Genomic DNA, 288,358 nt, shown 5'->3' on the forward strand with positions numbered 1-288,358 from the left:
CCGTTTTTTATAGCTCTTAAAGTCATGCAGGGTCAATTGCAACTAACTGAAAGTAGCGTACTAACAGGAGTTCAACCCGTGTTTAATATGCAGCTGTGGTTTAAACTTGTGCTCCACCTTACGACCAATTGCAACAAACTTTGCCGCTGTGCTTAGTCTGCAGCACCGTACTAATCCTGTTCTCAATTGCAACGAACACAAAGTAACAGCTGCTGCCCTCTAGAGGTGACTAAAGTAGCGAACTAACTTAAACCACCTCTTCATATGGTTTAAGCAACTTAGTACCATACTTGGTGTAACGCAGGATCGCATTGGAAGGATCCCGCAATGTAGAGGAAATAATATCGCCACTACGCACTTTATGAATTTATGCATCTGTCGCTTGGAAAATTATTGCAATATTTAATTCAAATTGCTTAACACTCATACCACATTTATTAATAATGAAATTTATTAATATGTGTGTATTAACAAAAGTGTCATTTACTAATAAATACGTTTGATGTCAATCATTATTAGTAGATGTAAATTTTAAGATATCCTAGGGAGTGAAGAGAACAAAACTTAAGCAAATAGTTATATAAATGGATCGTGAGCTTAAATGTGTTCTTTAAAATCTGGGAGTCAACTGAATAGATTTGTTAAATATTTGTGGTTATCAGAGGAAAGTAGTAATAATGAGGAAATGGGTGGTACCCAAGCATACATTAAAGAAAAAAACGGCATCTTAATGTGAAAGACACTCCGGACGAACAAGTGAACACATCGCAATTGCTAAATAATGACAAAAGACACCAACTAATGACCAGTAAAGTTCACAGTTTTATTTTTAACAGAACTGGAAATTAAACTTATAAATTTACTTGAGCAAAAAAAAAAAAAAAAACATTTATGGTTCCTCTGAACTTCTAAGCATTTCAATTTTTTAAGATAATACATTTCTTTAGCACGGTGTACCTTTTGCTTATTTTTCAGAACTTTCATTTTCTCTTTTAATAAACTTTTCTCTCTCTAATTCTGTGTCAGTAGGAGCTTACAGATGCAGCCATTCAAAATGCGCGGGTGATACCGCATTATTGTGCGGTAAGCTGTACGCAGTCTACCGCAAGCTACCGGTAAATACCGCTAGTTACCGTAAATTCTCCTATAATACGACAAGCAAAATAATAGTATCCGGAATTTCCGCAAGGTGGAGCTAATAACCCTCAACCTCTCATGTTTGAGCTGTGGCCATCAGTCTTTAACGAAGATATTACTAATAGTATTAATAATGAATGACCTTGGACAAGCTGTAAGTGTAAACTCAAAGTATTGCCCTGGTCAACATTCTTTTTTTCATTGACCGTCTTTGTAAAAGTAACACCACAGCATTTCGCAATCACGCATTTGTTTCCAATCATGCAAAGTACAGTAATTTTTGAGAATCGATTCACCATGCCTTTCACATGCTCATAAAAGAGATTGATTTAGGAACATAAACATATTACCGTATGAAAACTGTACTGTATACAGTATGTATATGTATATATAATGTCTTAACTGTGCCCGTTTAAGTATTGAATATTCATATCTAATTTTACCACTGAAGGGAAATCTTAGTAGCTGAGCATAAAAAGAATAGGAGCATACTGCAACACGTGTGAAGGCCATAAACGATATTAATTTTGGAACATAAACATACAGTATATGGCTGGTCTTGGTACTTTAAAGAAAACATACACGAAACATGGTTTCATTATGACCAGAATCGGTCTTGAGATATTTTTAACTTGATTTACAGTATTTGAGAGGTATGTCTTAACACCGATACTACAGTGCTTAAGTACTGCTCACGTATATGTTTCTAGGTTTATATTATGCATTTCATACGGTCAAATTACTTTTGAGCAACTAATAAGAAGCGCGAAACGGTATGCGTTTTAGTTTCGTTTTGTGCTGGGACCCGTGGATTGATTAGAGATATCAAGTACATACAAGTCATTTTTTAAATGTTGTAGTTCGTCTTGAAAAAATGTTACGAGTACATCATCTATCAACAATTACATAGGTTATGTTTCCATATTGCGGATTTTGGTTACGTAATATTATTTTCTAGATTTCACGTTGTGAATATATGATTTGGGCAAACAGAGCCGCAAAGAAGTACATTATGGGTTGTTGTTTTTTTTTTGCAGTTTTATCTAGAACAAGCGATGCTTAAACCTTTGTCTGATTCTTGTGAAACTATCCACATGACAGTTACAGTACCTAGGAGTTGACTTCAGTGATGTCACTGATGGGATGTTTCTAAAAATCCATCCTCTGGAAAACGTCTTCTCTAGTTGTCCTGCATATGTATTCGCTAATGAAGCTGTGTGTTCTGAGCCTGGATCTCTACATTTCTGTATGAACCAGCTTAGAGGGCTAAAGACAGCTTGTGTTTAAATTGAGTGTAAGGCAATTTATGCTTCTAAAGTCATGGTCAGCATTTATTATTGTACTGTGCTGTAAACTTGTTCTGTGCCTAGTCACATTATTTTATAGCGTTTTTATAGCGTTATCAAATCCGGTGGCGCTGTGTGTTAGTTTCCTGACTCCCATGTCACATGGTCTGTGATTGAAACCTGTGAAACCGGTTTAATTCGTCACAGCCAGCACTCCAGCAGAGAGTGAGTTGTACTCGTAAAGTAGAAGCAGGCGAGATTTCCAGCGAAAGACACCTCCCCCTTCTTCAGGTCTGAGGGTCTTCTGCTCAGAATGAAACGCTAAAATGTAATGTAGGCTCTGAATGGGTTCAATTATGATTTGGGCTTGATTAAGGTCACTGCCTTTCATCTAAAACCCTACTTGAATCCTTCTAAACTAAAAATCAGTGTTAGTGAGTTCTAAATAAAGAGGTATCCAGGTAACAGTGAAACGGGCGGACAGTCTGGGGAGATCGCCCGTTTTCCATGTAAATAGTTCCCTGGTTCCGCACCCCTTGGTGTTTCTCTCGCTCTCTCTCGGGTCACCTGATCATTAGCTCGAAATATTTCAGTGCTTTGTGTATATTCTAATGGTAGTGGGGGCAGGGTGTGTGGGAACAGGCTTAGTTGAAATTGCATTGGAGATCTATGTTCTTCACACCTGAAACATTTTCTCTGAAAGCATTTTCTTCGCAGTTTAACCGATCTTGTTACAGCATGTTACAGTTTACTATTATTAACCATATTAATTTTAAGTACTTAATGTAAAATCTTGTAAAAATATATTTTCATTGTTCAAATATACATTAAGTCTGACTATCATATAATGAGTTAAATACAAAACTAAAGAAAAAATAGGGTTAAATATAATTCAAAATATTTTGCTAACAATGTGAACTGTTTATGAATAATAAAATGTATTAACTAAGGAGTAGGATGGCACAGTTGTTAGTATGTTTTTTGTTTTGTTTCTTTTTCATAAATACAACAGTAGTACCTGATGTCTCAGTGGCTTTCAAAATTAAATTATGCATGCAAACCTGTGAACTAGAAAGATAACTAAGATATCCATCCATTTATAATGGTGGCGAAGTGGTAAGCATTGCTATCTTGCAGCACTGGGGTCCTAGGTTCAATTCCTGCCATCCTGTGTGTGTGGGGTTTACATGTTCTCTCTGGGTTACATGTTTTTTCTCCATATGTGTGATATGACTCCCTCTCGCACTCCAAAACATACTGGTCAGTTAATTGGTTTATGGGAAAACTGGCCCTGGTGTGTGTCTGTTTGTGTCTGTCTGTCCTGTGATGGACTGGCGCTATGTCCAGGGTGTATTCTGCCTTGTGTCCGTCGCTTACTGGGATAGGCTCCAAATCCTCTGTACTGGATAAAGAGATTAGAAATGGATGGAAGTAAAGGCACTGTGTGGATGGAACTATACACAGTGTTAGAAACCCACAATGAAATGGCAGCATCTCACTGAGAATAAAACATTTTATAGTGCTGGCTTAAGGAAACAGCCTTTCCACCTCTCTTGCACATCAGTATCCATACCTAGTTATTTAAGCAAATTGCCTCTAATTATAAACATCTTAATATGCTGCCTCTGTGGATCCGCATCAGCTATGTTTGCCCATTCCTTCAATTCATGTGCATCCAACACACAGTTCAACGCTAGCAACTACACAAAATCTAAAATATGAGCTCTACTTGCCACTTACAATACCAACAGTACCAGCTAACTTTAGTAGTGACGTTTTCATGGATCTTTTTAACAATAAATTTTACAACATCAGACTTCAGACACAATTAAACAGGCCTCAAAAAAGTCTGGTACAAACATTTTCAGCATGGAATAAACCGTTACTTTAATGGTATAAACCTTAAATGGATTCATATTCTCAATAAGATTTGGTGCTCAGTAACATGACTTAGAAAATGACAGAAGACATACGTATCATGCTTATCCTTCTATTTTTCATAATCGTAAACTCCTTAAGGCAGTTACATTTTCTCTGTTCTGACCTGGAGTTACAGAGAAATTTAAATTCTAATAAGAGATTTGTAATGAGGAAAGTCATACCAATCACTCATACAGTACCAGGATTTGCAATTACAATACAAATACTTTCTTTCTGTATGTGTTTATTTTGCAGTTTGAGTCTATAGCATTCCTTTGGGGGTCTATACTCCAAGGCATGACGTGATAAAGTATAGTTTGGATGTTTATACATTCATGTTAATCGTATTCTTGATTTATTTCAATAAGTGTTCATGTTTAATTTGCTAACTTAGAGCATATTGTGCAATGAAGAATAAAATAGCTGCATGACAAGTGACTTCCTTCTGTCAGTGGAAATTAAAAGGTAGCCTGATAAATTATAAGACAGTAAGAAAGGTTCCAATCAGGAGGAGGACAATTCTTTCCATTTTTTTTGTTTGATTGCTGGTAGCAAACTGATCTGAGGATCTACTCCAGCTCTTTCTCTTTTTATCATACAGTAAATTTTATTTTCTTGCTTTCTGAAACACAATATAACAAAAAATAACCTCACAAACTCAAAGAAAAAATCCTTGCTCCCCCCCCTCCCCTTGGCAGTACTTCCTCCCATGCTTTTAACTAAGGGCATCTGTACAAGGCTTTGACTGTGTCAATCACAGCACCTACCGTTCCCTTACCAGCAACAACATGGATTCTAACACTCAGACATTAAATAAGTCAGGCCAAGAGAGAAAATACCGAGCTTTACAACATGCGGTACCAGTAACATTTTACCCACAGTAAATGTGGGTACCCACTGTGATAAGCGAAACAGCCCTACACAGCCCTGTCGCAGTACACGGATATAATCATACCGTTATTAAATTCTTTAGATACGCGATTCCATATTATATTCCCTTTTAATCAAATTCTAAAAGTATGCTTCTTGACTCCGGTATCGCGTTAGTTAAAGACTTCGATGCTTAAAATGTTTAGGGAGAAATGGAATACTGGTGTGTATGTTTTCTTTAAAGTACCGAGACCAGCCATATACTGTATGTTTAAGTTCCAAAATTAATATCGTTTATGGACTTCTCACGCGTTGCAGTATGCTCCTATTCTTTTTATGCTCAGGCACTAAGATCTCCCTTCTGCTTTGTGTAAGGATGGTATCAAAAGCAATCTTAAGTGGTGAGAAAGCTGTGCTCAATGTATTTAAAAGTAAAAGGAGATGCTTCATATTGCTTGACTAATTTTAAAAACTAAGTTATAAATGCAGACGCTCCCTCGGTGCGCTGCTCTGGTGCGCCGGCTCTTACACAGTGCCTGTCTGCCGTAAGTGTTACAATATACATACCCAACACTGCTTGTACCGATCTGTCATGCAAATAAAACACCTTGAATTGAATTGAATTGAGGGGAGAGGGGGGGAATACTAAAGCCAATACTGGCTCAATACCCTCAATGGGCTTTGACGTGCTAATGCGTTGGTTTAACAGTCCGGGTGTGGCAAGCTTCCAATGTCAACTCGACTCGATTGGAAGACAATGAACGTATTTTGTGATATTTAGAAATATAAATTTGTTTGGTGCGAGTGAGGTTTTATTTAATCTCTGACCAAGGGAAACGTTTCATTTTTTCAAAGAAATGTTTGTTAAAAAATAAAGTCATAGTTCCATGGGATTCAATCACAGACCATGTGACATGGGAGTCAGGAAACTAACACACAGCGCCACTGGATTTAATAACGCAATAAAAACGCTATAAAATAATGTGACTAGGCACAGAAAAAGTTTACAGCACAGTACAATAATAAATGCTGACCATGACTTTAGAAGCATAAATTACCTTACACTCAATTTAAACACAAGCTGTCTTTCTGTATGAACCTCTAAGCTGGTTCATACAGAAAATGTAGAAATGCATTAGCCTGATTATGATTAAAAAACACATAATTAAACACGCGTTTGCGATTTAAATCAGAACACGATTTAAATCAATATAAATGTTTATATTGTAACGCATACTGTCCAGCCTCCATTTCTCTATAAAAATTTACTCTGTTGCACACACACACACAATAGAAGCAGGAACCACTGTCAGAAGGGAAGATATGTTCAAAATATCGCAAATATCGATCATGTTGCGATATTTTGAAATATAAAAGTCAATTGATTGTCCATAATATCGCTATTCTATTTTTTCGAAGAAATGTTTGTTAAAAGAAAAGTCCAGCACCAGCTGGATTCAAACACACAACCTGCCAGTTGGCAGTCACGCACCTAGACCAGTCAGCTACAAGACAGCTTGCATGAACAGGTAGGCGAAACAGCCCTACACAGCCCTGTCGCAGTACACGGTGTAGTGGTTTTGATAGGTTTACTGAGACAATTATTAATTGTAGCAGTAATCACGAGGTTGTTCGTCGGGGCTTTTAGAAAATCAATCGTCAGAACAACTAACAATGCACACACACGGGTTCAATACACGGGATACATTTATTAATATAACTGTGCAACAAACATATACTAGTCTGCCTGGATACGAGCGGCAGACCTTACGGTGAGGGTTATCAATATACAAGGTATATAATCTCGAAGAGATGCAAACACAAAGAGATACACAACAGAGAATATATGTCAATATATATCGTTCGGTTACCAAATCGCTAATCAGTGTTATTACCCACTGTTACTCTAAACTCGGAAGTAAACACATTACTCATGAATTAAATTGATAACAACTTGTGTTGAGGTACAATTGAATTCTCGAGACGCAATGTAGAACATGGGGTTTACTTATCCACTGTGTTGGGATTTGGAATTCCCGGCACGAACACCAAACCAGCTGACAGGCTCTGTTGCAGCCTCTGTTGCAGCGGTTGTCCAATGGGCGTTGTGACGGCGTCCTCTGGCTACCGGCCAACCAGTCGAGGTGCAGCTCGGAGTAGGACGGGCGGAGGAATCTAACTGCGGCGCGCAGGGCAGTCGTTGCTCCGAGGGGATCTACCAGCAGTCCGGCTGGCTAGTAGAAAGTCTCTATGCACAGAGTGTGACCGCGAGTCCTCACAAGTCACTCTTTTGCCTGGGAAGAAACTGGTTCGTTCCCGGTCCAGCGCTGCTTCTGAATAAGCTATTCAGGTTGTCGACGAGGGTCCAACTGTAGGCTGCCGTTGATCAAGCGGAGCATTCACGTTGGTAGAATTCTGAGTACGTACGGGTTCCTCGGCCTCGCGCTTTGAACAAAGTCCAAGTCCTTTTGCAGACAACAGCAGTTGTCACGTGATTGTCTCTGAGGATGCGCGAAAATGGCCAAGGAGAGCCCAGAACTGAGCTTGCTCTCCCTTTTTGATCAAGACCCAGATGTGTGCTGATTGGTTGAGAGTTTGGCGGGCATTGTAGACCCACGTGGTATTACCACGCCCTGCCAGTCCCTGATTGGTTGGTCAAGGTGAGATATGAGTCACTTAGTCCTGACACTTAGGAATGCAATCCAGATGTCCAACTCGCACTCCCTAGACAGATAGGCGCCAATGGCTGACCATTGATCATGATAGCCAGGCTTAGCTAAGTGCATCCCACTTTGGGAGCTGGTTTCTTATCACAAGAAAACATCTTAAATCAGCTTGCATGAATTCTTTCTCTGTGGCTGCACCACAGAGATGGAGGGTGAGATGGGGCCTCTTTTAGGAGCATACCAACGCTTAATTCTGTCTTATTAACAAGCATTGCCGCTACATATCCCCCCTTTTTGAAGGTCACGAGGTCCTGAGGCGTTGTTGCCTTCAAAACAAAAACATAGTTAAGTGATGTCTGTTGTACCCCGGTGGATTCTACCACCCAATATTCACATTACCTCTCGAGAATTTGTACAGGAAATAGTGTTGGAAAGAACATTGTGTATACCTGCTCTCAGTTATAAGGTACATAGAAATGAGGCATCGGGCGTCATCATTAGCCCTAGACCTTAAACTTCCGGCAGTTCACTATCAGTATCGGATAGCTCTGCAGCAGGCAGACGCTTGGGCGTGGTTACCTGATTTCGGTGATAAACCATTGCTCCCTTTGTCTCATTCAAACTACCCCGCAAGGCTTTGATACAAGAGAACAGCATCCAACACATTACCCCAGCCATGATCCAGCTACCCAGCAGCAGTGTCAAGATGACCACGTTCACTGTTCCTAGCGCCCCAGAGGATCCACAACGACTGTGCTTGGGACCTACCAGTGTAGTTTTTAAGTTTGTGTCGTTGAGAACAAATTCCACTACCTGTACACCCTCAAGACTTACTGTCTCTTGGATTCTCTCATCCAAGTCAACGCTGTGTCCTCTGAAAGCGTCCACAATCTCGAGTTCCGTTTCATACAGTTCTGACTCCAGGTGATACAGTGCTAAATCGTTGAGATGCACTATAGCTCCTTCAGGAACTTGTAGAAAAACTGTTTGGTTGGGTAGCTGCACTTCGGTAGCTGTATCATGTCTGTCATAGGTTATTGTAACCGTTAACTGTGGTGTGCTGACCAGCCATTACTTTCCCACCTGCTCAACCTGGGGTTCGTTAACCTCACGTTTGCTCGTCACTGTGGCTTTACACTTTTCAGTGGCAGCCCCCTTTCTGATACCACACAACCTCTGAGTTGTGTCCCTAAGGAATGGCTTACTTGGGCATACCCAGTGGATATCCTTGGTTGATATACACAGTTCCAGGTTTGGAACAAGATACAAATTTGGATCATCCTCCTGGTAAGCTACGAGCGGTGGGGTGGTCAACTTCACATGCATGTCCCCCCTCCAGAAGCCAACGTTCAATATAGACTTGAGTCTATAGATATCCTTGCTACTCACGATGGGAAGGTTCAACAGGAAACCTATTTCCTTGGCTTCGGGGTTAACATGTATGGGAATGGCACTGCCTAGACTGTATGCAAGATGTACTTGCAATGGCTGCACCATCTCGGAAGTGGTTGTCTTCAGTACTTCTTCTACTAAGGACAGTGGAACCAAGTAGGTTGGAATCTGTCCCATGGCTAGGCTAGTTACTGTGGCACTAAGCTCCCTAAGCAGATCCTGCATTAGCATTCTGACCTGTTGCACATAAGCATAGTCCCACTGTAACACGTCGACAATCCTGCCCACGGTGTGGAGGGTGTTATTTAACAGAGCTGCGTGAAGGTTTACTGCTAAAATTGTGCCCTGTAAGGTTTTCCCTAGGCTTTCCAGCCGCTGCTGCTGTTGATACAGCTTGTCATAAATTTCTGGCATTTCCTTACGTAGCCCAGACACCTGCCTTCTCAGGGTGGTCAGGGTGACAGTGTTAGCAGCAAACAGACCCGCTGAAAATAGCGATCCCAGGGCGGAGGCCGCAGCAATCAGACCCCCCAAGAACCTTTTGGGGCGGCTGAGGCCTGTCATCTCCTCCTGGGTGACTGTTGCCTTCCTCAGCTGGCGGAGCATGTGTATAGTGTCTAGCTGGGCATGCCATACAGTATCCCCAGCCCACTGCCTACCATGATAGGACACCCTACTGTTCATGCTGATGTGCTTCCGAAACACATCATGTGGGTCCAGCCGTACATACACTCGCTGAGTATATGTTCTGCAATTTGTTAACAACAATCCGGGAGCGTCCTGCAGGACTATGCCAGTAGGAGGACCGGGTTCCACAACTTCAAGGGGCTGTGTCGAGGCGATCCACAGTACTGTCAGGACCAGCCGTGGCAGTTTTAGGATTCCCATTCTGGAACACAGATGAGGCACATGGTACAGTTCCACTATATTTTTGAATATATTTTCCTAGCAGGACCTACACTACAGTACCTAACTACCTGCAACTACAAAGGGGCACCCCCCTCTTTGATCGGGTTTAGACTTTTAACCCTATTCTGTGTCCTCTGGCGCCATTTGAGATGGGCGATACGACCGGAGGTGGTTGCGATGCACCCACTTGTAGACCAGAGATTGCCTTCCCTTTTCAATCCGAATTCGATAAGCTACCGGTGATACCTTATCGACAATCTCGTGGGGTCCTGTCCAACTGGGTAAGAACTTCCGGGCCACCCCTGTGGGTTTGGCAAATTGGAAGTATAGGACCTTGTCTCCTACTTGGAGTTCCTGGTTAACTGCCTTTCGGTCATAGTATGCTTTCCTACCCTCTGCACTCCTTCCCAGATTGTTCTGGGCAAAAGCAAAGGTTGCCTGCAGATGTGCTCGCAGGTCTGACACATACTGATGGGCCGTAGCAGCCCCCGTCGTGCTCAGGTCCTCCACCCCATAGAGACAGTGTAGGGGAAGAGTCATCTTCCGACCTGTCATCATCTCAAAAGGTGGGACCCCCGTAGAGCAATGGGGCGTGGCTCGGATGGCCATCAGAACCAGGGGCAGCTTAATGTCCCAGTCCCTACTGTTGGTGGAGACAAACTTTTTGAGCATACTAACCACCGTTCGGTTTGCCCTTTCTGCCTGGCCCGAGGATTGAGGGTGGTAGGAGATATGCAACTGGGCCTTGACCCCAAGCATATTCCACAGGGTTGCCATTACTGTAGCTGTGAAATGGGTTCCCCGATCCGAGTCCACGGTCAGGGGGAGTCCCCATCGACTGAACACATGGTTCACCAACAGCACTGCAGTTGTCTCTGCCGTGTCGTTGGGTGCTGGGAGGCACTCAATCCATTTTGTGAATGCACACGTAACAGTGAGGAAATATTTGTTCCCTCTGGATGACCTCACCAGCGGCCCCACCCAATCCATTTGTAGATTTGACCAGGGGAATGTCATGCCCTTTTTCTGGAGTGGTGCACGGTGCAGGGGCCGTGATGGTTGGAACTGGCTACACGTCAGACACCCCTTTACATACGCGGCGATGTCTTGGCCCATGTGGGGCCAGAATGCCACCTGCTGGATAGTGTCGTACGTGGCCTTGATTCCCCGGTGACCCCCACAGGGTTCGTCATGAGCGTGTTGGATCATGACCCCCCGATGACAGCGGGGAACTACCCACTTTGGGACACCTTGTGCAACTGGTACACAAACCAACAACCCCTTTATAATTTTTAGGTTGTCTTTCACCTCTGCCAGCTCCTTCAGCTCCGGAGACTGGCTCAGCACCTGCTCCGAAAGAGGTTGACGCACTGGGTCAGCGATATGCTGATACATTTGCCCAATTGCTGGGTCCTGTTTCTGCATTTCCGCAAGATCAGTGTTAAAACCCTGTGACCCAAGCACTACAGATTGAGGGTCGGCTCCGACATCCTGTCTAGCCCTGCTTCGGGTGACCGCCTTGACCTCAGCCACGGTTTCTGGGGGTAGCCATTCCTGCTGGAACTGCCAGGGATCACCCTCTAAGGCGCCAGATTTGGCCAGCCGATCGGCCTCATCAATCCCGTCTTTGTCGGGTCCCTTCACCTGGGAGTGTCCCTTCACCTTCCTCCAGTAAACCATCATTCCAGCCTCGGTCGTGAGCTTGTCACTGGCCAGGAACAATTCTTTGTTCTTTACTTCCTTGCCCCGGGCATTTTTCATGCCGTTACCCTTCCAATACGGAAGATGGGACACGAAGCTATGTCGGGCGTAGTTGGAGTCGCTACAGATGACAAATTGTTTAAGGCCATTTGTCAGGGCCTGCTGGAGGGTGATGAGCACCCCAGCTACTTCCGCATATTGACTAGTCTTTGGTCCTAGCTTATAGCGGGTCGGCCCACAGGGAGTATTGTCTTGCCAGACTACACCTACCCCTGCTAGCACCTGCTGTTCGTGGCGAAAAGAGCAACCGTCAACATAGGCCATGGGTAAGCCCTGGCCCACGTTCTCATCGTAGTACCGATGATTGTTCGGTAGCTCAGCAGCGGGAATCATTTCTGGAGCTTCCATGTCAGTGTCACAGCTGTGACACACTTGGCCCAAAGCCAGGCCCTGTCCCAAGTACATTTTCTTGCTCTGTGCATAACGTACCTCTATCTCATAGCCTTGTAGGGCCATCATCCATGCCACAATCCTGCTATTTGACACCCTGCCTGCTTTCAGTCTCTGGCTATGCAGGAATGTCACAGGTTGGTGGCAGGTTTCGATGATGATCTTTTGTCCCCCAACATAACTACGGAAGTGTTCTACCGACCAGACCGTAGACAACAGGGCCTTCTCGCAGTCCAAGAACTTTTGCTCCACTGGGGTCAGGGCTCGACTGGCATACGCCACCACCCTTCGCTCTTGGTCATATTCCTGACTCAGAGCAGCCCCAAGGCAGTGCTCTGAGAACCCTGCTTCAAGGTAGAAGACCTTATTTTTGTCAGGGTAGGCCAAGCACGGCGCACTACCGAGTTTGCGCTTCAGCTCCATCACAGCCTGTTCTGGGGAAGGTCCCCACTCAAAGGGCACGTCTTTCTGCAACAGCTTGTGGAGGGGCCTTGCTATTTCAGCGTAATCCTCAATGAACTGCCGGGAATAATTACATACTCCCAGAAAGCTGCGCAGTTCAGACAGGTTAGTGGGCGACTTCATATTCTGGATAGCTTGGACTCTGCTGGACTGTGGCTGTATGCCTTGGGCTCCAACCAACAGTCCCACGTACTCCACTTGGGTCCTACACCACTGTCCCTTAGCCAGAGACAGTTTGGCCCCTGCACGGGAGAGCTGGGTCAACACATGCCTGATCTCGGCCATGTGTTCTTCCCAGGTCTGACTCCGCATCAGAATATCGTCCACATAGACCAGGTTGCCCCTGGCGGCTGCATCACTCATGGCTTTGTGCAGAAATATGTTGAACTCCGCTGGGGAGTTGGAATACCCAAAGGGGCATCGATTCCAGGTGAACTGCCTGTTTCCGAAGGAAAAGGCCAGTTTGTACTGGTCTGTCGGTTCTACCTTAAGGGTCCAGAACCCATTGGCCACATCCACTGTGGTGAAATATTTCGCTGTTGTCACCTTGGCCAACTCCTGATCTAAGTAGATCATTGGCCATCGTGACAAAGGAACCTGTTTATTCAGCTGCCGGTAGTCAATGGTCAGACGCCACTTACCATTGGGTTTCAGCACCGGCCACAGTGGGGAGTTATAAGTGGAGTTACACTCCCTTATGATCTGACGCTCTAGTAGAGCATCCAACGTCTGCTTTATGGACTCGTATGCTGTGAGGGGAATGCGATACTGCCTGACATAGGTTGGGCGGGCGCCAGGGGCTGTGGGAATGCGCACTGTGTGCAAATCCGTCACCCCGCAGTCATAGGCGTCCCGTGCAAACACTTCCTGGAAATCCTGGAAGATCTGACGCAGCTGCTGACGCTGGCTTTCCGTTTCCAGGGCATCTGCCTTACCAACCTGTTCCTGTACCTGCTCTAGGAACCCCGCTTTTGACGGCATGGCGGTATCCCGGGTCGCACTCTTGGCTGAGTGGTCCGTCGGAACACCTGCGTGTACTGTGTACACAACCATCTCATCCTTATCGCTAAGGTCCACTCTGCACACCTCCTGGTTGCAGAATCCCTCTATTGGCATAATTGCGATCATCCGCCGGGGGTAGGTGTAGTACACCTGCTCGTTTCCCCCCTCCCTGGCCAAGGGACCAGGGAGCTGCCCCAGTACTGGGATAGCCAGTTCGAAATCATAGAAACCATTGTCAATTACCAGTCCCATGTCAGTGCGAGCAGGGATTTTGACATCTTGTTTTGCTATGTTCTGCACCAACAGGCAGGTGGCTCGGCCATTCCGTTCCAGTCTGGGGGTACCACAGACTGCTAGGTTCAGTCTGATAAACTGAGCTGATGGTTGGAAGAAAACCATCTCGGCATCCATTCTCTGTCCCTTCTTCAGGACAAGGCGTACCGGAAACCCTGCTGTTGATGCAGGAACGATCAGGTCCGATTCGTTTACTACCTGGCAGGCCTGAGGAATCGTCTGACCTGACCGAATGTTCTCGGGGTCGCCGCTTAGAGAATGGGCATCTGGGTTCACCCGTGTCCACAGCACACTGTTTACTGTGTCCAGCTGGGCGCCCAGTCGAACCAACAGGTCTGCACCAATACAGACCGAATGGGTCAGCTGAGGTGCTACCTGGAAGTAGTGAGCAAACTTCCTTTTTCCGATGGAGATGGAAGCTACACAACTTCCTTTACTCCAAATGGACCTATGAGGTGGGGGTGCCCACCACAGAACCTGTGACTGCATCACCAGGGTCACCTGACGGCTTCGCGACAGGTCCTTGAACAGACCTTCACTGATTATGGACTTCTCAGAGCTGAGGCTGAGAATTACATCATCAACCTGCACTTCTGCCACCTGGACCCCTCCCACCACCATGGGGTGGTAGTCCTGGTCCCCCTGAGGTACCAGGGCGCACAGAAAGGACTCCCATTCATTACCGGACAGGGAGATCCACTCTTCTTCAGGGATGAAAAAGGGGTGTGCTTTACCTGGCGGGTCAAGCAGCTGCTCGGAGCACTGCTTCTGTAGTTGGGAGACCGTGGGAGTGCTGGCCTGGGCAGGACTTCCCTGTAGTTTTGGAAAGCAAGAAGAGACATTTATTTCTCGTCCAGAGGAACCAGGTGGAACCTCCAGCTCAGCTATAGTGTTCAGTGGGCACTGTGTAGTCACAGCATAACCACTGAACCCCCCTTTTTGCTGTACGACAGGCTTAGGGTTTTTGACCTGAGCCCACAATTTTCCACGCTGGCAGTCCACCAGAGGCTCCAGCCTGTCAAGCAGGTCTTGGCCAATGAGTAGTGGCTCTGTTTTAAACCTAGAGATGTAAACAGGATGCACCACATTCATTGGCCTGAACCTAAGTGCCACCCACACTCGGTGTGTGATCCGGGCATGATCCTGGGTATAGCTGGAAATATCTATCTTACACGGTTCTACCTTAAGTCTGATGCCTTTTCCTTTCGCTACTCGCTTGAGCTCGCTGAGTAGATCGGCTGACATCAAACTAATTTCAGCCCCAGTGTCAATCAGTGCTTCTCTATCTAAGACGCTTTCAAGAGAAACCTTGATATAAATACGCCTTGCTTTGCCTTTCTGGCTGAGATTCCCTAAGAATTGTTGGAAGCCTGCCTTTCCTTTGACTTCAGGGGCGGGGTCAGCGCCCAACTCAGAGTCACAGCCTTCTTTCAGGCAGGAACCCTCCCACCCAATCAGATAGACTGAGGGAGGGGTTTGGGGTGGATCCCCGCCTCCTCCAGTGAGAAGGGGCGTGGTCCCCCTAAGCTCATTCACGCTTCCGGCATTCGGTGCGGAAGGTTTACCCTGTCCTGATCTCTCAAGCAGGGCTTGTTCAAGCCGGGCCAGACGGGCTGCAGTCGACTCCTTTTGTCCAGCCTTATGATAGGCTCTGCCTGAGCCCTTGCCTTCCCCGTAGCGCTCACGGCGGCTCTGATGCTTAGTGCGGTCCTGCCTGCCTATTTTGCGCCGGGGCTTATAGGGCTCAGGAACCTCAGCTCCCTCGAGCTGAGGCGAGTCGTCAACCCTGCTGGCTTTAGTGGCGAACACGGCCGTTTTAGCAGGTGTTCGCTCTGAGGAAGCAGAGACTTCAGCTCCCCAGGCTTTTTGAGCCAACCTTCTAATGTCAGCCATTTTCATCGCTTTTGCATCAGTGTGCATCACAATCATTTTCCTGACTGAGGGATGCAGATTAGCAATGAATAAACCTTTGAAATTCACGTTCTCTTCGCAACCCTCTTCATTCCGCCCTGCAAAATAAGTGCGCCTAAGCCTCTCATAATAGTCGCGAGGGGCTTCAGCTTTTTCGTGCTTAATATGGTGCGCAGCGGCCACGGCAGCTATGGGATCGATAAAAGCAGAAAATTCTCCGATCATTGCCTGACACAGCTCCTCAAAGCTATTACAGACCTCCGGTCCTTGTCTGGACATCCACTCGTGTACCGCTCGGCTAGTAGTTTTCCTTACTAACATAGCCTTTTCCTTTTCGGACGCTCCGGGCATAAACTGCAAAGTATGTCTCAGCTCATCAATGTAGGTTTCCACATTGTTCCCTGACACTGATGGGTCAAACCTTTCTACATCTTTGGCTAACTGCCTCAGGGAGTGGAGGTTAATTTTTACGGTTTCTCCGCGGGCAGGGGGACGGCCATGATCAGGAGCAGGGGTCTCTACCTGAATTGCATCGCCCTTGCGTCTCGTGCAGGACTCGGCGATCTCCCCCATGCCGATCCGACCACAGACCCTGGCCGGGAGAAACCTCCTCCCGGCGCGCTGGGTGAGCGCTCCGGGCTGCTAGGTGGGCTGGCATGCAAGTAGGATCTAGCCTGTTTTGCTTCCAGTACAAAAGCATCTAACTCCTTTTGCCTTTCCTGGCTGAGTTCATTTAAACTCTCAATTTCTTTTTCTTTTTCTTTCAAGCTCGCTTCCAGGTCTCTCCTAGCTACATCAGCCGCAGTTTCTCTAGCAGACAGGTCATCTAATTTACCTAAAACTTCCCTGAGTCTGTCTTCACTTTCCTCATTTTTCACTCTCTTTTCTCTGATTATATCCAGCAACTCAACTCGCTCCGCCTTATATCTTTCTAGCTTTCCCTGAAGCTTTTGAAACTTTGTCAGCTCGGACAAAGACAGTTCCAGCTGTTTAGCTAGATTTAAGGCGAAACTCGATAGGACCTGAACTGCGTTCACGGACCCTCCTGTGTTAAGCTGGTTCGCTACCTTAGCTACTAAATCTACTTGCAGCTTCTCAATATCATCAAAGTTCAACTTTTCGATCCCGCTCCAGTAACCAGGATTGTCGTCGCTAGAAATAGTACTTATAAGCGACTCCACTTCAGACATTTTAGCAGCCATTGTCATTACGTCAGAGAAACTTTAAGAGTATTACTTTTTTTTTTCCTTTTACTAAAATACAGTATGGAATTTAAACACCCGAGCAGATGGATTTCCAATCAGCACACGTTACACTAAACGCTAGAAAACAGGGGGATTTCTTTGCACAGTTATCAGCACACCCGGTATTCGCGTATAGAAGCCGCGGTGCTGTGCTGAACTTGAACTCACAGCAATATCAGTTATTCTGTGCGATTGATTCTCATTTCATTCTAAACTCAGCCCACCCAGGGACGCCATTAAATGTAGTGGTTTGATGGGTTTACTGAGACAATTATTAATTGTAGCAGTAATCACGAGGTTGTTCGTTGGGGCTTTTAGAAAATCAATCGTCAGAACAACTAACAACGCACACACACGGGTTCAATACACGGGATACATTTATTAATATAACTGTGCACCAAACATATACTAGTCTGCCTGGATACGAGCGGCAGACCTTACGGTGAGGGTTATCAATATACAAGGTATATAATCTCGAAGAGATGCAAACACAAAGAGATACACAACAGAGAATATATGTCAATATATATCGTTCGGTTACCAAATCGCTAATCAGTGTTATTACCCACTGTTACTCTAAACTCGGAAGTAAATACATTACTCATGAATTAAATTGATAACAACTTGTGTTGAGGTACAATTGAATTCTCGAGATGCAATGTAGAACATGGGGTTTACTTATCCACTGTGTTTGGATTTGGAATTTCCCGGCACGAACACCAAACCAGCTGACAGGCTCTGTTGCAGCCCCTGTTCCAGCGGTTGTCCAATGGGCGTTGTGTCGGCGTCCTCTGGCTACCGGCCAACCAGTCGAGGTGCAGCTCGGAGTAGGACGGGCGGAGGAATCTAACTGTGGCGCGCAGGGCAGTCGTTGCTCCGAGGGGATCTACCAGCAGTCCGGCTGGCTAGTAGAAAGTCTCTATGCACAGAGTGTGACCGCGAGTCCTCACAAGTCACTCTTTTGCCTGGGAAGAAACTGGTTCGTTCCCGGTCCAGCGCTGCTTCTGAATAAGCTATTCAGGTTGTCGACGAGGGTCCAACTGTAGGCTGCCGTTGATCAAGTGGAGCATTCACGTTGGTAGAATTCTGAGTACGTACGGGATCCTCGGCCTCGCGCTTTGAACAAAGTCCAAGTCCTTTTGCAGACAACAGCAGTTGTCACGTGATTGTCTCTGAGGATGCGCGAAAATGGCCAAGGAGAGCCCAGAACTGAGCTTGCTCTCCCTTTTTGATCAAGACCCAGATGTGTGCTGATTGGTTGAGAGTTTGGCGGGCATTGGAGACCCACGTGGTATTACCACGCCCTGCCAGTCCCTGATTGGTTGGTCAAGGTGAGATATAAGTCACTTACTCTTGACACTTAGGAATGCAGTCCAGATGTCCATTCGGCACTCCCTAGACTGATAGGCGCCAATGGATGACCATTGATCATGATAGCCAGGCTCAGCTAATTGCATCCCTGTCTGGGAGCTTGGTTCTTATCACAAGAAAACATCTTAAATCAGCCTGGATGAATTCTTTCTCTGTGGCTGCACCACAGAGATGGAGGGTGAGATGGGGCCTCTTTTAGGAGCATACCAACGCTTAATTCTGTCTTATTAACAAGCATTGCCGCTACATGAGTAACTCAAAACTCCCAGATTGTGACATGTGAGCAGAGCAGGAATGAGTGTGTATCAGGTGTTATAAAGTATGTGGTCATGCTGCATCCATCTGCATCTGCATCCATCAAACCCCCAGAAATCAAAGAGCCTGTTGGTTTCTCTGTCCTTTTTATGACGTCACTTCGAGTCTCAGCATCAGCACACTGCTTCCACCCAACGAGACCGCCCCGTCTTTTCGCCCTGCACCACCTGCAGTCATCAGCGCGATCAGTTGCCTGACTAGCCAGCCGATCAGGGAGTCTGTGCTCGAGTGTTGTGCGCTCACATGCCTGTGTGGCTCGAGGAAGGGTTGTGTTTCAAATCCCTCCTTTGATTTCGCCCTGGGGGGCGAAACACATGCCTCTTTTGCTACCCCTCTTCCACGTCCCCCATGGCCGGGGGGGGGGGCTGGGGCCCGACCCAGGCGAGGCGGTCCTGCTTTTGCCTGCCCGTGCCGCTTGTTGGGGCGAGACAGCAGGGAGAGAGAGAGAGAGAGACACCTGTGCGATGTACCCGGATTGTTTTTGCCTTGTGTAACCCCCATGTCTGTGGTTATCCCTTGCAGATGTGAATGAATGTCAGGACCCATCCTATTGTAAGAATGGAGTGTGTATCAATACGCCTGGTTCCTATCACTGCATCTGCACTCAGCCCTTCACCTTCAGCGCTGCGCTCAAACAGTGCGTCTATGACGGTGGGTATCAAACGCTGCTGAGCAACTTTAGCGTGAGGGCTAGCTGCTGCCAGGGTGGGAGTGGCGCTGGCCAGGCTGGGCCACGTACTGACTGCAGGAGGGGGGGGGGGTGCCCCCATTAGTGATGGGCCCAGGGGGTCGGGGCCGACCCTCGGCACAACAGAGCCTCCTTCAGGCCGCCGACTGGCCGGCAGGAAGCCATCAGCGTGGCGTTGCGTGCGTCCAGGAGGAGGTCGTCACCGGGAATCGAGATTGCGGGTTTCTCCCCCTCCCTTTCCCAATTCCCCAGTCCCAAATTTCGGACGGGCTGCAGCTGCTTTTTGTGCGCCCTGTGCTTGTTCAGTTGTCGGGGAGGCAAGCGGTAAACCTTGAGTTTCGCCACTCGGAAGAGCGACATTTCATAGCTTGACAGAATCACGGAAAGGAGGAAAGCGCAGTAAAAATCAACAGCCCCCCATGAATGTTTCCTGTGATTATAATAAGAATCGCTTACACTTATTGGACCCTCCACTCAGAGCTCTTTCCAGGTCATGGGGATCCCCTCCACCCCCAGCAGGGTGCAGCCCCACCTGGATGAGGCACCAGTCCGCTCCCCACACCCCAGCTCTCAGTGGGGAGGAGAGCAGAGTGATGGAGCCAGTTCAGAGAGGGGGGTTATTAGGAGGCCATGATGACTAAAGGCCAGGGGGGAATTTGGCCAGGACAGTGGGATAACACCCCTACTTTTTTCGAGAAACGCCCTGGGGTTTTTAATGACCCCAGAGAGTCAGCACCTCGGTTTAGTGTCTCCATCTCTATACTGGGGCATTCGGACCCACATAGACCGCAGGGTGGCGCCCCCTACTGGTCCCACTAACACCTCTTCCAGCAGCAACCTTGGTTTTTCCCAGGAGTCTCCCCTCCAGGTACTTGCCAGGATCACTCCTTATGAGCTTCAGAAGTTTGCCAGATGTGAATTGCAGGGTAACATGGCTGCTGCTTGGTGTTTGTGTGTGTGCAGTGCTGTCCAGTCCTTGTCACTTGTCAGGCTTGCTCCCACTGTGGAAGTGGGGTGGGGTGGAGGGGGTTGGAGCGCTGCAGGGTCAGCTGGCATTTGCCACAGTAACCAGCCACCCCTCCACGAGCCTGTCACACTGTACCGGTTACCATGGGAAGTACAGTCCACCAGTAAACCTGCATCACCTGCAGGGCGATTTGCATCAACAGCCGCACCAGGTGGTACAGAATGTCTAAGGTTTGCTGGGAAGGGGGTACAGAGGTGACCTCTATGACTGAGTCTGCTCTACGAGTGTCGCTGGAAGCCCCTCAATTTTATAATTCCCCCATCTCCTGTCCTGTACTTCCTCGGATTCCTGACAGCGTTTTGTTTTCTACCATGTCTTTTGGATCACCCCCTGCTCTGGTTTCTCTCTACACTGGTAATCTCAGTTTAGACCCCGGCTTGCTGTACAGACTGTTTGTGCTTCGCTACAGTGTCCATACCAGCTTTGACCACAGCCAGTTTCTGACCACAGACTCTGGATTTTTGTTTCGCCTGCTTTTCCCTGCTTGTGCCATCTGGTATACCTGTCCCCTGCTCTTGGGTTCATTTTCCCCAAAAAATGGGCAGCAGCTTTGTTCCTGTGTGAGCGGAGCTTTCCTGCGTTTTCACTGTGGTTTTACCATGCTTTACTGCACTGCAATCCACCTTTACCATGGTACACCAGCAAACAAGTATAGAATCTACCCCCACCGAAGAACCCGTCGAGCATGCGTGTTTCTCAGCCTCCAAGCTGTTATCTCATCACGGAAAAGCCTCTGCTCAGATGCAGAGGGCAGAGGTGTGCGGGTTCGAACCCGTCCGACTCTGGCTAACTCATTTCCGACTGGAACACGAGATCTCTGATGCAACTGGGAACAAAGGGATGTCAGCCCCCATAATCTGGAATTCTGGGTGTCCGTCCTCCAGCTGACATGAAAGCCCTAAAGGAGAGGGTGTCTTGGTGTTGCCGTATCAAAATCAATATTGATATTGATATTCACCTGCTTTGATAGACATGACGAGGGTCAGCAGACACTGTAGCACATTATATATTATACAGCATATTATAGCATTGACTTTAATATTTGCAATGCTGTACTTCAGTGTTTTCACAGAATCTATACCATCGCATATTTAACCTCTAGTGTATCGCAAGCCTTATACTTTTGATTTCTCAGGAACTTCAAAGCATTTATTACAAATACTAAAGGTTAGGACCTGTAAAAACTAAACTTGGGTCACGTAAATATCTGAAGTTAGAAGGAGAGGTAAAAGAAGGTAAGTTCTTATTCAAAAGCCTTTGGTCATAAAACTGCATATGATTCACTGAAAGGGAATTCAGAACCCTGTACTCTACAGTATCTCTGGGGTTATGAAAACATGACTGCGATATCTGCAATCCCCCATGAATATCTTTATATACTCTTTGGGGAATTAAAACCAAGGGGTTTTCTGATATTGTCTTAACTTTTTTGTCAAAATTATTTTACACCATCCATGTCTGTTACAATACTGTAGCAGTCCACCCCCTAGGCACTGCACTGCCCCTTGACCTTTGCCCTTTCACCTTTAGCCAGGCTAGCTCCCTCCTCTTCCTCGTCCTTCTTAAAGGGATGGAAAGTGGGGAAGGACCTTCTCTTCCTTCAAGTCCTCATGTCTCTGTCTCTCTCTCTCTCTCGCACCTGATCTCCCGCTCTGTGATCGGCTCGCCCGCTTGTGATCTTCCTGGGCAGGAAAGCTGAGAGAGCCTGGATCTGCTATTCCTGCCTGGCACTTCTGCACGCGCGGGCGCAGCTGGGATCAGTGCCCTGCGGCTTAATCCATTTAACAGCTTTTAATGACCCCCCTCCTGCCAGGCACTTGACGCTGCTACGCTGCTTTCCGTTGAAGCGCCTTGTTCTCCTGCATCTGGAGGTGGCTGAGCTCTGAAAAGATGTGACCCGTCAACCGTTGGCGGTGATGGCCTCGCAAAACGATTAACCGCGTACAGGCGCTCGCCCCGCTGCCCGTTAATAACATGTCACGCGTCCCTTTTTCTGAGTGGTGAACCATTCAGGTTAAAAAAACGGTTCAAAGTTTGTATTCAGTACGAAAGGGCGCCGCAATGTAATATAAAAGGAATATGATATTGCATAATATAAATTACTATAAAAAGTAATAACATAGGATACTGTTGTATATTATAGCATGTATTCATGTCTAAAATAATGTTGTTAATGATGTAATGCAAAGTTATAAACAATGTTGCATAACTAGATGTTTTGAGTTAGGACTGTCATGATTCAGGCTGTGGTCAGGATTATGATGTTATTAATTCCAGTCAACAGCAGAACCTAGTTAATATTTCATCATGGTCTCGCCGTTAATGCTTCAGGATATATATATAAGTTAGCGCTCCTTATAAGTAGGCCTGTCAGGACTGCATTTCCCAGAATCCTCTGGGGGCAGTAAGGCGCTGCTCTCCGTCACCTGATTGGTCGCCCAAAGACAATGGATCAGATGACTGTTTAAAAAAAGCAGTAAGCAGAAGTTACCTGGCTCAGGTCTTGGTGCAGACAGGGGTTCCGCCCTCAGCCCCTCAAGACAGTAGGCATCCATTCACACAGACTGACACAGGACGCCTCTGCTTCCTGGGATTTGAACCGTTACCTGACCAATTGTCTTCCTGCAACTGGTCAGGTGACTTGAGAGCAGCAGCTCACTCCCCCAGAGGGTTCTGGGGAATGTGGTCCTGACAGGACTGTTCTCTCATAGTAGTTGTAAATTCCATTTGAAATCCCTGATCCAAAGTGTTGTCCTGTAGTCTATATTCCAGATTTTAGACTTTATAAAAACACTATATTAGGCAATACTACAGTATAGATTATATACTGCTTTGATGTTTGTATCTGGTTGACTTGTGAAGAGGCAGTATATTAGTTGAATGTACAGGGTAGTCAGAAAAATGCTCTGTTGACTGAATTATAAGTTTGTATTTTGTGTAGACAGTGTACTCCGAATATTCATGTTGGGTACACCATTCTGCTTCTAGAAAACCCCTAATATCATCTCGGCTTATCTTCAGCATTGTGGCATTACTGATTCTGGTCGGTTAATACCCACACAAAGCGATTCATCTCTCATCTCTCATCTCCTCCACTAAATTGATTTTCTGGAATGGTTTTAGCGCTTGTGCTCAATGGCCAAGTTCAGTTCCCCCAAAAAAGACACGAGTTAAAGAGGAACATTTCACTCTTATCGTTCAAAGCTGAGATACTGTAAAAAGACCCCATCATCAGCTCCTTAACATCCATAAATCTCATAAAATTAAAACACCCTGGAGATGCTTCTTAACAATATTATGACCCTTTGTATCTCAGCAGAGTGTTGTTATTACAGTTTGTAAAACTGTTAAATCTTTTTTGTAAATTTCTAGCAAAAGATGAAGTGACCAGTTTACTGTTGACCTGAAAATATATATTTATAGGTTCTATATATATATATAATTAAAGATGTTTTCTGGTCACATGTGCTGGTATCTTAGGGATTTACATGGTAATGAAATGTGCACACAGAAAGTGTCATTACGGAGCTCCTGTTAGGTGTCTGAGCAATACCGCTCGATGTGAAGGAGAGGCCACAATCCTGCAGGCAGGCTTCAAGTTAAATACACAGTAGCTGTCAGTAGCAAGACTAGGAATAATACAAAACAGGAGTGTGTTCATCAGTGGGGTTCTTGTAACCATATATCCATTTTCTAACTGCTCCATCCAATTCAGGATCACGTGGGGGCCCAAGTCTATCCCAGAAAGCAATGGGCACAAGGCTGGATACACCTTGGACTGGACACCAGTCCATCACAGGGCACGCACACACTCACACCAGGGCCAGTTTTCCCAGAAGCCAGTTACATCGACCAGTACGTCTTTGGACCGTGGGAGGAAACTGGAGCACCCAGAGAAAACCCATGCCAACGGGGGAAGGGGACATGCAAACTCCACACAGACAGCACCCCGAGTCCAGACCTGAACCCAGGGCCCCAGCGCTGTAAGGCAGTAACACCTGCCACTGCACCTCCATACCCTACCTTTCTGGGTACTGTTAACTGAAAATAGCAGCAAAGAGGTGGGAAGAGGTCAGATAAGTCGATCTAAAGAACTATTACACCACAGGCAGAGGTGATGATGAGCACCAGGGATCCCCTATGGGTTGGAACAGGCCTGGCCAGCAGGACTTCTGAGCCTATGTAGGGCTCAGGGACAAAGTCCAAATGGACAGACGCAGTAGAGTGCTTGTTGGAAGAAAGAATTGACCGGACTACTTTAATAAACATCAGACCCTAGATTGGGGTATATTAAGGAAAGCAGTGAAATTCTCTTCACATTGAAGGTTTTCGTAAGGGAGATCAGTAGGTTGCTTACTACATCCACTAGCAACTCGATGAGCTGGGCAGGCCAGCTCTCTGTCTCTCATTTATAACTTCTTTATGTTTTCATGAACTGGGGGGAATGGCTAACTTAGCGTATGTCATTTAACCTCATAGTTTAACACCATGGAAAGAGAGCACCCCTCTACATTTCAATCTGACTTGGCTGTGAGTGTTTTCGGTATCAAAAACCAAGAATACGTATTGCATGCTCTAAAACTGCATGAGTGAGGCTGCTGTATTTGCGAAGACAAAGGTCAGCATTGGGTGAGTAGGGCGGCTAGTCTATTGACTTCAGGATCTGTTCCAGTGGAATGTGTGGATTTTGTCGGCTACAAGGATCCGATCCCCAAATTGTCGGTTCGCCTGTCCCCCCCCCAAAAATGCTCTAATTCCTGGTGAAAGTCCCGGATGCTTAGGGCTTAAGGCAGGCTGATACCCCCATACCCCATACCGATGTACCACACACAAGCACACAGGGATAAATTCAGAGACGCCAGGTCTTTAGAAGATGGGAGAAAGAGGAAGCAACCCGTTTGACTGTAACGGGCCTCAGCGCGCCTGAGCCAGTTCCAGCAGTGACATCACATCTAGCAGTGACATCACATCACCCCCCGCAATGTAGGCCATGTGGAAGATGTAGAACTCTGTCATGGTGGAGGACCTATCCCCTGTCCAGGGAGGGGCGCTGTGCTGTGAGCGATCAGGATTGAATCCCAATAGTAGGGGCAAGAACACATGCACTCTTCACAAGAACATGGGACAGACCATGCAGACTCCACCCAGAAGGTATCTCACTCCCAAATCAAACTCGGGACCCAGAAGCGATGAGGCAGTAAGCACTAATTCCCATTTGACAGTTTACTATTTAGAAATATGTCTACCATTTATCTGCATCGTGAAAACGAGAATGTAGGGCTGATTTTTAAGCATTTTGTTTTCAATTCCTTAAGCCTAGCACAACAACACTTCCACACACTCCACCATTATTGAATTCCAGTGCATTCCAGCAGTCTTTGGAGGGGTGCAGAAGGTAATTCGGGTATTTAAATAGATGCCTGCCTGCTCTCTCAGGGTGTTCTCTCCGGCTTCTGAACAGTGCTGTTCTCCTACATCTTCTGTATGCAAGTACTGTTGCAGCAGCTAAAAATGTCACCAGGTTTATCAAACAGGTATATGCGTGTGGATTTGCACACCAATCCTACACACTTGATTCAAATCCGAATGAAGGTCCCTATAGAAAGTCCAAGACAGTATGCCGTACAAATCTAGCTAAAACGAATCAATGTCAGATGTTAAAGGTCGTAGTGATGCAATCTCAGGAGATTTGAAATCCCTTGATTAATACAGAACATACCAGAGCACAAGAGCCCCGTTGGCCCTGTTTGGTTTCTCGCACGCGCCTGCTGGCTTCTGGGTGATTCGTCAATACAGGAATGTGCCGCAAACAGGTCAGAGATGACACCGCAGAGCGGACCTGTTCCGCTCGTCTCGCCAGCCTGGCCGCTGTACCGGACCGATCCAAAGGTCAAGAGCTGCCTCCGTCAGCAAAGGCTGGGCAACAGGATCTGGGAGGGGAGGGGGGCTTGTTTCAGAGCTGATCCTGAAGCAGTCGAGAACGGAAGCAGGGTTCGAGAACGGATTCAGTGACGCCATCTGGCCTGGCCTGCTCCTCAGAGACGCGTTTTGAATAATAACAACACCAATATAGCACTTTACAGGTCATGGGGATCCCCCTCCACCACCAGCAGTGCTCAGCCCCACCTGGATGAGGCGCCAGTCCGCTCCTCACACACCAGCTCTCAGTGGAGAGGAGAGCAGAGTGATGGAGCCAGTTCAGAGAGGGGGGTTATGAGGAGGCCATGATGGGTAAAGGCCAGGGGGAAATTTGGCCAGGACACTGGGGTAACACCCCTACTCTTTTCGAGAAACGCCCTGGGATTTTTAATGACCACAGAGAGTCAGGACCTCAGTTTTACGTCTCATCCGAAGGACGGCGCCTTTTTACAATATAGTGTCCCCGTCATTATACTGGGGCATTAGGACCCACACAGACCGCAGGGTGAGCGCACCCTGCTGGCCCCACTAACAGCTCTTCCAGCAGCAGCCTAAGCTTTCCCAGGAGTCTCCCTTCCAGGTACTGGCCAGGCTCACACCTGCTCAGTCTCCAGTGGGGCTGCGGGTGAAGCTAAGCAGGTGTTCAAGTTGACAAGCCGCCCCCAGAACACGCAGTAGCTCTTGACGCGAGCGTTCTTCCGCAGCGAGGGCATTCTGGGAAGGCGCTCCCAGACCTGTAAGGCGTCTCTGTGTCTCTTTCTCTCTCTCTCCCTCTCCTCCTCCACCAGACCGCACTGCTGCCCACAAGGACGTGTGCTTCCTGCAGGTGGACGAGGACCTGATCTGCAGCATGCCCCAGAACCGCCTGCGGGTCACCTACTCCGAGTGCTGCTGCCACTACGGCCGGGGCTGGGGTCCCGAGTGCCGCACCTGCCCCCAGCGCAACTCAGGTACCCCCATCTGCTGCACCTTCGCCATGGTAGAGTTTCCAGGAAGTACAGCAGACTCCCCCAGCAACCCAGGGTGCAGTCAAGCTATCAGGATTCCCTGCCCTGCTGCTAGGGCTAGGGCTAAGGTTAGGGTTAGGATGAGGGTAACCTAACCTAGGCCCTGTGACACTAAACAAGCAGGCTTGTGGATCCAGCTCTTCTAATCCAGTAGAAATACTGCTCTTCTCTCCCAGGCGGTTTCACTGGCAAATACTACTCATTGGTTAACTCTGCCTGCGGATCACGCCGGAACATTTCTGCGGTGAAATGTCTGCTGCACAACCTGTACTTATTCGCTCGTACATCTCAGTGCATTAGTCATGACAGGGACTAGTGAGCAGGAAGGGCTGCTTCATGTCACAATTTGTGCAAACCCTCGACAACACGGAGACTCTCCAGCATTTTCCCAAAAGTATTTTGTGCCTAATTCGGAATGTTGTCAGATTTTGCGATACCGTCAGTGGATTTATTTTTGTCACCGAGATCTAATACCCGGTCTGAGAAATTGGGACTATGGTTCCCATTTAAAAAAATATATATATTTTTAAATTGTTACCGTTGTATTGTTCGTAAGAAATGCGTACAGGCAGGCTAGAACTGTTACCCTGTGTTGCAAAATCAGTGCCGGTTCAATTCATGGATTCATGACCGGTCACCATCGTCAATGTCCCCAGCACACATCGCATGATCGGAAAGCTGCTTGGTGTACCCGGGGGCGCAGTTTTCTGGTTTGCGCCCCCTCCCTCCCAGCATGCCTTTCTGTGTCTACGAATGTGCGAAGCCCGGACGATTCGTTTGAAGGGGGACAGGGGGGCCAACCATCTCCCTTTCTGTCCCGGCCAGTTATCTTCAACCGGCTGTGCGAGCTGCACCTGGACACCGAGTCGGACGGGGAAGGCGAGTTCCTGGCTGCGTTCTCCAACTACAAGCCCGGTGAGCTGGCGCCGTCGGCCCCAGACGCCTCTGGGCTTGGTTACTGCACAGAACTGGGCGAACGGCCTGGGTGCTCCTGGATTTTGGGTCTCATCAAGTTAATGACCAGTTAAATCCCTCTAAAGCAGGGCTCTCCAGTCCAGATCCCGCAGGGCCTTCTGGTTTTTATTTCAACCTGACTAGTCAATTAAAGAGTTATTTTTTAATATAGTATATATTATAGTATAGTAAATTGTAGTTTATTATAGTATAGTTAATACATATAGTCTTTTACTTCATATGAAGTCAAGACATTGACTGTTAAAGGTACAAGAGAGTTCGGGACACCAGGATCAGAATTGTACCTAGGTAGCATGTTGCTATGTTGTCCCTCCCCCTAACTGTCTCGTTCTCATTTACTTGTGTCTTCCTGCCACCCCTCCCTTACTCCATCTCACGTGCCCCTTTCTCCCTTCCCATTATCCCCCCCTCGTGCTGTGCCCCTTCCCATCATCCCTCTCTCCTCTCTGTTCCTGTACGTCTCCCTCCTTTCTCCCCTCCCATCATCCCCTCTTGTGCCCTTTCCCATCATCCCTTTCTCTCTCTCCACCACCTGTTTCTCTGTCTCCTCCTCCTTCACTGTCCCTCTCTCCCAGAAGGAGACAGTTCGGAAGAGGACTCGGACGAGTGCAGCTGTGCCAACGGGCGTTGCGTGCGCTCCTACCTGGGCACCATGTGTGAGTGCAACCGTGGCTTCAGGCTCGACCACACCAGGATGGGCTGCATCGGTAGGTACCCTACAGAACAGAACCTCCAAACTCCTCTCTCCTTCCTCCCTTCCCATCGTTCCCCCTCTTGCTGCGTCCTTTCCCATCATCCATCTCTCTTCCTCCTTCCTCCCTTCCCATCATTCCCCCTCTTGCTGCATCCTTTCCCATCATCCATCTCTCTCTCCTCTCTTTTGGCCGTAGTGATGGCAGAACAGTGCTCCAGCACTTAAGAGAGAGTAACTGGGCTAGACACCCCCCCCCCACCAGGCTCTCCCAACACAAACAGCTGCTTAGTTTTGGATTAGTTTTGGGCCGAAAAATGAACGTCCTTCCTGTTATTGTCCCAGATACCGAAATTTACTTTGCAGGCAGAATCAACAAAGCACGCAATACATTTAACACCACATGAACCCATTACCTAATAAGAGACATGCATTAGGAGATTAAATATAAATATAAATAAAATATGCAATGATTTTTTTTCTCCAAATAAAGCAGGTTTATAGCTGTGGGAATAAAAGATAACCTAGTTGTACTGAACTTGAATCGAGGTGGTCTAAATCGACAGATCTGGATGGAAGGTGTCATGTTGTTCGAAATGATCTCCGCTGTGTAAGGTGATGACGGGCGGTGATTGTACTGGTCTTCTGCACTGCTTGTTTCTGCCTTCTGTAGCTGTTTTGCACCAGCGATGGTGCTGGTCTTCACAGTCCTGCTCAGTCTGTTTTTGCTGTGTTGCATGTATTCAAGCTACCAAACCAGGCCCCCCCCAGTGACTGTCGGGACGGGTTCGGTGGAGTCTCTGTAGGATAAAGTTAGGGTTGTGGGGACACACATTTGAAAGAGCAGAGAATTCCTCGGGAGGTGGCGGTGCCAAATGGAGTCGCTGACACGTGTTCCCCCCCCCCCCCTCTCTCTCTCTCTCCTCCCCCCAGACATCGACGAGTGCGCGGAGCTGAGCGCGCGGGCCTACCCCTGCCAGAACGGCCGCTGCGTCAACGTCCCGGGCTCCTACAAGTGCCTGTGCAAGCAGGGCTTCAGCCACGCCGCCAAGCCCAACGTCTGCGTGCGCCGCGGCCGGGCTCCCTAGCGCCCCCCGCTGGGCGGCTGCGCTCTCTCTCCCCCTTGCCCCCCCCCCCGTCTCTCTCTGTCTCCATTCTCCCCAGCTCCCCTCTGCCTTCCCCCCACCCTTTCCCCCCCCAAGGCTCGTCCAGCTCACGGGTCTCCCAGCAGGTCATTGTCCTTCTGCTTCCAGTCATTTCCCAGCATTCCTGTAGCAGGGTGCCTCTGGGGCCCTGCCAAGACGAGGAGGAGGGGAGAGGTAGAGTTCACGGGCGACACAGATTCCAGGCTGTCGTTGTGTCGGGGAGGGGGTGGGACCGGGGCAGAGACGCCGAAAAGCCCGCACACAGATTGTAGCATCCCGCCCCAGGTACCTTATTTAAAATGGCCGACTCCCAGAAGGCTCTGCCACCCGGCGTCCTGATTGGCCGCCCGTCCGGAAGGAGCCGTCAGCGGGGCGAGTCGACTCGCGCGTCCCCGCAATCCTGACTGAACTCGAGGCCTCTTCCTAAGGGGCTGTTCTCCTATCATCGCCCGGACGAGTGAAGCAAAACCGTCTGGACGCAGCGCAGAAGTCTTGTACGACAGACACCAAAAACATGAATAAAACGCATTTCCCGGCCACGTCCGACAACGCCAAGGGGCGGGACTCACGCTTTCCATTCAGTGCTTCCATTGGCTGATTTCTCTTTCTGCTCGAGCTGACCCCCCACAGTTCCCCCCCCCCTCCGAGACCAGTGCAGAGACTGAAACAAAGACCCCCAATAAAAAGGGCTGCTGATCCCTTGGTAGAATAAGTTTGTTCCCCCCTCCCCTTGTGACCTTAAAACATCGAGGACCAAGATTGTTCCTTCGTGTGCCGGACGTTACCCTTTGGTGCCTTGTCTCGAAAGACTCTGAAATCCCGGTTCCCTATCGGAAGTTTCGGAAGATCCCCGCAGCTCCGGGGGCTCGGACCGACTTTTCAGATCGGCGGCGGCAGCGTCCCCCCCCCCTCCCCCAGTACTGACGGACTGAAATCGCCCGATTCCTTCAAAACCTGGCCGCCGCGAGCACAGAGGTCAAAACGAACAAACGTCCCAGCTCTCGTCCGGGCAGGTCATAGCGCTGTCTCGCTTTGAGACAAGAGCTGCCCTTTCCTGACTACCTGGGAAAAAAAATTGGACTGGAAGCTCGACTCCAGAGATGATGGTCCAGGTAAAAGAGAGAATTCCGAGTTTTTAGGAATTCTGGCGTGGGACGAGGGTCACATGATGTCCTGACAGTTGGTCTACTAAGTCATCTTGAATCGCTTGTTTTATCGTCTCTCAACTGGGCGACACCTGTAAGTTAATCAAGGAAGCAGGTCACTGGTTTAATTAAAGGGAAATCGAGTCTAGCTGGAGGGATGCTGTATCTTCACTTTTGTTTTTTGGTGCCAAATGATCTTTTAAGTGCTTTATTTTTAAAAAAAGTCACATTATTAAAAGGATCTTGGTTCGAGTGAACATGGTTTTTCGCCATCGCTGGATTCCAAGCAGTGAATTGGCGAAACTCTTCAGGACCGGGGATGAAGACCTGGCTTTAAGGCAAGACGTGCGATTTCTTGCACCTGAGACAAGAGCCCTCAAAAACCAAAAGAGATTTATTATACTTTACTAGCACTTAAAGAATGCCAGGGTGCTTGATAATTCAACACGTTGTTTCCTGTCTTCGGTACAATGAGAGTCACCCTTTGGGAACTGTGACCTCATGCTCACAGAGGCATCAGAAGTATGTGGACTTTGTGATTCTTACTTTCCGACAGATATGCATAGTTTTGAAAACCACTGAATTACTTATTTTCAGTTGGTTTTGTAACCTTTTTTTTTTATTTCCAATAACTGATCCATGAAAAAAAATGTGTTGCAGTATTTACTCAGTTGAGCACAGGTGTCATGCTTTTTTAAAATATGAATTTCTTTCAGTCTGAGGTCAGCTTTGTAATACTTATTTCTCTCCTCTTAAACCACCCTGCAGTGGATTGCTGTAAAAGGCATTTTGGGGCAGTTGCTCTTTACACTGCAGTGCAGACATCCTAGACACAATCAGGAGTTCCAATGGGCAACACGAGCATCAACATTTCACTTAGAATAGGGGTGTCAGGACCTGCTCTAATTATTTAACAAACAGGATAATGACAGTGCTCCTAACAAGCCTCGGAGGTGTACCAACGTGTACTTTAACCAACTGTGAAAGATCTTAAGAAACGAAAAAAACCTTTATTAGTTCAATGAAGTCCATAATGAGGTTAATGGGTTGACTTACTGAGTTTGGACCTTAAGATAAATAGATAAGACTTTATTGATCCCAAAGGGAAGTTGATGTGTTACAACAGTCTAGCCCAAGACAAGCAAAAACAGACATCAGAATAGATGAAAAATTATACAAAATAAATACATAGGTGTGTGCAAAATATGATGATCATAGTCACTGTAAAAACAATAAAATTTGTGCAAATATGGTTCATTCAGATTGTTCAAAAAGTACAATGGAGCACCATGCTGTCCATAGATTAGCAGATGAGGGGCTAACAGTCCTAGCCTCGTCCTAGGGCAGCGATATACACCCTGACAGCCGCCGGGAGGAAAGACCTGCGGAAACGTTCCCTTGAACACCGTAGCTGGAGCATCCATGCATAAAAGCAGAACACACCACACTCTCCAGGAATCAGCTTTGAGACTCGGGTGCCTTCAGTTGTGTTTTCAGTTATTCTAACAATTTGGGATGTTATCCATGCAAGGGCACTCTGATGAGGCTTCTAAACCTTTAATTTACCTTGCAGTCGAGTCTTCGCATACTCAAGGTGAACTATACAGTACATATGCAGCCAATAGGAAGTATTGCAGTAGCTGTTCAATTGCATGAATCAACCAGGCCTAATTGACAGGCAATCCCTCATCGTGAACATTTTTTTGCTCTTCTCTGCAGATCATGATAAAAGGCTGCTTTTTTGTACTGCAGAGTACAGATCCTTTGTAATCCACTGTAAGCTAAAAAAGATCGGTTTTAATTGCCCCTAACGGTAACAGATCCGGACTGTTTCCACACCAAGTTGGAAAAGTACTCAGCAGAAAGCCTGATGGAGAATAATATCTCTAGCTTTTGAACAACAGTGCCTGTCTCCTGGGTTGTTTTAACGCACAGCATGTGAAATAAGAGTCTCGTCTTTTTTCTTACTCCTTCTACTCTAGGGGAGAAGCCATAGGCAAGATTAAAAAGATCCTGTGAAAAGATGGCATTTCTCTTCTGTGTTCTCTTGCTAGATCTGCACCTTAAAAATCTGTAAAACTTGCTTTTAAAAACATTGTTAGCAGCCTAAAGCTGATCTGCACCTGTCACAGACAAAGTGAAATGCTGACTTTGGAAATAAAGGGCATTTTGAATATTTTTTATGCTGCATTTCTATATGGGATTCCTACTTTTTTTTTTTACTGCTCCCTCTCGTTAAATCTTCAGTCTTATTATTGACTGTTAGACTTGCACTTTTCCACGTTTTTGCCAATAAAGTGTCAAAATACAGCCCGTGTCTTCTTGCAAGAGTCTGCCGTCAGTGTGTCGCTTAAAGTAACGTAAACAGAGCTAGAAGCACAGGAAATACAGTGCAGAACCTTGGAGCTACTGCATTAGTACAAGACAAAGGACAAACCCGCAGCCCCACTGGAGACTCAGCAGGTGGGAGCCTGGCCAGTACCTGGAGGGGAGACTCCTCCTGGGAAAGCTGAGGCTGCTGCTGGAAGAGGTGACACTGTGCGACTGGCTTAACCTGCTTGGTTAACGGGCAGCCCTCCTGGCCATTGGAGGCTTGAACCCCCCCCCCCAGGAGGGATCAGCCCAGGGGCACCTGCAAGGCTGGAGGAGGGCCGCCTGAGACAAATGCGGGCAAACGCGAGACAATTGTGGCGATGTGGCTTGTCGTGAAGGGGTGCTGGTCTGCGGTCGGCGAGAGTCTGGGTTCACATCTCCCGAACGGACTGTGGTCGGCGAAGATCTCGGTTCAAACTGGCTATACGGCTCTGTGGTTAAGGATCTGTGCCTGCGACTGGGAGGTTGCTGGTTCAAATCCAGCAGCTGGCAGAAGCATCCTACTCGTTGGGCCCCTGAGCAAGGCCCTTCACCCCAGCTGCTCCAGGGGTGCTGTATAAATGGCCGACCCTGCGCTCTGACCCCCAGCTTCTCTCCCTGTCTGTGTGTCTCATGGAGAGCAAGCTGGGGTCTGTGAAAAGACGCGTTCCTAATGCAAGAAATTGTATAGGGCCGATAAAGCAACATCATCATTATTATTAAATGCAAAGGCAGGTGTTTCTTGTCATTATAGAGAGCTTATTTCCATAATGATGGCGATCTGGTACAGCTCTCTGACCACCTGCTACCTCCTGCGTGTGGTTGAAGACCACCTGACACGGACCCAGACGCCTGTAGGACAAGGAAGCGTCAGGAAAGAGGGGTGTGGCAGCTGAAATCGAGCTCCCCCCCATCTGTAAGAGCGCCCCCTAGGGACGACATCCGAGCAGGCAGGCTGCAGCACCATCAGAGTGGCAAAGGAGCAAGTTGGAGGGAAACATTTCATCCTGAGGAGAGGAGATCGTCTTATTGAGCCGATCCCTTTCAACCAACTGCTGAAGGCAACGGACTTTAGTCAAACCCTTAGCTAGGGTTAGGATAATTAGAAAACATGGAGGATGTTTGTTGGCATGGTTGTGTTCTAGGACAGAAAGGATTTTTAGGAAAAGTGATATTATATCTTCACAATTTGTTTCTTGCCTATATGGCTCTCTGCACTGCTTTGCCCTAAATGGGAATGATGACTTAAAAGCAAAAGTTTGAAAGAAAAGGCTTCAGCTTTTCAAACTGTTGCGTTTGGCATGTAATGCACTGGCATTTTTAACAGTTACAGCTAATATGTATGGGCTATTCCTGACTCTTAACCTATTTAACCCTGAAACAATGCTCATGGAGAACACCGTTCAACACTGCAATTTCTAATGACAGAATACTCTTCAAAAAAATAAAAACTTAGCCCAGTTCAAGGCCTAAAGGCGATTCAAAAGAGGGGGGTTTCAAATAATAGAAAAGCGCTACGTTAAAGGAAAGGTGGCAGAGCTTGCGATGAACCGAGGGGGGCAGAGACGGGGGGAGGAAGGTTATACTGTACTTCAGAAGCAGAACCGTAAAGGAACAAAACAAATTCACCCTCCCAAGACGCTTAAGTCCAAGCGGAGCAAAAGTATGGACTAAACCTACAGTATGGAAGCCCTTTTCCGCCAGGAAGTAAAAAAAAAACCGCGCTATGGTAACTCAGAATTGCGACTTTATATCTCACATTTGCGACTTCGAAAAAGCCCATATTTCATTGTCCTCTTGTTATTGTAACGGATTCGGGTTCTAGGGCTTGTGCCCTCGCCTCTCCCACCCTACTTCGTGCCTCCCTGCATGGGCCCGAACCCAGGTCTTGCCAGCTGAGCTAAAGAATTACTAAGTCGCTTCCATACTAAACGGCTCGGGCAGACTAATGAAGGGAAAAAAAAAACTCGGGAAGAGAAAGCAGACAGCGCACCAGGACTCAAAGATCCAAAGATGGGAAAAACTACCAGGGGAAAAAAAAAGATTATAGAGAACCAGCAGGAGAGAAAGAGAAAAAAAAACGTCGCAACAGATCCGTCCCGACAGCAGCCACCAGCTCGGCTTTCCGACACGCCGCGCCGGAGAAACACCGGATTGGGATCCAGAGGAGGTGAAGGTGTTTTTTTTTTTTAAAAGAGAGAAACTGCACCAAGCCCAAAGTAGAAAGACCCTTGAAAAACAGAAAACAGGGCCAGCTGTTTCTCAACCACGACGGTGTCTCATTTCTTTTCGGTATGGAATACAAAACGTTCGTTTTGTTTTGTCAAGCCTGTCGAACAAATACAACCGACCAGATGTCCAGAACGGAAAATGGCTTTATTTCAGTTCCAGTTTAACAATCTAAAATAAGGACGTATTAGCATCTCCAGACCTCGTGAACATACACACTGCTGTGTAGATGTCTGGGATATTTTGCATTTGGTAATTTCAGGCTTAAAGAGACTAAAACCGTGTCTTGGCTCTAGTTTCTCTTTGCTGTGAAGAATCATATTACATATAGATAAAATTTAAAGGCGACATTCCTGCTAGAAGCTAAGAGCTTCACAGCCTAATTGAAGACAACAGTGTTGACCGATTAGCAATATCGGAAGGGTCTGTAGTCAAAGCAAGACGAATCTTCATCCTATTCCTTCCGGATACGGCGCTCAGGAAGTTCTTATACTTGTTAGGGGCAGCTGTCCTGGGCTCGTTAATTACGGTTTCTCGTTAATTACTGAATGCGCTCGTGAATTCGGATTACACCCTGCCTCTGGTATCGCCTACTGCAATTTCATGCTTCATGCTAACAGACTGTCCTGACCTGTGTTTCTGCAGCCCAGCCAGAAGCCTTTTACATTTTCTAAACGTGTAGAGAGGAGAGGACGCTGTTAATGAGGACACCCGCCTACGAGCCAATTAAATCAGATGGTTAAAGCCGGTGCGATCAGCCACTGCAACACTTTCTGCTGGCCGCTCATTAGTAGTGTATCTTGTGGAGTTGTGACCACGTCGTTAAGCAGTCTTGCCGAAGGGAATTTGAGATTTAACTTGATGACATTTGAAACCTACTTTTCCCCACACTGAGCAGCAGTACTAGATCAGAGCTGTTCAAAATGCTAGAAAACTCGAGTGAAACTGTCAGGTACATTTTTGACGCTGAAAACGTTCTGCACACTGCTGGGGGTGGAGGGGATCCCCATGACCTGTAAAGCGCTTTGAGTGGAGTGTCCAGAAAAGCACTATATAAGTGTAAGCAATTATTAATTATTATTATTAGAGCTCTTCAAGGCATTTCCAAAGCAGTGTGTGTATTGATCACTTTTGCTAGGTTCGGAATACGGAGATCCAGAAACCCGCCAGGTTTTTATAGCGATGCTGACAGCTTCAGCACCTCTCCTTCTCTGCCCACTCCTTATATCCGCCAGCATAATTCCGGGCCCTGAAAGTAACGAGAGAGAGAGAAAACGCCCTCAGTTACGAAGGACTCAAGAAGCAGCAGGAAAAAACACCAGGTGGCGTGCACTGTGATGCACTGCAGAGCAAGTTTCCCTTAAAAAACTTCAAATACCGTTTCCTCTCAAGATTATATCCTGGTTTCCCTGCCAAAGATGAACTGAATTCGTTTCATCACTACTTACATGACATAACTGCAATAACAACTTTCAGTCATCCCAGGAGCTAAGCTTGAACTGACCCGATCGGTATTCTCAGTGTCCACCACTAGGAGGTGCTCTTCCCAACACACCTACTGGTCATCCCCACCCTGGGAGAACCCTGATCTTTCTCAGGGGAAACTCCTGAGGAGACCCCAGCTCCAACTCATAGACCAAAGCTGTCGGGAGTACTTCCTGGCGTCGACCGGTAGGAGGCGCCCTTTATCACCAGTGTCAGCTATTCCTCATCGATACCCTCTAATCCAGTGACAGGGTGCTGTCGGACGGGGTGATCCATCCCAGATTTGGCTTGCTAATCAATTAATTACCAAATCGAACCAACATGATTAATTAATCAGATAGAAGGAGCAAATTAGCGGCTCAGCAGCTGATTGCAAGGCCTGTACTGAAATAGCTTTAAGAGGCACAGGGCAACTGGATCGCCAGGAAAGCATACTTCTCGAATCCGAGGGCGTGTGCTGTCTCTGTGGCCGTTGCTCCTCGGCGACCCATCTGACAGTGGAAGACGAGCCGGGGGGCGTCCGGGGGGGGCTTCTGCACGCCGTACTTGTCCTGGAAGGCCGCCAGGTCCAGGGCCAGCTCCCGCTCCACAGCGCCCACTACAGGGCAGGAGAGGAAACGCGCCACTGCGTTACAATCAGAACTGCAGAGCTGGGAGGTCAAACAGTCCGGGTACAGTACAGTCCCTGGTATCCGGAAGAAACGGGGACGAGGGTGGGGTTCCGGGTACGAGGCCTTTTCGGATAGACGAGATTAAAGCAAGCGGGCACGCAGTGAGGCCGAGCAAAAGCTCAGGGCACCTTCACAGTAATAAAAACCTGAAAGGAAGTCATGTAGGACATAAGGGAATGGAAATATAGTCCAACAGAACCAGATTCCATTTATTTAATTAATTAAATCATTGTTTTTATATATATAATTTTAAGTTCAGATCACTTTATCGGACATATACAATTTCTTGCATTAGGAATGTGTCTTTCCACAGACCCCAGCTTGCTCTCCAGGAGACACACAGACAGGGAGAGAGAAGCTGGGGGTCAGAGCGCAGGGTTGGCCATTTATACAGCACCCCTGGAGCAGCTGGGGTGAAGGGCCTTGCTCAAGGGCCCAACGGAGTAGGATTCCTCTGCCGGCCACAGGATTCAAACCGGCAACCTTCCAGCCAGTGGCACAGATCCTTAGCCACCGCTCCAATTACTTATTTTATTAGTAATAAAATGCTAAATGATTATTAATCATCCCCTGATGAAGCTTCAGAAACATCATAAATTAAGTGTGGGCACTTAAATATGAATTCACTTTTTATTTTAGTATCTAACCTAAAAGTTTTTAAAAAAACAGTCCTTAACACTAGGTTTTTGCTCATTTATACTTAAGACTCCTCAGGCTTCAGGGTGGAAAGTGAGCAATACATTGCAATAGGTGCAGGACTTACATTATTGCTCAGATTTGAGTTTTTTATTGGTTATTGATTTCTTTGATCGTTCTTTGAAGGGAGTTGACAGTATATATGAAAGACCCAGCTGTGCTCTAGCCTGTGAGAAACCCAGATGATGTTAGTCACGGTCTTCTGGCTCAGAATGTTACACATTTTTTTACACAAGAGGTCAAAAAACATAAATCCAGACCAGGGAGGGGGCTTTAAAACTCCTCTGTCCCGGCTGCTTTCTAAGAAATGGCTGGATGCCATCCATCGGTCAAGACAGGAGGCATCACTTTACACAAAGGGAGGTGGGGGTGTGGAACACGCTGCCCAGTCCTGCGGTTGAAGCCCCTACCCTGGCTGCTCTCAAGACACAGCTGGGTGAGATCCTCCAGTCGGGACAGGAGGCCCTTCTTTACACAAAGGGTGGTGGGGTGGGGAACAAGCTGCCCAGCCCTGTGGTTAAAGCCCCTACCCTGGCTGCTCTCAAGACACAGCTGGGTGAGACCTTCCAGTCAGGACAGGAGGTCCTTCTTTACACAAAGGGTGGTGGGGGTGTGGAACAAGCTGCACAGCCAGGCTGTTGAAGCCGACACCCTGGTTATTGTTCAAGAATGGGCTCGATATGGCTGAATGCCCACCCCCTCCTCTCGTTAGGACCTGCCTTGTGTATTCAAGAGCCGGGCTGTAAGAGGCTTACCGGGAATGTGGATAGAGCCCGGAATTTTCCCCTTGTACACCTCCTCTTGGGTGCGCACGTCAACCAGCAGCAGGTCTGGGCTCTTCCCCAGGAGGGCCTTGAGCTCGGAATAGGAGATCACTTTGCCTGCAGGGACCCCAGACCCATGAGACCCATGTAGTTATCACTGCGCCTTTCAGGGCAAACTGTATCAGACAAAAACAGCCAGGCCAGCTCCTCATGTGTATTCCAAAACAGCACAGGCTGTCTTCCGCTCCGTGAGCACTTAAACAGCAACCATGGAGTAGAATGAAAAAAATAATAATTTGCGTCTAACAATTTCTGTTCTATTCATGCACAGAACAGCGGCCATATCACCCTGCAACTCACAACTGGCGGCCCCACTGGAGCTCAGCAGGTGTGAGCCTGGTCAGTACCTGGGAAAGCTCAGGTTGCTGCTGGAAGAGGTGTTAGTGGGGCCAGCAGGGGGGGCTCACCCTGCGGTCTGTGTGGGTCCTAATGCCCCAGTATAGTGAGGGGGACACGAGACTGTTAACAGGCGCCGTCCTTTGGATGAGACGTAAAACCGAGGTCCTGACTCTCTGTGGTCATTAAAAATCCCAGGGTGTTTCTCGAGAAGAGTAGGGGTGTTACCCCAGTGTCCTGGCCAAATTTCCCCCCTGGCCTTTACCCATCATGGCCTCCTAATAACCCCCCTCTCTGAACTGGCTCCATCACTCTGCTCTCCTCCCCACTGAGAGCTGGGGTGTGGGGAGCGGACTGGCGCCTCATCCAGGTGGGGCTGCACCCTGCTGGGGGTGGAGGGGGATCCCTATGACCTGGAAAGCGCTTTGAGTGGAGTGTCCAGAAAAGCGGTATATAACTGTAAGCAATTATTATGATTATTATTATTACAAAACTAAATTATTACAAATTAAATAGAAAGAGAGTTGACAGGGTGGCGCAGCAGTTAGTCTTGTTGCCTTGCAGCACCTGGGCCCTGGGTTCCATTTGTGGGCATCTGTCTGGGTGGAGTTTGCACGTTCTGCCTATTTTTCCATGAGTTTCCTCCCACAGTGCAAAGACATGCTGGTAGTTTTATTAGTTTCTGAGAAAACTGGCCCTGGTGCGAGTGTCTGTGTGTGTCCTGTGATGGACTGGCGTCCCGTCCAGGGTGTACCCTGCCTTGTGCCCGTTGTTTGCTGGGATAAGATCCGGTTTCCCCGGCGCCCCTGACTTGCCAGAACCTGTTCGAAGCTGGATGGGTGCGTTTCCCTCGTCATTGTGGTGGAACCAGGGGGCGCTCGTCTCGGGTATAAAAATCAGTGCCGTCCCTAAATCTTTGAGGGCGTGATGCTACGACACACTGACAGAGCGGTGGTTTAAAACAACAGTTGTTAACCCTTGCAGCTTCCGCCTCGACTTACTGGGATATGCGAACATGATTAATAAGCACTAATTTATGAAGACCACAATGATGCCCTTCTCTGAAAGGCGACCCACAACAGACTGTACACGTTTGAATGTCGAGATGGAGACTGTGAATGTTAAGGTGAACGAGAGCAATACGTTTCGCGGTAGGATTGCCATTCACAAGACTTCACCACACTGTACTACACCTGAAGGAGGCTTCACAGCCGAAACGTTGCGTTTTCATTCTTCTCCTTTCAGCCGGGAATAAACCTATTACTTGTTCCTTTGCAGACTACGCCTGCTGACGCGGCTCCCCACCTGAGCTACTGTGCCACACCGTGTGTTGAAGTCAGGAAAGTGCTCAGTCGCTCCCAGCTGCACATTAATTCAACAGCCTACTGTCGGAACTAGCGGGGAACGGAAATACAGCCGCTCTGGACCCAGGTGGAAAATTTGAGTATTAAACCGCAAAACGAAACGGCCGATTCACCTGCGGCGTTAAGCATACAAATGCATATATACTTCAAGGTGGGTGGTAGTGATTTTTTGGTGAAAACGTCTGAACGGGCGATCGGCAGCGGTTGTTCAATCTGAATGAGATCAAATCATAGTCCGAGCGAGCCGTGTTCACAGCCTCTTGCAACATAGAACTCATGTTATATCGCAGAAATACACAACTCCGGGCCAAGCTGACACAAAAATGCTTAAGATTTGTTGCCTCCTATAGCGACTGCCTCAAGCGATCGGGCCAAAACCCAGCCTCGTTCGCGCATATGTGGAATACAGGTCCGTCTGTCACAACTTCAGGGGTGAAACCCCCCCGTTTCGCTACCGATCGCTGTCTTAGCTTCCGCCTGCAGTGAGGGAAGCAGCGGTTCGGATGTGTGAAACTCCCCGCCCTCCCCGATAAGTCCGAAATGAGGACACCGGCGTCCAACAGGGCGAGGCTAACCTGGGTCCGACATCGCGTCCGCGGCGGGTTCAGCTCCAGCAGCGCCCGTGTGTGCAGATAGAGAGACGGTGAAAGCTGGCTCTTGGCCGTTTTCACTTGATGCTGCTCATCCAAATGCCCTGCGGACTCCCCTCTCTCGTGAAACCCTGGTAACTACGGGAACTCCTGCTACCGGTTGGGTTGGGAGCTCAGGAAAGCACAGCGGACGCAGGGGGTGGGACGTATCGCAATTACTCGCAACGCAGTAGTTTTTTTTTTTAAAAAACATCGCTAACTCATACAGCGCAGCGGTATAGATACATTCCGGTGTTTCATTGCTAACGATCCCCTGCTTGTTGGCGCCCTTGTTGGCAACCTTGTTGTGAAAGGCGCTATAAAAAATACATTGGAATTTTGGTGCATGTAATGGGGTCTGTGTGGGTCCTAATGCCCCAGTATAGTGACGGGGACAGGCGCCGTCCTTCAGATGAGACATAAAACCGAGGTCCTGACTGTGGTCATTAAAAATCCCAGGGTGTTTCTCAAAAAGAGTAGGGGTGTTACCCCGGTGTCCTGGCCAAATTCCCCCCCCTGGCCTTTACCCATCATGGCCTCCTAATAACCCCCCTCTCTGAACTGGCTCCATCACTCTGCTCTCCTCCCCACTGAGAGCTGGGGTGTGGGGAGCGGACTGGCGCTTCATCCAGGTGGGGGTACACACTGCTGGGGGTGGAGGGGATCCCCATGACCTGTACAGAGCTCCGAGTGGAGTGTCCAGAAAAACGCTATATAAATGTAAGCAATTATTATTATTGTTAATGTAGAGCTACATCAGGCTGTGGCCGTCAGATCTGCGCTCCTGGTTACAGCGGCACCCTGAGGTAATATCGCTGAGGTACCTGATGAACACCGCCCTGAGGTGCACTGATGTACTGTAAAAATAGGCGCCCTGCGCTCAAAAATATTACAAAGAATATTTAACTTCTGTTAAAGTCGACTTTCAGACCGCTGTGCGCCTGGAGCTGGTTCATTTGCCGTGTTAAAGGGAGGCCCGTTGATTATTCGGTGTGCTTGGACACGTCTTTCAATTTTACTCAGAAAATTGAGGGGGTTTCAGACCACTCCATTCGTCACAGTGGGAGAGACGCGTCTGGAAAAAAGAACATATTTCATCTTAAAGCGGCGCGGCTGCGATTGAATGTTGTTAAATGTAATAAACACACATTTTAACCCGCTAAAATATTACAGGTTGAACCCGTGAACAGGTAAAAAATAAAGAGATTAACAATTCCTTCTGATTTTAACGGTAGATGTTTTACGGTCATTTGTGTCCAGCAAGAGTCGAAGGATTCGTGACAAGCCTAATAATGACTTTTTAGAAAACGGCAGAACTTTGTTTTCAACACAAATAAGCGTGGCTTCTGGAAAGACAGCGTTCCCCTTGGTACTCTGTTTATTTACAGTTTATTTTTTAAAGGGGGACACTATAAAACGATGCGTCTTTAAATGCAGCGACAAAGCTAAATCTGGGAAATCTCTGAAAACGCCGGGTATCAGCAAGAAAACACAATATTTCGAAAAGCCCAGTACTTATTGCCTAACCGTGTAACCGTCTCTTCTACTGGACACCTGTTTTCATTCTACGTTTCTGCCTGACGCGGGTGATTTCACCCCGATGCCTTGCGCCCGCAATGACTTGCCAAAAACTCCAACCGCGGTCAGGGCAGGTGGCGTGAAACCTGACACTGTGCCTTAATCATATACAGTTCAGTTCTGATCCTCGTAGGTAAAGAAAGCAAGTATATTTATATCAAAGGAACAAGTAAAGGTTTATTCCATGCTGAAAAAATAACAAAAATAACACTACACCCTAAGAAGGCTCTACAGCCGAAACGTTGTGTTTTTTTCTGGAATAAATCCTCACTTGTTCCGTTGTCGCCAAGTCATGCTGACGCAGCTCCCTCCTTCAACTATTTATATAAGATACTGACAGCACTGAGGTCCTGGGCTCAGTTCCAGAACTGGGGTGCTGTCTGTGTGGAGTCTGCGTGTTCTCCTCGTGTTCGTGTCGGTTTCCTCCCACGGTCCAGACATACTGGAAGGTGAGATTTGGCTCTGATGTGAGTGTCTGTGTGTGCCCTGTGATGGACTGGCATCCCATCCAGGGTGTGCCCTGCCTTGTGCCTGTTGCTTGCTGGGATAGACTCCAGCTCCCCTGTGCACCCTGAATTGGGAGGAGCAGTTAGGAAATGGGTGGGTGGATAGTGGCCTTCACACCTGAGATTACATCAAAGCTTGTATCCCTGGTTCTGACTGGTACAGATTTACATCAGATCAATCAGATTTGATCAAATCAGAACTCAAGATCACTTTATCAGCCGTATCCAATGTCTTGCATTAGGAATGTGTCTTTTCACAGACCCCAGCTTGCTCTCCAGGAGACACACAGACAGGGAGAGAGAAGCTGGGGGTCAGAGCACAGGGTCGGGCATTTATACGGCGCCCCTGGAGCAGTTGGGGTGAAGGGGTGAACCTGAACTTATTCACTCGTACACCTCGGTACATTAGTCATCACAGGGACTAGTGAGCAGGAAGGGCCGCTTCATGTTGCAATGAGTGGGAATTTGAATGTGTGTTTGCAAAAACGGTATGTTCGCAAAGTTCACGACTTTCACGACAAACTCTGCAGCCAATAGTACCCAATGGTTAGTCTGCAGAGGTTCTGGAGAGTTATAAATACACATATTGCCCAGAGGCTTAAAGTGAACATAGACACCTCCAGTGGTGAGACCTGACAGTTACCTCCCTCCTCCAGGCTGTAAGTAAGCAGGGTGATCATTTGCAATGAACCACAGACAAGCTGGGCACCAAACTCTCCCTTTTCACCCAGGAACTGAATCACGCCAGGCTAGCTATGCCCACATCTGAGCATCATCCAGCAGAATCTTAAAATCATAGCGGACATTTTCTGTTTCTTGAAAGAAGCCAGGGCATTGGCTTCAAAAGCATTTTCCACACCCCCGCTACTCTTTGTGTATAGAACTGCCCTCACCCCCATGTCATGATCTGAGGATCTCATCCTGCTGTTTCTTGAAAGAAACCAGGGCATTGGCTTCAACAGCATGTTCCACACCCCCGCTACTCTTTGTGTATAGAACTGCCTCCCTCCTTCACCCAGGAACTGAATCACGCCAGGTTATCTATGCCCACACCTGGGCAAGACAAGCCATCATCTAGCGGAATCTTAAAATCATAGCAGACATTTTCTGTTTCTTGAAAGAAGCCAGGGCATTGGCTTCAACAGCATGGCTGGGTTAGCATGTTCCACAACCCCGCTACTCTTTGTGTATAGAACTGCCCCCAGTGTCATGATCTGAGGATCTCATCCTGCTGTTTCTTGAAAGAAGCCAGGGTATCGGCTTCAACAACATGGCTGTGTAGCTGGTTCCACACCCCCACCACCCTTTGTGTAAAGATGTAACTTCTGTTCTGAGGTGCGGCAGGGCAGCCTGTAATTCTGTCCAAAGCCATGAGTGGGCGCCTAATGTCCTCTTTAACTCCAACGTTGTAATCATCGACAAGACCAGATCACTTCATCAGCCACAATTTATTGCATTAGGAATGTGTCTTTTTGCATACCCCAGCTTGCTCTCCATGAGTCACACAGACAGGGAGAGAAGCTGGGGGTCAGAGCGCAGGGTCAGCCATTTATACAGCGCCCCTGGAGCAGTTGGGGATAAGGGCCTTGCTCAGGGGCCCAACAGAGTAGGATTCCTCTGCCGGCTGCGGGATTTGAACCTGCAAACCCTTCCAGCCACAGGCACAGATCCTTAATGCCTTAAGACCCTAATGACAGAAAAAAAGGGTATTTTTCCTGTTTCACTTTGGTTAAAGATCAAACCTGGTAACATCACGGGGGGAATTCTCTCTTTAATCTCAAAGAATGGCGCAGAAGAAAAGTCACTGAAGGCTTCAGTAGGACTGGCGGTTTGCCCTGTCTTGAACTACTCTCTTGCACATGTACATATCCAACATCCTCGTCATTTGACATTTCTCCTTTATGCAGAGCCAAAATTGTATATCAGCCTGCTACTGAAATTGTAGACGGCAAGCGTTAGTTCTGGCAGATTGTTCATTAGATACCTATATTTTAACTCCTGCTTGGGTTTAAGACCTCTGTTACAAATCAGGTAAGGAGACTCCAGGCCATCAGAGGGCACACACAGACACAACAGATAGCACTCCAGGTCAGGGATTGAACCTGGGATCCGCAGGGCTGCTATGCTCACCTCTGCATCACTGTGCAGCCCCTAGGCACAGCTGATGAGGTGATGTCAAGCCTTAAGAAAAATTCAGATTGGACAATACAGGAAGGGACCAATACCAAAAGGCCAACAGCTTTGTGCTCTAGAGAGGATGTCAGTGGCACAGATGTGCAGAACTATACCCTGGTGTGTTGTGCCCAAACATTAATCACTGCGGAGCTTCAAGCCTGTGATGGAGTTGCTACAGATCTCTCAGTTTAGTAACTGACCAGTCTTTAGACTTCACAGACTCACCCTGATCAGACAGCTTTCCGGTAGCTGGTCCTGGCTTTCTAGAATAGAGTGGAAAAGAGAGAGAGGAGAGGAATAGTGTGAGAGAGAAAGAATAGAGTGGAAAAGAGAGAGGAGATGAAGAGTGTGAGAGAGGAAGAATACAGTGGAAAAGAGAGAGAGGAGAGAGAGTTCAATCAAACTTTATTGACAGAAAAAACAAAGTATTAATCTTGAGTCTTAAAACCCCATTTCAAGAATTAAGAAAATAAAATCATAATTGGAATAATAATCTTTCATTATTAACAATCCTGCACAGGACATTTCCAAAACACCAATGCTTTTCAAACGTTCTGAGGTCATTATGAGATTTATAAAACAAAACTTCTAACGATATCCTGCTCTTCACCAACCCTTCAAACATCCTCACCAAGTCTACAGACCTCACCAGTCTACAGAGATTTTATTTTTCCGAGTCTTGTAGATGGTGAGTTTGGCCTGGCCCAGCAGAAAATTGGCGAGGAGGGTCTGAGTTTTCCGTTTTTTTGTACGACCCACCCCAAACACGAAAATAACGTCGTTGAAGACCAGGGCAAGGTTGGTGAAGAGCCGGATCAGTACGGCAAACATGGGCGACAGGTGGGGGCAGGCTGAAGTGGAAATCTAATAAGTAAATTGATTCTTAAAATGTAGAGAGCTTTGCAAAAAATATATTGGTGCTTTTAGATAATATATTTCAAGGATGTAATTGCTGTGCTACAGTACGTGCAGAATTTTAGAAAACAGTGCGTCAACAAAGTACACTGTTTAGGTTACTTTAGAAGACAATGTAAAACAATATATGCTGTCTGGGTCGTTAGAATTAGCCGAAAGTAACTGATTAGCTTTGAAAAACAAATCTAGTGCTTCTTCTCTCGCTCTATGATGTAATCTGTTTTGTCTTAGGGAAAGGGGAAGTTTTAGAAGGAGCAAAGCGCTGAGCTTTTTTACAGCGCAACGTCTTATAAAAACCCTGTACTGCTTGTAACAAATTGAGTCTCTGGTTGCACTTTGCGAAGTGGCAGCAGGGCTCCCAATATTGCAATACTGAAATAAAGACCTTACTCAGGTGAGAACTCTCTCTTGTGGCTTCCTTGATAGTTATATTTCCATGACAAGGCGCTGTATCGGTGGAACACTGTCTCCCTCTGAGCGCAGAAGGGACAGGCGTCAGACACCGCTGGGTCCAGAACCGACACAAATGAGTTGACCCCCAGGATGGTGTGCGGGACCCTCCATTGCAGATCACCAGCCCTCTTGTTGAGGGGAAATCTGTAGAGGCTACCCCAGGCAGGCCGGACGTCATCCGGCACTCCCAGACGAGCCCTCCAGGGAGTGTCAGGGAGCGCGGACAGCTGGGCCTGGTGTCTAGATGTTACGACTAGTCTGTACAGACATTTCCCCCCAACACCAGCTAGAGACCTCTCCTCTGAAGCAAGGGGCTCAAGGAGAGATCCCGTCGGTCCGGGACTGAGTGCAGGAGATACTAGCAGACCAGGGAAAGGAGGCTGTGTGGTTGGAAGGCGATGGTCCTCGAACAGACCCTGGACCAGCAGCATCTCCTCGAGAGGCAGAGCAGAGCGAAGCTGACTAAGAAACCTGTCTACACACCGCCGCGAGTGTAGTCCCAGCGCGTCACATGCCCACTCCACGCTGCGCCAGCAGCCCTGATCCACGTCCAGCAGGTGGTGGAGCTGTGTGATGTTGGCGCAGACCAGTCTGCTGGTAAAGTCCAAGGAGCGGCCCGGTTCTATGTCCATTCGTGGATTGTGTATTAACGGTTCCCTGAGTGTCCAGTATAGACTGGGCCGCTCCTCTTCTCTCTGCACGCGCAGATGCCGCCAGGCCTCCAGGAGACTGCGGTGGAAAGGCGGCAGTGGAGACAGGTCAACCCTGCTGGTGTCCATCAGGAAGAGCACACAGTCCGGCCCGAGGTGTCCTGCGCGACGCAGCAGGGTGAAGGTCAGCTCCCTCCAGGACAGCGAGGCCGGGCCGAACAGCAGCTTCTGCACTGTCTGCAAGCGAAAGGCGTCCACCCGGCTCCGGATGTCGATGAATCCTTGCCCTCCGTCCTCTCTGGGCAGATAGAGGATGCCCCTCCGCAGCCAGTGCAGTCCGTCCCAGAAGAATTCGAGGAGCGTGGCCTGCAGCTCCTCGACCAGTCCGGCTGGTGGCTCCAGGCACACCAGGCGAAGCCACAACATCGAAGCCACCAGGGTGTTGACAATCAGAACCCGGCCTCTGTAGGAGATCTGGGGGAGCAGCCAGCGCCAGCGGTCCAGACGACCTTTCACTTTTTCGAGGAGCCCCTCCCAGTTCTTTTTCACGCTGGCCTCGTCCCCCAGGTGCACCCCCAGGTATTTGAGTCCCCCTCTGGTCCAGCTGAGCCTCTCTGGCAAGACTGGGGGACCCATCTCGCTCCACTCCCCCAGGAGTAGGGCGCTACTCTTGGCCCAGTTTACTTTGGCTGATGATAGCCGCTGGAAATCATTTAAAGTTGTCTGTAGCGCCCTGACACCTTTAGCACACTGAAGATGTCACTGTACAGCACCTGAATCATGGCAACAAAGACGGGGCTGAACCCGAAGGACCTCATGGTCCTCAACAAATACTGATGTTCAACCCTATCAAAGGCCTTTTCCTGGTCTAACGAAATGAGACCAGTATCTAAACCCAATAGTCTGGAGGTGGTCAAAACATCTCGAGTCAGAAATATGTTATCAAAGATTGACTTCCGGGCACGCAGTACAATTGGTCGGAGTGCACCACGGACCCCAGCACCACCCTCAGCCTGTTGGCCAGAGCCTTGGACAGGATTTTATAATCCACACACAGCAGGGCAACAGGCCTCCAGTTCTTAATGTCACACAGGTCCCCTTTCTTAGGCAGCAGGGTGACAACAGCTCTCCTGCAGCTCAGTGGCAGGTCCCCCTGCTCCAGACTTTCCAAATATACATCCAGCAGGTCAGGTCCCAGCACAGCCCAGAAGGCACGATAGAATTCGGCCAGCAGGCCATCGAGTCCGGGGTCTTGCCATTGCTCAAGCCACTGAGTGCAGTGGAGAGCTCCTCCAGGGACAGAGGCCTCTCTAGCCCTGCCCTCTCCTCTTCGGGGACCTGTGGAAGGTCTTCAAGGAACCATGTTCTTTTGTAACACACTGTTTATATTTAAGCTTTTGCAAATGTTCATGCATTCCTGTTCTGCACTATGTCTGGTTCAGGTGCATCATGGACCTACAGAAGAACCAGCAGTACCTTTCTATGGGAAAAACTGAAAATACATGTTCAACCCATTATTATTACCAGCCTAAGCCAGAGCGGACCCAGTTTACACAGTCCAAATCCACATCCCTGCAATGATCCCTTTATATAGACAAACTGCATACACAATCATCCACTCTACACACAGAAATAATCTTATTACTGAAATTGTATGAGGGAGCCAGAGCCTATCACAGAAATCCATGGGCACAAAGCAGGGTACAATCTGGATGGGACACGACTGTGGGAGGAAACCGGAGCAGCTGGAGGAAACCCATGTAAACACAAAGAGAATATAAAAACCTCACACAGATAGCATCCTGAAACTCAATCCAGGGTCCCAGTGCTGTTGGGCAGCAATACTAACCAGTGTGCTACCATGCTGTCTTCCTAGGAATTAACTGCACAAAATAAAAAACTTACATGTACTGTATGCAAAATCCAATTTTATTAAGACAAAATGTGCATAACAAACCAACAGAACTAATTATATATTTAAGACAATCTTTTTTAATTCTAGAGATTAGAAACAAACTCATACTCATACCAATTACACACTGTCCAGACCCAGAGCAGGAGAGAGACCTGTCTCTACCCTCCACATATACTAGAGCACAATGGAAACACAGTCCTTCACACAGTCTGCTCAGAGGGGTTTGATCAGCAGGTCTGCAGACTGTGGTGTTTGATGAACATCTGGTGGAGCTTGTTCTGTCTCTTTAAAGACAAGGAATTCTGCCACCTTGCTCCACTAAGGAATCTTCTTCAATGTTAGGCTTATATCCGCCCGGTTCTGTAAGAACAAAAATCACAATGAATGGATCTAAAAATTGAACTGTTGCAGATTGTCATTGTTTTATTATTATTATTCATAATTATTCATTATTATTATTCATTTAAGGATTTGTGCATGACAGTGTTTATGGCTTTTTATTACACGGAAGGCCAAATTATAAAAACTAAACTAGATGATCACATACATGGAAAAGTCAACAGGGATTTAGAGAAGGTAGGTCTTACATAACCAAGCTTGGTGATATGATACCGTGTATTTACATTTTCAGAAGATTTTTAATAAAGTTCAATATAAAATATGAATTCATAAAATACAGGCAAAGAGAATGTGTGTTTGTATTGAGAATTATTTAATAAATAGAGAAAGGAAATAAGATAAGAGTCAAACTGCAGTGATGTAATTATTGGAGTACCACAGAGATCTGTACTAGGACCACTGCTCTTCTTAATTTATACCAATGATCTCTTCATGATACCAAATTAGTTGGATTAGCAAACATTGTGGAATCATCAAACAAATTTATAAAATATTAGATAGAAATTAATGGACAAACACCTGGCAGATTATGTTTGTTTGTTGTTATATTTGGCAGATACCGTTATGAAGAGAATGATTGAGCCAGATGGACAACAGACAAGAGAAAGAAAGGGACAAAGTAAAAGATGAGCAAGAGAGTGAGGAGCAGGATTAAACATGTCAGACAAGGAAATGAGAGGGGATGCTTTTCTTACAAGATCAAGTATCTTATATTTCTCATCACAGTTTTATTACTGGGCAAGGTGAGACACACTGAGATGAGGAGGACTTTAGAAAGATGTGTCTGAGTGTGTAGCCCTGTGTGGACCTAAATCCCACTTGCTCCCAATCCAAATCATGATCCCACCTGCAATTTTGATCCATACCTCACTCGGATCAAAAGGGGAACTGCAGTCCCACAATTTTAGACTGGGTTTTAAATATCCGTAACAAAACTGATAGTATCTCAACATTTCTAATTTCAAATTAAGTACACAATCGTGAACTCTGTGGAAGTACTGCATGGTTGCCATGTTGTCGAAGGCAGATGAGAATCAGCTGGTCTCACCAAGGGTGAGAGCAAGATTTTGGGCAAATTGTGCCATAAACCCAGCCCTTCCTGCTCACTAGTCGCTGCAAGTGAACAAGAAATGAAATGAAAATAAATATGAGTGTGTTTTAGTTGGTTGGCAGGTTTCTTTTTTGCAATACTTAAAAGAATCTAAAACATGTTGTCTTGTATGTGTCGGTTAAATGAAAATATTTAGAATTAACATAGTAGCAAAATTCACTTGGTCTAAGGCATGCCTCATTCTGAATCACAGACAATGATGGCAATATGGCACTACCCATACATTGACACTTCATCTGTTTTGTGATATAAATTGGAGATTGTTATGGTACATGTTATCCCCTGTATTTAATATACAGATCCAGCCATTCAAAATGCATGGAGTACACTGCGTCAAAACGCGGTGGGCGTGGCGCATCATAATGCATGCAAATTAAAATATGATAATAGCATCCGGAAGAACCTTGAGATAAACAAATTGATAAATATTGCAAATCTAACTCACTTCCATAGCTACTTCCTTTCAGATGTATATAAAATATTATAAAAAAGGGAGTCATATAAGAGATAAGGGTAAGATTCAAATGGAAAGGGAGGCTGGCACTCCCATAGCAACTGAAGAATCTAAAAACATTAAAATCTGCATAAATCCACTAATTCACCTTCCTGGAGAGAATCACTAGAAACTGGTTAAAGCTGGACAGACCTAGTGTTCAAATCTAGAATCACTTTCAAGAAGAAAATTACCTACAGAATTAAAAATCTACAACATATACAGTATATATTTTAAAAAATGGGAAAGGTTGTGTTTTGAGCCTCTCAGTAATCATATGTTTACAAAGAGCCCAAAGACAAGAACGTGTATAAAATTAGACAAAAATTACTTTTATATGTCACCCTTTTTTTTTTGTATTTTCTAGGTGTTACATTTTGATGCATGTGAAAAATGGAATGCTGTGAGTCTTAACATATCTAAAAAAAACAATAAAAATAAATCACCAGTGTTCACTTACTTCAGTGTTGTTAATTTACAGTTGGGATCCCTCTGAGCTGCAGACAGCAGTTTCACTCCTGAATGCCCCAGGTTATTGTTTCTCAGATCCAGCTCTGTCAGACTGGAGTGTTGAGACTGAAGAGCAGAGGTTAGATCTTCACAACATCTCTTTGTTAGTTCACAGCTCCTCATCCTGCAGACAAAAAGACAGGAGCACAGCTGAACATCTGCACAGCTCATCCACATCTTTCTTACCAAGTCTTCACTACAACACCCAGCTCAGCAGTAATATAAAACATCATGTCATTATCCATCTCAGAGTGTCCATGGAGGAGGATAATGAAGATAACTGCTGCTTCAAATTTTGGGTTCCAGAAGGAAGAAGAAAGATTAGAAAAAACTGTCAGGAAGGGAGACAGTGGGAAACAGGGAGACACACGGAGCTACAATGGTTGGAATAGGGAAATAGAATAAGAGACTTTGACTTTTAGCCATAATAGAAATTGCTTCACATTTTATGGCGTTTTGTTAAAGTTATAGCTTTGGTTGTTATTCTTCACATGGTTGAATTCATACAAAATGTAAATTAACAACACTGAGTAAGAGACTGGAGATTTTGATTGTTATTTGTAGATGTGTTGAGGAAAACAACATTCTCTTTTGAAGAAAATAAACAATTTAAACAAAAACAACCAAGGTTATAACTATAACAACACATAATCAAAATGTGAAGCAATAAACAATCTCAATCATAATTTGGCAGAGGAATCGACCGTGTGACTGAATCCACTTTGAGTCATGAAACTGAACTTCAGTACAAAACAGCAGGTCAAGAGAGCAAGTCTGTATGAACCAGAATTCTGCCTCAGACTTTGTCTGCAACAGGGGAAATCTTTAGACTTGGGATCCATCTGTACATTTCACTTGAATAACATTAATATTAATACAGTTGGACTCCATTGTCAATAGAGTACTGTACAGTAGCTCTGTTAAAATTACTATTATAATGTGTGAGAGAGAGTCAATTATGTTTGAAAAAACAAATCAACTTTATTAGGGAGGCAGAGGTGCACATTTGTATTCCAATTGGGAGGGGAAAGGCAAAGAAAAGACCCCCCCCCCCTCGACAAACTAACTGACTAAAAAAAAACAACCTAGATAGGCTAGAACTGGAAAGGTGGTCGTACCTAACAATGAGGCCATATAGTACAAAAAAAAGTCTTCCGCGTCCTACTCATATCTACATTAACCAAACCGAAAGCATAAAAGAAAAGCACACAACATGTCTTTCCCCCATCCCCATAACACACCACTCAACTAACTTCATTCACCGTCTATGATCTCTCAGTATTCCCCCTTTTGCAGTCTCATTTTCCCCTTTTAAATGCTTATTCCACATTTGCTTAATACAGTATCTTAATTGGCAGCACCCAAAAAATAGAGAAAACAATTAGGGAAAAAAATAACTCTGCAACTGAGGACCATAACAACCATTGATATAGATTCCAGGTTAGTTAGAAAACTAACCACATTTCTCCATGATACTGTGACGTCACAGTGGGAGTGACCCCCACAAACAGGCGTGTCCACCACTCCAGACACACCCCTCACAGCCTGCTGGAGAATGTTTTCACATTTTTTGCAACCACTCTCCTTCAAGAATGGTGATGTGCTCACTCCCTATTCATGGCACCAGAGCATGGGGTACACATCCTCAGAGACCTCTGGGTCCCTGGCTCACAGACTCTCAGGCCCTGAGTCTCCAGCTCACTGACTCCACTGGCCTTTCTATCTGATGTCCTCTGAGATCATAATGTAGGTCCCTCACCGAGCCAAGCCCTTCTGTCGCAGATTCCTGGACTCACTGATCCTCACCTCTCACACGCCCTCCGGCTGGTCCCTTTCAGGGAGATGGCACCCTCTGCTCCGAGTCACCACAAGCAGCTTCCTGCTCTTTCCCTGATCTGGAGCCTCCTGCTCTCACATGACACTCACTGGTCCCCTCACGGCCAGTCAGCACTCCGACTTCCAGGTCCACCTCCAGCCTCTGACATCCTCACTTGAAGCCACCAGACTAAGTCTCACACACACAGTCTCCAGAGACTCACTCCCGCACTCAGACCTCTCACATTAACAACCCCGAGTCTCTCTTCATCACATCCCACTTGTGCTGAGACTCAACACACTTTCTGTTATAAAAAACAAATACACAACCTCCCCGGCTCCTCACTCTGATGCCACTCTGTGTATACGCTGCACAGGTCTGGCTTGTCAGTGTCACTGCCAGTAGCTCGCTGATAATAATAATGGACATTTTCATAATTTTATTTTTATTTTATTTTTTATTTTGAAAGGCTAAGAAAACCTTGTCAATTCAGTAACATCACCAATTGTACTGATGGAAATACAAATCAAGGCTACTAAGTTTACAGAAAAAGTGAGAGAGGTTTGTGACAGCTGTGATGTATGAAAGGAGGGTGTGTGCTATGCCTACTTATTGCTCATACATTTCAGGTACCTCAAACTTCTCAAAAAGGCCACATATTGGAAGAAATTGTGGACTACAAAGAAAAAAAAAGTGGATTGCAAACTCTGATCTATAAGACATTTATAACTGAGCTGCCAGAAGATAACATCTCTTTTACTATTTGCTTATAAAACTATGACTGTGTGTCTATAACTGCCCATAAGTATCTGTATAATTTTAGATTTTGAAAAGGTTTTGAGACCCTTGGACCTGGGTTTATAAAACCTTCATGCAGAATGTGCTGTCTTTGTTCCCCCAGTTTCAGTAGAAGACACTGGAGTAGCACTGGAAAAGCACTGGAAAATATCTGGGTATTTTCATGAGCTACAACTTTAGAAAATTGACGTTTAAAGAATGACAATTAAACCACATTGTTTTGTACCCAATTACAGTGTGGTGCCTAGTGGAAAGACATATTAAAATCAGACTACATGGGGCTCACACTGTCCACTTTTTCATAAAAACTTGTATTTTGCAATTGTTAGGGATAATATACAAAATTTTTCATTCTTTGTTACTTCCCTCTGCTGTGTGTTTTTATGGGGTTACCTGGGACATGGAGCTCTGGGTCACCCCTTATGTAAGATAACAGATGCAGGGGACACAGCTTAGTGAATAGTGTCCTAATGTTACTCTTTGTTACTTGGATCCTGATATAAATTCTTAAGGATCTATAACAGCTGGAAATTGATGTGTCACTCATGGATACACTTCTCATTGGACACTATTTGGAATGATCTAAATTTTGCTTTGAGAAATCCCAATCACCAGTTGATCCTTTTTAACTTAATTCCTAGGACACATCTATTGTCTCGGAGTCAGTTTAAATGCATATTACTGATTCCCCAAAGTGCACACTGTGTTCCCAGGGAGTCACAGGCACACTCTCTCCTGTAGTATGGGAAAGCACTGATATTTTAGAGTTTTAAAGTTTTGGGGAAAGGTGTGTGCAACACTGTCCACACTGTTGAAGCAGAGTGCTCCTCACTCCCCTCTGGTCTTATTGCTGAATAACCACTTCTATACTGACTGAGCAGCACTACAGAAAAGGGTCTAGTTGGCATTACTGCTGTGAAGACAGTGATTGAGACAGATGGAGAACAGACAAGAGAAAGAAAGAGACAAAGTTAAAGAGGAACAGGAGAGTGAGGAGCAAGTTTAAACCTGCGAGACACGGAAATGAGAGGGGAAGCTTTTCTTACAAGATCAGGCATCTTATATTTCTCATCGCAGTTTTATTACGGGGAGGGTGAGACACAGTGGGATGAAGAAGACTGTAGAAAGATGTGTCTGAATATAGAGCACTGAGTGGAACTTTTCTTTCTATTTAATTCCCACTTGCTCCTAATCAAAATCATGACCCCATCTGCAATATTGATCCACACCTCACTCAGAGGTCCCAAGCTCTCAGACAGGGTTTTAACTCTTGGTATCAATGTAGTATTGCAAAATTCTGCAAATTTCAGTTCAAAATCATGACCTAAGTGAAAGTACTGCATGGTTGCCATGTTGGTGAAGGAAGACGAGAATCTGCTGGTCTCACCCCTGGCGAGAGCAAGAGTTTGTGAGGATTGTGATATAAAACTGGCCCTTCCTGCTCACTAGTCGATGTAAGCGAACAAGAAGCCAAAACTTGAAAATGAATATGAGTGTGCTTTAGTTGGTTGGCAGATTGTTCTTTTTTTCAATACTGTATGGCCTGTTTGCTGTGAAGATTAAAGATCTCTCCAAGCCCATTGTTTCTCATTTCACCTCTGACGGCCACGACCACTCTAATCTCTCCGTCTGTGTACTCAAAGATGGTTTTCCGAACTCATACATCAGAAAGACTACTGAAACCAAAATGATTCTGCAGCTAGGATCACACCTTCTCCCTTCTCTTAACGACAGACTACTGTTCTTTTAAATTTTCTCCATTCATTGGAAGTTTCATTTCACACCTCTCTACACCTATTCTGACTTCACACCTCTTGTTTGGCCTCTCTTTCTGTCCCCTGCTCCCGCCTCTCACTCCTCCTCCCTCCCAGCCTTTGTTCTCCCGCTACATTACCTTTGCCTACTGCCTTGTCTCTCTCACACCTGAAGAAGGCTCCACGGCCGAAACGTTGTGTTCTCTTTCTTCTTTTTTTCAGCATGGAATAAACCTATTACTTGTGACTATATATTATGTCCTTGGAAAAATTGGACATGCTGACATAACACTGATGTACATACAGTATACACGTACACTACACTATGGACAGTATATGTACGTGGTGTAAGTGTATATGAAGAAGGACACATCTTAATGTGCAAAGTTGTTGGCAGGTGATGTTACAGGAATACTTATAATTATTTGAAGAGGATTCAATCTAATAGACTCTTAGACTTATGGAGAACAGTTAACCCTAACGTTGAAGACTTGTCATGTTATTCTATATCATGTGGAAAGCTTTCTAGCAGGATGTGACACAACTGAGGCTCCAGCATCTGCTGCACACTAAAACATAAATTAATTTTAATCATAATTAATCAGGTTATTAACTTACAAGTCACCTCCAATATCTTCTAAAACAAACCATGAGACCGGAACAGACAAAAAGTTTTCTTTCACCGTAGTACAGCATTTTTACTACAGATGCCATTATCATAAACCGATAATAACAATGATCTCACACACCAAAATGCAACCTAAAAATCAAAAGCTGATGAAAACATAAAATTAGACAATAATTAGTAAGAATTGCTTACACCTATATCACTTTTCTGGACATTCCACTCAAAGCTCTTTACAGATAATGGGGATCCCCTTCACCACCACCAATATACACCTCAATCTGGATGATGCACCAGTACGCTCACAACACACCAGCTCTCAGTGAGGAGGAGAACAGGGTGATGAAGCTAATTCATAGATGGGGAGTATTAGGAGGCTATGATAGGTAAAGTCCAATGGGTAATTTGGCCGAGATGCCAGGGTAGTAACCCTACTCTTTTCGAGAAACACCCTGGTATTTTAACGACCACAGACAGACCTTGGTTTTACATCTCATTCAAAGGATAGAGCCTGTTTACAGTATAGTCTCTCCATCACTATGCTGGGGCATTGGAATACATACAGATTGTGGGTTGAGCGAACCCTACTGGCCCCACTAACACCACTTACAACAGCAACCTTAGTTTTTTCCAGGAGGTCTCCCATCCAGGTACTGGTCAGGCTCACACCCGGTGAGCTTCAGTGAGCTGCCAGTTGTGATTTGCAGGGTTATATGGCTGCTGGCATATTCACTGGCATAATCACAGCCATAGATGTTATGTGCACTGAGAAACAGGTTACACGCCTGCTAAACCACTGGGTCAATGGAAACCAAAATAGTACATTTGTTTGGCTGACCACTACAACCTAGTCTGAAAAAAGTCTGAAAAAAGGGGATCAAATTGGTTCAAATTGCTGTCATTCATTATTGACCATTTAGAGCCCTAGGAGACATCACTGCCTCTGTAACATGACTCTGAAAAACAAAACCTCAGCAACCGGTTTGTTTACTTAGCAACTAGGGGTCATCTATTGTCAACAACTCACTCCTGCTGATAAGCTGGCAGTGAATATCAATTAAAACTCTTCAAGCACTGCCCAGAGGATTAGTTCAAGTTCAAGTTCACATTTATTTGTCATTCCAGCCATATACAAGTATACAGTGGAACGAAATATCGTTCCTCCTGGTCCATGGTGCAAATTCAGGCAGGACAGACAGGACACTGACATACAGTAGACATTGTAAACAGGATATACATAGTGCAAAGTGCAGATAGTGCAAATTAGGCAATACATAACACAACATACACAACACACTGGGGGGGGGGGGGTTATATAGTAATATAGCAATAACTAGAATAGCTTTTAATACTTTTAAATAATAGTTTTGGGTATGTGAACATTATCAATCCGGGTCCTGTATTCACAGAATTTATGTTGATTTATTTTATATTTTCAATTTGTCTCGATGTTTTATCCAAGCTAGTACACATATGGTAACATGTACAAACTTTTTCAGCTGGCTGACAAGGATACAACTTGAAAAGCTGATCTTTTGAAAACCAGGGATTTTTTCATCCTGCATACTTCTACCTGGTGAGAGGATACATCGCGGATTGTCTTTATTACGAACTTTTAGAACTCGGAACGAATCAGGACTAAGAGAACGGATTACGGACTGTATTAGGAAGACAGTTGTTGGAAGAAACGCCACGGATCTGAGGACAGTAAAGTGTGGTGTAAGTACTACCTTCGTTTACATAAACTATCCCCCAGAGACACCAGAACTGGTGGAGGATGCGGGCAGCTCCCGCTCGGGTTTGAGAATCAAAGAGAGGAAGTTTTTTTTTTTGTGTGTGTGTGCGGGTTCCGCTTTGCGCGTGTGAAGAAACGCTATGGAAGAATTAAAACAGCAGTTGTCCCAGGCCACCCTCGCCCAATTCCAGGCATTAAAAGGACAACGAGAAGCTAACGAAGCGCAACTGGAGGCGAACCAAATCCAAAAAGAAACCAACGAACGAATTTAAGAGGAGCAAAAATTAATACGCGCAGAGTTGTGCAGGTTAAGGGAAGAAATCCGGCAGGCCCCGGTAGCGGGGAGAGGCACCACTCAGGAAGAACAAATTACGCTAGAAAAGATGACTGAGCTTGATGATGTGGAAGCGTATTTAACCACCTTTGAAAGAACTGCAGCTCGAAATGCATGGCCCAAAGAGCAATGGGCTGGGAGAGTAGCCCCTTATTTAATTGGAGAAGCCCAAAAGGCATACTATGATTTAAAAGAAGAAGATGCAGAGAATTATGAGACTCTGAAAAACGAAATATTGGCAAGACTAGGGGTAACCATGGCGATACGAGCAGTCCGGTTCCACAATTGGAGCTACCAGATGAACAAGCCTACGAGGTCTCAGATGTTTGACCTGGTACATCTGGCAAAGAAATGGCTCCAGCCAGAAGAATTAAACCCAGGACAGGTGGTAGAAAGTGTGGTGTTGGATCATTTCGTGAGGAGTCTGTCTGTGCACCTGAAAAGGAAAGTAAGTGAAGGGGATCCCCAGACCCTAGATCAAGCCGTGGACTGGGTGGACAGATACCATGCCACAGAGGCCCTGATTAGGGAGAGAAAAGGGGACTTTAGGAGGGAGGAGAGAAGAAGCCCCAAGAGTCTGGAAACCGAAATAAAGTATCGGCCAATAAAGTATAGTGATTATCGGGAACCTATACAGTTAAAAAAAACCTTTCGGGGGAAGTCTGACTCAAGGCCCCGGCCATGGGAAGAAACCCGGCGATGTTTTAATTGTCAGGAAGAAGGGCATTTAGCCAGCTATTGCCCCGGCCTGCCCGAACCCATGCAGGTAGACCCCAGAGATGAAGCCCTATGCAACTACCTTACAGCGGGGGTCCCGACCCGCGAGGATCCCCATCTTACGAAAATCGAGATAGAGGGAGAACCCATCGAGGCCTTATTGGACTCTGGCAGTGCGGTGACCTTGGTGACCCCTACAATACTTCCGGGAGGACTAGAGATTCCAAGAACAAAGGGAATACCTATTACTTGCATTCACGGGGACACCAAAGACTATCCGACGGTCGAATTGAGCATCTCTACAGGACAGGGGACCTACCGCTCAACGGTAGGAGTGGTTGAGCAGTTGCCATACCCTGTCATACTGGGACGAGACTGTCCCCATTTCCTCCAGATTTGGAACACGATCCAATCAGCTAGGCCAAGACCAATCGCCTGGCCGGAAGACAGTGGTGACGCCCCTACCGACGACCCTGATGAGACGGACCCACAAGAAAGCGGAACTGAACTTGGAGTTGAGTTTGGAAATATGGAACTACCGAACTGGGAACCCCCAGAACGACGGGGTAAGTTTGGGACGGCCCAACTAGAAGATGGGAAACTTGAGACATGCGTGGGGACATGTCAGGAAAATTGATGGGGAGTGTTGTACTGATCCTAACACAGTGAGTTACCCATATTTTATGACAAAGAATAATCTCCTTTATCAAGTGCAGCAGAAGGGACAAGAAGAAGTGGAACAACTCCTTATTCCCCGGCCTTACCAGATGAAGCTCCTCAACTTTGCCCATAGCCACCTGGGTGGGCACCTGGGGGTAAAGAGACATCCGAGAGACTCCTCTCTAGGTTCTTTTGGCCTGGGATCTATAAGGCCATCGAGAAGTAGTGTCAGAAAAGTGCGCCACAACCTTATTATAGGAACCCTTTGATTCCCCTCCCAATTATTGAAACCCCCTTCGAACGGATTGGGATGGATTTGGTGGGGCCCCTGATCAGAACCACCAAGGGTCACCAATATATTCTAGTAATAGTAGACTATGCTACCAGGTACCCCAAAGCCATTCCGTTGAGAGCTGCCACCGCCAAAAACATAGCTAGGGAGCTAGTACAACTGTTCGCTCGAGTCGGAATTCCTAAAGAGATCCTAACTGATCAAGGAACACCTTTTATGTCGAAAGTCATGCGAGACTTATGTAAGCTGCTGGGTATACAGCAGATCCGAACCTCTGTTTATCACCCTCAAACCGATGGTCTAGTAGAACGTTTTAATAAGACCCTGAAAAGCATGCTTAGGAAGACGATGCAAAAGGATGGAAAAAATTGGGATCAGCTGCTCCCGTATCTCATGTTTGCGGTTCCGGAAGTACCACAGGCTTCGACTGGATTTTCCCCCTTTGAATTATTATACTCTCGGAAACCACGGGGCCTATTGGACGTGGTCAAAGAATCGTGGGAACACCAACCTTCCCCTTTACAAACTATCATTGAGCATGTGGAACAGATGAGAGAAAGAATAAATGTTATTGTTCCCTTAGTGAAAGAAAACCTGGAGAAAGCCCAGGCTCAACAACAACAAATTTATAATAGGGGAGCAGTTGTGAGGGAATTTCAGATTGGGGACAGAGTACTGGTGTTAGTTCCAACCCCAGAGTGTAAATTCTTGGCATCCTGGCAGGGACCTTATGAAGTGGTGGAAAAGGTGGGGCCAGTCAACTATAAGGTCAAGCAACATGACAGAAGACGGCAGCATCAAATCTACCACGTCAATTTGCTGAAAAAATGGCATGGCTTCGAAGTTCTGCTCACCCACTTTTCCCCAGACCCTCTGGAAGAAGAAACAGGTGCGGTAGCCGTGGGAGACCTGGCTCCGGCACAAAAACAGGAACTACAAGAATTCCTGTCCCAAAACAAAGATGTTTTTCCCGGACACCTGGTCGAACCCACCTTATACAACATAAGATCGTCACGGAACCGGGGAAAAAGGTAAGGCTACCCCTGTATCGAGTACCAGAAGCCAATAGGAAACTGATTAAAGAAGAGGTGGGTAAAATGCTGGAGATGGGAATAATCGAGGAATCCCATAGTGAGTGGGCTAGCCCGATAGTTCTGATCCCCAAGCCGGATGGAACTATCCGATTTTGCAACAATTTCAAAAGGTTAAATGAGATCTCGCGGTTTGATGCATACCCCATGCCCCGTATAGATGAACTAATCGAGCGATTAGGTAACGCTCGATACATCAGCACCCTTGATCTTACGAAGGGATATTGGCAAGTGCCACTGGCCAAAGAAGATAAAGCCAAAACCGCTTTTGCCACACCTGAAGGACTATATCAGTATAGGGTCCTACCCTTCGGTTTGCATGGCGCTCCCACAACATTCCAAAGATTGATGGACCGAATTCTGAGACCGTATCGGGATTTTGCAGCCGCCTACTTGGATGACGTTGTAATCCACAGCACGAACATCTACAACACCTGGAAGCAGTAACTGGAGCGTTGCGAGCAGCAGGATTAACGGCCAACCCAAATAAATGTTGTCTGGGGGCTAGGGAAGCCAATTAGCTGGGTTATACGATCGGGAGAGGATTGATCATGCCCCAAGATCAGAAAGTACAATTAATCAAGAACTGGCCCAAACCAGCTACCAAGAAGCAAATTCGAACGTTTGTGGGACTGGCAAGTTACTATCGGCGTTTCATCCCAGGGTTTGCAGCCATGGCCGCCCCTCTACACGATCTGACGAAGATGAGCTGTCCGGAGAAAATAAAATGGACCGACTTGGAAGAGAGGGCTTTCCAAGACTTAAAAGCAGCTCTCACTTCTCAACCCGTCTTACAGGTACCAGACTTCAGTAAGCCTTTCATGGTACAAACTGATGCTTCAGACACTGGGATTGGAGCCATACTGTCACAGGAGATTGAAGGACTGGAGCATCCTATTCTGTATATCAGCTGTAAGTTGAATCCGGCCGAAAAACAATATTTCACGATAGAGAAAGAATGTCTAGCAATCAAATGCGCCCTAGACTATTTGAAGTATTATTTATTGGGAAGACAATTTATATTATACACAGATCATGCGCCATTAACATGGATGTTACAAAATATGGATAAAAACGATAGAATTACGCGGTGGGGCCTTAGTCTGCAAAGATTTCAATTTCAGACGGTTTATAGACCCGGAAGGAAACAAGGAAATGTAGACGCCCTCTCCCGAATGCACTGTTTGTTTTTTTCTAGATCGCCCGAGGTCGGGGCTGATCTCAGGGGGAGGGAATGTAAGAGGACATGGGGAAGGGTCATCTCTAACAGGTATTTCCGAAACGAAACACTGAAAATGTTAGAGATTGACCTTAGCAAGATGGCAGACAAAAAGAATCAGCTGACCAGTAGATGGAAAGGGTCTACCTTAAGAAACAACGAGACACAGCTGAGACGCATCAGGAACCAGAATATAAGTGGCCCGGAGGCAGTGAACAGGGCAGAAGCCGGTAAGGTGAATGCGTTTTGGAGGAAAAGAGTGGAAAGAGGTACTTGTTAAGGATCGGGCTAAGGAACAACGAATGACTGCAAGGAGAAAGGTTTATGATTTTGGATTACGGACACTGGTTTAGGATACATCGCGGATTGTTCTTTATTACGAACTTTTGGAACTCGGAACGAATCAGGACTAAGAGAACGGATTACGGACTGTATTAGGAAGACAGTTGTTGGAAGAAACGCCACAGATCTGAGGACAGTAAAGTGTGGTGTAAGTACTACCTTCGTTTACATAAACTATCCCCCAGAGACACCACACAGGGTATTACAGCCTTTTGTATTTGAAACTTGTAGGGAATTTGGTTTTCACAATGGTTTTATAGCTTAGCTACATACAATGTAAAAACAACCAAATGCACAAGAACAGGCTGATGGTATTCTGTTAAAGAGCTTTAATTCATACAGGGGAAGAAGATGAGGAGATGCCTGTCACCACTGATTTATTCTCTCAGAGTATAAGACAACAGAAGGAAACAATCAGGCTCTTTATAAAGATGATGTTAGTATATACAGCAGAAATTCAACACCTTTTCCTGTCACAGATGTAATCACAGACTACAGCAACTTTTCAAAATAGGAAACAAAGGAAATTCTGAAGCACTGTTACTAGGGAATCTATATCCCTGGAGGTCAACATTTTTTTTAATTTACAATAGGATTGGGATAAGATAAAATGTTAAGCTATTTTAATACCCAGAAACCTATAAAACACATTAAAATGTATCTAAGAGGTGCTAGAAAATCAGGTTAAGCAAAACTTCAATAGATGGAAACTGCTGCCTGTCTCATTCTTGAGAAGGATGAAGACAGCAAGAATGAAGGCACTTCCAGGATTTCTGTTTTGTTCCAGACCTTCCTTATGCCTCTCAATGACCATTACTAGAATGTCTATTTTGTGTGGTTTAAAGACAGGGTCCCATGCTACCGTGACCATCGCGGTTCCACACAGGCTCCTGCCCCCTGCCACTCCACCCCGCCGGTTTGTCCTGCAACACCTGGGGCGCAAACCCGGGTCTCCGGCATAACGCAACAGGGAACCATCCGGATGAGCTAAAAGAGACCTCCCTCAACCCAGGCGGCTGAGGTCCCTGCTACGCACAGGGAGGGCGATGATGTCACCGTGTCCGACCTACCTCTGCTACACCCCTCAAAATTACTATTTCTTTATTTATTTCACAATACAAATTATTTTCTATGGGATTACTGTATTTAAATTGCAGAATTTACTTTCATAATGCTTTGCTTTGTTCTGCTGGAAGCAAGCAGGGCAGGCAGGCGAAAGATCAAAAGGGCAGGGGTTGAGCTGAGAGGAACTGATGAAAGCACCAGGGAGAGTCTGAAGGAGAGTCAAAGCACATACACATGCAGGGTTCAAAGCACAGGAATCAGTCCAAGACGAACAGGCAAGGTCAAAGCACACAGAGAGAGGAGAAAACACTGGGGGGACACAAATCAAAGCTGAGAAGAAGTAAATGAGACTCTAAGATGAGAGGTTAACAAATTGGTAAATTTTGCATACCTAACTTATTTCCACAGCTACATCCTTTCAGATGTATATAAAATATCAGAAAATACAGGAGGAATACAAGAGTAAGACGCAGGTGAGAAAAGGAGGTTGGCCTTTCCACAGCAATTGAAGACTCTAAAACCCATTCAAATCTGCATAAATCCACCAATTCACATTCATGGAAGAATATGAGTAAAAAGTTCATATTCAATATTGGAAGAAACACCAACTACAGTACAAGCCAAATATTATAAATTTGGGAGCACAAACAGTTGGAAGAATTGCAAGGAAAACCTGGCATATTGTAAACATTTTTTGGTATGAAAATAAATTGGGGAAAGCTTCTTGAAGAAATATAAAACAAAATCCTCATTAGGAGTCATTTTCCTTCTGGGACAAACACCAGATGAACGGCCTTCAGAGGCAGAAAGATACTTGTTTAGAACTGTCAGAACTGCAGCCATGAAATAAATCACTAGAAACTGGTTAAAGCTGGACAGACCTTGTGTTCAAATGAATAAGGACTCTATGAATGAAATCTCATGAAGAATATTATCCACAGAATTCTAAATGAACCACAACATATACATGTGTAAAAAAGGGTAAAATGGGAAAGGTTGCATGTCGTGTCTCTCAGTAATGAGATATTAACAAAGAAGCCACAAACAAGAACTTGTATAAGATTGCGTAGCAGTTTTTTGTATTTCTAGGTGCCCCCCTTCTTTTTTGTTCTGTTCTTCCTAGGTGTTTCTTTTCTAATGCATGTGAAAATGGCAATATTCTGTGTCTCAGCATACCTAAATAAAACGATAAAAAACAAAGAAATCGCCAGTGTTCACTTACTCCAGTTTTGTTAATTTACAGTTGGGATTCCTCAGAGCTGCAGACAGCAGTTTCACTCCTGAATCCCCCAGGTCATTGAGACCCAGATCCAGCTCTGTCAGACTGGAGTGTTGAGACTGAAGAACAGAGGCCAGATCTTCACAACATCTCTCTGTTAGTTCACAGTTCCACATCCTGCAGACAAAAAGACAGGAGCACAGCTGAACATCTGCACAGCTCATCCACATCCTTCTTTCCAAGTCTTCACTACAACACCCAGCTCAGCAGTAATATAAAACATTATGGCATTATCCATCTCAGAGTGTCCATGGATGAAGATGATGAAGACAACAGCTGCTTCAAGTTTGGGGTCCAGAAGGAAGAAGAAAGATGAGAAGAAAACTGTCAGGAAGGGAGACAGTTGGGAAACAGGGAGACACGTGGAGCTACAATGAAAAGGGGAACAGAAAGAAAGACTTTGACTTTTAACCAAAATAAAAATTGCTTCACATTTATTATATGTCATCTTCATATATTTATGTTTAGTTAGTTATGGGGTTATATGTTGTTTTCTTCAAAAGGTTTATTAATCCCAATGTAAATTACCAACACTTCAGTAAGTGAACTGGAGATTTTGTTACTGTTGTTTGTAGATATGTTGAGAAAAACAACATTCCCATTTGAAGAAAAAAGCATCAACCAGGGTTTTAAGCATAACAAAACATAAAATAAAATAATAAAAATAATAATGTTAAGCAGTAAAACAGCATACACACACACAACCCCTACAGTATATACTGTACAAATCCCATTAAAAAGAAAAAAGAAAACGATAATGAAACTAAACAAACCCCATCCCTCCCAAAAATATACAACACTGCACACTTTTTACACATAAGAAACAATGACAATGAAACAATGACGTGTCCCTGCCTAACTTATGAATTGCATGACTTTAAAAGCTATAAAAAAAGGGTTTAGCTAAAAAAACCTTTTTTATGCGCACAAAACGGGTGATTTTTCTTCCTCGTGATCAATTTGGAAACTTCCGCTGTAAGTTACTTTTTAATTAAACGTTTAAAACACTTGAATTTTATAAACACTATGAAAAAAATCATATTCAACACCTAGCTCAACAGTAATATACAACATCATGTTATTATACATCTCAGAATGTCCATGGATGAGAATGATGAAGATAACTGCTGCTTTAAAATTTGGGTTCCAGAAGGAAAAAGAAAGATGAGAAGAAATTGTCAGGAAGGGAAACAGGGAGACACATGGAGCTACAATGAAAAGGGAAAAAGAAAGAAAGACTTTGACTTTAAACCATAATAAAAATTGCTTCACATGTTCAGTATTATTATATTTTTTATTAGAAGTCATCTTCTTCTAGTTATTTTTAGTTAGTTATAATGTTGTTGTTTTTCTTCAAATGGTTTATTAATCCCAAAGTAAATTACCAACACTGGAGTAAGTGAACTGGAGATTTTATTATTGTTGTTTGTAAATATGTTGAGAAAAACAACATTCCCATTTGAAGAAAAAAAACAACAACCAGGGTTTTAAGCATAACAACACATAAAAATAAAAATAATAAACAATAATAATGTGAAGCCTAAACCGCATAAAAAGTCACAACCCCCATATACTATACAAATCCAACTTAAAAGAAAACGATAATAAAACTAAACAAACCCCATCCCTCCTAAAAATATACAACACTGCACACTTTTTACGCGGAGCTGTCATACAGAATGAGCCGTCTGCAGCGTCTGTTTTTATAAATTAGTTTTTAAAATTAAGCAACGTAAATCATTTCTTTTGACTTCTGTTCCTTTAATTATCATTAAGGACAGCTACTTTCTCACAAATTATATTTACTTTTTAAACCATTGTTAAACAAAGCAGGAGCTTATTGTACTCCCTAATGACATGATGTGGAAAGATTATAGATTTTACTCGCCTTTAGGTTTTTATAAATTTTAGCAAAGTTTCATCAAAACAAATACAAAACTATTCTCGACTATTTCTGAATGTTATGACTAATTTAGTTCAATATTAGAAATACATGTCATTGTTCAAATGTACGTTAAATCTGAGTATTGGAAATGAAGTAAAATACAAAATTACAAATTAGGGTAAAATACATTTAAAAAAATTTTGCTTTCACAATTAAAAACAGTCTTAACTGTTTATAACAATTAAATGTATTTTAACGACTGCGGGTTTCGGTACGGAATGGAGCAGGCATGGGACATGGGAATGGAGTTGAACAACACATTTATGTATTCACTCGAACCGGGAAAGGTAAACACACAGGGACAGAGCTTACAGTGCTGCACCTTCACTAACACACACATACACACCCGAAGGGAAGAGGCTCCGCCCCACTATATACTATATCCCGTAGTCCCGCTCCCAGGCGCTCTTCTCAGCCCGCCTTGCGTTCACATGCTAAAGCGCCCCGCACGGCACTACAGTATTAACTAAGGAACGGGGTAGCAGTGTTTAGCATGCTTTTTGTAAGTTTTTTTCATAAATACAACAGTAGCACCAGATGTCTCAGTGGCTTTCAAAATTAAATGATGCATAGAAACCTTTGAACTAGAAAGATAACTAAGCTATCCATCCATTTCAAATGGTGGCACAGTGGTTAGCATTGCTGTCCTGCAGTGCTGGGGCCCCAGGTTCAATTCCTGGGGTACAGTATGTGTGGGGTTTGCATGTTCACTCTGGGTTTAAGTGGGTTTTCTCCAGGTACTCTACGGGTACTGTACCTACATACTGGTCAGTTAATTGGCTTATGGGAATACTGGCCCTGGTGTGTGTGTTTGTCTGCCCTGTGATGTATTCTGGGTGTATTCTGCCTTGTGTCCATTGTTTGCTAGGATAGGCTCCAGCTCCCCTGTACTGGATAAAGACATGAGAAAATGGATGGAACTAAAGGAATTGTGTAACAAAACACAGTGATTAAACCCACTATGAGATGGCAGGATCTCACAGGATAAATTATTTTATAGTGCTGGTTTAACAAAACAGCTTTTCCACTTCTCTGGCACATCAGTATCCATACCTAGCCTGCAAATAAATTCCCTGTAAATATAAATATCTTCAGATGCTGACTCTGGATCAGCATCAGCTGTTTGCCCATTCCTTCATTTTATGTGCATCCAACACACAGCTGAATGCTAGCAATTTCACAAAATCTAAAATACAATCCTAATTTCAGAATCTATGTAAACATTCAACAGTTGATATTCAGTGAGTCTGTTAACTTTATCATCTTCTTCTGCAGTCTGTAACATCTCCTGTGCATTTGTCAAAAGTATGCCTAACCCTCTAAGGAAGTGTCCTGGTTATCAGTGTATTCCTCAACTTTCCCCAAATTACCTTTTTCCTACCTACCTGTACATCCCTAGTCTTAACATGCTCCATGAGAACTTACTTTTAACCTGTGTCTGTTCATCTACTACATGGTAGCAAACTATCTTTGTCTAATTTTACTGTACCTGCCATTTTTTGCAGCCTACAGATAACACTTTCAGTTATTCTAGATTAATCATTTTCTACTACTTTGAGAAAGTGAAAATCCCATTGTCATTTTCATCCCTGTCCTAACTCCTCTTCATTTTCATTTTAACTATACTGTTCCTACAGGACGTTTCAGGTCAACATTCCAGCTTCTCTGTTGTCCATTTCTTTCTTTCTCACTGTTTCAAGCTCCTCTTACTTTCTTAATTCTACCGCTAGTAGATTGTTTGTACATCCTCCCTTGCTTCTTTTTCAACCTTTCCATCCTTCTCCTTCAGTGTCTGGCATCTCTTATTCTAGCCAAACCTTGAATATCCATATACCTTGCATTCATTTCTAATATACCTGTATGCTGTTATTTTGCATACAGTATGTTGTCTTTTTTGCAAGAGCTCTTCAGACACGCTGTTACTAGCCTGAACATAACTCCCAATGCTTTGCGCCCTGCAATAAGTCAGCCTAACCTAAATCCTCAAAAACTGCTTGTATTAATTTGTTTAAATCACAAACATCATATTTAAATACCGGCCATGTATAGCATTAAAAAAAGCTGCATTCTGGAACATCACACCGATTTAGTTTCTTTTACTGGAACTAGAGAAACCAAAAGGGCTTCTTTTTCTAGAATTGATTACTGCACATCCTGCTCACTGGGGTAATTAAATCCACACTGAGCAATCTCCAATATGTTTAGAATTTGACTGCGAGAATCCTGATCAGGTCGCAAGCAAGCAATTGCATTACGCCTGTCTTCGAGTCCTTGCACTGGCTTCCTATCAGGTTTCGAGTCAACATCAAAATCCTCATCCTCATTCAGTACCTGTCTGGCTTATTACCTGTCTACTCCCCACCTTGCAACCTTTGTCCCTCTGACTCTGGTCTTCTAGCTGACCTCAAGAACATCTACATTCTGTGGGTGACAGGGCCTTCTCTAGCTGCACCCCAGGGCTCTGGATTTGTATCCCCAGTGATATTAGAGTCACCCACCCTGAGTGCATTTCAATCTAACCTCAAAACCTTTCTTTTTAGAAAGGCTGTTTTTTAGTGTCTGTATCTGCTTCATTTTCTAACTTCGGTAGCACTTCTAACTGCTTGTCTTTCTCATACAGTGGTGTGAAAAAGTGTTTGCCCCCTTCCTGATTTCTTATTTTTTTGCATGTTTGTAACACTGAAATGTTTCAGATCATCAAACAAATTGAAATATTAGACAAAGATAACACAAGTAAACACAAAATGCAGTTTTTAAATGAATGGTTTTTATTATTAAGGGGAAAAAAATCCAAACCTACATGGTCCTGTTTGAAAAAGTGATTGTCCCCCCTGTTAAAACATAAATCAACTGTGGTTTATCACATCTTTGGAAAGCTGAGTTCAATTTCTCTAGCCACACCCAGGCCTGATTACTGCCACACCTGTTCTCAATCAAGAAATCACTTAAATAGGACCTGCCTGACAAAGTGAAGTAGACCAAAAGATCCTCAAAAGCTAGACATCATGCTGCAATCCAAAGAAATTCAGGAACAAATGAGAAACAGAGTAATTGAGATTTATCAGTCTGGAAAAGGTTATAAAGCCATTTCTAAAGCTTTGGGACTCCAGCGAACCATAGTGAGAGCCATTATCCACAAATGGCGAAAACATGGAAGAGTGGTGAACCTTCCCAGGAGTGGCCGGCCGACCAAAATTACCCCAAGAGCCCAGCGACGACTCATCCAAGAGGTCACAAAAAAACCCACAACAACATCCAAAGAACTGCAGGCTTCACTTGCCTCAGTTAAGGTCAGTGTTCATGACTCCACCATAAGAAAGAGACTGGGCAAAAATGGCCTGCATGGCAGAGTTCCAAGCCTAAAACCACTGCTGAGCAAAAAGAACATAAAGGCTCGTCTCAGTTTTGCCAGAAAACATCTTGATGATCCCCAAGACTTTTGGGAAAATACTCTGTGGACTGACGAGACAAAAGTTGAACTTTTTGGAAGGTGTGTGTCCCATTACATCTGGTGTAAAAGTAACACAGCATTTCAGAAAAGGAACATCATACCAACAGTAAAATATGGTGGTGGTAGTGTGATGGTCTGGGCCTGTTTTGCTGCTTCAGGACCTGGAAGACTTGCTGTGGTAAATGCCCTGGTCCACATTCTTTTTTTCATTGACCGTCTTTGTAAAAGTAACACCACAGCATTTCGTTGATCCAATCACACATTTGTTTCCAATCAAGTACAGTTGTCACAATCTCCTCCTTGCAGAGTTTAGAGGCGTAGATAGAAGATTACAATAACGATGGCACAGCCACAATTGCAAAGATGTGCAATGGTGTTTATTATGAGGAACTGTGTTCCCAAAGTCCACACCCAAAAAAAAAACAAAGTGAAAATCACAAACTAACCAAAAAAAAACAACACAAAGCACGAAATAGATACATTAATTACTGTACAAAAAACCACTAGAGAAATTAATGACAATATAATTATATACACAAGAATAGTATACGCTGTACAATGTCTGTTGATACTGTTTGTGTAGGGCTGTTTCACCACTTCTCATGCGACCTTGCGGGTGGTACTGTGGTCTAGCTGCCCGACTAGATTTGTTCAAATCCAGCCAGCGCCGTGACATTTCTTTGAAAAAATAGAATAGCAATATTATGGACAATTAACTGACAATACATATAGAAAAGCACATATTAAATTTGGGAAATTTGGTTTCTGTCAAAGCGCAATGAAACCTATTACTTGATTCTTATGGACTCATTCTTACGCCTGGTCCTGCCAGGGATTGAAAAAAACATGCAGTCGCGTATCTAAAGAAATAACAGTATACTGTAACTACAGCATGTTCATGTACAAACACAAACCCATAAATAAAGCTGATACTGTTTAGACTTTTAATTATTTTAAACTGTATTACAGCAGCACAATGCACAATGAACATAAATCGCTACCTTGATCTTTTGCAGCTGTTTCACTGTTTTAAACGAATAAAAAATTAGATTGCTCATAAATCTAATCACTTATTCTACATAAACACAGCGTAATTGCTCTCTGAAAATGCTCTTTTTCTTGTTCGTTTTGGAGACCTTGATCGAAACTGATTTGAGATGTCAGAACGGATTTATTTTCTGTGTATTTCTGTGTGGGCATTTCCTACATTGCTTCGTTTGTCGAGATTTTAACTTTATATTTAGGCTCAGAATTTCAACTTTAAATCGTACACTAATTATTAGCAGTAAATACTGGTGTTTTGCTCCCTCTTACCACAAAAATATATATGTATTGTAGCTGGAATTAACTTTTTTTCGTACGTGTCTCTACCTACTGCGACTCGAACACGGCTTGGTTAAACATGGCGACAAGTCAGGCACCCAGAGGTGGGGGGGCGTCTTTCCGCCTCCATAACTAAAATGCCAAATAGGAGGGCGCAGCACAGTTTTCATCACTCTCTGCGGGAGTGCTGGCTGTGACAAATTAAACCGGTTTCACAGGTATTTTCAAAGTAGAAGGCGGCGAGTCTTCCAGCGATTGCTGTTCTTGTGATCACTGTTAGAATTACAGTTTAAATTCCTGAAAAGCCTAATATCTTCACAGATTGATTCATGGCTGTTTCAGGAGGAGCCACTGCCAAATTAAAAGTTTTTTTTTGCAATTGACTGAAGTGGGCCACAACATCGGTCAAATTAAGAACTTAGGTCATTCCATATCATATATACTGTATGAATTTAATGTTATACTTCTGATTATAGTTACACTTCCTTGCAGCGAAACAGGTTCACTTTCACTGCTACAATACCTGCTCCCTGACTCCCATGATGAGTCTCTTCTCTAACCTTAGTCTGGCCTTTAGCAGCCCTGCTGTTGTGTTCAGGGTGAGTTATGTCAATGAGAAGAGAATTGTACCCAGTGCACTTTCTGCTGGGCCAGACCCAACTCCTCTTCTTCAAGAGCAGGATAAACACAGTCTCAGGTGGAGGGTCTGTAGAGTGCTGGCTGTGACAAATTAAACCGGTTTCACAGGTATTTTCAAAGTAGAAGGCGGCGAGTCTTCCAGCGATTGCAGATCAGATCAGATTCCCTTCTCCCCACAGAAAGACAGACAAATGTTTTCACTGCTTATTAGTCGCTATTCACCGCGCGGCGAGCAGCTCCAATTTCAGGCGTAATCGATAAATACTGTATATTTAGCTGAAAAGCTGTACAACACAAGAATTTTGTTACCCTAGGAGGTTTCGTGAAAAAGCTGCAATTGCCAATTGCAATTGTTTTTATTTTTAATCACATTTTAGCAAAGTCATGTACCATAAAAGTATGGTAATTAAAAACCATTAAACTTTCGCTTGGGTTAAAAATAAAGTCGATGTTTTCTCTTTTGGCTAGACTTGACTATTTAGCCATGAGATATACAATAGATTGTCATTAAACAACCCTGTGTTTATTAATCTTCCTTGTTATGCACAGTGGGAATGATAATATAATGAGAATTAATTTAATCACAGAGTGCTCACAAGCTGATTCTCTCAGACACAGCTGTATGAGCTCCAGCAGTCAGGACAGGAGGCTCTACTGTACACAGAGAGGGGCGGGAGGGGAGAACAAGCTGCCCAGCCGTGTGGTTGAGCTGATACCCTGGATTCTCTCCAGACACAGCTGTATAAGCTCCAGCAACCAGGACAGGAGGTTCTACTGTACACAGAGAGGGGCGGGAGGGGGGAACAAGCTGTCCAGCCATGTTGAATGCTACAGAACCCTAAACAGACAATACACACTAGCCAAATATTTGACCAAGATATCCAGACACAGCTGGATGAGCTCCACCAGTCCGGACAGGCAAATAAGATACACTCTTCAGACATTCACAACAGCGACATATCATAAAACATTTGCACATATTGTTAAATTATTACTTGTTTTTCAGGAAGTTAAAAAACACTTGAATTACTTATCCAATCTCTCTAAATAAAATTATTTTTCAAGCAATGTAATTAACGTCAGGCAATGTGTTTTTTTTTTTTAATCTAACATTGACAGCCACATCTTAAATCTTGTCAGTCAGCTCTTTTTTCTCTATTTGAATTGTGGTGATTCAAATAACTTGGGATAACAAGTGGTCTCAAAGTCATCAAGCTCACAGAGCTTCAACAACAGATGACAACTTCCTTAGTCTTCCTAAAATTGTTAGACAGGGTGGGGGGCACTCGGGAATGTGAGTTATGCGAGTTAGATTATGAATGAATAAAAACATTTTATTAAAAACACGTTTGCGTTTGTTTGGGAGCTATATTATGTATTTTACATATATAAGATATAATGATGTGTTCCTGCTTACACATTGCACGACTTTAAAAGCTATAAAAACAGGTTTCGATTTGTGGCTTTTTCACACTATCTGGGGAGCCTTGTTTTGTCAAAGAACCAGAGATCATCTCGCTTTCAAGGGACAGCACAGACTTTCAAAAGTCCGCAAATGTATTAGCAAGGGTTAATTGCACTATGGACCGCACACAGAAATGTAAAAAAGTCTTCTTTAGGTGTGAGGGCAGGAGTGGATTGCAGCAAATAACAAGGAAACAAAGAACAGGGCAGGTGAGATGAGTATCCAAACAGTGAGTGATCAGAAAAAGGAAACAATTGTTATGCCTGGCTTTTCGATGCAATTTTTTTTAAACTTGCTAATGTTATGGAGGCAGAAAGACGCACCCCCCACCTCTGGGTGCCTGACTTGTTGCCATCTTTAACCATTCCATGTTCGAGTCGCAGTAGGTAGAGACACGTTTTCAACCATGTCATTTTGTAAAAAGGGGAGATATGTGGACAAGCCAAAGCCCAAACATCCACTGAAGGTTCACGTCTGGGGGGGTATATCTAGAAGAGGCCTGGGACCACTTCTTATTTTCAAAGGAATTATGGATCGTGAATTCTTCGAGGAAGTCTAGGTGAAACAGCATGCCACCCCATATATCATGGAGCACTTTGGATCAAGGCACTGTCTCTTTCAAGACAACGATCCAAAACACACAGCAGCAAGGGCGAGGCTTGTAGCAGAAGGAGTGAACTGGGTGAAAACTCCAGCCGAATCCCCAGATTTAAATCCGATAGAGATGGTTTGGCATTCTCTGAAAGACTATGTTCAGAAAACTGCTAAACCCAGCACAAAGCAAGAACTGATCAATGCAATCTACAAATTCTGGGAGGAAGAACTGACCGAACAAAATTGCAACAATTTTATTAACAGGCTGTTTCTTCCTACGATGATCAGTGGGGCGGGGGGCATTCGGGTATGTGAGTCTGATTAAGAATGAATAAAGCACTTTATTAAAAACGCGTTTGCGTTTGTCTGGGTGCTCACAAAGTAAAAAACAATTACTTTTTGACAATGAAAAACTGTGTGTGAGTGTCTCTCTCTCTCTGCTGGCATTTGTAATCGTTTTTATTTTTAAATACATTTTAGCAAAGTCATGTACCATAAAAGTATGATAATTAAAAACTTTTGCTGGACAGAGAGGTGAACATTATTTAACACAGAAGACAAAGGTAGCGATTTACATTGCATTTTGCATTGTGCTGCTGTAATACAGTTTAAAATAATTAAAAGTCTAAACAGTATCAGCTTTATTTATGGGTTGTAATTTTAAAAAAGTCAAAAACCGCACTCAAAATGCAATTTAGAGCTTTCTGGCAAGAGGAGACACCCAAACTAATAATGTAACATGCTACTGTTTGTGCATGAACATATTTATACTGTTATTTCTTTAGATATGCGATTGCATAGTTTTTTTTTAAATCCCTGGTGGGACCGGGCGTCCATAGGAATCAAGTAATAGGTTTCATTACGCTTTGACAGATCGTCTTTAAATCAAGCCTCCATTTCTCTATAAAAATCTAAAAGATTGCACAGCCTAAGGGGGGGGGGGGGGTCTTAAAAACGTCGTGTTTACAATTTACAACTATTCATTGTTATTAAAAAATGACTTAAATTCGAACATGTTGTGATATTTAGAAATAAAAAAAGTCAATTAATTGTCCATAATATTGCTATTTTTTTTAAAGAAATGTTTGTTAAAAGAAAAGTCGTGGCTCCTGCTGGAGAACACCCAACCTGTGGTTTATAAGTCAGGCACCTAGACCACAGTACCACCCACAAGGTCGCATGAGGAGTGGTGAAACAGCCCTACACACACAGTATCAACAGACATCGTACAGCGTGTACTATTGTGTTGTAGTACATTAATATAATTATATCGTGATTAATTTCTTTCGATACACGATTCCATATTATATTCCCTATTAATCAAATTCTTAAAGTATGCTTGTTGGCTCCAGTATCGAGCGTATTCACAGAAAAGCTTAAAACTACCACTTTTTATACACGTTATTTCACATGTTAGTTAAAGACTTCGATGCTTAAAATGTTTAGGGAGAAATGGAATACTGGTGTGTATTTTTTCTTTAAAGTACTGAGACCAGCCATATACTGTAATACTGTATGTTTATTTTCCAAAATTAATATTGTTTATGGCCATCACACGCGTTATGCTCCTATTCTTTTTATGCTCAGCTACTAAGATTTCCCTTCAGTGGTAAAATTCCATATAAATATTCAATACTTAAACGGGCACAGTAAAGACATTTAAATCTTTCTACAACCAACCAATACACCACGAGTGCCCCTGTCGGTCTGTTGAGTTTACAGCTTGTCCAAGGTCATTCATTATAAATGCTATAAGTAATATCTTCGGTAAAGACTTTGATTGCGACAGCTCAAACATGAGAGGTTGACCTTTATTAGCTCCACCTTGCGGAAATTCTGGATACTATTATTTTACCTGCGTTATCATGCGGTATTATGCGGTTCTATGCGAGAATATACGGTATTAATACGTATATTTTTTGCGTCAAGGGCAAGTCATGTGACTGATTTTTCTCTCTGTTTCATTAACTAAACTCAAAGATCACAAGTGCCACCATTTTAAATGGGATGTGTAGTTCTTAGTTCAGTTAGAATTTTAACTGTATGTACTGGCTTCGTATTTGGCCAGGGCTTTAAAGAGAGGGAGCACCAAAAATATTTGGAGCCATCTCCGCTTTAAAGATACCCTCCCCGTGGAAGAATTTTCACTTTAAATGTTTGCCCAGCCTACTAGAGGAATTCAAGAGAGATCCTGATCTTCACCAACCCCTCAAACACTCTACAGACCCTCCACCTGAGACTGTGTTTATCCTGCTCTTGTAGAAGAGGAGTTGGGTCTGGCCCGGCAGAAAGTGCACTGTGTACAATTCTCTTCTTCCTGACATAACTCACCTTGAACACAACAGCAGGGCTGCTGAAGGCCAGACTAAGGTTAGAGAAGAGACTCATCATGGGAGTCAGGGAGCAGGTATTGTAGCAGTGAAAGTGAACCTGTTTCTCTGCAAAGAAGTGTAACTATAACCAGACGTATATCATTAAATTCATACAGTATATATGATATGGGATGACCTAAGTTCTTAATTTGACCGATGTTGTGGCCCACTTCAGTAAATTGCAAAAAAAAAACTTTTAATTTGGCAGTGGCTCCTCCTGAAACAGCCATGAATCAATCTGTGAAGATATTAGGCTTTTCAGGAATTTAAACTGTAATTCTAACAGTGATCACAAGATGACTTCACAAGTTTTGTGTGCCCAGTTTTTCACTTTACCGTGCAGTTTATTACAACCAACAAATAAATGATTTAAATATTAATTTAAGGTATTCACTGAGTCTCTTAAACCAAAAGAAACAAAATCATTGGTACGCTTGTCTAAAGGAAAATAGATTGAGTCCTCACTACAATAAATCAAGCGAGAATAATGTGTATCCTGTGTGCACTGTTCTCAGCTGTAAATCATCAGGTTTACTCGCAGCCTCTGATGATTGAGAAACTTGCTGCCTCTTCACTGCGCTCCGCAGATCCCAAATGTTTTGAGAATGAAAGTGGATGCCTTGCATGATGTTCAACCTTTCCGGACGTTTTATCAATCCCAATCCAGTCCTTCTGTTTCTCTCTTTTCCCGATAATCTCTCCTCTTTTCCTCCACTTGTTCATTACATTTAAACTCACCCCTCTGAGCTCACTAGCCACTCCGTATACTCCGGATCTCTCCACAGTGCTGGCGAGATACTCACTCTCTTTTTTTTCTCTTGGGTCACATAGCCTTGGAGCCCCTCCAATTCAATGAGCACAATACATGTTTATTTATCCTGGTTGAACTACAATGTAACTTGCATTTCACCTGAACATGTTTACATTAACATTATATTCACATACTGTACTGTACTAAAACAACAAAAAATCCATATTAAAACTGTTTACATAAATTCACACAGGATTACAGAAGGGACAGACAGACTCTGCTGGATCTAAAATAGACACAAACTACTTGACAACAATGGTAGCGCACAAGACTCCCCACTGTGAGTTGTCAGCTTTGGACAATGCGGGGTGTTTGGAGTGTGGGGTCCACCGGCTAACTGATATCTCCGAAGAAGACAAAGTGCCTGTGTTGAATTAATACGTGGGTGAAATATTGGTTTAAATATTTTAGGAATGATTGATAAAGGTCTGTCGAGATAAGAACAAAAATTCAAGTTAGAGAGAGGAAAGTTGTGAGCCTCTGCCTATTAAGCTTTCGACACGGTTCTATGACGAACAATTTAATCAGCCACTTGAACTTTTAATGCAGGGCTCTCAATTAGATACGTCAGTGGTTCAGATGAAAAAAAAAATTACGCTCCGCTGTCCGGGCTGAAAGTAAGAGGGCTGTAATTGATGGTATATTGGCCCCTTAGTGGTGACCAGCGGTAGGGCATTAATTGTTCTCCGCTGTGTCACAGAGAGAAATCTGTACAGGCTTTCCCAGGAAGGCAGTATCCCCACACGTTTCCAGGGAGTGTCAGGGAGAGACAACAGCTGAGAAAGGTGCAGAGCCTGTACAGAGCTTTCCCCTCAGCTGTGGCCAGAGATCATTCCTCTAAAGTATGAGACTATTTCAGTTCCCAGCAGGCCAGGGAAAACAGGGAGCATATCAGGAAGATGACCCTATATTAACAGCATTCCCCGAGATGTAGTGCACACAGAATCTGACATGAATATCTGCCTGTACACTGCAGGGAATACAGTCCCAAAGTAGCTCACATCCAGTCCACACAGCGCCAGCAGCCTGGGTCCATGTCTAGCAGGTGTTGTAACTGGGGGACAATGGCTCAGACCAGTCTGCTAGTGAAGAATAAGAAGTGGCCCAGTTCTGTTTCCATTCTAGTATTGTGGCTGATGGGTTGTTTAAGAGGGGAGACACAGGGGGACACAGTGGTTAACATGGCTGTATCGCAGTGCCAGGGCCCTGGTTCAGTTCCGGACCTGGGGAGATATTTGTGTGAAGTTTGTATGTTCTCTCTGTGTTCTCATTTGTTTCCTCTGTCAAACCCCTGATGGACTGACAACCAGTACAGGCCCCTGTGTTGGGCCATTGCTTGCTAGGACAGGCTCTGGCTCACTCATGACCCTGAATTAGAAACAGTGGAGTCCAGGACAGACTGGGTGTCTCCTGCTCTCTACACACACAGACAGCACCACTCCTCTAGCAGACTGAGGAGGAAAGGAGGCAGTGGGGACAGGTCAACCCCACAGGTGATAAGTAGAAAGAGGACCAGGGTGAGTTTGAGGTCTCCTGCGCTCAATTCTGCAGGACACAAGGCCGGGCCATGAGCAGTTGATGACAACAGCTGAGAGTCCTCTAGGGTTTCTCACAGTGCCTGACATCCCAGCCATGACCATGATGTCATCAGTGTACTCAGAATCCCGGATAGTAGGATTAGGACAGCCCGGGATGTAAAGCTCCTTGCTGACCCAGCGCAGGCTTCTATTATAGACTGTATACTTCTACGACATAATCACTTTTTGAATTCTAGAGGCTTTATAAAATATTTTAGAGGACAGCATTCCAGGTGGAAAATGACTATTTGGCTGGTAGTCTTATCATGGTAAACTAAACTGTATCCTTAAACACAAATAATGAAAACTGAAATGAATACATTCTGGGTCCATATAAGGCATTTGACAGGGTACTACAGCCTTTTGTATTTGAAACTTGTAGGATTTTCATAATGGTTTTATTGTTTGGCTACATGCAATGTAAAAGCAACCAAATGCACAGGAACAGGTTGATGGTATTCTGTCAGACACCTTTAATTCATACAGGGAACAAAACAAGGAGATTCTTGTACCACTGATTTATTCTCTCAGAGCGTACGTCTACAGAACGATACAGAGGGAGGTGATATAGCAGTAGAACACACAATCAGGCTCTTTATAAAGATGGTGTTAGTATATACAGCAGAAATTCAACATCTTTTCCTGTTCTCACAGATGTCATCACAGACTACAGCAACTTTTCAGAATAGGGATTAATTCTGAAGCAATGTTATTGGGGAATCTGTATCCCTGGAGGTCAAAATTAAATTTAATTTACAGTAGGATTGGGATAAGATAAAATGTTGAGCAACTGCAATACCCAGAAACCTAGAAAACACATTAAAATTTAATTAAGAGGTTGTAGAAAAGCAGCTCAAGCAAGACTTCAATAGATGGAAACTGCTGCCTGTCTCATTCTTGAGAAGGATGAAGACAGCAAGAATGAAGGTACTTCCAGGATTTCTGTCTTGTTCCAGACCTTCCTTATGCCTCTCAATGACCAGAACTAAAACGTCTATTTTATGTGGTTTAAAGTCAGGGTCCCATGCTATTGTGACCGTCGCAGTTCCACAAAGGTTAGTGTCCCCCGCCGCTCTACCCCACCGGTTCATCCCGCAACACCTGGGGCACGAACACGGGTCTCCAGCATAACACAACAGTGAACCATCCACATGAGCTAAAGGAGACCTCTCTCAGCCCAGGCGGCTGAGGTCCCTGCAACGCACAGGGAGGGCGATGACGTCACCGTGTCCAAACTAGCTCTGCTACACTATTTCTATAAACCCCTCAAAATGACTATTTCTTTCTTGATTTTTTTCACAATACAAATTCTTGAGATTACTGTATTTAAATTGCAGAATTTATTTTCATAAAGTTTTGCTTTGTTCTGCTGGAAGCAAGCAGGGCTGGCAGGAGAAAGTGAAACAAGAGACGTGATCGAAAAGCCAAGGGTTGAGCTGAGAGGAACTGATTTAAGCACCAGGGAGAGTCTGAAGGAGAGTCGTTTAACATGCAGGGTTCAAAGCATAGGAATCAGTCCAAGATGTGGTCAAACAGGCAAGGTTAAAGCACAGAGAGAGAGGAGAAAACACTGGGGAAATTCAAAGGTGAGAAGAAGTAAATGAGACTCTAAAATGAGAGATTAACAAATTGGTCAATTTTGCATACCAAACTTGTTTCCACAGTTACTGTACATCCTTTCAGATGTATATAAAATACCAGAAAATACAGGAGGAATACAAGAGTAAGACACAGGTGAGAAAATGAGGTTGGCACTTTCAAAGAAATTGAAGAATCTAAAACCATTCAAATCTGCATGAATCCACCAATTCACATTCATGGAGAGAATATGAGTAAAATATTAATATTCAATATTGGAAGAAACACCAATCACAAGCCAAATATGATAAATCTGGAAGCACATACTGTTGGTAGAATTGTGAAGAAAATCTGGCATATGGTAAACATTTTTTGGTATGAAAAATAAATTGGGGAAAGATTCTGGAAGAAAAAAATCCTCATTAGTAGTCATTTTCCTTCTGGGACAAACACCAGATGAACGGCCTTCAGAGGCAGAAAGATACAGATGCAGCCATTCAAAATGCGCGGTACGGTAATCTACCCACAAGCCACCGCGGGGCACCGTGGTAAGTGATTGGCTGGCCAAAATGACTGACAGGGGCACTCGTGGTGCATTGGTTGGTAGTGAAAAGATGTAATCATTTAATGTCTTTACTGTGCACATTTTAATCCGCTTAGTTTTGAATATTTATATGGAATTTTACCACTAAAGGGAAATTTTAGTAGCTGAGCATAAAAAGAAGAGGAGCATAACACATCTGAAGGTCATAAACGATATTAATTTAGGAACATTACTGTATGTACGTAAACTGTACTGTGTATGGCGGGTCTTGGTAGTTTAAAGAAAAAATACACACCAGTCTTCCATTTCTCCCTAAACATTTTAAGCATGAAAGTTTTATGAAACGGTACCCAAATATGCGATTGCTGTATAGAATGAATTTTAATTTTAAAAAATTATTTAACACGAAAATTAAGCTGTTTACATCTTCCGCCTGAGAACAGTCACCCGTTGCTACCCAACGCAGAAACACAACCACTAACTAGCAAAGAAGAAGACATTAGCAATCCAATATGATAAAGAAATAAATGATTATTTTGTTTATTTCTTTTGCACATTTATTTGAACATTTCCATCGATTGTACAAGCACTTGGAAACTGTCCAATCCCAAGTTCATCAGGCATTATCCTTTACGCTGCGGGTATTCTCCCGGTCTGGTGCCGGTCTGTGTCTTCTAGGATATAATGCCAGCGAACTCCTGTTTTTATGTCCACTATAACAGACAATCTCCTTTGCTTTTAACCGACCGTCTAACCCCTCTGATTGGAGAAAAAAAGACGTGCTGGTTTGCTATACATACTGTACCAGGAAGATGATTCCTGTCTATTCGAAACGTGTATTTTAAAACTATAAGAAGTAAAAACCTTACAGCATACACAGATTTCTAAACTGATCAGGATCGTTATCTTTGTCTTATCCATAATAATGTTCACAGCTCTGTGCAGCAAATTAATAATAAACTTTATTTTATATAGCGTTTTAAATGAATAAGTAATTAGATTGCTCATAAACCTAATCACTTTTTCTACATAAACACAGCGTAATTGCTCTCTGAAAATGCTTTTTCTTTTTATATAGGCTCAGATTTCAACTACAGATCGTATTATTATAAACTTTCTTGGAAAAATGTCTTTTATGTAAACCATGTTTGCTATTAATTCATTTAGGGCTACAATATGTTCATTGTCTTCCAATCGAGTCGAGTTGACATTAGAAGCTTGCCACAATTAAAAGAAGCAATTAAACACAGCGTAATTGCTCTCTGAAAATGCTTTTTCTTTTATTTAGGCTCAGATTTCAACTATAGATCGTATTATTATCAACTTTCTTGGAAAAATGTCTTTTATGTAAACCATGTTTGCTATTAATTCATTTAGGGCTAGAATATGTTCATTGTCTTCCAATCAAGTCGAGTTGACATTAGAAGCTTGCCACGCCCAGACTGTTAGACCAACGCATTAGCATCTTAAAGCGATTCCATTGAGGAGCCTAGCTTTCTTAACTAGTAAGTACTGTACTTCCTTGGTTTTGGAGGGGGGAGGTGTCTTTCGCTGGAAATCTCGCCCCCTTCTACTTCGAAAATACCTGTGAAACAGGTTTAATTCGTCACAGCCAGCACTCCCGCAGAGAGGGGGGTTGTACTCGTTATTGTCTTAGCCGGAACACATCACTATATCTCATTTTGTATTTCTATAAAAAAAATTGTTTGCCCAGGCTAACACTATTGTTGTTATTGTTTTTATCCTGTAAAGCGCTTTGAGGAGCACAGCTTTCTCACCACTTAGATTACATTTTGATACCATCCTTACACAAAGCAGAAACTTCTTGTATTTTCCGATGACATACAAGTGGAAAGATTACAGATTTTAATCGTCTTTTTTCTGAACCAGGAAACAATAATAAAAAACTTTATTTAACATATCACCTTTAAAAGTGGCATCTCAATGCAATACAGTAGATGTAAACCACAGATTACAAAGTAAATACCCAGACAAACGCAAACGCGTTTTTAATAAAATGCTTTTATTCATTCAGCAGAGAGAGCGTAAAACCTGGGCGTAACAGCTGTTCCTTTTTCTGATCACTCGCTCTCTGGATAAACGTCTCACCTGTCCTGTTCTTTGTTTTCCTAATTTGCTGATTATGCCTCCCGCGATCCACTCCTGCCCTCACACCTAAAGAAGACTATTTTAAATTTCTTTGCGTGGTCCATTGTGCAATTAACCCTTGTATGCGCTGTCCTTAAGGTGATATCACATAAAGGTGATATGTAAAATAATGTTTTTTATTATTGTTATAGAGAAACATGATCAGATTTTCCCTGGTTCAGAAAAAAAGATCTAAAGTATACTAGTTTGTCACTAGTATACTTTTAATACAGTCTTTGCTGTGCTCTAGAGGATCCTTGTGATATTTCGAGCTCTGGTTGAATGATAAGTGTCGCAGTTTAAATCATTTTTGTAGTTGGAAATTATGAAACGCTCTGTTAAAAGCAAGGGAGTTTTTGTGTCCGTTACTGTAAAAGAAAATGCCTGGCAGATTAGGGCTTGGACAGATTCCAAGTGCATTTTTGCAATTTATGTTGCATTGTGCATTGTGCTGCTGTAATACAGTTTAAAATAATTCAAAGTCTAAACAGTATCAGCTTTATTTATGGGTTGCAATTTAAAAAAAGCCAAAAACCGCACTCAAAATGCAATTTAGAGCTTTCTGGCAAGAGGAGACACCCAAATTAATAATGTTACATGCCACTGTTTGTGCATGAACAAGGTTATACTGCTACTTCCTTAGATACGCGATTAAAACAATTTTTGAATCCCCAGCGGAACACATTCCATAAGAATCAGCGCTTTTATATATCGCCTTTTATATAGCCACCTATATCGGTGGCTTCTAAAAACGCCTTACAGGATAAAAACAGCAACAATATTGTATTTCATTGCACTTTGAAAACCAAGTAATAACTTAACTATATGTGCAAACGTTTTATGATATGTCACTGTTGTGAATGTCTGTGGAGTGTATCTTATTTGCCTGTCTGTCCTGGCTCTCTCGTTCGCCCTCCCCCCCCCTCTCTCAATTCAATTCAATTCAAGGTGCTTTATTAGCATGACAGATGGGTAAAATCAGTGTTGGGTATTTACTTTGCTTTGAGATTCCACTTTTAAAGGTGATATATAAAATCAAGGCTTTAACTTGCTTTAACTCCGCAAGTCTGAGTTCTCGTGTCCGTCCTATCCGAACTCGAAAGTATTACAATATATATCTTTATAGCTGGTGGTGTACAGCTTTTTAGTATAGATTACACTTTTCTAAAATATATTTAAAAAATAAAAACGATTACAATCTAATCTTTCCACGTTTGATCCCAAGATCACAAGAAAAATAAATCTAAACGGGGAGAAAGCTATGCTGAAAGTTTATTAAGATACTTAGAAGACAAAGATATCAATTTATGTTGCATTTGTCTGATTGTGAATCAAAAAACACATATATTTAAACCCGTGTTTGCGATTTAAATCAAAATGCGATTTAAATCAATATAAATGTTTATATTGTAACGCCTAGGTGACTATTCATTGTTATTAAAATGACTTAAATTCAATCATGTTGTGATTTTTAGAAATATAAATTTGTTTGGTGCGAGTGAGGTTTTATTTAATCTCTGACTCAGGGAAACGTTTCATTTTTTCAAAGAAATGTTTGTTAAAGGGAATTCATGGCTCCAGTGGGATTCAATCACAGACTGTGTGACATGGGAGTCAGGAACCTAACCCACAGCGCCACTGGCAAGGTCACATGCAGAGTGCTGAAAAAGCACAACAGAAACATTATCAACAGACAATGTACAGCGTGTACTATTCTTGTGTTGCGGTACATGAATATAATTATATCGTTATTAATTTATTTAGATACGCGATTCCATATTATATTCCCTTTTAATCAAATTCTAAAAGTATGCTTGTTGACTCCGGTATCACGTTAGTTAAAGACTTCGATGCTTAAAATGTTTAGGGAGAAATGGAATACTGGTGTGTATGTTTTCTTTAAAGTACTGAGACCAGCCATATACTGTATGTTTAAGTTCCAAAATTAATATCGTTTATGGCCTTCACACACGTTATGCTCCTATTCTTTTTATGCTCAGGTACTAAGATTTCCCTTCAGTGGTAAAATTCCATATAAATATTCAATACTTAAACAGGCACAGTTAAGACATTAAATATACATGTACATACTATATACAGTACAGTTTGCATACGTTAACATGTTTATGTTCCTAAATCAATCTCTTTTATGAGCATGTGAGAGGCATGGTGAATCGATTCTCAAAAATTACTGTACTTTGCATGATTGGATACAAGTGCGTGATTGTGAAATGCTGTGGTGTTACTTTTACAAAGACGGTCAATGAAAAAAAGAATGTTGACCAGGGCAATACTTTGAGTTTACAGCTTGTCCAAGGTCATTCATTATTAATCCTATTAGTAATATCTTCGTTAAAGACTTTGATGGCGACAGCTCAAACATGAGAGGTTGAGCTTTATTAGCTCCACCTTGCGGAAATTCCAGATACTATTATTTTGCTTGTGGTATTACAGGAGAATTTACGGTAACTCGCGGTAGACTGCGTAAAGCACACCACAAAATAATGCGGTATCGCCCACGCATTTTGAATGGCTGCATCTGTACTTGTTTAGAACTGTCAGAACTGCAGCCATGAAATAAATATCTAGAAACTAGTTAAAGCTGAACAGACCCCGTGTTCAAATTAAGATGGACTCTATGAATGAAATCTCATGAAGAATATTATCTACAGAATTATAAATGAACCACAACATATACATGTGTAAAAAAGGATTGGTAAAATGGGAAAGATTGCATGTCGAGTCTCTCAGTAATGAGATATTAACAAAGAAGCCAAAAACAAGAACTTGTATAAGATTGCGTAGCAGTTTTTTGTATTTCTAGGTGCCCCCCTTCTTTTTTGTTCTGTTCTTCCTAGGTGTTTCTTTTCTAATGCATGTGAAAATGGCAATATTCTGTGTCTCAGCATACCTAAATAAAACAATAAAAAACAAAGAAATCACCAGTGTTCACTTACCCCAGTGTTGTTAATTTACAGTTGGGATTCCTCAGAGCTGCAGACAGCAGTTTCACTCCTGAATCCCCCAGGTTATTGCCACTCAGATTCAGCTCTGTCAGACTGGAGTGTTGAGAATGAAGAACAGAGGCCAGATCTTCACAACATCTCTCTGTTAGTTTACAGCTCCACATCCTGCAGACAAAAAGACAGGAGAACAGCTGAACATCTGCACAGCTCATCCACATCTTTCTTCACTCCAACACCCAGCTTGACATTAATAATACAACATCATGTCATTATCATCTCAGAGTGTCCATGGATGAAGATGATGAAGACAACAGCTGCTTTAAAATTTGGGTTCCAGAAGGAAAAAGAAAGATGAGAAGAAATTGTCAGGAAGGGAAACAGGGAGACACATTGAGCTACAATGAAAAGGGAAAAAGAAAGAAAGACTTTGACTTTAAACCATAATAAAAATTGCTTCACATGTACAGTATTATTATATTTTTTATGATGTCATCTTCTTCTAGTTATTTTTAGTTAGTTATAATGTTGTTGTTTTTCTTCAAATGCTTTATTAATCCCAATGTAAATTACCAACACTGGAGTAAGTGAACTGGAGATTTTATTATTGTTGTTTGTAAATATGTTGAGAAAAACAACATTCCCATTTGAAGAAAAAAAAACAACAACCAGGGTTTTAAGCATAACAACACATAAAATAAAAATAATAAACAATAATAATGTGAAGCCTAAACTGCATAAAAACTCACAACCCCTATATACTATACAAATCCAACTTAAAAGAAAACGATAATAAAACTAAACAAACCCCATCCCTCCTAGAAATATACAACACTGCACACTTTTTACGCGGAGCTGTCATACAGAATGAGCCGTCTCCAGCGTCTGTTTTTATAATTTACTTTTTAAAATTAAGCAACGTAAATCATTTCTTTTGACTTCTGTTCCTTTAATTATCATTAAGGACAGCTACTTTCTCACAAATTATATTTACTTTTTAAACCATTGTTAAACAAAGCAGGAGCTTATTGTACTCCCTAATGACATGATGTGGAAAGATTATAGATTTTACTCGCCTTTAGGTTTTTATAAATTTTAGCAAAGTTTCATCAAAACAAATACAAAACTATTCTCGACTATTTCTGAATGTTATGACTAATTTAGTTCAATATTAGAAATACATGTCATTGTTCAAATGTACGTTAAATCTGAGTATTGGAAATGAAGTAAAATACAAAATTAGTAAAGACAAATTAGGGTAAAATACATTTAAAAAAATTTTGCTTTCACAATTAATAACAGTCTTAACTGTTTATAACAATTAAATGTATTTTAACGACTGCGGGTTTCGGTACGGAATGGAGCAGGCATGGGACATGGGAATGGGGTTGAACAACACATTTATGTATTCACTTGAACCGGGAAAGGTAAACACACAGGGACAGGGGTTACAGTGCTGCACCTTCACTAACACACACATACACACCCGAAAGGAAGAGGCTCCGCCCCACTATATACTATATCCCGTAGTCCCGCTCCCAGGCGCTCTTCTCAGCCCGCCTTGTGTTCACATGCTAAAGCGCCCCGCATGGCACTACAGTATTAACTAAGGAACGGGTAGCAGTGTTTAGCATGCTTTTTGTAAGTTTTTTTCATAAATACAACAGTAGCACCAGATGTCTCAGTGGCTTTCAAAATTAAATGATGCATGGAAACCCTTGAACTAGAAAGATAACTAAGCTATCCATCCATTTCAAATGGTGGCACAGTGGTTAGCATTGCTGTCCTGCAGTGCTGGGGCCCCAGGTTCAATTCCTGGGGTACAGTATGTGTGGGGTTTGCATGTTCACTCTGGGTTTAAGTGGGTTTTCTCCAGGTACTCTACGGGTACTGTACCTACATACTGGTCAGTTAATTGGCTTATGGGAATACTGGCCCTGGTGTGTGTGTTTGTCTGCCCTGTGATGTATTCTGGGTGTATTCTGCCTTGTGTCCATTGTTTGCTAGGATAGGCTCCAGCTCCCCTGTACTGGATAAAGACATGAGAAAATGGATGGAACTAAAGGAATTGTGTAACAAAACACAGTGATTAAACCCACTATGAGATGGCAGGATCTCACAGGATAAATTATTTTATAGTGCTGGTTTAACAAAACAGCTTTTCCACTTCTCTGGCACATCAGTATCCATACCTAGCCTGCTAATAAATTCCCTGTAAATATAAATATCTTCAGATGCTGACTCTGGATCAGCATCAGCTGTTTGCCCATTCCTTCATTTTATGTGCATCCAACACACAGCTGAATGCTAGCAATTTCACAAAATCTAAAATACAATCCTAATTTCAGAATCTATGTAAACATTCAACAGTTGATATTCAGTGAGTCTGTTAACTTTATCATCTTCTTCTGCAGTCTGTAACATCTCCTGTGCATTTGTCAAAAGTATGCCTAACCCTCTAAGGAAGTGTCCTGGTTATCAGTGTATTCCTCAACTTTCCCCAAATTACCTTTTTCCTACCTACCTGTACATCCCTAGTCTTAACATGCTCCATGAGAACTTACTTTTAACCTTTGTCTGTTCATCTACTACATGGTAGCAAACTATCTTTGTCTAATTTTACTGTACCTGCCATTTTTTGCAGCCTGCAGATAACACTTTCAGTTATTCTAGATTAATCATTTTCTACTACTTTGAGAAAGTGAAAATCCCATTGTCATTTTCATCCCTGTCCTAACTCCTCTTCATTCTTCATTTTAACTATACTGTTCCTACAGGAAGTTTCAGGTCAACATTCCAGCTTCCCTGTTGTCCATTTCTTTCTTTCTCACTGTTTCAAGCTCCTCTTACTTTCTTAATTCTACCGCTAGTAGATTGTTTGTACATCCTCCCTTGCTTCTTTTTCAACCTTTCCATCCTTCTCCTTCAGTGTCTGGCATCTCTTATTCTAGCCAAACCTTGAATATCCATATACCTTGCATTCATTTCTAACATACCTGTATGCTGTTATTTTGCATACAGTATGTTGTCTTTTTTGCAAGAGCTCTTCAGACACGCTGTTACTAGCCTGAACATAACTCCTAATGCTTTGCGCCCTGCAATAAGTCAGCCTAACCTAAATCCTCAAAAACTGCTTGTATTAATTTGTTTAAATCACAAACATCATATTTAAATACCGGCCATGTTCAGCATTAAAAAAAGCTGCACTGTGGAACATCACACCGATTTAGTTTCTTTTAATGGAACTAGAGAAACCAAAAGGGCTTCTTTTTCTAGAATTGATTACTGCACATCCTGCTCACTGGGGTAATTAAATCCACACTGAGCAATCTCCAATATGTTTAGAATTTGACTGCGAGAATCCTGATCAGGTCGCAAGCAAGCAATTGCATTACGCCTGTCTTCGAGTCCTTGCACTGGCTTCCTATCAGGTTTCGAGTCAACATCAAAATCCTCATCCTCATTCAGTACCTGTCTGGCTTATTACCTGTCTACTCCCCACCTTGCAACCTTTGTCCCTCTGACTCTGGTCTTCTAGCTGACCTCAAGAACATCTACATTCTGTGGGTGACAGGGCCTTCTCTAGCTGCACCCCAGGGCTCTGGATTTGTATCCCCAGTGATATCAGAGTCACCCACCCTGAGTGCATTTCAATCTAACCTCAAAACCTTTCTTTTTAGAAAGGCTGTTTTTTAGTGTCTGTATCTGCTTCATTTTCTAACTTCAGTAGCACTTCTAACTGCTTGTCTTTCTCATACAGTGGTGTGAAAAAGTGTTTGCCCCCTTCCTGATTTCTTATTTTTTTGCATGTTTGTAACACTGAAATGTTTCAGATCATCAAACAAATTGAAATATTAGACAAAGATAACACAAGTAAACACAAAATGCAGTTTTTAAATGAATGTTTTTTATTATTAAGGGGAAAAAAATCCAAACCTACATGGGCCTGTGTGAAAAAGTGATTGTCCCCCCTGTTAAAACATAAATCAACTGTGGTTTATCACATCTTTGGAAAGCTGAGTTCAATTTCTCTAGCCACACCCAGGCCTGATTACTGCCACACCTGTTCTCAATCAAGAAATCACTTAAATAGGACCTGCCTGACAAAGTGAAGTAGACCAAAAGATCCTCAAAAGCTAGACATCATGCTGCAATCCAAAGAAATTCAGGAACAAATGAGAAACAGAGTAATTGAGATTTATCAGTCTGGAAAAGGTTATAAAGCCATTTCTAAAGCTTTGGGACTCCAGCGAACCATAGTGAGAGCCATTATCCACAAATGGCGAAAACATGGAAGAGTGGTGAACCTTCCCAGGAGTGGCCGGCCGACCAAAATTACCCCAAGAGCGCAGCGACGACTCATCCAAGAGGTCACAAAAAAACCCACAATAACATCCAAAGAACTGCAGGCTTCACTTGCCTCAGTTAAGGTCAGTGTTCATGACTCCACCATAAGAAAGAGACTGGGCAAAAATGGCCTGCATGGCAGAGTTCCAAGACTAAAACCACTGCTGAGCAAAAAGAACATAAAGGCTTGTCTCAGTTTTGCCAGAAAACATCTTGATGATCCCCAAGACTTTTGGGAAAATACTCTGTGGACTGACGAGACAAAAGTTGAACTTTTTGGAAGGTGTGTGTCCCATTACATCTGGTGTAAAAGTAACACAGCATTTCAGAAAAGGAACATCATACCAACAGTAAAATATGGTGGTGGTAGTGTGATGGTCTGGGGCTGTTTTGCTGCTTCAGGACCTGGAAGACTTGCTGTGGTAAATGGAGCCATGAATTCTGCTGTCTACCAAAAAATCCTGAAGGAGAATGTCCGGCCATCTGTTCGTGACCTCAAGCTGAAGCGCACTTGGGTTCTGCAGTAGGACAATGATCCAAAATGCACCAGCGTCTTGTTTCTTGTTTGTTTTGGAGACCTTGATCGATACTGATTGACGTCAAAACTCATTTATTTTCTATTGGTACAGATGCAGCCATTCAAAGTGCGCGGCACAGACACTTACCGCTGGTAATTGGCTACGCCATCATGTGTTATACCGCGGTACGTGATTGGTTGACCGACAGGGGCACTCGTGGTGCATTGGTTGGTTGTAGAAAGATTTAAATGTCTTTACTGTGCCCGTTTAAGTATTGAATATTAATATGGAATTTAACCACTGAAGGGAAATCTTAGTAGCTGAGCATAAAAAGAATAGGAGCATAACGCGTGTGATGGCCATAAACAATATTAATTTTGGAAAATAAACATACAGTATTACAGTATATGGCTGGTCTCAGTACTTTAAAGAAAAAATACACACCAGTATTCCATTTCTCCCTAAACATTTTAAGCATCGAAGTCTTTAACTAACATGTGAAATAACATGTGTATAAAAAGTGGTAGTTTTAAGCTTTTCTGTGAATACGCTCGATACTGGAGCCAACAAGCATACTTTAAGAATTTGATTAATAGGGAATATAATATGGAATCGCGTATCTAAAGAAATTAATAACGATATAATTATATTAATGTACTAAAACAGTACAATGTCTGATGATACTGTTTGTGTAGGGCTGTTTCACCACTCTTCATGTGACCTTGCGGGTTGTACTGTGGTCTAGGTGCCTGACTTATAAACCACAGGTTGGGTGTTCTCCAGCAGGAGCCACGACTTTTCTTTTAACAAACATTTCTTTAAAAAAAAATAGCAATGTTATGGACAATTAATTGACTTTTTATATTTCTAAATATCACAACATGTTTGAATTTAAGTCATTTTTTAATAACAATGAATAGTTGTAAATTGTAAACACGACGTTTTTAAGACCCCCCCCCCCCCCCCCCTTAGGCTGTGCAATCTTTTAGATTTTTATAGAGAAATGGAGGCTTGATTTAAAGACGATCTGTCAAAGCGTAATGAAACCTATTACTTGATTCCTATGGACGCCCGGTCCCACCAGGGATTTAAAAAAAAAACTATGCAATCGCATATCTAAAGAAATAACAGTATAAATATGTTCATGCACAAACAGTAGCATGTTACATTATTAGTTTGGGTGTGTCCTCTTGCCAGAAAGCTCTAAATTGCATTTTGAGTGCGGTTTTAGACTTTTTTAAAATTACAACCCATAAATAAAGCTGATACTGTTTAGACTTTTAATTATTTTAAACTGTATTACAGCAGCACAATGCAAAATGCAACGTAAATCGCTACCTTTGTCTTCTGCGTTAAATAATGTTCACCTCTCTGTCCAGCAAAAGTACTAATGGTTTTTAATTATCATACTTTTATGGTACATGACTTTGCTAAAATGTATTTAAAAATAAAAACGATTACAAACGCCAGCAGAGAGAGAGAGAGAGACACACACAGTTTTTCATTGTCAAAAAGTAATTGTTTTTTACTTTGTGAGCACCCAGACAAACGCAAACGCGTTTTTAATAAAGTGCTTTATTCATTCTTAATCAGACTCACATTCCCGAATGCCCCCCGCCCCACTGATCATCGTAGGAAGAAACAGCCTGTTAATAAAATTGTTGCAATTTTGTTCGGTCAGTTCTTCCTCCCAGAATTTGTAGATTGCATTGATCAGTTCTTGCTTTGTGCTGGGTTTAGCAGTTTTCTAAACATAGTCTTTCAGCGAATGCCAAACCATCTCTATCGGATTTAAATCTGGGGATTCGGCTGGAGTTTTCACCCAGTTCACTCCTTCTGCTATAAGCCTCGCCCTTGCTGCTGTGTTTCGGATCGTTGTCTTGAAAGAGACAGTGCCTTGATCCAAAGTGCTCCCTGATATATGGGGTGGCATGCTGTTTCACCACGACTTCCTCAAAGAATTCACGATCCATAATTCCTTTGAAAATAAGAAGTGGTCCCGGGCCTCTTCTAGATATACCCCCCCAGACGTGACCCTTCAGTGGATGTTTGGGCTTTGGCTTGTCCACATATCTCCCCTTTTTACAAAATGACATGGTTGAAAACGTGTCTCTACCTACTGCGACTTGAACATGGAATGGTTAAAGATGGCGACAAGTCAGGCACCCAGAGGTGGGGGGGGTGTCTTTCCACCTCCATAACATTAGCTAGTTAAAAAAAAATTGCGTCGAAAAGCCTGGTGTAACAATTGTTTCCTTTTTCTGATCACTCACTGTTTGGATACTCATCTCACCTGTCCAGTTCTTTGTTTCCTTGTTATTTGCTGTGTATGCCTGCTGCGATCCACTCCTGCCCTCACACCTAAAGAAGACTTTTTTACATTTCTATGTGCGGTCCATAGTGCAATTAACCCTTGCTAATACATTTGCGGACTTTTGAAAGTCTGTGCTGTCCTTTGAAAGCGAGATGATCTCTGGTTCTTTGACAAAACAAGGCTCCCCAGATAGTGTGAAAAAGCCACAAATCGAAACCTGTTTTTATAGCTTTTAAAGTCGTGCAATGTGTAAGCAGGAACACATCATTATATCTTATAAGGAACAAGTAATAGGTTTATTCCATGCTGAAAAAAAGAAGAAAGAGAACACAACGTTTCGGCCGTGGAGCCTTCTTCAGGTGTGAGAGAGACAGGGCAGTAGGCAAAGGTAAAGTAGTGGGAGAACAAAGGTTGAGAGGGAGGAGGAGTGAGAGGCGGGAGCAGGGGACAGAAAGAGAGGCCAATCAAGAGGTGTGAAGTCAGAATGGGTGCAGAGAGGTGTGAAATGAAACTTCCAATGAATGGAGAAAATTTAAAAGAACAGTAATCTGTCGTTAAGGGAAGGGAGAATGTGTGATCCTAGCTGCAGAATAATTTTAGTTTCGGTGGTCTTTCTGATGTATGAGTTCGGAAAACCGTCTTTGAGAACACAATTCATTGGAAGTTTCATTTCACACCTCTCTGCACCCATTCTGACTTCACACCTCTTGATTGGCCTCTCTTTCTGTCCCCTGCTCCCGCCTCTCACTCCTCCTCCCTCTCAACCTTTGTTCTCCTGCTACTTTACCTTTGCCTACTGCCCTGTCTCTCTCACACCTGAAGAAGGCTCCACGGCCGAAACGTTGTGTTCTCTTTCTTCTTTTTTTCAGCATGGAATAAACCTATTACTTGTTCCTTTGCAGCCTACGCATGCTGATGCAGCTACCCACCTGAACTATTATATCTTATATATGTAAAATACATAATATAGCTCCCAAACAAACGCAAACGTGTTTTTAATAAAATGTTTTTATTCATTCATAATCTAACTCGCATGACTCACATTCCCGAGTGCCCCCCACCCCGTCTAACAATTTTAGGAAGACTAAGGAAGTTGTCATCTGTTGTTGAAGCTCTGTGAGCTTGGTGACTTTGAGACCACTTGTTATCCCAAGTTGTTTGAATCGCCACAATTCAAATAGAGAAAAAAGAGCTGACTGACAAGATTTAAGATGTGGCTCTCAATGTTAGATTAAAAAAAAAAAACACATTGCCTGACGTTAATTACATTGCTTGAAAAATAATTTCATTTAGAGAGACTGGATAAGTAATTCAAGTGTTTTTTAACTTCCTGAAAAACAAGTAATAATTTAACAATATGTGCAAATGTTTTATGATATGTCGCTGTTGTGAATGTCTGTAGAGTGTCTTATTTGCCTGTCTTGACTGGTGGAGCTCATCCAGCTGTGTCTGGATATCTTGGTCAAATATTTGGCTAGTGTGTATTGTCTGTTTAGGGTTCTGTAGCATTCAACATGGCTGGACAGCTTGTTCCCCCCTCCCGCCCCTCTCTGTGTACAGTAGAGCCTCCTGTCCTGGCTGCTGGAGCTCATACAGCTGTGTCTGGAGAGAATCAGCTTGTGAGCACTCTGTGATTAAATTAATTCTCATTATATTATCATTCCCACTGTGCATAACAAGGAAGATTAATAAACACAGGGTTGTTTAATGACAATCTATTGTATATCTCATGGCTTAATAGTCAAGTCTAGCCAAAAGAGAAAACATCGACTTTATTTTTAACCCAAGCGAAAGTATTAATGGTTTTTAATTACCATACTTTTATGGTACATGACTTTGCTAAAAATGTGATTAAAAATAAAAACAATTGCAATTGGCAATTGCAGCTTTTTCACGAAACCTCCTAGGGTAACAAAATTCTTGTGTTGTACAGCTTTTCAGCTAAATATACAGTATTTATCGCTTACGCCAGAAATTGGAGCTGCTCGCCACGCGTTGAATAGCGACTAATAAGCAGTGAAAACATTTGTCTGTCTTTCTGTGGGGAGAAGGGAATCTCTAATTTGTCACAGCCAGCACTCCCGCAGAGAGTGATGAAAACCGTGCTGCGCCACTCCTATTTGGCATTTTAGTTATGGAGGCAGAAAGACGCCTCCCCACCTCTGGGTGCCTGACTTGTCGCCATCTTTAACCATTCCGTGTTCGAGTCGCAGTAGGTAGAGACACGTACGAAAAAAAGTTCATTCCAACTACAATACATATATATGTTTGTGGTAAGAGGGAGCAAAACACCAGTATTTACTGCTAATAATTAGTGTACGATTTAAAGTTGAAATTCTGAGACTAAATATAAAGTTAAAATCTCGACAAACGAAGCAATGTAGGAAATGCCCACACAGAAATACACAGAAAATAAATCCGTTCTGACATCTCAAATCAGTTTCGATCAAGGTCTCCAAAACGAACAAGAAAAAGAGCATTTTCAGAGAGCAATTACGCCGTGTTTATGCAGAATAAGTGATTAGATTTATGAGCAATTAATTTCTTATTCGTTTAAAACAGTGAAACGGCTGCAAAAGATCAAGGTAGCGATTTACGTTGCATTGTGCTGCTGTAATACAGTTTAAAATAATTAAAAGTCTAAACAGTATCAGCTTTATTTATGGGTTTGTGTTTGTGTATGAACATAGTTACAGTATACTGTTATTTCTTTAGATATGCGAGTGCATGTTTTTTTTTTTAAATCCCTGGCAGGACCAGGCGTAAGAATGAGTCCATAAGAATCAAGTAATAGGTTTCATTGCGCTTTGACAGATCGCTTTGACAGAAACCAAATTTCCCAAATTTAATATGTGCTTTTCTATATTTGTTGTCAATTAATTGTCCATAATATTGCTATTCTATTTTTTCAAAGAAATGTTTGTTAAAATAAAAGTCACGGCGCTGGCTGGATTTGAACAAATCTAGTCTGGCAGCTAGACCACAGTACCACCCGCAAGGTCACATGAGAAGTGGTGAAACAGCCCTACACAAACAGTATCAACAGCATTGTACAGCGTATACTATTCTTGTGCATATAATTATATCATTATTAATTTCTTTAGATACGTGATTCCATATGATATTCCCTATTAATCAAATTCTAAAAGTATGCTTGTTGACTCCTGTATCGAGCGTATTCACAGAAAAGCTTAAAACTACCACTTTTTATACACGTTATTTCACGTTAAAGACTTCGATGCTTAAAATGTTTAGGGAGAAATGGAATACTGGTGTTTATTTTTTTCTTTAAAGTATTGAGATCCGCCATATACTGTAATACTGTATGTTTATGTTTCAAAATTAATATTGTTGATGGCCTTCACACGCGTTATGCTCCTATTCTTTTTATGCTCGGCTACTAAGATTTCCCTTCAGTGGTGAAATTCCATATAAATATTCAATACTTAAACGGGCACAGTAAAGACATTAAATATCCATATACATACTGTATACAGTACAGTTTTGCATACAGTAATATGTTTATGTTCCTAAATCAATATCTTTTATGAGCATGTGAAAGGCATGGTGAATCGGATATTCTCAAAAATTACTGTTGTGACTGGAGACTCCGTTTCCAGATCACCTGGCACTCGAGAGGTAGCCACATGAACACATACACACACACATATGCAAACATTCCACTATCAAAACAAAGGCGATAACACTGTTTTCCTACAAAAACAAACTAGTCTGGAATTAGGGGATAGCTTTGCCTGCTCTGTGGGTGCTCTGTGGGACTTAGTAACTCAGAATTCCGACTTAGTAACTCAGAATTGCAACTTAGCATCTCAGAATTGCGACTTAGCGAGTCAGAATTCCAACTTAGTATCTCAGAATTGCGACTTAGCAACTCAGAATTCCGACTTAGTATCTCAGAATTGCGACTTAGCAACTCAGAATTCCGACTTTATATCTCACATTTGCGACTTCGAAATAGCCATATTTAATTGTCTGTCCCTTTGTAAGTGTAACGGATTCGGGTTCTAGGGCTTGTGCCCTCGCCGCACCCACCCTAGTTCGTGCCTCACTGCATGGGCTTGAACCCAGGTCTTGCCAGCTGAGCTAAAGAACACTTTCTTTAACACTTTCCGCAGGGGAGGGCGGTGCCGTCACCACACTGCAACCAGATCGTACAACCTGTATGTCGACCGTTCCGTTACACTATTTTCATGAATCGTACAGGATCATAGGATCTATAAGCCTGAAGACTTGTCTTGTACAGTGCCCTGATAAAAATCAAATTAATTACACAAATTTTTATAGAATCCCATTTTCCGCCAGTGAGGCGTCCATAGTACCCGGAATAGTGCACGGTGGGCTTTTTAAAAATAATTTTTATTTACGGAGACAGAATATGAAATAAGATACAGAAATAGTCACTTCACATCCAGAGGAATTCACAATTATAAAAGCTGAAACTTACTTTTTACGTATTTCCACTGTATGTCCTTTTTAACTTAAAAAAGAAGGTCTTCTTTAGCTCAGCTGGCAAGACTCAGGTTCGAGCCAATGCAGCGAGTCACGAACTAGGGTGGGAGCGGCGAGGGCACAAGCCCTAGAACCCGAATCCGTTACGATAACAAAAGGACAGACAATGAAATATGGCTATTTCGAAGTCACAAATGTGAGATACAAAGTCAGAATTCTGAGTTGCTAAGTCGGAATTCTGAGTTGCTAAGTCGCAATTCTGAGATACTAAGTCGGAATGCTGAGTTGCTAAGTCGCCATTCTGAGATACAGTACTAAGTCGGAATTGTGAGAGACCATAATGCGTTTTTTTTTTACTCCCTGCCGGAAACGGGCTTCCATAGAATTCTGATTAATATTTTGTCAAATTATTTTTGTGCTTTATAGTGGAATATTCTAGGGGGAGGAGTTTAACCTAGAAAAGGAGCTCTTCAAGTTAGGAGGGGGGAGTAAGGAGAAGGTGGATTGTGGGGTAGAATTGGAGCTGCCTGCAACAATCTAGTGTTTTTTTTGTACAGTAATTAATGTATCTATTTAGTATTATAGCTTTGTGTTGTTTTTTTTTTTGGTTAGTTTGTGATTTTCACTTAGTTTTTTTGGGTGTGGACTTTGGGAACATAGTTCCTCATAATAAATACCATTGCACATCTTTGCAATTGTGGCTGTGCCATCATTATTGTAATCTTCTATCTACGCCTCTAAACTCTGCAAGGAGGAGATTGTGACAACTGTACTTTGCATGATTGGAAACAAATGCGTGATTGGATCAACGAAATGCTGTGGCGTTACTTTTACAAAGACGGTCAATGAAAAAAAAGAATGTGGACCAGGGCAATACTTTGAGTTTACAGCTTGTCCAAGGTCATTCATTATAAATACTATTAGTAATATCTTCGGTAAAGACTTTGATGGCGACAGCTCAAACATGAGAGGTTGACCTTTATTAGCTCCACCTTGCAGAAATTCCAGATACTAACATGTTACCTGCGTTATCATGCGGTATCATGTGGTTCTATGCGAGAATATACGGTATTAATACGTATATTTTTTGCGTCAAGGGCACCGCAAAATAATGCGGTATCGCCTGCTTGTTTTGAATGGCTGCATCTGTATTTCTGCTCCAGAAAAATTGTGCATTTCCAACATTACTCTGTATGTTGAGATTTTAACTTTATATTTAGGCTCAAATTTCAACTATAAATCTTATCTAATTGCTAACAGTAAATACTGATGTTTTTCTCCCCTTTACCACAAATATGTATTTGTATTGTAACAGGGATTCACTTTTTTTTGTCTGTGTTTCTCCATACTCTCTCTCATCCACTGTGATTCAGACACAGAATGGTAAAAGATGGCAACAAGCCAGGCAGCCAGAGGGAAGGTGGGTCGCCTTCCTGACTCCATAACTACAAATCCAAATAGGAATGGCTTAAGTGACATACAGAGTCATGTAACTGACAGTTTGAGGTACCATTTCATGTAAATTTCACTTTGTTGCTGATAGGTTAAGCTTCCCAATCTCAGGCCCAAAGTCATGTGACTGATTTTTCTCTCTGTTTCATTGACTAAACTCAAAGATCACAAGCGCCACCATTTTAAATGGGATGTGTAGTTCTTAGTTCAGTTTGAATTTTAACTGTTTGTACTGGCTTTGTATTTGGCCAGGGCTTTAAAGAGAGGGAGCACCAAAAATATTTGGAGCCATCTCCGCTTTAAAGGTACCCTCCTCGTGGAAGAATTTTCACTTTAAATGTTTGCCCAGCCTACTAGAGGAATTCAAGAGAGATCCTGATCTTCACCAACCCCTCAAAAACTCTACAGACCCTCCACCTGAGACTGTGTTTATCCTGCTCTTGTAGAAGAGAAGTTGGGTCTGGCCCAGCAGAAAGTGCACTGGGTACAATTCTCTTCTTCCTGACATAACTCACCTTGAACACAACAGCAGGGCTGCTGAAGGCCAGACTAAGGTTAGAGAAGAGATTCATCATGGGAGTCAGGGAGCAGGTATTGTAGCAGTGAAAGTGAACCTGTTTCTCTGCAAAGAAGTGTAACTATAACCAGAAGTATAACATTAAATTTATACAGTATAAATGATACGGGATGACCTGAGTTCTTAATTTGACTGGTGTTGTGGCCCACTTCAGTCAATTGCACAAAACAATTAACTTTTAATTTGGCAGTGGCTCATCCTGAAACAGCCATGAATCAATCTGTGAAGATATTAGGCTTTTCAGGAATTTCAACTGTAATTCTAACAGTGATCACAAGATGACTTCACAAGGTTTGTGTGCCCAGTTTTTCACTTTACCGTGCAGTTTATTAGAACCAACAAATAACCTCCTTACTTTCTGTAATTTAAAATTTAATTTAATTTCACTGAGTCTCTTAAACCAAAAGAAACAAAATCATTGGTACGCTTGTCTAAAGGAAAATAGATTGAGTCCTCACTACAATAAATCAAGCGAGAATAATGTGTATCCTGTGTGCACTGTTCTCAGCTGTAAATCATCAGGTTTACTCGCAGCTTCTGATGATTGAGAAACTTGCTGCCTCTTCACTGCGCAGCGCAGATCCCGAATGTTTTGAGAATGAAAGTGGATGCCTTGCATGATGTTCAACCTCTCCGGATGTTTTATCAATCCCAATCCAGTCCCTTCTGTTTCTCTCTTTTCTCTTTTTAATGTTTATTTATCCTGGCTGAACTACAATGTAACTTGCATTTCACCTGAACATGTTTACATTAACATTATATTCACATACTGTACTGTACTAAAACAACAAAAAATCCATATTAAAACTGTTTACATAAATTCACACAGGATTACAGAAGGGACAGACAGACTCTGCTGGATCTAAAACAGACACAAACTACTTGACAACAATAGTAGTGCACAAGACTCCCCACTGTGAGTTGTCAGCTTTGGACAATGCTGGGTGTTTGGGAGTGTGGGGTCCCCCGGCTAACTGTCTGATATCTCCGAAGAAGGCAAAGTGCCTGTGTTGAATTAATAGGTGGGTGAAATATTGGTTTAAATATTTTAGGAATGATTGATAAATCTCTGTCGAGATAAGAACAAAAATACAAGTTAGAGAGAGAGTATTATAAAATATTTGAGAGGACAGCATTCCAGGTGGAAAATGACTATTTGGCTGTTAGTCTTATCATGCTAAACTAAACTGTATCCTTAAACACAAATAATGAAAACTGAAATGAATACATGCTGGATCCAGATAAGGCATTTGACAGGGTACTACAGCCTTTTGTATTTGAAACTTGTAGGATTTTCATAATGGTTTTATTGTTTGGCTACATGCAATGTAAAAGCAACCAAATGCGCAGGAACAGGATGATGGTATTCTGTCAGACACCTTTAATTCATACAGGGAACAAAACAAGGAGATTTTTGACAAAACTGATTTATTCTCTCAGGCCGTACGTCTACAGAACAATACAGAGGGAGGTGATATAGCAGGAGAACACACAATCAGGCTCTTTATAAAGATGGTGTTAGTATATACAGCAGAAATTCAACATCTTTTCCTGTTCTAACAGATGTAATCACAGACTACAGCAACTTTTCAGAATAGGGATTAATTCTGAAGCAATGTTATTGGGGAATCTATATCCCTGGAGGTCAAAAATAAATTTAATTTACAATAGGATTGGGATAAGATAAAATGTTGAGCACTTTCAATACACAGAAACCTAGAGAACACATTCAAATGTAATTAAGAGGTGCTAGAAAATCAGCTCAAGCAAGACTTCAATAGATGGAAACTGCTGCCTGTCTAATTCTTGAGAAGAATGAAGACAGCAAGAATGAAGTTACTTCCAGGATTTCTGTCTTGTTCCAGACCTTCCTTATGCCTCTCAGTGACCATTACTAAAATGTCTATTTTATGTGGTTTAAAGTCAGCTATTGTGACCGTCAAGGTTCCGCGTGGGCTCGTGCCCCTTGGCGCTCCACCCTGCCGGTTCGTCCTGCAACACCTGGGTCTCCACCATAACGCAACAGGGAACCAGCCACATAAGCTTAAGGAGACCTCCCTCATCCCAGGTGGCTGAGGTCCCCGCTACGCACAGGAAGGGTGATGACATCACCATGTCCAAACTAGCTCCACTACACTATTTCTATAAACCCCTCAAAATGACTATTTCTTTCTTTCTTTTCTTCACAATACAAATTCTTGTGATTACTGTATTTAAATTGTAGAATTTATTTTCATAATGCTTTGCTTTGTTCTGCTGGAAGCAAGCAGGGCAGCCAGAAGAAAGTGAAACTAGAGACATGATCGAAAAGGCAGGGGTTGAGCTGAGAGGAACTGATTAAAGCACCAGGGAGTCTGAAGGAGAGTCGTTTAACATGCAGAGTTCAAAGCTCAGGGATCAGTCCAAGACGTGGTCAAACAGGCAAGGTCTAAGCAAAGGGAGAGGAGAAAACACTGGGGAAACGTGAAAAGAAGTAAATGAGACTCTAAGATGAGAGATTAACAAATTGGTACATTTTGCATACCGAACTTATTTCCACAGCTACATCCTTCCAGATTTATATAAAATATCAAAACACAGGAGGAATACAAGAGTAAATCGCAGGTGAGAAAAGGAGGTTGGCACCTCCACAGCAATTGAAGAATCTAAAACCGTTCAAATCTGCATAAATCCACCAATTCACATTCAGGGAGAGAATGTGAGTGAAAAGTTCACATTAAATATTGGAAGAAATACCAATTACAAGAAAAATATGATAAATTTGGAAGCACAAACTGTTGGAAGAATTGCGAGGAAACCTGGCATATTATAAACACCTTTTGGTATTTAAATAAATTCTTATTTATTAATAATAAAGATTCTTGAAGAAATATAAAAAAATCCTTTTTATTGTGGGACAAACACAAGATGAACAGCCTTCAGAGGCAGAAAGATACTGCAGCCATGAAATAAATTAATTAAATAAATAGAAACTGGTTAAAGCTGGACAGACCTTGTGTTCAAATGAAGACGGACTCTATGAATGAAATCTCATGGAGAATATTACCCACAGAATAATAAATCAACAACAACATATACATACAGATGCAGCAATTCAAAACGAGCTGGGTATGCTGTGGTACAACGCAGTGGGCGTGTTGTACGCGTCTTAACGCGTCATTTTCGTCATACCGCATTTTACCGCATGCGATTAGATAATGTTAATAGTATCCGGAATCACCTTGTAAAACTGCTAGCTGGAGCTATTAAACCTTAACTTCTCATATACAGCATTTGAGCTATCACCAAAAAACACCTGGTTTCAAATCCCGATCACTGCTGAGGGACAATCTTTATTTAAGAATTTATGTTATATACTCTTTAGACTTTTAATTTTAAACTCTGTATTACAGCATGTTAATCATTAAACATTAAAAAGTTGGTATATGTTATAAAAGCAAGATTGCTCAGTTGGACAAAAGTACACAACTTACCACCTTTATCATAAATATTTTAATTATGCAGAAATATTTTATGCATCAAAGTCTTTATGAAGATATTACTAATAGTATTAATAATGAATGACCTTGGACAACCTGTAAACTCAAAGTATAACTCTGGTCCACTTCCTTTGTAACCATCTTTGTAAACGAGAAGACTTTATTTTTTCATTGACAAAAAGTAACACCACAGCATTTCGTTGATCCGATCACATATTCGTTTCCAATCATACAAAGTAAGTTTTGAAAATCTCCAATTCACCATGCCTTTCACATGCTCATAAACTATATTAATTTAGGAACATAAACATATTATGTAAACGGTACTGTATATGGCTGGTATTGGTAGTTTAAAGAAAAAATACACACCGGTATTCCATTTCTCCCTAAACATTTTAATCATCAAAGTCTAATATGTGGTTATTTTGGAAAAATGTTTACATGCTCCTTCTGACCATATTACTGTATGTTTATATACTTTATGTGAAAAGTGATAGTTTTACTTAAATTAAATCCTTAAAATTGCTAGAGGTGTAAAAAATACAAAAATGCACATGAGCAAAAAGTTTTAGAAATGGAGCAGGTGAAAGGATTTGTAAATATATTTTGTTAAGGTAAGTCAGTTTTTTGCCACACATAAAATACATTTTTCCAAGAAAGTTAAGCCTTCGTCACTAATAAAACTCCTAAATAAAGACATAAACCTAGAAGTATAAAGATTATTTTTTTCAATGTTGGTAGCAGGATGAACTGTCTTGTTGAGCTAAGTGCATATTTTGTTGCAGAGTTGCTTCAGCTTATTAAAAACACCCATGATGTTCAAACGGATTTTTTTACACAGACGACCGACACAGCTTTGTGTTGTGAATCTCTTTTTCTAATAAAACATTTGTCAGTCTGTCCGTGGGGGGAACGGGGATGTCTTTCATTGGAAGGTTCGCCTATTCTACTCTGAAAATGAAGAGGGGGAGGAAAGGAGTTGTAAAACCTGTTTCTTTACAAACAATGTATCCAGTGGGGCAATTTAACAGGCGCCTCAAGCCATTGAAAGGCTTCATTGAAAACCTAAAATAGCAAATATTCTGGACACTATATTGACATTTTTAGAATTTGATTAATAGGGAATATATTATGGAATCGCGTATCTAAAGAAATTAATAACAATATAATTATATTCATATACTGTAGCTTAAATCCTGCTAAACTAAAAATTAGACACAAGAAGAGCATTATTGGACAATGTTGTGAGGCTCTGGTGAAATTTCTCTGTAAACAGAAGAGTTAAAGAGGAGACACTTGTGTATCGCCCCCTTTTAAACTTGTAAAAAAGGAACATTCCAATGTTAATGCGACACGGAAGACATTATTAATAATGTAGTGAATTCGGGTTCAGCGAGGTCGGACACAGAGACTCAGACTTTGTGGAGTGAAAAACGGCGTTTTATTTCTTTTCGGCACAACCAGCCAGCCAGCACTCCCGCGCGCCAGCCGAGAGAGAGAGCGAGCGCCAGAGAGAGAGAAAAGGGGCTGCAGCAGAACTTGGCACTGCTGGAGCAGTACTGTCAGACCTGGGCACTGACAGTCAATCTGGACAAGACCAGAGTTATGGTTTTCCAGAAGAAAGCCAGACCTCAGGGAAACAGGTACAAATTCATACTTAACAACAACACATTGGAGCACACATCCAGCTACACATATCTCGGTCTCACCATCAGCTCTTCTGGGAGTTTTGACCTGGCAGTGAAGGCACTGAGGGAGAAGGCACTCAGGGCTTTCTACGCAATAAGAAGGAGGCTCTTCAACATCAACCCACCAACAAGAATCTGGCTCCAAATATTTGAAAGTGTAATCCAACCCATTGCCCTATATGGCAGTGAAGTGTGGGGTCCCCTCACAGACCAGGATTTCACTCAATGGGACAAACACCCCACAGAAACTCTGCACATGGAGATCTGTAGAAACATCCTCCGTGTGCAGAGAAAAACACCTAACAACGGGTGCAGGGCCGAATTGAGCCAGTACCCACTATTGATAAACATACAGAAAAGAATATTAAAGTATTGGCTACACCTAAAAAACAGCGACCAAAATTCCTACCACCACAAAGCCCTGCAGAGTCAAGAGCTGAGCCCAAAACAGAGCCCCCTGAGCCAGCTGGTCCTGAGGCTCACTGACCTGAGCCACACCGACACTAACCAGCCTCAAGACAGCACTGCTAGCGCACCAGACTCAACCACATCACAGCACAGATCAAACAGCAATATCTCACACACTGGGACACACACACACAAACACACATAAACTGGAATGCTACAGAACCCTAAACAGACAATACACACTAGCTGAATATTTGACCAAAATAAGAAACAACAAACAGAAACAGACCCTGACGAAGTACAGGCTCAGTGACCACAGCCTAGCCATAGAAACTGTGCGACACAGGCAGACCTTGCTGCCCAGAGAGGACAGGCTGTGCTCCCACTGCCAGCGGGGAGAAATAGAGACAGAGGTGCACTTCCTACTGCACTATGACAGATACTCTGGGATTAGAGAAACATTCTTCCTGAAATTCAGAAATCTAATCCCAGAGTTCCCATACCTGCCAGAATACCAATGGGTCTCAATCCAACTGGGAGAGGGAGGAGGGAACTCAGTTGAACTGGCAGCCCAGTATGTGATCTCCTGTCACAGCCTAAGGAACAGTGAGTCTGTCTCCAATAATGCTCAAGCTGCCTACAGTATATGTCAATATTTTATAATATGTCTTTGTTGTAAATGTCTATAATATGTCTGTAGATTTTATTTTACTTGTATTTTTTGTTTTTTTTAATGTAAAGATCATTACTTTCATTTGCTTTGGCAACACTGATTGTACCCATCGGTCATGCTAGTAAAGCACCTTGAATTGAATTGAATTGAGAAAAGAGAGAGAGCAAAATACAGGGGTGCGAAACCAGGGAACTATTTACATGAAAATGGGCGATCTCCCCAGACTGTACGCGCGTTTCACCGTGGGTCAGCTGCACTGGTCAGCGGCTTTCCTAATCCCCGCCCTGACCACTACCACTCTTGTCCTAACCCTCACCACATACCCCAGCCGGGCGAATGCCCTACATGAATGTAGGGCTTTCGGGCTCACGTGGGTTTGCGTCCTACACCCTGCGGTACCGCTGTGTACATACAGTACGAACATGCTGTGATATTTAGGAATATAAAACATGTCAATATAGTGTCCATAATATTTGCTATTTTAGTTTTTCAACTAAATGTTTATTTGGTAAAAGAAAACTCATAGCAATAGCTGGATTTGAACACCCAACCTCAGTCTTAAAAGTCAGTTACTTAAGCAATCACACCACAGATGCAGTCATGTAGCAAGCTGTAAAACAGCTGTACACATATCAATAGAAAGTCTTATACTACTGTTTGTGCTACAGTACATGAATATAATTATATCGTTATTAATTTCTTTAGATATGCGATCCCATATTATATTCCCTATTAATCAAATTCTAAAAGCATGCTTTTGTTTACTCCTATAACGAGCGTATTCACAGAAAAGGTTAAAACTATCACTTTTCACAAAGTATATTGTAACGCTCCAGGGTTCTGGTTGGCCCCCCCACTGTCGGGGACTCGAACCCGGGCCGCCAGCGTAGCTCAACAGGGACCCAGTCGCTTGAGTCAAAGGAAGATCTCCCATCAGCCCTGCGGCTGCAGGCCCTGCTATTCACAAGGGAGGGCGGTGACGTCACTGCTCTGGTAAGCCAGCTCTTACACACTCACTGGTGGATGTATGCGTTACAAAAAAAACGTAATATGGTCAGAAGGACAAATAACCATATGTAAGACTTTGATGCTTAAAATGTTTAGGGAGAAATGGAATACTGGTGTGTATTTTTTCTTTAAAGTACCGAGACCAGACATATACAGTACAGTTTACATAATGTTTATGTTCCTAAACTAATCTCATTTAGGACACTCAGAAGCGTTATGCTCCTCTTCTTTTTATGCTCGGCTACTAAAATTTCCCTTTAGTTGTAAAATTCCATATACATATTCAATATTAAGTGGATTAAAATGTGCATAGTAAAGAAATTAAATGATTAAATCTTTTCACTACCGATCAATGCACCACGAGTGCCCCTGTCAGTCATTTTGGCCAGCCAATCACGTGCCGCAGATTATTTGCCGCAGTATGGGGTTTTACCGTGCCTTTTGAATGGCTGCATCTGTACCTGCTAAACCACTGGGTCAATGAAAACCGAAAGAGTAAATCTTTGGCTGACCACTTTTCTGAAAACTCTGAAAAAAGGGGGGTCTGGTTCCAACTGCTGTCATTCATTCATTATGGACCATTCGGAGCCCTAGGAGATGTCACTGTCTCTGTTATCATGATTCAGGAGAGAAAAAAACCCTCAGCAACTGGATTGCTTACTTAGCAACCAGGGGTCATCAATTATCAACAACTCACCCTTCTAATAAGCTGGCAGTGCAAAAAGCAATTCAAACTCCTATATCACTCCCTAGAGGATTATATAGTAATTACAATAGCTATTATAGCTTTTAAGATTTTTAATATATTTTTTAAAAATCTGGGTATGTGAAGATTATCATTCCAAATCCTGTCTTCACAAAAATTATGTAGAATTTAAATGTTCAATTGTTACGTCCCCATGTGTGTTTCCGTATGTTTTGTTTTTTTTCCACTTCCTGTATTCAGATACCCCCCGCATTGGTCCATCATTACACCATTGTTGCCATATTACGTCATTCGTAATCAGCTTCTTGACCGATCAGAACTCAACTTCTTCGGTATTTAACTTGAGATTTTCAGAATAAAGCAGCCTTTCGCTCGACTTTGGTTCTGCTAGGTTCAGCTTTGGCTTCGTTTCGATTTCGTTTTGCTTTGGCTTTGTCTCTCTTCGTTTCCATTCGTTTTGCTTTGTGTGTTTGTTTCCGTATAGCTTCGGCTTTGTTGGTTTGCATTCATCTCCTCCTTGTACTTTCATTTGTTTGTGTTTATCCTTTATTTGGCCATTACCTTGCCCAAACGGGTTATATCAACCTCTGTGCTCTATTGTACCCTATTCCTCGTTTTCCCTTATTTGTATTCGTAGCTCACTTTTTGTATTTGTATTTCTGTGAACTTTTATGTAAAGGGTTAATTAAGGTTGTCGGGTAACATTGTGCACACGTAGTTGGTCTTTGTATTATTAGAAATACTAGTTTAGTATGGGATGACTGCCTTTTGTCTTGTATGGTTTGAGTAGTCAGTGAAGTTGGGTAAGGCGTTAGAAGACGCTGAAGACCGAGTATTTCGGGTTTTGTAGTTAGGTCAGCTTCCCCTCACTTTATTACCCAGCTCCATTTTGTTTGTTATTTTCATTCCTTTGGCACCACTCATATTTCCTCTTCTCCAATACCAGTCACCTATTCAAATTGTACATATTTCACTCCTGTTACCTATTATAATTCATTACAACTATCTTTTCCCCACACCAAAGATTTCTCCCTGCACACCTGAATTTCCATTAATGTTGCACTCCATATACCCCTAGACTATCTGGGTGCGTAAAAAATGTCTCAATGTTTAATCCAAACTTGTGCAGATGGGGCAATGTGTACAAGCATTTTCAGCTGGCTGACAGGGCCACAACCTGAAAAATTGATCTTGGAAAATTGAAAACAAAATATGTTTCTTTGTTTGTCCTAGATATTTCTGTCTGGTGAGAAGACAAGTAAGACATATAAGAAATTTAAGGACTCGACTGTATACTGTACACTTCTACTGTATAATTACATTTGTAATTCCAGAGATATTATAAAATGTTTGAGAGGACATCATTCCAGGGAGAATTTGACTATTTTGTTGTAGGTCTTATTGGGCTAGACTTAACTGTATCTTTAAACACAAAAACTGAAAACTGAAATGAAAAAAGTCTGGATCCCGAAAAATAATTTGACAGGGTATAACAGACTTTTGTATTTATACAGGAAACGAGAGGAGGAGATGCTTGTCACCACTGATTTATTCTCTCAGAGTATAAGACAACAGAAGGATACAGAGGGAGGAGATATAGCAGGAGGAGCACACAATCAGGGTCTTTATAAAGATGATATTATACACAACAGAAATTCAAATTTTTTCCTGTTCTCACAAATGTAATCACAGACTACAGCACCATTTCATGATACAAATTAAAAATGCAAATTCTGAAGCAATGCTATCCCGGAAGATAAAAAAAAGTACAACTTGAAATAAAATTTTGATAAAATAATATGTTTAGCAATTAAAATACCCTGAAACCTAGAAAACTTATTAACATGTAATTAAGAAGTCCTAGAAAACCAGCTGAAGCAAGACTTCAATAGATGGAAACTGTTGCCTGTCTCATTCTTAGGAAGAATTAAGACAGCAAGAATGAATGTACTTCCAGGATTTCTGTCTATTTCCAGACCTTGATTATGTCCCTCAATGACCATTGCTAAAACGTCTATTTCATGTGGTTTAAAGTCAGGGACCAATGCTAATTCTCTAAATCTCTCAAAAAGACTATTCCTTTCTACAGTATATTTTTTTCATAACACTCTTTTTCTTCTATGTGATTACTGTATTAAAATTGCCTAAATTATTTATTTTCACAATGCGTCGAGTTAAGTTAAGTATAAAACAAGGTTTCAAGTGAGATGAATACCTCTTCACCATTTTGCTGGGGAGCTGTTACTCAGGTAGTTGAAGCTTTAAGCTGAGTTGCACAGAAATAGGACTGTAGATTAATAATAATAAAAATAATAATAATTGCTTACACTTATATAACACTTTTCTGGACTCTCCACTCAAAGCACTTTACAGTTAATGGGGACTCCTCTCCACCACCACCAATGTGCAGCATCCACCTGGATGATGCAACAGCAGCCATAGTGCACCAGAACACTCACCCCACATCAGCTATCAGTGGGGAGGAGAGCAGAGCAATGAAGCTTATTCATAGATGGGGGTTATTAGGATGATTGGTAAGGGCCAATGGGAAATTTGGCCAGGACACCAGGGTTACACCCTTACTCTTTTCGAGAGACGCCCAGGGATTTTTAATGACCACAGAGAGTCAGGACCTCCATTTTACATATCCTCCGAAGGACAGCGCCTGTTTACAGTACAGTGTCCCCGTCACTATACTGGGGCATTAGGACCCACATGGACCACAGGGTAAGCGCCCCCTGCTGACCCCACTAACACCTCTTCCAGCAGCAACCTTAGTTTTTCCCAGGAGGTCTCCCATCCAGGTACTGACCAGGCTGACCTACTTAGTTTCAGTGAATTGCCATTTGTGAATTGCAGAGTAATATGGCTGCTGGCAATTTGGGAGAGATTTGGGAGAGTTTGAGTGGTGTAGGTTTTACCTGAGAATTTCTTCCCTACCAAATAAAATTAGAGAAATTTGACTTTATCTGACATTACAGGGATATGTTTATACTATCACTTAATTGACAAGGAAGGCAGTGTGGCATTTGAACACCATCAGTATCACTTTTATTAATCAGTTACCCAATTCAAGATCACAGTTACCCAGAGCCTGTCTCAGGAAGCACTGAACACAAGGCAGGACTGAACCCTGGACAGGATGCCAGTCTATCAAAGGGCACACACTCACACCAGTGCCAGCTTTCCCAGAAGTCTATTAACCTGCCAGCATCTTTGTGGACGGTGGGAGAAAACTGCATCATCAGACATATTTGGGGAGAACATACAAACTCCATACAGATAATACCCCAGGTCTGGGTTGAACCCAGTGATATATCTCCTGCAATTAGCTGATTAACACATTAAGAGACACACTGATTAAGAGATTAACACATTGATCACAGAAAGAAATCACAGAAGGCATGCAAGAGTTAAGAGTATCATTCAAATGAGAAAAAGGATGTTGGCACTTCCATAGCAATTGAAGAATTTAAAACCATTCAAATCTGTATAAATCCAGCATTTCACATTAATGGATAGAGTACAAGTAAAAAGTTCATATTCAATATTGGAAAAAAGACAAACTGCAATCCAAATATGATAAATTTAGGAGCACAAAATGTTGGAAGAATGGAACACCAGGCATATCATAAACATTTTTGGTATGAAAATAAACTGGCGAAAGAGTATTGAAGACAAATAAGGACAAACACCAGATGAACGGCCTTCAGAGGCAGAAAAATACTTGTTTGGAACTGTAAGAACTGCAGTCATGAAATAAATCACTAGAAACTGGTTAAAGCTGGACTGACCTTGTGTTCAAATGAACTGGGTACAATTCTCTTCTTATTGACATAACTCATCCTCAACACAACTGCAGGTCTTTTTACATATCCTCCGAAAGACAGCGCCTGTTTACAGTACAGTGTCCCCGTCACTATACTAGGGCATTAGGACCCACATGGACTACAGGGTGAGCGCCCCCTGCTGGCCCCACAACACAATTTGCACAAAAAAATTATCTTCTAATTTGGCGGTGCCTCCACCAGAAACAGCCCTCAATTTGTGACTAAATTAGACTTTTCAGAAATTTCAACTGTAATTCTACCAGTGATCACAAGATGACTTCACAACGTTTGTGTGCAAAGTTTTACCTTTTACTGTGCAGGATATTACAATGAACAAATAATCTCTAAATAATTACCTTTTTTGTAATTTAAACTTGTTGTAAACTATTCTTTAAATTACAGTAAAGAGTGTTGGTTCCTTAAAGCGTGCTTATTGAAAGTTGCAACATATAAAACTAACCGTTAGAGCAACAACAAAAAAAAATACTATAAAAAGGAATGCACTCTCTCTTAAACCAAAAAAAAAATCGTTGGTGAGCTTGTTGAGAGGAAAGATGATGAATTCTCCAAATGTAATGATTTCGCTAAAAGGTTTTTCAATTTTTTTGAAGAAATGGTTTGTTAATACAGTATGGTAAAGGAAAATTCAGAAAAAATAGTTTTGTCCACCATAAGGCAGTACAATAGATTGAGGCCTGAGTACAATAAATCAAACGGTCTGGTGAGAATAATCTGTATCCTGTGTCCACTGTTCTCAGCTGTAAATCATCAGGTTCACTCGCTGCCTCTGATGAGAGAAACCCGCTGCCTCTTCACTGCGCTCCGCAGAGCCCGAGTGTTTTGAGAATGAATGTGGATGCCTCGCACTATGTTCAATCTACCCAGACATTTTTCCAATCCTAATCTAGTCCCTTCTTTTTCTCTCTTTTCCTAATAATCTCTCCCCTTTTCCTCCTGTCTATTGAATTTAAACTCACCCCACTCCAAGCTCACTAGTCGATCCATATACTCCGGATCTTTCCATAGTGCTGTCATGATACTCGCTCTCCAGGTTTTTACTCTCGGGACACATAGTCTCAGACCCCCTCCAGTTCAATGAGCACAGGACATGTTTAACAAGGTTGAACTACAATATAACATGCATTTCAACTGAACATGTTTACATTAACATTATATTCACATACTGTACTAAAATGACAAAAACACACATTAAAACTACATAAATTCACACAGGGCTGCAGAAGGAACAGACAGACTCTGCTGGATCCAAAACAGACACAAACTACTTGACAACAATGGTAGCGCACAAGACTCCCCACTGTGGGTTGTCAGCCTTTTAGTGAGGTGAGACAATTCGGGGTATTGGCGAGTTCGCAGTCCAATAGTTTGTTATCTGATATCTCCGAAGAAGACAAAGTGCCAGTGTAAAATCAATAAGTGGGTGAGGTAATCGTTTAAATATTTTAGGAGTGAGCGAAAAAGCACGGTCGAGAAAAATAAGAATATTTTTTCTCTAGTTAGAGGAAAAAATTGTGTGCCTCAGGGTATGGAGCTTTCGGCGAGGCTCTATGAGGCACCATTTAGTCAGTCAAATGAGCCTTTAATACAGGTCTCTCAATTAGGGACATCAGAGGTTCAGAAGTGAAAATTATTTTCATGCAGCTGTCAGGGATGAAAGTTAGAGGGCTGTAATTGCTGGTATTGTGGGCCCTCTAGTGGTGACCAGCAATAGCACATTCATTCTTCCCTGCAGTGTCACAAAGATAAATCTGTACTGGCTTTCCAAGGCAGGCTGTTTCCCTACACAATTCAATTCAATTCAGTTTTATTTGCATAGCGCTTTTTACAATGGGCATTGCCACAAAGCTGCTTTATAGATTTCCAGGCCTAAACATAAGTTTCCAGGGAAACAGATGACGACAGACATCAATGCACAGCTTGTTCAGAGCTTTCCCCTCAGGTGTGGCCAGAGACCATTATTCTAAACTAAGAGACTACTACAGGTTCCAGCAGGCCAGGAAAAAAAGAAGGCACATCAGGGACATCACATCAGATCCTACATTATCAGAAACTCACACGCATCTGATGTGAAGCAAGACTTCAACAGATGGAAATCGATGCCTCTCTCATTCTTGAGAAGGATGAACACAGCAGGAATGAATGTACTTCCAGGATTTCTGTCTTGTTCCATACCTTCCTAATGCCCCTCAATGACCATTGCTAAAATGTCTATTTTATACGGTTTAAATTCAGGGTCCCATGCTATTTCGCTCAAGCCCTCAAAATGACTACCTTTCTATAGTTTTTTTTTTAATACAAACTATTTTCTAAGTGATAAATGTATTTAAATTGCAGGATTTATTTTTATAATGCTTTGAGTTATATAAGATGTAAAACATAATAATGTTTTAAGTGAGATGACTACCTCTTCACCATTTTGCTGGGGAGCTGTCACTCAGGTAGTTGAAGCTTTAAGCTGAGCTGCACAGAAGTAAGACTGTAGATCTGGGAGAGTTTGAGTGTTGTGAATATCAGAAAATTCTGACTATCAGAAAATAAGTTAAATACAAAATTAAAGAAAAATAGGGTAAAATATCATTCAAAATATTTTGCTAACAATGTAAACTGTTTATAAAAATAAAATGTATTAACTAAGGAATAGGATGGCAAAGTTGTTAGTATGTTTTTTTTTCATAAATACAACAGAACCAGATGTCTCAGTGGCCTTCAAAATTAAATTATGCATGCATACCTCTGAACTAGAATTATAACTAAACAGCCCACGCATTTCTAATGGTGGCCAAGTGGTTAGTGTTGCTATCTTGGAGCACTGGGGCCCTAGGTTCAATTCCTGCCATCCTGTGTGTGTGGGGTTTACATGTTCTCTCTGGGTTACATGGTTTTTCTCCATATGTGTGATATGATTTCCTCTCGCACTCCAAAATATGGCTAGGTTAAGGGGTAGGTGGGTATGGGTATGGCTAGGTTAATTGGCTTATGGGAAAACTGGCCCTGATGCGTGTGTGTTTGTGTCCGTCTGTCCTGTGATGGACTGGCGCTATGTCCAGGGTGTATTCTGCCTTGTGTCCATTGCTTACTGGGATAGGCTCCAAATCCTCTGTACTGGATAAAGAGATTAGAAACGGATGGAAGTAAAGGCACTGTGTGGATGGAACTATACACAGTGTTAGAAACCCACTATGAGATGGCAGCATATCACTGAGGATAAATGATTTTATAGTGCTGGCTTAAGGAAACAGCCTTTTCACCTCTATTGCACATCAGTATCCATACCTAGTTAGTTATTTAAACAAATTGCCTCTAAATATAAACATCTTAAGATGCTGGCTCTGTGGATCAACATCAGCTAAGTTTGCCCAATCCTTCATTTCATGTGCATCCAACACACAATTCAATGCTAGCAACTACACAAAATGTAAAATACAATCCTCATTTCAGGATCTACAGTATGTAAACATACAGTCTGTTAACTTCATCATCTTCCTCTGCTGTCTATAACATCTCCTGTCATTTTGTCAAAACTATGCCTAACCCCATTAGGAAGTGTTCTTGTTATCAGTGTATTCCTCAACTTTCCCAAAATTATCTTTTTCCTACCTACATCACTAGTCTTACATCCTGCAATAACTCAGCCAACAATTAAATCCCTAAAAACTGCTTGTGTTAATTTGTTTAAATCACAAATATCATATATAAATACCAGCCATGTAGGACATTTGGAATAATAGTTTCTTTTAAAGGAAACTAGACAAATCAAGAAAGGCATTTTTTCTAGAATTAATAAATGCACATCCAGTTCACTGGGGTAATAAAATCCACACTGAACAATCTCCAATATGTTCAGAATTGGACAGCCAGAATCCTGATCGGGATGCATTACGCCTGTCTTCGAGTCCTTGTACTGGCTTCCTATCAGGTTTCGAGTTTCGAGTCAACTTCAAAATCCTCAATCCGTCTGACTCTGGTCTTCTAGCTGTCCTCGAGAACATCTACACTCTGTGGATAACAGGAGCTTCTCTAGCTGCATCCTAGAGCTCTGAATTTGTATCCCCAGCGATATCAGTCAACTCCCCTGAGTGCATTTAAATTTATCCTCAAAACCTCTCTTTTCAGAAGACATAGTGTCTGTATCTGCTTCATGTTCTAATTTTGGTAGCACTTCTAACTGCTTGTCTTTCTTATACAGTATGTATTTACTTTGTAATCTGTGGTCCTTATAACAGTTTTTACATCTACTGTATTGCTTTGAGATGCCACTTTTAAAGGTACTATATAAAATAAAGCTTTTTATTATTGTTATAGAGAAACATGATCAGATTTTCCCTGGTTCAGAAAAAAATATACTAGTTTGTCACTCTTCTCACGCCCTCTTTGCTAAATGGCTTTTCATACTAACCTGATCAATCTAACTGCCTATTTTCTGTGATTTCTATATCCTGCTAGATTTATAATTATTCTGAAAATATTCTTCTTGAAATGACTCATTTCTAAATTCCTGTTTTCACTGTTAACATCTTGCAGCAACTCTGCGACAAAATACAGTATACACTTAGCTCAACTAGAGAGTTCATCCTGCTACCAACATTGAACAAAAAAATCTTTAGATTTCTAAGTTTATGTCTTTATTTAGTGGTTTCATTATTGACAAAGGCTAAACTTTCCTGGAAAAATTTATTTTACGTGTTGCAAAAAACTGACTTGCTTTATCAAAATATATTTACAAATCCTTTCACCTGCTCCATTTCTAAAACATTTTGCTCATGTGCATTTTTGTATTTTTCACACCTCTAGCACTTTAACATCCTTAATTTTAATTTGCCTTAATTTAAAAAATATTGTTTGTCCAGCCTAAGAGGGGGGGTTCGATCCCATTGATAGCTGACACTCCTCCATACACAAAATTAGTAATGCCAATGTAAAAGTTATTTTTACAATTTGTTGATAATAAAAATGTTAAGTTTTCTAAAGCTTTCTCAGTCAAGTATGATAATTCACACAGGGAGCTGTGTAAGCATGCACAGGCAGCAAAAGATCAGCTAAACAGGGAAGAAACAGTGTTTCAGGTGTGAAGTATACAGATCACCAATTCAATTTCAGCCTAAACCTGTCCCCACACACTCTGCCCCCACTTAGAATATACACAAGGCACTGAAAGCGTCACAGTACTGTAGATGATCAGGTGTTTCGCAGACATAAGCATAGTACATAATTCAGGTTTTTTAAACTTACACCTGGAGTGCACCAGATATTAGATCTTGTTTATATTAAAGTTATATCACTGGGCAGTGGTGGACTGTGCGCTATTTTGTCAGAAACCTTCTAATCTGCTTAACAACTGTAGATAACATGATTTTATTTCTGTACGGAATTCGTGTTAAGTTTACAAAATTAAAGTAAAATAAAAATAAAAGGAACAAGTAATAGGTTTATTCCATGCTGAAAAGAGAAGAGAGAAAACGTAATGTTTCGGCTGTGAAGCCTTCTTCAGGTATGAGGGTCTTCAGCTCAAAATGAAATGCTTGGAGTTTGTAATATAGGGCGCTCTGAATGAGTTAAACTTTGATGCAGGACAAATACATGTATTTCCCACAAGCTATACTTGTTCTCCCCGATGCAGTGCAGTTAAAAAAAATATCTCTGATACAGTTCCTAAATTAATATCGTTTATGACCATCAAACACTTTATGCTCCTCTTATGCTCAGCTACTAAAATTTCACTTTAGTTTCCCTACCGGCCATGTAGTACACGGCATTGTGGAATGATAGTTTATTTTAAAGGGAACATAGAGAAACTAGGAACTAGAGAAATCTTTATTTACGCTCTGTTTCACTTTTTTTCTTTCTCACCCACTGCGATTTATACAGAAGGGTTAAAAAGAAAGTCAGACAGCCAGAGGGAAGAGGGAGGGGTGAAACTGTTACCTGTCATGGATTAAGCGATTAGAAAATAGGTGGATTCACACCTGTGAAAAGCGTTCCAATTTTAATGTGATACAGAAGACATTATTCATAATAAATTATCTTGTACAGTCTGTAAACTGAAAATGTATGAAGAAGACACATTGCGTATCGCCTCTTTCTACACTTGGAAGAACATTCCGATGTTAATGCGACACTGAAGATATTATTAATAACCTTTGAAATCTGAAGGGAGATCTAAAGGGATCCACACAGTACAGGTTCCTGCTACTGTAGCTATCAGAGGGATAGACGGTGACATCACCGTGCAGGCGAGCAGACACACCCTCTAATGTCAGGCGTATGCGTTATATATATTTAGATCTTTGACTAAATATCGTTATTGATTTCTTTTGCCTCACAACATTGTCCAATAATACTCTTCTTGTGTTTAAATTTTAGTTAAGCAGGATTTGAGCTACAGACCATAAAAAACAGGATTCACTTTTTTATTAATTTAATATTCAAATATTAAGGTTGATATGGACAGAAGGAGCACATAAAAACGTTTCTGAAATAACCACAAGTCTTTGATGCTTAAAATGTTTAGGGAGAAAGTGGAATACTCGTGTGTATTTTTTCTTTAAAATACCAATACCAGCCACCTACCCTGAGTACATTTAAATCTAACCTCAAAACCTTTCATTTCAGAAGACATATTGTCTGTATCTGCTTCATTTTCTAATTTTGGTAGCACTTCTAACTGCTTGTCTTTCTTATATGTATTTACTTTGTATTTTTACTTTAAAATACCAATACCAGCCATATACAGTTTGTAACATAGTGATTTCTATGTCTTTATTTAGTGGTTACATTAGTGACAAAGGCTAAACTTTTAGCTTCGGTAACACGGAATCTGTATGGCATACATGTTTGTAATGACAAAATAGTATCAATAATATTTATTGTCAGTTATGATATCAGTAGCAGTTTGAAATAGTTTGTTGTTATTAATAAATGACTTGGCTTCGAACATGTTGTGATATTTAGAAATATAAAAAACGTCAATATAATGTCCATAATATTTGCTATTTTAATTTTTCAAAGAATTGTTTATTTGTTAAAGAAAACTCATGGTGTTAGGTGGGTTTGAACACTCAACCCCAGGCATATAAATCAGTCACTTAAGCCATCATGCCACAAACGCAATCACATGAAAAAAAAGCACTGGAACAGCCGTACACATATCAATAGAAAGTCTTATACTACAGTTTGTGCTACAGTACATGAATATAATTATATCTTCATTAATTTCTGTAGATACGCAATTCCATATTATATTCCCTATTAATCCCTATTCTAAAAGTATGCTTTTGTTTACTCCGATAACGAGCGTATTTACAGAAAAGGTTAAAACACTATCAGTTTTCACAAAGTATATAAACTTAATATGGTCAGAAGGAGCGCGTAAAAACATTTCCGAAATAACCACATGTAAGACTCTGATGCTTAAAATGTTTAGGGAGAAAGTGGAATACCCGCCATATACAGTTTACATAATATGTTTATGTTCCTAAATTAATATTGTTTATGATCATAAGATGCATTATGCTCCTCTTCTTTTTGTGCTCAACTACTAAAATTTCCCTTTAGTTGTAAAATTCCATAGAAATATTTAATACTAAGCAGATTAAAACATACACAGTACAGAGATTAAATGATTAAATCTTTTCAATACCGACCAATGCACCACACGTGCCCCTGTCAGTAATTTTGGCCAGCAAATCACATACCGTAGTACACCATGTGCGTGCGGTACGGGTATGTACCATGCATTTTGAATGGCTTCATCTGTAAGTTTACTGTATATACTTCAGAAAAAGTAATAATGTTTTAACCTTTTCTGCGAATACTTAAGCTTGTTATCGCAGTAAAAAAACGCATACTTTTTAGAATTTGATTACTAAGGAATATAATATGGAATCGCGTATCCAAAACAAATTAATAGCGATATAGTTGTATTCATATACTGTAGCTCAAATCCTGCCAAACAAAAAATTTGACACAAGAAGAGTATTTTTGGACAAGGTGAGGCTCTGGCGAAATTGCTCTGTAAACTGAAGAGTTACAGAGAAGATTTTCTCTCCCAGCCTCAGCAGCAAACAGCAGATAATTGTTTTCTTCCTTGATTAGCTGATCTGCCTGCTGCTATTAAAAAGTTGGGCGTGATTTTTTAGCAGCAGACAGATAAGGCAAAAAACAAGCTGTTAACAGGCTGTTTCGTGTTCTTCCTAAGATTGTTGAGTGCAGTGGGGGACATTCAGGAATGTGATTTCACAGATGCTTTTGTTCTGTCTTTCATTGTCAGATTGTGAATAAATAAAAGCATTTATAAAATAAATATAAGGAAATCAGCAATCAAATGTCCTTTTTTTCCGAAACACTCGTATTTTCATACTGTAGTTTGAGTCTTTGTGTAAGCTGTAAGTTCTTTTTACTTCTTAATTAAACTTTTGAAACACTTTCCGCGCATTCCGTACAGAAATAAAATTTCTACATGTGTTGAGCAGATTAGCAGGTTGCTGACAAAATAGTGCACTGTCCCCCACTGCACAGTATAACTTTAAACGGACAGGAAAAAGAGCATTTTCAGAGAGCAATTACGTTATGTTTATGCAGAATAAGTTATTAGATTTATGAGCAATCTAATTTCTTATTCGTTTAAACAGTGACATTTCAGCTGCATACTCAGGTGAGCCCGAAAGTGCTACATTATTAATAACGTCTTCCGTGTCGCATTAACATTGAAATGTTCTTTTTAACAAGTGTAAAAAGAGGCGATGGGCATTTAGGTAGATTGCCAGGGAAAAGGATTTGTAAATATATTTTGTTAAAGCAAGTCAGTTTTTTGCAAAACATAAAATACATTATTTGCAAGAAAGTTTAGCCTTTGTCACTAATGAAACCACTAAATTGGTTAAAATGGGAACAGGTGAGGCAGGCAGAGGGAAGGGGGAGGAATCTTCCCACCTCTATGACTAAAGAAAGTGTCAGAGAGAAATGTATTGAGCAACATACAGAGCCGAAAACGTTTGGTGCGGTCTTCTCTGCTTTAAAGGTACACTCCTTGTGGATGAATTTTCACCTCAAACGTTTGCCCACCAGCTAACACAGAGAAGCACACTGTACAAAATGTACTTGCAAGAATAGCGTTTACAAACATAAAAAAACAAGCTTTATACTTTTATACTACACAGTGTATTAAAACACACTATGGTCACTACACTGCCCACTAAACCTATTTCCCACAATTTCACGGGGGCAAGGTCACGTAGCAGATTCACAGATGGATACTAATTTTTCTGGTAAAAATTCAGATATTTGTCAACATATTTACTAAAATTAACCATCTCAGTATTTCTGCATAATTAAAATATTTATGATGAAGGAGGAAGGTTGTGTACGTTTGTAAAACTGAGCAATCTTGCTTTTATAAAATATACCAACTTTTTCACGTTTAATGCTTAACATGCTGTAATACAGTTTACAATGATTAAAAGTCTAAACAGTATACAACTTAAATTCTTATCTCTATTAATATAACTATCAAGTGGTATTAAATAAATACAACTTTTTTGTATAGATGACACTTTTCTCAAATTTATTAAAAAAATAAAAATGATTCCAATCTAATTTTCCCACGTGTGATCCCATTAGGAAATACATTACGCTCCTGCTGTGTTTAACGATGGTATGAAAAATAAATTTAAATGATGAGAAAGCTATGCTTAAAGTTACCTAAAGAACTTAAAAGACAAAGATAACGATTTACAATGCATTGTCAGATTGTGAATCAATAAAGGCATTTAATTAAACACGGGTTTGTGATTTTAATCAAAATGGGGGTAATGGGGGTAAATAAAGCACATTCCTAACCCATTACGCCACAGAAGTAATCACATGGGAAGGAGTGAAACTGATACAGACATTTCCAAAGAAAGTGTACTACTGTGATAATTTGAGCTATAGTATATGAATATAATTATATCGTTATCAATTTCTTTAGATAAGCAATTCCATATTATTTTCCCTATTGATCAAATTCTAAAAAGTATGCATGTTTTTACTGTGATAACAAACATATTCACAGAAAATGTTCAAACACTATAATTTTCTACAATGTATATAAACTTAATATAGGAACAAGTAATAGGTTTATTCCATGCTGAAAAAAAGAAGAAAGAGAACACAACGTTTCGGCCGTGGAGCCTTCTTCAGGTGTGAGAGGGACAGGGCAGTAGGCAAAGGTAAAGTAGCGGGAGAACAAAGGTTGAGAGGGAGGAGGAGTGAGAGGCGGGAGCAGGGGACAGAAAGAGAGGCCAATCAAGAGGTGTGAAGTCAGAATGGGTGCAGAGAGGTGTGAAATGAAACTTCCAATGAATGGAGAAAATTTAAAAGAACAGTAATCTGTCGTTAAGGGAAGGGAGAATGTGTGATCCTAGCTGCAGGATAATTTTAGTTTCGGTGGTCTTTCTGATGTATGAGTTCGGAAAACCGTCTTTGAGAACACAGACGGAGAGATTAGAGTGGTCGTGGCCGTCAGAGGTGAAATGCTACCCCCACCTAAACTACCCCCACCTAAACTTAATATAGTCAGAACAGGCACATAAAAACGTTTTCAAAATAATCACATGTAAGACTTTGATACTTAAAATGTTTATGAATACTGGTGTGTATTTTTTACACATGTGAAAAAGCAAATGTTGTGTCTCAGCATTAGCACATAAAAAAACACAAAAATCACCAGTGTTCACTTACCACAGTCCTGTTAATTTACAGTTGGGATCCCTTAGAGCTGCAGACAACAGTTTCAATCCTGAATCCCCCAGGTTATTGTCACTCAGAAAGAGATCTCTCAGAATGGAGTGTTGAGACTGAAGAACAGAGGCCAGATCTTCACAACATCTCTCTGTTAGTCCACACTTACTCATCCTGCAGACAAAAAGACAGGCGCACAGCTGAACATCTGCACAACTCGTCCAAATCATCGTTTCCATCATTTAGATCCTACATTAGTAGTAACCTCCGAGAAGCAGTGCAGACAGAATCTGACATTATTCTGACATGAAGCAAAACTTAAAAAACTGGAAATTAATTTCTCCCTTGCTCTTGGGAAGGATTGGGACAACAAGAATGAATGTACTTCCAGGATTTCTGTCTTCCTCCTTGTTTCTGTCTTATGCCCCTCAATGACCTTTTATAAAACCTCTGTCTATTTTATGTGGTTTTAAGTCAGGGTGCCATGCTATCTCTCTCAACATTCAAAACAACTTTTCCTTTCTTGAGGTTTTTTTTTCAATACACACTATTTTCTAAGTGATTAATGTATTGAAATTGCAGAATTTAATTATTTTCATAATGCTTTGAGTTATACTATGTGTAAAGCATAATGTTTTAAGTGAGATTAATACCTCTTCACCATTTTGCTGGGGAGCGGTCACTCAGGTTGTTGAAGCTTTAAGCTGAGCTGCACAGAAGTTAGACTGTAGATCTGGGAGAGTTTGAATGCTGTAGGTTTTACCTGAGGTTTTCTTCCCTCCCAAATAAATCTAGACTGAAGTTTGCCCTGAAATTTGACTTTATCTGTCATTACAGGGATATGTTTAAACTGTGTGCTAATTGACAAAGTGGTAGTGCAGCATTTGAACACCATCAACATCACTTTTAATAAACAATTATCCAATTCAGGGTCACTGTTACCCACAGCCTGTCCCAGGAAGCACTGGACACAAGGCAGGATTGAACCCTGGACAGGATGCCAGTCTATCAAAGAGCACACACTCATACCAGTGCCAGCTTTCCCACAAGTCTATTAACCTGCCAGCATGTTTGTGGACTGTAGGAGAAAACTGGAACACCACACAAACATGGGGTGAACATACAAACTCCATACAGCTAGCACCCCAGGTCTGGAATTGAACCTAGGGCCCCAGTGTGATATCTCCTGCACTGAGCTGATGGAAGCAGTAACCTGGAGACTGAATCCAGGTGCGGGCTCTGCTGGAAGCAAGCAGGGCAGGTAGGAGAAAGTGAACTAGAGACGCGATCGAAATGGAAGGGTTGAGCTGAGAGGAACTGATTAAAGCACCAGGCAGAGTCGTTTAACATGCAGGGTTCAGAGCACAGGGATCAGTGCAAGACGTGGTCAAACAGGCAAGGTTAAAGCACAGAGAGAGAAGAGAAAACACTGGGGAAATTCAAAGCTGAGTAGAATTAAATGAAACTAAAATAAGAGGTTAACATTGATAAAGTTTGCATACCTAACTCACTTCCACAGCTACATCCTTTCAGATGTATATAGAATATTAGAAAATACAGTAGGAATACAAGAGTTAAGAGTAAGATACAAATGAGAAATTTGGGTTGGCCAAGTCTTCAAAATCTTGAAGAAATATACAACAATCCTTATTAGGAGTCCTTCTTCTTCTGGGACAAACACCAGATGAGCTGTCTTCAGAGGCAGAAAGATACTTGTTTAGAACTGTCAAGACGGCAGCCATGAAATAAATCACTAGAAACTGATTAAAGCTGGACTGACCTTGTATTCAAATGAAGAAGGACTTTATGAATGAAATCTCATAGACAATGTTACCCACAGAATTCTAAATCAACAACAGCATAAACTTATGTGTAAAAAGATAGGCAAAGTGGGAAAGATTGCATGTCGAGTCTCTCAGCAATGAGATATTAACAAAGAAGCCAGAGACAAGAACTTCTATAAAGTTGCGTAGCAGTTTTTTGTCTTTCTGTATGCCCTCTTTCTTTCTTGTTTTGTCCTTCCTAGGTGTTACTTTCTGATGTATTTGAAAAAGTGAATGTTGTGCTTTTCAGAATATCTACATCAAACAATAAAAAACAAAGAAATCACCAGTATACACTTACCACAGTGTTGTTAATTTACAGTTGGGATCCCTCAGAGCTGCAGACAGCAGTTTCACTCCTGAATCCCCCAGGTTATTCTTACTCAGATTCAGCTCTCTCAGACTGGAGTATTGAGACTGAAGAGCAGAGGCCAGATCTTCACAACATCTCTCTGTTAGTCCACACTCCCTCATCCTGCAGACAAAAAGACAGGAGCACAGCTGAACATCTGCACAGCTCATCCACATCTTTCTTTCCAAGTCTTCACTACAACACCCAGCTCAGCAGTAATATACACCATCATGTCATTATCCATCTCAGAGTGTCAATGGATGAGGATGATGAAGATAACACCTGCTTCAAAATTTGGGTTCCAGGAGGAAGAAGAAAGATGAGAAGAAATTGTCAGGAAGGGAGACAGTGGGAAACATGGAGACACACGGAGCTACAGTGACTGGAAATGGGAAACAGAAATAGAGAGACTTTGACTTTTAACCATAATAAAAATTGCTTCACATTTATTATTATATTTTATTATGATGTCATCTTCTTATAGTTATTTTACTTAGTTACAGTGTTGTTGTTTTTCTTCAAATGGTTTATTAATCCCAAATGTAAATGACCAATACTGGAGTTAGTGGACTGGAGATTTTGATGTTTGTAGATATTTTGAGAAAAACAACTTTCCCATTTAAAGAAAATAAACCATTTGAAGAAAAAAAAACAGGGTTTTAACTGTGTAGCGGCGAGGCTTATTAATAAGAAAGAATTAAGTGTTCTGAGCCTTCCCAAATGAGGCCCCATTTCTCTGTACATCTCTGTGGTGCAGCCACAGAGAAACTATTCATGCAGGCTGATTTAGGGTTCCTTTGATAAGGACAGCTCCCAAAGGGGGATGCACTTAGCTAAGCCTGGCTATCATGATCAATGGTCATCCATTGGTGCCTATCTGTCTAGGGAGTGCCAGTTGGCCATCTGGACTGCATTCCTAAGTGTCAGGAGTAAGTGACTCATATCTCATCTTGATCAACCAATCAGGGACTGGTAGGGCCGAGTAACCCACGTGGGACTCTGATGCCCATGGAACTTTCAGCCAATCAATGAGCTGAAGTTCCTCCAGGTAAAAACAGGCAACACAGAGATTCAGTAAGATTCAGTAAGATTCAGTGGAGAATTCTGTGGACTGTTCTAAAGGGAATTCAAAGGAGAATTCCAGGGCAGGACGGCACAGGAGCAGAAGGCTCCCAAGGGCAGGACATTCTCGCAGCGCGCCTCCTGACCATCCTGAGACTCAGCCCGGACAACCACGGAACGGCCAGTGTGTCCGAGTGCCAGAACTTTCCTTTGTTCTAAGAGTCTAGAGCGGAGGTTGCCAGAGAGTAACTAGAGGATCCACCCGAGGTTAGCACCAGCAGCAGGCCTCGTAAACAGGTCGGAACTGTGGACAGCTTAATCACTATTCAGAACTAGCTCTTCATCAGGAACGAACTGGTCCTCTTCCTGACTTGCTGGGACCCACAGTCATCTTTTCTCCTGTGCACAAACTTTGCTAATTAAAGCCAACACTAACTAGCAGGACAGTGAGCATCAGCAGCGCACCGTCGCAAGCCACACAGCACAGCCTGGCACCGAGCCAGAGAGCGCAGATTGGACAGCAACAGCCTGCAACTGTTTCTTTGTGCCCGCAGGAGATCTGAATCCCCAGAAATTGGATGAGTATTCAACTTCAATGCATTACAGCTCGAGAATTCAATTGTTATCCCAACCAGTTGATATCAATTTAATTCCTAAGAGTTATGTACTTGTTTTGAGTATCTAATGTAGAAGTTGTAACCAAGTTCATTTACGAAACGGTCTTAATGAATGATATACTGAATGTATGTCCTCTTGATATATGTAACTCTTTGTAACTGATTGAATATATATCTTTTGTATTCTGATAACCCTCTCGATAAGATCTGTTAGGTTTATATGCATATTCTATGTATTAATAAATGTATCCTCGTGTATTAGTACCTGTGTGTGTGCGTCGTTTGAGTTATGTTGCATGGTTGGATTCTAAAGCCATCAAAAGAATCAACTTTGTGATTTACTGCTACAATTAATAATTGTCTCAGTAAATGCCCAAACCCTACAGAACTGGTGCCTTCAGAGAGCCACTACATTTACATTTTGGCTATGGCAACGTTACATTTATGGCGTCCCTGAACGGCTATGAATGATTACATATTTGGCGTCCCTGAGCCGGTTTTCTTACATATTTGGCGTCCCTGGGTGGACGTGGCAAGACTGAAATGAGTCAACCAAGCGGAATAATTCAATATAAAACGCCGCGGGTTCCATACACGACAATACAGTGTGCTGAAAGCCGAAAGGAAAAAAAGTTCCCCTTGCTCTTTAAGCAGTGCTTGATTGTTTTGTGATCTTTTGCGATCTACCGGGTTGATTGCATACTTGATCTTGTGGCTTTCTGTGGTAAAACTGTGATTTCGTACTTAAAAGTAATACTCTTTAAGTTTAACGATGGTTGCTAAAAGGTCTGAATTCGAGTCGCTATTAAGCCCCCTCTCTAGCAGCGACAAGTCTGACCACGATCTCTTCCATATCTCCGTCAGCGGAGAAGCTAGAAGGATAAATCTCCATTCTCTGAGAGAGCTAGCGAAGGACATAGAGAGATTTGACCCCGCAGTGTCAGAGAATAACATCGAGAGTTATATTCAGGACCTCAGGTATACCCTGCAGTACCTGCCAAACGCCACAGAACAGGAGAAAGTGTTTCTGGTCAGGAAAACTACCAGCAGAGCTGTAGATGAGTGGATGGCTAGGCAGATAAAAGAAGTCTGTAATGATTTTGAGGAGCTGTGTCAAGCACTTATCGAAGAATACAGTGCGTTTATTGACCCGACCGCTGCGATAGCCGCCGCTCTTAACATTAAGCACGAGAGAGCAGAGTCCCCTCGCGAATATTACGAGAGACTTAGACGAACTTATTTTGCAGGGCGAAATGATGAGGGTTGCGAAGAGAACACACATTTCAAGGGTTTATTCATTGCGAATCTCCACCCGTCAGTCAGAAAGATGATCTTAATGCATACAGATGCACAGACCATGAAAATGACTGATATTAAGAGATTCGTGTAGAAAGCCTGGGAGTATGATGTCCAAAGTCGCTCAGAGCAAAAAGCTGTTAAAGCGACTGTGTTCGCCGTCAGAGCCAGCAGGGTTAATTCCCCCCTGCTCGAAGGAGCACAGGCTCCTGAGCTGGCTAAGCCCTGTTCCAAAGCACTCACACAGGACCGCACCCAGCGTCCTAAGTGCCATGAGAACACCGGGGGAGGGAAAGGGCTAGATAAAGCTGAACAAAAGGATTCAGTAGCCGCCCGCCTGGCCAGGCTTGAACAAGCTTTATTAGGACAGGGACAACCGCTCCCCAAGGCTGCCGGAAGCGTGAATGAGCTGATACTCTCCACTGGAGGAGGCGGAGACCCGCCCCCTCTCCCTCCCTCAGTCTATCTGATTGAGCGGAAGGTTTCCTGCCTGGATAAGGTCAGCCACTCCCAAGCGAGTGCTGACTCCACCCCTGAAGTCACAGAGCAGGCAGTAAAACACAGAGGAAAAGCAAGAAGCTTTTACCTCAAGGCTGCCATGGGAGATGTCTTACACAGTGAGACACTGACACTGAGGTTGAAAGGTGTTTGATGTCACACGGCAAGCTCAAACGGGTTGAAAAAGAAAAGGGCATGCGACTCAGAGAGGAACCTTTGGTGGATCACCAGAAAGGCAAGGTGTGGAAACAGGTCAAGGCTCCTAAGCCTTCTGTACAGAAGGAAAGGGGGGCCAAGAGGCAGACTGTGCTCACACAGTGCCCACCGAACACAGAAGCCTATGTGAAGATTCCTTCTGTTCCCTCTGGACAAGAAATAAAAATATTTTCTTGTTCCCCGGATATACAGGGAAGTCGTGTCCCGGCTGAGGTCACAACAGCCTCCCTGCCACAGGAGCGGTGCTCCAAGCAGCCGCCTGATCCACCAGGTAAAGCACACCCCTTTTACATCCCTAAAGAGGAGCAGATCTCCCCACCTGGCGATGAAAAGGAGCTTTCCCTGTGCACCCTGGCACCCAAGAGGGGTCAGGACCACCACCCTGCAGTGGTGGAAGGGATCCAGATGGCAGGAGAGCAGGTTGGTGATGTAGCCCTCACCCTTAGCCCTGAGAGGTCCTCTATTAGTGAGGATCTGCTTGAGCAGCTGTCACAGGGCCACCGCCAGGTGCCCCTGGTGCAACATTCACAGGTTAGACAGGAGGTCCAGCTGGACGCTGAGACTACTGCGCTGTGGACACACCTGATCCCAGATGCCAATTCCCTCTGCTGTGACCCAGGGAACCTGCAGTCAGGTAACATTATTTCTCACAACTACCAGGTAGTGAGTGAGACTGACCTGATTGTTCCTGCCTCAACGGCAGGGTTGTCAACACACCCAGTCCCCCAGAAGGGACAGGGAATGAAAGCCGAGCTGGTTTTCTTACAGCCACCAGCTCAGTCTGTCAGTCTGAGTCTGACCAACAGTGGTTCAGCCAGACTGGAGCTGGATGGTCAAGCCACCCGCCTGCCAGTGCAGAACATCGCAAAGAGGGATATCAGAATCCCTGCCTGCACTGACATGGGCCTGGTGAGTGATAGTGAGTTCAAAGACAGTGAACTAGCTATCCCACTGCTGGGGCAGCTCCCTGAACCCCTAGCGAGGGAAGGGGGGAGCAAGCAGGTGTCCTACACCCACGCCCAGCGAACGATTGTAAACATGCCGATAGAGGGATTCCTCAATCAGGAGGTGTGCAGGGTGGACCTGAACAGTGAGAATGGGATAACAATCCCAGATCACTCAGGTGCTCCAGATGGCCACTCAGCCGAGGGTCAGGCATGCTCCACCGCTGCACCACCCCCTGCAGGGTTCCTAGAGCACAGGCATGAACAAATCGAAAAAGCAGATGCCCTGGAAAAGGAGGAGCAGCATCAGCAGCTGCGTCAGATCTCCCCAGATTTCCAGGATGTTGGTGCCCAAGATGCCACATGGCATACTGTGAAAGACACCATGTACATGCTGCGCCAGCTTAGAAAGGCAACAGTCACTCAGAAGGAGATGACTGGGATCAGCCACCCGAAAAGACTTTTGGGAGGACTGATTGCTGCCGCCACTGTTGCACGTTTTCTTTTTCTGGTAGGTTTGTGTGCTACTGGCACTCTCACCCTGACTGCCCCAAGAAGGCAGGTGTCAGAGATGCCAGAGGGTAGTGACAGACTGTATCAACAGCAGCAAAAGTTGGAAAGCTTAGGGAAAACCCTACAGGCAACTTCCTATGCAACAGGGTTAAACCTTATTCCCCAACCAGTGGACATGATTGTTGGTGTTATACAGTGGGTTTATGCTTGTGTGCAACAGGCCAGAATGTTGACACAAGACCTGTTAAGGGAGTTTAGTGCCACTGTAGCAGGTCTAACCACGGCACAAATCCCAACCCACTTGATTCCACTCTTCTCAGTAGAGGAGTATGTGACATTAAACCCATCGCTCATATTTCACCCAGAAGGCAATCCAAGATTGAATTTGGTTCCAAATCTTGAGATGGGTATGGCTACCAAAGCTATCCATTGGCTGTGTCTAAAGGATTCACCAATGAAGGGTGTAAAGCTACTAATGGGCAGAGGGAGGTTAATGAACCCCATGAAGAGCAGGTGGGAAGTAAATGGCTGGTCAGCACACCACATTTAACTTTCACCATGACTTGTGACAGGCATGATACAGCTACCACAATGCAGCTACCTAATCAAACAGTTTTCCTGCAAGTTCCCGAGGAGGCCATAGTACAGCTTGAACTTAACACTGTACTGTCTAGAACCAGACAATATAAGACCAAACTTGAGGTCGTGGATGCCTTCAGGTGCCACACTATTGAATTGGATAGAAATCCAAGAAACAGTAAGCCCTGAAGAGGTACAGGTAGTTAGTTTGCTTTAATGGAACAAACCTCCAAACCACCCTAGCAGATACCCAGCACAGGTGTTGTGGTTTATCTGGGGGCTGGGAACAGGAACTGTTGTTATTGTAACACTACTGCCGGGTAGCTGGATCATGACTGGATGTACTCTGAATGCTGTACTCTCACATCAAGATGTACTCCGGGTAGCACGAATGAGTCAAAGGTAGCATGTCAAAAGAAAGGAAGTGACTTCTCCCCAAATATCTACTACAGAGGTATCAGATATAGACAGTGAACTTCCTGATGTGTAATTCCTAGACTGAGATAATGTCTCCTACCGTGTTTATACATACTCCAGATGTTATTCATCCTGTTTGTATCCAATGCTGGTTCCGGTATGAATTCTCGAGGAGTAATGTGGACATTTAAGATTAATGTTCTAATGGCAAGGGACATCACTTAACTCTGTTTTGTTTTGAAGGCAACAATGCCTCGGGACCTCGTGACCTTCAAAAAGGGGGGATATGTAGCGGCGAGGCTTATTAATAAGAAAGAATTAAGTGTTCTGAGCCTTCCCAAATGAGGCCCCATTTCTCTGTTCATCTCTGTGGTGCAGCCACAGAGAAACTATTCATGCAGGCTGATTTAGGGTTCCCAAAGGAGGATGCACTTAGCTAAGCCTGGCTATCAATGATCAATGGTCATCCATTGGTGCCTATCTGTCTAGGGAGTGCCAGTTGGACATCTGGACTGCATTCCTAAGTGTCAGGAGTAAGTGACTCATATCTCACCTTGATCAACCAATCAGGGACTGGTACGGCCGAGTAACCCACGTGGGACTCTGATGCCCATGGAACTTTCAGCCAATCAATGAGCTGAAGTTCCTCCAGGTAAAAACAGGCAACACAGAGATTCAGTAAGATTCAGTAAGATTCAGTGGAGAATTCTGTGGACTGTTCTAAAGGGAATTCAAAGGAGAATTCCAGGGCAGGACGGCACAGGAGCAGAAGGCTCCCAAGGGCAGGACATTCTCGCAGCGCGCCTCCTGACCATCCTGAGACTCAGCCCGGACAACCACGGAACGGCCAGTGTGTCCGAGTGCCAGAACTTTCCTTTGTTCTGAGAGTCTAGAGCGGAGGTTGCCAGAGAGTAACTAGAGGATCCACCCGAGGTTAGCACCAGCAGCAGGCCTCGTAAACAGGTCAGAACTGTGGACAGCTGAATCACTATTCAGAACTAGCTCTTCATCAGGAACGAACTGGTCCTCTTCCTGACTTGCTGGGACCCACAGTCATCTTTTCTCCTGTGCACAAACTTTGCTAGTTAAAGCCAACACTAACTAGCCGGACAGTGAGCATCAGCAGCGCACCGTCGCAAGCCGCACAGCACAGCCTGGCACCGAGCCAGAGAGCGCGGATTGGACAGCAACAGCCTGCAACTGTTTCTTTGTGCCCGCAGGAGATCTGAATCCCCAGAAATTGGATGAGTATTCAACTTCAATGCATTACAGCTCGAGAATTCAATTGTTATCCCAACCAGTTGATATCAATTTAATTCCTAAGAGTTATGTACTTGTTTTGAGTATCTAATGTAGAAGTTGTAACCAAGTTCATTTACGAAACGGTCTTAATGAATGATATACTGAATGTATGTCCTCTTGATATATGTAACTCTTTGTAACTGAATGAATATATATCTTTTGTATTCTGATAACCCTCTCGATAAGATCTGTTAGGTTTACATGCATATTCTATGTATTAATAAATGTATCCTCGTGTATTAGTACCTGTGTGTGTGCGTCGTTTGAGTTATGTCGCATGGTTGGATTCTAAAGCCATCAAAAGAATCAACTTTGTGATTTACTGCTACAATTAATAATTGTCTCAGTAAATGCCCAAACCCTACAGAACTGGTGCCTTCAGAGAGCCACTACATTTACATTTTGGCTATGGCAACGTTACATTTATGGCGTCCCTGAACGGCTATGAATGATTACATATTTGGCGTCCCTGAGCCGGTTTTCTTACAACTGTAACACCACAACAAATAATTAATAATTATATTAAGCAATAATATAATTATTATTACAAAAAGTAATAAAAAGAATAAAGAAATTGATCATGAAACTAAACAAATCACATACCTCGCAAAACTACACAACACTGCACATGTTTTACACATGAAAGACCCTCTACACAGACTCCTACATGTAACATAGTCAAAACACACCAACACCTTCAGACAAGAGTCTACAGTTTTACTAGAGGAATTCTAGAGACATCCTGCTCTTCACCAACCCCTCAAACACTCTCCTCCTCTACAGACCCTCTGTTATTAACTATTACAGACCTGAGACTGTGTTTATCCTGCTCTTGTAGAAGAGGAGTTGGGTCTGGCCCAGCAGAAAGTGCACTGGGTACAATCCTCTTCTTACTAACATAACTCACCCTGAACACAACAGCAGCCGGAACACAACCGCACATCCTGAGTGTTTTTTCTTTGAGAATGAATGTGGATGCCTTGCACTATGTTCATCCTCTCCAGACATTTTACCAATCCTAATCCAGTTCCTTCTGTTCCTCTTTTTTCCTGATAATCTCTCCCCTTTTTCCCCCTGTCTATTGAATTTAAACTCACCCACACCTCCAAGCTCACTAGCTGATCCGTACACTCTGGATCTCTCCATAGTGCTGTCGTGATTCTCGCTCTCCAGCTTTTTACTCTAGGGACACGTAGCCTCGGACCCCCTCAAGTTCAGTGAGCACAGTACATGTTTATTTAACCTGGTTGAACTAAAATATAGCTTCTATTCACTAGAACCCTTACAGTATAGCACCCCAAACAATTACAGTATCTCCAGTTTTACTAGAGGAATTCTAGTGAGATCCTGCTCTTCACCAACCCCTCAAACTCTTACTCCCTCTAAAGACCCTCCGCCTGAGACTGTGTTTATCCTGCTCTTGTAGAAGAGGAGTTGGCTCTGGCCCAGCAGAAAGTGCACTGGGTACAATTCTCTTCTTACTGACATAACTCACCCTAAACACAACAGCAGGGCTGCTGAAGGTCAGAATAAGGTTAGAGAAGAGTTGGATCACGAGACTCAACATAGGGGTCAGACAGGTTCAGGTGCTATAGCAGTGAAAGTGTACCTGAATATCAACACAGAAGTGAAACCATAACCAGAGGTACAACATTAAATTCATACAGTATATAACACATGGGATGACCTAGGTTCTTAATGTGACCGATGTTAATGGTCTTAATGTGGCATAACAAAATGATACTTTTATCATTTCCACCTGAAACAGACCTGAATCAATCTGTGAGTATATTAGGCTTTTGGGACACATACTGCAGCCTACTGCTAATGTAGCACTACTGCCAAATTGTAATTTACTGCTAGCTACATTAAGTGACACTAGCTTGGCAGCACCTTTCAAAATGAAATGAAAGCCTCAACCCTGCTTTAGAAAAAAAATTCCCCGGACCAGGTAAAGTCAACTTTAGCAAAGACACTTATATAACAAAACCATGGTTATGTACTATTAGGTGAGGGTCTGTAGAATAGATTTGAGCTACTTTTGGAGAGGCACAATTTTTTTGTTTGTTTGGGAGGGGAGTGAGACCACTCCCTGTGCATCAATGCATGGTCCCAGTCTGGGTGATCTTATCAACCCCAGCAGTTGTGACAGAGACCCTATGTGACAAAAACAAGGTGATTTTCTATTAGCTGTGGGTCTGTAGAATAAATTTAAGGTATTTTTGAAGAGTTACAAATTTTTCTTTGGTCATGACAGGAGTGAGACCACACCTTGCTCATCACTGCACGGTCCCAGTCTGGTAATAGGAGGTGCTCTACATACCTCAGCAGTTTTGACAGAGACACTTATCTGACAAAACCAAGGTGATTTTCCATTAGCTATGGGTCTGTGGAATAGATCGAGGTATTTTTGAAGAGACACAAATTTTGGTTTGGTCGGGAGGGGAGTGAGACCACTCCCTGTCCATCACTGCATGGTCCCAGTCTGGAAACAGCAAGTGGTCTTATAAACCCCAGCAACATTTGCAAAGATGCTTATCTGACAAAACCATAGTGATTTTCTATTAGCTGTGGGTCTGTAGAATAGATTTGAGCTACTTTTGGAGAGGCACAATTTTTTGTTTTGTCAGGAATTAGACTTTTTCCTGTCTAGAAGAGCACAGCTCTGTGTCAGTTTGCAAGCAGAAAGTGATATAAAAACACCCAAGAGATTGCAAGAAAGAAAAAAAATAATGAAGAACGGCAATTTCCTATTACCTGTGCGTCTCTGTATCACATTCCACCCCGTTTTAAGGATGTACAAATTGTTGTTGTGTTATAAATGTGACTTTATCTGGTCCAGGATTTATTTTTCCTAAAGCAGGGTTCGGGGACTTTTATTTTGAAAGGTGCTGCCAAGCTGGTGTCACTTAATGTAGCTAGCATCACGCTACTAGAGCCCTTCTGCTATGTTTATTTACCTTGGTTGAACTACACTATAACCTGTATTTCACCTGAATGTATTAATAATAACATTATATTCACATACTGTACTAAAACAACAAAAAATGCACATGAAAACTACATAAATTCACACAAGGCTACAGAAGGAACAGACTCGACTGGATTTAAAACACACGTAAGCTTATTGACAGAAATGGTAGAGTACAAGACGGCGTACTGTCTGATATCTCCGAAGTACAAAAAACGTATAAGTACGTGGGAGAGGTATTCGTTTAAATAATTTAAGTGTGATAACACTTTGTTACGGAGCCCGGGAGGGGCCATCAGTAGGAAAAAAAGTTATATCTAGGGAACGATTTACAATTCGTGCTCACGAAATTACTTTTTCCTTCGTTTTCCTTGTGTCAGGGTATTTGCACGCATGTAGAAAGTTTCTAAAATGCCAGCATTATCCCAGGCTCCGAGCAACCACTATCAAACGCTATATAACACATTTCCGCGTCTTTATATCTGTTGTGTATCTTAATAAAGAGCCGTTCTTATATTATTTTAACTATTTTATTAACTACACATATCACGCCCTTACACCATATATTCCTGCCTTCTACTCTCTCGTTCTGTTGTCTCGCGATGTCTACTCACTATACTACATCCCTTCCTTTGTTATTTTTAAAGTCCATAACTTTACCATACAATTGTAACAATTCTATACCAACACACAGTAAACGGTTATTAACTATTACAACAAAATGTATGTAAAACCTTCCATTTCTATTCAACACATTCAACTTTTTTTTCTTTTTTTTTACAACTATTTCTATGCGTACCAACTCAAATTTTAGTTCAATTTTTACTTAAGTCACTTCTAAATATCACCTAATTTCTAGCAGACTAAGCAACATCTACATAGATAACAAACAAAATAGAGCAATTTAACATTTGGAGACCTATGCAAGTCCTATATTTTTAAATGTCTCTGTAACGAGCTGGTTTCCTGACACTTCTGGTTGTTACTTCACTTCTGGGTAAAGTTACTGGCTCTCCTATGGATGTACTCTCCACTGTCTGAGGACTCTGCACTTCCTTCACGTCAGAAAGTTCTGTATTCTCAGCATTTTCTGTTTCTGCAGATTCAAAATCAAGATCCAATGGAGGAGCATGTCGAAGATGTTTTACATTTCTCATTATTTTTGAGCCATCTTCCACATTAACTAACTCAAAAGAGTTACAAGAGGTGTTTCTCAATAATACATAGCGAGTGTCTTTGAACTTGGCATCCAATTTACCGTTGTCTAGGCCAGCCACAAACACTACATCACCAACCTTAAAGTTGTGATCCCTTGCTCTCCCTTGATATCTTTTTTCTTTTGAATGTCCCTTTGCTCTTCTTCTTTCTTTTCCACATTTGGTAGTTTAGTCCGGATATCACGACCAAAGATAAGATTAGCTGGGGTTTCTCCAGATGCCCTGTGAGGTGTAGATCTATAAGTCAGCAGAATCTTAGGGAGTTCCCCTCTCCATTTTTTTCCTGCTGTCTGTGGCTGAAGATATATCTGATACAACAACCGCCTCAGGGTAAGAAGTATAATAGTCTATGACAGTCAATATGTATTCATTCTGAATGGGACCTACCAAGTCAATGCCCAATTTTGTCCAATGCCTTGGTGGTAATTCAAGTGGTTGGAGAGGTTGATCCTTCTGCAATGGCTGATTCAACACACAAGTGGAACAATTTCTGACTAGTCTTTCAACAGCACTGTCCATGCTAGGCCAGTAAAATTTGCTTCTCAGGTACTGTTTTGTACGAACCACACCCTGATGTGTCTCATGTGCTATTTCCAATGCTTGTCTGATTTTTGTTTTCGGTAACACAATCCTCTGTCCTCTTAAAAGCAGTCCATCATATGTAGATAACTCCAACCTACACCTGTGATATGGCTGCAGTTCTTCTGGAGTTGGATTAGGCCATTGTCCTTTTTCCACTATGGACATCAACAATTTCAATGTGTCATCTTCGTTTGTTGCTTGCTTAAGTTCCTCAAGTGTCAGTGCATGCAGTTCATAAGTGCTGATTGAAAGCACTCTATCAACATAGGTTTCTACATAACCACTGTCTTCTGTGTCTGGTAAAGGAAGACGTGACAATGAGTCTGCGACATTGGTTTTCCCTATTATGTGTTCAATTTTGTAATCATATGGCCGTAATCTCAATCCAGGTCTTTGTAGCCTGGGCGGTAACAATGTTGCCTTTTTGGGATTGAACATATAAATGAGGGGTTTATGATCTGTTTGAAGTGTGAACTTGCCTCCCCATAAATATGTCCTAAAATGTTCCACTGCCCAAACACAACTCAAGCCTTCACGCTCTATTTGCGAGTAATGCCTTTCTGTTGGGGTAAGTGAGCGACTTGCATATGCCACTGGTTTGTTTTGTCCATCTTCTCGTCTTTGTAGGAATTCTGCTCCAAGCCCTACAGGACTCGTGTCACTGATCACTACTGTTGGCGCATCTAGTTTGAAGTATGCCAGACACGGTTCAGTTACAAGTTCTCTTTTCAACTTGGCAAAGGCTTTCTCAGTTTCCGATGTCCATTCCCACTTCTGTCCTTTCCTCGTTAGTTTTCTAAGGGGTTCTGATATATCTCCATAATTAGGAATGAATTTCATCAAAAATCCACAAGTGCCTTAGAACGAGCGCAAAAGTGCAACATTCTCAGGTCTCAATGCACTGCAAACAGCTGTCACCTTTTTCGGGTCTGGTTTTATTCCTTCTGCAGTGACCAAATGTCCCAGTATCTCGATCTCTTTCAGGCCAAAGATACACTTATCTTTATTTAAAGTTAAGCCTCTGTCTTGGAATCTTTGGAATACTTGCCTGAGCCTCTGTTCTACTTGTTCTTCATTTTCCGCATGTACTACAACATCATCCACATACCATACAACACCAGGCATTGCACACAACATCGAGTCCATAGCCTTCCGATAGGCCTCTGGGGCACTAGACAAGCCAAAAGGAACTTTTCTGAAACGGTAACAACCCCTGTGTGTGATGAAGGTAGTCAGGTGTCTTGGTTCTGCTTGAGCTGCTTCATGAATTCTAGCGACTGTAAGAGCTCTTTCTAAAGTCAGCCCTTCCTCCTGCAACAATTTATCACGCAGTCTGTTATGTGCACATTTTTCCACAAGCTGATCTCTTAACATGTCAGCTTCCAATACTCCAAAGTCACACGATTTAGCCAGTTCTCTTAGTGCATTCACCGTGCTGAGACTGAGTTCTCTGCCTAAATTTATGCCGTTCCAAAACCACATTTCTCCGCGGTGTAAAGTAAGTGTCTAAGGCAGCTACAGTCTATTCATATGTACCTTTTTCTCCAGGGAGGTTGGCGAAAATCCGTTGTACGGGCGCCCCGATACAGTGCAGTAATACAGCACGTCTCACGGCATCCGGAGCTTCTGTAGATCCACTGGCTATTTCAAAAAATCTGTACGACCATGCATATCTTGTATTCCGTATACAAATCCGGAGCTCCGAGGTTGGAAGCGGTGGAGAAAGCTGGGCATAAGCAAAGCTTCTCGGCGCGGCTGCCGTATCTTCCATGGCGCATATTCAAGAGTTCGTTTCTACCAGCAAGAGAACGAAAACCTGCAGTGTTCTGCTCGCTTTGAGTTCGTTGAGCACTCATCTCTCGTCGCCATAAATGCTGTGTATCTAAATAAAGAGCCGTTCTTATATGATTTTAACTATTTCATTAACTACACAAATCATGCCCTTACACCATATATTCCAGCCTTCTACTCTCTCGTTCTGTTCTTTCGCGATGTCTACTCACTATACTACAAGTACAGTACTCCCACACGTACCATAGTCAAACACACCGACACCTTCACACAAGAATCTCTACAGTTTAACTGGAGGCACCAGTTATAAAAAAATCATAAATAAGAAACAATGACGTGACCCTCCCTAATTTAGGAATTGCATGACTTTAAAAAGATAAGTTTAGTTGAAAAAAAAAGTTTTATGTGCACAAAAACAGGTGATTTTCTTCCTCGTGATCAGCTTGGAAACTTACGCTGTAAATTACTTTTTAATCAAACTTTTAAAATACTTGAATTTCATAAACACAAAGAAAAAAAAAACATATTCTACTATTTTCCTTTGGTACGAAGCAGGTCAGTAGGTCTTTTTTTCCAATCAGAGTCTGAGAAAATATCTCCCCGTCCACTGCGCTCCGTCAGAGAAGCCGCGGCACCGAGAGAGGGAGGAGGCGCGGAGCTCTGTAATACAGAATGAGCCGTCTGCAGCCTGGAACGCTTAAGAAACAGATCGCGTCTACCTGTATAACTTAGGTTTTCAAATTAAGCAACGTAAATCATTTCCTTTGACTTCCAGTCCTTTAATTATCATTAAGGATAGCTACTTTCTCACCAATTATATTTATTTTTAAAGCATTGTTAAACAAAGCAGGAGCTTATTGTACTTCCTAATGACATGGCATGTGGAAAGATTATTTTAATCGCCTTTAGGTTTTTATCAATTTTAGCAAAGTACAATCAAAAGAAATGCCACAAAACTATTCTCGATTGTATTTCAAAATGTTATGTCTAACTTAGTTCAATATTTGAAATACAAGTCATTGTTCAAATGTACGTTAAATCCGAGTATTGGAAAATATGTAAAATACAGAATTAGTAAAGATAAAATATAAAGGATAAAATATATTTTAAAATATTTTGCTATCAACAATTTATAACAGTCTTAACTGTTTATAGCAATCAAATGTATTAACTAAGGAATAAGGTGGCAGTGTTTAGCATGCTTTTGGTAAGTTTTTTCATAAATACAACAGTTGCACCAGATATCTCAGTGACTTTCAAAATTAAATTATGCATGCAAATCTGTGAACTAGAAAGATAACTAAGCTATCCATCCATTTCTAATGGTAGCACAGTGGTTAGCATTGCTATCCTACAGTGCTGGGGCCCCAGGTTCAATTCCTGTGGTACAGTATGTGTGGAGTTTGCATGTTCTCTCTGGGTTCATGTGGGTTTTCTCCAAGTACTCTACAGGTACCTACATACTGGTAGGGTTAATTGGCTTATGGAAATACTAATAAGCCACACTCACTCATGTGAGTGTCTGAGTGTCTGAGTGTGTGTTTCTGTCTGTTTGTCTGCCCTGTGATGTATTCTGGGTGTATTCTGCCTTGCGTCCGTTGCTTGCTGGGATAGGCTCCAGTTCCCCTGTACTAGATAAAGAGATTAGAAAACGGATGGAACTAAAGGACTGTGTAACTATACACAGTGATTAAACCCACTATGAGATGGCAGGATCTCACTGAGGATAAATTATTTTATAGTGCTGGTTTAACAAAAACAGCTTTTCCACCTCTCTGGCACATCAGTATCCATAACTAGTCGGACAACAAATCAACAAATTGCCTCTAAATATAAATATCTTCAGATGCTGGCTCAGCATCAGTTATGTTTGCCCATTCCTTCAATTGATGTGCCTCCAAAACACAGTTGAACGCTAGCAATTTCACAAAATCTAAAATACAATCCTCATTTCAGTATCTATGTAAACATTCAACAGTGGATATTCAGTGAGTCTGTTAACTTTATCACCTTCCCCTGCAGTCTGTAACATCTCCTGTCCATTTGTCAAAAGCATGCCTAACCTTTTTAGGAAGTGTCCTTGTTATCAGTGTATTCCTCAACTTTCCGCAAATTATCTTTTTCCTACCTACCTGTACATCTCTAGTTTTAACATGCTCCATGAGAACTTACTTTTAACCTGTGTCTGTTTATCTACTACATGGTAGCAAACAATCTTTGTCTAATTTTACTGTACCTGCCATTTTTTGCAGCCTGCAGATAACACTTTCAGTTATTCTAGATTAATCATTTTCTACTACTTTGAGAAACTGAAAATCCCATTGTAATTTTCAACCCTGTCTCAACTACTCTTCATTCCTCATTTCAACCATACTGTTACTACAGGATGTTTCAGGTCAACATTCTAGCTTCTGTGTTGTTCATTTATTTCTTCCTCTCTGTTCAAAGCTCCTCTTACTTTCTTAACTCTACCGCTAGTAGATCTTGTGTCCATACATCCTCCCTTGCTTCTTTTTCAACCTTTCCATCCTTCTCCTTCAGTGTCTGCAACCTGGTATCTCATATTCTAACCATACCTTGAATATCCATATACCTTGCATTTATTTCTAATATACCTGTATGCTGTTATTTTGCATACAATATGTTGGTTTTTTTGCAAGAGCTCTTCAGACACGCTGTTACTAGCTTGAACATAACTCCTAATTCTTTGCTCCCTGCAATAAGTCAGACTAACTTAAATCTTCAAAAACTGCTTGTATTAATTGTTTAAATCACAAACATCATATGTAAATACCGGCCATGTATAGCATTAAAAAAAGCTGCATTATGGAACATCACACTGATTTAGTTTCTTTTAAAGGGAACTAGAGAAACTAAAAGGGCTTCTTTTTCTAGAATTGATGACTGTACATCTTGTTCACTGGGGTAATTAAATCCACACCAAGCAATCTCCAATATGTTCAGAATTTGACAACCAGAATATTGCGCAAACAAGCAATCACATTACACCTGTCTTCAAGTCCTTGCACTGGCCTCCTATCAGGTTTCGAGTCAACTTCAAAATCCTCATCCTCATTCAATACCTATTTGGCTTATCTGCAACCTTTGTCCCTCTGACTCTGGTCTTCTAGCTGTCCTCAAGAATATATACATTCTGTGAGTGACAGGGCCTTCTCTAGCTGCACCCCAGGGCTCTGGATTTGTATCCCCATGATATCAGAGTCACCTACCCTGAGTGCATTTAAATCTAACCTCAAAACCTTCCTTTTAGTGTCTGTATCTGCTTCATTTTCTAACTTCGGTAGCACTTCTAACTGCTTGTCTTTCTTATATGTATTTACTTTGTAACTCATGGTCCTCATAACTGTTTTTACACCTGCTATATTGCTTTAAGATGCTTGGATATGTGCTATATAAAATAAAGTTTACAGTTACTGTTATTGTTATAGAGAAACATGATCAGATTTTCCCTGGTTCAGAAAAAAAAAAAGATCTAAACTATACTGGTTCGTCACTCTTCTCACACCATCTTTGCTAAATGGCTTTGCATACAGATCTGATCAATCACACTGTACATATTTTCTGTGCTTTCCCTATCCTGTTAGATTTATAATTATAATCTCCTTCTCAAAATGAGTCATTTCTAAATACCTGTTTTCACTGTTACCATCTTACAACACAGTGACACAATTTACACTGATCTTAACTTGACAGCTGCTGAGTCCTTAATTCATTCTGCTACCAACATTGGTTTAGATTTCTATAATTATGTCTTTATTTAGTGGTTCCATTACTGACAGGCTAAATTACTTTCTTTGAAAAATGTATTTTATGTGTGGCAAACAAAAACTGACTTGCTGTAATGAATGTTCAACTATTTAAGAAGCCTTCCATGAAACCATGTTTGCTACTAATTCATATACTTTAAGGCTTTCTGATAAAATTACTGTTTTTCATGTTAGTTAATTTTCTGACTCTTTATCCCATCAAACCTTCATTCTCACCCTGCCAGAAATGCACCTGATTATTCAAGCGCCTCACTCTCTGCCAAATCTGTTTCAGGTTCAGACGTTCTTTTGTAAAACACAGCTTTCTGTAATTTCTTGTATATCTAAGCTTTGCAAGTGTCCCTGCGTCCCTCTTCTGCACTGTCTGGTCATGACATTTTTCTGTTTGCTTATTTCAAGGTAACACCAGCTCCATTTCTAAAACGTTTTGCTCATGTGCATTTTTGTATTTATTTACATCTCTAACATTTTTTATGTCCTAAATTTTAATTTGCCTTAATTTGTTAGACTGAATTTTAGTTTCAGCCTTAAAAAGCTTGGGTTTTATCTATCTTTTGTTTCTTTTCCTACAGAGCTCTTTAATTGCTCTTTAAGTTTCCAGCATGTTTACATTAATCTATGCACATTTTAAACTGTTAATACTGATCACCGAATTATTGCATTATGGCTTAATTCACCATTTCCTGAACTTCTATGGCAAGCAGTGCTAGTGCTATCTCTGTTGCTATCTTTTGCAGCTGAAATCTCACTGTTTAAAAGAATAAGAAATTAGATTTCTCATAAATACAATTATTTCTTTATTTTCTAATTGAATGAGATTAGTTTATGTGTCAAATACACAGCCACGTACTATGATACAGGGCACGCTAATACTTGAGTGGACACAAGAGCTACTATGTAATTCTATACCATTGTATAGGAATGCGTGCTCCGAACATAAATGACTAATTGTATTTAAAAAACGTTATCTCCAGCAAATAGGGAAGTAGGAGAATGTGAGTGGAAAGCGTGATAGATAACAGAAAAATATTTTAAAACTGTTCTAGGTTAATTTGAGAAAAATACACCAAGCGTCTCTTTGTTTCGCTCCCATGCGCATGAAATAAAAACTTCTAATAACTTCTGAGACGGACTCCTGAAACGGAAACGGGGGAAAATGCAAGCTTGCGGATTGCTAAAGCAGGTAAGCCGCACACTATTTGTGAAGAACTTTGATTACCATTGGAAAAAGAGCTGACATGTATTGCGGGAGAAGGACCCAAAGCAAAATCCTCTGAACTCAAAAGTACCAGCAGGAGTTTATCCAAAAATGTGGGTCAGAAGGTCAGGCCAGGGTCAAAAACCAGTAAATCCACAATAACAAAGTTGAGATTGAAGTAAGAGACAAGATGTAAAAAGGGTTAATAACTTAAGTCAGTTCTGCCTGAAAATTAGACTTCTAAGCAACAGGGGTTTATTGCAGGAAAGGGGGTTAACTGATAAGGATTCCAGATGTGAGCAAGGAACCCCCTGGGGGCATAATCTTAAACTGACCATTTGGCCAGGGCCTCTTAACTGGCCAAATACCATGACCCCCCCTTACCATAACACCGAATGACGTCCAAAGCAGCAAGGAAGGACTATATAACCTAAAAGTTTGTACCGGCACATCGAACAATACTTTGGTTTTGTTATTTCTTGCGGGAAACAAGACTTCGGCTTTATTGTTCCTTGCATGCAATAAACTCATTTGTTTTACTTCATCTCGGGATCCAGAACCTTATTATTTCTGTTACAACAAGATCAACGGGGAACGGGGAACGGGGAACGGGGAACGGGGAACGGGGAACGGGGAACGGGGAACGGGGAACGGGGAACGGGGAACGGGGAACGGGGAACCTCTAGCTAGGTGAAACCCAATACTGAGCAAGGAGTGGTGTGTCAGGTTGGTTTAAGTAGGCAGGTGGAAGAAGGTGTGTCTGATTATTTAATTGGAAACTGCACTGGAATGTGAAGGAGTTGATTAAGGGCGGTGAGTTCTCCAGGGATGTGACATAACACATATTATGTGTGGAGAAAAAGCTGCTAAACAGCTCAACCTGCTGCCCCTTTCGAATGACACAGTCACTCGTAGAATTATTGATATGGCAGATGATGTCAAAAGTACACTGATAGAGCTTGTTAAGATGAGCAGATGCTTTTAACTGCAATTAGATGAGTCTGTAGATTAAGTTGATTTGGCCAATTTGCTTGTTTACGTTAGAAATGAGTTTGAGGGCACGTCTCATGAGGACTTTCTGTTTTGGAGACGCTACCAACAAAAACTACAGGAGAGCACATATTTCAGCTTCCGAATGAATTTATCGAAGAGAATGGCCTCGACTGGAAAAAATGCGTCGGAGTTTGTACAGATGGTGCTAGAGCGATTATGGGCAGACACAGCGTTGTAGTTGCACGAATTAGAGAGGTTGTTCCAGATATGAAGTGGACTGCAGCATCGAAGGCCTTGGCAATCAAGAAAATGCCTGAGGATTTAAAATCTGTTAGACTGTGCTGTCAAAGTTGTGAATTGTATCAATGCTCAACCAATGAATTCACATCTGCTTTGTTTGACTAAACAAGCTCACCCCTCTCACTGAAATGGTAAGTGCTCAGTGCTATTTTTATTATGTGTGTGTGAGTGCACGTGTTGGTCATTGAGATATTCTGTGGTTCCTATGAGAAGAAGACTTGTAGGTGGTACTTGGATGCTTTGGTTTGATCAGGGGTGGGACTTGGTCCAAAACGTTTGAGAACCACTGACTTATTCTATATAAACACAAAGTAATTTCTCTCTGAAAATGCTCTTTTTCTTGTTTGTTTTGGAGACCTTGATCGATACTGATTTGAGATGTCAAAAAGCATTTATTTAATATTTGTATTTCTGCTCCAGAAAAATTGTGCATTTCCAACATAACTCTGTTTGTCGAGATTTAAACTATATTTAGGCTCACATTTCAACTATAAATCTTACTCTAATTACTAGCATACTGTAAATACTGATGTTTTACTCCCCCTTACCACAAAAATATATTCGTATTATAACTGGGATTCACTTTTTTTTCTGTCTGTGTTTCTCCTTACTCTCTCTCACCCACTGCGATTCGGACACAGAATGGTTAAAGAAGGCAACATGTCAAGCAGCCAGAGGGAAGGTGGGTCGTCTTCCTGCCTCCGTAACTAAAAATCCAAATAGGAGTGGCTTAAGTGACTTACAGAGTCATGTAACTGACAGTTTGAGGTAACGTATCGTTTAAATTTCACATTGTTGCTGGTTAAGCTTTCCAAAATCAGGACCAAAGAAATGGGACTGATTTTTCACTCTGTTTTGTTGGTTAAACTCAAAGATCATAATCACCACCATTTTAAATGGGATGTGCAGTATAGTTCTTAGTTCAGTTTGACTTTTAACTGTATGTACTGTCTTCGTAATTGGATAGTGCTTTAAAGAGAGGGAGCACCAAAAATGTTCAGAGCCATCATCTCCGCTTTAAAGGTACCCTCCTCATGGAAGAATTTTCACCTTGAATGTTTGCCCAGCCGACTAGAGGAATTCTAGTGAGATCCTGCTCTTCACCAACCCCTCAAACACTCTCCCCATCTACAGACCCTCCACCTGAGACTGTGTTTATCCTGCTCTTGTAGAAGAGGAGTTGGGCCTGGCCCAGCAGAAAGTGCACTGGGTACAATTCTCTTCTCATTGACATAACTCACCCTGAACACAACAGCAGGACTGCTGAAGGCCAGACTAAGGTTAGAGAAGAGACTCAACATGGCTGTCAGGCTGGAGCAGGTGCTATAGCAGTGAAAGTGTACCTGTTTCACAGCACAGAAGTATAACCTTAACCAGAAGTATAACATTAAATTAATACACTATATAACACATGGGATGACCTAGGTTCTTTATGTGACCGATGTTGTGTCCCACTTGAGTCAATTGCACAAAAAATTAAACTTTTAATTTGACAGTGCCTCAACCTGAAACAGCCATGAATCAATCTGTGACTATATTAGGCTTTTCAGGAATTTCAACCCTAATTCTACCAGTCATCACAAGATGACTTCACAAGGTTTCTGTGCCCAGTATATTACAATGAACAAATATCCTCCTTACTTTCTGTAATTTAAATTTTAATTTAAGGAATTCACCAAGTCTCTTAAACCAAAAGAAAAAAACATTAGCACGCTTGTCTAAAGGAGAAATAATGAATTCCCAAATTTTAGTTATTTCACAAACTTTTTTTTCAAATAAACATATTTTGTTAACACTGGATGGTAAAAGCAAAAAATTAAAAAAACTGGTTAGTCCGCGATACCATTCTAGTATTGCGACTGATGGGTTGTTTCAGAGGGGAGACAGTGGAGCAGTGGATAATATGGCTGTATCACAGTGCTGGAGCCCTGGTTCAATTCGGGACCTGTGGAGTCGTCTGCGTGGAGTTTGTATGTTCTCTCTGTGTTCACTCTGGTTTCCTCTGTCGAATCCCTGATGGACCGACAACCAGTACAGGCCCCCGTGTTGGGCCCACTGCTTGCTAGGATAGGCTCTGGCTCACTCATGACCCTGAATTAGAAACAGTGGAGTTCAGGACAGACTGGGCGTCTCCTCTCTCCACACACACAGACAGCCGTGGTTCTCAAAAGAACTGCAAGACCTACACCGTAAGAACAACAAGGCTTTTATTGAGGGTGACCGACCTGAATATATCTCAGCCAAATATGAACTGCACTCTGCAGTGAGGCAAGCTAAGAGCAACTACAGTAAAAAACTAGAGGAAAAATTTGCTGACAACAACTCAAGAACAGATTGGAGGAGAATGCACAATATGACCAACTACAAGGAATAAAACTCGCTTTGAAAAACCTGATGTGGAGGCCTCCTCATTACCTTCATTTTTTTTTCTTTTTCTTTCTCCATCCACACTGACGAACTAAGAGCAATCTTCAAAAAACAAAATAAAAGGAAAGCCACAGGCCCAGACAATTTGTCAGCTGCAGCCCTCAGCTATTGTGCTGATCAACTGGCTTCTGTGTTTACCAACATTTATATTTCACTACATCAGCAGGAAGACCCTCACAGTTTTAAAATATCCACTATAATACCTGTTCCTATAATACCTCTTCAAAAATATCTCGCCTCAACGACTACAGACTTCGGTGGCTATGAAAGCCTTTGAGCTTCATTTGGGATTAAAGTCAAAACACACCGATACCTTCAAACAAGAATCTCTGCAGTTTTAGTAGAGGAATTCAAGAGAGATCCTGCTCTTCACCAATTCCTCAAACACTCTCCACCTCTACAGACCCTCCACCTGAGACTGTGTTTATCCTGCTTCTGTAGAAGAGGAGTTGGGCCTGGCCCAGTTGAAAGTGCACTGGGTACAATTCTCTTCTTATTGACATAACTCACCCTGAACACAACAGCAGGGCTGCTGAAGGCCAGACTAAGATTAGAGAAGAGGTGGATCAAGAGACTCAACATGGGAGTCAGGAGGGACCAAGTGATATACTGTACCAGTGAAAGTGTGCCTGTTTCTCAGCCCAGAAGTGTAACTATAACCAGAGGTATAACATTAAATTCATCCACAATATAATACATGGGATGTCATAGGTTCTTAATGTGACCAATGGTTTGTCCCACTTCAGTCAATTGCACAAAAAATGAAGCTTTTAAGTTGGCAGTGCCTCCACTTGAAGCAGCCATCAATTTGTGACTATATTAGACTTTTTAGGAATTTCAACTGTAATTCTGCCAGTGATCACAAGATGACTTCACAAGGCTTGTGTGCCCAATGAGCAAATATCCTCCTTATTTTCTGTCATTTAAAATTGAAAAACACATATAGACCATGCTGCATTGTGAAATTTCTCAAACACAACAACATATATAAATAACCGTTAGAGAAACTAAAAAAACAACATTCACTATAAAGGAATGTACGGAGTCTCTTAAACCAAAAAAAATCGTTGGCGCGCTGGTTAAGAGACGAGATGATATATCCCTCAAATTTAGTAATTTCACAAACTTTTTTTTAAAAAAACGTGTTTTGATACTGGATGGTACAAGTAAAGTAAAAAAAAACAGGTTTGTCTGTGATAAAACAGTACAATAGATTTGAGTCTTGACTACAATAAATCAAACGGTCCGGTGAGAATAATCTGTATCCTGTGTCCACTGGTCTTGGCTGTAAATCATCAGGTTCACTCTCAGCCATATTCTGTTTATAAGAATGAAAATGGATGCCTTGCACATCGTTTTTCCAATCCCAATCCAGTCCCTTCTGTTTCTCTCTTTTCCCAATAATCTCTCCTCTTTTCCTCCAGTTGTTAATTAAATTTAAACTCACCCCTCCGCGCACAATAGCCGATCTGTATACTCCGGATCTCTCCACAGTGCTCTTTTTTTCTCTCAGGACATGTACCCTCCAGTTCAATGAATACAGTATATGTTTATTTAACCTGGTTGAATTACAATATATAGGGCAGTGCGGTGGCTCTGTGCCGGTGGCTGGAAGGTTGCTGGTTCGTATCCAGTGGCTAGCAGAGGAATCCTACTCTGTTGGACCCCTGAGCAAGGCCCTTAACCCCAGCTGCTCCAGGGGTGTCCTATAAATTGCTGACCGTGTGTTCTGACCCCAAGCTCTCTCCCTGTCTGTGTGTCTCATGTAGAGCAAGTTTGGGTATGCGAAAAGACAAATTACTAATTCAAGAAATTGTATATGGCCAATAAAGTGATCTTATCTTAATTTAACTTGCATTTCACCTAAACATATTGACATTAACATTATATTCACAAACTGTACTAAAGCAACAAAAAATATATATTAAAACTACATAAATTCACACAGAGCTATAGAAGGGACAGACAGACTCTGCTGGATCTAAAACCGACACAAACTACTTGACAACAATGGTAGCGCACAAGACTCCCCACTGTGGGCTGTCAGCATTTTTAGTGAGGTGGGACAATGCGGGGGTTTTGGGATTGCGGGGTCAACTGGCTTACTGTCCTATATCTATGAAGGAGACAGAGTGCCGATGTGGAATCAAGACGTGGGTGAGGTATTCTTTTAAATATTTTAAGAGTGAGCGATATCGCTTTGTGGAGAGACTAACATAAATTGTTCTCTAGCTAGAGAGAGAGAAAAGTTATGGAATGTTCGGCGCTGTTCTATGACGAACGATTTAGTCAGTCACATGAGCATTTAGTCTAGGCAGGCTCAATTAGATACAGTACATCACTGGCTGAAATCATCAATCAACATGGTGCCGGAGAGTGGGTACGTGGTGCTCCTCATCTTTATGTCTTCATCTGTTTCGTATTGTGGGCTTTTTGTATCCAGTGTATCTTTTCAGCAATTATTTATGACCGACAAGTGCTTGTGGCACTGGATTGAGAATCGCTGATTTAAACACAGATATTTCCTATTTTGGGTGCCTCTGCGAACGGACCCCCCACCTGACTCAGAGCAGAGCAGGCGAACGCGAAGGACGCGGAGCGGGGAGGACTTCAAGCGAGAGTGAAGCGCCGCGGTTACCGGACCCCACTCCTGAGTGTCTTCCTGGCCAACGTGCAGTCCGTGGAGAGTTGGACGAGTTAAGCCATTAGAGGGATTGTTGTATTCTCTGTCTCGCCGAGACCTGGCTGACCCCCAATACACCTGACTCAGCCGTTCAGCTTGACAGATTCTCCACCTATCGCATGGATCGCTCTGGTTCAGCTGGTAGTGTATGTCTAATGATAGTCAACTCTTGGTGTGCAGATGTGAACATGGCTGGGATTATCGCTAAGGATACCAGTCATCCTGGTTTCTCACTTTTCTCCCCCTTCCCTCTGGTAAGTGTTATAGGAGCATAAAGGCAAGTACGTCCAGATTCAGAGACAGTTTCTTCCCACAAACTGTCAGATTACTGAACGCTACCCCTACCACTGGCTCACACCGATTTATTTTCTAAGATGCATGTCATTTAACTTGTTGTTGCTGTCGCTGTTCTGTGTTTGTTTTTGGTGTTAATGTGTTTGTAGTGGAGCATACATTTAATGAAAGTTAGAGGGATGTAATTGCTGGTGTTTGGGGCCCTCTAGTGTTGATCAGTGTTAGCGCATTGATTTGCATCCGCTGTGTCACAGAGAGAAATCTGTACAGGCTTTCCCACGCAGGCTCTATCCCCACTCCAGTTTCCAGAGTGTCAGGGAGAGACAGCATATGAGATCAGTGCACAGCCTGTACAGAGCTTTCCCCTCAGCTGTGGCCAGAGACCGTTCCTCTAAAGTACAAGACTATAGGAATTTTTGTATATGTTTGACTTACATTTGGGAACCCTAAAACATTTGCTAGAAGGAAGAGTTCATATTCAGAATTGAGGATATGGGAAGGATCTGATATATTTTTTTCTGCCTGTTTGATTTTGGATTTTTCAAAGATTGTCTGCAGGGAGGGATGCTGTTTCACTCCCATGACTTTCAAAGCTGTTTGGATGAGGCGGGTGATTTGCGTTTTAAAATGAACTGATAGATTACCAAACCACACTGTTATACCATATCTAATAATGCTCTTGATTACAGCATGGTAAAAGAGCAGCATTACTTCCTGTCGAACCCCAAACACTCTTAGTCTTCGCAGGAAATAAGTGCTGCTGAACTTTGGAGCAAACGATCTCCATATGAGTAGTCCAGCACAGGTTACTGTCTATGCTTACACCTAAGTACTTATATGAATCAATCTGAGTGATAAATTCACTCAGATGGATTACTGCATCTGAGTGATCACGAACTACTCTGGGATCAAAAACTATTTATTTTGTTTTTTTTAACATTCAGAATTAGGCTATTGTTGTCATACCATTGCACAAACCTTTGGATTTATGATCTATACAAATGAGCTGCTTCCATTGAGCCAAGCACAGCTGTATCATCTGAAAATTTGAAAATGAAGTTGCTTTGACTACTGCTTGTACAATCATTTTAATAAAGTGTGAACAGAACTGTAGAGCTCACACAGCCCTGAGGGGCACCTATGCTGATAGATCGTGACCCCGAAAGAATTTTTTTAACCCTGACATACTGTGTATGATTTGTTAAAAATGAAAGGTATCATCTTATAATGTTATAGTTAATGGAAATTTGCTTCAACTTGCTTATCAATAGATGAGGATGCAGAGTATTGAATGCAGAGCTGAAGTCCATAAACAGCGTCTGCGCATAGGCACTGGGGTTGATGGAGCCTGCGAATGGCTTTTACATGCTGAACTGTAATCATCACGCCTGCTTGATCACAAAGACGGTGTTTATATGCAAACTGATATGGATCCAGTACAGTGTTCACTTCTGAGCACAGCGTGGATACCATAATCCTCTCAAAGCATTTCATAACAACAGACATCAGTGCTACCAGCCTGTAGTCATTATTTTCTGAGGGACAGGGCTGTTTGGGTATTGGCATGATTATTGCTTTTTTCCACAGTGCTGGAACAGAGTGAGAGTCAGCAGACTTCTGAAAGACAGGGCACCCTGCTTGTGATAATTCCTCTGCGCAATTTTTTAAAAGAGAGGCAGAGATGCCATCGGGGCCTGGTGCCTTTTTTACACATGTGTGCTTGAAAGATTATGTGGTCATCTGTGAACTTATTACAAGCCTACCAGCACTTCTGTCTGCTGTAATAGTATCTAATATACTATCACCTGTAACAGAGATGTCCTGTGTCTCAAACCTCAGATAAGTCAGTCAGATCATTTGCTTTAGCCAGCTCTTCCATTGTATGGATGCTCTTCTTTGAAGAATTCATGTTTGTGACTGTTTTCATAGTTTGCCACAGCCTCCTGGAGTTCATTGTTTCAAAGTCCCTCTCCATTGTCTCCTTGTGTTGATTCTTTGCATTCCTGAGTTTTAGTTTAAGCTCTTTTTGCAGTAATTTCAGTTGCACTTGATCCTGGTTTTTAAAAGTGAGTCTTTTACAGTTGATGCAGTCAATCACATCCTTAGTTACTGTATATATGGTTTATTATTTGAGTTCACTGTTATGCTTTTCAAGAGACACATCAGAGGGGTGACCCTACATTAACAGCATCCCCCGAGATGTAGTGCTGACTGAAACTGACATGAATATCTGCTTGTACATCATGGGCAATACATTTCCAATGTAGCTCTCATCCAGTCCACACATTGCCAGCAGCCCAGGTCCATGTCTATCAAGTAGTGTAGCTGGGTGATACTGGCTAAGACCAGTCTGCTGATGAAGAATAAAAAATGACCCAGTTCTGTCTCCATTCTATTACTGTGGCTGATGGGCTGTTTAAGAGGGGAGATACAGTGGAGCAGTGGTTAACATGGTTGTATCACAATCCGGACCTGGATAAATATATGTGTGGAGTCTGTATGTTATCTCTGTATTCTCACTTGTTTCCTCTGTCAAACCCCTGATGGACTGATAACCAGTACAGGGACCTGTGTTGGGCCCACTGCTTGCTAGGATAGGCTCTGGCTCACTCATGACCCTGAATTAGAAACAGTGGAGTCCAGGACAGACTAGGTGTCTCCTCCTCTCTACTTTTTCACAGAGCCCTGACATCCTGCTCTCCCCCAGCCATGACCATGATGTCATCAGTATACTCCGGGTCTCGGATAGTAAGATCAGGGCAGCTTGGGATGTACAGCCTCTTGCTGACCCAGCGCAGCCGATATAGAAGAGGCTCAATGGCGTATCTCCAAAAAGTAACAGAGTACATCAGGCTATTTTCACAACCAATCTCCAGCAGTGATTACTAGATTTAAAAGGTGTTATAAGGTCATGAACTTGACTCATTTTCTTTGACCTGGTCTCTCAATCAAAGCCTGGGTCAAAAGATTGACCATGTAATTGCTTCCACCATGTCCAATTTAGGAAACTAAATTTTAGTACAAGACAGCAGCCAAGAGAGAGCAAGTCCATACAAACCAGAATGTTGCCTGAGACTTTGTCTGCCAAAGGGGAAATCTTGTGATTCACAAACCAGCTTTGAATTTCACTTAAATTCAGTTAACATTGATACAGTTGGACTTCATTGTCCACAGAGTATATAATATTCTGATGTATATTCTGATATTATATGCAATAATCTACTGTAGGCAGTAAGAGCACTATATCCTGAGACAGTCTGAGTTCTCTCACTTGCAGCAGGACTCGAGTCAGGCTCTATGTTCAGACTGTTTGAAATCCCTGAGGAGCAATTTCAGCACCAAGATCAACAACGCTCTTTCTGTTTGTGATGATAGCAAGCCTCACCCCTTAACTTTTAAGTATGGCCAGTTGACACAGACATCCAGAGGCAATTTCTGTCTGGAATGATATCCCCTCAAACATTTTGCAATATCTCTGGACATGTAGACACTAGAGCCCTACAATAGAGCTTAAATTTAAGTTACCTTCTTGAGCATTATGTGTATGAAATCATATTTCTTTTATGTCTTACTGTTTCCACTCACCAGACAGAAATATCCAGGACAAAACACATAAAACAAAAAATAGATTTTTTTCTGTCTTCAAAGATCAATATTTTAAGTTCTGGACCTTAAAACGTCTGAAAATGCTTATAGACCTTTCCCTACAGTATGTGTCTTCTAGCTTGAAGAAGAAATAAAAATAAAAAATTGAGACAAATGGAACAAATCTAAAATATTCTACATATTGTATTGTGAAGACCTGGAATGGTATTACTAAGTGTGTGGGCCACTGAAACACCAGCATCCGAGTTCTGTACTAAAAAGAGTTTTACAGACAGTGGAAATTTTCCTGTTCTGTTAAAACTATTATAACATAAAATGGAAAATATGTGTTTTTTCATCCATTCATTTAGCAGTATTCACAAATAAATGTGCACTTTCCTTCACAAATCTGATGAGCCAAAGCTAAACAGTTTCCTTTTACCTGATTCAATTGGTTTTAGAAAACATATCTTCTGGACACTTGGTTAAAAACAAATTTCTTAGCTGAAAATTACATTTAACCCTAACCCTAAACCAACTCTGGTGAACTTGGCCATATTTATGCTACTCAAACTGCAGTGGAGAGGGTCAGCAGTTTTAATTCCTGGGAGTTAATATCACAGTGGACTTAACCTGGTCTCACCACACCAACATCGTGGTCAAAACAGCATGGCAGTGCTTATTATTTCTCCGTAGGCTAAAGACGTTTGGCATGCCATCACATATCCAGACCACGTTCTACTGGTGCATTATTGAGAGCATCCTGACTTGCTGCATCACTGCGTGGTATCGGAGCTGCTCTGCTTGGGATCACAAAGTACTGCAGAGGGTGATGAGGTCAGCACAGCTCATCACTAGTTGTGAGATACCAAACATACAGAATATCTACAGTACTCTGCTAGATCTCTTAAGTAACCACCCTAATGGTCCTTGTTAAAAATTCAGGTTACATGGACATGCAGTTTTCATTGTATTTGGCACACTGCATATTACACTATTTGGACATAATGTATTGCATACACAATGGACATGTAGCAGTTCTATTTATATTTAGTTTTTTTTTATTCAATTTTTATTGCACTATTATTCTGTAACTTTTAATTTTGTGCTTTTTATTTTTTTTTCCTTCTGGTGGGCTCGCAGAAAATACATTTCATTGCCAGCAATTACTGCTGCATGCTGTATTGTTGTGCATTTGATAAATACACTTTGATTGATTGATTGACACAGAAGAAAAACTAATAACACTTGAAATGGCTATTAAAGACAACTTAAACCCCTCAGACACCCCGATCACAGAGCATGACCTGCTAGTCAAACTCCAGGTCCTCAGACCATGACAAGTCTGTGGACAAGATGGAGCCAACAGCAAGATGCGAGATGCTGAGACACAGCAGTTCAGAATTGCAGCAGGTCCTGCTCAAACTCTTCAACCTTGTACTGAGAGTACTGAGAGTCAGGTGTTTCCCTGAGGTCTGTAGTCAAGGACTGGTCACCCACATCTATACATTTGGAGACAGACTTGTCCCTTAGAACTACCAGGGCACCTATGTGAACAGTAACATGGGAAAGCTATTCTGCAGTATCATGGAAGCCCAAATAATGGCCATCCTTTAACAAGCACAGTGTACTGAATAAGAGTCAGACCAGCACCCTACCACACTGCCTCACACATGATAACATTTATACCCTGGACAGACTTATAAACAAACATGTCCACCAAAAACATTTTTTTTCTCATCATGCACGCAGATGTCTTCCTCTTTAACAGTGTGCCTTTCGTACTAAGCTCCCCCCTCAGCTATTTCTAGAAGATGTCCACTATCTCCTCAGAAAGTTCACGTTCACACACCTAAAGAAGGCTCCACAGTCGAAATGTTGTGTCTCTTGTCTTTGCAGCATGGAATAAGCCTTGTTCATCTTCGCAGCAATACAAGCAGTGATCTGTAGGGAGCAGCACAGTGTCCTACCCTATCAGAGATTCTTCATACTCAACTATGATCTGCACTTGAAATGCACTTGAAGTGGCCTCCACTGGATCAGTCACCACTCAAGTGGTCACTGACTTCCTAGATTCCCTCTTTGCCCACTGGGATTTGCTAACCACCATCACCATGACAATGGGCCGCAGTTTGTGTCCACTGAGTTTCAGTCTTTAGCAATTACTTATGATCGAAATAATTGTGGACACTGGATCAAGAATCATTGACTTAAACACAGATATATTCTATTTGAATATAAATCTAAATCAACTATCTTGGGCGCCTCCACCTGACTCAGAGCAGAGCAGAGGACTTCAAGTGAGAGTGAAGCGCTGCGGCTACTACTCACGACTACTACTACTACTCTCATGGCCAATGTACAATCCGTGGAGAACAAGATGGACAAGCTAAGGGGAAGGTTAAGCCATCATCAGGACATCCAGGGCTGCTGTCTCACTGAGACCTGACTGACCCCCAGTACACCTGACTCAGCTGGTCAGCTTGAGAGATTCTCCAAATAGCATATATATTGGTCTGGTCTGGCTGGTAAGAAAAAAGGTGGTGGTGTTTGTCTTATGATAAACAACTCTTGGTGTTGAGAAGTTAGAATTTTCAAGCAAATTTGCTCTCCGGACCTGTAATATCTGACTGTAAAATGTCATCCATTCCATCTACTGAGAGAATTTTCATCTGTTATTATTTCTGCAGTGTATTTTCAAACCCATGCGGACATGAAAGCAGCACTCAGATACAAGCTGCCTCTTCTGATGTGCACCAAATGTGGTGGGGTATTCAGACAATAACAAACCATAAAGCTAAACTAAGGAGGGTTACATCCTCTGAAACTTATTTCTCTCTCCCGGATAAGCTCAATGCCTATTACGCTCGGTTTGAGAACAGCCGGTTCCAGTGTTCCTAGCCACTGATGATAGAGCCATGTCTGTCATGGAGGATGAACTCAGGACAACTTCCAGACGGGTGAAAATATGGAAGGCAACCGGCCCAGACGGTGTTCCTGGACGGGTCTTTAAGTCCTGTGCAGACCAGTTGGCCACGGTTTTTACAGATATTTTCAATCTTTCACTTTTACAATCTTCCTTCCTGTGTGATATAAGAAAACTTCCATCATACCAGTGCCTAAGAAAAATACTGCGACCTTTTAATGATTACAGAATGGTAGCGCTTACATCTACTGTAATAAAATGCTTTGAAAGGCTGGTCATGAGGCACATTAACACAATGGTACCTGAGTGCTTAAAGCCCCCTCCAGTTTGCATACTGGCATTGCAGGTCCACTGATGACACTATTTCCCTGTCATCAGTGGACCTTCACACTGCTCTGGCTCATTTGGATGATATAGACACATACATCAGAATGCTATTCACTGATTATAGCTCCACATTTAACACAATAGTTCCTTCCAGACTAGTCAGGAAGCTGAATGACCTGGGTATCAACACCTCTCTATGCAGGTGGGTTATAGATTTCTTGACTGGGAGACTACAGACTGTGAGGATAGATGGAAAACTTTATTCCACGCTGACTGTGAATATACAGTAGCTGACCCTAAGGGCTGTGTGCTTAGACTCCTGCTGTTTTCCTTATTTACCCACAATTGTGTGGCTAGACACAGCTCCAACTCCATTGACAAATATGCTGATAACACCACCATCATTGGCTGAATCACCAGTGATGATGAGACAGCCTACAGGGATGAGGTCAGGAAACTGGTGGAGTGGTGCATTGACAATAATCTCTCCCTCAATGTAGGGTGGCAAAACCAAAGAGCTGGTCATTGATTTTAGAAAGCAGGTTGGGGATCACACCCCTATGATCAATGGGTGACAGTTGAAAAAGTTTGGTCTATCTTTAACTGTCCTTATCACATTTTACAGGTGTGCTATTGAGAGTGTGCTCACATGTGGTATTACAGTGTGATTTGGCAGCAGCTCTGATTGGAAGGCGTTACAAGGGGTAGTCAGGTGAGCCCAGTCCATCATTACAGCTCCCTTCTATTTCAGACATCTGTACAACTTGCTGTCTAAGGAAGGCTGGAAGTATCATTAAAGATACCAGTCATCCCGGTTTCTCATTTTTCTCTCCCCTTCCCTCTTATAAGCATTATAGGAGCACCAAGGCTCAAACGTCCAGACTCACACATGCAAATTAGCATTTCATTGAACTTTTGCATATGACACATAAACTGAACTGAATCAGATACTAAAAATTGGAGTCTACCTGGCTGCTCCTTCTCAGGTGCAAGTTCAAGATCATAACAACCAGGGTGACACAGTGTTTGCTTTTTGTGTTTTGTTTGTCATTGGTTTTATTTTACTGAATTTACTATATTCATGTTAAAATATGACTGGATCTACTGGATTTACATGAAAGGGTACTTAATCTCAATCTAAAACCTGTTATAGCGAGTAAAACTAACCTTGTGCATGTCTCTAATGGAGTCCAAGGTGAACAAGCCCGAGAAGGGCGAGGCAGGAGAGTAGTTGATAGGTCCAGGTGTAGTCGAGTCCAGAGAGGAGAGTTAGGAAAATGAATCCAAGAAGGGCAAGATGAAAGCATGGTTGAAAGGTACAAGCTGGAAAGGGGTCCAAAAGGCAAGATCCACGAGCGCAAGATGTTGAAGGTTGTCAGCAACAAGAGCTCAGGAGGTGGAAAGATTCCTAATACCAAGCAGTGAACAAGGTGAGCAGAGGGTTTAAGTAGTAAAGGAGGGGGTGTGGTGTGGTAATTGGGTAATGGGAGTTAATTAGGGCCAGCTGCGCTCGTTTTCATCAAGTGACTTTATTGATCTGAACAATGTACTGTAGGTATCTTGTGCACTTGTATCCCATCCCAGACTAAGAAACAGGTCTGATGAACTGGAGTTCATACCCAGCTTAGAAACACTAATCTCAGCTAACCGCTATCAAGAAAGTAAAATGTGCACTCTCTGCCAAACAAGATGGATGAACTGGCTTTGCTCATTTACTGTAATCAATAAGCAACTCAACCTTAGACAGGATTACTCTAACTGCTCTGTGCTCTGTTTCACCTGGTTAGGTTCATCTGGAATCAGATTCCATGGTAAATCTGCAGGATTTCTCTCTACTTTTTTCAGACTGGACAGCCAATCATTTACTTAAGCTGTTTATAATGCACCAGATGCAAATTACTTTTGCTATCCAACAGTTAGCGTTGAAAATCACTGAGGCTAAAAATTCATAATTCCCCAGTCATTGTTTTGGGAAATTTTAAGCACTCGAATCCAAAGACAGTTTTCCCCAGATAAAAACAGCAGATAGAGGTTGCAACTAGGAAGGACAGAACACTGGAACACTGCTATGGTGCTGCGCACTATTCTATGGTCATACCGAGAATAAGTCCACACCTCTTTCAGTCAGTCATGTCATACTGCAGCATTTCTTATCCCAAGATATAAACAGATCCAATGCATGTAAACCAATAATAGGAAGTGTAAAACAGTGGTCAGATGAGACTGAGAAAGTGCTAAGGCATTGTTTTGATACCACAGACGGGAGCATGTTTAAGGAGGCCTGGTTGGATCTTAATGAGCTTACTGACACAGAAACATTATATATTCTCTTCTGGGAGAGTGTATACATTCCTTGAAAATCATTCACTGTGCGCAATAATAATCAGCCCTGGTTCAACAGGGAAATTAAAACACTGTGGGGAAAAAAAGAACAGAGCTTTCAAAGAGGGAGATGTTGCCGGTTTCTAATCTGGCAAATACAAATTCCAAAATGTAGTAAAGGGGGCCAAACCTGAATATAAGAACAAACTTGAAAATAAACTAATCAAAGAAAACTGAGGCATCTGGCCAGGCCTTCAACTAATCTCAGACTACAAGGTGAAACAAACTGCTTCAGCTGATGATATCTTTCCCCCCCAACAAGCTGAATAAATTCTACTGCAGGTTCGATGTACAAAAGAATCTGCAGAAGACTGCCCTACACAGCCAGTGCAGCTTCATTACTGGTGTGTGTTTAGAGTGGTAATCATACATCAATATGAAATAGGTAAATATCTCCTGTTTTAAAAAAAATCACATTTGTTGGTTTAACTAAGTTTAAGTTAAAACGTGTTTGTGTTGCTACAGTGAAAAGCACTGCTCTTCAGGTTTGAACTGTAAATCTGCAAATGTATAAGAGTGCTTAAGAGCATGATGGTCAAGTAAAGTATAACTCGTACTACAGCATGTCTCACTGAAATTCTCACGATCTCAAATGCCACTTTTTTATGTTTCATCTGTTGTTTCCCTCCTCCACTTTTCCACACTTCTCACTCTGCAGGGGTCTAAGTGTCCTCATCATCAAAGTGGGGAAGAAGGGGAAGGAGGGAGATTGTTGCATAACACCACTAGTTTAAAATGTTGATTGTTTTATTAACACCACTTTCTTATTTTAGATTTTAATTTTGAAGTATATTATACAGTGTTATGATTAGTATTTAAAAGCAAATATGCACTTAACCTCAATTGTAATTTCTGTTAAAGGGCATCTTTAAATCCCGTATTGTCTCCAAATAACTGGTAGAACAGTTTTTTACTCCCATCATTGACAATATTCATGTTTGCTCTGTTACATTTATTTATTTTTTATATGATTTTAATATTTAAGAGAGTGATATATAAAAATGTCAATATAATACACGTTATTATATTTCACTATTAGAACAAAAAGAACACACAGAGGTTTTGAAACTTGCATAGATCCTCACTGCCTGCAGCACCGATTCCTTCACTTCATACTGATGAAAACACATGATGACAAGGCAAGGCCCTGGGCTGTTCGCACAAGAACCGGAAGCTCAATTACATCTTGCCCCAGCAGCTCCAAAAACAAAAAACACATAGAAGAAATAGTAACATGAGACCCCTCAATTAACTCAGACAAGCTCACAATCTGTAGATCTTGTCTCCTATTACAGTTCTCTCGCTCTGTCAGCTTGGTCTTGACAGCAGTTGAGTCTGAGCCACCTTCAGATCTGAGACACTGTCCACAATGTCATTGGCTCCAGTTTGAGAATTTGCTGGCCCTGCACGTTTACAGCCAATTTAGTGCAGTCAAGTTTGTGACTCAGAGCCACGATAAACCTCAAAAGTCAGCAGATAAGACAATGCTTTTCTGAGGCTTTCCAGTTCTGAAAATACAGCCACCATTCATACAGTACTACAGCTGTATCAGCCAAAGAAGTTAGAATGATACCTGTAGCTGGAGTGTTTGAGTTTTAAGCTGCAAGCTTTTCTCTTCCAAACTGCATTTAGGTTTAGGTTTAAACAATGTTATGTAGTGTAGAATAAATAATTTAAAATAGTAAAAATAATTATGGGTTTTAACAATGAAAAACAAAAAGTGTGCTAAAGCATGAGGTGAACACATCTACTCCCCAAAGCACCTAGCCAGAAGACGGCTCATATGGGCAATATTGACTCAACATCTTATTCTGTATGTGAAGTAAATCTGATGTACTTACCAAAGGGTTTTTGTTATCTTTGCCACAGGTAGCAATCTCCGTACACATTCCTCTGATGTAGCAAATTCACTCATGTCAAAGACATCAAGCTCTTTCTCGGACAGCAGTGAGAAATAGGCAAGTGCTGAACACTGGGAAGGTGAGAGTGTTTGTCCTGAACGTTTTACTTTATCCAGAGTCACATTGAACTCATCCATTAAAGACTTGTCCTTCAGTTCACTCAGACAGTGGAAAAGGTTCATGCATCTTTCAGGAGAAGAAGTTCCTCTAATGAGCTTCTTGATGAATCCTGCTGTTTTCTGGATGTCACTGGAGTGATCTTGTGTGTGTGACAGGAATCCCTTCAGAAGCTCCTGGTTGTTCTTCATTTCCATCCCCAAAAGGAATCGGACAAACAGATCAAGGTGACCAGTCCTGCTCTGGATGGCTCTTTCTAGAGCACCTTTATTCAGGCTGAATAGAGATATTCTTCCCAACCTGGAAACACCCAGAACTGTTTTCTTTAGTGGGTTACTATTATTGTTTTGATAGGAACTGAAAACATATAGAGCTGCAAAATACTCCTGGACAGTAAGGTGTAAAAAACAGTACACCTTTTCCTGAAATAAGGCTGAATCTTGTTTAAATATTTCCTTCCACACCCCTGAGTAAAGGGAGGAGTTGTGGAGATCAATGGCATATTCTCTCAAATCTTTTTCATAGAAAACAATTATGTTTTTCTCTAGACTATCAAATGCCAGCTTTCCCAGCTTCAGAATTGCTTCTTGATTTGATTTGAGGACATTTTCTTTATTTTCATTTGCTGTGAGTAAGACAAGCAGAAAGTATGTATAGAAATCTGTCAGTGTTGTTGGATTGGCCCCTCTGCTCTCTTCCAATGTGTGCTCCAGAACAGTAACTACAATCCAGCAGAAAACAGGAACATAGCACAACATGTAAAGACTCCTCAATGTCTTTATATGTGAAATAATTCTGTCTGCTAGAGCTCTGTTCTTACATTTCTTTCTGATGTACTCTTCCTTCTGCTGGTCTTCAAACCCCAGGACCTCTGTCACCCTGCAGATGAGCTCTGCAGGGATCAGACCTGCTGCAGCCGGTCTGGTAGTGATCCAGATGAAGGCATCGTCAGAAAAGTTCCTCTTGATGAGGTTTGTTAACAACATGTCCACTGAAGTTTGCTTTTTCACATCAGACCATTTCTGGTTTGTTTTAAAGTTAAAAGGATGTTTGCTTTCATCCAGACCATCAAAGATGAACAGGACTTTGTGGCCATCTAAAACATTATCAGAGGATTTTAGTTCTGGGCAGATATACAGAACTAGCTCCTGTAAACTCATTTCTGATTCGATCAAGTTTAATTCACGGAATGGAAGAAAAAATATAAAGTCAAAGTCCTGGTTGTCTTTTCCAGTAGCCCAGTCAAGAATGAATTTCTGCACAGAGAATGTTTTCCCGATGCCAGCAACTCCCTTCATCAGTACTGTCCTGATGGGTCTGGTCTGTCCTGGCAGTGGCTTGAAAATATCACTGCACTTGATGGAGCAGATCTCTGATTTTGTGATTTTGGAGACGGTCTCTATCTGTCTGACTTCATGTCCATGATTCACCTCAACACAGTTGCCCTCAGTTATCCACACGTGTGTAAAGACGTCATCGAGGAGGGTCTGCTCTCCTGGCTTAGCAATTCCCTCAGACACAACTTCAAACTTCCCCTTTAGAGCTTTCTTGTGTTTGTCTTTCAGTGTCTGCAGCCACCCTAAAACAGACAGAACACGATAGTAAAGGGACAGTCAGAGACGGCAGGAGAAATACTGACAGTGTAATATGTCTGTAGAATTAGTGTCCAAGAAGGACACACAACACACCTGTTGTATGCAGGATGATAGATATAAATAAGTAAAACAAACACAAACAGCTATAAGGTAAAAAATATTGTATTTAAAGTGAAAAGAAAGAAATACTCAAAAGCAAACAAAAGCCTAAGCTCCTCTTAGAGCTACTTAGTAGACCTCTTCCCAGGTCCCTCATTATCAACAGCTAAGCTGCTTACCGGCTCTAAAATAAAAACCTCCACACAGTTCACACTAATTTATAAAGGCCTCTGCCCCTTGGGCTTTTATAAGTCCATAGTTTGGTTTGCTGTGTTTTTTGCTAAACAGAATTTGTTATTCCCTTCTCTGTATCTGTTTGCTTGCTGGTTTAAGTCATGTAGAGTCTTGCAGTTAGAGAATGAGTGAGACTGGCTTTCTTTCTGATTTCTTTCTGTACATTCTTTAAATGTTATATTGAACAGAAACCCATTATCTGACTTAGTAAAGCCAGTGACCAGCCCTGGGCTCTATCTTACACCAGTTTCCAGCATTTTACTGAGCTGAGATTCTCATCAGTGACCTGTCCATTCTGAAGGTGTTCAGAGCCCATTCCCAGGTGATCACAGGAGCTCTACTCTGTGTGGTTTAGTGAAATAACACTGGATTAAACAGCACTTGGAAGAAAGAAACATTTGCACTGAAAATGTTAAATATTTGACCAACCTGTACCATGTGTTTGAGAACCTGGAGCCTGTTGGCTTTCTGGTGAAGGAGCTGTAACAATACAAAGAGAGTTTTCACTCCCTGTTCTGTTAAAGTAATAGTGACTGGTAGTTCATTCTTGACTATGACTGCTTTTGATCAAACCCATCCATATTCATGTTATCTAGAGCTCACCTACTCTTACATCACACTATGTGTTTCTCTTAATTGAATAGGTCTAATCATTGTGATATGTGAGTATATAAATTATATAGTTGTGCCACCTTGTATAAGGTCTATATATAATGATAGTAAGTTGTTTTAAAATAAATACGTTTTAAAATAAAAAGTAAATATTAACACAAGAATAGTTGTTAGTCATTGTAGTATATTCAGTAAAATGCACAATTAATCACTATATACACTACATACTATATACAAGTAACATATAAATAATTATATGTTTTAAGTATAATAAGATCTAAATAAGTAAAACAAACACAAACAGCTATAAGGTAAAAATATTGTATTTAAAGTGAAAAGAAAGAAATACTCAAAAGCAAACAAAAGCCTAAGCTCCTCTTAGAGCTACTTACTAGACCTCTTCCCAAGTCCCTCACTATCAACAGCTAAGCTGCTTACCGGCTCTAAAATAAAAGCCTCCACACAGTTCACACTAATTTATAAAGGCCTCTGCCCCTTGGGTTTTTATAAGTCCATAGTTTGGTTTGCTGTGTTTTTTGCTAAAGAGAATTTGTTATTCCCTTCTCTTTATCCATTTTCTTGCTGGTTAAAGTCATGTAGAGTCTTGCAGTTAGAGAATGAGTGAGACTCATTGTCTATAGTTGTTCCACCTTGTATAAGGTCTATGCATATTGACAGTAAGTTCTTTTAAAATACAAGTAAAAAGTAAATATTAACACAAGAATAGTTGTTAGTGATTGTAGTATATTCAGTAAACTCCACAGGTAATCACTATATACACTACATACTATATACAAGTAAGCAAGGAAGTGAAGTTTGTCATTTTTGCTATGTGCTAATGAATTTTTATATGATGACAGATGACATTGTGAGAAGCAAGGATAGAATTAAAAAACAAGAGAAAAGAGTGAGTATGAATGAGAATGGTGCTCTTACCTAAGTCGTTGACAATATGTCTGTAGTCCTTTTGCAGAATTGTGTAGAACTTGTTTTTCACTGTTGTTCCCCCAGAATCCAGGTCTTTATACAGCTCTCTCATTTTGTCCTGAGGGGTTGTAGCAGTGAGGACCCTGTTGTAGCTCTCCCGATGGATCATCTTTTCTGAGAGCAGTTCATCCGCTATGGGGTCAACTGGGTTCACCCTCTGAATGAGAGTGGCCCTGTGATTATCCACAAACTCAACACCTTGGGCTGAACAGCAGGGAGAAAGAGTAAGAGACAGAGACAGGAAAGTGAACATGGGTGAGGAGAAGTGTAGAGTTAAAGAAGAATGTGAAAGCAGAAAAAACGTTTGTTGTTCTTTGGATAGTGCAACATGATCCTTTAACAGTCGCACATACAGTCATGTGAAAAAAAGTACACCCTCTTTCAATTCTATGGTTTCATATATCAGGACATAAAAAATTATCTGGTCCTCTAAAATTAGGTAAATCTAACAGGTAACAAACAACACATAACAGATTCCACTATGTCATTTTTTATTTAACAAAAAATAAGCCAACATGCAGAAGCCATGTGCGAAAACTAAGTAGCTTGTAGAACCACCTTTAGCTGCCATAACTTGAAGTAATTGTTTTCAGTATGAGTTTATCAGTCTCTCACATAATTTTGGAGGAATTTTGTCCCACTCTTCTTTACAACATTGCTTCCGTTCATTGATGTTTGAGGGCATTCGTTTATGCACAGCTCTCTTAAGGTCCTGCTACAGCATCTCAATGGGGTTGAGGTCTGGACTTTGACTTGGCTATTCCAATACCTTGATTATTAACCATTAACCACTAACACCTGTAGCACTGAAAGCGCTATGAGCACCATCCCCCAGGCCAGGCTGACCATCACGGCTGACCAGGTGAAGAAGGAGCTGAAGAGGCTGCACCAGGGTAAGGCCACAGGACCAGATAACATCTGTCCCAGAGTTCTGAGGGCCTGTACTGATCAGATGAGCGGAGTGCTCCAGCGACTGTTCAACCTGAGCCTGCGCTTGGAGAGAGTCCCGGTGCTCTGGAAGATATCATGCCTGGTCCCGGTACCAAAGAAAGGGCGCCCCACTGTCCTCAACGACTACAGATCATTTGCACTGACTTCTCACGTCATGAAGACACTAGAGTGGCTGGTCTTATCCCACCTGAGACCCCTGGTCAGCTCATCACTGAACACCCTACAGTTCGCCTACCAGCCCAGTGTTGGTGTGGAGGATGTGATCATCTACATGCTGCAAAGGGCAGCATGTAGACCTGGACCTGGACAGGGCTAGCAACACTGTAAGGATCATGTTTTTCAACTTCTCCAGTGCCTTCAATACCATCCAGCCCTTACTTCTAAGGAGGAAACTGGAGGAGATGCAAGTCGATGCTTCCATGACCTCGTGGATCACTGACTACCTGACAGGCAGACCACAGTCTGTGAGACTTCAGAACTGTGTGTCTGAACAGGTAGTGAGTAACACAGGGGCACCTCAAGGGACAGTTCTTTCTCCATTCCTCTTCACCCTCTATACTTCGGACTTTAAGTACAACTCAAAGTCATGCCACCTGCAGAAGTTTTCAGATGACTCTGCAATTGTGGAATGTATCAATGGTGAGCAGGAGGAGGAGTACAGAGGACTGGTCAGCAGCTTTGTGGAGTGCTGTGGGGTGAACCACTTGGAACTGAATGTAACAAAGACAAAGGAACTGGTGGTAGATTTCAGGAGGAAAAAGGTCAAACCTACTCCTGTCTACATCCACGAGAGTGGCGTGGAGATGGTGGACTTGCTGGTTTAAGTACCTGGGAGTGCACATCGACGATAGACTGGAATGGTCCAAGAACATTGAGGCCATCTATAAGAAGGGACAGAGGAGGCTCAAGTCCTTCAATGTATGTAGTAAGATGCTACATATGTTCTATCAGTCGGTGGTAGCGAGCGCCATTTTCTACGCAGTGGTATGCTGGGGCACTGGGATTAGAGCAGTGGATTCTAAAAGGCTGAACAAGCTCATCAGGAGAGCAAGCTCTGTCATTGGGTCTGACCTGGACCCCTTGGAGGTAGTGGCTGAGAGGAGAATGGTGTCCAAACTAGAGGCCATCATAGACAATGTCTCCCATCCCCTCTGTGACATGCTTGTGGAAATGAAGAGCATGTTCAGCAATGGACTGATTCATCCACGGTGCGACAGGGAGCGCTACAGGAGGTCATTTTTGCCTTCTGCCATAAGACTGTACAATGCATCCACCTTGCGTCTGGGCAGAGGCAACATTGACAGTGACCTGTTTCTGGACTGAAAGCATCTACACATCTACTGCTACATCTGTTCTCTTTCTTTTCTTTTCTCGTTTACAACTCGTTTACAACTTTTCTCGTATTACAATATATGCCAGGGACCCGTGCAATACATTTATATTTATATCTATATCTATATTTACATCTATATTTATATTCATATGTGTGATACGATTTTTCCGCGTGCTGTTCTGTTTTAGTTTGTTCTTTGTGTGTCCGGACTGTGAGTAACTCTTTTAGTGCACCCCTGACTGTACTGATTGTATTGTATGTATTGTACTATTATTATTATTGTATCATTCGTTACACTGTGGCTGTGTTGTCTGTGTAAAGCTGCTGTTGCACTGCAATTTCCCTCACGGGATCAATAAAGTATCTATCTATCTATTATTTTCTTTTTCAGCCATTCAGTTGTAGATTTGCTGGTGTGCTTGGGATCATTGTTCTGTTGCATGGCTCAATTTCGGCCAAGCTTTAGCTGTCGGACAGATGGCCTCACAATTGTCTCTAGATTAATTTGGCATAAGGAGGTGCTCATGGTCGACTCGATGACTGCAAAGTGCCAAGGTCCTGTGCTGCAAAACAAGCCCAAATCATCACCCCTCCACCACCGTACTTGACGGTTCGTATGAGGTGCTGGTGGTGAGACGCTGTGTTTGGTTTTTGCCAAACATGGCGCTGTGCATAATGACCAAACATCCTCACTTTGGTCTCGTCTGTCCAAAGTACATTGTTCCAGAAATCTTGTGGTTTGTTCAGATGCAACTTTGCAAATCTAAGCCATGGTGCAATGTTCTTTTTGGAGAGAAGGAGCTTTCTCCTGGCTAAACTTCCACGAAAGCCATACTTTTTCAGTCTTTTTCTGATCGTACTGTCATGAACTTTAACATTTAACATGTTAACCAAGGGCTGTAGATCCCTAGATGTAACTCTTGGGTTCCTTGTGATTTCTCTGAGCATTATACAGTCTGACCTTGGGGTGAGTTTGCTGGGACACCCACTCCTGGGAAGATTGGCAACTGTCTTGAATGTTCTCCATTTGTAAATAATCCTTCTCACTGTAGAATGATGAATTTCAAATTGTTTGGAAATGGCCTTAAAACCCTTCCTAGACTGATGACCAGCAACAATTGCTTCTTTGAGTTCATTGTTGATTTATTTGTTCCTTGGCATAGTGTTAACACACACCTGAATGTTCCAGACTACCAAACTGCTAAAAGTGCTGCTTTTATAGAGGTGGTCACACTTCCTGATGATCAACTAATCAAATGCATTTGATTAGCAGCAACTGGCTGCTAATTACCTTCTTAAGTCCTATGGAAGCAATAAGGGTGTACTTATTTTTTCCCACATGGTTTCTGCATTTTTGCTTACTTTTTGTTGAATAAATAATGACATAGTGAAATCTGTTATGAAGTTGACTGTTATCTGATTCTAGATTTGTCTAATTATAAAAGTTGGTGAGGACCAGACGATTGTTATTTATACCCTGATATGTAAAACCATATAATTTTTTTAAAAGAGGGTGTACTTTCTTTTTCACATTACTGTACAAACATCTCTGAAAGAGGACATGGTAAATTATTTCACAAGCCATTGAAAAAGAAAGAAAAAAACTGCATTTCATTTGCAGCTGCCTGACCATTATAGCATCCTTGTAACCATCGTGTCCCAACTAGCTCAGTTGGTAGACCATGAGACTCATAATCTCAGGGTAGTGGGCTTGTGTCTCATGTCGGGCGCAAGGTTCTTTGCTTCATGGAGCAAATTTACAAATAATAAATGTCAAGCTGGTGTACAAACTCCATGCCAGCAGCCCACACACCATTTATACATACGGCTTACTCTTCTGTCCATCCTAGTCCACAGCACCATTCTCAGCCTGCATCCCTGCACTCTCTGCTGCTTTGAATTAGAGCTGCCTCCTCCACAGCTGGGCACAACATGGACATCTGTCTAGCTGCACCTTAAGACACTAGTCCACTCCTGCAATTAACATTTGCCTTCAATCTGTTCTCTTTCTTGCCCCTCACTAGCATGCCCGGAGTGGCATCTCTCAGTGAGATAGTGTGGTCCCTCACACATATGTCTAAGCATGTGTGGCTCTTTATACTGTCCTGGTATAATATTCCCCATTCATTACCATACAATGAATGTCCTGACTGACCTGTGTTTTATTTTGTTTTATTGTTAACACCTGAAACCAGGCACCTGTATACAGTATATTCTGCCATAGAAAGCTGGAAAAATGAACCAAGTCCCCTTCTGTAACACAGCCCTAACTGTGTTAATATCCTCGGGACATTCACTGTACTGGAACTTCACTGACTAGTCAGTGCTGAAGAAAACTAAACTGGCATTAATGCAGAGGGTGAGTAAATACTGTACATTGGAGAATATCCATTAGTTAAATGTCAACAGACTTAACAATGCAGTCTCCTGCGTTACAGAAATGGTAAAAAACAGAAGGTTCTGTTGAGATTAATATAAGTTCAATACTGTACCTGCTTCTGACATCTTTCATGGGTCAATTTTATAGGTCCCAGTTTGAGCCTGAAATCCAAAACAAAAGAAGTGAAAAAATAAACCTTAATTTGCCTCTTTCATCTTTTGATTTGTGTATGTTTCACATTAAGCTCTCCTTATTTTCCCATGACCCTCTACAACATTCATAATAAGACATTCTCCTTCATGCCCTGAAACTCCTTCTCTCTTTTGAAACTCCATGTGATTTCCTTCATGATCTAAACCTCTGTCTTCCCTCCTCCAAAACTAAATGCCATGTGCCCTGCTCCTTGCTACAAAAAGTTCAAAAAGTAATGCAATAAAATATATCCATCAAGTTCACTGGATAGAACACATCTCTTTGCATGAAAAAGTATATGCTGAGCAGATTTTTCTAAATGTATTTGAATGTTTGTAAAAACACAAGGGTAGTGCCTATGACTGACATCATATATTTGACACCATTTCTAAATTGCATCAAATACAGTGACACTCAAACTCTTGTTTAAAGGGGAATGTTATAAACAAATGGAAAAACATTAACACGTTATTTACAAATGAGAGCAGGCAATTCAGGCCATTGAACTAAGTATGTTATCTAGCCATTTCATCAAGGAAACCAGGGTATCACTTCAACCGCATGACTTGGCAGCTTGTTCCACACCCCTACAATCCTTTATGTAAAGAAGTGCCTGCAGTTAACAGTTTTAAATAAACTTCCATGTAGTTTCCACTTGTTCCTTCTCATTCGTGTTTCACTGTCCATTCTGAAGAAATCCACTGGGTTGACTGTTACTGTCATTCAGAATTCTGACCACATGTATCAGGTTTCTTCACAGTCATCTCTGCTCCAATTCTCTAAATAAAGGGATCCAATATATGACTTCAATTCAATAGGACTTCAATTCACTATAGTTATAATATAAAAAACTACATAAATTCATCATCTATAAAGCACAATGTTTGTTTGTTCTTTATGCACGCTCTTATTTTTCATCCTAGAGACCTGAAATTTTGCACACAAGTACATCTTACCCTAGGTTAGGTTTTTAACATAAAACCTTTCACCTTCAAGGCCAATAAAGGCTGAAAAGGCCATTTAATTGAAAACCCGGCACGTTCCGTATCAAACTGAGGGGAATCCCCGTCCCCGATTGTTTTTAGATGAACAGGATTTAAAATGCAAGTGCAGCAGTGGACGTGTGACATTCCAAACATGCTGAGCATGTGGTAAATTGATGTTTTATTCGATTTTCGATTATTGTTAGGCTGGGCAAAAAAAATTTTTTTTATTTGTAAAAAAGAAATAAAAAATATGATATAATGATGTGTTCCTGCTTAACTTAGACATTGCACAACTTTAAAAGCTATAAAAATAGGTTTCGATAGTTAATAACCACTTTTTATGCGAATGATTTTTCTTCCTCATGATCAGCTTAGAATCTTTGTGTACGCTGTAAGGTTTTTACTTCTTAATTTCGAATAGAAAAAATCATATTCTGTTCTCTTCCTGGTATGTAGAACAGATCAGCAGGTCTTTTTTTTCCCAATCAGAGGCTCTGAAAATAGTGTACTGCCCACTTCTCTCTGTCATGGGCGGGCTGGCACCGACAGAGCTCAGTATTACACAATACTGTTTACAGTGTGGAGTGCGAATGGCACCAACTGCGTCTGCATTCTAACTTAGTGTTTAAACTTAAACAACATAAATCATTTTCTTTTACTTCTAAGTCCCTTAATTATCATAAAGCACAGGTTTCTCATCACTTAGACCACTTTTTGATACCATCGTTGGCAAAGCAGGAACTTTTACTTTCTAATGACAATGCATGTGGAAAGATTACAGATTTTAATCGTCTTTAATTTTGTTTTACATTTTAGAAAAGTTTCATCTATACAAACACCAGAAAACTATTCTCAATTGTATTTCTGAATGTTATGTTACACTTAGTTCATTGTTTTAAATACATCTAATTAAGAAAGTTAGGTGTTAGGATAAACTATTACTAATTAATAATATTAAATTTAGCACTGTAATAAATTGTTGCACTTTTTCCCGCATCTTGTCAAAATATGTTTTCTTTGTTCAAATATACATTAAATCTGATTAAAACTTAACCGAAAATAAGTTAAATAAAAAATTAAAGAAAAAATAGGGTAAAATATAATTCAAAATATTTTGCTAACAATTTTAACTGTTTATAAAAATAAAATGTATTAACTAAGGAATAGGATGGCACCGTTGTTAGCATGCTTTTTGTATGTTTGTTTTCATAAATACAACAATAGTACTAGACGTCTCAGTGGCTTTCAAAATTAAATTATGCATGTAAATCTGTGAACTAGAAAGATAACTAAGCTATCCATCCATTTCTAATGGTGGCCAAGTGGTTAGCATTGCTATCTTGCAGCACTGGGCCCTAGGTTCAATTCCTGCTGTCCTGTGTGTGTGGAGTTTGCATGTTCTCTCTGGGTTCTGTGGGTTTCCATATGTGTGATATGATTTCCTCTCGCAGTCCAAAACATACTGGTAGGTTAATTGGCCTATGGGAAAACTGGCCCTGGTGTGTGTGTGTTTGTGTCTGTTTGTCTGTCCCGTGAAGGACAGTGTCCAGTGTGTATTCTGCCTTCCGTCCATTGCTTGCTGGGATAGGATCCAAATCCTCTGTACTAGATAAAGAGATTAAAGAATGGACTAAAGTAAAGGCACAATGATACAACCTCACTATGAGATGGCAGCATCTCACTGAGGACAAATTATTTTATAGGGCTGGCTTAAGGAAACAGCCTTTCCACCTCTCTTGCACATCAGTATCCATACCTAGTTAGTTTTTTAAACCAATTGCCTCTAAATGGCTCTGGATCAGCATCAGCTATGTTTGCCCATTCCTTCAATTCATGTGCATCCAACACACAGTTCAATGCTAGCAACTACACAAAATCTAAAATACAATCCTCATTTCATCATCTTCCTCTGCGGCCTATAACATCTCCTGTCATATTGTCGAAAGTATGCCTATCCCCAGTGATATCAGAGTCACCTACCCTGAGTGCATTTAAATCTAACCTCAAAACCTTTCTTTTCAGAAGTCTTATTTAGTGTCTGTATCTGCTTCATTTTCGAATTTCTTTCTTATATGTATTTACTTTGTAATCTGTACATAATTGTTTTTACACCTACTGCATTGCTTTGAGATGGTACCTTTAAAGGTGCTATATAAAATAAAGTTTTTTATTATTGTTATAGAGAAACATAATCAGATTTTCCCTGGTTCAGAAAAAAAAAGATCTTAAGTATACTAGTTTGTCTCACACCCTCTTTGCTACATGGATTTCCATACTAATCTGATCAATCTAACTACCTATTTTCAGGACTACTCTATCCTGCTAGATTTATAATTATTCTGAAAATCTTCTTCTTGAAATGAGTCATTTCTAAATACTGTTAACATCTTGCAGCAACTCTGTGTCAAAATATACACTTAGCTCAAGCTGACAGTTCATCCTGCTACCAACATTGAATAAGAAAATCTTTAGATTTCTATATTTATATCTTTATTTAGTGGTTTCATTAGTGACAAAGGCTAAACTTTCTTGGAAAAATGTATTTTATTAAAAAACGGACTTGCTTTAATAAAATATATTTACAAATCCTTTTGTCTGGCAATCTACCTGAATGCCCAGCTATATGAGAAGCCCTCCATGAAACCATTTTTGCTATTAATTCATAAACAGTAAGGCTCTCTGACAGAATTGATGTTTTTTATGTGTTAATTTTTTTTACTATATCCCATCAAACCTTCATACTCTCCCTGCCAGAAATACACCTAATTATTCAAGCCCTTCACTCTTTGCCAAATCTATTTCATGTTTGCATGTTCTTTTGTAACACACACCTTTCTGTGATTTTTTTTGCACATCTCAGTTTTTGCAAATGTTCCTGTATCCCTCTTCTGCACTATGTCTAGTCATGTTTTTTTTTTCTGTTTGCTTATTTCAAAGTTACACCTGCTCCATTTCTAAAACTTTTTGCTCATGTGTATTTTTGCATTTTTACATTTACACCTCTAGCACTTTAACGTCCTAAATTTTCATTTGCCTTAATTTGCAGACTGAATTTTAGTTTTAACCTCATAAATCTAATCACTTATTCTACATAAACACAGTGTAATTGCTCTCTGAAAATGCTCTTTTTCTTGTTCATTTTGGAGAGCTTGATTGAAACTGATTTGAGATGTCAGAAAGGATTTATTTTCTCTATGTATTTCTGTTGCAAAAAAAGTGCGCATTTGCACATCTGGGATGTGTAGTTTTTAATTCAGTTTGAATTATAACTGTACATTCTGTCTTCGTATTTGGCCATGGCTTTAAAGAGAGGACTCGCCAAAATGTTTTGCTGCCATCATCTCCTATTTAAAGGTACCCCCTTCATGGAAGAATTTGACCTCGAATGTTTGTCCAGCGTATTATTATGTCAGGCGGTGGCATGTTATCCAATATTACTCAGCACAAACTCACAAATAATTGTGTTGTTGTGTTAATCTCTCTATATCTACAAAGCACCTGGAATTTAAACCTTCTAATAAACCATTTAATAAAATTAGATAGATCAAAACATGCCACCCAAGAAGAGGTCTGGGTCATTGGGTAGGTCCACCAAAGATGCTTCAAAATTCAAAGCAGCACACCTATTAGAAACAGAAGAACAAAGAGAAGCAAAGTTACAGGCACAAAGAGCTCGAACAGCTGAAGCTCCCCAACCAAAACAGAAGATCAAAGAACATGGCAACAGGTAGACCAAGCAGGAGCTCCCCCAGAAGGCGAACCGGCTCATCATGAAACATCCGCAGGTATCTCAATTTTACCTCCTCCCCAAAATCCAAAAACTGGACACCCCTGGACAACCCATCATATCAGCATGTTACTGTCCAACTACTTACATCTCAGTCTTTCTCGACAGCCTCATGAGACCGCTGGTTGAAGGTCTTCCCTCCTACATCAAAGACACCAACCACGCGCTCCAACTTTTTAATGATTTCCAATTTCAGGGCACTGAATGCTACATTTTTACCATGGACATTACATCTTTGTACACCGTCATTCCCTGTGATCATGGAAACCAAGAACACCAATTGAAGGATTCCCTGCAATCAAAGCATCTGGTGCTCTAGGAAGAGGAAGCTCTAGGAAGAGTTTACACTGTTCATCCCAACAATGAAGTATGTTATTACGTGCATTTACTACTTCACAATGTTAGAGGTCCAACTTCCTTTGAATGACTCGGGACATTTGAAGGCAGAGTGTGTTCAACCTACAGAGAAGCCTGCAATCTCCATGTACTTCTAGAAGATGTCAAACACTGGGATGAAGCTCTTACAGAGGCTATATTGACTGCTTCACCTTATATACTCAGAGATCTCTTCTGTATAATGTTCACTGCATGTCATCTTTCCAACCCACAAACATGAAGACATTTTGTACCATGCAAAGAAACTGAATAAAAATGCCTCATATGATGATATTATCTTCAATGAGGCTCTGGTGAAAATTCAAGACAAGCTCCTTTCATTAGGAGGCAAAGAACTGAAGCAATTTGGATTGCCTCAACCAAGAACAGAAAAAAGTGGCATCTCTCAGGAAATGCTCAGGGAAATGTCCTACAACAAAGAAGAGTTGAAGGAATTTGTTGCAAGCAATGAAACAAAGCTCACATCAGATCAAGCAAATGTCTACAGAAAAATTCTAGATGCCATTGATCATGGTGGATTCTTTTTCCTCGATGCTCCAGGTGAAACTGGAAAGACATTTGTCACTAACTTACTCCTTGCAAACTTGCGTTCACAAGGACACATTGCCCTTGCTGTGGCATCATCAAGTATAGCTTTAACCCTCTTTGCTGGTGGCAGGACTGCCCATTCCACATTTAAATTGCCTTTTGATCTGGTCAGACATGATTCACCAACTTGCAACATCTCAAAAGGGACAGTACTTGCACAGGTTTTGATTGAGTGCAACACCAATTGGCTTAGTGAAAGAGCAATACTAGAGCCGAAAAATGATACAGTGGATGACATCAGTGATCGAACATTGAAAAAGATGCCTAGTGAAGCAAAAGTTTTCAAAAGTGTTGATACTGTTGTTGATGATGTTGTCCAATAGTCTGTGCAGTTTTTTTTAACACATTGCATCCAACTGGTGTTCCACCTCACATTGTTTTCTCTCAAAATTGGATGTCCCGTCATGCTTTTACAAAATTTGGATCCCCCAAAACTGCAATGGAACTCACTTAGTGATCAAAAAGCTTCATCCATATGTGCTTGAAGCATCAATACTCTCTGGATCATTCAAGGGAGAAGATGTGCTCATTCCAAGAATGCCAATAATTCCATCTGATCTTCCATTCAGGTTCAAACGTCTTCAGTTTCCCATTAGACTCAGTTGCACTATGTCTATCAACAAAGCGCAGGGTTAGTCACTCGAAAAATTGGTCTTGAACCTGGAATCATTGTGCTTCTCACATGGACAACTATGTTGGATGTGCACGTGTAAGAAGTGAAAAACAACTTCACATCTTTGCTCCAGGAGGCAAAACCAAAACTGCTGTGTATAAAGAAGCTTTCCACAAGTAAATATTTACAGCCTCCTTATTTTAACCCGAGCTAGTATAAAATAAGGTAATCTTGAATGATCAGTACTGCTCAAATTGACCTGGGATGACTATCAGCAGGTTTTTCTATTTTTAATGTAAAGTAATATAAATAGGGGAAAGAGCAGAAGTAGGTTTAATTGGATCATAGCATCCAAAAAATTACATGAGATTTAGGAGCGAAAGAGGACAATATTTTGATGGAAGGAGTATGGAGTTTTTTAGGATGGAGGAGGATGTCCTAATGTAGACCTTGAACCCTAAGCATGACCTCTGTTTGAATATTGTTGTGCTATCCATGGGGGTAGTTGACACTGCATTGGCGTGGTCACACTTCCATTCTCCCCTTTCACACCCCTTTATAAGCTCTTTTAGGTTCCTTTTCTTTATCTTAGATGCACTCTCCTAGATTGGTGATCACACTAGCCCCCTCATTGGGGTAACAGGATACATGACTCCACATACCAGACTTTCTAACCACCATCTATTTCTTTACAGATGTTGTCGACATAATACCATCCCTAAAGGATTTTGCCTTAAATTTAATACCTTTTCTTTTGACTCTGATACCACCCAGAGTAACACTCAGAGACTTCTAAAACAATTTTCTAGGAAACTAATGATGTCTACCATTTTCTCCCTCAAAAAACAGATTATCGTATCTGACAACAACATCAAAGAGGCTAAGGAATTTCTACGGCTGACAGCTCCACATCATCTTCCCTTCATGACTAACCTCATTAGATCTCTCAACTCTAAACTCTACCAGTTTATCACTACAGAGAAGGACAAAAAACTCAGTCACCTTCTACAGAAGAAAACCATCAACACCCCAAACACCTTCACAAATCCTAACTTTAATGTCACAACAATGTCATACCTTCTGACCTTTCCCTGTCACAGGATGAGCGATCCCTCCTCAGCAAAGGCCTCAGTTTTGTACCAGTTCCCAGGAAGTTGGACATCCCCAAGACCAATGTCGACCTCAATCGCTTTTACCGCAGGATACGCCTCACATTTTGCTGACGATTCCTCTTCACAGGCAGCTGATAACAACCCGGTTATTGATGTCATTAAAACCATTAATCCCAAACAGAGCTGTTGGACTCCCCCCTCTGGCCATTTTCCACCAGTTGATTATTTCATTAACCAATGCCCCTATCAAGCTCCCAAGGCACTCTCTATTCAATTCAATTCAACTATATTGTCATTAAACATACACAGGTGCATAGTATAATGAAAAGTGTTTCTCACTAGTCACTCAGGTGCAGTATATAAATAGGACAGAAGATAAGACAATAGACAGTAACACAATAGCAATAACAGTAACATGTAATAACATAACATAAATAACATGTAATCAAGTAATCAAAACTGTGCAAAATTCCACAAACAGAGAAAATATAACAGGACAAAAACAGTGCAAGGTAATTCTTGGAACAGTGCAAAAATAGTGTGGTTAAAAATAGTATGGTTAATTAATGAATATTAAATATTATTATGACTGGTACATTTTTACTATCGAGGGGACAGTACAATTTCGGCTTACATGTGAGTGTAGTGGTGTAGGAGTACAGTCCTTGTGGGTATAGGAAGACGTTAGGAGAGATCATAATATGGTGGGAGGGAGTGGGGGCGTCACCAACTTGACAGCTCTGGGGAAGAAGCTATTTTGATGTCTAGTTGTGTGCGACTGGAGTAACCGGAACCTTCTGCCAGATGGTAGGGAAACAAACAAGTTATGCCTGGGGTGAGTGGGGTCAGACATAATTTTGGTGGCTTTTTTCAGACTCCTGGTGTTGTATATTTCCTGGATGGATGATAAAGCACTGCCGATGATGTGTTGGGCAGTTTTGACCACCCGCTGTAGTGCCTTACGGTCAGATGCGGTGCAGTTGCCGTACCAGACTGTGATGGAGCTGGTCAGTATGCTCTTCACCGTACATCTGTAGAAGTTGGTGAGGATCAGTGGATGTAGGTATATTTCTTCAGCCTTCTCAGGAAGTACAGCCGCTGTTGTGCCTTCTTGAGGAGACTGGAGGTGTTCAGTGTCCATGTAAGGGTCCTTAGAGATGTGAACACCTAGGAATTTGAAGTTATTCACTATCTCCACCGCAGACCCTTCTATGTAGATGGGGGAGTGAACTTTTCCTTGTCTTCTGAAGTCAAAAATCAGCCCTTTGGTTTTGCTAATGTTGAGACATAGGTTGTTGGTTCGGCACCAGTCTGCAAGTTGTTTTATCTCCTCCCTGTAGGCAGTCTCATCATTGTCAGTGATCAGGCCCACGGCTGTGGTATCGTCAGCATACTTGATGATGGTGTTTGTGCTGAACTTAGCAGTACAGTCCTGGGTGAACAGGGAGTAAAGCAGTGGGCTGAGCACACAGCCTTGAGGGGCACCGGTGTTAAGGGTGACTGTGTTGGAGGTGAGGTTGCCAATCCTGACAGTCTTGGGTCTGCTGGTGAAGAAGTCTAGGATCCAGCTGCAGAGGGTTGTAAACACAGGTATACCCAGAAAACACAGGTCTAACCTCACCCAAGGAGAAAATCAGGCACTCCAGTCTCTCCACAACAGGGATGATATCGTCATCAAACCAGCGGACAAAGGAGGCACTGTTGTGGTGTGGCGTAAGGATCTATATATGTTTGAAGCCTCTAGACAACTAACTGACACTTCTCCCTACCTCCATCTCCAACAGGACCCTACCACTGACTACCAAAAGGAAGTGGTATCCAACATTTCCCTTCTTATCAGCAGTAATGAGCTCCCCCAGGAGGTGAACCTGCTCATCATGGAACATCCGCAGGTATCTCAGTTTTACCTCCTCCCCAAAATCCACAAACTGGACACCCCTGGACACCCCATCATATCAGCATGTAACCGTCCAATTACTTACATCTCAGCCTTTCTCGACAGCCTCATGAGACGCTGGTTGAAGGTCTTCCTTCCTACATCAAAGACACCAACCACACGCTCCAACTTTTTAATGATTTCCAATTTCAGGGCACTGAATGCTACATTTTTACCATGGACATTACATCTTTGTACACCGTCATTCCCCATAATGACAGCCTTACAGCCTTCAAGCACACGCTGGACAAATGCACAGTGCTTGATCCACCCACCCACACCCTGGTACGCCTTGCAGAATTGGTCCTCACACTGAACGCATTCTCTTTCAATAATCTTTTTTACCAACAGGTTTGTGGAATTGCCATGGGCACCAGAATGAGACCCAGCTATGCCAATATTTTTGTCAGCTGGGTAGAAGAATGCTTCTTCGCTTCCTACACTGGCTATGTCCCTGACCTCTACAAGTGATATATTGATGACTGCGTCAGTGCCGCCACATGCTTCCTGCACCATTTCACCAACTTCCACCCGTCCCTCAAATATACAGTTAACATATATTCCACTACTCTTCCGTTTCTAGACATCAACTTCTACATTAACTACCCCCGACTTTCCACTTCGGTTTATTACAAACCCATGGATTCACACAGCTACCTCCTGTAAAGCTCATTTCACCCCAAACACACTAAAAACTCTCTGCCTTTTTCACAGTTCCTTAGGCTACGACGATTATGCAGCAACGACATCGACTTTGAGAACCAAGCCCTCAAATTCCTTTTTCATCAACAGAGGATACCCCAGCATCGTGATTGACAGGGCCCTTGGCTGAGCCAAAAACACCCCTCGGACCATCAACCTGATCAGGAACTCCCGCCGTAGCAACCGCATTCCTTTGGTGCTTCCCTACCACCCTAACACACTTTCTATCCCCAGGACTATTAACCACAACTTTTCCATCCTACAGGATGATCCCTCCATTGGGTCCCTCTTTTCTAATCGTCCCATCATCTCATATCACCAATCGCCTAATCTGCGTAACCTCCTTGTTCATAGTTCCCTTGACCGCCCTCAACAACCATCCACACCAGGCACTTTCCCTTGCAACAGAGCTCGCTGTATCACCTTGAACTTGAACTTGAACTTGAACTTTATTGCCATATGTAACCGGTACTGGTACAATGGAATTCTTACTGCAAGTACACATCCAACACCATACTCATTCAAGGCCCCTCAGGACAATTCCATATCACCCAGATGGCATCTTGTACCTCCAGCAACCTTATTTACTGTATCTCTTGCAGTAAATGCCCAGCCATCAACATTGGAGAAACAGGAAGGAGACTCGGAAACTGTAAAGATTTAAGATCTCTCCAAGCCCATTGTTTCTCATTTCACCTCTGACGGCCACGACCACTCTAATCTCTCCGTCTGTGTTCTCAAAGACGGTTTTCAGAACTCATACATCAGAAAGACCACCGAAACCAAAATAATTCTGCAGCTAGGATCACACCTTCTCCCTTCTCTTAATGACAGACTACTGTTCTTTTAAATTTTCTCCATTCATTGGAAGTTTCTTTTCACACCTCTCTGCACCTATTCTGACTTCACACCTCTTGATTGGCCTCTCTTTCTGTCTCCTCCTCCCTCCCAGCCTTTGTTCTCCTGCTACATTACCTTTTCCTACTGCCTTGTCTCTCTCACACCTGAAGAAGGCTCCATGGCCGAAATGTTGTGTTCTCTTTCTTATTTTTTTCAGCATGGAATAAACCTATTACTTGTTCCTCCACATACCATTAATTCTGGCCCCTTTGACTTCAGAGTCTCAAGTTTACCAAGTTCATCCTGTTGTCCTTACTGTTAGGAACCTCCGGCTCCCAGACACCATCATGGAGCCTCCTGCTCCTACTCCATTAGACCACTGTTTCACTCACAACCTGTACCTCGGACTCCCAGGTCCACCTCCAGCCTTGACGTCCTCTCCCGACGCCACCAGGTTGGGTTCACAGACACACGCTACATCACCGAGTCTTCTTCTGCACTACACACCGTGCAGAGACACAACACACTGTCCCTCTCTAACACACACTCACAACCTTTCTGGTGCCTCACTCTCACGTCCTTAGGTTGTGAACTCACAGCTGCCAGCGCACCTCACTTTGCCCAGCCACCACTGCATTACACCATGCAGCTGCCAGCGCACCTCACTGTGCCCAGCCACCACTCCACTATCTCCCAGAGGGTGCAGCTAGATAGACCCCACTCACTTCCCTGATACCAATGTATTGCCAGGGGGAGGGTCCCTCTGCCACGCAACCCACTCTGGACAACACACACTAACTATCAAGTCACTCAATGTAACCTATATTAGGTAAAATTACCTTAATGACCCACATGATCAGTTGAGCTGACTATGAGTACAATATGGATTCACATTATTTCACAGTAAATAGTTTGTTTAGTATCATCTTTTCTAATCTAACACTGCTACAGGATATTGCACAGTTAAATAACTTCACTGACACCCTCTCACACACTGTACTGCACATTATCAACACTGACACACTCTCACACACTGTACTGCACATTAACAACACTGACACACTCTCACACACTGTACTGCACATTAACAGCACTGACACCCTCTCACACACTGTACTGCACAATAACAACACTGACACACTCACACACTGTGCTGCACATTAACAACACAAACACACTCTCACAGACTGTACTGTACATTAAGAACACAGACACATTAATTCCAATGTTATTCATGAGAAAAATACATATTATCAAACTGATGTATATTCTGACATTTATCAAATATAAAATGATATATTCACATTCATATCACCAACTGTTTCTCTATGGGGGCATAAAACTGTTTTATAATGTTACATTCTTAGTATTGTTCTGATAGCGATTATTAAATCAGCACTTGAAATTTCCCCCAGTTCCTAAGTGTTTGAAGAGGAATGCAAGGTGATATCTGTACATGGACTGAGAACAGGAAACAGCCTGTGACTGGGTGGATGCAGCCAGTGCTGTTCCACAGAGACCCATGTGCAGCCTGTCTGTGTCTTTCTACAACTGTATCCCTGAGCTGTTCTAAAAGGTCCTTAGTTTCCAGGATTGAATCTTTTATTTATATTCACTGCCTGATTAAGGGGCCTTACAGAGACAAATGTATTTATTTCTGAAATTATGTGTATGACTATTATTACAAACAAGGGCCTCAAAACTATTAGGTAAGCTTCATTTGTACACACAAATGAATTTATGTTTCCTCTATAAGGGTTTGAAAACTTATGCAATCATGACTTTGTAATTTTTTTCATCATATTAATTATCCTTTTCCTCTTTTGCAAAAGTGCAAAAATCTCAAGGTTCTTAGTACTTGTAGAATGAGCTAAATAAAAGCACTCTATGCAATCTTCTCCACCACAGTCAGCACTTCCGCTTTCCGCCATTTTGAACTTCAATACACTGTGAACCCATCTCGGCAGCTCTGTGTCTTCAGAGCAGGAGTCCTGCACTCGGCTGCAGACAAGGATCCTTGTCAGAAACTACCACTTGACAACGCTGTACCAGTACAGAAGAGAGGTGAAACAGTGCCTCTTTCTGACATATTCTTTGTTGAGAAACTCACCCAGGGTGGTGTGAAGTTTCCCCTTAAGTCCTTCTGCTTGTGCAACTTACTCTAAAGTGTTTTCAGGCTCTCAGACTTGTAGCGGTAATTCTTGTTAATAAGACAGAAGTAAGCGTTGCTGTGCTTTCCTAAATGAGGCCCCATCTCTCTCTCTTCATCTCTGTGGTGCAGCCACAGAGAAGCTACTCATGCAAGCTGATTTAAGGTGTTTTCTTTTGATAAGGTACAACTCCCAAACAGGGATGCAGTTAATTAAGCCTGGCTATCATGATCAATGGTCATCCTTGGAGCCTATCTGTCTATGGAATGCCAGAGGACATCTGGATTGCAGTCCTAGGTGTCAGGGATCAGTGACTCATCTCTCACCTTGTTCAACCAATCAGGGACTTGCGGGGCGTGGTAACACCACCTGGGTCTCTAATGCCCGCCAAACTATCAATCAATCATCACACATCTGTGTCTTGGTCAAAAAGGTAGCACAAGCTCAGGTCAGGGCTTTCCTTGGCCATTTTCGTGCACTCTCAGAGACAATCACGTGACAACTGGTGTTGTCTGCACTGCGACTTGGACTTTGTTCTAAGCTCGAGGCCGAGGATCCCGTATGTACTCAGAATCCTGCAACGACCAACGTGAATGCTCCGCTTGATCAATGGCAGCCTACAGTTGGACCCTCATCGACAACCTGAATAGTTTATTCAGAAGCAGCACTGGGCCGGAAACGAACCAGTTTTCTTCCCATGTAAAAGAGTGACTTCCAAGGACCCATGGTCACAGTCTGTGCATAGGGGCTTTCTACTAGTCAGCCGGACCACTAGTAGACCCCTGGGAGAAATGACTGCACTGCGCGCCGCAGTTAGATTCCTCGGTCCATCCTACTCTGAGCTTGACTGGTTGGCCAGTGGCCAGAGGACGGCAAGACAACGCCTATTGAACGACTGCTGGGACAGAGTTTGCAACAGAGCCTGTCAGCTGGTTTTGGTGTTTGTGCCGGGAAATCCAAACCCATACACAGTGGATAAATAAACCTCATGTTCTACATTGCGTCTCGAGAATTGAATCATCACCTCAACACAAGTTGTTATCAATTTAATTCATGAATAATGTATTTACTTCCAAGTCTAGTGTAACAGTGGGTAATGACACTGATTAGATATGGTATAGCCAAACGGTATATTGAAGTATATTCTCTGTTGTGTAACTCTTTGTGTTTGCATCTCTTCGAGATTATATACAAGTACCTTGTATTTTTGATAACCATCACATTAAAGTCTGCCACCTGTATCCATGCACACTGATATACGTTTGGTGCACAATTTATGTTTAATAAATGTAGCTCCTGTATTGAATCTATGTGTGTGTGTGTTGCTAGTTGTTCTGACGATTGATTGTCTAAAACCCATAACGAACCACCTCGTGATTACTGCTACAATTAATAATTGTATCAGTAAAATCACAAAACCCCTACAGACTCTAAGACAGTGGACTGAAGTCTGATTGCTGGTCCAAACTCTTGTTCGCTCCACCAGCCACCTTCCACAATTACAGCACTTCAGTGTGTTTTTAATGCAAGAGTATTTTTTCCCTCTTTACTTGTACCTAATTTTGTCTCTTCTGCTTGACTCTTAATGGAAACGTAACAGGAACATACTTTCTATTTCACTAAAGTTTCATTTTTAAATTGAAAACCACTGAAGGAAAGAGAGGCTGATAAAGGCAGACTCAGATACACCGTGCTGAAGGAATTCCTGTGAACTGGTTTTGAGTACATTTTTCCTACTTTAAAGTATAAGGCAACAGTGACAATACAAACACATTGTGTTAGATAGAAGAACTCATCTACTGCACCTCCAAATGCCTGGGGGATGACCAAAATAATGGAAAGACATAGCTAAAAAGCACTTGTAAATTGAAACAATTAAATTACAGCTAAAATCTATTCTTCACATCTTCCATGTTAAGTTCAACATGAACCAATAATGCATTTCTGCCTTAAAAGCAGTCTTATAAAAAAAAACTGTCATGTGCATCCCTTTTGTATTGTCACACACAAATCAACAACAACAACAAAAAACATCGGTTGTCACCAGCCTCCTGGTGCGTCCACAAAATCTTTTATTTTCTCTTAACAGAAGCCCTGCACTTCAGCTGATACACTGGAGGAACTGTCATGTGCATCCCCTTTGAATTGTCACACACAAATCAATAACAACAACAAAAAAAAAAACATCGGTTGTCACCAGCCACCTGGTGCCTCCACACTTTAATGTGGGAGTTTCTAAAGAGACAAACAAATTTGACAGTGCCCAAATAGTTTGTGTCCAAATTGCAGGTGCATCACTCAGAGAAGTGATGAAACGATTAAATGTGTCAAGGGGAACAGTGATGAAAACCATAACAGTGTGCGACAAAGAAAAACAGCCTCAGGAAGGAGGAACAATGGTAACTGGTCAAAGCTTACTGTACCTACAGGGCTAATGGTCAATTAAAAAGATAGTTACTAAAAACAACAAAACAAAAGTCTCAAAAATTACCACAGAACAGAATCTACAGCTCAGTGATCCAGTCTCATCAAATACTGCACATCACGAGCTTCACAAAGCTGATATTTATGGTAGGGCTGCCATTCAAAATCTCCTTGTAACCAAGGACATTGCACAGCAACACATAACTTGACGTAATAAGTGCAAAATCTTCACTTCTGAGCAGTGGCCGAAACAACAATCATGCTTTGCTCACATTCCTACAACTGGACTGAAAAAAGTCTCCAATTCCAAGAAGTGGGTGGAAACTGTTTTATAAAGTTACATTATTACTATTATTCTGAGAGTGATGAAAAAATAAGCATTTGAAATTTCCCCAGGTTCCTCAGTATTTGAAGAGGAATGCAAAGTGATGTCTGCACCATGGACTGAGAGCAGGAAACAGCCTGTGACTGGGTGAATGCAGACAGTGCTGTTCCACAGAGACCCGTGTGCAGCCTGTCTGTGTCTTTCTACAACAGTTTCCCTGAGCTGTTCTGAAGGCTCCTTAGTCTCCAGGATTGAATCTTTTTATTCACTGCCTGACTGAGGGATCTTACATAGACAAAGGTATTTATTTCTGAAATCATATGAATGACTACTATTGCACACAGAGGTCACACAACTATGGACATAATAAAGTACATATTATTACTCTGTGTATAAAAACACTGACGCTTATTCATCACAGTCAGCAGTTTCACTCTCCACCATTTTAAACCTGAATGCACTGTGAGCCCATCCCTGCAGCTCTGTGTGACTTCAGAGCTTCTGGTAAAACCTCTTGCCCTCCCCCCCAGCCACCTTCTACAGTTACCGCAGTTCAGTATATTTTTAATGCAGGAGAAACTTTATTCCCTCTCTACGTTTACCAAATTGCAACTCTCTTGCTTGACTTTTAATGGTGAAATAACAGAAATATACTTTCTGTTTCACTAATGTTATGTTTTTTATTAAATCAGGAATAACTGAAAGAAGGACAGGCTGATAAAGACAGACTCATTTACACTGTGCTGAAGGACGTCCTGTGAAATGGTTTTGAGTTCACTTGTTTCACTTTAATGTACAAGGCAACATTGACAATACAAACGTGTGAGAAAGAAAAAAGCTCATACTGCACCTGCTAATGTACAGAAGGTGGACAAAATGATGGAAACAACTAATGAAAACAACACTTGTAATCTGAAATATTTTTATTACAAATATTTTTATTAAAAAGGATTCTACACGCGTTTCATATTAATTTCAAAATGAATTACCAATGTGTTTTTGCTGTGGAAACAGTACTTTAATATGTGAACTTCTAAAGCAACATTAGAGATCTAAGAAATATTGACAGGGGTCAAATAGTTGGTCCTGAATTGCAGAAGAGTCAGTCACAGAAGAGGCAAATGTAATGTGATTTAATGTGTCATGGGAACAGTGACGAAAAACAGCATACAGTATGATAAACAAGGGAAACAGCATCAGGAAGGAGGAAGAGCCGTAAATTTAGCGGATTGACTGTGCCTCTGGATCATGTCTAAAAATTGTAGTTTTGCTTTTGCCTGCCTGCTCTGCCATTTTCCTGCACCTGGATTCAGTCTCCAGTCTCCTGGCAGCTGCGTCTATCGGGCCAGTGCAATGTATATAATGGACTTCTCTGTTGTGCTGGTATGTTATATTATAGTATTGAAGGTAATTAGTGTCTTTTCTTGTTATGAAAGTGTTTCCCCGACATTGTACTTGTCATGCTGAGTGCACACCAATGATCAGGTGCATATTAACAATTACAAGTGTGTTCACATAGATTTCACATTTTAAAGACAAGGCTAAGAGAGACAGAAGAATAATGAAGCACTGGGTTATTTACCAGAATAAATTTTCAGAAATACATTTCATCATCTGCATTCACCTGTTTCTTATAACACCTTAGAATGATACCCATTACAAGCCTTCTGAATAGATTGGATGTAGCTGAGAAAATAAATAGTTCCACTTTTCTATCACTAGGTCAGAATATTGTAAAATAAATCAAAATTAAAATAATGATGTGTCAGTATAAAGATGTTCTTTTATAGGTAGCTTTTTAAAAATCTTTAGAAGACAACAGTCCAGGATTATCATGTTACTCCATGCTGATGGGACATCAAGCTATAGGTCTCAAGTGAAATCAAATACAACAAAAATGTTTTCAGTAGAACTAGGCAGAGAAATTGTCTTGACAGGCTTCTGAGAAACTGTCATAAAGTTTCTCCTAGCTTATCATAGATAGGACAATTGTCCTGTCAGCTGTCTCTGTTTCTCTTTATTCTGTCTCCTGTTCCCTCTTTCTTCCCACTGTCCTCGTGAGACATCTTTCCATCGTGAGACCAAAGCAATCAGGTGAACTTAATTATCTTAAGAGTCCGTGTGAATTAAGTCTTAAAGGAGCATCACATTAGAGCTTGCAAGGACATTCTAATAAAAGGATAACATTAGAATATGTTAATGTCCCTGAAATCAGATATGAACAACATAGGAAGGATTTAATTACTTTAACAAGACTTGGTTCTGTATTTTAGAATTTGCTTTCTTATAATTCAGTTATAAATTGTTTTGAATAGTCTTAGTTTTACTGGTACAAAGATCTGAAGTTTTTAAAAAAAACTATATACTGTACATGAAACAATCCTAGAATTGCAGGAAGATGTTCTATAAAATGTGAAATCCATTACATTTTTAATTCACCTTAATATTGAGATGAAGCAATACTTAAAGTAACTAAAACTGTTTACCAAAGCCCTAAAGCAGGCAGAGATTACACAATGAAAATGAAAGTGTTGCCATATTAACAATGTCACAAGACTTTGAGCAGGCCAACCTCTCTTCAGGCAGATTGTAAAGCCGCAAACTACAATGGTATATTTTTAAAGAGGAATATATTTTACCAAATAAATCCCACTTTATCAAACCAAACCAAATAATTCCCATGAATAACTTTACATACCAAACATATCTAAATTAAACCCGCGGTATGGCATTTCTCTCTGCCCTTCACTTTTCACAAATTTATCAATAGTGACCTGTATATTCAAACACCATATACATCTTCTAGACAATATCAGGAAAAAATTTGTTCTACAATTTCTGCTTATAAGTTAAAAGTGAAAGTGAAACTAAATTCCCAATAAAACACATGTAAAACATGAGTAAAAGTCTCAGATTTGTTCCAAGTTCTCATAACAAGACATAAACAAGTAACCAATTTAGGTACTATTCTGATGTTTTGGAATAGGTTGGCACCATAAATTGCTAAGTATACATTACAGCAAGTAGAATTTACCAACACTTTTTTTAAACACTCTGTTTTAATGAAGACGTTTTGTAGAGAAATATAATTTGTTTGATCTTTCCAATATACATGGAAAAGAGATATGACATGAAATAATAACAAATTTGTACAAAGCAAATATTATGTTACTTAATGAATCCTGTATAGTCAAATATTAGACCATAACTGTAAAAGTGAGATTGAACATCAAAATACATTTCTGTGATCAAAGTGAAGTCCTACACTGACAGGAACAGATTATTTTTAGTCTGTAAGTGAGAAGTTTATGAGTGGACAAATTCAATCCAGAGGATGTCTTCAGAATGAACGGTGAAACACAAATTAGAGGACTCAAATGCAAACAGTGAGGTGGTTATGTAAAAGAGAGAAAATCAAGCACTTCTGTGCACAGTTTGTGCAACAGTGGAACAGCTGAATCAGATCTTTGACTTTATTAGCTACTGAAATGAAAACAAATAACCAAATGTGCAAATGGCATCCTCTCGTTTATCACTCTAATACTAATTTTCTCATTTTTTAAGGAATGAACTCTTACCTTTGTCTGCTCTTCTGCTCTGGTGTATTAAAGTGGTGAAGATAATTACAGTATGCCTGCTCTTCCAAGAGTGACCTTTGAAAGGAAACTGTTTCATCAGCCACTCCCTGTGTACTCTGTACCTGTTTGGAGAAGACAGGCTACAGCTTATTTTCACTGTTAAATTGTCAACAGAACTGGAGGTGCCATTATCATCTAGAGCAATAGTGGGCAACTATATGGTTGCAGAGGGCCAAGAAACAGTACTGACTGGCAAAGTACAATAGAGCTACTGAAGGCCCAAACGGTTCCGAAAATCAGACAAAGGAGAGAGGTTGTTTCCCCACTGGACTGGCTGAATGAGACTGATCATACTGATTTTCAGGACAATTTGTGGTATCATTACATGAACTATACTGTGAAAAGTACTTGACCAAATGCATCCTGTTATGTGTGTAGCTTGATGCCTCATTCTACTGCCTCTCCTGGTAGGTTGAGTCTGAAACTTCTCGAAATCTATATGTCTAAGTCTTCAATCTGTAGCTAATGCTTGCTACTGTATCCTGAATGCCTTTTTTCCTCGTGTTTTCTCACTCAACCCTGGATCGTCCGGAAAGAATTCTCCTTGACAATAGCCATCAAAGAATCATTTTGTGATTTTCTGCTACAATTAAGAATTGTCCTAGTACAGTATATGTACAAAACCCCTACAACTGAATTGCTCGGTTTGGCAGTATCTCAGCTGACACACAACCTGTCACGATTATAGTTCCCCCTCCTTAAGGGTGCTCCAGCCCTTTCACTAAAGACTTTATTCTCTGCACCTGTTTCCCATTCCCTGCCCACCTTAAAAGCCAGGCGCTGACGCTCATCCGGGCTCTGCATCTGATTTCCATATCGTGCGAGTCCGGGTCCTGGAAGCGCCTGGTCCCGTTAAGGTTTTAACCCCCTGTTCCTGTTCCTGTTCCTGTTCCTGTTCCTGTTCCTGTTCCTTGTCTGCCGGTTCCGACCCGGCCTTCGTGGTTTTAATTCCGTGTTCTGATGGATCTCCTGGTTTTGGACTTACCCTTGTGTTTTGGATACTCTAAGGATTACTTTTTTGGATTGTTCGCTTCGGCCACACCTCCCCCGTCCACCAGCGCACCTTGGACACGCCCCCCTGTCTTCAGCCCCGTATTCCTGCATGATGTTTCCCCACTTCGTTGGACTGTGTCGTCCGCATAGGGTCCGGAAAGAACTGTTCGTTACAGAATGCAGAGGCAACACCTGGACCCCGCGGACGGCACCCTGGCAGCCTGGATTCCATCGGGTTTTTTTTCTCCCCATTTTTTTTTCTTAGGGCTTCGGAGCCGCCCTGAAAAGGAGGGGCGTACTGTCACGATTATAGTTCTCCCTCCTTAAGGGTGCTCCAGCCCTTTCACTTGAGACTTTATTCCATGCACCTGCTCCCTATTCCCAGCCCACCTTAAAAGCCAGGTGGTGACGCTCATCCGGGCTCTGCATCTGATTTCCATATCGTGCGAGTCCGGGACCTGGAAGCTCCTGGTCCCGTTAAGGTTTTAGTCTCGGTTCCCGTTCCTGTTCCCTGTCTGCCGGTTCCGACCCGGCCTTCGTGTTTTTAATTCCGCGTTCTGATGGATCTCCTGGTTTTGGACTTACCCTTGTGTTTTGGATACTCTAAGGATTACTCTTTTGGATTGTTCGCCTCGGCCACACCTCCCCCGTGCACCAGCGCACTTCGGACACGCCCCCCTGTCTTCAGCCCCGTATTCCTGCATGACGTTTCCCCACTTCGTCGGATTTTGTCGTCCACATAGGGTCCGGAAAGAACTGTTCGTTACACAACCTTAATCACTATGACATTTCACACCCATATTAAGAAAAAAGATTTAGACTGGTGAGTAATTCTGAAAGTAAGGACAGTTTCACTTTCAGAGTTATTCAGACTTTGGAACTTTGTACTGATACTGATTCAAGAGACTTGAATTGCTGTACTGTAAAGTTAATAAACTGCACCACATCTGACCATAAGGCACTACAGCAGGTGGGCAAAACTGCCCAACACATCATCGGCAGTGCCCTACCATTCATCCAGGAAAAACACCTGTTGCAGTCTGAAAAAAGCCACCAAAATTATGTCTGACCTCTCTCACCCCAGTCATAACTTGTTTTCTCCCCTAACATCTGGTAGAAGGTTCCAGACGCTCCAGTTGCACACAGCAGGACTCCAAAATAGCTTCTTCCCCAGAACCGTCAAGCTGGTGACGTCCCCACTCCCTCGCATCATGCTATGATCTCTCCTCACTTCTTCCTGTACCCACAATGACTGTACTCCTACACCACTACAAACACGACAACTGAATGTAAGCCAAAATTGTACTGAAAACTGTACTAGTTGTACTATTTATTAATCGCCATATTATTTTTGCACTGTTTGCCGCATTACTTTTGCACTGTTTTTGTCCTGTTTGTATACTTTTCTCTGTTTTCATATTTGCACAGTTTTTAAAAAGTTTGCACTGGCACAATACTGTTGTTTACACTGTTATTGTTATTGTACTACTGTCTATTGTCTTCTCTACTGTTCTATTTATAATACTGCACCTGAGAGACAAATGAGAAACACCTTTCAGTATACTATGCACCTTTGCAAGTATAATGACAAATAAAGTTGAATTGAAGTTCCGTCTCCTCTCTCTCTTGTGGTCTGTCCCTTTTTTCTTCTTTCTCTCTTGTGGTATCCTTCCCGCCTCTTTTTCATCTGTCTTGATCTGATGTTATACAATATAGTGTCTTTCTGGACTTCTGATTGACACTTAATCATCTACCCAGAAGTTAATTAAGGTAACCCAAGGTTAACTTTATGACTACTTTGATCACAGGATCTGGACTCCCATTGTGTCTGTAAACATCCCCTTTGCTTTGAAGCTTGGAATGTTTACACTGCCAGGTGTTACACACTTTATCTAGATACTTAGACACTTCCATTGTCATCTACCTCAGCCTCTTACAATATTTACAAAAGTAAAAATGCATTTTTTTATTGTAACACAAACAATTTTAATCTGAATATCTCACAGATGGTCCTAAATGTAGGAACCTCTTTTAAATGTTAGCTTTGTAGCTGACTGAAAAAGTAACATAAGGATTCAAATACCTCCTTACCTCTGTAACAGGCCCTCAAAGACTGTTTACTATCTGTCACTGAGGGCACTGCAGAGAGAATTTCTATTTTGGAACAAGTAAATGCTTATTCCATACTGACATGCTGAAAAGAGAAGAAAAGAAAAACAGAGTTGTGACTGTGGAGCCTTCTTTGGGTGTAAATTCTGTTTTTTCTGTTTCTAGTTCAAAAATAGGGAAGTTGCTCCATCTTACCATCTTAAGGTCATTCTGAATTAGTATCTCTCCCTTAAGAAAACTTGTACATAAATCTGAACCCAGACTGAAGAGCCTCAGGCTTGTAATTGAACAGCTCTGTAGAAACCAATTTGATGTTTATTTGAAAATTAATTAATCCATTAATTACAGTTAAATATCATAAGTCCAGAAAATGAAAACAGAAATCCAGTATGGTATACAGTATGGTGTTTTTCTGTACTGTTAGTTGGCACTTAATCATGTACCCATAACTTAATTAAGGTTAACCAAGGTAAATTTGATTAATACTTTAATCAGGGGGTCTGGACAATCTTGCCTCTTAGTCACCTACAGCTGTAATAATATATTGTATTTTGATGGCTTGATCTGACATGTAGAGACAAAGACAAACATCTACAATACTTTTGGATTTTGTGAGTGCCATTTATTAATTTTACATGTCTAAAATATTTTTTTTTATTTTAAAGGGTCTATTTAAAATGCAAGAGTACTGTTAGAACAATGTAGTTTTTAATCAAGCATGAGCTGAATACATGAATAAAAAAAGTAAATTTCCTGACACAGATTAAAAAAATGTTGTGAAGTAATATCCGCAGATATCCATGTTGTACATCACCTTAGTACTAGTGTCAGTGTTAGTGTCATTTTTGCACACTGCCTTCATCTAGATGCAATTACTTACAACATTGTTTTGCAAGCCATCACACTACAATGCAACTTACAGTATGTGACAAAGTAATTCAGATCACTATTATTATTTCTTATTCTTATTATAATACAAAATGTGAACATTTTACAACCAGTTTTAGACTGTTAAACTCTCTGCTGGTCCATGGTCTGCCTAAGCAGCCGCTCACTTTGTCCTGGAGACTCCTGATGTCAGTGAGCAGAGAGAAAGAGCTTTGGGACTCAGAAGACAGCATTGACCATCAGGCGGATATGCCAGACATTAGTGTGGCTGAATTTTGAACTGGTCTTGAAATCAGTATTTAAAGCAGTCTGTACACAGTTACCTTCTTGGGGTCAGACAACAAAAGAGGAGTCAAGAAGAAAAGGAACTTAAACTAGCTTGCATCAGGTGAGAGCCCCTATTTAATTATTATCCAAATGAAACCTGATTAGAGATAAGTACATGTATTTGAGCCTTGGTAGAGAGACTATTACTATTCTGTGTTTTTAGGGAACTTGGGTTTCCTGAGTAAAAGATACCTCAGTTAAAGATGGTATTCCCTGCCTGTTGGTGCATTTTTAGAACAGGTTGATTGGCTTTCTTTTATTTTGTGGCATCCATTTTTGAAGAGATGAGAGAGATTTAACTGCAGTTTGGGATTGATTAGGATGTTAAGCCTCTGAAACACCTTGTCTGTACATATTGTAAATAAAGTAACTGGTGTGTTGTATGTTGTGTTATGTGTAGTGTAGTGCATGTATTGTCATTTTTAATAAAACTGTGTTAAACCAAATGTGGCAGAATTATTACTCTTTTCATCAAAGCTGTGCCACTAAGAAGTCCCGTGCCTCTAGTTATACCAACCACTTGGATATATTCTGGACAAATCACTTACAAGGTGGGGGTTATGAACAATTATTTTACTTATTGACTAAATTTCTTGGTCAATTCCTGATTTTCACCATTTTTGTAACCCCCTATTTGTAACAATATTAATAGATGACTTTACTGAAACAATCGATTTAACTGCTCGGAACCAAGAAACAAGCACAACAGGTCATACCTGCTTTTGGAAAGTGAAAGAAATCCAGACAAATTCTACAGGTGCCTATTTCTGTCCTTTTTAATACACTAATGATTTATTTGTGTCATTGCTGTCTGGTGTCAAGGAACTCATAGACTGTTTTGGAGCTCAGTTTACTCTTGGACTGTGTGTTTCAGGTGAGTAGACTACATATTTACTAGATTGATCTCTGATTAGAGAATAGAAACTGAATATAGAAAGATATGTTTCAGTAACATGAAAATGGTAAAGAGCACAATAATATGTCAATAAATAGATCCTACACATTCATATACTGTGCATACCTTAAATTATATTTTATTACAGTTTTCTTATTTTTACTTTTGTTTCACATGGGGTTAATGTGAGTGACATGGTGACTCAGTGGTTAGATTGCACAGATGCAGCCACTCTAAATGTGTGGTATGTCTTCCAAATATGTTACCTGATGGCAAAAGACAATTGATAGACGATTATGGTCCTTTAGATGTTAGTGAAAGAATTGCTTCATTTAATCTGTTTCTCTACTATGCATCTTTAAATCCACTTCATATAGAATTTTACAACTAAAGGAAAATTTTGGTAGTTGAAAATAAAAACAGATGTATAAAATAATATACACTTAATGTACATAATTTAATGCAAATTTCAGCAACTAATAATTATTAAACAATTTCAATTTTGATTATGAAAAATATATTTCACACATACTGTAATGTCTCTCATATATATATATACTTAATGCACATACATTAGATAGTAGTGGAAGCTACTGTATATGGCTGATAACCAAGTGCAGATTCAAGGGTAGATCCCTAAATTCTGAAAATTTGCTGTCAAATGACTTACTTGAAAAATGCAAATAATTTAAATCTCCTATAGATGTTAAATCTGAAAGCATGGATACTGTAGAAACTGCAAGCAGCACAAAGCTGGGACAGAGAGGGAACTGAGAACTGGGACAATGCAGGCAGTGTGAATATGGTTACTCCAGCTGGAGCCAGACTGATGTTGCCCAGAAATGCTGGTTAATTTTATGCAGCCATCTGTTTTATAACTGCTCCATGCAATACAAGGTCATGGGGGAGCTGGATCGTATCCCAGAAACCAATGGGACTCCAGTCCATCACAGAGCATACACAGAATTAAGCTACCAGCTTGCCTGTGGATTGTGGGAGGAAACTGGAGCACACAGATCTGTGATCCCCCGTGAACACAGGGGAGAACATATAAACCAGACAGATAGCAGCTCAGGTCCAGAATTAAACATGGGGCCATAGTGCTCAGAGGCAGCAATTCTAACACTGCACCACCATGTCATTCTACTGTCTGTATGTTAATCATTATATTTATTTCGGTGCATTTTAGGAATTCAGTTCAAAACCAAACTGATGTTGGTCTCAGAATTTGTTACTAGTCATTCTACAGGAGCTGAGAGGGAATTTTTCCCTGCATTTTTCCACTGTGTTTTTTTCTCCTTCTCATGATCAATCCCAACCTACCACAGCTTCTCCAAAAAGCAGGAAGTCAGTATATTTTAAAGACATTTGCTGCAGCAGGGTCTTACAAAATTAGTTTTTACATGTAAATATCCCCCATTGATGTTTAGCCAATGTAGAACAACACCTGTGCTAGAAGAAACTTACAAAAATAAAATTCTAAATGTCAGAGTTTTTATATTACATTTGTAATAGAAATTGGCAGATTCTTTTACACAAAACTGGAAACTTAAGTCTTTATCTGCAGAAGACAACTCCATGTGTCTCCCAGGTTTGTGCCCCGACCTTGGAGGGGATCATTAAACTGGAGCTGCTGACAGATCATAAATGATATGAAATAAGGGTTTCTGGTTAGTAATTGGAGATTGTTGCATAGTGTATATCATTTTTACCATTACCAGATTTCACAAATCCACCCATTTCACTTGAATCCTGATTTCAGATTCCAAAATTAGAGAGAACATGTCAGCTGTAATATTGAATGAGCGCTATTCTTTCTTTCAGGCTCATTGTAGCACAGCAAAAATAATGTCCTCTAGCTGGCACTTTAGGGACAATTTCCAATTCATTGCTCCTTTGATCTGTTCTATGTGTTTCTGAAATGTTGCATGTATAGAAAGTACTGTACAGATGCAGCCATTCAAAATGAGCGAGGTACGCTGTGGTAAAATGCGGTGGTGTGTCACATTACAATGTGTCATACCGCATAATACTGCATAATACGGCAGTTCTGAGGTTATACCGTTTAGTATCTGGAATCACCGCCAGGTGGAGCTAATAAAGCTTAACCTCTCACGTACAGCATTTGAGCTAGTGCCAGAAAACACTCGGTTTCAAATCCTGATCACTGCTGAGGGACAATCTTTATCTAATTAAAAATTTAAGTTGTATATTCTATAGACTTTTAATTTTAAACTTTGTATTAGAGCATGTTAATCATTAAACATTAAAAAGTTGGTATTTTTTATAAAAGCAAGAATGCTCAGTTGGACAAACGTACACAACCTTCCACCTTCATCATAAATATTTTAATTATGCATATTTTACATATCAAAGTCTTTAACTTGGTAATTTACATGGCTTCTGGCTTTAACGTGCTTGTTGTAACATTATTAAGCTTATATTCTGTACTTCATTAAAAGTTTTAACGTTTTTTCCTTTTCTAAGAATACGTAATAAGAACACCACTTGCTGTTATTGTAAAAAGATACATATTGTAGTGATTTAACATCACTTGATAGTTATATGAATATGGAATTGTGTAACTAAGCAGCTAAAATATCACAGGTGGACATTTTGGAAACATTTTGACATCCATTTCTTTTTTAAATAATGTATTGTCCTTGTAGTGGTAATGGACAAAGCGCTGCACCCAATGGTTCGAAGCGCGATCAGAGTATTACTTTTGGTTTCTTTCTTATATAGTGAATACATAAAAATAGTCCACTATTATAACTTGTTGTTGGCTCTGGTGTGAATTTGTGTATCTTGATAAATTAAGTGATGGTTTTGTGATTAAGGATTTCTTCGCGAAACAAAGGAGGGAAGAAGGGTTATTTTTACAATTGGCACTCCGAGATTCTGACTGATTTAATTTCCCTCATTTAGCTGAAACAGATAAAGAAATCATGCCGGTCCTTTGGATGAGACGTAAAACCAAGGTCCTATCTCTCTGAGGTCATTAAAAATCCCAGGGTGTTTCTTGAAAAGAGGAGGGGTGTGACCCCGGCATCCTGGCCAAATTTCCCATGCCTCCTAATAATCCTCCTCTATGAATTGGCTTCATTACTTTGTTCTCCTCCACCCCCCCTCCCACTCTGACGGCAGGTGGAACGACGTGCCAGTTGGAGTATTTCTCAGACGCATCTAATGGCAACGTCAGCTCAAAGATTTGGTTCAAACCACCAAATGGAGACTGGTGTGCCGACAAGCAGACCCTGCTGGTGCAGGATTAATGCTAGGAAAGAGAGAGAGAGATGAAGAAATCATGCAGTAGTTATATGTATTGGAAGACTGTCTGTTTTATTAACAGACACTCCGACTCAAACCTGTGTCGTACAGTGATATACAGTAGACGTGAGTAATGTCATCCCCATTAAACAATGTGCTTATTGCACAAATCCAGCTAAACTAGAAGCATTGCAGAAGGTGATAAACTGTACATTATTTACTGAAGCACAGTTGAGTTCAAAGAAGGAAGTCTGTGAAGAAAGGTTAGCTTGAAGTTCGAAAATGATTTTGGCACGCCTGTAGCGTTTTCACGAAATCTGCTAGAGTTACGAAAACACTTGCTGTGTGTACAAAGTACACTATAAATGTTTTCACAGCCTTCACTATGTCTTTTTATTTCCATTTTTTTTACCACACACGAATATTCTTCTGTCCATATCTTCGCAAGGGAAACACAGAAAGCCTTCAAACCAAACGCATTTTAAAGACCTTTACTTGTGAAAATTTTCACAACCTCTACATAAAATTACCAGTGAGCTAATTCTCTTTTTGTAAACCTCTGATGTGTACACAAGTTCACAATGCGAGAAATTCTGCTCAATACAGCTTAATGCGAAAAACCCATATATCACCATAGGAAGCAAAACAGCGCAGTCTCCAATTACCCAGACTGTACACACAGGAATAAAGCTTTGTTTGATTTCTGAAACCCTTTCTTTATGTCCTATTTTCATTCGGGTAAAGGTCAACTATATATGCAATACTCCTGACAGCAAGAAAATTCCTGTTCTTTACTCAGCAGCTTATTAAGAACAGCACCCTTGATGTTCAAACCCATGCATTATGCACTGGGATAGGGGTATGCTGTTCACAAGCCAATAGCATTTAAACCACAGAACCCACAATGCTACAAGTAAGTGTTTTACACACTAAGCAGGTCCTCTGACCTTTTCAAGCCTTGCTTTGGGCTGTGAAACCTCTTTTAGATTTTTTTAATGATTTTTTCAATATGGCACAATTAGACATGCGATACACTGGGATAATGGGGTCTTCTTCATGACTCAATTGCTTTTTAAGCACAACACCACAGTGCTGCAACTAAGTGTTTCACACACTAGACAGGTCCTCTGACCTTTCCCAGCTTTGTTTTGTATTGTGAAACTGTTCTTTATTTTTTATGATTTTCTGAAGATAGCACTACAGGTAATACACTGGAATAGGGGGGTCTTCCTAATGACAATAGCTTTTTAAGCACAACATTCACAATGTTGTATGCAAGTGTTTTACACACCAGACAGCCCCCCTCACCATATATAACCTTGCTTTGGGTTGTTTTATTATTTCTGGAAGATAGCACCATTGGACAGGCAATACACGGGGATAGGGGGTCGCTGTTAATGACTTAATAGCTTTCAAACCACAACACTCACACTGCTGCAACCAAGTGTTTTACACTTTAAACAGGCCCTCTGACCTTTCACAACCTTGTGTTGGTTTGTGAATCTTTTCTGTAATGTTTTATAATTTTTGGAATACTGTACCATTAGACAGGGAATACACTGGGGTGGGGGGTTCTTCTAGTAATTTCTGGGTTTCCTTTTATTTCAGTTTCACATTGGTTCTGAAAGTTAACACTTATGCAAAACATACTGTTTTTTGGCCATATTGAAACTGTTAACTTTCTTTCTAAAGGGAGTCTTCTTGATTTTCAAACATAGCTATTATGCTATGCTGTGCAGTATGGGGTGGCTGATTACTTATCAATAGTTCTTGGAATCCAAAACCATTAGAAGGGTTACAAACAACAAGAGGCCATTCACTCAATCTAGCTAATGTAGTAGTTAATAATATATTAATCTGAGGACCTTATCCTGCTTTTTTTAAAGAAGCCCAAGTGATCAAAAACACAGTTGGAGAGTTGTTGAAGTTGACCCACAACCGGCTAAATAACTGCCCCTTGCTGTCTGTATTTAACTTAGTTCACTCAGCACTTTAAACTAAGTGTAAAGTGCTATGAGGAGGAATGCATGAAGCTACTCTCACATTTTTATGAAAGCCATAGTTTTTAAATCATGGGTGCTCCTGCAGTTGAGAGGTCTGCATAAAGAACCCAAAGAATCTAAAAGCTTTACAGCTCAAGGGAAAAGTATCTATAGATTTTGCCAAAGCTATTTGAATCAAATGGCTTTTTTATTCTTTTTTAGGAACATATTTATAGCAATGGTTGCAATGGTTGTCCATGCATGTGTAACGATGCCATAGCCAAAATGTAATGTAGTGTGCTCTCTGAAGGCACCAGTTCTGTAGGGTTTGGGCATTTAATGAGACAATTATTAATTGTAGCAGTAAATCACAAAGTTGATTCTTTTGATGGCTTTAGAATCCAACCATGCGACATAACTCAAACAACACACACACACATGGGTACTAATACACGAGGATACATTTATTAATACATAGAATATGCATATAAACCTAACAGATCTTATCGAGAGGGTTCTCAGAATACAAAAGATATATATTCAATCAGTTACAAAGTGTTACACATATCAAGAGGACATACCTTCAGTATATCATTCATTTAGACCGTTTCGTAAATTAACTTGGTTATAACTTCTACATTAGATACTAAAAACAAGTACATAACTCTTAGGAATTAAATTGATATCAACTGGTTGGGATAACAATTGAATTCTCGAGCAGTAATGCAGTGAAGTTGAATACTCATCCAATCTCTGGGGATTCAGATCTCCTGCGGGCACAAAGAAACAGTTGCAGGCTGTTGTTGTCCAATCCGCGCTCTCTGGCTCGGTGCCAGGCTGTGCTGTGCGGCTTGCGACGGTGCGCTGCTGATGCTCACTGACTAGTTAGTGTTGGCTTTAACTAGCAAAGTTTGCGCACAGGAGAAAAGATGACTGTGGGTCCCAGCAAGTCAGGAAGAGGACCGGTTCGTTCCTGATGAAGAGCTAGTTCTGAATAGTGATTCAGCTGTCCACAGTTCTGACCTGTTCACGAGGCCTGCTGCTGGTACTAACCTCGGGTGGATCCTCTGGTTACTCTCTGGCAACCTCCACTCTAGACTCTTAGAACAAAGGAAAGTTCTGGCACTCGGACACACTGGCCGTTCCTTGGTTGTCCGGGCTGAGTCTCAGGATGGTCAGGAGGCGCGCTGCGAGAATGTCCTGCCCTTGGGAGCCTTCTGCTCCTGGGCCGTCCTGCCCTGGAATTCTCCTTTGAATTCCCTTTAGAAAAGTCCACAGAATTCTCCTGAATCTTACTGAATCTCTCAGGCCCTCTGTGTTGCCTGTTTTTACCTGGAGGAACTTCAGCTCATTGATTGGCTGAAAGTTCCATGGGCATCAGAGTCCCACGTGGGTTACTCGGCCCTACCAGTCCCTGATTGGTTGATCAAGGTGAGATATGAGTCACTTACTCCTGACACTTAGGAATGCAGTCCAGATGTCCATCTGGCACTCCCTAGACAGATAGGCGCCAATGGATGACCATTGATCATGATAGCCAGGCTTAGCTAAGTGCATCCCCCTTTGGGAGCTGTCCTAGGAAACTTTATCAAAGGAACCTTAAATCAGCCTGCATGAATAGTTTCTCTGTGGCTGCACCACAGAGATGAACAGAGAGATGAGGCCTAATTTGGGAAAGCTCCGAAACACTTAATTCTGCCTTATTAATAAGCGTCGCCGCTACACATGTAATAAGGAATACAACAATTAAAAAAATATTTGATTTATCAATAAACACTTCTGTGTTTCCTTTTTGTATTGCTGTTGGATTCCTTTTCCCTAGTTTACAGAACCAATACTGCTGAAGCTAAACTTATAGTTCTTCCACAGAACTATGCTTTGTTTCTTTCAAATCTATCACTACATTTCCTGCTTGCAAAACCTACCACTGTGACATTGTGCATACCATACCCTCATCGGACCAGGGTTTGCAAAATGTACATACAGATGCAGCCATTCAAAATGGGTGGGGTATTTCGCGGTATACCCCGGTGGGCGTGTCGCAGTATCACTGGGTTAATCGCGTCATTTGACGTTGTGCTGGAAAGTATCCGGCATCACCTTGTAAAACCGCCAGGATGAGCCAATAAAGCTTAACCTCTCATGTACAGCATTTAAGCTTTTAAATTTAAACTGTGTATTACAGCATGTTAATCATCAGTCAATAAAAAGTTGGTATATTTTATGAAGGCAATATTGCTCAGTTGGACAAAACTACACAACCTACCTTTATCAGAAATATTTATGCATCAAAGCCTTTACTGCAGATATTACTAATAGTAATAATAATGAATGACTTTGGACAAGCTGTAAACTCAAAGTATAATTTCTTTAGCACATTTGTACAAGCACTTGGAATCTGTCCAAGCCCTACTTTGTCAGGCATTTTCTTTTACTTCAACGGACATAAAGCTCCCTTGCTTTTAACAGAGCGTTTCATAATTTCTAACTATGAAATTATTTAAACTGCGACACTTATCATTCAACCAGAGCTCAAAATATCACAAGGATCCTCAAGAGCACAGCAAAGACTGTATTAAAAGATACTTGTATCAGATACATGAGAATCCAGGCTTTTTTATCAACGCTTTCTTTTCCGTATACCAGATATTATGGAACCACTTCAGAAGGGTGTCAGCCAGTCAGATTCCAGGAATCGGTACTTTGAAAAATTACACACCGGTATTCCATTTCTCCCTCAACATTTTAAGCATCGAAGTCTTTAACTAACATGTGAAATAGCATGTAAAAAAGTGGTAGTTTAAAGCTTTTCTGCTAATACAATATGGAATCGCGTATCTAAAGAAATTAATAACGATATGATTATATTCGTGTACTGCGACATTTCTTTGAAAAAATAGAATAGCAATATTATGGACAAGTAATTGACTTTTATATTTATAAATATCACAACATGATCGAATTTAAGTCATTTTAATAACAATGAATATTCACCTATGCATTACAATATAAACATTTATATTGATTTAAATCACGTTTTGATTTAAATCACAAATGTGTGTTTAAATATATGTGTTTTTTTATTCACAATCAGACAAATGCAACATAAATTGATATCTTTATCTTCTAAGTATCTTAATAAACTTTCAGTATAGCTTTCTCCCCGTTTAGATTTATTTTTCTTGGGATCTTGGGATCAAACGTGGAAAGATTAGATTGTAATCGTTTTTATTTTTTAAATACATTTTAGAAAAGTGTAATCTATACTAAAAAGCTGTACACCACCTGCTATAAAGATACATATTGTAATACTTTCGGGCTCGGATAGGACGGACACAAGAACTCAGACTTGCGGAGTTAAATCTCAACAAAACAACAACAAATCTCAATATCTTGTAAGAATTATTCGTAATACAAACCAAAAACTCTCTCAAATTCCTCCAATTATCATAATCCCGCCCCTTATGCAAAACCAAACCCTCCTCCCATCCCAGTTTATCCTCTTTATCATAAACAAAATCCAGCTCAATTTTCATCATAAAGCATTACACAAAATCAATAACTCAACACTCTATACTCAACAACTATAATTCACAAACAGCCAGAACATGTAACTCCACATTCCCAAATAGACCTCATTTCCTAGCCCCGCCCCTTATGCAAAACCAACTCCCTCCCCTGTTCTCTCTCTCCACTGGCGTTTGTAATCGTTTTTATTTTTAAGTAAATTTAAGCAAAGTCATGTATTTTAAAAATCTTAAGATTTTGATATTTATGTCTTTATTTAGTGGTTTCATTAGTGACAAAGGCTAAACTTTCTTGGAAAAATGTCTTTTATGTAAACCATTTTTGCTATTAATTCATTTAGGGCTAGAATATGTTCATTGTCTTCCAATGAAAGAAGGGTTCCTTTCGCCGTAGTCGGGTTGACATTAGAAGCTTGCCATGCCCGGACTGTTACACCAACGCATTAGCATATTAAAGCGATTTCATTGAGGAGCCTAGCTTCCTTAACTAGTAAGTACTGTACTTTTGGAGGGTGGGAGGTGTCTTTCGCTGGAAACTTGCCCCCTTCTACTTTGAAAATACTTGTGAAACCGGTTAAATTCGTCACAGCCAGCACTCCCGCAGAGAGGGGGGTTGTACTCGTTAATGTCTAAGCCGGAACACATCATTATATCTCATTTTGTATTTCTACAAAAAAATCGTTTGCCCAGCCTAACACTATTGTTGTTATTGTTTTTATCCTGTAAAGCGCTTTGAGGAGCACAGCTTTCTCACCACTTAGATTACTTTTTGATACCATCCTTACACAAAGCAGAAACTTCTTGTATTTTCCGATGACATACAAGTGGAAAGATTACAGATTTTAATCGTCTTTTTTCGGAACCAGGGAAAATCTGATCATGTTTCTCTATAACAATAATAAAAAACTGTTTTACATATCACCTTTGAAAGTGGCATCTCAAAACAATACAGTAGATGTAAACCACAGATTACAAAGTAAATACCCAGACAAACGCAAACGCAAACGTAAAATGCTTTTATTCATTCAGCAGAGAGAGAGAGTGTAAAACAGCTGTTCCTTTTTCTGATCACTCGCTCTCTGGATACACGTCTCACCTGTCCTGTTCTTTGTTTTCCTAATTTGCTGATTATGCCTTCTGCGATCCACTCCTGCCCTCACACCTAAAGAAGACTATTTTAAATTTCTTTGAGCGGTCCACTGTGCAATTAAGCCTTGTATGTGCTGTCCTTAAGGTGATATCACATAAAGGTGATATGTAAAATAATGTTTTTTATTATTGTTATAGAGAAACATGATCAGATTTTCCCTGGTTCAGAAAAAAAGATCTAAAGTATACTAGTTTGTCACAGTCTTTGCTGTGCTCTTGAGGATCCTTGTGATATTTCAAGCTCTGGTTGAATCGCCACAATTCAAATAGAGAAAAAAGAGCTGACTGACAAGATTTAAGATGTGGCTATCAATGTTGGATTAAAAAAAAACACGTTGCCCGACGTTAGTTGCATTGCTTGAAAAATAATTTTATTTCGGGAGACTGGATAAGTAATTCAAGTGTTTTTTTTTAACTTCCTGAAAAACAAATAATAATTTAACTATATGTGCAAACTTTTTATGATATGTCATTCTCTCTCTCTCTCTTTCAATTCAATTCAAGGTGCTTTATTAGCATGGCAGATGGGTACAATCAGCGTTGGGTATTTACTTTGCTTTGAGATGCCACTTTTAAAGGTGATATATAAAATCAAGGCTTTAACTTGCTTTAACTCCGCAAGTCTGAGTTCTTGTGTCCGTCCTATCCGAACCCGAAAGTATCTTTATAGCAGGTGGTGTACAGCTTTTTAGTATAGATTACACTTTTCTAAAATGTATTTAAAAAATAAAAACGATTACAATCTAATCTTTCCACGTTTGATCCCAAGATCCCAAGAAAAATAAATCTAAACGGGAAGAAAGCTATACTGAAAGTTTATTAAGACACTTAGAAGACAAAGATATCAATTTATGTTGCATTTGTCTGATTGTGAATCAAAAAACACATATATTTAAACCAGCGTTTGCGATTTAAATCAAAATGCGATTTAAGTCAATATAAATGTTTATATTGTAACGCATAGGTGACTATTCATTGTTATTAAAATGACTTAAATCCGATCATGTTGTGATATTTCGAAATATAAATTTGTTTAGTGCGAGTGAGGTTTTATTTAATCTCTGACCCAGGGAAACGTTTTATTTTTTCAAAGAAATGTTTGTTAAAAAAAAAGTAATGACTCCAGCGGGATTCAAACACACAGCATGTGAGGTGGGAGGTAGGAACCTAACCCACAGCGCTACCAGCAAGGTCACATGCAGAGTGCTGAAAAAGCACTACAGAAACATTATCAACAGACAATGTACAGCATGTACTATTCTTGTGTTGCGGTACATGAATATAATTATATCGTTATTAATTTCTTTAGATAGGCGATTTCATATTATGTTCCCTTTTAATCAAATTCTAAAAGTATGCTTGTTGACTCCGGTATCACATTAGTTAAAGACTTCAAAGCTTAAAATGTTTAGGGAGAAATGGAATACTGGTGTGTATTTTTTCTTTCAAGTCTCGAGACCAGCCATATACTGTATGTTTCTGTTCCAAAATTAATATCGTTTATGGCCTTCACACGCGTTACAGTATGCTCCTATTTTTTTATGCTCAGGTACTAAGATTTCCCTTCAGTGGTAAAATTCCATATGAATATTCAATGCTAAACGGGCACAGTAAAGACATTTACTGTAAATCTTTCTACGACCGACCAACGGACCACGAGTGTCCCTGTCGGTCAGCCAATCACGTACCACGGTATTTTGCGTCATCGCGCGTTACGATGCGCAACGCTGTAGCCAATTACCTCCGGTACGTGTCTGTACCGCGCACTTTGAATGGTTGCATCTGTATCCAGGTATGTAAAAAATTAGCCAGGTATCTGAAAGAAAGGCTTCACATATCAAAACAAGGTTGTGATGGGTCAGTGGGCGTGCCTAGTGTGTAAAACCCTTGGTTACAGCATAAATAGTATGGTTGTGCAAAAGCTATTGACTTGTGTATAACACCCTCCCTGTCCCCATGTACTGCTTGTCTAATGGTGCCATATTGCTGGTTGCCTTATGTTAAAGAGGAAATACAGAGGGAGTTTCAGAAATTAAACAGAGGTCTGGAGCACCCTGTCTCTAAAATAAACGTTTAATAAATTGAAGGTTGTGAAAACAGTGACAATGACAACAGAGCATGCTACTGAAAATTCCTTCCCATCCCCCAGAACTGTCTATTCTAAATAACATTACACAGCGGGGTGTTAACACTCCTAGTCTTTGTGAGAAGTAATGTATGTTTTAACACAGTCTTGCGAATGAATGTTCTTACAAGATGTGGAAGTGCAACAGTTTATCACAGTGCAAATTGTAATACTACTTATTGATTAAAATTAAAAATTAAACATAAAACATGTTTACAAAGAAAGAGGATTACAGCAATACATCCAGCTATATAAATACATATGATTAGATTCTTAAATTAATATCGTTATTAATTTCTTTTGGTAATCCATTCTATATTATATTCTCTATCTAGAGGTTTCTAAAAATTATAATATACTAATTTTTTTAAATATACGCTCGTTATCCGAGTAAACAAAAGCATACTTTTAGAATTTGATTAATAAGGAATATAATATGGAATCAATTATCTAAAGAAAAGTATATAAAGTATCTAAAGAGAGTATCTATCTTGCCAGTGCAGTGATGTCACTGCCTTTCCCTCTGCCTATCTGACCTTTTTTTGGCAGATCTTTAGCTGATCTAAAGAAATTAATAATGATATATTTATAGTCATGTACTGTTGCTAAAACAATAAGCAGTGAAAACATTTGTCAGTCTGTCCGCGGGGGGAAGGGGGACTGTCTTTCATTTGTAGGTCCGCCTATTCTACTCTGAGAATGAAGAGGGGGAGGAAAAGTGCCTGCAGTCATTTTTTCACTGACAAAGTTGTGTTGTGTTAACAAAAACTACAGTATACTTAAGAGCTGTTAAATTAGTTTAATTCCAAACACTTTATCCAGTGGGGCAATTTAACAGACGCCTCAAGCCTTTGAAAGGCTTATAAATATTATGGCCACTATATTGACATTTTTAGAATTTGATTAATACGGAATATAATATGGAATAGCGTATCTAAAGAAATTAATAACGATATAATTATATTCATATACTGTAACTCAAATCCTGCTAAATTAAAAATTAGACACAAGAAGAGTTTGGACAACATTGTGAGGCTCTGGTGGAATTTCTTTGTAAGCTGAAGAGGAGACACGTTGTATATCACCTCTTTTTACACTTGGAAAAAATGAACATTCCAATGTTACTGCGACACGGAAGATGTTATTAATAATGTAGCGCTTTCAGGCTCATGTGGGTTTGTGCACTACACCCTGCAGGACCGCTGTGTACATACAGTATGTTCACGATGCGAGAAACACTGCTCAATACGAGTTTGTGCGAACAACCTGCATAGGTGATATTTAGAGATATATATTGTAGTATTTTCAGGTTCGGTGAGAACGGGCACAGTGATTCAGACACTACTTTTCTTGTGTCTAATTATTGGTTTAGCAGGATTTGCGTGATAAGCACATTGTTTAATGGGGATGACATTACCCACGTCAATTATCACTGTACAACACTAACTACTTCAGGTGGGTGGCTGCATCAGGCTGCGTAGTCTGCAAAGGAACAAGTCATAGGTTTATTCCATGCTGAAAAGAGGAGAAAACGCAACGTTTCGGCTGTGAAGTCTTCTTCTGGTGTGAGGGTCTTCAGCTCAAAATGAAATGCTTTTGAGTTTGTAATGTACTGTAGGGCGCTCTGAACGAGTTAAACTTTGATGCAGGAAAAATGTATTTCCCAGAAGCTATACTGATTCTCTCTGATGCAGTGCAGTTAAAAAATATCTCTGATGCAGTTCCTAAATTAATATCGTTTATGACCATCAGATGCATTATGCTCCTCTTCTTTTTATGCTCAGTTACTAAAATTTCCCTTTAGTTGTAAAATTCCATATAAATATTTAATACTAAGAGGATTAAAACATTAAACATTAAATGATCAAATCTTTTCACTACCAACCAATGCACCATGAGTGCCCCTGTCGGTCATTTTGGCCAGCCAATCACTTACCGCTGTAAAATGTGAGTAGTTGCGTGTGGTACGGCTTTGTACCGCGCATTTTGAATGGCTGCATCTGTGGGTGTGACAATATGACAGTAACATAGGGCAATAATTCAGCATCAAAATTGGCCATATGTCAGTTTATATGAAATATTTTGTGTAAATGCAGATGAAGTCAGAATATTGTCAATTCAAGAATACAGTTTGTGATGAGAAGAAAACCAGAAACATAAAACATTCAGTGGATTTTAAAGTGCATTTTTGCCCAATATATGAGTGCAAAATTCACCCCCAAATCAAGAATATGTTGTAATAAAATGTGTTTATTTATAATTATTAATAATTCCAATCTCTTCCAATGCCATATAAAAGCATCATTTAAATTATCACCTTAGATTAGACTTCCCTTATATTAGAATATTGTTTTTTTACAGTGGTAAAGCATCCACCTATTAAGGGTTGTCAGAGAAAATACAACAATGAGATTGCTACAGTATGTTGGTAAAAAAAAATTAAAAAGTTCTTAAAAAGCATAAAAAGCTCAATCAAATTTTATAATATTCAATACAGATACTATTTAAATGGATATGTCCATCCACTTGCATTCCAATAATAATTTAATTTCCTGTTTACCAAGATTAGAGCAGCCTTGGCTTTCTTAGCAGCAAACAAATACAGTATGCTTCAATTTAAAAATGTTTCATTTGAAATTAGCAGATATCGCCACCTTTAAGGTGTGGTTTTAGTGCTTAAAACCTTACCTTACCACTTTTTACTAAAGAACTTAAGCCTCAGGTATTCCGGTATACCTGTCATTAAAGTGGATTGAAATAAAAAGTTAGTAATCTTGCTGAGACAGAGTTCAAACAAATAGAACATATATTAGACTGAAGAATAAAAGTGCTGGCAAAAAAGGAACGAATATCAAAATGAAAAACAACAGAGCACGACAACAGTTATTACTGTACTGTACATGACAGTGTGCAGACAAGTAAAAAGCTCTCAGAACTGCCTTGAACATAGAATTGTGAACTCTTACATAGAGTGACATTCTGAACACCAGTTCCCTTACCTAGCTAAAATTTGACTAACTTTGACTAAAAGCTACAGCTGTGGGTGGTGTTACATAAATGACTTGTCCACTTCTCTGCAGAAAAGAAAGAATCCATACTGTCCATCTGTTCTCTGTGACCAGTATGGTGATCTCAGATGTGTATCGAGCAGGAGGCTGGTACCTACACTGCACTTGAGATGTGGCAGTGCTGTGGTCTGTGCAAAGGCAGTGGGGTGAATGGTGTGTTTGAAGACACTAGACTGACACTTATGATCTAGGAGCCTAGAAGATTTTTGATCACAACCATATACAGTCTTAGGTTCTAGAGACATTCCAAAGGCACAGGACTGTCAGATTGCAAGATCTCTCATCTGTCTATCTGTTGTGCTAGAGCAAATGAAAGTGAATGAAGACCAGAGACCAGGTGTGCAGCTAGAAGGACCCTGGCTCTGTACCTGAGGAGTGGCAGAGGGTCTATCTGGCTGCTGGCTCATTAGCAGTGAGTGACTATGGGGTATGAATGTGGTGGTGATTGAGATGTAAAGGGCTACCCTACCAAGAAGAGACCTGGAGGCATGACTGATAAGGAACCCCACTAATATACTTGAAGAGGACTCAGGCATTGGAGGCTGCAGAGTGTCTGTGCAAACCTCAGGCTGGCTGGACATGAGGGAAATGTGCCAGCAGCTGCAAAGTAATTTGTGGTGAATATAGAAACTGCATTTCAGGGTACAGACAGCAAGTGGTGGGCTTGAAAAGAAGCCTGCCTCTGTACCAGAAGAGGAGCAGTGATCGCTTGTCTACTCCTGGTTCTCTGTCAGCATGACTGTCAGCAGGTGCTAGTTGAGTGGTGTGATTTTAAAAAGAGAATTAGAGAGTGATATACCATATATGGGGGCTGTGACTTTGTGACAGTTTGATAACAATGTAGGAGAAAATAGAAACCATGAAGGGTGCAGTGTTAATGAGGATGAGAGAGTCGAGTTTATGTATAGCGAAGGGATGCAACAAGCTCACACAACAGAGAGGTGCAAGCATTTGTAACAAAAAGAGCTTCTTTCTTCCTTAATTTAATTGCATTCACTTAACTTCATTAAATATCTTATTCGCCTTATAAAGCAAAGTTAAAACAGTATGAGATATACAGTACAGTGTATTGTGACAACATAGTAGAACATGCTGTAATGGCATCTCTAAAATAGGTGGACCCAGAAAAACAGACACATGAATACACTCATAATGCCAGCAGCCATATCACCCTGCAACTCGCAACTCACAACTGACAACCTACTGAAGTTAAGCAGGTGTGAGCCTGGTCATTACCTGGATGGGAGACCTCCTGGGAAAAACTAAGGTTGCTGCTGGAAGAGGTGTTAGTGGGACCAGCAGGGGGTGCTCACCCTGCGGTCCATGTGAGTCCTAATACCCCAGTGTAGCGATGGGGACACTATACTGTAAACAGGCGCCGTCCTTCGGATGGGACGTAAAACAAAGGTCCTGATTCTCTGTGGTCATTAAAAATCCCAGTGAGTTTCTCGAAAAGAGTAGGGGTGTAACCCTGGTGTCCTGGCCAAATTTATCATTGGCCCTTACCAATCATGGCCTCTTAATAACCTCCATCTATGAACTGGCTTCATTACTCTGCTCTCCTCCCCACTAATAGGGTTCTGGTGCACTATGGCTGCTGTCACATCATCCAGGTGGGGCTGCACATTGGTGGTGGTGGAGGGGAGTCTCCATTACCTATAAAACGCTTTGAGTGGAGTGTCCAGAAAAGCACTATATAAGTGTAAGCAATTATTATTATAATGTATAAAAATAGTACGTTTTTATTTACAGTACAGGGAAACATAAACAAAACGAAACAAAAGCCTAAGCTCCTTACTGACTTCAAAATAACAATTAGCACCCTGAGACAAAATATTTACACATGGATTGTCTGCCCTTTGTTTTCAAGACAGGAATTAAAAAAAAAGGAATACATTTTGCTTTCTGGTTTTAAAACTGTCATCTAACCGATTGTGTCACACCTGAAGAAGGCTCTACGGCCGAAACGTGTTTTTTTTCTTCTTTTTTTTTCAGCATGGAATAAACCTATTACTTGTTCCTTTGCAGCCTACGCATGCTGACGCAGCTACCCACCTGAAATATATATACAAATGTTTTTTTTAAAGTGTGTATTTATAATTCATTCTTTTTGCTATTTCACTTCCAGAGACCAGTGGGCAGATTGTTCTGACTCAGTCTCCAGCTCAGTCTGTTCTCCCAGGAAGTTACGTCACGAACAGCTGTACAACCAGCAGCTCTATTACCAGTGGTTACAACGCCCTGTACTGGTACCTGCAGAAACCTGGTCAGGCTCTACAGCTCCTGGTTTATCATGCGACAAACCGTTATTCTGGGATTCCTGATCGATTCACTGGCAGTGGGTCTGGAACAGCCTTTACACTGACAATCAATGGAGTCCAGGCTGAAGATGCAGGAGATTATTACTGTCAGCAGAGCTATAGTGGGTAACACAGTGATACATGTCTGTACAAAAACCTCCCTCATCTCTATAGTATCTGCTCTGGCTCATCAACAGGTACCACAGAGGGCTGAGACAGAACAGCTGCAGAGCTGCTACAATCACACTGAACAGAGCTGGGTTTGTACATCATTTATAAATGTTGTGTAATAAACACACAGAAAGAATATGTAAATGTATTTATGTATTAAACTTAATACTCTGTCTTCAGTACGTATTTCTTGTTTCCCTGTTCATTCTTGGACTCGTGCCTCTTTTGTTCTTCTATAGTTGTTAGCCCTTCATGTCCCAGTGCTGTGGACGACATGCAGGGGGCTCCATCAGTGTGGCCCTCCTGTCCTCTCAGTTCAGCAGGGGCCACTGTGTCTGCTGCAGAGCTGTGTGGGTCTACAGGGGTCTGGACCTGCAGCTGCCTAGCAGGGGCTACAGAGGGGCTGGGTGTGTTTCTCTCTGTGTCTGCTCCACAGGAAGCTTCTTCTCCCAGGAAAATGGCCCTAATGTCATTTTCCTCTGTGTGCTCCCTGCCCTGCATCTCCTGTATCTCCTCAACTTTGTCAATTTTGTCGCAAGCATAATTTTTCCTGCTGGCTCATTCTTTGTTTTTTGTCTCACCCTCACCCCTGTCACCATTTTAACCATGTTGCTTATTTTCATCCTTTGGTGTTTCATTTTTATCCATAGGCTTGACCTCTTTCTCCTCGTTTCCTGTCATGGCCTTCGCTAATCAGACACAAGCCTCTGCTTCTGTAACCATGGGAAACCTAGCAGTAAGGGATGTGAGGGAGATTGAAGGAGAAGCAGTTGAATTTTTTCAAAATGTGTAGCGCCAATTTGCAATAAGATTGGGATTGTTTGCCACAGAATATGACCAGGGGATAGAGGAGAGCCATCCAGAGTTAGAATACTGATCGGAGGTACCAGGGGAATATTCCAAGATTCACTGAGTGTGGAGTCTAAAAAGTTCCAGATGCAGCGGAATCAACAAAAGCAGTGAGAGAGAGTTGACCTTTGCCCCAGGAAAGAACTGCATGGAGGAACAACTTGGAAATAGTAGTGTAAGTGAAATATTAATGACTTTAGCTGTGCCGATAAGTGCATCTGGAAAGGACTCATAACATTAGACTGGACATAAGGTACAGAGATGACTAAAAGCTCCACAATAAAGACAGCATCCCTCCTGCAGACATCTCTCTTTTTCTATACCGGTAAGTTGTGGTGGAAATATGGTGTGTTTTTCCACAAAGGTAGAGGATGGTGGCCAAAGAGGTTCAGGTCACTGAGTTAGCAAGCAGTCTGATTTGCTCTCCTGTATGCGAAAATCCAGTTCCTGCCCTCGGGAAATAAAGTCATTTAACATTTGGATGTCAAGAGGTAGCAGTGCCAGATGGTCCTTCAATTTTTCAGACAGACCTCTGCGAAACTGGAAAATTAGGGCTTCTTCGTTCGCAGAGGAGTCTTCAGCCAGGATTCGGAAGCCAGTCACATAGTCGAGGAGAGATCTATTTCCTTGGTGCAGGGAGGTTAACCAAGATGCTACAATACATGGTGGTGGAAGTGGATGTGACCAAATACTGACTCCAATTTTTCCTGGAATAGATTGTAGTCGGCCATTTCGGGAGCCTGTTTAGCAAGGAACTCAGCCGCCCAGTCCAGTGCTCATCCAGTCAAAAGCAAAACCACAAAAGCTATTCTTTTTCCCGAGAAGGAGAAATGCTCGGCGTGAAGTTGAAAGGTAATCCAGCACTGAATTAGAAAGCCTCGGCACTTTGCAGGATCTCCATCGAAATTGTCTGGGGTGAGTAAAGGCTGTGATACGGGGTGCACAGGAGTTGCCATTGCTTCTGGGGTGGGAGAGGAAGGGCAAACCTGGGCTAGAGACGTTGACAAGGGTCTGTTAACCAGGCCAGCGAGTTGTTAAAGTATAGCGTGGAGCTGAACCAGGGTGTTTGAATAAAGTGCCAGAACTGAGTGGCTGAAATTGTAGTCCGGGGTTGGGGTCCATGTGTATGGCTCAGTATTCTGTAATGTGCCGGAGTATTAAGCAAGGGGATTGGACCCTATGCAGTATTTAGCTAAAGATGATAGACTGGGAAATTTAGTGGAGAGAGGAAGCCGGTCTACTTAGCCGAGTCGCCGAGTCGCGTTGCCAAAAGTTGTGGTCAGGAGGATGCGTAGGTCTAGAAGATGGGTTTTCTCAAGACGATGGTTTTCTCAGAAGAAGAGGTTATAACGAAGGGGAGCTCTATAAGTACGAACTTAATACTGAGCGAGGAGGTGCAAGTGAAGAGCCCTTAAGTAGTGGGTGGTCTGGAGGTGTGGTGCAGGACTAGGGATGTGGTAGGATAATCAGGATATGCATCGGCATCTGTGGGAAGAAGCAGGGGCTTGTGTCTGATTAGTGGAGGCCGTGACAGTTTCCCATGTCCTCATTTTCTTCAGGAGTCCTTTCCTCATCCCTGTCCTCCAACTCCTTCATTCTTTCTTCTTTTTTGAATTTATTGTCATTGTTGGCCATGACTGCTTGTTCGTGGTTTTGCTGATGGTCTTCTGTTGGAGTTTTCTCCTCTCCGGCTCTGTGTTGTGGGAGCCCAGCAGGGATGGAGCTACTCTCTTGCCCAGATTCCTGTAGTGGCCCAGGCCTGTTCTGTAGGTCTGTCAGAGACTCTGTAGGGTCTATATTCTCTCTTCTTGGCACTGACAAGCTTGGCATCTCTTGTCTCAGAGTTTTAGTTGATAGAAGTTCTTGGTCATTCTTTTCGTCTTTCTCTTGATGCTGGGTCTTATTTTTGTTAAGCATCTCACTGCTGCTTGCCTGAATTAGGGAGGCTTCACAGAGGCTCTTACAAGCTGGGCTGTTGGCTGCAGACTCTCTATTGCCCCCATGTGTTGTTTCTGAAGGCCTGCTCTTGATCCAGGATTTCCAGCTCTTCTGTTCCTGTTTTGTCTCAGGATCTTCACCCTTCCTCTCCTTTGCTTTCTTTTTCTCCTCCTCCTCTCCGACTTGCTCCTTCCTCTTCTGTTATCAAATCAATTAGCTTTCTGTTCTGTTTCTCTGACAGTCCCATAGTGTACAGTGCCAGGACACACACTGGAAACAGCTCAGTGTGTTTCCCATCACAGGTCTTGCTTCAGACTGAGAAGAAAATCTGCTTGTCTGGATTTCAAAATTCCATGAGAGACATCATCAGTGACATCATAATGGGGTCTTTTCTGATGCCATATGCTCAGCCACCTTGATCATGCACTTAATGGAGAGATTGTATTGAATTTCACAACTTAACCTTGTGCCCTATATGTGATTTCCCCCCTTTTCCTTCTTAAAAACACATTTCTAATCTTTTCGAAACATGTGTGTTTCTGTTTTTGTAGAATTGCAATATGTGCAAATCTACATATTATTTAGCAAGACATTTGACAGCTCTGTTATTCTGACTCTAAATACAACGGGCGGGCCAGACTCGCCTCCTCCTGTTGCCTGTGGCAACAGCAGCATTCCCCTGAGCTCCGCACCTGTCACTCAAACTAGATCGGGAGGCCGTTCAAATTAGCCAAACCTTTTTCAATCTGGCTCCTGATCTTCAAACCGCACTATCGTTGCTCTGTCATTAGAGCTCCAATCTCCAACGGAAGTTTGTTTTTCCTGCTTCCCTGCGCTACAATACAGCGGTTCCCTTTTTCCCTTTTCACTTTCCCCCCTTTTTTCTTGTTCATTTTTGTCAACCTGTATTTTCCTCTCCTCTTTATGTGCTTTATTTTTTTTCCATTTTGTAAACTATTCATTCTGCGTTGGCTCTTCAGCCTCCCTTCTTTATTTTTTGGCTAGGAGCCTCGCTTATTATTTTTTAAACACTTCATAACAAACTGTCTGGTATCCAGCCCATATCATCCCCTCCTGAATCTCCAGATTCTGCCATTTATCCCTGTTTCCTTATTCTCTAAACCAGCACTGAAACCCGCTCTCACACTGCGACAAAACACACATCTGAAAGTGTTTCAACCTGATAGCTCCCTTTCTTCAGGGTGACTGCTGTAGTTTGTTCTATGTTGGTTGTGAGGAAAAAAAGGCTTTGTTTGCCAAATTTTAAATAACTTACAGACCCTTGCTGTGTTAGAGTTACCACACAAATCATGAAAACCTTTATCCAATTCAAACATTCAATTAACGCATGTATATCTTTTTATGTTTTAAAAGCTTAGCTGGAAATTTATTTAAAAAAAGATTTTACACCACTATTAATCACAGCATATAAAATAATACAAATATACAAAAAAATATACCTTTTTCCTGTTTCAAAAATAATGTAATTAATTCCAGTTACACCTCTTTAAAAATGCAGCTGTATGTGCTAATAATGTAAATTTAGGAAGGGGCTGAGAAAAGTGTCGTTCTAATTCTGAAGATTTCGTTCTGATGAATGTTGGAAACAGTGGATTCGCTGCTGATGGTCTTTAGAGCCTGATGGCTTGTGAAAATATCCTGAGGGCTTGAACACCAGCAGCAGTGCTGTGGAAACCAGACATGAGCAGAGTCCTCACTAGCTGGGCAGTGACAGCACTGGGCTCCTGGCTTGCTCTCCACAGGCTCAGAGCAAGCGTGGCCTTGTTCTTCATAGGCATCCTGTGCAGAAAGAAACGCACATCCAGCATTCATTCTCTCTCCATTAGAAGAAGTTTAAAAGGTTCAGCTCTAATTACCCTGCCCCTTTTGTGTGAAAATAGAAGCAATAAACCATTGCTGGCACCTGGTACAGTAAAAAAAATCCAAACAAGAGCCCATAGTCTACTTATAATTTTACAGTTCTGTTCTGTACTGTACCTCTTCTCATCTTTTGTAACATGGCTTTTTGATATTCAGTGTGCATTTTAGTTAGGTCTTTTGTTTAAGATTTAATTCGGATTTTAATGAACATATTGCAAAAACAAGCCTTTTTACATCAGAATAGTGCAAGTGACTATGTTTTGTGTGAGTGGAAAAAAAACAATGGTGTCTGGACCAATTGAAAAAGTTACAAATGCATGGCTTCATTTCTTTTAGTGCTGCCTGGAAACAGTTAAACAGAAGTGAGCTTGCATCTTTTTCAGTTCTGTAGTGTTTCACAAGTGCCCATGCAAGGCAATTCTATTTTTTAAAGTAATTGATAAGTATTTTTACACTAACTCTCTGACAGACTGAAAGATAAAAAAGATTTACTCTCAGTTAACATGTTCCGAACTTAATTACAAACTAATTAAGAGGATTATATACAGTAAACCTGAAAGAAGCACATTATGTTCACAAGATACAGTACAGTATAATAATAAACTCTTTTTATATATACAACTGAGCAATCTTGCTTCTGTAAAATATACCTCCTTTTTAATTAGTTCAATATTTAACATGCTGTAATACAGTTTAAAATTAATACAAGTCAAACAGTATAAACAACTTACATTATACAGTATAATTGGAAAAAAAGATTGTCCCTCAGGATTGACTGGGATTTGAAATGGCTTGCAAGTTACATGGATATGACAAACACAAAACAGAATGAAATTATTACATTATCATGCATATTAACATAATTATAATACTTTGAGTGTACTTTTATTTTGCTATCACTTATCCCACTCTTCCTTTCTGTGCTTCAGAAACATTACGTACATTATTATGATTTTCCATTTTTTGGCAGGGCTTCCATTAGGATAAGTCACAGCAGCAACAGAAGCCACTATAGGGACTTTTTGTGCTTACTTTAGAACTTGTTGATTAAAAAGATGTTGTGTTGCACAATGAGGGGGCCCCCTTGTCCTAGTTCCCTGCTCACATGATTTCAAGTGGCATTCCAGTCATACAGGACACTGTCCAGGCAGTCAAGAAGGTGTGTCCAATTCTTACTCCCAGAAGAGGCCCTGGACAAAGCCTTGGCTTGAGCCACCACAGACCGCAAAGAATGTTTATTGCCTCAATAACAGGAAGTAACTATTTACACACAGAAATGTAGGTGCATGGAACAAGCTGTCATAGCTGTGGTGTTTAAGACAGGTCTATTCAAGAAGAGGCTGGATGTGAAATTAGGATAATCAATAATCACCTACTAATTCACTTTTAAGACAGCTCATTGGCCCAGCCAAGCATTTTACTGGAGAAATCTGGGTGATGTGCATTCACATGTGCAAATCCCAACAGCAGTGGTCTAGTTGGGATTTGAACCCACAACTTTCCAATCAGCAACTGAAGCCAACAAAGCAAGCTGGGCTCACTAGCATTCTCGTTTTTAATCTTTCTTGTGTCTCTAAGCAGCTTCTAAGTTCTTTGGTCATTTTATCTAAGCAGTCAAGACGAGCATGAGCTCCATTTTGAAACAAAAGGTCTCAGATCACCAAAAATCACCAAGTAAATCGCTTTTAAGAAAGTGCATCAATCCAGCCAAGTATTTTACCACAGCAATCTAGGTGAAGAGCATTCTAAAAGAGCACAACAGCAGCAGTGGTGGTCTTCTTTTCTGTGCTTCAGAAACATTACGATTACAATCTGGGTGAAGGGATTTCTAAAAAGGCTAAGAGGTGATTTAAACCAAGATGGGCCACTATAGTCCTAGTTTGTAATCTCTCTTGTGTCCCTGAGCGGCTTGTACTGTGTTTGATAATTTTATCAATACAAGCATACGATCCATTTTGAAAAACAATAAAAAGGAAAACTTTTTCGGCAGCATATTCACATGAAAAAAAAACTATTTGTCGAGAGGACCCTTAAGTATTTTTTTCATTTAAAATAAAATCACTTTGTTGCCACCAGAGGGCACACTCTCCCAAACTCTCTCTGAAGTCACAGATGTCCTATTCTCCAGCCCCATGCTCAGAGTGATGCTTTAACCAGACTCTATACACTCCACTCCATTCCAGCTGTGTTGAGTGGAATAAGGGCTCAGCTGATTGTGTCTCATTCTCTGCTTCTTATAAAGCTGCCCTCTGTATAGTCCTGCTGTCCTGGGAATGTTCATGCTAAACTGCTCCTCTTGCTCTGTCAAGCCAGGAAGACAATTTGCATAGAAGAGACACTTTGCATTGGCAGCACATGCTTCAGTGCTCTAGGAGTTTTTATAGCCCTGTGAGTTTAACACTTCATGACCGAGAGCTATCCTTCATGGTAACAGAACCCACAGCAAGAATGACTTTCATCACCATCTTTATCTGGACACTCCTCATCTCTGCTCAGGGTATAATTTAATACTTGGCTGGATGCTGACTTAAACATAGTTTACTGAATTTGTAATAGATCATATACAGTAGCTTTTAGCATATTATGTAAACAAGCTTTACAGAAATAGTGTGTAATAGCTAAAATGCACTCTAGTTATTAAACTCCTGCATTTCCTGTGTTTTGTCTTGATTACAGAATCCAGTGGACAGGTTACTGTGACTCAGACTCCAGATGTGAAATCTTTTCTCACTGGACAGACAGTCACTGTGAGCTGTAAGACCAGTCCTACAGTCCATAGTAATAATCACCTAGATTGGTTCCAACAGAAAGCTGGAGGAACTCCTAAACTCCTGATCTCTTATGCAACTACCCGTCGTACTGGGATCCCAGAACGATTCAGTGGCAGCGGATCTGGGACTGACTTCACTCTGACCATTACAGGAGTCCAGGCTGAAGATGCAGCAGATTATTACTGTAAGAGTTGGCACTATATCAACAGCAAAGAACTGTTAACACAGTGTTACACAGCCGTACAAAAACCTCCCTCAGCAGGACTGCACAGCGACTGCACTGGTGCAGCTGGGACCTACTGCAGGTGCACTTACTGTCACGATTATAGTTCCCCCTCCTTAAGGGTGCTCCAGCCCTTTCACTTAAGACTGTATTCTGTGCACCTGCTCCCTATTCCCAGCCCAACTTAAAAGCCAGGCGCTGACGTTCATTCGGGCTCTGCATCTGATTTCCATATCGTGCGAGTCCAGGACCTGGAAGCGCCTGTTCCCGTTCCTGTTCCCTGTCCGCAGGTTCCGACCCGGCCTTCGTGGTTTTAACTTCGTGTCTTGATGGATCCCCTGGTTTTGGACTTACTCGTGTGTTTTTGGATACTCTAAGGATTTCTCTTTTGGATTGTTCGCCTCGGCCACACCTCCCCCGTGCACCAGCGCACCTTGGACACGCCCCCCTGTCTTCTGCCCCGTATTCATGCATGACGTTTCCCCAGTGTTTCCCCACTCCGTCAGACTGTGTCGTCCGCATAGGGTCCGGAAAGAACTGTTCGTTACACTTACAAGTTTATTTTACTACTGTAAGAGTATGTTTATACGCTTTGTTTATAGAAGTATGTTTCCTGGTGGCACAGAAAAGTCCACCTATCCATTTTCTCACCACCTTAACCAGTAATGGGGCACAAAGTCAAAGTAAACTTAACTTCATACCAAACCAACTATTTTGTTTTGTCTGTGCCTGAAATATCAGAGATGCAAAAAAAATGACAAATACAAGAAAAAAAAGAAAAATCCTAAAAACCACATACTGTACAGTATATACAGAATACAACGTGATTCTACATTACTTCCAAAGGGTTCAGACACACACACACACACACTCTCACACCAGGGTCAATTTCCCCAGCAGCCAGTTACTCTACCAGTATGTCTTTGGATGGTGCGAGGAGACCAGAGCACCTGGTGGGAAACCCAAGCAGGCCTGGGGAGAACATGCAAACTCCAAACAGTTATCATCCCGGAAATTGAATCCAGGGCTCCAGTGCTACCAGGCAGCAATAACACAACTCAAAAAATCATTCATACAAATTGTATTTTTACTCACATAAAAAGTTACCCAAAAATATGCATAAAAGCCCAGTATTATTCAATTTATACCTGTAATCTGCCCGTTTTGCTTTAACGTGTCTCAAATATACAGTATATACCATTTCTTAATTTAGGACAGATCAGTTCTGGCTGTAACAGGCTTGGTCGCAGCTAGTAACAGGTATCTTGACAGAGAGAGTGAGACCGGATGGGCCCAGTTGCTCTCTGGGACGAACAGTGTCACTCAGGTGACACACAGGCAAATGGTCAGTCTCTGTGTCATAGTGTCCCACAGTTTTTAATGTCCTTCTCCTTTAATGTTATGTCAGTATATCAATATTCCTTCTGTCTGTTTCTGCTTTACTGGTTTTGGGGTACACTTGCTTCTTTTTGGTGGTCGAGCCTCCTCGTCTGATCACCCAGAGGCTTCCTCTTAACCAAGCAGATAAAACCAAAACTTTTTATAATTAAATGATCAAACATCTGCAAAGCACCTGATTCTTGGATGTTGGTATTCCTTGTGAACTATGCAGTAGGATCCCTGATACAGAATGTCTGAATGAGAATTTCTGCAGCTCTTAGTTTCTATAAGAACGTGTGACTCTTACCTAAAACAAAGAGAAATGTGATCAAAAAGTGTCGAGATTACTTACTATAGTCTTGAGAAATGTAGTCATTCAAATACAGAGACCATATTAATATTTATGATGTTTTCAGATTGACAGTACTGGAAAATAGGTAGGAACATAAAAATAACAAAAAATATCTGTCCTTCTGATCTATTTCCACAGGTCTGCTGTGTCAGGCTGTGAGTCAAGACCTTCGAAGCAGCTGTGTGCTTCTGAATTCAAGAGTTTTGGAAATAAATTAGACCAGAGGAGGCGTCCAGGTTGCGTACAGACACAAAATGGACAACTCGGTCAAAATGATGGGAGACTCCCTCCTGTTCACTGACAGGGTCAAGGTGACTCTGAACATCAGATTTAACCCCCCTCTCCCCCTGTACAAGAGAGAGGCCCTGCGGAGCGTCCACTATGACAGCTGGACTGAACTCTTCCTGGTCTTCAAGGAGCGGTTCTGGGAGAAGGAAGGGATCCGCAGGGGCAAGTCCATCATGGATCGCCCGTTGATTTTTATTTACTACGTGAGTGAAGCGCTTGAGAGCGGGGTCGGGCTGGTCTGGCGTCTCACACCTGGTTGGACGACTCCCTGTTCTTCCTGAGGAGGAGCGAAGAGGCCTGCCAGGAACTGGCGCTGAGTGACCTGGCCGCCATCCACGGGGAGGGCGTCCGCGCTCTGTACGAAGGCGGGCTGGTGAAGAAGTGGAGCCTGGGTGAGTCCAGCCTGGGTGTCTTTGCGCTCTTCACACTCTTCCAGCTGACAGATTATCACCAGAACCTGCTTGTGCCCTTTCAGAGAGTCTGCTTATTGGGGGAACACACTGCCCTGCTCCACATGGGGATCGAGACATCCAGGAAGTCCACCGTGAGGGCGGCCCAGCGTATAAACGACAAAGCATCTTCCAAAGTTATTCCATCAAGTTAAGATAGAGCTTTCAAAAAGCCTGCAGGGCCTCTGGGCAGCACAGTGATCTCTCTAGGCTGGAGTGCTGTAAGCCCAGGCAGGGCCCCTCCAGAGATCAGAGCCTCACTGAGAGTCATTCTCACATTTCCCTGGGCATGAAAATAAATCAGAGCAGTGGCTCCCAGCCCCGGGGCTGCAGGAACACAGTCTGCTGGTTTTCATTCCAGCTGAACTCTGCTACTCAAGTGCGGGTTCATAACTTTATTGATATTCTTGCTTGTTCAGACTTTTATCAAACTTCAGCTGTGCAGCGTCAGCACATAGATCTTTAGGTGGCCTGACCTCATCTTGCCGGCTGTTGATTCTGATTAAACAGCTCTTACTTGATGGTGAATTGTAAATGAACAGAAGGGTGGGAGTGATGTGGTATCAGACATGCCTGTAGCAGGAGTGACCGTATATCTGACCCGCTAATTTTAATGAGGGACACTATTAGAAAAGCACCCACAATTGGAATGAAATTATTGGACATGCCCACTTTGGAGCCAGACAAGGTATGAGACACACCAAAAAGAGGATTTTCATTCCGCAGGTCCAATTGGTTACATGTCAGGTGCCACAGCGAAACCCTGAAACAGGTACAGATCTGTAACCTATTACAAATCTCTGTAATGACAAATTACATTTTATCTTTACCTTAAAAATTACCCTTTTGGAACAGAAAGCAAATTTACAAATGTGCCCAACATGGAAAACTTAAATCATTCAGCCTGTGATTAAGAGCATGTCTGGGTCTGAAATAAACAAACACAGGGGGTTACTCAAGAAACAGTCCTGGGACCCACTAAGTTTCTGGGCTGGGAAGAGGAGGCCCCAGCACCTCTGTCAAACTCACATTTGAGAAGGAGTGAACACAGAACATTCCTTACTGAAGAGAAACTCTAAATCTAGAAAGGCTTTAGGCATTGCTGTCTAGTTGTGAATATGCAAACCTCATTTTAGCAGAAACTATGGAAACCCTCTCTATAAACATTATAAAGCTGTTTTTTTCCCTATGTTCTTCACGTGACTGTGCTGGTGAATATATAATTATATTGCATATCTCTTCTATATTATCGTGTAATTGTTTCACAGCATTTACTGGATCCTCTATTATAATAGTACTGTAGATATGTTCATGGAAATCTGCAAATAATATATAGAGGGGCAAAAGACAAACTATTTCTATGCAATTTAATTTGCAAATGCAGTATTAGTCAGTTATAGAGATTGGAGGACCTACAGTACATCAGTAATATGATTACAGTGCCCAAAAAAGTATTCACCCCCCTTTGACTTTTTTACATTGTTACAGCATGGAACCATGATGTATTTAACTGAGAATTTTTGCCACTCATCAACACAAAGTACTCTATAATGTCAAAGTGAAAAAAATAGACATTTGTTGTGCCAAACAAAGAGCATCAGCCGAGAGTTTGTGAATTGAAAGTCATCTTTATTTCATATGCATATGGGAGTCTTGCTCTTTAACGCAAGACTCAAAAGACAACACTTACAGTGCTCTTTTATACAGTGAAACAAACGATACAAGATACACTCCCACGTGGATCTCGTCTTGCATTGTGGCATATATATGATCATTCTAGAAAGCTGACCAGTACATATATTTTCTTTACTGCTGGCTTGGGTGAAAAGCAGCCCCTTCTGCTTGTAACTGAAAAGACCATTTTTTCCAGGATAGGTCACTCCGTCATTTCCCTGAGAACTATGCCAGCTATGTGTAAAGAAGCAGTATGACTGTATTATCTTTTGAGACAAGACATCCTAAGATGGAGTTAGTAAAATATAAGTAAAGAAATACATAGTCAATGAGATATAATACAAACTTTTAGTAAAAACTTGTAGTTCATTCCCTCATAACTTACAAAAGCATGTCTCTTTAAAAACATTTTAATATCTGTTCCACCAATGACAGTCTTATATAGAAACAGAAAACAACCAACTAAGCACATATTGCCCAGAATTCACTCGTCCCATTTACCCCATTTGGTAGTTGAAAGCTAATTGATCTGAGGATTTCTTACTGCTCTTTCTTGAAATAATTTTCAACAACATGCTGTGAGGCTTGTTTCACTCTCACAGACCTTTCAACACCCTTGTACATCTGAATCTCCATCTTAACAACCAACAGATGAGCCTCATTGAAAGCTTGTGTTACAATTCAAAGAGCCATCACTTTTATAAATATATATATTTATACATATATACATAAATATTACATGAATGCCCACTGTCTCCAGCCGAAGTCATCACCCAACCAGTCCAGTTCCAGATGACTGCCAACACTTATCCAATAACTGCTGATCCTGTGAGGCTGAGATCCTGTTTTTGGATGACTGAAAGTCCTGTAGACTTGATGTGTGAAAAGTGGCTCCCTCACTGCATAACTCCACCAAACCAAACCCCCATTGACTAATTCCTCTGTGGCCCTCAGGACACCTTGTTCCCTAGGAGCAGTGGATGGCCCTGCTGTCCTATACAGGGGAGTGTTTACACACAGCAAGAGGTGAGAGAGAAACCCTGGACTCATTAGATCAGATCAATTCATGAAAATTAGCAGTTGAACATTATTTAGACTAATTCTGTTTTATAATGTAAATAATTATATTCCTCTGGATTTTTAGAATTTTTTAATGCTGAAATAAGAGCAAAAGTAGAACAGATCTCAGAAACATAGCTGAAATGACAGAAAGAAAAGAAAGAAAGAAATGAAAAAAAATATTCAAAATAAACAACAATATCATAATGAGAATTTCAACAGGAATGAAATCAGAATAATTAATAGCATAGGGGACAACCCTCTCAACTTGCACTAGTGCCCACACCACAGATGCCATCTGACTTTGACAGGATTTGAATACAGGAAGATGCTTTGCATACCTTTGCTTTAAAAAACAGCTGTAATAACTGTGCTGCTCCATTGCTCAGGGTTTTAAAGCTGACAGTTCGACTTTCAGTCACACAGAGATAGTCTTTATTGGAGCTCCTCCTCTGCACACTGCTACTGCTTGCTCAAGGTACTATAGGCTGTTTTTTCAAACCTCTTTATTTACTTAAATAAAAATAAAATAATAAAGCTGAATCATCTTCAGTAAAAGGAATAGAGCGACTGTAGCAAAAAATATAGGTTACAATACCTCTGTCAGCAATGTTATTCAGATGTATTTTCCTGGGTCATTAAAATGATTCTCTTCTTTTCTGTCTCTTTTCAAAGTCCTGTAGTCAGATTGTCATGACTCAGTCTCCTACAGTGATTTCTAGTCTCCAACGAGAAAGTCACTCTGAGCCGCAAATCGTCAGCAGGTTTATTATCTGAGCTGGTACCATCAGAGGACTGGAGAGGCTCCTAGACTCCTGATCCGTACTAAAGACACTCGAGCCTCTGGGATCCCAGACCAATTCACTGGCAGCTACAGTGGAGGCAGCAGCAGTGGTTATGGGACTGATTTCACTCTGACCATCACTGGAGTCCAGGCTGAAGATGCAGAAGATTACTACTGTCTTCAGTATGACAGCAACCCTCTCATACAGTGATACACATCTGTACAAAACCCTTGGCTCTACAGGAGCTGCTCTGGCTCATAAACAGGAACCACAGAGAACTGAGGCTGAAACAGCTGCAGATTTGCTACAGTTGGACTGTAAATGTGCTGGAGTGCAATAATTACATTCCTATTTAAACATAATGTCGTACAACACACAGTACTTTCTGTACATGAAATGTTTCAGAAACACATAGAACAGATCAAAGGAGCAATGAATTGGAAATCATCCCTAAAGTGCCAGCTAGAGAACATTATTTTTTTTTGTGCTACAATGAGCTTGAAAGAAAGAATAGCAGTTATTCAATATTACAGCTGACATGTTCTGTCTAATTTTGGAATCTGAAATTAGGATTCAAGTGAAATAGATGGATTTATGAAATCTGGTAATGGTAAAAATGATATACCCTATGCCAGTGGTTCTCAAACTTTTTAGACCAAGTACCACCCCTGATCAAACCAAAGCATCCAAGTACCACCTACAAGTCATCTTCTCATAGGAACCCCAGACAATCTCAATGACCAACATGAGAGCACCCGCACACACTCACATACACATATATAAAAATATCACTGAGATACTTACCATTTCAGTGAGGGGGTGAGCCTGTTTAGTCAAGCAAAGCAGATGTGAATTAGTTGGTTGAGCCTTGATACAATTCACAATTTTGACAAAAGGGTCTAACAGATTTAAAATCCTCAGGCATTTTCTTGACGGGCAAGGTCTTGCCGTGGATGCTGCAGTGCATTCACTTCATATCTGGAGAAACCTCTCTAATTCATGCAACTACACCGTTGTGTCTGCCTGTTATTGCTCTAGCACCGTCTGTACAAATTCCAACACAGTTTTCCAATCGATGCCATTATCTTCGATAAATTCATTCAGAAGCTGAAATATGTGCTCTCCTGTAGTTCCTGTTGGTACAAGAAGCAGAAAGTCCTCATGGGACATGCCCTCAAACTCGTATCTAACGTAAAACGAGCAATTGGCCAAATCAACGACATCTACAGACTCATCTAATTGCAGTGAAAAACGTCTCCTCATCTTAACACGTTCTATCAGCATACTTTTGACATCATCTGCCATATCAATAAATCTATGAGTGACTGTGTCATTCAAAATGGGCAGCAGGTTGAGCTGTTTAGTAGCTTGTTCTCCACACATAATATGTGTCAGCTCTTTTGCCAATGGTAAACAAAGTTCTTTACAAATAGTATGGGGTTACCTGCTTTAGCAATCCGCAAGTTCCATTTTTCCCCATTTCAGTTTCAGGAGTCAGTCTCAGAAGTTACAAGAAGTTTTTATTTCATGCACATGGGAGCGAAACACAGAGACGCTCGGAGTATTTTTCTCAAATTAACCTAGAACAGTCCTTAAATATTTTTCTGTTATCTATCATGCTATTCTGTGCTCACAAGATTACCAGTGTTCCAAAACCATTCACATTATCCTACCTCCCTATTTGCTGAAGATAACTCTTTTTAAATACAACTGGTCACTTACATTCATATACAATGGTATAGAATTCCATAGTAGCTCTTGTGTCCACTCAAGTATTAGCGTGTGCTGTATCGTAGTACGTAGGCTGCGTATTTGACACATAAACTCATTTTATTAAAATTGAAAATATGAAAACCCGTCCCAGGTTTTCAGTGCACACAACAAATTTCCACAGTCACCTGGTGCAGCAACTGGGGGCGCTCCGTGTACCAGCAGTGGTACGCATACCACAGTTTGAGAACCACAGTTCTAGAGAACACAAAGGTGTTTCAAGGTTGTTTGAGAACTGCAGTATGTGTTTTTCCTGGTTTGCAGGTGTGGTGAAGCTCTGTCACTCCTTTGTTTCCTCTTCTGCAACACCAGCACACACTTCAACACACTATTATCAGTGGAAACTGAGAGGTGCCTGGGTCAATAGTGTATTGACCCACTATATGTGCTTAAAGGCTTTGATAGAGGGAGGAAACTATCGGAGCACATTGCTCACATAAAGGAAAAAACATAATGTGGTATTTTGTAATTCCAAAATAATTATCTTCTTACTGTGAGATAGTAAAGTATCTCATTATTACAAGATAGTCAATTATCTCATAATTATGACATACCAATGATCATTTGAGTGTATGGATAGCCTAATGCATTGTACACTGACAGCACCTAGAAGATACCAAGAGCTCAGCTGGAAGGTAAAGGATAGTGTTTTTAACAGTGTCAAATTTTGCAGAAACTGCATGGAGATATTTTCAACTAGGGTTTAGTCACAATGAAATGTTACAATTTTGATTATGACTACATTTATCCAGCAAATGCACCACAATTGCCTGCATGCTGTGGAAAAGCTAACCACAACAATTCAGTAGCTCTTCAAGACCAATGCAGTTCTTCTTCTCACCTGAAGATGTCTCCATGGCCGAAATGTTGTGCTGCTTTTCCTTACCTTTAGAGATGGAATGAACCTTTACCTCTTCCTTTGTCAGAATTTGACTGGTTGCTAAAAATCTCCTGGGAAAGCTAAGGCTGCTGCTGGAAGAGGTGTAAGTGGGACCAGTAGGGGGCGCTGTTCTTTGTTTGGGTTCTAATGCCTCAGTATTTGATGGGGACACTATACTGTAAAAAAGGTGCCGTCCTTCAGATGAGATGTTGTTGTAACAGAAGAAATAAGGTTCTTGATCCCGAGATGAAGTAAAACAGATGAGTTTATTGCATGCAAGGAACAATAAAGCCGAAGTCTTGTTTCCCGCAAGAAACAACAAAACCGAAGTATTGTTCCCCGTACTGTTACAAACTTTTGGGTTATATACAGTTTTCTTCTCCGTTTCTGACGTCACTCGGTCTGATGGTAAAGAGGGGGGTTCATGGTATTTGGCCAGTTTATGATGTTCTGGGCAAATGGTCAGTTTAACATTACACCCAGGGGGGTTCCTAGCTGGCATCTGCAATCCTTATCAGTTAACCCCCTTTCCTGCCATAAACCCCTGCTTGTGACTTGGAAGTCTAAACCCCCTACAGAAAAGATTAAATTCAAACCCCCGTCTTCACATCTTTCTTCATTCCCCCCTTATAAAATATGGCATACGTCAGTGTAGCCTATTTTTATACATACAATGTCAGGGCAGATCTTTCCTTTTTTGGCGAACAGGTATGTATTGCCATGACATTGTACGTTCCACGGTTATGGCAAGATGTGATACATGTTTTTGTGCACGTGATGATTACAATTATACATATAAACAATACTACTCCTACAGATAAACACTATAAAAAGGTTCCACCCCAGGCCCCAAACACAGACTTTACCCAAGACCCAATTCCCCAATTTTCAGTATAATAGTCCTGATATTTCTGTCCCTCATTGTAAATGTGTTGGGCCAGATCTGAGATGTGCTCAGAATTATCAGGAATATATGTGCAGCATTCAGTGCCAATTACTGCACAAGTTCCTCCTTGGGCCGCCAGTACATAATCTAAAGCTAGTCGGTTCTGCATGGCCACTGTTCTGAGGGCTACCATCTCATCATTAACAGCCTTCAGACTAGATGAGGTAGAATTTGCTAATTCTTCTAAAGTCGAGGCCATTTGAATTAACTCTCGACTCAGAAAGTTCATGCCGGCTTGTGGAAATATTATACCTAAATAATATTCCCAATCAGCCAATTTTCTTTGTGGTCTGTGGTTAGGTCCGAAGGGGGTGTGGGTTTGAACACGGATATGAGGAACCACATATCCTAAATAACATGAGCCAAACCACTGGGCTGGCAACCATGGGTAGGCTCGTTTTCCACAAATGAAATATGTTCCGTTTGGCGCTCCCCATGCCTCTGAAAATAAGAAACTTATACCGAATTGTGGGGTGTGCCGATCCCATCCTGGAATTTGGAAGGTAGAGGTGGATATATTTGCAGCGATGGTAAGGTTGCAACGACTCCATCCAACCAAGTGCAGACCATTAGTGTGCTGAAAACATATGTTTCCCTCACGTTCCTTATTTAGAGTCAGGTATGGTGGTGTATGGCTTCTGTTATATTTAGGAGCGTAAGAGCCTGTGAAACTCGTGGGCTCTAAGCCTCGCTCCTGTAGATATTGTAATGTTGTGCAGGTTAAAGTTGTGTTATGGCAACCCCCATAGTTTGTCATATTAAAATCTCCTAAATTATCCCTCCAAATGATCATGCCTATGACTTCCTCGAGACGCCAAGGAATGGCTCCCATAGGAAGTCCTCCCTGTACATATTTGGGTAATGCGGCACACACCCAGCAGGCACTTTGGTTGGTTTTCTTAGCTGTCAGATAGGAGAGGCCTAAAAAGGAATTAATTCCATGTTCTCCTTTGTGGGAGAGATGATCATTAATCCCTGCGGAACATAGTTCTACAGCAACAATTATCATTATTGACAGAAATGATTTCATTCTGGGTCTGGGGATGAGGCTCGTCGGCAGTGTGACGCGTGGATCCAACGATCTTTTCCTTCCACTCGAACCGCAGACTCGGTTGTCAACAGGATCTGGTAGGGTCCGTCCCACCTGGGCTGGAGAACCTGTGAAGGAAATTTCCTGATCCACACCCACTCTCCTGGGATGAGGTCGTGCCCTCCTTCAGGTGGTGGTCCCCACGCCTCCAGGACCTGCTCACGGGCTCCTTGGGTGGCCTCTGTCAGCAACTTGCAATACTGTAACAGAGAATCAGTTAGTATACTCAAGCCTACTCTGTCATGTCCTGGAGAGTCACTCAGTCTCATGGGACGCCCCGTGATCACCTCAAACGGGCTCAGCCCCACTATTCGATTTGTCCCAGCCCGGATGCTGCACAGTACGGCGGGGAATGCATCCACCCAGGGGATCCCTCCCAAGTGGTACTTTGTCAATTTAGCTTTCAAAGTCCGGTTCACCCGTTCCACCATGCCGGAGGACTGCGGATGATGAGGGCAATGCAAGTCCCATTTGATCCCTAGTAGGTCTGCCACCACCTGACACACTTTTCCAGTAAAATGTGTGCCCTGGTCTGAGTCTATGCGACACGGGAGTCCCCATCGGGGAATTACTTCTGTCACGAGATATTTGGCAGTTGTCTGCGCAGTCTCTCGTTAGACAGGGACAGCCTCCACCCATCTAGAAAACTGGTCCACCATCACTAGGAGGCCTGTTTTCCCTTTACAGGGTGGCAGTGAACAATAGTCTATTTGCCAGTGTCTAAAGGGTCCCTCGGGTGCAGGACGTCGAAGATTAGGAGCCCGAACCGGCGGTGCTCCAGAGGCTTTTTGGCACTCTCCACAGCGTTGTACCACATCAGCTGCGAAGGGTGTGAAGCCTGTGCCCACCCAGCTCTGAGCAAAGCGTCGAGTCATTTGGCTAACACCTGGGTGCCCTGTGGAGTGTATTTGTTGTGCCAGGTAGGGCATTAGTTGCTTGGGACAGGCGGGTCTGCCTGTACGCTGGCACCTCCAGGTCCCATCCTTCTGCAGCCCCACATTGCGTTCCATCCAGGTCCATTTCTCAATCCTTGGAGCCTGGGCCTGGAGCTCGCTGAGCTGTTCCGTCCGGAGTGCCTGTATGTTCACTGTGCAAACTGAAATAATCTGAAGAGGTTTTTCTATAGCCCACTCCTCCCATTGCCCCAGGGCAGCTTGACGTGCTGTCCAGTCTGCTAGCTTATTGCCCCTGGCCTCGGGAGTGTCCTCTCTGCTGTGGCCCTTACATTTGACTACAGCTACCTGCTTTGGGAGTTGGAGAGCCGCAAGTAGCTCAGACACCAGATCTGCATTCTTTACTGGAGTGCCAGCAGAGGTTAAAAAATCCCTATTACTCCATAACCTTCCAAAATCATGGCATACTCCAAATGCGTATCGTGAGTCTGTGTATATTGTGGTGGTCTTGCCTTTTGCTAATTTACAGGCTTCCACCAAAGCTTTCAGTTCAGCTCGCTGTGCTGACGTGGGTACCTCAAATCTTCCCCCACATTGGATATCATGTTCTGTAGTCACAGCCCAACCCGCTTTCCTCTCCCCACTAGAATTTATGAATGAAGTTCCATCAGTGAAAAGGATGAGGTCTTCATTCCTTAGTGGTTGCTCGGCTATTTTGATGCCCTCATCTTCTCCCATTGCCCAAACATCACAGCTGTGTTCTAACATGTAGGCTTCTGATGGGTCAGGTAACAATGTGGCTGGATTAAGAGCTCCTTCACGTTCAATGGTAATATTTGGAGCCTCTAACAAGACCTGCCACTTGCTCCATCGTATCGCATTAACCTGACTGACCCGATTCAGGGACATGAGGGTGTGTACCGCATGTGGGCATCGAACAATCAGTTGTTGATATAGCACTATGTTATTGACTGCCTGTACTGCTAGACAGACGGCCTGAACGGCTCGTAGACATGGTCCCCAGCCCCTGGCTACCTCGTCCAAGGATCCAGAGTAATACCCTACCGGGCGGTACCTACCCCCATGTTCCTGTGTTAGTACAGCTGTCCAAAATCCATTCTTTTCACTTACGTAGAGGTAGAATGGTTGATCTGTCTGAGGAAACCCCAATGCAGGAGCCTGTAACAGAGCTTGTTTTAAATCATTAAAAGCATGTTCAGCTTCAGGACTCCAAGCAATAGGATCAAGGGACCTCCCTCCCCCCTTTAATAGGTCTGTAAGTGGTTTGGCCCTTTCAGAAAAAGCATCAACCCAATTTCTATTGAAATTGCACAGGCCCAGAAATGATCGGAGCTCTCTCACCGTATTGGGACTAGGGTGTGTTCGGATTGCCTGGGCCCGATCTTCTGTCAATTCCCTTTTTCCCTGACTAATCTTTTGTCCCAAGTAAATTACGGTGTCTAGGCATAACTGTGCTTTGCTATAACTAGCCTTGTGTCCTTTTTTAACCAAATGGTTGAGAATAATTTGGAGGTCCTTCTTGTGGGTTTCCTCGTCAGGAGACGCGATTAAAATATCATCCACATATTGGATAACGACGGAGGACACTTGAGGCAGCTCCCGGAGATGCCTCCGAAGTGCCATGTGATACACGGTGCGGCTGTTATGAAACCCCTGTGGTAACCTGGTCCAAGTATATTGTTCTCCATCTACAACAAAGGCGAACCAATCTTGTACCTCTGGGTGTAGAGGAACAGACCAGAACCCATTAGCCATGTCAATTACTGAAAACACCTGGTGCTCAGGGGTCAGTAGTTGAAAAATAGCAGAGGGGTCTGCTACTAAGGGGGTGAGACGGTTGATGTGTTGATTAGCTTTTGAGTAATCAACTGTGAATCGCCATGCTCCGCTGGCTTTCTTTACGGGCCATATTGGACTGTTGCTTGTACTATGTGTTTTTCGTACAATGCCTTGAGTCAATAGTTTTTGTATTACTGGTCGAACCCCTTCCTCCGCCTCTTTGTTGATTTTATATGGCTTTGTGTATGGCGGGGATTTCCCAGTAAATGTGGCGGGTTCCATATCCAGAAGCCCGCATTCGTCCTTATCCATAGTCCAAATTGGATGCCCTTTTAGTTCGTCTTTTTGGAGGGACCAGATGTTTACCTCCACCCTCTCCTCATGTAGGGTTAATGTAACCCCTTGTAGGTATTTCAGAGCATCCCATCCCAACAGATCTGGGGTAGATCCTACCCACATGACAGCATTAAATGTTACCTCCCCATCTCCTAGTCTAATCTTGAGTTCTTGAGTTTCTCCGAGTGTTATTCGATTACCCCCTACACCAGTGGCCTCCAGCTCCTTCCCTGTGAACATGACACCACACCGTTTGGCTGACTGTTCAGATAAACACGATAATTGAGCCCCAGTGTCCCATAAAAGTGACATTTGAATCCCATTAATCGTGCATTGTAATTTGAGCTCTTTTTCACTCAGTTCCTGAGATAGGCGTAGGGAGGCCACTAGGGGGAGTCCTAGTTTAAAAGCTCCCTGATAGCGCGTTTGTCTGCTTCGCTCAGATCCTGTAATTGTGACAACAGGTTTTTTTGCCCCTCTCGATTCGAGGGATTGAAAGGGGGATCTCGGTATCTTCCAAACCTGCCCTCACTGGCTAATCGCTTTTTGCAATTCTTTTGCCAATGTCCGAAATTTTTACAATAATGGCACCGAGTTGTAATTTCGCTTTTTGGATTTAGTCGGGTGTCCGGGCCAGTTCCACCCTTCAGTATGGGGGTTGTCCACCCTGTTTGTATTGCCCGCACCTTAGCATACATATTTCTCTCGATTTGCCGTGCCATTTTAACTATTTCCTCAAATTGTTTAGTCGTATCTTGCCCTATTTCGGGCTCTTTTAACTGAAGGGCTTTGGCTATATCAGGCTTAAGACCGCCCAAATAAATTTGTTTAATTACAGCAGAGGCGTCGCTATTCACATCATCTTCGTCACTCAGTCCTGAGCATTCCAGCCAGAGTGTGACGAAGCGGTCAGTGAAGTCAGCCACATCCTCGCTTTCTTTTTGCTGACACGCAGATATCTTTTTCCAATCTGTCTTTGATGGATAATTTTGTTTAAGCCATCGCCAAACCCATTCCCATCGCCCTCCCCTGCCGTTATCCTCACACAATTGTTTAAGTTCTCCGACACGCTTTTCCCCTGTCCTTCTGAGGATCATAGCGGCAGTCAGGGGGGAGATACCATAAGTATCTTTTAATTCCTGAAGCGCACTCCAGGTTCGCTGCATCCCTAATTTTGGGTGCGGTACTTCTCTAGCCCACCGGTCAATATCCTCCGGTTTTGGATTTGATCGTATTGGGGGTTCAGGGAAGGTAGGTGCGAGAACGGACCCCCTCGGCGGGGTGCAAGACGGAGTTAGAGTGGCACTGTCATCAACGGCGCCAGCCCCTGCTACATCAAGTCCTTTCCCACTTCGAGTGAGAGTACAGACCTGCGGGCGCCCTCCCTCTAACAGGGGAGACCCTGATCCGTCTTTATCACACTCATACCAAGTGTTATCCCAATCAGACCCCCCTTCTCCATATGGCCACTGAGGGAATTGATCCCAATTATTTTCGTTTTCTGCCTGTTTGTTCCCCTGTGGGAGAGCAGGATATAACTTAGTCGCTGGCTGCTGCACATTAACCAGTGCAGCGTGACCAGGAGTTAATTCCTTCTTTAATTTCTCATTCTCCTGTACTGCCTCTTTTAGTTTTTTTTCTAGTACCTCTTTTGCCGCGAATAAATGATCTTTCCTCTCATTTAACGCTTTTATTTTTTCTGTGAACTCCTTCTCTTTTCTATCCCATTCTGATTTCTCCTTCATGCTAATCTGCCACCTCAGGTGTCGGCCGATCACCAGGGCTGCAGCTAAATCTTTGTTTTTGTTCCAATGTTCGTACGCTTTTTTACAGGCATCTTCGCCCCAAACTCCTTCTGACAGACTCAGCTTCTTCCTATATTTCTCTTCCCTTTCAGTCAATTTACACTTTTCTGATATGTAATCAGATACTTCCACCACTTTCTCAAACACCCAATTAGCACACATGTTTGGTTTCTTTAGGATTTACTTTTGTCGTGTGTGAGGTAACAGCTCATTCAGTAGGGGGATGTTTTCACTTGGAAAAACCTGTGCATTACTGCACTCATTCAGCTAAGGGCGTCTGTTACCTCCAGATCTAAATGCCTCTCCGAGACTTTAGAGAGGACTTACACCGCACTGTTCACAGGTAAGAAACGAGACCTCGAAAACCCCCTTTCTTGATCAGTAATTCACCATCCCCAGAACGCCAGCATCGTTGCTTTTGCCCCGGGGTGGACTTACGCACTGAGCTCAATCAGGGCGATTCTCGGGTCTCAACGTCCTTTAAATCCTGCTACTTAATGCTTTGCTCTTTTATTATGAGGTGTGTTTATGTTAGTGTAGTGCGTGTGTATATGTATTTCACAAACAAGGAAAACACCAAAAACATACATACATATATCTCTTCTACTCCTGTTTCCTTTAAAACAAAAAAAAACCACGCCACGCCAATCTGTGCACGATCAAGGCGTAGCTAATCTCAGGACCCCGGGCGTAATTAAAGCCCACAACAATCCTGGATTATACGTGCATTTAATGCACCACTCAGCTCCAGAACCCCGGGCGCAATTAAGGCCCACACCGATCCCGAGCCACAGAACTCCGGGTGCAATTAAGACCCACACCAGTTCTGACCTTCAGAACTCCGGGTGCAACTAAGACCCACACCAGTCCTGAACTACGTGCATTTAATGCACCACTTGCTCTAGAACCCCGGGCGCATTTAAGGCCCACACCGATTCAGAGCCTCAGAACTCCGGGTTCAATTAAGACCCAAACCAGTTCTGACCTTCAGAACTCCGGGTGCAATTAAGACCCACACCAGTCCTGACTTCACGGTAAGGGTCCAAAACCCGTTCAAAACTCCACGCGCAATTAAGGCATACACCAGCTTCGAACGCCTGTACACAATACCGCGGAACCCCTGCCAGACCAAATTCTGGGCTTACAGCAAACAACCCATTACATACACCGGTGCCTTCCCCGGGCCAGAGGAATTCAGAAACTCACGTTTACTCCGTCATCTCGGGCGATTCTCGCAGGGAGCAGAGATTTCCCAATCGGTCAGAGAGAGTCGGGACTTTTAAATAAAAGAGGAGTCCTTACCTCTTAGTTATGTGCGCGCTGACCGTCTCTCCTGCCGATGGGAAGTTCTGCGCCTTCTGGAGCATCCTGCCGACTACGCCAAATTTGTTGTAACAGAAGAAATAAGGTTCTTGATCCCGAGATGAAGTAAAACAGATGAGTTTATTGCATGCAAGGAACAATAAAGCCGAAGTCTTGTTTCCCGCAAGAAACAACAAAACCGAAGTATTGTTCCCCGTACTGTTACAAACTTTTGGGTTATATACAGTTTTCTTCTCCGTTTCTGACGTCACTCGGTCTGATGGTAAAGAGGGGGGTTCATGGTATTTGGCCAGTTTATGATGTTCTGGGCAAATGGTCAGTTTAACATTACACCCAGGGGGGTTCCTAGCTGGCATCTGCAATCCTTATCAGCTAACCCCCTTTCCTGCCATAAACCCCTGCTTGTGATTTGGAAGTCTAAACCCCCTACAGAAAAGATTAAATTCAAACCCCCGTCTTCACATCTTTCTTCAATGTAAAACTGATATAAAAAAAAAGATATAAGAAAGATCCTGACCCTCTGTGGTCATTATAAATCTTAGCAACTTTCTCGAAAAGAGTAAGGGTGTTACCCCGGTGTCCTGGCCAAATTTTCCATTGGCCCTTACCAATCATGGCCTCCTAATAATCCCCATCTCCGAACTGGCTTCATCACTCTGCTCTCCTCCCCACTGAGAGCTGGTGTGTGGTGAGCGTACTGCCACATCATTCAGCTGGGGCTACACACTGCTGGTGGTGAGAGAGGGGTCCCCATTTCCTGTGGAATGGGGTGTTTAGAAAGGCATTATATAAGTGTAAGGATTATTATTATTATTATTATTATTATTATTATTATTATTATTATTATAGTAATGGTAGTAGTAGTAGTAGTAGTAATAATAGAGACTAGAGACCTGGTGTACAGTAGATATCTGGGTCTTTGTAGGCAGATGAAAACACTGTAAAATTATTTGTGTCCCCACTGGATCATATGCAGATTAGAAGAGGTTTTATGGAGAACAGACTGAGACATCACCTGCATAATGTCCTTCTGTTTTGCGTGGACTGCTGTTCAAAATACAGTGGTGTGAAAAAGTGTTTGCCCCCTTCCTGATTTCTTATTTTTTGCATGTTTGTCACACTGAAATGTTTCAGATCATCAAACAAATTGAAATATTACACAAAGATAACACAAGTAAACACAAAATGCAGTTTTTAAATGAAGGTTTTTATTTTTAAGGGAAAAAAAAATCCAAACCTACATGGCCCTGTGTGAAAAAGTTAAACCTAATAACTGGTTGGGCCACCCTTAGCAGCAACAACTGCAATCAAGCGTTTGCGATAACTGGCAGTGAGTCTTTTACAGCGCTGTGGAGGAATTTTGGCCCGCTCGTCTTTGCAGAATTGTTGTAATTCAGCCACATTGGAGGGTTTTCGAGCCTTAACCGCTTTTTTAAGGTCATGACACAACATCTCAATGGGATTCAGGTCAGGACTTTGACTAGGCCACTCCAAAGTTTTCATTTTGTTTTTTTTAAGCCATTCAGAGGTGGACTTGCTGGTGTGTTTTGGATCATTGTCCTGCTGCAGAACCCAAGTGCGCTTCAGCTTGAGGTCACGAACAGATGGCTGGACATTCTCCTTCAGGATTTTTTGGTAGACAGCAGAATTCATGGTTCCATTTACCACAGCAAGTCTTCCAGGTCCTAAAACAGCCCCAGACCATCACACTACCACCACCATATTTTACTGTTGGTATGATGTTCCTTTTCTGAAATGCTGTGTTACTTTTACGCCAGATGTAATGGGACACATACCTTCCAAAAAGTTCAACTTTTGTCTCGTCAGTCCACAGAGTATTTTCCCAAAAGTCTTGCGGATCATCAAGATGTTTTCTGGCAAAACTGAGACGAGCCTTTATGTTCTTTTTGCTCAGCAGTGGTTTTCGTCTTGGAACTCTGCTATGCAGGCCATTTTTGCCCAGTCTCTTTCTTATGGTGGAGTCATGAACACTGACCTTAACTGAGGCAAGTGAAGCCTGCAGTTCTTTGGATGTTGTTGTGGGGGTTTTTCTGACCTCTTGGATGAGTCGTCGCTGTGCTCTTGGGGTAATTTTGGTCGGCCGGCCACTCCTGGAAAGGTTCACCACTGTTCCATGTTTTCGCCATTTGTGGATAATGGCTCTCACTGTGGTTCGCTGGAGTCCCAAAGCTTTAGAAATGGCTTTATAAACTTTTCCAGAGTGATAAATCTGAATTACTCTGTTTCTCATTTGTTCCTGAATTTGTTTGGGTCGCAGCATGATGTCTAGATTTTGAGGATCTTTTGGTCTATTTCACTTTGTCAGTCAGGTCCTATTTAAGTGATTTCTTGATTGAGAACAGGTGTGGAAGTAATCAGGCCTGGGTATGGCTAGAGAAATTGAACTCAGCTTTCCAAAGATGTGATAAACCACAGTTGATTTATGTTTTAACAGGGGGGGGCAATCACTTTTTCACACAGGGCCATGTAGATTTGGATTTCTTTTTTCCCTTAATAATAAAAACCTTCATTTAAAAACTGCATTTTGTGTTTACTTGTGTTATCTTTGTCTAATATTTCAATTTGTTTGATGATTTGAAACATTTCAGTGTGACAAACATGCAAAAAAATAAGAAATCAGGAAGGGGCCAAACACTTTTTCACACCACTGTATATGAATTGACAGCAAGTTTTTTATTTATTTTTTCATAGTGGGTATAAAAATATGTATCAATTACTTAACATGTTTACTGGATCTTGTGTAAGCATGTCTGAAACACGTTTCCAAATGTTTAAAGAGAAAGAAAATATTTATTGCAATGAATTCTTCAGAAGATTCTCCTTAGGAGACTGTTGTGGGGAAATGAAGTCTGCTTCATTGACTTAATCATGCTTTTGTTACAGTGGCGACAGTGATGACCTGTACTGTCCCTCTTGTGGTCAATATTCATAACTGCAGTCTGTGTTTTTGTAGTTGTTCTATTTGGTGATCAACACATCCAGTTCCCCAGGGTCAATTCCAAAGAACTGAAAGTCGCATACTAACAGGAGTTCAACCCGTACTTAGTACACAGCTGCAGTTTAAACTTGTGCTCCACCTTAAGACCAATTGCAACTAACTTTGCCGCTGTGCTTAGTAACCGCAGCACCATACTAAACCTGTTCTCAATTTCAACAAACACAAAGAAACAGCTGCTGCTATCTAGAGGTGGTTTAAACAACTTAGTACTGTACTTGGCTGGATTGCATAAGAAGGCTCCCAAATGTAGTGGAAATAATATCGTCACTACGTACAGAATTTATGCATACGTCGCTTGGAAAATCATTGTAATATTTTACTAAAATTGCTTAACACTCATACCACATTTATTAATAATGAAGTTTATTAGTACAGTACCTGTGTATTAACAAAAGTGTCATTTACTAATAATTACGTTTAATGTCAATCATTATTAGTAGTTGTGAATCTTAAGATCTCCTAGGGAGTGAAGAGAAAAGAACTAAAGCAAATAGTTATATAAATGGATCGTGAGCCTTTAATGTGTCTATAAAAATCTGAGAGTCAACTGAATAGATCTGTTAAATATTTTATTGTGATGGGTCTCCATATTTGTGGTTATCAGAGGAAAGCAGGGATAATGAGGAAGTGGGTGGTAAGGAGAATAATATCTGTAGGAAAATGCAAGCATACATTAAAGAAAAAAGCTCAGCATCTTCAAAATGATTATTTATGATAGTTCTTCGGAACGCTGTCCCTTTTCTATCCTGTGGCTGTGGTCCATTAATGACTGTGTTGAAACAGCCAGAGTGTGCTGAGTGCCTTGGAGAGAGAAGAGGTGGCTCATCCCAATCAATCGCAAGGTTGTGTAGGACTGCACATGCCATGATGACAGTGCTGGCTCTTGACGGACTGGTATGCAAACCAAATGACAGACAAGCAAAGCGTTGTTTTAAAATTCCAAAAGCTAATTCAATGTGGCTTCTTGCGTTTTTATGACTCCTGTTGTAGCGCTGCTTTTGTAATGTTGTAGGATTGTGGACAGGTGTCAGAAGATGCTGTCATCATAAAGGATAACCATGACTTTAGCAAAACAACAGGCCAGCAAGCTCTTGCCCACTTTGAAAGGAAGATGTTGGAACTGACTAAAAAAGAACTTAATTTGAAATGTAAGCTCCTACTGACACAGAAGTAGAGAGAGAAAAGTTTATTGAAAGAGAAAATGAAAGTTCTGAAAAGTAAGCAAAAGGCACACCGTGCTAAAGAAATGTATTACCTTAAAAAATTGAAATGCTTTGAAGTTCAGAGGAACCATAAATGTATTTTTTGCTCAAGTAATTTTATAAGTTTAATTTCCAGTTCTGTTAAAAATAAAACTGTGACCTTTACTGGTCATTAGTTGGTGTCTTTTGTAATTATTTAGCAATTGCGATGTGTTCACTTGTTCGTCCGGAGTGTCTTTCACTTTAAGATGACAAGTTTTTTTCTTTAACGTATGCTTGGGTACCACCCATTTCCTCATTATCCCTGATTTCCTCTGATAACCACAAATATTTAACAAATCTATTCAGTTGACTCCCAGATTTTAAAGAACACATTTAAGCTCACGCTCCATTTATATAACTATTTGCTTAAGTTCTGTTCTCTTCACTCCCTAGGATATCTTAAAATTCACATCTACTAATAATGATTGACATCAAATATAATTATTAGTAAATTACACTTTTGTTAATACACACCTATTAATAAACTTCATTATTAATAAATGTGGTATGAGTGTTAAGCAATTTGAGTTAAATATTGCAATAATTTTTTAAGCGACAGATACATAAATTCAGTGTGTGGTGGCGATATTATTTCCTCTACGTTGCGGATCCTTCCAATGCGATCCTGCGTTACACCAAGTATGGTACTAAGTTGCTTAAACCATATGAAGAGGTGGTTTAAGTTAGTCCGCTACTTTAGTCACCTCTAGAGGGCAGCAGCTGTTACTTTGTGTTCATTGCAATTGAGAACAGGATTAGTACGGTGCTGCGGACTAAGCACAGCGCCAAAGTCTGTTGCAATTGGTTTTAAGGTGGAGCACAAGTTTAAACCACAGCTGCATATTAAGCACGGGTTGAACTCCTGATAGTATGCTACTTTCAGTTAGTTGCAATTGACCCTGCATGACTTTAAGAGCTATAAAAAACGGTTTAGATGGTTAAAAAAACACTTTTTATTCGAGAAAAACAAGTGATTGTTCTTCTTCGGGATCAGCTTAGAATCTTTGTGTATGCTGTAAGTTTTTTTAATTTTTAAATGTTTTAAACACTTTAAATTTGTGAACAACGTATTTCGTACGGGAAAAATCACGTTCTCCTGTGTTCTTGTGGTGTGAAGCAGATCAGCAGGTCGCTGAGAAAATAACGCCCCGCCCACTGAGCTCCATCAGAAAAAAGGCAGCACTGAGAGAGAGAGGAGGCGTGGAGCTCAGCAAGACAGAATGAGCCATCTGCAGCCTGGAGCGCTTACAGCACCGAGCGTATCTGCCTAAAATTAATCAAGCAACGTAAATCATTTCATTTAACTAGCATTTAAAAAAAACTGAGCATTAAAAATAGCTTTCTTATCATTTTATTTTTGAAACCATCACTGTACAATTTCACTGTAATAAATTGAGCCCTTCTTCCACATCTTGAAGCAAATATTAATTTACAAGACTCAAATATACATTAAATCTGACTATCAGAAAATAAGTAAAATACTAAATTTAAAAATAAAGACAAATTAGGATAAAATATAATTTAAAATATTTTTCTAGCTAAACAATCATTAATAACAATGTTGAAAAATGTAACTATTTATAGAAATATAATTGTATTACCTAAAGAATAGGGTTGGCACACGAGCATGCTTTTTGTATATTTTTTTTCAGAAATACAACAGGAGCACCAGATGTCTTAGTGGCTTTCAAAATTAAATTATGCATGCAAACATGTTCTTTTGTAACACACAGCTATATGTGATTTCTTTATATATTTAAGCTTTTGCAAATGTTCATGCATTCCTCTTCTGCACTATGTCTGGTTCAGGTCCATCATGGACTTACAGAAGAACCAGCAGTATCTTTCTATGGGAAAAACTGAAAATACATGTTCAACCCAATAGTACCAGCCTAACCCAGAGTGGACCCAGTTTACACAGTTAGTCCAAATCCATATCCCTGCAGTGATCCCTTCATATAGATAAACTGTTCATACACAATCATCCACTCTACATACAGAAAGAAGCTTATTACTGAAATCAGATGAGGGAGTCAGAGCCTATCCCAGCAATCCATAGGCACAAAGCAGGGTACAATCTGGATGGGACTCCAGTCCATCACAGGACATACACTCACACCAGTCAACTTTCCCAGAAGCCCATCAATCTACATACATGACTGTGGGAGGAAACTGGAGCAGCTGGAGGAAACCCATGTAAATACAAAGATAATATAAAAACATCACACAGATAGCATCCCAGAACTCAATCCCTGGTCCCAGTGCTGTTGGGCAGCAATATTAACCACTGTGCTACCATGCTTTCATCCTAGGAATTAACTGCATAAAATAAAAACTTGCATATATGCAATATACCATTTTTTTAAGACAAAATGTGCATAGCAAACCAACATAACTAATTATATATTTAAGAGACAATATTTTTTTAATTCTACAAATTAGAAACAAACTGATACTCATCCAATTACACACTGTCCAGACCCAGAACACCTGTCTCTACCTTCCACATATACTAGAACACAATGGAAACACAGTCCTTCACACAGTCTGCTCAGAGGGGTTTGATCAGCAGGTATGCAGGCTGTGGTGTTTGATGAACATCTGGAGGAGTTTGTTCTGTCTCTTTAAATATAAGGAATTCTGCCACCTTGCTCCGCTAAGGAATCTAACAGAACTGAACCAAGCAGTTATAGACCAATAAAGTCTGATTTTTATAACATGGAAGGTCAAATTATAAAAACTTAACTAGAGGACTATACACATGGAAAAGTCAACAGGGATTTAGAGAAGGTAGGTCTTGCATAACCAAGCTTGGTAGTTCTTAACAAGCAACAATTAATTAACAAACAAGGCATAGAGTATGATACAGTGTATTTACATTTTCAGAAGATTTTTAATAAAGTTTAATATAAAATATTAATTTTCAAATTACAGGCAAAGACAATGTATGTTTGTATTGAGAATTATTTAATAAATAGTAAAAGGAGATAAGATACTTTATGAGTCAAACTGCAGTGATGTAATTATTGGAGTACGTCAGGGATCTGTACTAGGACCACCGCTCTTCTTAATTTATACCAATGGTCTCTTCGTGATACCAAATTAGTTGGATTTGCAAACACTGGAATCATCAAACAAAATTCAAAAACATTAGATAGAAATTAAACACCTGGCAGATTATGTTTGTTTGTTGTTATGTTTTGCAGACACTGTTGTGAAGAGAATGATTGAGCAAGATGGACAACAGACAAGAGAAAGAAAGGGACAAAGTAAAAGATGAGCAAGAGAGTGAGGAGCAAGTTTAAACATGTAAGACAAGAAATGAGAGGGGAAGATTTTCTTACAAGATCAAGTATCTTATATTTCTCATCACAGTTTTATTATCCAGTTTTATTACTGGACAAGGTGAGACACATTGAAATGAGGTACACTGAGATCTGTAACAAAATAAATTGATAGTATCTCAAAATGTCTAATTTCAAATTAAGTACACAATCATGAACTCTGTGGAGCTACTGCATGGTTGCCATGTTGTCGAAGGCAGATGAGAATCAACTGGTCTCACCAAGGGCGAGAGCAAGATTTTGTGCAAATTGCGCCATAAACCCAGCCTTTCCTGCTCACTAGTCACTGTAAGTGAATAAGAAATGAAAACATGAAAATTAATTTGAGTGTGTTTTAGTTGGTTGGCAGGTTTCTTTTTTTGCAATACTTAAAATAATCTTAAACATGTTGTCTTGTATGTGTCAGTTTCATGAAAATATTTAGAATTAACATAGTAACAAAATTAACTTGGTCTAAAGCATGCCTGATTCTGAATCACAGACAATGATGGCAATATGGCACTACGCATACATTGACACTTCGTCTGTTTTGTGATGTAATTTGGAGATTGTTATGATACATGTTATCGTGTACTCGGTAGTTTCCTTATGATTTGAAATGCACTCATCATTGCAGATTCATTATAATCCCAAAATGGAAAAAAAAGCATCGCAGTTCCACTTTAATATACAGATCCAGCCATTCAAAATGCATGGAGTACGCTGCGTCAAAATGCGGTGGGCATGGCGCAATCTGCCATATCATACCACATGTAAAATTGAAATATGATAATAGTATCCAGAAGCACCTTGTAATACCTCCAGGTGGAGCTAATAAAGCTTAACATCTCATGTACAGCATTTGAGCTGTTGCCAGAAAACACCCAGTTTCAAATCCCGGTCACTGCTGAGGGACAATCTTTTTTCCAATTTAAGTTGTATACTCTTTAGATTTTTAATAATTTTAAACTGTGTATTACAGCATGTTAATCATTAAACATTAAAAAGTCAGTATATTTTATAAGAGCAAGATTGCTCAGTTGGACAAAAGTACACAACCTTCCACCTTCATCATAAATATTTTAATTATGCATAAATATTTTATGCATTAAAGTCTTTAACTTGGTAACTTACATGGGATCTGGTTTTAACCTGCTTGTTCTAGCATTATTAATTTCATATTCTATGCTTCATAAAAAGTTTTAATGTTTTATTCTTTTCTAAGAATAAGTAGTAAGAACACCACTTGCTGTTACTTTAAAAAAAAAGTTGTACTGATTTAATACCACTTGATAGTAATATTAATATGGAGTCGTGTAACTAATCAGCTAATATATTTTGGAAACATATTTTGGACATTTTAGAAACAGTTTGATGTTGTTTTTTTAAGCGTGTATTGTTCTTATAGTGGTAAAGGAGAACATACGGTACAGTATGTTGAAACCGTACCATGACAGTGATGGTACAATGAAGTAAGCCTGTGACTGTTTACTATGCTGTGATAAAGTTGTGTTACTTTGTGGAAATTATTCTGTATACTGAAGAGTTATATTGCAGACACACTGTGTATCACCTCATCCACTTGTTAAAATGTTCCAATTTTGATTCGATACGGAAGATATTATTAATAGTATTAATAATGAATGATCTTGGACAGGCTGTAAGCTCAAGGTATTACCGTGGTCCACTTTCTTTGTAAATGTCTGCATCAGTTTAACTCATTCACCCGTGATTACACGAAAACATTTTGCCTGCCCTTTTGAGCTACAGCTTAAGTTGTTAAACAGTGCGTTGGTTTAATGGGTTAGGTGTGTGATTTGTATGCTGGAGGTTTAGAGTTTGAACCCAGCTGCCACGATGAGTTTTCTTTTAACAAAAATATTTCTTTGAAAAACTAAAATAGCAAATATTACAGAAACAATATTGACATTTTTGATATTTCTAAATATGACAACATGTTCAAAGTGATTTATTAATAACAATGAATAATTTCAAATTTTTTGTATTTTAAAGTTGTGTTTTGTTTGGGGTGATTTGTCACTCACTGTTTTCACAACCTTCAATTTATAGAAGAGTGTTACACCCCACTGTTGGTTATGTAAAATAGACAGTTCTGCTCGGGGGATACGATAATTTTTAGTAGTATGCTCTGTTGTCATTGTTGCTCTTTAACATAAGGCAACCAGCATTAAAATGTCCATTTTTCTTAACACTCGTTTTTCCGTACTGTAGCCTTATAACTTGAACAAAGATGAGCCACATGCATATAGTGCGATGATGTACAGTATAATTTTAAAGCCACTACAGTATAGCTTGTGGGAAATACATTTATTTGTCCTGCATCAAAGTTTAACTCGTTCAGAGCGCCCTACATTACAAACTTCAAGCGTTTCATTTTGTCTATTCCCACAATAATCGACAGCAATGTAGTTAAAAGGAACATGTCAAAATGTTTCCAAAATAAACACAAGTGAATGAGTTGAGGGATTTGATCATAATTGAGAAATCATAACAATGACCCCTTGTTGCTCCTCATGCATACCCAACTGAAAGAAGGACACTTAAATCGACACTTGATGGTTTTGTGTTTAAGCATTTCCTACTGGAAATCTTTTAAGTTAGACAAGGCAGGGGGGAATGGTTATTTTTTTTACAATTGCAATAATTGAAGAAGAGCCTTTCAACATGATGGGCAAACGATTTTTAAAAAAATTTCAACAATTTAATCAAAAATAAGATAGGATGACGTGTTCCTGCCTAACTCAAACATTGCGTGACTTTAAAGGCTGTAAAAAATGGTTTAGATAGTTAAAAACCATTTTTTAATTAAACGTTTAAAATACTTGAATTTCATAAAAGTTTTTCTGATTTAATACCTCTTGATAGTTGTCTTGTTTCTTGTACATGTATAGTGTAGAAGTTAACAACCCAGGACGACGATGTGACACTCGAACAAACTCTTTATTATTTAACCTGTAACTCCGAACCCGGTACTGTAGCTCCTACATTCACTATGGCCTGTTACCCTGAGCAACTGTTCCCGCTCAGCCCTCCACCAATCAACATGCAGTTTCACTGCTGATGCACACAAATATCACATCCCCTTTCTTTTAGAGTTAAGGACTAACACAAGAATAACTACCTCTTGTAGTCCTAATGAGCTACTTTTCAAAAAATTTGGTTAAGCAATGCTTACTGCGATCTTCACTTAACATCAGGATCATAACGCTTGTCATTGAATCTTATCGAAGAAGAGCCAGGAGAGGTATTCTCATTCACTCAGTAAGGTCTTTATTCATATTGCAATATGGGAAAAAGACATCACCCGTCTGTGCAGAGAAGTGAAAGCTGATTCAAAAGCAAGCAGGGAGAGCCCTTATTTTATATCTTTTTTAAGCAGATGCAACACTTCAAGGACATGCAAAGCAGTAATTTTCCATTACTTATAGGTTTTTGCTTTTAGCAAAGAAGAGCAGTTATTCAAATAGTTTCTCATACTCCCTTCTTCAAGCAGCAGAGATAAACATCATTAAAACATCCCGTGCCCTTGACGAGGGCAACGAGAGTTGGGTGCTATCACACTTTGTTCTAAGTATCCAGCTGCTTCTGCAGCACAGCTCTGTCCGTAAACAACATTTTTAGGATAAAACACTTTTTCTCAGTAACTTTCCATTACATTCCCTCCTTTTTATCCTTAAAACGTTCACACCACAGAGTCCTCATAGGGGTCACCTGGTGTGTCCCAGGGCTTCTCGGAGTCTGTTCTGAGCAGTGCATATTGATGCGTAAGGGTTTCCATTACCATAGATCGAAGCATAGGAATAATACAAGTCATACAACAGCACAACAGCAAAAACACAGTTTCAAGAAAAACAGTCCCCATGACCCAAATAATGATTTTAACCATGAAAAGAAAGAGGGTGCATCTTTGATGCCTCTCTCCTTATTCACTCATTAGTTCTTACAGCACAGGTAAATCCCTGTGGGCTGGAGCCCAGCATAATCTTAAGGGGTTTACAAGATAGGTCAACAGCTGGTTAATAACTCTTAGAAAAATCCTCAGCTGTGCCGTTTTGAAGAACAATTCTAGCTGAAGTTGTAAAATTTATCTTTGTTCCATTGCTGCAAAACATCTTATTATGAACAAACAAACCACAATAATCATTTGCATCTAGGAGAATCACTACCAAGGGTAACCCCCCTACAGCAGGTTGGGGCCCAGATGTGCGAACCCAACACAAACTCTGATTCTCTCTGCTAGCATACAAATGTGACAGAGCTAAAATGTATGTATTGCCATTCACTTCCCTTATCATGGGTGTGCTCATCAATTCTCAATTTCAGTGATCTTTTCAGTCTGTACTTAATTCGTGTCCCACCATCATCTTCTTCTGGGCCTCTACTCCGGGCCTGCGATGGTCCCGGTGGCACGGGACTGGTGTCATCTGCTTCAGGGCCTCCTGATCTGGCCAGTGGTGGTTCCCAAGTCAGGGAACAGTTTAGGGTGCTGTTATTTGCAGTTTCATCTACCCTTGGTGTTCCTTCAGTCTGATGTTTAGTCAATCTTTCAGAGTTCTGTTCCTTCATTCCACTGTTGCAGTAGAGTGAGGGTGATGGGTGCAATGAAGGTCCCATCTCACCTCAAACAACGCAGCCACAGCCTGACACACCTTCTCTGTGAAGTGTGTCCCTTGATCATAATACAAGAGGCAGGGCAGTGCCCACCGAGGGCTTATCTCTGTCATCAAGTGTTTGGTAGAGGCAGTGGCAGCAACCCACTGGGAAAACAGATTATAAGAGCCATGGTTTCCCTTTACAATTGTCAATTTGCCAGTGCATGAAAGGTTCCTCAGGAGCAGGCCTTTTGAGGTGTAGCACCTGCACCTGAACTGTAGTTGAGTTCCTTTGATAAGCATCACATCGAGATACCACATAAGTGGCTACTGCTTCAAACCCGTTCCCCACCCAGTTTTGGGTAACCGGCAAACCATTTGACACACACCCGGGTGTCCAACAGAGTGCATTTGTTGGACTACAAAGGGCATTAGGCTGTGAGGGCATGCAAGACGTCCAGTATGCTAGCAGCCCTACACCCAATCATCATGCAGCCCCACATTCTTTTCTAACCATGTCCATTTCTCTGCCTTAGAGGTCTCAGCCTGAATGTCCTGTAGCTGTTCCGTTTTCACCAACAGAGGTTTCACAGGGGTCTCAGACTCCTGCTCTACCAGGACTGCTCACCTGACAGCTGCATCTGCAAAGTTGTTCCCTCGAGTTACTGGAAACATTTCTTTATTATGTGATTTACACTTTACCACAGCTACTTCAGTCAGCAGCTGCAAAGCTTCTAACAGATCAGAGTCAAACCCAGCATTCTTAACTGGAGTCCCAGCCGTGTTGAGGAAATCCCTATTCCTCCATCGCCATCCAAAATTGTGGCATACACCAAATGTATATACTGTATAGAGTCTATATAAATTGCTACAATTTTCCATTTAGCATGTTTACAAGTTTCAATTAAATCTTTTCATTCGGTCTGCTGGTTCTACACCAGATTATTCACAGTTTATACAGCCAGGCAGGTAGCCTGCACAACACATAAACATGGTCCCTTGGTCACCGCATCGAGGAGTCCTGAATAATAACCCACCAGACGATGCCTACCTCCATGATCCTGAGCCAGCACAGCAGTTCACAACCCATTTCTTTCACTCACATACAGATTACATACAGATGATATGTCTGAGAAGGAATTTATCCTGGCTTTATTATGTAGTTGGTTTTATACCCTTTTTTCCATTTGAAGATCTAAAACTTGGAGAAGCCTGGCCTTATGGATTCCCTCATTAGGTAAACAATCACAATATCACATAGCTTTATTGAGGTAGTGCACATAAATGCTATTTCATACAGTAATTCCTTATAAATGCTGCAGGGCATCCCAGCCCAATAAATCTGGGGTGTCCCCCACCCACATCAGTAGTTGAAACTGTACATCTTTTCCCAAGCGTACTGTGACAACTTGTACTGTATCTGCTTTAAACACAACCCTTGCCCCCCTACTCCTGTAGCCCCCTGTTACCTGTTTGAAACTTTATATCACATGTTTATGCTGTTTTAGGCGAAAAACAGGACAACTGTGCTCCTGTGTCCCCCAGTTACTGCACACTGTAAGATTATTTCACTTTTATTTAAATCCTGAGATAAACCTAGGAAGGCTACAAAGGGGCTAACTAGATTAAATCTATTATTTTACGTTACAGCTTTTGACAATTTCTTTAAATATGAAATCAAGCCTCTTTCTTACAATTTCTCCAAAAAACACCCTGTTTTTCTTTTAGTAACTGCACACCAGCTTGTTAGCAGCTTTGTCTTTGGGGTTTTGCCCCCCTTTTCCCCCAGGGCTAGTTAACTCACCCCCCATCTGGATATGCCCAATCAGGAGATTTATCCCAGTCCTCATTATTTTCTTGAAGGGGCCTTATATCTTGGTATAATATTAAAGTCGCACTATAATTGCGACAAACTGGCGGCTCCTTTTTCTCCTCCTTGGGAGTCTTTTTACCTCCCATTTGCAGCGCTTGCACCTCTGCGTACATGGTTCGCGAGTTATTAAATCAAATCTGTCTCCGCTCTCTGTAATATCAGGAAAGCATAGTTGTACATTCTTGGCAACATCAGGTTTTAACCCACTCAAGTAAATTTGTTTTATTACTGTGGAAGTATCTTCATTCACTTCCTTTTCATCGGCTAACCCCGAGTATACTATCCATAAAGCTATAAACCTTTCTGTAAAATCAGAAACATCCTCACGTCCTTCTGCTTACATGCTGTTACTTTTCTTCAATCAGTTTTCAGTGGGTAATGCTCTTATAAATCTCCACACTAATTACCACCCTTCTCCCAGATTCTCTCTTAAGGGGTTCTATTTCTTCCTTTGCTTTTTCTTTTTCTACATATATAACTTCGTTTCGTTCAGCCATTGCTTTTAGCTTTTCCGTCAGGGATTTTTGCGTCTCATCTATGATATTCTGTTGAATTCTCAAATATTCCCCTAAAATAAAACCTTTCTCTGTTTATTTTTTATCCCAATGTTCAAACACTTTTCTACATTCCTGTTCAGCCTAAATTCCGTCTGACAGTCCATAACTTCGTTTTTAAGTTTCACTTTGTATTAATCTAATTTTTTTTCTTCACACCAAACCATTTTCACGTCTCCCACGCGCCCCTCAGAATCCCCCAGTTGAGACAAACTGACGAACTCTCACAATTCGGGAACACGGACCAGGTTCCAAATCCTGGCTTTAAACACACAACCATGTTCTTCTGCAAGTACAGTTCTAGTTACTACCTTCAGCTGTACTGCAGTTGTGTAACAGGATGCAACACCTGGATTTTTTCGCACAGGCAGGGCGAGACGCTATTCCTTCAGCAATCCCTCTTTTTCTACCCCACCTTCACAAAACAGGCATCTACAAACACATACACCATTAACTCATTTTTCTGTTGTACTCGCTTCAGTTTCAGAAAAACCCTGAACCCACCACAGCAACATGGAGAGGACAAGGGACTTTTTAGAAAAGAGGAGTCCTTACCTCTTTTTAGAAGCGGCCGCCTAACTTTTCCTCTTCATGTCCGTTTGGTTTAATTTAGATGGATACTTCTTCATCATTTGGGTCATGTATCTGCCAATCTGCCTCCTCCTTTTTAGAGGACGTTGTAAACCTTTAGGAACATTATGATCTAGCAACAAGGTTATGTTACTGTAATTAGGTTTAAGACAATCAAGAACAAGGCTTGCCTTTCTTCTAAATTCTTTACGATCATCAGGAAATTTAGGAAAAGCCTTGACTAATGCCAATAATTCACTAGGAGACCAAGGTCAATGTACATATGCTGGAGTTCCTTCTGGACCTGGAAAAGTGCACATTGGCGTTTCACGAACAAGTAAAAAGGCTTTGGCTCCGGACCGCTTTCTAATTTCGGTGGAGACTTTTTCTTTTTAGTACGCATGGCCATGACTTTAGCTGCAGCTTGCTGTTCTTTAGTTTGAAGACTAGTCTTTTTTGAAGCTTCCCAACATTTCTGTGATTCCTCTTTCCATTACATAAGTTTTACAATTCACTCTCCTAAGTTTCCCCTTCTTCAGGAAACTTCTTTTTCCTAATTCCACTTTCCTCTGTCCATTCTGATTCACTTACAAAGATCCTTCATAGTTATGGGCCCCTAATTATCATATATAAATTATGTGCAAGTTCCCTTACACCTATTACCCTAGCTTTACAGTTCATGAACATAAAAAACTTTTCTTCTGCTGGGACTCTAACCCAGACTTTAATTGTTTACACCTATTCCTGCTTCTGAATTTGTCGTACATGTACTTTTGCTGGACTGCTCGGTCCCATTTTCATCTTTGAATTTTCATCCCCATTTTTACCGATCGGTGCCTAACTTAGAACCTTATCACATTAACTACTCCGCAGAGCAAAAACCACACGTCTGTGTTAAGATAAGTTCTTTATATGAGTCCCAGACTCATCAAACCCACGTGAGAACACCCCTGTGGCTCGCTTTTCAAACCATTAATTTTTTTAAGGATCACTTACTGACGTCAGACAGCTGCCAATTTTCCAGACGCGTCTCTGTAAGGATAAACAGTTTATCCCCCAAGGTTCGTCCAATTTGCTAAAATTGTCCGGGTCCGGATGGAGTTTCAGCAGCCGATTGCGCTCAGGTTTGTGATCCCGGACGAGCCCCCAAATTGTCATGGAAACATAACTATCAAGGAAGCCACAAGAGAGAGTTCTCACCTGAGTAAGGTCTTTATTTCAATATTGTAATATTGGGAGCCCTGCTGCCACTTTACAAAGTGCATCAGAGACTCAATTTGTTACAAGCAGTACAGGGTTTTTATAAGATGTTGCGCTGTAAGAGAAAGCTCAGCACTTTGTCCCTTCTAAAACTTCCCCTTTCCCTAAGACAAAACAGATTATATCATAAAACGAAAGAAGAAGCACCACTAGATTCGTTATTCAAAGCTTATCAGTTACTTTCGGCTAATCTAACGACCCAGACAGCATATATTGTTTTGGTACATTGTCTTCTAAAGTAACCTATACAGTGTACTTTGACGCACTGTTTTCTAAAAATCTGCACGTACTGTACCACAGCAGTTACATCCTTAAAATATATTTTCTAAAAGCACCAATATGTTTTTTGCATAGCTCTCTACATTTTAAGAATCAATTTACTTATTAGAATTCCATTTCAAATGGTAAACTATTTAGTCCTGACTGCAACAAATATTGCCCTTTAAGAATATATTGTCCCAAGTTGTGTACTGAAATTCCCTATTACAATAAACTGTTGAATAGTTATTATACTACTTCTAATTAGTTGATAAAAGCCAGCATTTCAACTCCCTTCTTATACTCTGAGTACTTGAAGACTACCAGGGTAACACAGTGTTAATACACAATTATTGAGGACATACAGTTCACAAACTCATCTCCATTTGTTTTGAACTGAATGTCATGTCATGTCATTTACTAAACTGCTTTATACCATATGGTGTCGTGGGAAGCCAGAGTCTACCTGGAAAGCAACAAGCACAAGGCAGGGTACACCCTGTGTCACGGTTATAGTCCCCCCCCCCTCCTTAAGGGTGCTCCAGCCCTTTCACTTTAGACTTAATTCTGTGCACCTGATCCCTTTTCCCAGCCCACCTTAAAAGCCAGGTGCTGACGCTCATCCTGGCTCTGCATCTGGTTTCGTTTCCGCACCGTGCGAGTCCGGGACCTGGAAGCGCCTGGTCCCGTTAAGGTTTTAACCTCTGTTCCTGTTCCTAGTCCGCCGGTTCCGACCCAGTTCGTGTTTTTAATTCCTTGTTTGGATGGATCTCCTGGCTATGGACTTACTCTTGTGTTTTTGGATTCCCTCTATGGATTACTCTTTCGGATTGTTTGCCTCAGCCACACCTCCCCCATGCACCAGCGCACTTTGGACACGCCCCCCTGTTTTCAGCCCCGTATTCCTGCATGACGTTTTCCTAGTGTTTCCCCACTTCTTCGGATTGTGTCGTCCGCATAGGGTCCGGAAAGAACTGTTCGTTACACCCTGGACAGGGTGTCAGTCCACCGCAGGGCAAGCGCAAGCCAAACACACATGGGGATAATTTGGAGGCCACGGTAAAGGCCGAGGGGGAAAATTTGGACCAGACAGCAAGATAACTCCCTACTCTTGTGAGAAATGCCCAGGGATTTTTAATGACCATTGAGAGTCAGGACCCTGGCTTATCATCTCTTTCCAAATCTCAGTCTTACTGAATGTAAAAGAAAGCTGAAGTGAAAAATCCTGTACGTTGGATTTCATGCATTTAAAATTGAGCACAGGAAGCAATTCTTTGTCAATTTGTACTACTCAATTTGTACTCAATTTGAACGGCTGACAACCTCATTGCAGATGGGCTGGATGGCCTCCTCTCTTTTCTAACTTTTCTGATGACCCTGTATCAGTGAAAAACTCTCTGCTCCTCTAACTGGCACCAACCTGTAAGGGTGGCAGGGTCAAAAAAGACACTTGGCAAGCAGACAGGTCAGAGAAGTGTCTGCAGGTTCTCCTTCTCCCAGTGAGGAACAGGGGCTGAATCACAAGCGTCAGAAGTACTGGAAAACCACAATGGAGAACTGCAGAAAAATGAAAAAACAACAATTTCATTTTGTTAAAAAAGTGCATTGAAGGAACATCTAAACATTCTTGCTCTTGTGATAAAACTAATCCAAGTACTGTATCTTCAACAAAATAATGCCAAAATAGTAGAACTGACAGTGACAGCAATCAAATCTATTTGAACAAGAAATCATGTTTTTCCATCAGTAAGTTGCATTTTACTTTTCATATTTGAGAGAATTAACTAAAAGTTTGTATTATATCTTGTTAACTGTGATTTTACTAAATCCGTCCCAGTATGTCTGGTCTCAAAAGATAAGATAGTCACATGGGGTCTTTACGCATAGCTTGCATAGTTCTCAGGGAAATGACCAGTGACCTTTCCTGGAACAAATGGTCTATTCAGCAGAAGGGGATAAATGAAAATAGAAGAAAATAAATGTCCTGGTCAGCTTTCTAGAATGACCATACATAGCCACAGTGCAAGTAGAGAGTCATGTGGGAGTGTATCTTGTATCGTTTGTTTCACTGTATAAAAGAGCACTGTAAGCATTATCTTTAAGTCTTGTGCCTAAAAGCAAGACTTCCATATGCATATGAAATAAAGACGACTTTTAGCACACAAACTCTCAGCCGATGCCCTTTGTTTGGCACAACATGTTTAAAATAAAAAAATCCAAAAACTCTATTGTAATGTATATTTTAGAATAGTAAGGAAGATGGATTTAGGACTCAATGTTTTTGGTATCATTTTGATTAATTGTGTCATGTAGCTCGAAGCAACGGAAGGTAGGACCCTGTGCCTGGCTTTGCTGGAAATCCCTTGTGGTTCGGTGTCGAATCTAGGGACGAAGTTGTGATCTTGGACAAGAGCTAGGGGTCAACAGCCAGGAAGGTTCCAAGGAGGCGAAGTACAATGGCTGTAGGCGAAGTCGTTGTCTTGGACGAAAGCTTGGGGTCAGGAAGGTTTCGTGGAGGCGAAATACATTAATGAGAGGCGAGGACGAGAGCTAGGAGTCAAATACTGGGAGAGTAGTAATTTGGAAATCGCAGGGAAAGTAATAGGGTACTGAGCTCAGGGAGGAAACCTCAATAGTGAGCGAGGAAAAGGAGACGTGTGAGGGTTTAAATAGTGTGGAGTTAATTGGTGCGTGGGTGTTTAGAGAGAGTAGAGCTCGTGGAAATGCAGGAGCGTTTGCATGCTTGCATGTGGTTTGTGACAAATTGATATTGACATGAGTCTTGTTGTGTTAAATGATATTAAAGGACTTCTTTTGGGGGGGTTTGATTGGGATGAGATGAGGAGTGTTTTTCCACTGCTGAATATCAATCCTAGTATAAATCAAGTGTAAATCTTACATATTTAACTGAAGTCCATTCAGAGTTCCACTGTTATCATCAACTCCACCCATGTCACCTGTTGCTCTACATCTGCACCACGTTCCTTACCCTGGAGTTCGCCATCTTGCTTCCCTGCATAACCGCACAGCATAAATAATATTTCCAATCAACATTTACTCTAAACAACACATCCTTACCCAGTGTGGCTTCTACACTGGCTTAACTAAGTACTTTCTAATTACTTCCACACCTCAAACGTAACACCGCATTTCCTTATCACTGCCACTGCCAAATGCCATCTACAGGATGAACTTTTAAACAGCATATAAACTTGTTCTCAAACCAGATTTTTCATGGTGTGTATTATCTTTAAGAAAAATAAAAAAATACTAAATTTTAACAAGCAAACAAAAAAGAAGGGTGCCTCTTTTTTAACTAATACATCTAATTTTGAGCCCACTACACAAACACAAAGAGGAACCAGTATCCTCTAATATATCAGGAACACAGCACCCTTGTTTCATCTGTAAATTGGAGCCATTCCCCAGGTGGACTCTCCAACAGTGATATAAAGTACTCTTTACTGCTGAATCAAGGCTTGGCATTTTTGCCTCAGCATTTGCTGTGCTAGTTAAACTGTCGAGATGGAGTGTGAATTTTCTAGAGGAAGAGCAGCAACTCACAGCCATTAGTGTAGAAAATAGCACAAGCCATGGACTCTATTTGGCTTTGACGTGTGGATATCAGAGATGGAGTGCGGCTCCATTAGTCTGTGAGAACATTGGGACTGTACTGGCCTTGTGTGTTTTCCACCACAATTTGACCTCCAGTCAAACTCCATTCAAAAACTCCTTAAAAAAAACAGGAGTCAGTAACCCAGGATTCAAGGTTTTATTGAACAAACACCAAGCATTTAACTTTTGAATAAAGAGATTAGATTAGATTAAAGATACAAACTAAAACTTGATTAATTACTAACATTTGTACACACTTTTCATTTCTTGTTCTATACTAATTTAGATACCTTCGGTTATTTGCACACAATTTTTAAACTATATTAACAAAATATATTTTTAGTTTTGTATTTTGAACATTATTAACTGCGCTTTTGTTATATGAATCAGACTGGCCTGGTACACAGTACTATGTTTCACATAGTTCACTCAAAAAAGTGAAGAATATTGTTCTGAAATATATCTGTATATATTGTAAACACATTAAGTTTATATAATAAAACAGCCTGTCCGTTATCAGTCCAAAAGCTTACTCTTAAACCCCACACACATCCTAGTGTCCAGACTGACAGAAGGTCTGTAGGTTCTCCTCCTGGAATGGAGACCAGTCTGCCATAGGGTCATCCTCAGCAATGCTGCTCTCATTTCTACAGCTGGGAAGACTTGAGCAGTTCAGGTGAAGTGTCTGGCTCACAGCAGCAGGCCAGCGCTGCAATAGGACAACAATTCCACAGCCCTCTGTTTGCAAGATAAGAGACCTTACTGCTGCACACTGCCTGTAAATGATAGAGAGGCAACACTGCATCAGAACAGTAGAGCCTCAGAAAAAATTACACATCTGAAAACCTCAAACCTCTCAGGTGCTGTACATATGAGCTCAATTCTCCCTGAAACAGAATGAAAGGAGGCTGAAAGGATGATACTATAAAAATGAGTAAGTATTAATGTTATTTTAGAAGTCACTGAATCACTAGACCTGGTGTCCATAACTTCCTCTGTGTTCGATTCTATCTTCTTCTCTCTTCCACAATCAGGCCTGTGTTCCCCCCATCGCTGTTCTGGGCTCTGGGGAGGGGGGGGGGTCTGCGTGCCATGGTGGCTCTCATGGGGACTTTAAGTGAGCTGGGGGCTCAGAACCTGCTGGACACCATCATGTACCTGTGTGGAGTGTCAGGATCCACCTGGTCAGTCTGAGACTGGGCTCCAAGATCAGCTGTGAGCCTGTGAATTCAGTTCCCTTTCTGAAAGATGAGAAACAGCAATAGATCTGTGTTGATAGTCAGGTGTGCAGTGTAACCCTGGAAATTCAGATTTCAGTCCAGAAGGTTCTGGGAAAGCCGTGCACAATCCATGCACTGGTGAAATGTTTTTGGTTTCCTTCCTGATCTGTATGTTTGTGTGTCTAACACTGCAGGTGTATGTCTTCTCTGTACCATTACCCACAGTGGTCCTCTCATGTGGAGGATGCAGAGTCAGAGATGGTGGAAACACTCACAGGGAACAATTTCAGCTTTTCAAAAATGAGACAAAAAATTAATGAGTTGACAGAGGATGAGAGCTTTTCCTTAACAGACGTACAGTATGGGCTGCCGGTTTTGTTTACAAAGTGGTGAAAGCATTGCATTTTGTGTATGCTTGTGTGTAACTGTCTGTATGTTCTCTTTCTATGTGGCTGGTTGTGTTTGTGAACCTGTTTTGCAGAAGTCTTTGGGTAACACAGCCTTTGTAGGAATCTTTTACCCATCTCTACTTTATTATCAATACTTTTTTTCTCCTGAAGAAAAAGGGCCATATTTCAAAATGAGAAGGGGAGATCTTTCAATTTCATGTCTTTAGAGATAAAATTAGCTAAATAAAAATTGCTATTAATAATACTATATAACACAAAAACCATGATTTTATAAAGCACTCCAGCAAAGTAAGACAGATTGGGACAGTGAGGGAAAGGGTGTTAAGTACAAATGAGTGCAGTTACCTCAGATGGCCACTAGAGGACACAATGATCCAGATCTGCATAGCTCAGACACTGGGCACCCGATTTGTCAGTGTTAAACACCAGCACTCTCCAGAGGGATTTAGCTGTGAGGGAAGCTGTATTGATACAGTACACTGCAACTCTGTGTTCTTCTTTTACACCTTCAACAGGTAACTTAGTTCTGACAAGCTGAATTTGAAGTATGAGAATCCTGGCTACCCTACAGATATGAGAAATCTTCCACAGCAGATAATTATCCACTGATTGTCAAAAGTAACAGTGAAGTTAAATTTCCCATACAAATACTATCTGCTGCAGTAGTAGGTATTGATCACAAAATACACAACTGGGAATACTGGTAAAAATGTATATTCTTATTAATGCAGGTCAACAAAAAAGAAGAAATTACAAAATTCAGCGTTTGTTAAACACATTTATTGAAACTGCTAAAGATTTCAACAATATTATATTAGGAAACACAATTTTATAATTGTGTTAAATCACATATTTATAAGCTGTAACATTCAATAATTCTTACTGTTCATTTTGAGCTGCATTTCTTGTAATTACTGCAGTTAACATGTTAAGATTCTCTTCAACCTCACTGTCCTTGTCGTTCACCTCATTGAATCTGTGCCCAGTCCAGGCCTACACCTGCAGCACCGTGCTGTGAAACTCAGTTTCAATAGAGGGAGATGAGGACATGACCAACCCTTACCCCATCTGCACGGTTATTGACCAGTCACAGATGAAAAAGGAAAAACACAAGGAAAGACTCTCATTTCAGATGTTTGCTGTAGAGACCATAATTATATAATCTGATGATTGTATTACAAGATGTATAAGCAGATATCAAAGCAACAATAATAGCAGCAAGAAGTAACAGCAATAGTACATTAATTTAATTGTTGATCCATAAAATGTTGTCCTAATACAGCATTTAACTGAACTGAAGCAAACTGAGTAAATTATCTCACTTAAGGGCATACTGTAGCTGCAGTGACTCAACTACTGTAGGATCTGAACTCCCACTCTCCCTTAAAGAATTCCAGAGCCCTAACCACTGCAGCAACTAGCGCTTCAGAAGCAGTTCTTTTGTTTGGGAAACAAGGTGGATAGTTTTGATTAAGCAACCAAATAGCCAACAGATTTCTTAGATCAGCGATCAGAGGCAGTGACACAACTTTCCATTGAGTGAGAAGATTGCAGAGCAAGTTGTTTTGACTTGACTGGTGACATTTACCTCTTGAATTATTCTTATTTTGTCTGGCCAGCTGCACCAGCAGAGCGTGTTACTGTACATCTACAGCGATCATCAGCCACACCTCCACTTTGATTGGATCGCTGAAGAGACAGGAAACTGCAGAGCACCTGGCTATAGTGAGAAGACACACTGCAGCAGGTTCTCTGGGATATTTAAGACCTGGTCAGTCTCTACTCGTGACATTGATATATATGCCACTTCACTCCTGGTTTGTACCGCACACTTTGAATGACTGCATCTCTATAAATTCTGAGACATATAATTTAAATTGAGAACTTGCGAGTCAAATATATGGCAATAGGAGGTTTTATTTCACATACTGTACAATATATCAATAGGTCATTCATTATATTCCTTATATTTGAAATAAACAGTACTACTGCTTCGGATGTCATTCTGTGTTATGGTAAAGAGGGGGGGGGTCATGGTATTTGGCCAGTTAAGAGACCCTGGCCAAATGGTCAGTGAGCTTAAATATAAAATTTTGAGTTTCTGAAGTCTTTTAGAATATATCTTACTCAGGCCTGTTGCAGTTATGCCATAGCTACAGTATAACAAGTAAAAAGAAAGAAAGTTAATTCAACCATACCCCCTAGAATTATAGAGGACTCTTGATTCTATTGTCTGGGTGTTTCCTGTTTTCATCTGCCAGAAACTAGAAAGCTAAACACCTGAAACTCCTGATCTGGACCCTGACATCTCCCAGAAACACCAAAGCCCATCCAATACCTTTTTAGCTCCATTGCTATGCAGATAACTAATGTTTTCAAAAGAACTAGATTCCATTCTCCATTTCTCCTCTCTCTCAGCTGTCTCCAGTGACCTTCTTTCATCCTCCACTCTGGCATCCTCGCCAGCCTCTGAAAATCAGGATCTCTACCTGTCAGCAGCTGCAGCTGTGCATTTCAGATAGCCACAGTGCAACATTCCCAAAGTGCATGTAACAATGTTCTTTTAATTGGGTGAACAGCTGTGGTGGCAACAATGAAAGGACACAGCATTCAAACCCACTCAACACTCGCTTAAACATGGTCACTAAGATGTTTCAAAGTAAAGAGGAGCTTCAACATAAGCACACTGGTGGGTTTCCACTTCCAGCCATATAGAGGCCATTTCTGCCAGAAAGAATGCATGCTGGAACATTTTGCATTACAGATGCAGTCATGTAGAAAGAACATCAGATTTCATTTTAACAATAAGCATACCACATTTTTGGACAGTGCGCAGCTTCATTTAAAATGTGTTTTTCTTAGTCTAATGATCATATGTCTTTATGTAGTAATTGTATGTAGTCATTTTAATATTTCAATTTGCAAATTCACAGAATTCTTTAACTTGTGTGGGATGTTGGAAAATGTAGTTTTGGATGTCTGTTACGAGCACAACCTGCATCAATTGATCCTCATTATTCAATCTCCTCTTCCTTCACTATTTAAACCCTCCTAGTCCTCGCCCGGTATTAGGAATTCTTCCGCCTCCTGAGCTCACCTCTGACTACTACAATGAAGACTCTTCTCGCCTCGGACCCTTTCGACTTCCCTTTTGTCTCGCCCCTCTCTGATTTGTTTGCCTCTCTGTTTTCACTACCTGGATTTGACCGCCTCACCTGGAACTACTGACTGCTCTTCTGCCTCACCCTTCTCGGACTCGTAGCGCTTCGGGCTCATTTGGAAGACCTACTTTGAGTTCTTTATAACTCGATGTGCGACAATGTCCAGGTATTCGGCCCACGTGCCTCATTAAAAACTGTGGTACTGTACATGGTTTTCTTGGTATGTCCTGTTCCTGTTTTTAAGAGAACATTACAAAATTGAACATTTATTTTATAAATGTAAAATTAAATTGCACTCACAAAACCCATCTCTGTCAACACCTAACTTAAACATAACATATAAACAAATAACTCATGAATCATTGTTTCATTAGAAATGCAATTAAGCAAAAATATATTTAATTAGAAATAGGGAGATAAAAGAAATGTTGGTGCCCTGAAATTGGCTGTGAAAAGTTTCCTCTTCTAATACAAGGTGTGCTATAAAAAAGCCTATCTTATCTTTCACACTGAGGTGAAAACAAGATGTTATTAGCACGTTTATTATTTTTTTAACAGTTATGATTCCAGCTTAGAAAGCTATATAATCAAATTATGTTTGCTTAAAATACTGACTGACTGATAAGATTGTATAAGCTCAGGTTCCAAAGGTCTGTTTTCTGAGTCACTTTAAATTCTACTTTCTTAATTCCTCAACATTGTAAATGTTCTGCACATCACATGGAGAAATAATGACTGAAAATGTATTGTTTTTCCCTTTCCCAAGGGACAATTTTAAACCACTTCAGTGTTTTAATTTACAGAAGATCTTGAGAAGACATGGAAATAGTCATTTGCTCAAATTAAACACAGTAACAGTTCGATTCCAAAGATATTAAAAGGATCCTTCAGTTATATCTAGATACTGTTTTGCTACTGAGGGCAATTAATTTTTCTAATTTATTCTTCCAGGGATATAGCTTCTTTGTAGTTATTAAGTGCAGATTAGTATTTTATTTCTGCCTGTTAAGCATTTTAATCCTAAAGAACACCTTAACCCAGACTTCCATTCGCTATCTCTGTTCTTTTACACGTACAGTATGAAATGTATTCTTCCTTATGTCAACATACACAGTATTTCACAACTCACTGTCTTCCTGAAGGACATCCTTCTCTTATCCCCCAATTGAAAACTACTAAGAGATTAAACTGTCAAAAAGGGCTGTGATTTTTTCTGAATGCAATCTACTGTATCAATCTATTGTTTTATGTGAGGTATAGAATGGACAAATGCCCTTGCACTGAGTTATTAGGACTATGTGAATATTTTACCACCTTAGCAACAGGAATGTACAAATGTTTCAAAGCCTTCTGCTGATTTTCCTGACATGTTTTCTGCCGGTCCCTTTGCTCATTTGTGAATGTGGCCTGATCTACAGCAAGTGAAGTCTAGGAGCTATGACACACATTCCACTTCTTAATGATGGATGTGACTGTACTCAAAAAGTGAAGTTGCCTTCTCATGATCGGGGCCTTTGTACCACTGTGCTGCCAATTTGTTTTGAGAGCTCTTTTATCTTTGAGGTGTTTGTCATGTCACTGTGTGATAAGTGAGCTGTGAAATCTTTGTGAAGTACTAAGTGAGTTGAGAACTCTAAAGTCTTTAAAGGGAACTGAAAGAGACAGATGCTTTTATCATGAAGTCTACTGTAGTTAAACCTCTATTGATTACAGATGGGTGTCCATGGCCAATAGTGGTATTTTTTTCATTTTACACTTCCACTAATTTCAATTCACGCTACCACTGCTATTAAGAACATGTGCACTGTGGGACCTATCTGCTTTTTTCACACTGTGAACTCTGAAGTGCCCCAGCCAGGTGATCATCAGTGGGAGGAGGACTGTGGCTCTGAACATGTTCTCAGGTGTTTGGAAAGCCACAGTGGTCATTACTGTGTTTACATCTGAGGACACTTCAGACAGCTAGAACTTGATGGCAACACGTGGCTGTTAGTATGGCACTTTCAATCTTACATTCCTTTCATGAGCTGAATACTGTCACAGTCAAGTTACCAGCGCCGATTAACATATATGGGCAGATAAGATGACTATCCGTCTTTTGTTGGAGATATACAGCCTGAGTGAGGAGATCCAGACTCAATTCCCACAAGACCAACCTATTCTTTTGTGCCACCTGAGCCCTCAGTTACATAATTGTCCACTACTGTATATCCACTCTGCCATCTACACAGCTATACTGTCTGTACTTTAACTCACTGATGAATCTTCTTGGAAATCAAAAGCAATAAAGATCTGGCATAAATTGGGTGCTTAATAATGTCTGTTTCAAAGTTGTTTTTTTTGCAATGTGCAATTATTCATGTCAATTATGTGCAATCTTAGAAGAACACTTTAAAAATATTGTCTCACGTAACACAGTGCTGGATCACATTTCTGAAAGTATTTTGCAGGATTTTAGGGAAATTTTAATTCAGAAGAATCCTGAAGTGAGTTAAAGTGTGCATGATTTAATATATATATATATGTCTTGTCTATGTTGGCAGTAGTTTATCACTGTTAGCTGATAAACCGTATTGCACTTCAAAGATATAAAACAATTGTCAGCTTTACTTGTGAAGATAAAAGACTCAGGTTGCCAGGAGATTCTTTTCCTGCTCCAGTGACCAGTCCAGAATGAAAGTTAAAGGACATGATAGGGAAGCCCATCTTGAAATTAACAGGTTCTTGCTCAATTCAGGTAATATGTCAGGATAAACTTGGAAGTGTGATGATGAGAATCACATTAGTATGAGTAAGTCTGTAACTCTCTCTAATCTGATCTAGACCAGCTTGTTCTTGGGTGCCTGTGTCCTTGTGTCTTCTAGATGTGTAGAATTTTCTCCTGATATTATACAGTACATTGTTTCCTTGACAGAGCCACTGAAGCACGAAAACAGCACACATTCTTCATAAGCAGAAGACAATGCAGACCTTCACACAGTACATAAGTATTTATCTTCTTAATGCCGGTAAGTTAATTTTGGAAACATGGTTACTGTAGAAAATAATTAACCAAAAAAGCAAGGGATCAAATCAGTTTGGAGGCTTAGAAGGTGATATTTAAATTGTTTCCTGCTGCTTCTGTCTTTTACACTGGTGACTAGTTTTTTTTTACTAGAAATCCCCAGCACTAAATTAAATAGGTCTTGCACACATGCAAGAGTGGTATTTACAGTATCTTTGAAAACTAAACCTAAAGAAAGGTTAGAATGTCTGTGTAGTGTATTAGGGGTAATTTATGTATTAAACAGGTCAATGAATGCAAACAATGAATACTTTGTAGCGGGCACATAATCCCCAAAACTCAAATATATATATATATATTTCATCACTCAATCAATAACCAAAACTGATTCTTTATTAAGAATTCTTCGGTATCTCCAACAAACTGCCTGTAAGTGATAGTGTGAGCAGTCCTCTGGAACACAAATTAGATTTAAATAGTAAACTATTTAGTCCTGACTGCTACAAATATTGCCCTGTAAGAACATATTGTCCCAAGCTGTGAACTAAAATTCCTTATTGCAAAAAACTGTTGAATAGTGTTTATACTACTTCTAATTAGTTGTTAAAAGCCAGCATTTCAACTCCCTTCTTATACTCTGAGTACTTGAAGACTACCAGGGTAACACAGTGTTAATATATAATTATTGAGGACTATCTCCATTTGTTTCAAACTGAATGTCATGTCATGTCATTTACTAAACTGCTTTATACCATACAGTGTTGCGGGAAGCCGGAGTCTACCCAGCAAGCAACGAGCACAAGGCAGGATACACCCTGGACGGGGCGTCAGTCCATTGCAGGGCAAGTGCATCCAATCATTGGGGAAATTTGGCCCGGACACCAGGATAACTCCTTACTCTTGTGGGAAATGCCCAGGAATTTTTAATGACTACTGAGAGTCAGGACCTCGGTTTATCGTTTCATTCCGAACATCAGTCTTACTGAATGTGAAAGAAAAAATGTTAAAGTCAAGCTGAAGTGAAAAATTCTGTACTTTGAATTATATGCATTTAAAATTGAGGATTTAAAACAGGAAGCAATTCTTTCTCAATTTGTACTCAATTTGAACGGCTGACTACCTCATGGCAGATGGGCTGGATGGCCTCCTCTCTTTCTTAACTTTTCTGATGACCTTGTGTAAGTGAAAAACTCTCTGCTCCTCTAACTGGCACTAACCTGTAAGGATGGCAGGGTTGAAAAAGACACTTGGTAAGCAGACAGGTCAGAGAGTACTGGCAAACCACACTGGAGAACTGCAGAAAAATGAAAAAACAGCAATTTTATTTAGTTAAAATAGTGCATTGAAGTAATATCTAAACTTTCTTGTTCTTTAATAAAACTAATCCAAGTACTCTATCTTCAACACAATAATGCCAAAATGGTGCAACTGACAGAGAAAGCAACCAAATCTTTTTGAACAAGAAATCATATTTTTCCTACAGTTGAATTTTCATTTTCATATTTGAGGGAATTAAATAAAATGTTTTCACTAAAAGTTTGTATTATATCTAGTTAACTTGGTATCGTTTCACTTATGTTTTACTAAATCCATCCCAGTATGTCTGGTCTCAAAAGATAAGATAGCCACATGGGGTCTTTACGCATAGCTGGCATAGTTCTCAGAGAAATGACCAGTGACCTCTCCTGGAACAAATGGTCTATTCAGCAAAAGGGGCTGCTTGTCACGCAAGCTGGCAGTAAAGAAAATAAACGTATATACTGGTCAGCTTTCTAGAACGACCATACATAGCCACAGTGCAAGAAGAGAGTCATGTGGGAGTGTATCTTGTATCGTTTGTTTCACTGTATAAAAGAGCACTGTTAGCGTTGTCTTTTAAGTCTTGTGCCTAAAAGCAAGACTTCCATATGCATATGAAATAAAGACGACTTTTAACAGACAAACTCTCAGCTGATGCCCTTTGTTTGGCACAACATATTTAAGATCAAAAGAATCCAAACACTCTATTGTAATGTACATTTTAGAATAATAAGGAAGATGGATTTAGGACTCAATGTTTTTGGCATCATTTTGATTAATTGTGTCATGTAGCTCGAAGCAATGGAAGGTAGGACCCTGTGCCTGGCTATGCTGGAAATCCCTTGTGGTTCGGTGTCAAATCTAGGGATGAAGTCGTGATCTTGGACAAGAGCTAGGGGTCGACAGCCAAGAAGGTTCCAAAGAGGCAAAGTACAATGGCTGTAGCCGAAGTAGTTGTTTTGGATGAAAGCTTGGGGTCAGGAAGGTTTCGTGGAGGCGAAGTACTTTAATGAGAGGCGAGGACGAGAGCTAGGAGTTGAATGCTGGGAGAGTAGTAATTTGGAAATCGCAGGGAAAGTAACAGGGTACTGAGCTCAGGGAGGAAACCTCAATAGTGAGCGAGGAAAAGGAGATGTGTGAGGGTTTAAATAGTGTGGATTTCATTGGTGCGTGGGCATTTAGGTAGAGTAGAGCTCGTGGAAATGCAGGAGCTCTTGCATGCTTGCGTGTGGTTTGTGACAAATTGATTTTGACATGACTCTTGTTGTGTTAAATGATATTAAAGGACTTCTTTGGGGGGAGGTTGTTAATTGGGATGAGATGAGGAGTGTTTTTCTGCTGCTGAATATCAATCCTAGTATAAATCAAGTGTAAATCTTATACATTTAACTGAAGTCCATTCAGAGTTCCACTGTTATCATCAACTCCGTCCATGTCACCTGTTGCTCTACATCTGCAACACGTTCCTTACCCTGGAGTTCGCCATCTTGATTCCCTGCATAACTGCACAGCAAAAATAATATTTCCATTCAACATTTACTCTAAACAACACATCCTTAACCAGTTTGGCTTCTACAAAACGCTTAACTAATTACTTTCTAATTACTTCCACATCTCAAATGTAACACTGCATTTCCTTATCACTGCCAGTGCCAAATGCCATCTTCAGGATGAACTATTAAACAGCATATAAACTTGTTCCCAACACGGATTTTTAATGGTGTGTATTATCTTGAAGAAAAATGAAAAAAAAAACTAAATTTTAACAAGCAAAAAAAAGAGGGGTGCCTCTTTTTTAACTAATACATCTTATTTCTAGCCCACTACACAAACACAAAGAGGAACCAATATCCTCTAATATATCAGGAACACAGCACCCTTGTTTCATCTGTAAATTGGAGCCATTCCTCAGGTGGACTCTCCAACAGTGATATAAAGTACTCTTTACTGCTGAATCAAGGCTTGGCATTTTTGCCTCAGGATTTGCTGTGCTAGTTAAACTGTCGAGATGGAGTGTGAATTTTCTAGAGGAAGAGCAGCAGCTTACAGCCATTATAGAAAATAGCACAAGCCATGGACTCTATTTGGCTTTGACGTGTGGATATCAGAAATGGGGTACAGCTCCATTAGTCTGTGAGAACATTGGGACTGTACTGGCCTTGTGTGTTTTCTACCACAATTTGACCTCCAGTCAAACTCCATTCAAAAACTCCTTAAAAAAACCAGGAGTCAGGAATCCAAGTTTTAGGGTTTTATTGAACAAACACTAAGCATTTAACTTTGGAATAAAGAGATTAGATTAGATTAAAGATACAAACTAAAACATGATTAATTACTAACATTTATACACACTTCATTTCTTGTTCTATACAAATTTAGATACCTTCAGTTATTTGCACACAATTTTTTACTATATTAACAAAATATATTTTTAGTTTTGTATTTTGAACATTATTAACTGCGCTTTTGTTATATGAATCAAACTGGCCTGGTACACAGTAGTATGTTTCACATCGTTCACTCAAAAAAGTGAAGAATAGTTCTGAAATATATCTGTATATACTGTAAACACATTAAGTTTATATATTAAAAAAGCCTGTCCGTTATCAGTCCAAAAGCTTACTCTTAAACCCCACACACATCCTGGTGTCCAGACTGACAGAAGATCTGTAGGTTCTCCTCCTGGACTGGAGACCAGTCTCCCATAGGGTCATCCTCAGCAATGCTGCTCTCATTTGTACAGCTGGGAAGACTTGAGCAGTTCAGGTGAAGTGTCTGGCTCACAGCAGCAGGCCAGCGCTGCAATAGGACAACAATTCCACAGCCCTCTGTTTGCAAGATAAGAGACCTTACTGCTGCACCCTGCCTGTAAAAGATTGAGAGGCAACGCTACATCAGAACAGTAGAGCCTCAGAAAAAATTACACATCTGAAAACCTCAAACCTTGCAAGTGCTGTACATATGAGCTCAATTCTCTCTGAAACAGAATGAGAGGAGGCTGAAAGGATGATACTATAACAATGAGTAAGTATGCAAGTTATTTTAGAAGTCACTGAATCACCAGACCTGGTGTCCATAACTTCCTCTGTGTTCGATCCTATCTTCCTCTCTCTTCCTCAGTCAGGACTGTGTTCCCCCCATCGCTGTGCTGGGCTCTGGGGGGGGGTCTGCATGCAATTGTGGCTCACATGGGGACTTTAAGTGAGCTGGGGGCTCAGAACCTGCTGGACACCATCATGTACCTGTGTGGACTGTCAGGATCCACCTGGCCAGTCTGAGACTGGGCTCCAAGATCAGCTGTGAGCCTGTGAATTCAGTTCCCTTTCTGAAAGATGTGGAACAGCAATTGATCTGTGTTGATGTGTGCAGGTGTTTCCAGTGTAACCCTGGAAATTCAGATTTCAGTCCAGAAGGTTCTGGGAGAGCCGTGGAGTCAGCTGTGCACAATCCTTGCACTGGTGAAATGTTTTTGGTTTCCTTCCTGATCTGTGTGTTTGTGTGTCTAACACTGCAGGTGTATGTCTTCTCTGAACCATTACCCACAGTGGTCCTCTCATGTGGAGGATGCAGAGTCAAAGATGGTGGAAACACTCACAGGGAACAATTTCAGCTTTTCAAAAATGAGACAAAAAATTAATGAGTTGACAGAGGATGAGAGCTTTTCCTTAACAGACGTACAGTATGGGCTGCCGGTTTTGTTTACAAAGTGGTGAAAGCATTGCGTTTTGTGTATGCTTATGTGTAACTGTCTGTATGTTCTCTTTCTATGTGGCTGGTTGTGTTTGTGAACCTGTTTTGCAGAAGTCTTTGGATAACACAGCCTTTGTAGGAATCTATTACCATCTCTACTTCATTATCAATACTTTTTTTCTCTTGAAGAAAAAGGGCCATATTTCAAAATGAGAAGGGGAGATCTTAACTCAATATTTAATTTCAATTTCACGTCTTTAAAGATAAAATTAGCTAAATAAAAATTGCTATTAATAATACTTTATAACACAAAAACCATGATTTTAGAAAGCACTCCAGCAAAGTAAGACAGATTGGGACAGTGAGGGAAAGGGTGTTTAGTACAAATGAGTGCAGTTACCTCAGATGGCCACTAGAGGACACAATGATCCAGATCTGCATAGCTCAGACACTGGGCACCCGATTCGTCAGTATTAAACACCAGCACTCTCCAGAGGGATTTAGCTGTGAGGGAAGCTGTATTGATACAGTACACTGCAACTCTGTGTTCTTCTTTTACACCTTCAACAGGTAACTTAGTTCTGACAAGCTGAATTTGAAGTATGAGAATCCTGGCTACCCTACAGATATGAGAAATCTTCCACAGCAGATAATTATCCACTGATTGTCAAAAGTAACAGTGAAGTTAGGTTTCCCATACGAATACTATCTGCTGCAGTAGTAGGTGTTGATCACAAAATACACAACTGGGAATACTGGTAAAAATGTATATTCTTATTAATGCAGGTCAACAAAAAAGAAGAAATTACAAAATTCAGCGTTTGTTAAACACATTTATTGAAACTGCTAAAGATTTCAACAATATTATATTTAGAAACACAATTTGTTAATTGTGTTAAATCACGTATTTATAAGCTGTAACATTCAATAATTCTTACTGTTCATTTTGAGCTGCATTTCTTGTAGTTACTGCAATTAACTACAATTACTTAAATTAAAAAATGTTAAGATTTTCTTCAACCTCACTGTCCTTGTCCTTCACCTCATTGAATCTGTGCCCAGTCCAGGCCTACACCTGCAGCACCGTGCTGTGAGACTCAGTTTCAATAGAGGGAGATGAGGACATGACCAACCCCTACCCCATCTGCACAGTTATTGACCAGTCACAGTGAAAAAGGAAAAACACAACAAAGGAAAGACTCTCATTTCAGATGTTTGCTGTAGAGACCATAATTATATAATCTGATTATTGTATTACAAGATGTATAAGCAGATATCAAAGCAACAATAATAGCAGCAAGAAGTAACAGCAATAGTACATTAATTTCTTTTAATTGTTGATCCATAAAATGTTGTCCTAATACAGCAGGCGATTTAACTGAACCGAAGCAAACTGAGTAAATTATCTCACTTAAGGGCATACTGTAGCTGCAGTGACTCAACTACTGTAGGATCTGAACTCCCACTCTCCCATAAAGAATTCCAGAGCCCTAACCACTGCAGCAACTAGCGCTTCAGAAGCAGTTCTTTTGTTTGGGAAACGAGGTGGATAGTTTTGATTAAGCAACCAAATACCCAACAGATTTCTTAGATCAGCGATCAGAGGCAGTGACACGACTTTCCATTGAGTGAGAAGATTGCAGAGCAAGTTGTTTTGACTTGACTGATGACATTTACCTCTTGAATTATTCTTATTTTGTCTGGCCAGCTGCACCAGCAGAGCGTGTTACTGTACATCTACAGCGATCATCAGCCACACCTCCACTTTGATTGGATCGCTGAAGAGACAGGAAACTGCAGAGCACCTGGCTATAGTGAGAAGACACACTGCAGCAGGTTCTCTGGGATATTTAAGACCTGGACAGTCTCTACTCGTGACATTGATATTTCTGCCACTTCACTCCTGGTTTGTACCGCACACTTTGAATGACTGAATCTCTATGAATTCTGAGACAAATTTAAAATTCTGATGAATTCTGACTCGCATGTTCTCAATATTTTAAATTGAGAACATGCGAGTCAAATATATGGAAATTGGACGTTTTATTTCACATATAATATATATTAATAGGTCATTCAATATATTCCTTTTTGAAATAAACAGTACTTATGCTTCTTCCATGTGGTGTCTTCTCTCTTCCCACACAGGGCTTTTTTCATGATTATCTATTCCTAGTCTCAGCCTCCTCATTTGAAACCACCACTTTCTTCACAAATCATAGAAACTGGTAAAGTCACTGAGGGTGGCAGGATATTGCCTGTAGCTTCCTGAGGAATATAGTTCTGCCCAGAGCTGCTCTTATGCCTTAACAGTATGCTACACAGTGTGCTTTCCTCACACTGTACTTTTCCAGTTGGTATAAATTCTGTAGCTTTTACCATGAATGGCATAGTGGAAATTTATTAATTTAATACCATCCTCATGTATTCTATAGAGCTGGTACCTGATAAATTAATAAAATTAAAATACATGATTTCATAGAAAAAAGATTGAATTTCAGATGTTCTAGTGAGGGCAGTAAATACATAAAATGCACTATGGAACTATATTGACTCTAAAGGTATAAATCATGGGCACTGTGGTACAAGAATAGTTTAAAAGTATTTCTGTAGAGGTAAACCATGTTTACCATGTGGAAGCAGAAGGTGATGTTAATAAAAGAAGTGAACATGGAGGCAAAACTGAATTTCAGAACATTTTATTTAAAAAAACGCAGTGAATCTCCATTTAAGAGTGAACAGCAGAAATGCTAAAAAAATACTCAGGCAAGTAAATGTAAACCAAGCTTAAAACCAGCGTAGACAGACTCAGTGAACGTACAATCGAAAGTATGGAGACAGACTTCTCTATCTTCGATGCCATAAAAATACAATGCCCCTCCTCCATCGATATCTATGCCTATCTTATCAAATGAGCGTTGACTGATGGGGGTTGGATTATTGTTGTGGAGGACCTCAAACTTGACTGCGTGCAGTGCAAAGCCCAGGAATTCGGATTTCCTCCCAGGTGGCTTGCTGAACCATCTCCTTTTCTTTGGATGCTTCCGTAAGCAACTCCAATCCAGATCTCTTTTCCACTCCACTTGATGCTCCATTTCTTTTTCCCGTCCACCTTCTCCTTACAGAGGACTTGAGGAAAATTGTCAAACCACAAAAGTTTCGTAGGGTATTTTTTGTCCTCCGCACTCCTTTTGGCCCTTTTATAGGGTTCGTTGAGATCGATGAAATTGTTGGTAGTGTCAGGGTCCAGAGACAGATAGAGTAGTCCTGTTTGCAGAGAGAGGGGAGAGAGAGCGAAGAACATACAAATATATTTGGTGATTGCTTGGCAACTCCTCCTAATTAATATGCACCTAATAGATCTTCTACATAGCATTTCATGACAAGATATTGAAAAAAGCACTCTATTCCCATGTTAACATTCAATCAATTAAAATATACAGTATGTCTGAAGTATAACATTGAAGTTTCCATATGTTCAGTATTTAACAAAGAGCTCTTTTTATATTTGCAATATGGTTTTTAAGACTGCGGGATTCACAGTTAATGATTTCCATTGTGTACCTTTCTCTTTCGTGTTACTTTGAAAAGGTAGTATAATTAACCATAAATGCCAACGTCTATCCTCTCTGACAATGTAAGAAAATTAGATGCTTTATACCCATACAACTATGTATAGAAAAAGCAGCTTTGAATTATCATGATTAGGAACATTTTGTCAAAATTAGACTTTGTAGCGGCGAGGCTTATTAATAAGAAAGAATTAAGTGTTCTGAGCCTTCTCAAATGAGGCCCCATTTCTCTGTTCATCTCTGTGGTGCAGCCACAGAGAAACTATTCATGCAGGCTGATTTAAGGTTTCTTTTGATAAGGTTTCCTAGGACAGCTCCCAAAGGGGGATGCACTTAGCTAAGCCTGGCTATCATGATCAATGGTCATCCATTGGCGCCTATCTGTCTAGGGAGTGCCAGATGGACATCTGGACTGCATTCCTAAGTGTCAGGAGTAAGTGACTCATATCTCACCTTGATCAACCAATCAGGGACTCGTAGGGCCGAGTAACCCACGTGGGACTCTGATGCCCATGGAACTTTCAGCCAATCAACGAGCTGAAGTTCCTCCAGGTAAAAACAGGCAACACAGAGAGCCTGAGAGATTCAGTGAGATTTCTGTGGAGAATTCTGTGGACTATTCTAAAGGGAGGATTCAGTGAGATTCAGAAGAGATTCAGTAGGATTCTGGAGAGAATTCTGTGGACTATTCTAAAGGGAATTCAAAGGAGAATTCAAGGGCAGGACGGCCCAGGAGCAGAAGGCTCCCAAGGGCAGAACATTCTCTCAGCGCGCCTCCTGACCATCCTGAGACTCAGCCCGGACAACCACAGAACGGCCAGTGTGTCCGAGTGCCAGAACTTTCCTTTGTTCTAAGAGTCTAGAGCGGAGGTTGCCAGAGAGTAACCAGAGGATCCACCCGAGGTTAGCACCAGCAGCAGGCCTCGTCAACAGGTCAGAACTGTGGACAGCTGAATCACTATTCAGAACTAGCTCTTCATCAGGAACGAACCGGTCCTCTTCCTGACTTGCTGGGACTCACAGTCATCTTTTCTCCTGTGCGCAAACTTTGCTAGTTAAAGCCAACACTAACTAGCCAGCCAGTGAGCATCTGCAGCGCACCGTCGCAAGCCGCACAGCACAGCCTGGCACCGAGCCAGAGAGCGCGGATTGGAAAGCAACAGCCTGCAACTGTTTCTTTGTGCCCGCAGGAGAATGGAATCCCCAGAGATTGGATGAGTATTCAACCAATGCATTACAGCTCGAGAATTCAATTGTTATCCCAACCAGTTGATATCAATTTAATTCCTAAGAGTTATGTACTTGTTTCGAGTATCTAATGTAGAAGTTATAACCAAGTTCATTTATGAAACGGTCTAAATGAATGATGTACTGAACGTATGTCCTCTTGATATGTGTAACTCTTTGTAACTGACTGAATATATATCTTTTGTATTCTGATAACCCTCTCGATAAGATCTGTTAGTTTTACATGCATATTCTATGTATTAATAAATGTATCCTCGTGTATAAGTACCTGTGTGTGTGCGTTGTTTGAGTTATGTCGCATGGTTGGATTCTAAAGCCATCAAAAGATCAATTTTGTGATTTACTGCTACAATTAATAATTGTCCCAGTAAATGCCCAAACCCTACAGAACTGGTGCCTTCAGAGAGCACACTACATTTAATATGGCAACGTTACAACTTAATAGCTTCACTAACACTTGTGGATCACAGTGCGTAATTAGAAAAGGTCCATATTTGCTGACTGAATAAAATGTAGTTAAAAAACTGTCAAAGAAAAGACTTCACTCAGGTTAGGTGTGGTCAAGCAGAGTCCCTTTATTCATGCACATGGGGAGGATATAATCATGCCGACCTGAGAGCAGCCTCTCATACAGATCTGTGAGTAACCTCTCCACCGAGATGATAAATGCAATGAGTTTTATACAGCAAATTCACACAGGAAAGCTCATTCTAAGTTTCTATATTAGGAGTTGATTTTCTCTCTACAAACATTTCTTTTTAATTGACCACATTCTTCTTAAGAAGCAGTTTTACCTTGCATACAGACAAAAGGAAGTATATAAATAAAAGGTATGAAATGGGCTAGACATTCTGCTGTTGTAACATTAATATCAAAAAGTCAAATAATATGCTTGCAATTGTTCTTTCACACTGTTGCTGGGCAAAAGGCATTTTTCAAAGCCAACTAGTCATTATCTTATACACTTTAAAAAGGTAAATGCTAAAATTCTTCCTCAAAACATTACTATGATAAATAAAAGCAAAAATAGTAATCAAGTAATCATAGTAATCAAGTAAACTTGATCAACTGAATTCATTGTCTCTAAGCCCTTCAATAGAAGTAAAGCTGAAGTATTGTTATGAAAAATGCACACTTATATAGAGAAGAGGAGTGAAAAAATACCCATGTAGAAGACACACCTCTGGGCACAGCCTGAAGGTAATCTTCCGCTTTCAAATCTCAGATGTTAGACATTTCAACAATTCCAAATGTTTAGTTCCAAGTTAATAGTTTAACTAATTAAATAGCGAATATATTATTTGAACTGCTTCTTAATATACCTTTTTAGTTTTTTATACAGCCATGACTGTAGCTGAGTTAATAGCTGAATTGCCCAAAAACAAAGCTCATAATTATACTTTTCCTGTGTAGACCATGAGTAGAAGAGATGCTTCTTTTCATGTCAAAACATATCCATCAACATTATGACTTTTCTAAATATTTAGATTGTGGTTAAGATTGATTTTTCAGGGTAAATATTAATCCTGGTGTTTCATAGAAGCAGGAGTTGAAATACTTCACATGTAAATGTTAACATTTTCCCACTATTATGTATAAATGTATTGTAACATTTTGTTTAGCACAGCTTGTCTTTTGTTATTATTCCAACTGTCCAAATTGTCCTCATTATTAACAAAGAAAGAAAAGTCACAGTCTAAATGGTCCAGTAAAATCAGCAGAGGTAATAAGATTAATGGGAGTTAAAAGTTTCACTTTTCCAAAACATAAAACTCTTTAATCACTTGATATACCTACTGTACTACTGATTAAAATACTATCCATGATCTTTTCATGATTAAGTTGCAAATGTTCTCAAGATTTCAGAGACTTCTGTCTGCTTGTTAAATACTAACCTTGGCCCTTTATTTGACATCTTTAATTTACAAAGAATTACCTTTAAAATACTGCTGTGGCATCCAGAATGATGTTTGTTCTTGGTTCAACACCCACCTTTAACCCAGACAACACATACAGCAACTCCCCATTTCCTTGGAGCAAATGATATCTTTTTCTTTTACATCTGCTTCTTGTAAATGTGGACAGCAAATGTTCATTTTAAATAGATAAAATTCAAGATTGGGCCCCTTTTGGATAATATTTAAATTAGACAAGAACAAGGGCTGTATCCAGGGAGAAAAAAAATCATGTAAAATACTGATTGGTATTTATGTTAACATGACATTTACCTCTTCTGGACAATGTGGGGAAAGCAATGTAAACGACAAACAAATAAGACTTTTACAAGTTTGAAATTGAAAATCAAGTTTCCTTGCTTGGAATCAGTCAAGATAAGAGTGTTGTAACAGAAAGAATAAGGTTCTGGATCTCGAGATTAAGTAAAACAGATGAGTTTATTGCATGCAAGGAACAATAAAGCCGAAGTCTTGATTCCCGCAAGAAACAACAAAACCGAAGTATTGTTCGATATGCCGCTACAAACTTTTAGGTTATATAGTCCTTCCTTGCTGCTTCGGACGTCATTCTGTGTTATGGTAAAGAGGGGTGGTCATGGTATTTGGCCAGTTAAGAGACCCTGGCCAAATGGTCAGTTTAAGATTACACCCACAGGGGGTTCCTAGCTCGCATCTGGAATCCTTATAAGTTAACTCCCTTTCCTGCCATAAACCCCTGTTGCTTAGAAGTCTAATTTTCAGGCAGAACTGACTTAAGTTAACCCTTTTTACATCTTGTGTTTTACTTCAAGAGCAACTGAATACATGAGGAATGACAGCAGCTGAAGACTGAGAGAAAATAGGATGTTTTGTGAAATGTGAAGACTTGGCTTCAAAAACTCCATTCCGAGGCTTAAAGCAATGTCCTACACCGAAAAGCTGAAGAAACTGAACTTTTCAGCCTTGGACAGAGAAGAAAATGGAGGGGACCTGATACAAGTATTCAAACAATCAAATGCATTGAAAAAGTCAACAGTTGGACCCAACTAGAGGCCACGAGTGCAAACTATGTTGAAGTGCTCTTAAAACTGTAAAAGCTGTGAACAGGAGGCACATCTTTATCCAAAAGGATTGTGAAAGTATGGAATAAGCTACCCAACCACTTTGTTGAAGCTGGTATTTAAAACAAACAGCCTAAAAAATACCCCTGAATCAATTCTCAACATTTATAGCACAGGTTTAGATGTGCTATAAATGACCTCTAGTCATTTGTAATATTTCTGGTAACCTTATACAGTTTACTTTTTAATTTGTGTAGCTTCATATTCATCTGATACTCAAAAGGCCAAATAACTATCAGTTATGTGGGTGTGGATTAACATGGATACAGCAAGGAGCAGGCTGCTGTAGCCTTTTTGTTCAAGGTAATTCACCTGTCACACACCCATCCTGTTACAAAAGTATTCCTACTCAACACTTCCATGGAAATGTTCCTAATCTTCATGTGATTTGGCAATCTTCCACAGTTCAACAGGAACACAAACTCTCAGTCAACACAATTACTTGAAACTCCTTTGACTCTGGTCAACTGGAGCAATACAGAGATCTGTGCAAGAATCCTTGCATTTCTTAATTTCTGTCAATGATCAAGATTCACTAGTTAATCTAGTTAAACTAGGCTTATTTGCATATGATATCCAATCAGTAAGATTAACCCCATAATCAGCATAATACTCCATAATCAGCAAATGAAAAGATGAGTTTGATCAGATAAGAGACCGTAAACGCTTGGCAGGGGACGTTTAATATCGATACGTGCAAGGTTTCACATACACATACTGTAGTAGCATGAAGCATAATTACAAAAAAGGGAGCACTGACATACAAGAGTCTAGTGACCAAAAAGAATTGGGTGTTTCTGTTGACACATTATTTATGTTTTCTAGACAATGTGGGGAAGCGGCAGTATAGGCAAACAGAATATTAGGAAAGAAATGAAACACAAGCAGTTTCTCCTGCATACCCTGGCTCTGGAGGAACACAAGTGTTTCAGAACACTGGCAACTATTTTTCCATTCAATCAAGACTGCTGGACTGTACCACACTCCAGTAAAATTTCCAGAAACATTAACTTAAAAAAATACCTAAGGAAAGTGCTTCTCACTATACTTCAAGATCTTCAATGCTTGGTGCCCCAGCATACAGATGCAGCCATTCAAAATGGGTGAGGTATTTCACGGCATACCGCGACACGCCCACCGGGGTATCACGTGGTATCACGTGTGTCACGTGACTAGCTATCCGGCGTCGCCTTGTAAAACCGCCAGGGGGAGCTTAACCTCTCATGTACAGCATTCGAGCCTTTAATTTTGAACTGTGTATTACAGCATGTTAATCATCAGTCATTCAAATGTTGGTATATTTTATGAAAGCAAGATTGCTCAGTTGGACAAAAGTACACAACCTACCTTTATCAGAAATATTTATGCATCAAAGCCTTTACTGAAGATATTACTAATAGTATTAATAATGGATGACTTTGGACAAGCTGTATACTCAAAGTATAATTTCTTTAGCACATTTGTACAAGCACTTGGAATCTGTCCAAGCCATACTTTGTCAGGCATTTTGTTTTACTTCAACGGGCATAAAAACTTCCTTGCTTTTAACAGGGTGTTTCATAATTTCTAACTACGAAAATGATTTAAAATGCGACACCTATCATGAAAAGAAAAAAATACACACCAGTATTCCATTTCTCCCTAAACATTGTAAGCTTCGAAGTCTTTAACTAACGTGATACCGGAGTCAACAAGCATACTTTTAGAATTTGATTAAAAGGGAATATAATATGGAATCGCGTATCTCAAGAATTTAATAACGGTATGATTATATCCGTGTACTGCGGCAGGGCTGTTTCGCCTGCCTGCTTATGCGAGTTGTCTTGTAGCCTACTGGTCTAGGTGCATGACTACCAACTGGCAGGTTGTGTGTTCGAATCCAGCTGGTGCTGGACCTTTCAGTTTTATTTATTTATTTTTTAATCGCGTAACATAAACATATTACCGTATGCAAACTGTACTGTATACAATATGTATATGTATATTTAATGTCTTAACTGTGCCCGTTTAAGTATTGAATATTCATATCTAATTTTACCACTGAAGGGAAATCTTAACATAAACATACAGTATATGGCTGGTCTCGGTACTTTAAAGAAAAAAATACACACCAGTATTCCATTTCTCCCTAAACATTGTAAGCTTCGAATGAAACCACTAAATAAAGACATAAATATATAAATCTTAAGATTTGTTTTATTTAATGTTGGTAGCAGGATGAACTGTCAGAGTGTATATTTTGTCGCAAAGTTGCTACAAGATGTTAACATTGAAAAAGGTATTTAGAAATGAGTTATTTCAAGATGAAAAAGAAAACATACACGAAACATGGTTTCATTACGACCAGAATCGGTCTTGAGATATTTTTAACTTGATTTACAGTATTTGAGAGGTATGTCTTAACACCGATACTACAGTGCTTAAGTACTGCTCACGTATATGTTTCTAGGTTTATATTATGCATTTCAAACGGTCAAATTACTTTTGAGCAACTAATAAGAAGCGCGAAACGGTATGCGTTTTAGTTTCGTTTTGTGCTGGAACCCGTGGATTGATTAGAGATATCTACATACAAGTCATTTTTTAAATGTTGTAGTTCGTCTTGAAAAAATGTTACGAGTACATCATCTATCAACAATTACACAGGTTCTGTTTCCATATTGCGGATTTTGGTTAGGTACAGTATTATCAAATCCAGTGGCGCTGTGTGTTACTTTACTGAGTCCCAATCTGTGATTGAAACCTGTAAAACCGGTTTAATTCGTCACAGCCAGCACTCTTCAGGTGTGAGGGTCTTCTGCTCAGAATGAAACGCTAAAATGTTTGTGTATATTCTAATGGTAGTGGGGGCAGGGTGTGTGGGAACAGGTTTGTTCTTCACACCTGAAACATTTTCTCTGAAAGGATTTTCTTCGCAGTTTAACCGATCTTGTTACAGCATGTTACAGTTTACTATTATTAACCATATTAATTTTAAGTGCTTAATGTAAAATCTTGTAAAAATATATTTTCATTGTTCAAATATACATTAATATACATTAAGTCTGACTATCAAATAATAAGTTAAATACAAAACTAAAGACAAAAAAGGGTTAAATATAATTCAAAATATTTTGCTAACAATGGTTAACTGTTTATGAATAATAAAATGTATTAACTAAGGAGTAGGATGGCACAGTTGTTAGTATGTTTTTTGTTTTGTTTCTTTTTCATAAATACAACAGTAGTACCTGATGTCTCAGTGGCTTTCAAAATTAAATTATGCATGCAAACCTGTGAACTAGAAAGATAACTAAGATTTTAATACTAATTAAATGACCGCGGGCACTTCCCACCCCCTCTACATTCTCAGAGTAGAACAGACTAACCTTCTAATGAAAGACGGTCCACCCCCCACGGACAGGAAAAGTGCCCACAGGCACTTAAACTTAATATGGTCAGTAACGGTAAACAGTAACATGGTAAGAAGGAGCACGTACAAACGTTTTCAAAATAACCACAGGTAAAACTCTGATCCTAAAAATGTTTAGGGAGAAAGTGGAATACTGGTGTGTATTTTTTCTTTAAACTACCAATACCAGCCATATACAGTCTGTAACGTAGGGATTTCTATATGTCTTTATTTAGTGTTTACATTAGTGACAAAGGCTAAACTTTTAGCTTCAGTAACGTGTACATATCTCCCCTTTTTATAAAACGACTTGGTTGAAAACTGTTCCAGAGCCACTGTTGTTTCATCAGTGAAAAGTACATCATGAAATGCCTCTCCCTGTTCAATCCACTGGAAAAAAGAAAAGGAGCATAAAGCTTCTGATGGTCATAAACGATATTCATTTAGGAGCAGCATCAGAGGTATGTTTTTAACTGCACTGCATTGGAGAGAATACCATAGTGTGTTTTTTTTTTACTCCCTGGCGGAAACTGGCTTCCAGAAGAATCAGTATGGCTCAGAGATTAAATAAAACTTCACAGACATTAACGAAGAGCATAAAGCGTGTACTGTATACACTGCAAGTACAACCCCCCTCTCTGCAGGAGTGCTGGCTGTGACGAATTGAACCGGTTTCACGGGTATTTTCAAAGTAGGAGGCGAGATTTCCAGCGAAAGACACCCCCCTCAAAAACCCAGTAAATACAGTACTTACTAGTTAAAGGCTAGGCTCCCGACTACGGCGAAAGGAACCCTTCTTTCATTAGAAGACAATGAACATATTTTAGCCCTGAATGAATTAATAGCAAACATGGTTTACATAAAAGACATTTTTCCAAGAAAGTTTAGCCTTTGTCACTAATGAAACCACTAAATAAAGACATATATAGAAAAATCTTAAGATTTTTAAAATACATGACTTTGCTAAAATTTATTTGAAAATAAAAACAATTACAACCGCCAGGGGAGAGAGAGAACAGGGGAGGGGTGTTGGTTTTGCATAAGGGGCGGGGCTATGGAAAGTAGGTATGTTTGGGAATGTGTAGTTACATGTTCTGGCTGTGAATTATCGTTGTTGAGTATGGAGTGTTGAGGTATTGATTTTGTGTAATGCTTTATGTTGAAAATTGAGGTGGATTTTGTTTATGATAAACAGGATAAACTGGGATGGGAGGAAGGTTTGGTTTTGCATAAGGGGCGGGATTATGATAATTGGAGGACTTTGCGAGTGTAAAATGGTTTGATTATTTGATTTTGTATTGTGGTTGTTATCTATGTTTTTGGTTGGTATTATGTTTATATGGTTGTTTTTGTTGGTTGGTTGTTATTATGGTTATTAATAATACGATCTATAGTTGAAATCTGAGCCTTAATAAAAAGAAAAAGCAAGTGATTAGGTTTATGAGCAATCTAATTACTTATTCGTTTAAAAAGCTATATAAAATAAAGTTTATTATTAATTTGCTGGACAGAGCGGTGAACATTATTATGCATAAGACAAAGATAACGATCCTGATCAGTTTAGAAATCTGTGTACGCTGTAAGGTTTTTACTTCTTAAACTTTTAAAATACACGTTTTGAATAGAAAGAAATCCTCTTCCTGGTATAGCACACCAGCACGTCTTTTTTCTTCAATCAGAGGGGTGTCAGATAGTGTCAGCCAATCACCATTCTGCGTTGGGTAGCAACGGGTGACTGTTCTCAGGCGGAAGATGTAAACAGCTTAATGTTCGTGTTAAATATTTTTTTTTAATTAAAATTCATTCTATACAGCAATCGCATATTTGGGTACCGTTTCATAAAACTTTCATGCTTAAAATGTTTAGGGAGAAATGGAAGACTGGTGTGTATTTTTTCTTTAAACTACCAAGACCAGCCATACACAGTACAGTTTACATACATACAGTAATGTTTTAAATTAATATCGTTTATGACCTTCAGATGCGTTATGCTCCTCTTCTTTTTATGCTCAGCTACTAAAATTTCCCTTTAGTGGTAAAATCCATATAAATATTCAAAACTAAGCGGATTAAAATGTGCACAGTAAAGACATTAAATGATTAAATCTTTGCACTACCAACCAATGCACCACGAGTGCCCCTGTCGGTCATTTTGGCCAGCCAATCACTTGCCCTGCGGTACCCTCCGGTGCCCCGCGGTAGCTTGTGGGTAGGTTACCGTACCGCAGGTTTTTACCGCGCATTTTGAATGACTGCATCTGTACATCTACATTGCCTGATGATGTCATTCATGGTGCAGCTCTCCAGTCGGCTGCAAGAACCCCTGAGCTGCCCAAGACTCCATTAACTGAGCCTACAGATGTGTCTTGTCCTTCTGTTCCTGCTGCCTCCTCTGTACCTTTGTGTTCTTCTTGTTATCTACAGCCAAGCTATTTTCTCTATTTTCCTTATTTATTTTCCCACTACTCTGTAAGACATACTCTGCTAATAGGGTAATGCGTTCAGGGGCTGCCAACAGACAAGTCTGTATACTTTTCCCACTAAGGTGACATCTCCGAATAAAGTCTGCTCTTCTTCACAAGGCAATTAGTACTATAAACCTACTTATCAAGGAAATATAAGAGAAAACATTATAAAAGCTCCTGCCATGCTCCTGCTCCTGCCAAGCATGGCACCTCTCCATTCAAGAAGAGGATATCTCCTGTTCCAGTAACACAGTAGAAGGTTCAGGAAGATGGGAAGGCATGCATGAATTCCTTCCAAAAGATTAAATCCTTTTAAAACTGTGGAAATGTTCCTAATAATTATCCACATGTCTCAGAAGTACATTTTTTTTTCATTTTGTTGATAATAAAGCAATAGCGTGGGAAGATCCAGAAAGATTGTGACCAACTCTACTGAATTCCAAGAAACAAACAATTGTAGTCCTTACCTCTTAGTAATGTGAGCGCTGACCGTCTCTCCTGCCGATGGGAAGTTCTGCGCCTTCTGGAGCATCCGCCGACTACGCCAAAATTTTTGTAACAGAAAGAATAAGGTTCTGGATCCCGAGATGAAGTAAAACAGATGAGTTTATTGCATGCAAGGAACAATAAAGCCGAAGTCTTGTTTCCCGCAAGAAACAACAAAACCGAAGTATTGCTCGATGTGCCGGTACAAACTTTTAGGTTATATATTCCTTCCTTGTGGCTTCGGACGTCATTCTGTGTTATGGTAAAGAGGGGGGGTCATGATATTTGGCCAGTTAAGAGACCCTGGCCAAATGGTCAGTTTAAGATTACGCCCACAGGGGGTTCCTAGCTCGCATCTGGAATCCTTATAAGTTAACCCCCTTTCTTTATAAGTTAACCCCTGTTGCTTAGAAGTCTAATTTTCAGGCAGAACTGACTTAAGTTAACCCTTTTTACATCTTGTGTCTTACTTCAAGAGCAACTGAATACATGAGGAATGACAGCAGCCGAAGACTGAGAGAAAATAGGATGTTTTGAGAGATGTGAAGACATGGCTTCAAAAACTCCATTCCGAGGCTTAAAGCAATGTCCTACACCGACAGGCTGAAGAAACTGAACTTTTAAGCCTTAGACAGAGAAGAACATGGAGGGGATCTGATACAAGTATTCAAACAATCAAATGCATTGAAAAAGCCAATAGTTGGACCCAACTAGAGGACACGAGTGGAAACTATGTCGAAGAACTCTTAAAACTGTAAAAGCTGTGAACAGGAGGCACATCTTTATCCAAAAGGATTGTGAAAGTATGGAATAAGCTACCCAATCACTTTGTTGAAGCTGGTATTTAAAACAAACAGCCTAAAAAATACCCCTGAATCAATTCTCAACATTTATAGCACAGGTTTAGATGTGCTATAAATGACCTCTGATCATTTGTAATATTTCTGGTAACCTAGTACAGTTTACTTTTTAATTTGTGTAGCTTCATATTCATCTGATACTCAAAAGGCCAAATAACTATCAGTTATGTGGGTGTGGATTAACATGGATACAGCAGGGAGCAGGCTGCTGTAACCTTTTTGTTCAAGGTAATTCACCTGTCACACACCCATACTGTTACAAAAGTATTCCTACTCAACACTTCCATGGAAATGTTCCTAATCTTTATGTGATTTGGCAATCTTCCACAGTTCAACAGGAACACAAACTCTCAGTCAACACAATTACTTGAAACTCCTTTGACTCTGGTCAACTGGAGCAATAGAGATCTGTGCAAGAATCCTTGCATTTCTTTATTTCTGTCAATGATCAAGATTCACTAGTTAATCTAGTTAAACTAGGCTTATTTGCATATGATATCCAATCAGTAAGATTAACCCCATAATCAGCAAATGAAAAGATGAGTTTGATCAGATAAGAGACTGTAAACGCTTGGCAGGGGACGTTTAATATCGATACATGCAAGGTTTCACATACACATACTGTAGTAGCATGAAGCATAATTACAAAAAAGGGAGCACTGACAGCTGGACTGTACCACACTCCAGTAAAATTTCCAGAAACATGAACTTAAAAAAAATACCTAAGGAAAGTGCTTCTCACTATACTTTAAAATCTTCAATGCTTGGTGCCCCAGCATACGTCTACATTGCCTGATAATGTCATTCATGGTGCAGCTCTCCAGTCGGCTGCAAGAACCCCTGAGCTGCCCAAGACTCCATTACTGAGCCTACAGATGTGTCTTGTCCTTCTGTTCCTGCTGCCTCCTCTGTACTTTTGTGTTCTTCTTGTTATCTACAGCCAAGCTATTTTCTCTATTTTCCTTATTTATTTTCCCACTACTCTGTAAGACATACTTTGCTAATAGGGTAATGCGTTCAGGGGCTGCCAACAAACAAGTCTGTATACTTTTCCCACTTAGATGACATCTACGAATAAAGTCTGCTCTTCTTCACAAGGTAATAAGTACTATAAACCTACTTATCAAGGAAATGTAAGAGACAACATTATAAAAGCTTCTGCCATGTAGGAATGCTAATTAAGCATGGCACCTCTCCATTCAAGAAGAGGATATCTCCTGTCCCAGTAACAGAGTAAAAGGCATGCAAGAATTCCTTCCTAATAATTATCCACATGTCTCAGAAGTACATTTTTTTCATTTAGTTGATAATAAAGCAATAGGGTGCTATCTCAAGTTTTGAATTGAGGGAATAATCCAAGCCACATGGATTAAGGGTCTTAAAATACCAATCGATCCCTCTAGGGGTGAAATTAGGAAAAACACCAATTAGAAAATTTGAAATTCACACAAAGAAAATAGTATCGTGACTGCTTCTTTTGGTAAAAGATTGAATGAGGTGCTTGATGTGGTGACATTCCAACAAAAAAATATATGCTTACTATAATATTGCATAACATACAGTATGGCTTTAATTTCCCTCAAATTAATTGAGGCTTTAATTAACCTTAATTTCCCTTCGGGGTCAATAAAGTCTATCTATCTTTATGAAAGAATAGAAAGAATTATGCTGTGTTTGTTAACAAGGAAAAGAAAAAAACAACAAGTTGTTCAGAAATCCGAATATCATA

General features: G+C 41.2%; 3 protein-coding genes and 1 pseudogene across 14 annotated transcripts; 2 read left to right on the forward strand and 2 right to left on the reverse strand.

The window, feature by feature from the left end:
* The first annotated feature begins 19,244 nt into the window (after positions 1–19,244).
* LOC148647104 (latent-transforming growth factor beta-binding protein 1-like) lies at positions 19,245–33,837 on the forward strand. Its single transcript, XM_088609402.1, has 6 exons — positions 19,245–19,311; positions 19,453–19,581; positions 27,353–27,514; positions 28,397–28,486; positions 29,122–29,253; positions 30,171–33,837. Exons 1-6 carry the CDS (start codon positions 19,245–19,247, stop codon positions 30,323–30,325), a joined length of 735 nt encoding a protein of 244 aa, XP_088465528.1. The 3' UTR covers positions 30,326–33,837.
* Positions 33,838–36,236: 2,399 nt separating this feature from the next.
* LOC148647105 (thiosulfate:glutathione sulfurtransferase-like) lies at positions 36,237–42,383 on the reverse strand. The gene is made up of 4 exons (XM_088609369.1): positions 42,060–42,383; positions 39,716–39,841; positions 38,029–38,191; positions 36,237–37,357 (listed from the first exon to the last, which is right to left on the reverse strand). The coding sequence occupies exons 1-4, from the start codon at positions 42,070–42,072 to the stop codon at positions 37,303–37,305; spliced, it is 357 nt and encodes a 118-aa protein (XP_088465495.1). The 5' UTR covers positions 42,073–42,383; the 3' UTR covers positions 36,237–37,302.
* Positions 42,384–50,298: 7,915 nt separating this feature from the next.
* LOC148647106 (NACHT, LRR and PYD domains-containing protein 3-like) lies at positions 50,299–191,207 on the reverse strand. Of its 12 annotated transcripts, XM_088609325.1 has the most exons (11): positions 191,084–191,205; positions 171,567–171,615; positions 166,740–166,994; positions 165,621–165,671; positions 163,087–164,842; positions 126,287–126,460; positions 124,163–124,336; positions 87,950–88,123; positions 66,489–66,662; positions 52,769–52,942; positions 50,299–50,665 (listed from the first exon to the last, which is right to left on the reverse strand). In XM_088609325.1, exons 2-11 carry the CDS (start codon positions 171,577–171,579, stop codon positions 50,650–50,652), a joined length of 2,961 nt encoding a protein of 986 aa, XP_088465451.1. In that variant the 5' UTR covers positions 171,580–171,615; positions 191,084–191,205; the 3' UTR covers positions 50,299–50,649. The 12 variants fall into 12 exon arrangements, with proteins under 12 accessions (XP_088465451.1, XP_088465457.1, XP_088465452.1 ...); XM_088609331.1 differs by lacking the exon at positions 124,163–124,336 and having other exon boundaries at positions 191,084–191,206; XM_088609326.1 differs by lacking the exon at positions 165,621–165,671.
* Positions 191,208–223,595: 32,388 nt separating this feature from the next.
* LOC148647107 (L-amino-acid oxidase pseudogene) lies at positions 223,596–224,233 on the forward strand (annotated as a pseudogene).
* The last annotated feature ends 64,125 nt before the right edge of the window (positions 224,234–288,358 follow it).

The sequence above is a fragment of the Lepisosteus platostomus genome, chromosome 16 (assembly GCF_059453375.1).
Source record: "Lepisosteus platostomus isolate fLepPlt1 chromosome 16, fLepPlt1.hap1, whole genome shotgun sequence".
Lineage (NCBI taxonomy): Eukaryota > Metazoa > Chordata > Actinopteri > Semionotiformes > Lepisosteidae > Lepisosteus > Lepisosteus platostomus.

What these genes read in the sequence shown, in the direction of transcription:
- LOC148647104 (XM_088609402.1), top strand. Translation starts at nt 19,245, where the DNA reads ATGCCTCTTTTGCTACCCCTCTTCCACGTCCCCCATGGCCGGGGGGGG. An exon ending in CTGCCCCCAGCGCAACTCAG is followed by an intron (nt 27,515 to 28,396) that starts GTACCCCCATCT and finishes TGTCCCGGCCAG; the next exon opens with TTATCTTCAACCGGCTGTGC. An exon ending in GTTCTCCAACTACAAGCCCG is followed by an intron (nt 28,487 to 29,121) that starts GTGAGCTGGCGC and finishes CCTCTCTCCCAG; the next exon opens with AAGGAGACAGTTCGGAAGAG.
- LOC148647105 (XM_088609369.1), bottom strand. An exon ending in GGGCTCTATCCACATTCCCG is followed by an intron (nt 38,192 to 39,715) that starts GTAAGCCTCTTA and finishes CCTGCCCTGTAG; the next exon opens with TGGGCGCTGTGGAGCGGGAG. An exon ending in CACGCCCTCGGATTCGAGAA is followed by an intron (nt 37,358 to 38,028) that starts GTATGCTTTCCT and finishes CGTTACTTTCAG; the next exon opens with GGCCCGGAATTATGCTGGCG.
- LOC148647106 (XM_088609325.1), bottom strand. An exon ending in ACATATTGTCAACGACTTAG is followed by an intron (nt 165,672 to 166,739) that starts GTAAGAGCACCA and finishes GTATTGTTACAG; the next exon opens with CTCCTTCACCAGAAAGCCAA. An exon ending in AAGATAACAAAAACCCTTTG is followed by an intron (nt 126,461 to 163,086) that starts GTAAGTACATCA and finishes TTTTGTCTGCAG; the next exon opens with GATGAGGGAGTGTGGACTAA.